Below are 288358 nucleotides of genomic sequence, written 5' to 3'. Positions count from 1 at the left end.
TCCTGGCTAACAGCCATTGATGAACCTATCCTCCATGAATTTATCTAGTTCTGTTTTGAACCCCGTTATAGTCTTGGCCTTCACAACATCCTCTGGCAAGGAGTTCCACAGGTTGACTGTGCATTTGTGAGAAAAAATACTTCCTTTTGTTTGTTTTGAACCTGCTGCCTATTAATTTCATTTGGTGACCCCTAGTTCTTGTGTTATGAGAAGGAGTAAATAACACTTCCTTATTTACTTTCTCCACACCAGTCATGACTTTATAGACCTGTATCATATCCCCCCTTAATTGTCTCTTTTCCAAGCTGAAAAGTCCCAGTCTTATTAATCTCTCCTCATACGACAGCCGTTCCATACCCCTAATCATTTTTGTTGCCCTTTTCTGAACCTTTTCCAGTTCCAATATATCTTTTTTGAGATGGGGCGACCGCATGTGCACACAATATTCAAGATGTGGGTGTACCATGGATTTATATAGAGGCAATATGATAGTTTCTGTCTTATTATCTATCCCTTTCTTAATGATTCGCAACATTCTGTTTGCTTTTTTGACTGCTGTTGCACATGGAGTGGATGTTTTCAGAGAACTATCCACAATGACTCCAAGATCTCTTTCTTGAGTGGTAACACTTAATTGAGACCTCATCATTTTATATGTATAGTTGGGATTATGTTTTCCAATGTGCATTACTTTGCATTTATCAACATTGAATTTCATCTGCCATTTTGTTGTCCAGTCACCCAATTTTGAGAGATCCTTTTGGAGCTCTTCACAGTCTGCCTGGGACTTAACTATCTTGAGTAGTTTTGTTTCATCTGCAAATTTTGCCATCTCACTGTTTACCCTTTTTCCAGATAATTTATGAATATGTTGAATAGGACTGGTCCCAGTACAGACCCCTGGGGGACACCATTATTTACCTCTCTCCATTCTGAAAACTGACCATTTATTCCTACCCTTTCCCCCCTATCTTTTAACCAGTTACCAATCCATGAAGGAACCTTCCCTCTTATCCCATGACTGCTTACTTTGCTTAAGAGCCTTTAGTGAGAGACTTTGTCAAAGGCTTTCTGAAAATCTAAGTACACTAGATCCACTGGATCCCCCTTGTCCAAATGCTTGTTGACCTCCTCAAAGAATTATAGTAGAATGGTGAGGCATGGTTTCCCTTTACAAAAACCATGTTGACTCTTCCCCAACAAATTATGTTCATCTATGTGTCTGACAATTTTGTTTTTTACTATAGTTTCAACCAGTTTGACCGGTACCGAAGTCAGGTTTGTAATTGCCAGGGTCAACTCTGGAGCCCTTTTTAAATATTGGTGTCATATTAGCTATCCTCCAGTCATCTGGTACAGAAGCAGATTTAAATGATTGGTTACAAACTAAAATGAGTAGTTCTGCAATTTCACATTTGAGTTCCTTCAGAACTCTTGGGTGAATACCATCTGGTCCTGGTGACTTATTACTGTTTAGTTTATCCATTTGTTCCAAAACCTCCTCTAATGCAGTGGTTCTCAAACTAGGGCTACCGCTTGTTCAGGGAAAGCCCCTGGTGGGCCGGGCCGCTTTGTTGACCTGCCACGTCCGCACGTTCGGCCGATCGGGGCTCCCATTGGCCGCAGTTCACCGCGCCAGGCCAATGAGGGCTGCAGGAAGGGTGGCCAGCGCATCCCTTGGCCTGCGCCGCTTCACACAGACCCCATTAGCCTGGAGCGGCGAACTGCGGCCAGTGCGAGCTGCGATTGGCTGAACTTGTGGACGCGGCAGGTAAACAAACCAGCCCGGCCCGCCAGGGGCTTTCCCCGAACAAGCGGCGGCCCTAGTTTGAGAACCACTGCTCTAATGACACCTCAATCTGGGACAGTTCCTCAGATTTGTCACCTAAAAAGAATGGCGCTGGTTTGGGAATCTCCCTCACATCCTCTACAGTGAAAACCGATGCAAAGAATTCATTTAGTTTCTCTGCAATGTGTTTTGGATTAGATCCACGGGGTGAAATCCTGGCCCCATTGAAATCAGGGCAAAACTCCCATTGACTTCCATGGGGCCAAGATTTTACTCAGAGTTTTGAAAATGGGATATTCCGAGGATAAAACATACCATTCAATAATATGATAATTATAAGGAAAGAGCTAATGATGGCACTGTATAGTCCATGCTATAAAATGCAATGGAAAAATGGCAAAAGTTTCTATCAGCCCCACTTCAAATGAGAGGTGGAAATCAGTGTTCAAAGGAGTCAGTTTGTACTTATTCCACTGATTTTTTTATTTGAAAAATCGAAATATTTTGTAGTCTTTATAGGTCAAATTCACTCCTGATATAAGTTCCTCTGACCATCTGTGTTTAATGTCAGACTCTATAACCGCTCTTGCAGGCTTTTTAGAGAGATTGGATGCATGATGGCAGCAGATCATATTTTATAAGGTGTTGCTGTGAAAATTGGCAGATCATGTTTTATTAGGTGCTGCTGTGAAAACTGGGAATTTTGCCTAAATCTTGTTTCTGAGGCTTTTTACTTAAAAATCTCTGAGAAGGGAAAATATCCACTCGCTAAAAGGAAGAATGAGATGGGGGCAAATGAACTTTTCTCTGAAAAGGCGGAGCCATCATCACTGTTGAGCGGTGAATTTAAAATATCCTACCCTCCACTTTTAACCAGCACTCCTTACCGATTAAAATCAGGAAAACTACTTTAAAATGGATGACATGGTATGGTCCCATTTGTTAAAAATATTCCTGGAGATTCCTTTGGAATGATGTCTGCCTTTTGAAGAGGAACGGCATTATTGTCTCTCATTAATTGGAATCCCATATAATGATGGACTACCCTATGTGTCCTTTGTCACGTGGCCAATAGACTCACAAACTAAGATAGAAACACAAGACCTGAGAAGCCAAACAACTAAAACAAGACAGCCAATTAATTTGAAACTTACTACTTTGTAACGATATGTTCCTGAGTTGCTTGAACGTTAACAAGGAATCTGTCAGGAAGTATTTCTATCTTGGAGATCCAACAAAAGCTCCAAATGTCCAAAAGCCACACTGCAAGCTCAGGCAAAGCATGGATATTTCCCTATTGTTTTAAGGAAGGCTCAGTCTTTCTTGTTCATTACCACAGCTACATTCAGCCTGTTGAGGGTAGCAAATACACTGGCTGTTTTGGACAGTGCAGTTATCTGTGTTGCCTAGAACTCCAGATTTGCCTTGGAGAGGTGCTAATGGGAGTTCATTTAGCAGTGTAAGAGTCCTGGAGTTTATCCCCAGCACTTTAGTAGTATTAAGTACTTTAATTTCTAAGATTTATTAGGATTATTAAATTGTACGTGTTCTAACGTCTACTGAAAGGATCTCCAAGCATCTGCAAAAAGTGCAGTACTCCTCTAGCAGCACCTTTATTCAGAGTCCAGTGTAAAGTCTCAGGGATGAATATATATAAAAAAAATTATTAATTATTAGAGGATCAGGTAGTACTTGATGGGTCTTTTGCTGGATATTACCGTAATGGATAGGATGCCATAGCAATTACTTACTAGGCTATTAAAGGAAATGTGCTTTTCCCTGGAGCTCTGATATAGTCCTGTTTTAATTAAAAGAAGGGAGTATCCTCCATGAATATTTTTTAAAGCTTGCTTTAAAAAAAGAAAATTCCCACCTAGTAGATTTTTACAGGTTTGACTAAGGAGATTTCAGAATGAATTCTTTGAGGCTTTTGTCCAATTTATTTATTTAATTCGGTTACTGGGTGCAGTACCTGAGACTTACTCTGTGAAATACATTATAAAAAAAACCTCTTAAAGGTTTCCCCCCACAATGGCGTTAGTGCAATTGAAGCAATTAATATTTGGATAGCTTCAAATCTCATTACAACTAATTCCCCAAACACCACAGTAAATTGAATGCCTCCATTTCCCATTGATTTCAATGGAAGCTAAGGTTGCTCAGTTTAGTATTCTGCAGTATGAAGCCCAGCCCTCTCTCTTCCCCTTGACAAAAAGCAAAGCAGTTACGAATTAAGGACAGTCAAGGTCCCTCATATTGTCACCACTCAGCATACAGCAACCTCATGCTCCAAGCAATGTAATCCCCCAGCCCCTCAACGCCTGTCCTTCCCCTTCCTGCTGTCATCCAGAAGCCAACTGAACCTTTTGAACGTTGCCTGCTCTAGGCCCAAGTTCCAATATAAATGTGAGTGATAAAAGTCTACACCTCCCTACAGAGAAGTGAAAATTAAAGGCACTATCATGCTAATCTCACTACTGGCTGTGTAGACAGATCTCAAAAAATGATAAATCACTTTTAGAGCTGATGGGTGTAAGGGACTGGGGTGTAGGCAGTATTGCCTAGCGGTCACAGTTGGGCTGAGGTCTGCCCACCAGGGACAGGAGTTGCCAGGCTGGAGTTAGAGGAATTGCAAGGTCAGGGTCAGTCAATCCAGGGTTGGTGGCCAAAGATCAGAGGCAGTACCAGCTTAGGACCTTGAGGCAGGAGTCAGTGTCAAAGTCAGGCTGGAGTCAGATCAGGAGACAAGACAAAGTCCAGCATAGTAGCAGGCCAAAGTCTGTATGGTTGCCCAGACCATTTCCTAGGGCAAGCCCTACGGTTAAGTAGGGGCACTTGGCAAATCAGAGGGCTGTGGGGTACTGCCATTCTGGGTCTCTTGCAGGGTACTTCCTGTGGTATCTATTCTTCTGTGGCTCCCTGGCTGTGCCTTTGCAGGGCCTTCCAGTGGCCCTGTGGGAATATCAGACCTCCCAAGCTCTACAGATCTGGGTCCTTACAATGGGTCACACATAGGGTCATCACTGAAATTCAAAAGCAAAAGTAGGGGCTAAGTGCCCAGCTCCCAGTGAAAGTCACCTAACTCATTTGTGCCTATGAAAATCTCTTTTTTCAAGATAGAAGGCAAAGGGATTTATATCTTTTTGGGTAGGGTTACCATATTTCAAGTTCCCAAACAGAGGACGCTGCTGTGAGGTGGGAGGGGTCATACAGCAGCTGCTGCTCTCCAGCCACCCAGCTCTGAAGGTAGTGTGGAAATGAGGGTGGCAATACCAAATCACAGACATTTGTTCATATTTCAAAAATCCACCTGGTCAGAGATCGGAGGAACAAAAAAAGATCTCTTGTCCAGGTAAACCTGGATGGATGGTAAACCTATTTTTAGAGGCTCAGATCATATAGAATTTTGAAAGTTATTTAAGGGTAGTTTTCATCAACGCTGTGTATTCAGATTCCACAAGGACCCATTTAAAACCAAATATTTCAGCATTCACATTTCATGAAGGCTTTTTCAGCCTAAGGAAGTCATTGAGAGGGCTGAAATAACATGAGATTTAATCTTCTTGTTGCATTTTCACCATTCAGGAACTGAACTAGCATCTATTTACATTGGGCCAAGCCCTGCAGTCCTTATCCAGTTCCATAGGAGGATAGCTTGGTAAAAACTGAAGGCCATATCCTGTTCATATGCGTAGCACCTGACTAAACAGACTTTGGGCATCAAGCCTTGTTACAGGGCAACTTCCCACTCTCGTCTTCTGCTCTGCCTACACTAACTCTGAGGCCTTCAGTTGTTAAACACCCAGTGTAGTTTATTTACATTTGCTCTTCCTACCACCTAACTGATCCATGCACCATATTATTTACAGTTTCAGTTTCTCCTCAGTTCTCTGCCAGGGACAGGAGAGGAAAGAGAAAGAAAGGCTCTCTACCCAGAGATTGGTCCTGGTTCTTTTTCCCCTACACATCCTTCCTGTGCTTTCTTATACCTGCTGTGTTAATGGGCCAATTTGCTCATTAGTCCTCCCCCAGCCTATTCTCATCCACTAATTAGGCCCTTCCTGGTCCACCCTGGGGGGAATTAATTGGTGTTTAAGTGACCAAAGTGCTGGCTCAGTTGTTGATTTATGCACACTCTATCCATGGTCCCACGAAGTTCCTTGTCTTCCACCTCCTGGCACTGGCAAATGTGGCCATCTGTTCCACCAAGAGGAGGATGCTGGACAGGAAGGTGCTCTGTGACTGTGGGACCTACTTCCGCTCCTGCCTTCACTCACATGTTTGGGCAGGGTTCCTCTGGGTTGCGTCCGCCATCTCTCTAGACACCTTTGAGGAACAGTGAGCACTGTCTGGGGTTCTCTGCTTGGTGTCTCCCTCAGGTTTCATGCTTATGACCCTGTGACCCTCACACCTGTTCCTAGGGTTGCCAATTTTGATTGGATGTATTCCTGGAGATTTCATCACATGACATAATCTTTAATTAAAGATTAATCTTTAATTCCTGAAGACTCCACGCCAATCCTGGAGGGTTGGCAACCCTATCTGTTCCTGGTTTATCATTTTATCATTTGTTGTCCCCCCCCAATTCATTTGAGCCCTGGGTTTAGTGGCTCCCCTCCTTAGGCTGGGGTACGGGCCTTCAGACGTGAGTGGGGCTTGTGCCTGCTTGCTTCCCCAGAACTCAATAGGTGTTGCTTCCCAGTACTCTGTCAGAGGCCTGTATATACACCAACTACTACTGCAACTTTAGGACTGTCACAGTAGCACAGTACCTGTCTATTTGTGTGTTGTGGTCAGTGGACCTGTGCAGCTGCTGATCTTCTGGCCAGGACCTTGGCTTCCTCTCTAATTATCACCTCTCACAGTGCCAGATAGACAGGCCCCCTAGGGGAGTGCCAAGATAATGGGGTACCCCCTCTGTAGTCTTTTCTGGTCTAGTATAGCAACCTGGAAGAAGAGAATAATTTCAAGGAGGCACCAGGAAATCAGTGTGTGTGGATCGCTAGGAAGGCTGAGCTGCATTTGGGGCATCTCTATAAATTGGTGCACTAGTAAAGAGCCCACTTAGTTTAATAACAATGGAGTCCTCCTGTGCTATTACCCAGTATGTGATCCATCAAGCATCTTGCACCACCCTGCAGAGTACCTGTGTATTTTGGGCTTGCTGTAATTGTAACCCTTCCTCAGGCTGGGCTGGAGGATTTGGTGCTGAGTAAGGATTCTAAGATTTGGCCCAGTAGAAATCAGCATGACTGCAAAAATGTGAGCCGTCATGCATCTGACTGACTACTGTAGAGCTGGACTGTGGCTTTGGGTAGAAAAGTTTTAGCTGAAGAGAGGCAGCACTAAACACACCTTTGCTGATATTTAATGCTTATACGGTGCCCTGTGCTGTTGCAAAATAGCAGTTAAGCAGGTGACTTGACCCAGGGCTGAAAGACAACAGGCCTTTTTCTGAAAGCACAAGGTGCCATCTGTTACTGGCCCCATCAGATAAATAATAAATGAAAAGTTAAAAGGTGATGCATAATTGCAGAAATATGGCTCCTAAAAGTCAGAGGTGAAAGGGATGACACATGAAGTGTTTGCTCACGTTGAAAGGAGCATGAATTGACGTGTGTAGCCCTGAGTAATACGGTAGCTCTTTCATGATTCTAGTGCACCCCTCCACTTTGTCAGAGTTTATATAGCTTGGAATCAATCCTTTCTCCACTCATCAAACACTCTGTGCTGATTTTAATAGGTAAGATGAAACGGAAGACGGCTCAGTATGGGTTGTAGATTGAGTCATGGTTATTGAATTTGTCCAGGGTACAAAGGTTCTGTTAGTAGCAAAATGAAATAAGTGACTTTAAAAAAAACCCAACCCTGCAAGAACAAAGAGATCGGAGAGTAACATTTGTCACACTCTCTGCAACCTTTTGCTTGTCTTGATGCTTCTGATGAGAAATGTATACAACATAAACCAAGGAAAGTTTAAAAACTACACTGCAAACCTCCAAGAACTAAGTACAAGAATCGACTTGAAAATGAAGTTTAAAAAAAAAAACAAACTCAGCCAGAACTTTATTTTTGCTTCACTAACAAATGTAAGGAGAGGCCGTCTTGTCCAATGGTTAGGTTACTGGCTTTTGACGTGGGAGACCCAGGTTCAATTTTTTCCTCTGCCATAAGTTTCCTGTGTGACTGTAAGCAAGTCACTTAGTGTCTCTGTGCCTCAGTTCCCCATGCGAAATGGGGATAATAGCACTTCCTTACTTCAGAAGGTAATATGAGGATAAATGCACCCATTAGGACTTAAGAAAAAGGCAGCTCTTCATGCTCCAATCCTGCAGTACTACATATGAGCTTAATTTCAGGTCCCTGGATAATCCCATTGAGTTAAGTGGGTTACATACGTGTCTGTAGGATCAGGGCCTAAGGCCCCAATACAGTAAGGTCTTTTAGGTACATGAGTAGTCCCCCCTGAAGTCAATGGGATGTGTGCTTAAGTACCATGCTGAATGGGCACCCCTTCAGTTAAGCAACATTGCTATATGCACCTGCAAGTGTATTTTTAATACCCCATTATTCTCTCATTATATTAACATTGGTTCCCCACCCCCAATGGAATGGTTTAGAGGAAAGCTAGCAAAAGACAGGACAATTTGAGTGAGGGATGAGAGGGAAGCTCTGAATGAATAAAATATTAATTTTCAATTATACCCATAGACCTTCAACAAAATGAGCCTCCTTATGCCTATTTGCAGTGAGTGATGACAGCTGATGTGCTCTGTGCCTGTCTGGCCTCTTCTCTAATTGAAATGGAATTAATCTTTTTTTTTTTTATGTTGTTGCATAAGACTTTTCTTCTTTTTGTTAATATGGTGGCAACCTTAGGACCAATCCTGCAAAATGCTGAGCACCCTCAATTCCCATAGCACGGAGGGATTCCCCCAGGAAGTTATTGCAGCGAAGGCTAGCTTCTGCAGAGATTACCTACAGGGTTGGTAGAAGGTAGAAATTTATAATATACAAGCTAGCTCTCAGACCAATGATCCCTACGCATTTTGACTGAGGTGGCCCTCGACTGAGGGATTCTAGTGCTTCAGGTACAGTCCAGGACTCAGAAGACCTGCGTTCAAGTCCCCGCTCTACCACAGGCTTCCTGTATGACTGTGGGTAAGTCGCTTAGTGTCTCTATGCCTCAGTTTGCCATCTGTAAAATAGCATTTCCCTATCTCATGAGGCTAAACCCATTAAAGCCTGAGAGTCTCAAATGCTATGGTAATGGGAGGGGGCATATAAGTATTTTAAACAGATATGCAGCTCTCCTCTTGGGGTATGTCTACACTGCAATTCAAAACCCACTGCTAACCCATGCCGTCTGAGGTGAACTGCAGCCCCAGCCCAGAAGTCTATAGGGTGATGAAGCAGCTCTGCAGCCCGAATCAGATGGTATGGGCCTGCCCCGCAGGGGTGAAAGTGAGAGAAAATACTTACCAGTAGGGGGGCCTGCCCCAGGCCCCCAGAAGGGGCGGGGCCTCAGGCAGAAGGGGCGGGGCTGGAGTCAGCCTCCCTCTGCCAGCCCTTCCAAGCTGCCTGGGCCGTGCGCCTGGGGTGATTTAAAGGGCCACCAGGGCAGTTCCTAGCCATTTTGGTGCCTTACGCATCCCCCCGGGGGGGGGGGGCTGTGTGGGGCCTCCGCGGGGCGGGGTGAAGCACTTGCTCCTCCCTCCCCCACCCTAGGGTCCGGGCTGCGCTCAAGGCCTGCGGAGGCTGGGAGGCAGGAGCGGGGGGGGGGGCGCTTTGGGGGGCCCCACAGGCCCGGAGTGGCCCGGGGGATTAGCGGGGGGGCCAGGAGCAGCCCGCTCCGCTTCCCTCACCCAGCCCCAGCCGTGTCGCTCGGGGGAGGGGGCTTGCGGGAAGGGGTTCGTTTCCCCCCCCCCCGGCAGTGGCGGGAAGTGGAGCAGCCCGCCCCAGCCCGCTGTCCTCCGCCAGCTCCCAGCGCGGTGCTCCGCTTCCCGCCGCCGTCGCGGTCCTTTCCCCAACTCCCCCCTCCCCGCGACACGGCTGGAGCCGGGGCGAGGGAAGCGGAGCGGGCTGGGGCCGCGTCGCTCCGCTTCCCGCCGCCGCTGCGTGCGGAGCGCGTCCTTTCCCCAACCTCCCCGCACGTACCGGCGGCGGCACGAAGGTTGGGGCCGGGCTGCTCCGCTTCCCGCCGCCGCTGGTGAGTGTATGGCCAGGGACGGCCCTGCGGCCCGCTTTCACTTCTGCCACCGCAGGTTTTTAATTGCAGTGTAGACATACCCTTAGTGACCCAGACCACAATTTGTCCCTATGTTGCCTAATCTGTTGTTTTTTATCCCTCTTCACTTTAATAAAGTTTGTTTTCTTTTAATGACAGAAATCACACAAGAAGTACTTGGAGCTGAGGCAGATCTTTCAGCTTCAACTTAATATCTTGTCCCCCTTTCTGTTTACAACTGTATAATAGGATAGTGTTACCAGTTAACTTTCCATGTCTTAGCTTTCCTTAGTTTGCTTCACAAAAGAAATCATACCTAATCGTATTTATTTGTTCCCTGTCTAATGACACACCATAGGAAAGAAGCTTTTGGGCAGGAATGTGTATTCCATAGTCAAGGTAATGTCTCAAAGTGACTCTTGAGTTTGTATTCCTCATGCATTGTGTCCCATAAATATGTGAGCCTGACAGTTATGTAGATTTCTCCTTTTGTTTCAATTGCTTCAACAAATCAACAGAAATGAATAAACTTTATCAGGAAGGCGCAGTAAAGAGAAAAGCCAGATGGAGCGAGATAAACTCTTTACCTCCTCTATATCAACTCCTCAGTGTGAAGCATTGTCGTCTTCCATTAAAGCGCAGGCTGCCAGAGTGCCCTGTTGTTCCCAAACTCTGTTGCCAAGGACACAGAATCAAATCCTCTGGCTCTGACTAACAGAGCATGATTTGCGGTTTTCTCATAATTTAGAATAGGTTTGGTTCTCATTCCAGACACCTCAGTGGAATCCTAATCTTATCTAATCTTGCCATCGTCTCTGTATTTGACTGATCTTTTCTCACCTTAAATCGCCAACCTGCAGACACAGTAAACAGGCAGGTTTGTTCTTCATCTCCAGGTTCACTCGACACTGGACTGGGCTCGGTTTTTTCCACAGTTGAGCGTCCTTGGCCAAAGAGCTTCCTCCTAAGGGGGGGGGGGGTGATGCCATCTCTTGACAGTTGTTATTGGTAATGCTGAAATTTTGATTTTTTGGTTGGCCTGCTGTTGGCCATTCATAGGCTCCCTCTTACACATTTGATTTTGTATCTGTTACAGAGCTCACTTTCTTGATTCTTCCAGCTAGTTGAATACTGATCCTTTTTGGTGAAGGGCTAGCCTACACACCCAGACATTTAATTCATTTTAATTCATACCTTTTGTTATTTCTGTATAAGTCTCTGTGTGGACACTTATGTTGGAAGTGAAGTGTCCTATATTAATTTAGCTTAAGTAATTTTTTGACCCACTTAAGCTTAGGCCAGGTCTAGACAACAAAGTTTTGCCGGCATAGCTGTGTCTGTCAAAGGTGTGAAAAATTCCATACCCCTGACTGATTTAGCTACACTGGCAAACTCCCCCGCCCCGTGGATACAACTAAAACAGCAGGAGACTCCTTTTGCTGGTATAATGAAGTGAGCTGTAGCTCACGAAAGCTTATGCTCAAATAAATTGGTTAGTCTCTAAGGTGCCACAAGTACTCCTTTTCTTTTTGCTGGTATAGCTTCTGTTGTTTGGGGAGGTGGTTTAACTGTACCAGTACAAGATCCCCTTTCCCTGTGTAAGTGTCATCTCCTTTCTAGTGTAGACTAGCCATAAACATTTTTTCTCTATCTTAAGCTGAACCAAAAAGGACACTTATTTCAAAATAAATGTCCACACACAAACTTGCAGCAAAATAACAAAAGGTGTGAATTAAGCCAATGGAGTTATTTCAGTTCAAGTTTGTGTGTAAACCAGCTTTACCTGTGTTATATCTGGCTGGTCATATTGTCTTTAAATTTTCAGTATTACGTGTTTGGGGACGTAATACTGGTGTTACGTCAGATCTTCAGCTGGTGTTAATTGTCAGAGTTCCATTGATCCATTTAGACTTAACTCTATGGGGCTCAATAAAAATTCTATAATTGCAACACTTGTGTGTAGTCTTCTCTGTCCAGGAAATGCTTCTTACATGAGGGGGCCATTTTGCAATTGCTGTTTGCTGGTGAAATAGAATCAATGAAACAGTCCCAGTGTACATTGCCTGAGCTCTTGCTACCTAATGCAAATCAAAACTTGAAAAATGTAGGCAATGTGTGTCTGCTGCTTGCATACACTTCTTAGACAAACCCCTCAAGAACAGCAAGTCAGGTCACAGTTGCAACGTATACTGCTGAAGCCTATCATTGTCCCCTGATAGGGGTCATGTGGGGTCCAGCTTTCTATGCCTTCATAGTCCTCATCATGCCGATATTGTAAACAAAAATGCAAAATTTTACCTCTAAACTTCATAAGACTGTTCTCCAGATCAGACTGTAAACTGGGGTTCCTAAGTACCACAAGTATAACTAGCAGGGATATCTCAGCTCACATGTACCAACTGAATTCTGAAAGGAAGAATAAAGATGGCAGGGGGTGGGGGAAAGTGTAACATGATCATTCCTCCTCTTTCTCAGGTTACATAATGAACTCTTATGTTCTGTTCCCAGCACTGCCACTGACCACCTGTGTAGCCTTGGGAAAGTCACTTAGTTTCTCTGTCTCAGTTTTCTCTTCTGTAAACTAGGACAATGAAGAAAAAGGCACACATTTTAATATGTTCCTCAGACAGTCAGTATGTCAGCCCAGAGGCCTATAGTTTCTAGTGGTGTAAGGCACTTTTAAATGAGAAACCCATAATCAGATGTTGAAACTGGTATTTCCCCTACTGGGCAAAGAGATGATTGGGTCAAATTAACTGAGGGATAAGAAGTTATCTGTACAAAAAGTTTCCTCAATAAAATATGTGAATGAGTTGTGGTACATATGAAATGAAAATACATTTTTGCAGCTCACGACTGAGACGCAGTATTTCTCTTGAGGTTTGGTAACTCTTTTGCTGTGTCTAGTTGGGGAGTGGATTTTTTATGGCCGTATTATGAAGTTAGTACGTCTATTACTCTTCAAAGATTTAATTTGCCATCTGGAACCATATTTCAGATTTGTGTGTATGTAATTACTTCTCAAAACAAATGAAGTTCCTAAGCAGCTTGAGTCTGAGCAACTTGTAACTCAGCTGGCAGCTTTCAAGACATTGACTTGCTGATGTGTGGAAATGTTTACCTACAACAGAAGCACTTTTTTTTTTCTGGAATACCAAGCTGTGAATTTCTGGAGGAGATTTACACGTTAGCAACTATTACTAATAGTGTAAATTACTCTCCAGAGCTTTGTGCTTTTCTCACTCTTAATAATTAAAAAGAAGTATTGGGATCAAGTGGGTTTCATGGTTTCCATTCCTTGTAAGATAAAAATCAGAAATAATGTCTCTTCCATGGAAACTTACTAGAAATCATCAATATAAATAAGATAAACTCCAGTTGTTTTTCAACATTTATTTGTTCTGAAGATAAAACTCTTTGCTCAAATTACCCTTTCAATGGGTCTTATTTTATTACAGCTATAATTTTCTACATAGGGGAAACAGGCAGTTTTAGGTTCTGATACTGCAAACACTTACACACATGAGTAACTTTACACATATGAGAAGCCTCATGACTTCTTATGTGCATAAAATTACTCATCAATGTGTTGGCAGGACTGGGGTCTTAAGGTACATTTGGTGTTTCTATTAGAAACTACTCCTAATATAACCATGCTAAACCACTCCTTGCTAACCCACTAACTCTATAATAGATACAATTGTTTGCATTTCACTTCTAAGCCATAACTTCATAGCAGATGCTCCCACAAAATCCTCCCTCCCCACCTCAGCGTTGATGTGGGGTGAACGGGGTTTGACAGTGAAGTATGGTGGAGCGTATGCTATGGCAGATCTTACCAATCCGAGAAGGTGTCGAGTTAGCATCCACGGTAGTAGGGAGCCTGACCATACCTCTATTACTCTAGGGCGACCCGGCCAAAGTGGAGGGGGTACCACAGCTACAGGGCCCATGGGCTGGCATCCTGAATGCACTGCTGCAAAATTCTTCTGCCAAACAAGCCACACAAAGCAGAATAAACCAGGAAACTGAGCATAGACCATGCGTCGGCCTGACCAATGCTCACAACCCAGGGTATCACAGGATGAAAAACGGAAAATGGCTAAAAGAACAGTGGAACTATTCGTTGCAAGTCACAAAACAAGAACATTATCATCTGATCTGTACGTCGATACTTACATTGAAGTCACAAAATCAATAAAAGCCGATGTCATCAGGATACGCACAACAAGAAGAACAAAACACGTCATTGCACAATGGAAAAGCGGAGAGCAAGTATTCCTAGGAAGACACTCTAGTGAAGTGTCCTATATTAAGATTTAATACAACATATAATACGATATATTGACTAGTATAATAGGAAGTATTATCATATTGTAAATAATTAAAGAAACCATAAACTGCAGTTGACAAATGAACAAAATGTTTTTGATGGGTTTTTTAATTGTGATTGTTTACTTATTAAACTTTTAATATTGGCAGGTAATTAGCAGTGGATCTCCCAAGCGTTAGGTGAATTAGTGAGGATCTGTTGTAATTAAGTTGTTTGTTTAAAATCAGTTACAAAGTAGGAAATGGGAAGGAGCACAAGACAGAATAGAGAATGAACAATTAAATAATATTTAGACAAGTTTGATGTATTGAAGTCGGCAGGGCTCATGGAATTTATCTTGGGGTACTTAAGGCACTAGCTGAAGCAGCCTTGGAACAATTATCTTTGAGAACTCATGAAGGATGGGTGAGGTCCCAGAGGACTGGAGAAGGGCAAACATATGACCTGTTTTTTAAAAGGGAAACAGCGAGGACCCCGGGAATTATAGATCAGTCAGCCTAACTTTGATACCTGGAAAGATACTGGAACAAATTATTAATCAAATTGGAAGCACCTAGAGGATAATAGGGTGATTAATAGACAACATAGATTCCTCAAGAATAAATAGATAACATAGATTTGCCAAACCAACATAATTTCCTTCTTTGGTGGGGTTACTGGCCTAGTGGATAGGAGGAAGCAGTAGATATGATGCATCTTGATTTTACTAAGGCTTTTGACACAGTCCCACACAACAGTCTCATAAGCAAACAAGGGAAACATGGTCTAGGTGAAATTACTGTAAGGTACGTGTGTAACTGGATGAAAAACCATACTCAAAGAGTAGTTATCAATGGTTTGCTAAGTTGCTCAGGCTTCGGCTTGAGCCCCAGATAGCTGGGTTCGGGGCCCTGGGCTTCAGCCTCACACAGTGGAGCTTCAGCTTGTGTCCCTGGGTCCCAACAAGACTAATACTGGCCCTGCTTGGCAGACCCCCTGAAACCTGCACGCGGCTCCCCAGGGGGCCCAGGTCCCCTGGTTGAGAACCACTGCTCCAGGCGGTATCCTTCTGGCTGCAACAGGTCTCTCCTCACTGGTAGAAGGATTTTGGTCTTTTGTCCCATCAGTGTCTGCACTGGACTGTTTTGGCACCCTGCGATGGGGTATGCTTGTGTGCCAAAAATGCTAAGAAGGTGTCTGAACCAGAAGAAACAGCCTTGTGTAGCAGTCTCTTTACCCATTTTCACAGCTGATTCCACCCTAGCATTACTCTGTGGATATTCTGGGGAGGAACTGTGGTGGCCAAACTCCCATTTGCGTGCAAATTCCTTATAGTCTTGTGAGGCAAATTGGGGTCTATTGTCGATTTAATAGTGTCTGGAAAGCCATAGCTCACAAAGTAGGCCTTCAGTTTGCCACTCACTGACTTGCTCTTTGTATCAGGCAATGACCTCTCAAAAATTTGAACAATAGTCCACTGTAATCAAATATTGCTTTTCACTGAAGGTAAATAAGTCGGTTCCCACCTTTTTCTTTGGTCACTTGGGCAGCTCATGTGGTCACAAAGTCTTTTTCTGCTGGTGGTTATCACATGACTGGCAGCTGTCACACCCTTCTATCAAGTAGTGGAGATATGTATTTATTCCTGGCCAGTAAACACACACTCCAGCCTGGCTAAGACAGCTGTCCATGCCGAGGTGTGGTGTTTTTTGCATGACATCCCTGTGTAATAAGATGGGGTCAACCGCTCTGTCTTTGAAATATAATTCCATCCTGCACACTGAGCTCATTTTTAGTTTGAAAATATGGTTCTGCTCCTACTGCTGCTTGGCTTTTATCTTCTGGCCACCCTGCTATTATCCTTCTCTTGGCTGCCTGTAATCGGATGTCTTTTTCTGTAGTGTCTCTGTTTTCTATCAGCTTCGCTGTTGAAACTGGGAGATGGTGCAGCATGTTAATGGATTCAGTGTCATGATCCCCTTGCCTGCAACTCTCTGGGTAGATGTGCCCTGCTCAGGGTGACAGCATGCACCAGTAACCATTCTCGACAATATCTGAGTTCCACCTGGTAGTGCTGGATTTGCATCAACATGCCCTGCAATCTCTTTGGAGCACTGAGAAGGGGCTTTGCAGGATTGTCTCCAGAGGGTTGTGGTCTGATTGCACTAAACAGCCAGCACCATACAATTAGCCCTGCCTGCTGCCCCTGGGATGGTGTGTGGGGTTTAATTATTAGAACTAGTTGGGGATGGAGGAGCTGATTATCCTAGAAAGAGCAGCAGAACAAGAGAAGGCAGAGTACATAGTCTGCTGGGAAGGAGTAGGCTCCAGCAAGGAACCCTGAGCTTTCAGGGAAAAGGGCCTGGGCAAGCCTCAACAGGAAGATTGGGAACATGGACTTGATGGGGATTTGAGCACTTATTTTGAATATTTTGTTATGTTAATAAATCCAGCCCCAGTGCAGGTTGTTGCAAGGTACAGGGTTTAATAGACCTTGCACTCAGCTCCGCTCTTTGCAAATGAAACTAGGGGCAGGATCTAAGCAGAGAGTTCTCTGAAGTGCAGAGTTGGCAGCGTGGGCCATGGAACTTGGTCTGATGCTCCCCAGAGCTTTGGATTTTGCAGACACACACCTAGCCCAGGGAAGGAGCAGGTGGAAGAAGGAATTCAAGCTGTTCGGATCTGGCCCTGCAGGAGGATGACAACAGCAGGAAAATAAAACTATTAGTTTATCTTATTGGTAAAGATCCAATTCTGTCAGGTCAGGGATTTTGTGACTGTTACGGACCTCCGCGACTTCTTCGGCTGACTCAGCCTGCTGCCGCAGCGAGGCTGGAGCAGCTGTCAGCCCCCGCCCAGGAGCAGTGGTGAGGCTGGAGTAGTGGCCCAGGGCTTGAGCAGTGGCAGCAGTCAGTCTCCACTGCCGGAACAATTGCTGGGTCCAGGTCAGCTCCTGGGCAGAGCGGCAGCCGCTGCCACAGGAACAGTGGCCCCTGGGGCTGGAGCATGAGCAACGGCCGGGGCTAGGTCAGCCTCCAAGGCTGGAGCAGGGGCCATTGGAACAAGAGCTGTGGCCACCAGGACCAGAGCAGCCCCCTGGTAGAGTTACCACCTAGCCAGTATTTGACCGGGCTCTCTGTTTTTTGAATGGATTTGGCCAGTTGCCAGAAAAAAATTTAATCTGCCAGGTTTTCTTTTTATGTGGCATTTGCATTATTATCACAATACACTGGGATATCTAATGCAAAACGTTTTTGTGTCCCGCTAAAGATTCTGCAGTTTTCCGACTTCTGTAGTTTAAGCGATAACAGATCAAAACAGTTGAAAATACAGCAGCTGTGGGCCCACCAACATGCAATCGCACCGCGCGTGTGTGAGAGAGTGTTTGAGTCATGTGAGAGTGAGGAGACGTGTGAGGCATATTAAAGAATGGAAGATCAGTGATCCTACTACACCCCCCTAAAAACTTGCATCAGAAACTGCACATTCAATGACAACTGGCTAAATGAAACAGATTACAAAGACTGGCTGGCAAAGTGTGCTGATAAAACAAATGCTCATTTGTTGTCAATGATGTTATCAATCTTATGTGTATGTGTTATCTCTCTAGATACTATAAGTGGCTGTTGGGGGGAGGTTGCAGAGTTGCCTTGTGGTTGGGGATTGAGGTTGCAGTGGGCTTGCCTTGTGGGGGAGGGATGGGAGCCTCCCCCCCCAAGAGGTGGTAACCCTAGCCCCCGGGGCTGGAGCCATGGCCACTGGGGCTGGCAGTCAGCCCCCAGGGCTTCTACAGCAGTAGCTCTGGCCCCTAGGGCTGGAGATCGAGCTGCGGCCTCCCCAGGGCTGGAGCAGCAGCCGGGCTGAGTCGGCTCTTGGCAGGGCTCTGACTGTTAGCCTCCCCCGCACCCGACCCCCCGCCCCAGGGGATTTTTAGTAAAAGTCAAGGACAGGTTGTGAGCTTCTGTGATTTTTTGTTTATTGCCCGCATCATGCCCTTGACTTTTACTAAAAATATCTCTGACAAAATCTTCACCTTACTGATTGGAGAACAAGGCCAAGATGTTACCTGCAAAAATTTAGGGCACCCCGCCTATACTCTACCAAGGGCTCAAGGCGTGACCCAATCAATGTCGGCACCCCTTCCCTTTCCTTTCTGAGGGCTCAGGGTGTAAGGCACCTACTTTTACCCATGGTTCAATGTTTTAAAAAATTTAAAATAAAATTGACAATTTCAAAATGAAAAGTTGATTTTGAATAAAAAAAATGAAGTTTCATTTCAGAAATTTTTTTTTACCCAAATTGGTAAACCAACATGAGATTGCTGTATGTGTCAACGTGGCTGACTCTGCATTTTTTTACCCAAATAAACGCCACAAAAAACAGCTTTGGCCAAAGAATTTCACCCAGCTTTCCCCTGGGTTATACTTCCCTGGTTGCCAGCTATGACAGTGAGCCAGTTCCAGGGGCTTGGCTCCTGCAAGAGTGTCTCTTTGGGAGCCGGTGAACAGTAACAGTGTGCAGTGATATAGAAGCAGCTTCTTTAAAAGAAAATATAGTTGATCTTTCTCGAAAGGTGCACAGCATTTGAGGAAACAGATTTCTGTTACTTTAAATCCATGTGCGTACTCTTTTACCTACACTTGACCCTCCCCTCCAATCTCTAGGTAGATATGACCTAGCCTTTGTGCTTCCTGTTTTCTTGGGGTCTAAATTACAATCTGCTTGCTACAGATCCCGACTCTCAGTCAGCCTATGTTATCCTGCAGCCCCTGACAACTCCCCCAACGCCTTCTAGCCCTCTACGTAGAGTATTTAAAAAATAACTGACTTTTGATTTCCAGATTCTGAGCCTTGGCAAACAGCCTCATCGCCAGGCTTGGGGCTGAGGAGTCCCTCCTCGAGGCTATAAATCTGGCTATTCTGTTTGAAAGGATGTTCCTTATCTAGGCTATCATTCTACCTTTCCTGCCTGGTTTCTTTAACAATCCCTTTTGTTGCATTCAGACAGGGCACTATCACACAGATACATCGATATGATATTTATTTAAAAAATACAAATATTTTCCAGTGCTCCACAGACTGACTTAAATGATCCTTTGTTGTATGCAGTGATGCTGTAGCCGTGTCGATTCCAGGATATTAGAGACAAAAGGTGGGTGAGGTAATATCTTTTATGGGACCAACTTCTGTTGGTCAGAGAGACAATGGTCCCATAAAAGATATTACCTCACCCACCTTGTCTCTGAAATTATCTCTTTGCTTGATTTGACTCTGAGAATGAGGCCCAAATTAGCTCAAGTTGGTCATCCAAAATCACGGTTTGTGATAACATTGGGCACACCATCTCTGTGTTTCTGTAAATATGGACGATGCCTTCCTTTATAAAGTACTTTTAAACCCATTGATGAAAAGTGCTAAGTGGTGGTGGTGGTGTAGCAGTAACAAGCGCACTATATAAACCACAGTAGCAGCTCAATGCAATATCGGTGAGGGGTTGGGATGACAGGGAGAGCAGAGGTTCCTTTACACAGCTGATCGAAGGACTCATGAATAATATTGGTTGTGAGTTATAGCATTCCAATAAGCATTTGTGAATAGAATGAATGTTTCCATTGGTTGGCCAGCTCTATTCCTTTTCTTGCACCACATAGCTGTCAAATATGGTACAAATAAAATAAAAGTGAAGAGTTAGCAGTCAAGTTAGCAAAAGAGCAACTACAAAGGAGATTATATTTGTTTTCTCTCCTTTTTTCTGAAGGGAGAGCACCATAGCTTACAAAGAAGTATATTAAAGTAAACGGTGAGCATTTAAAACATTTCTGTGCAAGTTCTGAGTTTGCTAAACTCTAAGTTTAATCAATGGGAGAAATATTGAAAGGGGTGGGGGAGTGCTTAAATTTTGATTCTGGACTCACCATCTCTCATCCTGATTGCTGTGATTCTCAGAGAAAACAAAACACCCAATGGCTTAACTACAGCTAGGTTTTGGCCTTTGGTGTCCAGTTACCAATAGATAAACTAAGAACTTTTGGTATTACTTTCTTTTGAATGGCTTGGATTGCAAGGTTGATCAGAGTTCCCATTTCTGGTCACTGGTTTATTGCAGGCCCCTTTAATGCTAATTATATTACTGCAGAATGTACATTAAAATAATTCCTTATCTCTTTGTAAAGAGAAGAACCACATTGACATAGTATGGACCAGATCAGAAAGTTGACTAGAGATATATGAGGGGAGAGGGGTTATTTTCTTAAGTGCCAGAATTCCCCAAACAGTGTGGCACCTTTAACAGGAGACTTACACTTTTTACCTCATGTTGTTAGCAGGCTCTCCTTTTCCTTTTTTGCCCAGCAGGATTCTCCATCAAAGATGAAGGGGTCTTTGGAGGTTGGCATGAAATGTTTTCCTTAGCTCTGTGGATGCTAATATTTTAATTAGGCAATTCATTGTGGTGTTAACTAGCTTTCCAATCAGCCGTTTTTATAAGTTTGCTCACTTTTGCTAATTATATTACTGTAATTCCTTATTGAAGAAATAAATCTCAACGGACAAGAATCCTTTTACAAAAAATCATTTAGCTTTCATGACATAATGGTGATTTCTTCCCCCTCAATTTTAGGCCTCTTAGCACTCTACAGAGAATCTGACCAGAAAGACAGCAAGTCACTGAGATGAAACATCAAGAATCAAGTTGCCCCTGAGCAGGGAACAGGAAACTGCCTAGATTTTTACTTGAGAGTTTCTAGCTGATTATTCTGTTAAGGGGAGTGGAACAAGAAAGAGGGTTCTGCAGCTGCACGGAGTTCAATCTACTTTTCATGGAAGATCATCAAAAAATAAAGTGAAGCACAGAAGTGAGCCCAAACAGCCAGATTCATTCCTGATCACTGGAGTCAAACATAAGGTAAAACTGGCCAAAGGGGATCCCCTGAAGATTATTTTCAGTTACACTTTATATTAAGTTTCCATTTGTAAATGGTTTATAAAGGGTTAATAAATAATGAATACACAATGATTACAACATGGGTAGTGTGTGTTATTGATGGTTATAAGTACAGCAGTAGTTGTTGTAGGAGGGTATAAGCCCTCGTTATAAGAAACCTGTTGGACACTCTAACTGATTTAACCATTTATTAAAACATCTATTAATCATTTATTAATGTTGTATAAGCAGAACTTACATAAATCATATAATCTGTAACTCTTCCAGTTATGTCAGAGTAAACCTTTCTGGCTACATTGCTTCACTATAAATGTAAGAGTGTTAACTATTTTTTTTTTAATGAAACTGAAGAACTTTTGTGTGGTTTCCTTTGATTCTGACCATTAAAGATATCTATGGAAATCTCAGCAGAAATTCAGTTAAAATCAGTTTTTCCCTTCCAGTTGTTGTTGTATTTAAGAAATTGTCCATTGGTGAGAAAAATCTCATTAAACAGACTGATGATTATTGATTGTATTTCAATCAGTGTTTCAGACAGATAGAAGTGTAGAGATAATTTTAATAATTTTAGGGCCATATATATCCCTAGATCCATGGCTCTAACTCCCATTGATAGTAATTGGAGTCCAATTAATTCACTCCTCTCTCATTTTAATCTTGGGTTTCAAGTACCTTTTTAAAATAATGAAAAATGTAGCTCATGCATTAGATTAGTCTTCATGGGAAGACTGAGTGGCCCAGGGAGTTGATAATTGGATACAGAGAACTAGAGCTTGTTGAAAGTTTTTTTGACTAAACTGTTTTCCATAAGAAAATGCAGTTTCATCAAAACTGAAACATTTTGTAGAAATGCATTGATTTGGACAAAATTTTTGACAGGAAAAAGTCAAAATGAATAGTTATGACTTTCTTGGTTCAATTAATTTCATTTAAATTTTTGTTCTGTATATCTAATATAGCATACTTAGTATTTTATATTGTTTTGACATTGTGGAAACAGTTTGTTTCAATGCTTTTGATTTTAAACATTTTTCAAATTTTTGTTCAGTGTGAAATTTTGAAATTACTGTTTCTTTGTTCTGATTTCAGAACAAAAGGAAATTTTGAAATATCATTGTGATAGGTGCATAGACCACACGTTAGCATTCACAAAATGGTTAATAGATGGAATAATCACCTTTCAGCTGTTACTAAGTGGCTGGTTGGTGACAGCTGGGATAAAAGGCTTACAGCCTAGGCAGAGAGGGAGGCTTGGAGTTACCTTGGAGAAACTTGAGAGAGAGATAATACATACAGCTTGTGAAAGATGCCTGCAAGCAGGCAAGAGATAGGAAGTAGCCTGGGGAAGTAGAAGGGATCTTAAGAAGCAATTTTTAGTATGCATAGTGGCTGGATTGGAACCAGAGGAGATGGTAGACCTGCATTCCCCTACAAGCCAGCACAGCAGGGGAGGTGCAAACTTCTGAGTGCACAGTAGAAAGGACATTTGGTTCCATTTGAACTTCTTTGGTATCCTGGAGGGGGCAAGACTATGAGCAACCTGGCTAGCAGGGTGAATCTCAAGAAGGGATAGATTGTTGTGGGGCCTGGAGTGCGTGTTGGTAGGAGGTGCCTGGTGCAGAGGGAATGCCATGCTGTGCTCAGCCACAAGAGGGCACACTCACCAGTGAGTGGCCCTGCAAAAGTCAGAATGTCCTGTGGAGCAGAAATTCTGGTTCCCGATCAGCTCGACAAGAAACCTTCGACTTCTCATTGTTCAAATTAAATAATGACTGATAAGGTGTATGACCTATCAGTCACTATGTGATATGCATTAAGAGTGTTAGTATAGTCCCTAAGGGACTGGTCTTTGTATCACAAAAAATCTCTATTGCAATTGTCACTAATCAGGGGTGCGGGTGGAGACTCTCTCCATGAGATGGTCAAATACATTTTATGTAAAACAATAAAGAGCAGGTAATAAGATGCTAACTTACAGGATGGGGGAATCTCTCTCTCTCTTTCTCTCTCGTATATGTTCAATGGGTTTCTAGAAAAGTGAATCTAAAGCAAGTCTATAACCATATCCCGATGTCGGAGACGGAATACAAACACTCCACCAAAGGAAACTCAGTTGATGACTGTAAAATTAGAAAAAGGGGGCTCTGCCACCTCATTTATTATGGACAAGCCCTTTAGCCTAGAAGTGACTGGACCACATTCTCTTTCCGGAAGGAAAGTCTTTGTCTAATGCTACAATAAAATCAAAGTTCTAGGCTAAAATTAATTCAGCCAACCAGCTATCATTTCAGAAATTCTCTGTAGATTTCCAGTGGTACAAGCTCATGTGGTCAGTGATGGAGAAAGCAATGTTACATATCTTCCACTAGGTAATCGGCTGCCCAAAGGTAGGAGTAAATCTAGCATACAAGACATGAAGGCAAGAGGATGTCTGAAATGGTGTCTGTGTGCATTACTTTTAGAACAGAAGACTTCCTCCTGATAACTACTAGGCAGTGAGAGAATATACTTAAGAGGGTGACTTGAGTAATGCTGTGGATTCTCAAGATCCATTAACTGCCCTTGGGGCGCATAAATACTGTTCAGGCTGGCAATATAAGCTGATAGGTTGACTCAGCAGAAACAAAGTAGACCCTCACCAGAAATCAAGACTTGCTAATATTTGGAACCCCCTACTCACAAAAAAGGAGTAATGGAAACTCCCCCATCCCAGTGCAAACACACAAGGATCCCAATCCTTAAAAACCTTTGAGAACAGGTTAGAAAAACACCTGCCAAGGATGGTCTAGGTATACTTAATCCTGCCTCAGCACAGGGGATAGACTAGATGACCTATTTAGTTCCCTTCCAGATCTATATTTCTATGATTCTCAGGGGCAATCCCTGCCCCAAAGAGCTTACATTATAATTAGACAAGATGGAGAGGTGAAGTGACCAAGGTCACACAGCAAGTCAGAGGCAGAATCGGGAATAGACTCCATCTCTCTTTAATCCCAGTGTAGTGCCCTATGTACGAGACTGGACTGCCATCTGGATCAGGAGCCTACCCTTTTACAAAAAGAAAAAGGAGTACTTGTGGCACCTTAGAGACTAACAAATTTATTTGAGCATAAGCTTTCGCCACAAGTACTCCTTTTTCTTTTTGTGAATACAGACTAACACGGCTGCTACTCTGAAACATACCCTTCTACAGACAGTCTTCCCTTCCTTTATTTCAAATGGCCAGTGTCTTTCCTTTGAGTGCTTGTACAAAGGGAAATTCCGATAAAATTAATCCCTGGCCCTTGGCCTGCATAGAATTATGTCTTTATCGTGTGAGGTGTCTAGATATCAGGAAACATTTTTTCCACCTTCTGCACAGCACTGTTTTGGTCGAACTGTGTTGTGTCAGACTATATGAGGTTGTCTCCTAGTGACGAGGATTTTACTCAGAAGTACTCTGGTATATGAGCATTTGGGGGTTCTGATAAAATGTTAAAATACATTTGAGGCCATCTCTTAGCTCTGAAAAGAGAAGATGCATATCTGTGCGAAATACATGAAGGGTAAACATCTCTAAAGAATGGGTGCTTGTCCCCAAACTGGTTCTTCAGGCTTTTGTAATCAATTCTCAAGGCTTCTCCCTACTTTAATGATGATAGCTCATGGAATATTGACTGTACCCAGTGCAGCTGAGGTTTGTAGCAACAGGAACCCAGTACTCATGGACAAAAGCATGGTAACATACTCCCTGAGCCATTTGCAAGTTTAAAAATGGCCCCACTGAAACATGGGCCAGACTCTGATCTTCCTGTATGTAACTCTGGAGTAACTGTACTAGATTCAGTACAATCTTCATACCTGATTCTTCTCTCGGTCCATGGAGTTGCCCTTGGGTAGAGATAGTGCTTATTAACATGGGGGAGTTGACTGGTGTGGCTAAAGAATAATAAACTATTTCTCTGTAGCAATTCCAGAGTAATATATTATGCTGTCTCTGTGCCGGTCAGTTCCCTGTGTAGACACGCCCGATGTCAGATCACAGAATCAGATCTTTAGTTTTTAAATTAACTTTCTTAGAAAAAGATTAGCCCTTTTTTGACCCAGACCTGTGTTGGGGGCAGCGTGGAGAGGTACCACAGGCGTATGACCTCTCTGTACTGTAAGAACACACAAGCTGCTCTGCTCCTTTAAGTGATGCTGCATACTCTACCTTGGGTGGCCAGCTATGGGGGTGAGATTGAGCCCTGGTTAGGACTCCATCCCACCTCACATGGGGCACTGTGAGGTAGTAGCCCTGTATGCCTCTGAATGCAGTGCCTGGAGTTCTGCACAGCCCTTATTCCATCTGAAGAGAGGTGTGGGGAAAAAGAGGAGAGAAGAAACTCTGTTCTCCCTCAGAGAACACCGTCAGAAAGCAGTGGGTGCTCTGTTGTATTTTAATCAGTCCTGTTGGTACCTGGTAGATTTCTATAGCTCTGTTCTGACATGGAACTGGGGAGAGGGGAGGGATGGCAGCTTGGTGCATGCATAAAGATGTAATGGCTATGAGAGAGTTACCATATATCACCACTGTATATAACCTGCAACACTGAAACATGATGGTGGCTATTCCCTCTTATACAGTGATAACATTCCTATAATAGTTCTTTTTTATATACTGTAAATGAGAGGTTGATAGGAAAAGAGAGTCCTACACCTGGCTTTCCAAAGCAGAGCTGACGTTCTGCAGTTTCCTCCAGGGGTATGTCTCCCGTAGCAGGTTTCTATTGCATATGGAAGAGATGATGATCTGTCAGTGGCTCACGGAATTCTTTTCATTTTATCATGGTGAATAATCACAAAAAAATATCTACAGCTTAATGTCATAGGAGCTTCTGATTTAAAAAATAAGGAGCTTAGTACGTGCAGGGTCAGAGCACAGCAGCAAGAGCAGTAGGTTAGAAACTCTTTCTGTTGTTGAAAAGGAGCGTTGGGTAACCACACTTTAGGAGGGATTTATTATAGTAAAAGAACATCACTATTCCCTTCTACACCTCTTCTTTTTCCCCAAAAAGACTGATTGGAAACAAAGATGACACAAAGCTCCAACATAAAAAGAAGCTGAGCCTTAGACGTCCGTGCTGTGTACAAATGGATGATTCACCTGAATCCATCTTTGTGGTTTTTAAGCTTGATTTCTGTTTTGAACTATAAAGACATCAGACTTTGTACAGATTCCAGGTTCAGGTTCTATGCTAATCCCTGCTTTTATCAGGTAAAATGTCATGTGATGGCATGGAAGGGGCTGCCGGGATAAATGCTCCTCTCTGTGAGTAGTAGAGAAATAACCGCTGAATTCTCTCTCTTGCCATCTCCATAGATGGTTAAACTGGGCACTTTAGCTGAATCCATATAGGCATTTAACTGGGCCCTCTGCCCCAGAGCTGTGGTGGGGTGTGACCTATGTGCTCTTCTGATCCTGAACACACCCTGTGCTGATCTGGTTGTCTACCCTCGCCTAGAGCAGAGGTTCTCAAACTGTGGTCCGCAGACCACCAGTGGTCTGTAGCTCCATTGAGGTGGTCCATGGACAGTTCCCTCTAAGGTGCACGCCTGGGCAGCCGCACATAAGAGAATGAAGGGCCACCCACTGAATTAGTGGCGCGGCTCCACAAATTAGGTGCCTGGACCCTGGAGAAGATGCACATGTAAGGTGAGGTGGTGGCCTTGGGGAGATTAGGGGGTAGGTGGGAGGGGGCGAGGAGGTGGGGGGAATTTGGGATGTGCACACCTGCGGGGGCCAGAGAAAGAGGCAGCTGTCTCCAGCTCCAGGGCTGTGGCTGCTGGGAAGAGATGGCCTTCCTTCCCTGCTGCCAACAACGCTAAGGGACTGATACCTCACCAGGGAGCACTGGGACATAAGGAAACCCCAGTCACCCCACCTTTCCCTTGTCTATGCCAGCAGCATGGGAGAATAGAGTAGCAAGGAGCCTATATACAGGCCTTACACCAGAAGATCTTCCTACTCTAGCTACAGGTCGCTATGCCAGCTTCAGCGATGAAGTTGGTGGAGCTTTACTGATTTTTGCCAGCTGATTATCTGGCCCTACATGTGCATGCACTGAGCGAGCCACATTCAATCACTATGTATTATATGGGCCAAGTTCATCTGTGGTGTAACTCCATTGATATTGCTGAAGTCAAATCAGGGAAGTAGTAGGAATGTACCCAGAGCTGGACGCCAGCCTACAAACTGTGAATACAAATAAAAGTTTGGGGGGCCTGTAAAGAGTGTGTGTTGCAAGCAAAACTGGAAGTCCTAAAAGCTGAAATAGAAGTGCTGCAAGACATCTACAACGTCAGTACTGTGCATTTCTATAGTGCCTTGCTGCTGAAGGGAAAATATTAATTAAGCCTCACAAGAGAGGGCTAAACTCAGGCACAGAGTTTAGCCCTCTAATTCTCCAGTGGGATTACATCACTAGTGTAAAACTGATGTGAGAGTAGAGACAGGGCTACAGATGGAGTGTCGCTTGGCCCACTGGATAATGTACTGGCTCAGAACTTGGCTGTAGCCTTGACTCCGCCTTTGAACTATGTGACCATGGTCAAGTCACTCCCTGCCTCAATTTCCTCTACCACCTTTCCCCCTGTCTTCTTTCTATTTTGACTGTAAGCTTTATGGGGCAGGAACCATCTCTCCCTATAGGTATATAGAGTGCCTAGCAGAATGGGGCCCCAGTCATAGTTGGTGCTAGTGTAATAAAAATGTCCATAAATCTGGAATAGCTTGATTCCTCTGCCATGGAGTTACTCTGGATTTACCCCAGTGTGAGCGAGAGCAGAATCTGGCTTTTCATATGCATAACTCCTCCTCTTGTTCCCATTTAGCCCTAACCTTGTGCTCATTCCAAAAGCATGACTCTACTGAAGCAGCAACAAATCACGTAGGCTTGCTTTCTGCAAAGTTTGCTAAGCAGCATCAGTGGGAAGTCGAGGGTAAGTGGAGTGTACCCACTTCTCATTTGGGGAATATGGAGGTTAGGTTTGTTTACCTCCTTCTCCTCCCCTCCCCTGAAAGCGTGCCCTGTGGTGTTGTGAGTCTTCATTTCATTCACGTTTGTGAGTTGTTAGCATGCTATATGTAGCCTGTCATTCTTTTGTACCATGTTTCCCTTTCAGCACTTTTTTTTTTTTATTACTGGCAAATAGAAAAAATGCTCCCGGCTCCTCAGCCAAAATCTTTTGCGGTCAGATGCCCTAGTACAAAGTTGCCCTGTCCTGGAGACTGAATAGTCCAAGGCCTGCAGCATCTGTCTCAAACTTGCGAAGTGTTATGTCTGATGTTGTTTGGACTCTTTCATCTTTAACACCAAAAATGCAGCATGTCTTTGTTTAAAGGGATTGAGAGTTAAAAAGAAAAACACAAGGCACCAAACCCCATACATAGTGAATGCTCTGCCTTGTGCCTTCTGGACTTAAAAACAAAAATAAAAACAAACAGCGACGAGGTGGGTGAGTTAATATCTCTCATTGGACCAACTTTTGTTGGTGAAAGAAGCAAGCTTTTGAGCTTACAACTACAACAATACTGCAAAAAACAAACAAGCAAGCAAACAAAAAATAGTGTGTGAGATTCTCATCCCATGACCTTGATTCTGAGACCATGATCCGTCCCCCTACATTGATCTGCAGGGCAAAGTATGCTGCAAAAATAACTAAATAAAATATAAATGACACATTCTAGGAAGCAGGTATCACCCAAAACCGCGCAGCAGAATGTTGCCCTAGCATAAACACTTTCAGACTGACGGGATTTTAGCTCAACCAAAAGTTGCCAGAAGCATTTCAATATTTTTCCCTTTCTGCCAAAGCAAAAATGGCAAACTAGAGACACGTTATGGTCTCCTTGGGACTCATTAGCATGGCACAGCTGTAGCTTCAGCAAGTGATAGAGTCAGCCACAGGGGAAAGTATCACACATGCAGCTAATGGCAACCTCCATGCAGGAACAAATCTATGAAGCAAAACTGGGAGGGAGGGAGAGGAGGAGAGAATCATAGTTAATATGCAAATCGATGTAGCAGTTCACAAAGATTTGATTTGGGTTTCGAGGCAGCTGCTAAAAATGTTGTTTTAACCCCTCTTGGGAGCATAAATGTATCCCATAGACATGGAGTAGGTAGAGGGTGATTAGGTTTTTTAATAATGTTAATTTTACAAGGCAGAGCATTCCAAAGCAGTCATGTCTTTAATCCTTGGACTCAATTTGCCAGGAAGACGTCTCTGTATAGGATACACGTATCAGTGTTAATATGATAGAACCATACCAGTCTGCGCCAAAAAATGGCACTCTCTTAGAAATACATTGCAGCAGTTTTATTTATTTATTAATTACCCAGCTCTAATATAATGCTTTTTATCAGTTGATCTTAATACGCTTTACAATGGAGGTCGGCATCATTTAGTATTCCATGAAGTATTGCTGTGAATAATTAAACCTGCAATATAATGCACATATGTGATGCCTTCTTTTTTCTTTTATTATTGTTTCAACACTGATGGTCCAATACTGTGTGGTGCTGAATGGGCTTAATGCCGGGGGTGTTGCAGACTGCTTGTTGCCTTGCTGGATCACGCCCTTTGCTTACTAATCTGCAAAATTCAGTTGCACAGTGGCTCTCCTATTCCCTCGTGGAAACAAACTACTGAGAGTTTACTGCTACTCTGAAACCTGCATCTGTTAATGAGATCTCACACTTTCAGACATCAGGAATGGAAAGTCACTAGAGTTACATATGACAGAGGGCAGAATCTGGTTTAGTGGGGTTGCTTCATTGTGACACAGACATGAGAGAGAGCAATATTGTGGCCCAGTGTCTGTGCCGAGGAGAGAGCTGCTTTGTGACTAACTGGGTGCTTGGCAGGACTATGGGAGATCTATACTCAGAGACCTGAGCCCCAACTGCTGTGAAATTAATAAATTATCAGTACTCTCCATTTGTAGTTAGGAAGGATGTTGTTTCTGTAGAGTCTCCTACTATGCTAAGTAATTATTCAGAAACTAGAACGTTTGTTGGGCATGATCAGGTCATGGTCATGTTTGTTTTGTTCTCTGGTATTCAAATTAGCTGCTTATAGTCTCCTTCAGGAGATCACGTAGATAGCCGCGCAGAATAATAATTCCTGTTTTTCACCTTTTTAATGTTATGTTATTTTCTTTGTATTGTGGTAGCGCCTAGAAGCCCCAGGAATGAACCAGGACCCCTTGGGGCAAGGTACTGCATAAACACAAAATAAAAACCCACAACGAGCCCACTCCAGATCTCTAGTTTGGTTGGAAGGACAGCTGTGGTCTCAACTAGAATGATGACACAAGAAGTAATTCTTCTGCTCTACTCTGTGCTGAATAGGGCTCAACTGGGGTATTGTGTCCAGTTCTGGCTGCCAAATTTCAGGAAAGATGTGGACAAATTGGAGAAGGTCCAGAGGAGAGCAACCAAAATGATTCAAGGTCTAGAAAACATGACCCGTGAGGAAAGATTGAAAAAAATGGGTTTGTTTAGTTTGAAGAAGAGAAGTCTGAGAGGGGCTAGGGTAACAGTTCTCAAGTATATAAAAAGTTGTTTCAATGAGGAAGGAGAAAAATTGTTCTCATTAACCTCTGAGGATAGGACAAGAAGCAATGGGCTTAAACTGCAGTAAGGGAGGTTTAGTTTGGACATGAGGAAAAGCTTCCCAACTGTCAGGGTGGTTAAGCACTGGAATAAATTGCCTAGGGAGGTTGTGGAATCTCTGTCATTGGAGGTTTTTAAGAGCAGGTTAGACAAGCACCTGTCAGGGATATACTTAGTTCTGCCATGAGTGTAGGGGACTGGACTCGAAGACCTCTCACAGTCCCTTCCAGTCCTACAATTCTGTGATGTTGGGGCATTTTATCACACCGCAATAATCTCCTTGATGATAAACCTCTGACAGTGTGGGACTGGTCCAAGGCTTCAGTATAATTCAGGGACTTGGTTAACACACAGTGGATGTTAGGCAGGTGATGCAATGAAAATTCATGAAGTTAAAGCCAGACGGGACCATTAAATCATCTAGACTGACCTCATGTATATCACAGGCCTTTAAATTTCACCTAGAAACCTCTACATTGAGACCAACAGCTTGAGTTTGCTTAAAGCATGTCTTCCAGAAAGACATCCAGTCTTGATTTGAAGACAAAATGAGACAAAAAATCTACTACTGCCCTTAGTAATTTATTCCAGTGGTTAATCAATCTCACTGGTAAATATGTGTGCCTTATTTCTAATTTGAATTTGTTTGGCTTCAGCTTCCAGCGGTTCTTGTTATTCCTTTCTCTGCTAGACTACAGAGCCTTTTAGCACCGAGTATTTTCTCCCTGTCGAAGGTACTAAGACTCTGTAATCAAGTCACCACCCAGTCTTTTTGGTAAACTACACGATTGAGCTCTTTAAGTCTCTCATTGTAAGGGATTTTCTCCAGCCCTCAAATAATTTTAGAAGATCTTTTTTGCACCCTATCCAATTTTTCAATATGCTTTTAAAATAGAGGACACCAGAACTGGATGCAGTATTCCAGTATCAGTCTCACCAATGCCATATACACAGGTAAAATCACCTCCCTGCTCCTCCTCATTACTCCCCTGTGTATATATATCCCAAGATCGCATTAGCTCCTTTTTGCCGCAGCATCACACTGGGAATTCTGTTGAGTTGCTTGTCCATTCTGACCCCTAAACCTTTTCAGAGTCACTTCTTTCCAGGATAGAGTCTCCAATTTGTAGGCATGGCCCACATTTCTAGTTCCTAGATGTAGAACTTTGCATATGGCTGTATTAAACTCGATGAAAATGAATGCAAGAATGTCCATGGTATACCAAGATCTATTAAAAATTAGCATCAGCAGGCCAGAGACCCTCTTGATTAGCTCTTTCAGAACTCTTGGGTGCAAGTTATGTGGACCTTCTAAATTAAAAATGTTTATCCCTATTAGATGATGTTTAATATTCTCCATCATCTTTATGTGATACAAGCACATCATCCTGCTTCTTTCCAAATACAGAACAAAAATATTAACTGAACGCTTCTGCCTGTTATGCATCATTAATAATTGTATCCTCTCCATTTAATAGTGGATAGCTAGGATTATTTTTGTTCCTAATATACTTAAATTCCTTCTTACTGTCCTGGGCCCTGCCAGCCATGAATTTTTCCCTTATGTCTTTAGCTTTTTTCTACACTTCATAACTTCTAATTGATATAAGTTACTGTCTATTTCCCCCTTTTCCTGTTTGTCACATATTGCTTTTTTTGCTTTCACTTCACCACAGAACCAGGATGGGCTTTTAGCCAAAGTTTTCCTCTTTCTTGTTTGTGGAATTGTGGTTTTTTTTGGGCATGAATAAACTCTTCTTAAAGAACTCCCAATTTTCATTCACATTTTTCTGTCTAAATTTTTCCTCCCAGTCCATTTTGCTCATTATTTTCCTCAGCTTTGGGAAATTAGCCATTTTGAAGCACCAAGTGTATACTACTATAGGACTACTGCTTTATATCTGTATCTATATCTAACATGTTCATCTTGCTTTTCCCTTGTTCTCCCCATTCTGTTCTTATTTGTAGGGTTTTTCTGTTCAACTTGTTGCATCTTATAATACTAGACTGTGAACTGTTGTGCAGGGTCAGTCTTATTTTCATGTTTGACCAGCACATAGAACAACAGGGCCCTGATCCTTCATTGTGGCCTTTAGGTGCTATCGTGATCCAAATAATCTGTAACCTTCTGTCCCGAGGCACCCTCAGAAATGTTTCCCATGGTACACACAGCAGAATCATTCTCACTTTAACTTAGGATAGCATCTATGCATATGCTTCTTTTACCTTACACTAGGCACAACCCTAGGCAAAAGCCCATCATGTCTGCCCTACTTCCACCCCAGGGGTCCCCACTGGCCCTCTCCTGGACAGCTCCCCCATGCAGGTACTCACTGCAGCTCGCGGTATTTGTAGCAGGTCTTGAGGCTGTCACTGAGTGAGTTCTGGGGGCAGAGCAGAAGGGACACAGGCTGTTGGAATTGGGGCAAAGCTGGGCAGGGCCCCGAGGGAGGGGAGCTCTGGTACAGTAGCCAGCCCCATAACAATGATGGGGAGCGGTGCTGTCCACCTCACTGCCCATTCAGGTTTGGCCCTGCAAGCCAAAACTGAGTGAGTAGCATTGCAACCTGGTTTGGCCCTACAAACCCTCCATCATAATGCCAGGTCACACCACCACTTACTCAATTTTGGCCTCATCCTCCCATCATGGCAGAGGGCTTATGTGGTCAAACCTGAGTGGTACTGTGATCTCCGTGTGCCAGGTCGCAATGCCATTCACTCAGTTTTGGCTCCCCCACCTCCTGTCATGATGCAGGGCCGTGGGGCCAAACCTGAGGGGCGGGGGCAGCCAGCGCTGCTGCTCCTTGCCACTGCTGTTGTGTGAGCATCTGTACGAGTACCTAAAGCAGACCAGCTGGAGCTCAGGTTGGGTGCTCCCACTAAATCTTCCCTAGGCACGTGCCTGGGCTGTCGATGCCTTAATCCAGCCTGCCAATGTGTCTGGAACACACGCAGGTGGTGCTGTTGTATCCCGTCTACTCTGCATGACAGCACCCTGTTATAACCACCATGTCAGGAGATGACAACACTGAGCATGGTCCTCCCACACCAGGAATATGTTCTTGCAGTGTATCAGAAGGGTAGCCGTGTTAGTCTGTATCCACAGAAACAATGAGGAGTCAGGTGGCACCTTACAGACAAACAGATTTATTTGGGCATAAGCTTTCGTGGGTAAAAAACCCTCTTCTGCATCTGAAGAAGTGGGTTTTTGACACACGAAAACTTATGCCCAAATAAATGTTAGTCTTTAAGGTGCCACTGGACTCCTCATTGTTCTGGCAGTGGTGACTCGGTAGGGCTAACGGGGCCTCAAATAAATAGCTCCAAAACTGGAGGCTGCTGGTTTGGAATGGTGGCTTAAGAGACCTGCTGCTGTGAGAGACTAACAGAGCGGACGTAAAAGCAGTACATGGTGCAATGCCCGTGTGCAGAGACACAGCTGTACCAATTGTTATGAAATAACCTCCTCCTGCTGTGACAGAAACTTTGGTTTGTATGTCTGAAGGTTGCTATTATATTACTGTGTGTCTGTCCAGTGAGCTATGCAAGGCTAAAGATCCAGTGTTTTGCAGGAACATAACTACGGTGCACTTTGCCCTCCTCATCAATCATTCTTTGAACCACCTCTCTGGCATGTCGAGATGATGGCTCTGAATCCTTGACACTTAATTGATAATAGAAACATTGTTTTGTACAAACGTGTCTGGCAGTGTTCAGGAGATCTGCTGAGTGATACCTAACCCCAGGCGGCAAACAGAGAACAAGCCTCATTTCAAATGGTTCAAGAGACATACAAACCTACTTTATTAAGTCCCACTGAGCTGAAGATACTGTGTGGGAGCTAGGTTGAGACAAGCCAAGCGCATGTGTGCAAGTGGGAGAAAAGGGTGCACTGGAATAGAGCACAATACGAATGGGCAGAACTGGCACTAGCCCCCCGAATGGGGCCCATGGCCCTGCATACCCTCCAGGCTTGACAGCGGGCCAGCCTGGGCATTCAGGGGATTGCATACTGCACGCTCAAGTGGTTGTAGAGTTTCTACTTCTTCATGGCCTCGATCTGAGCCTCAAGAGGGATTCTGACTGCATGAGGAAGCATTCCTGCTAGGGTTCTGCTATGCTCCTCTCCTTCCTTCCTACCCCAGATGGTGATGGCCAGGGCTTAAAGGGCAGTATCTGCCTCTAAGTGTCTTGCTGGTGCTGTCTTCTAATTGGCACTTGTGCAATGCCTTCTCTCCCTTCCTCCCTCTCTGATGTGCGTCCCCAGATACCTAAACACGTCCTACTGAGACTGTCTAGTGAGCACAGAGCATGCTGACTGCAAGCTGCTGAATTCAGCTGACAATCAGCTCCTAATGCCAGCAGCTATTTCTGTTTTTTATACTCTTCTTCCTTCAATCTGATGTCAACAGGGCCAAGTCCAGAAACTTTTAACAAAAGTTATTTTCTGGTTAACAGGCAACAAGATGAGCAACAGCTCCTGTTTTTATGTACACCAGTTACTGCTGTAAATACTTTTCTCCGTTGTAAGCTTTGTCTTCTAATGGCCTGGTAGTTCTGGAATGGTCAACACTGTCAGACCCTGCAGGTCTATCTGCAAACGTTACTTATTTCTGTGTATTTGTCATGGTTCTGTTGCTATTTCAGTTGCACTCTGGGCCATAATCTATCATTAGATCCAGCTCCTCTGAGCTGCCTGAGGCTAGTGGTGGGGGGAAATGGGTTCAGAGGGGGCTAGGAATCAACTGTAACTGGCCTATGGAAAGCTCCCTTGTTGGAGTGGAATTCCCTGCTGATGAAGGTGCGTTGGTTTCAGGCTCTGCATCTCAGACACCATACCTAGGGTTGCCAATTTTGGTTGGACATATTCCTGGAGGTTTCATCTCATGACATAATCTTTAATTCCTGGAGACTCCAGGACAATCCGGGTGGGTTGGCAACAGACATGCCAAACCCACGGGAAAAACATAGAAATTGGGCTTGTTTTCAGCTTAATTGGCTTGTGAGTTGCTTGTTGGCTAGTTTTTGGCTTGTAGCTTGTTGATTCTTTTTTTTTTTTTTTTTTTTTTTGATTGGCTCCTGACAAGCAGTGGCAAGGGGTGGCAAGCAGGGGCATGGGGGGAGAGAATCAGGGGTGCACAGCGGGCCCACCACAGTCTCAGACTGCACGCCAGAGGGATCTAGTCACATAGAGTGTTGGGGTTCTTAGGGATTGGCTTGTTTTGGCCTTGTTTTGAAATGGGATTAGCTTGATTTTTGGTTTATTGTGAAAGTCAGGGTGCTTATTTACCGTGTGAAAGTTGGCAACTGTGGTTGGCAACCCTACCCATATCCCTTATTTAGGAGTGTTTTGGGGGATCCTCCAGCAGTCCTGCACTGCCTCAAGATCCATTAAAATCCATTAAGGACCCAAAGCCAGTTGCACATCTGAAAGATATCTGAATTAGTAGCTGTACATTATGCAGGTGTATACTGAAAATGTGCACCCTTCAGTACTTAAGATGTGTGTGTATGAAATCATAACCAGTACTAAGTACGATGCTTCATCACTGTGCTGACTTTGGATATTTTAATTTAATTAACACTATTGCCTATAATTTTAATGATTATGTGCCTCGATGTAGGGAGGGGTGTGTGTAAATACTCTGATATATAATAATGACATTTGTATCTTGTGTCTTGATGCATGTGGAATCTGACAACCTGATCCCAATCCCACTGAAGTCAACTGTTGTCAGTGGGCTTTGGATCAAGCCCTGAATGAAGAGTGGGTCTGGCTTTTGGGATCTGTAATGTTCATCTCTTTCTGTGGACTGTGCATGCCTGTAAAGAAGGCCTTGGTTGGCACTATTGTTTCATGATTGTACTGAAAGATGAGGCATTCTAGTTTCTGCTGTCATTGATGTGATGAAACTATTTGTTATGGATAGATAAGGAAGCAACCAAACTTGCTGTTCTTTCTGAGGCATTGCTAAGGATGCAGAGTTAAGACTTCTTAATGGAAAGTAATTTTAGTCTCATCCTTATAGCAGCATTTTGTATGCATTGGAATGAATAAGCACCATCAGCCGCAGCAGAATGTCCCATTAATACTGGCCACTTATTATTACTTATGATATTTAGCTCTTAATATATAATTATTATTAGATACTGAACACAGTCTTGCACTAGAAAATCTGTCCTCTCTGTTTCTGCTGATGGTACAGAATTATTGTGATTTATACTCTTCATATTAGAAGCAATATGATTATTCAGTTAATCTATTATTCATTTCACTCATGATCTATTCTTTTCACATCCTTGCTCTGAGTCAATTTTCCCCTCCCTGCTATTTTAATAGAGTAGCATTTTAAATTGTGAGAACACCACATTAAACATGTATAAGATTTTATCTAATCTAAAATGCTTTCTTCTAGCAGGATATGCCTAATAAGCATAAAAACAATAATGCTCACAATGCTATGGCATATTAACATGACATAGTGTGAAGGATGCATTTTTCAAATAAAGCTAAGCACTAATTAATGAATATGTTAAAACTTTCTTGTATTTCCCCAAAGCTGCAGCATGATAGACACTGAAGAATTCTTTTGACAGAGTAGCACTGCATATAAGCTGCTTTGAAGTTTACAAACGCTGTTACTTGCTGTCTAATATGACCTCTCTAAAATAACATGGATGTTCAGAGATGATCTGTCCCATTATTAATGTTAGGTTGATGCTGATGTATTGGTCAACAATTAATTTTGTAATTCAGCTGGCACTGGATGAGTATATGTAACCTACCGGTGAGGGTACGTTGTAAGTCCCTCTCCACCTATGCAGCCTGGTTTTTTATCTCAAGTTGTAGCAGCTCTTGCCTCTAGCTCTGGAGATCCGCAGTTCAGTCCCTGATGCATTGGTCAAGATGGTGCCATCACATATGCAATGAGGTAGTAAAAAGTTAAAGCCTGCAAAGACTTACATACGTATTTAAAGTTAAGCCGGTGAGTTGTCTTACTGAGCTCAGTGAGAGTACTCATGTGCTTAAAGTTAAGTGTTTACATCTTTGCAGGACTGGGACCTAATTCTCCACCTTCTGTTAATTAGCGCCATTACTAATTAGCATACATTGCTCTCCACTTAGTTTTAGATTTTCAGGAAATTCAGACAAGCAGTGGGAGTCCAATTTGTGCATGCAATTTCTTTGATTACTCATACATTGCAGGCAATTCCAAGCACAAATGGTCAAAATTAGCCATTCCCTGCCATAATTAGCCAGTTTTGTGCGCATAATCACAATAACTGCACGCCATTGCACATCCACACGGTCTGAAAATCTGGGCTGAAATGGTGTACAAAGAAATTCAGATGGTCAGAAAAAGAGCTCAGAAACTGCCATGTGTTTCTTTTCTAGACCCTGTAGAAAAGCGACCGAGTATATCCACACTGCAAAAAAACCGACGCAGCAGCAAGCCTCAGAACCTGGGTCAACTGACTTGTGCTTGCGCTCCAGGGCTAAAAATAGCTTCCCCTCCTCACTGGTTTCAGAGTCCAAGTACCATCCTGAGCAGGGACATCTACACTGCTATTTTTAGCCTTGGAGTGTGAGTCCTGCAAGCCTGAGTCAGCTGACCGAGGCTCTGAGACTCATTGCGGAAGTGTATTTTTAGCTATGTAGACATACCCAGAAGTTCCAAATTACAAAATAAAATCTCTCATGAGGTCAGAGCATGTATTTTAAATGTGTCATTCCTTACGCAGGAATGACAAGGATTTGTGTCGGAGTAAGGAATTATGGTTATATTCGGCAAAGGACTTAAGCGTATGCTTGACCCCATAAAAGTCAATGCTTTTGGTTAGTTGTGGTAGTATTTTTATTCTCATTTTGGTAGAGCTTAGGAGCCCCAGTCTTGGATCAGGGCACCATTGTGCTAGGTGCTGTACAAACTCAGGAAAAAATACTGTCCTTCCACCAAACAGCTTAATAAGGATGGAGTTAAGCATTTGTTTTGCTTCACTGGAGATCGTATGAGGTAAACGTTAACAGGAAAACAGATGGGTTCTTGAACTTTTTTTAAAAAAGTTTTAGTAGAGTAAACGTATGTACGAGGTATTTTTTTTTTAACCTAGAGGGTAATCTCGCTTTGAAATTCCCTGTCCCAGAAGAAATTTGCAGAATCCATATTGCAGGGATTCAAGAAACTCAGCAATCAGTTTCTGGAGTGCTGATGATCTCTCAGGGTATCAAAGAGACGAGATTGGCACTGAGGTGATTCTTGCTGACATGTACAGTCAGGGTTGAAACGATCGCCAGATTCAGACGTGAGAAGGAATTTTCTCCCAGGGAATATTGTCAGGGACTGGGAGTTACTCTTCCTTCCCCCATTACTCCCATCATTGCTGCACATGGTCAGTTTCCTGTGGATACAGGAGAGTGGCATGGCTGCACGGCTGGCTTAGGGGCAGGTGATCAGAGTGGCTGCCCAAGATGCCAGATCCCCAGGGTTTCTTTGCTTGTGTCGTTTGGGTTGGAAGTGGCAACAAAAACATTTTCCACCTGGGTGACAAACACCTATGGCTAGTCCTGCAAAGCTGGACCTCAGTGCTTCTGTTTTCTGCTGCTATATTTCAATGCTATTTTGTGATTACATCTCTGCCTTTGTGACAGCGTGGATTATGGCAAGGTTGGATCATGGCAATGTGCTCTGCCTGGTACTACACTGGAAAACCATTCAAAGACTTCAGCTGGAGCAGTATGCCATTGCCTGGCTCCACAGAGAAACTTGTTACACAGAACACATCACACCTGTGTAGCACTTACCTACGGTGCAACTAAAGGTGGTAGTTCTGATCTAGAAATTTCTAACTGTTTTGGGTCCTCAGCCCCAGATGTCTCAAGTTGGACAACCAAACTCACTGGCTACTTTGTGCCTGCGGTCACACAAACAAGACATAACTTTCTGCACCTATCCAAGTGGTGATACTGTTTTTGTGAAAACTTATTTTGGTTTCAGCCTTCAGGAAATAACAGAGGAAAAAATGTCTTTGACAAATTTTGAAAGCTTAACTGAAAAAAGTTCTAGCTGGCTGCTATTTTTTCTGTGGGTATTTGGAAAAATCCTTGGAATGATTTTCAGTTGCCTGGTGAGATGAATATTACTATGGTAACAGATACAGAAATGTAACATAAAAGTTTCTCAATAGGTTTTTTTTTTTAAAATTCTGCCATAAAATCATATGACCACGTTACTGAGAAACTGGGTCAGACATGTCATAATTCTATCTTATGGGGTGGTTAGAAAAAAAGAAACAAACAAACAAACATGTTGAAATCTTAGCGTTCTGGATCCCAGTGTAGCAGCAGAAAGAAAAACTGAAGTAAATTAAGAAATAGGAAAAAGAATCCCAGCAAATAAAACACAAGAATCTTTTTTTATTTCAGTGATTTTTTTTTTATTATTGATGCTCCATCGATTGATGTGTCTGAGAGCTCTAGAGAATGCAATCCGCTATTTAATCACTGCTTAGTTACTATTTGATCAATCTGGCCCTCTGAAGTGCTAGCATTTCTCCATAAGCACTGGCTACTGCAGTACAAGCTTCTCTGCACTATCAGCATCCCTCAGCCCTGCTTGAGAGGGATAACCTTGTGTAAATGAGATAGCAATTAAGAAAGGACCGCAGGCTCCCTCTGCTGCTGAGAACAAAACTGTATTGGGAGGACAGAGACCTTGAAAGTCATCTAGTCCTGTGCTACTCAAAGTGGCGGTCCGGTCCGCGAGCCATCGGCTGCCTGTCTGCGCACACATTGGAAAAAAAATTGCCAGTCCCCCACATCAGGTAGCTTGAGAAGCACTGATCTAGTCCACTTTCTTCTCCACTATTATCAATTAGTCAAATCCTGCAGTCCTTAGTCAGACAATACTTCCATCACTGGGAATCTTGACAGAATAAAGACTTGTGGCTTGATTTATTCCACGTCTGAAATGTGGTCATGAGGGGAACACTCCTGAAGTTCATTTGAACTTGATAAGAACAAAACTATTCCAGAATATTGTGTAAAGGCACATTGGTCCATGCAAAATCCAGACCCACACAGGGATGGAGGCAGTAGTAGTCATGAATGGAAGGTCTGGAGGAAATGCTAGGCATAGATGGAAGGCCTGGAGACTGTGAAGACAATGTTCAAGTTCTGTATTTTTATTTCCCTAAGTGGGTTAAGGAGAGATTCCACATGGACTCAGTTATTAGAACAGTTTAAGAAATATGTGGGTGGTTTTTCCACACAAGGTCTTTCTTACTGGCTTGGTGATAGCAGAAGAATTTGGCAGATAAAAGAGCATTACACTGTGTGTGTCATCAGGACTCTCTAGCTGTTTACATGTGTAATTACACAGAACTCTAAAGTAAAGGTCAAACCTAAATCAAGGCCAGGAGTTCTCTCCAATGCTGCATTCATTGCTACAAATACTCATGAGAAAACAAAGAGTCCTGTTCATATTCCCTCCCCCCTCCAGGTCACTTTTAATAATTGTACATCAATGCTGTTGCTGGTAGTTAGGCCCATACCTAAGCCCTTCATCTAAAAAGGTCTAGTGTGGGGATTCAGAAGCCAAATCTGGATGCAGATCCATGTGTTGCAGTTGGCCCCTGTCTTTGTAATGGACCCATCCAACCCCCCAGATTCAAGCACCCCCAGAGTTTGAAGGGTTCAAAATCTGGATAAAAGTTTTGCAGTTCAAGCCTACCTCTAGACTATATGTTGTTCCTACTAAGGCTGAATGTGCATTGAAGGCAATTTGCCCTTCTGGTGTTCTTGCATTTCTCCATAATAATTACATATAGTTCAGCAGTTTTTTCTTTATTTTTTTATGTTAATTATTTCCTTTTGTGCCTGAATGCCTGGAGGCAATATTAAATCCAAAAAACGAAAGGATAGGAGGAGGGAGAGGAAGGTAATCAAAGGCCTAATAGTCTTTTTTTTTAAAAAAAGATGGAATGCAGCTATTACTCCTGCATTAACGTTGACAGGATCCGAACAATTACACAGCAGGCTGGGAGAGAGAATTCAGGAAAAACGGTGTGGTTTAGCAGACCACACTTCAGGTCCGAAACACGTATAGCTCCCATTTTGGCAGGGTTGATGCAGCCTTTCATATTTCCAACATAGACGCAGTGAGTTCCTTGCAATATACCCTGGAGGTAAGGGCCTGATCCTGAAGGCATTGGTGCAACAAGAGACCAGATAAGCTGATGAGAAGTTGTCATTTGATTGCCCTGTGGATCTGGGACCAACATTTTCATTCAACTTATTGGTCCAAATTGTCCACTCAGTTTCTCTGGTCCAATTCTGTTGAAGTCATTTAAGTTTTCACTAGAGCAGTGGTTCTCAGCCAGGGGTATGTGTACCTCTGGGGGTACTCAGAGGATTTCCAGGGGGTACTCAACTCATATAGATCAGTGTTTCTCAACCTGCATGTTGCAGCTCCCAGAGGGGTCACGAGACAGGTTCGGGGGTGGGGGGGGTCGCAAGTGCAGGGCCAGCATTAGGGGTGGCAAGCAGGGCAACTGCCAGGGATTCCATGCCGCAGATGACCTGGCAAAACTAAGTTACATGCTTCAGCCCTGCCGCTTGCAGCTCGGGCTTCAGACAAGGCTCACAAATGCAAAACAGACTCAAGTACAATATTCATATTTCTATTGATTTATTTTATAAGTATATCATAGAATCATAGAATATCACGGCTGGAAGGGACCTCATGAGGTCATCTAGTCCAACCCCCTGCTCAAAGCAGGACTGATTCCCCAATTAAATGGTAAAAATGACAAAGCAAGCAATTTTTCAGTAGTAGTGTGCTGGGACTCCTCTGTATTTTTATGTCTAATTGTGTAAGCAAGTAGTTTTTAAGTGAGGTGAAACTTGAGGTATGCAAGACAAATCAGACTCCTGAAAGGGGTACAGTAGTCTGGAAAGGTTGAGAACCACTGCAGAGGTGTAACAGGGAAGAGAATTTGGCCCAGTACTTTCATACATGAGTTCTCAATCTGAGGATTGGACCCCCCAGGTGGATTGTGGCAGGTCCAGGGGAGATCACTCTCATCCACCCTTTCTTTATGGATAGATGGGAGGAGGTTCCTGAAACTATGGCGATGTCTACACTACGAAATTAGGTCAAATTTATAGACGTTGGTTTTGTAGAAAGCGTTTTTATACAGTCGATTGTGAGTGTCCCCACACAAATGCTCTAAGTGCATTTAGTCGGCATTTAGTCAGCGGAGTGCGTCCACAATACCGAGGCAACCGTCGACTTCCGGAGGGTTGCACTGTGGGTAGCTATCCCACAGTTCCCGCAGTCTCAGCTGCCCATTGGAATTCTGGGTAGAAATCCCAATGCCTGATGGGGCAAAAACATTGTCGTGAGTGGTTCTAGGTACATATCGTCAGGCACCCCCTTCCCTCCCTCCCTCCCTCCCCCCCTCCACGAAAGCAACAGCAGACAATCGTTTCACTCCTTTTTTCCTGGGTTACCCGTGTAGACACCATACCACGGCAAGCATGGGGCCAGCTCAGCTCATCGTCACCATGTGTCTCCTGGGCGCTGGCAGACGCGGTACTGCATTGCTTTACAGCGGCAGCTCATTGCCTTTTGGCAGCAGACATTGCAGTATGGCTGGTAGCCATTGTTGCCGTACTCCAGGGTGCTCTTTTAGCTGACCTCGGTGAGGTCAGTCAGGGGCGCCTGACTCAGCCAGGTCATTTGGGATTGACTCAGCCAGGTCATTTCCCTTTTAAATTTCGCCTCATAGCGATTCAGTCCTGCCAGCAGTCCTACTGCACCGTCTTCTGCCAAGCACCCAGGAGATGACGATGGTCAGCAGTCGTACTGCACCGTCTGCTGCCAGCAAGATGTATAAAGATAGATGAAGTAGATCAAAACAAAAAATAGACCAGATTTGTTTTGTATTCATTTTCTCCTCCCTTCCTCCCTCCCTCCGTGAAATCAATGGCCTGCTAAACCCAGGGTTTTGCGTTCTATCCTGGAGGGGGCCATTCTGTTTCTCCTTGATGCAAAGCCACCCACTTTGTTGATTTTAATTCCCTGTAAGCCAACCCTGTAAGCCATGTTGTCAGTCACCCCTCCCTCCGTCAGAGCAACGGCAGACAATCATTTCGCGCCTTTTTTCAGCGCAGTCGCCATAGCACTGGGAACATGGAGCCCGCTCAGATCACCGCAGCAATTATGAGCACTATAAACACCGCACGCGTTTTGGGAGTACATCCAGGAGAGCTTTATGGAGATGTCCCTGGAGGATTTCCGCTCCACCGCCAGACATGTTAACAGACTTTCCAGTAGCTGTACTGGCCATGAATGCCAGGGCAAATTAATCATTAAACACACTTGCTTTTAAACCATGTATATTATTTAAAAAGGTACACTCACCAGAGGTCCCTTCTCTGCCTTCAGGGTCTGGGAGCCCACCTTGGGTGGTTCAGGGGGTACTGGGTCCAGGTCCAGGGTGATAAACAGATCCTGGCTGTTAGGGAAACCAGTTTCTCCACTTCCTTGCTGTGAGCTATCTACAACCTCCTTCTCATCATCATCTTCCTTGCCCCCAAAACCCGCTTCCATGTTGCCTCCCACTCCTTGGACGGAGTCAAAGCACAGGGTTGGGGTAGTGGTGGCTGCACCCCCTAGAATGGCATGCAACTCATCATAGAAGCGGCATGTCTGGAGCTCTGAACGGGAGCGGCCGTTTGCCTCTCTGGTTTTTTGGTAGGCTTGCCTGAGCTCCTTAATTTTCAAGTGGCACTGCTGCGGGTCCCTGTTATAGCCTCTGTTCTTCATGCCACTGGAGATTTTTTTTCAAATATTTTGGCATTTCGTCTTTTCGAACAGAGTTCTGCCAGCACGGATTCGTCTCCCCATACAGCGATCAGATCCCGTACCTCCCGTTTGGTCCATGCTGGAGCTCTTCGGCGATTCTGGGACTGCATGGTCTCCTGTGATGATGAGCTCTGCCTGGTGACCTGTGCAGGTGAGCTCACCACGCTGGCCAAACAGGAAATGAGATTCAAAAGTTCATGGGCCTTTTCCTGTCTACCTGGCCAGTGCATCGGAGTTGAGAGCGCTGTCCAGAACGGTCACAGCTGAGCACTCTGGGATAGCTTCCAGAGGCCAGTACCGTCGAATTGCATCCACAGTACTCCAAATTCGACCCGGCAAGGCCGATTTCCGCGCTAATCGCCTCGTTGGGGGTGGAGTAAAGAAATCGATTTTAAGAGCCCTTTAAGTCGAAAAAAAGGGCTTTGTCTTGTGGACAGGTGCAGGGTTAAATCGAGATAATGCTGCTAAATTCGACCTAAACTTGTAGTGTAGACCAGGCCTATGAGAGTGGGCTTCTAGAAACTCTTTTCTGCTCTAACACAGGGTCACAGTAGGGAAAAAGCTTAGAACTGCTGATAGTTCAGGTTCTATAGGCAGGGTCTAGAGCCTGATACCCAGCAACCATTTTTATGTCTTTTCAAAACTATAAAATCTCTTTTAATATGTCTTTGGAAACTAGCCTCTAAGTGGAGAGCCCATCATAGGAGTTACACGCCACTTAACTTTATTCTGAAATGTGTCATTTTAGGACTATTTTATTCAAAAGGACCCAGCAAGCAAATAGCAAACCATTGGATGCTGCTGTAGTAGTAATCAATCATCATAATTAATAATAAATGGAATTATATATTGGGTCCCTGGTCTTCCTGCAGTAACAGGAATGTTCTGGGTGTTGGTATGGAGATGGTTGGGGTACAGAAGAGACACTGATTCTAGCCACTGTTAATTTAGGAAAGGATTGAGGAGTGTTGCACATGGAAAATGAAAACCTGTGTAAACACGTAGGCAAAGGGGGACTGGAGCAGAGGATGTAGTTGACTTAGGTGAGCTACACGTCATGTGGCTTGTGTGTCAGCTTCTTCCACAGCTACACCTCAGCAAGCGCAACTGAAACACAATCCTGCTCTGAAGAGCATGTTGTGGCTATAACTGTTTGTCCAGATGGAGTTTTATATTTGTTCTGCAGTTATTAGTAAGTAGGTGCTCACACTGTGCTCCGCACCGCAGGAGCTAAGAACCTACATCGGACAGAATAGAAGTAGATGTGCAAGCTTGGGAAATGGATAGGAGGAAGATGAGCCTGGATTGAACAGTAAGGCTCCACTCCTGCATGGTGCTGAGTACGCTCCCACTGTTTCTGGTGGGAGATGAGTATGCTCGCTGGGGCAGAGTCACAGCTGGTGTAAATTGGCATTCATTCCACTGAAGCCAATGGAGCTCTGTTGATTTGCACCAGCTGAGCATCTGGCCCACTTCCCAACAAGAACGAATGCTCGGCACCTTGCACAGTAGACCCTTAAAAGAGCTTATTACAATTTCAGTTCTCCTGGAGCAGCAGAGTCTGATCTAGATGCCAGGGCACGTACTGAGTATTAAGAGTTGTTTGAAGTGCTGCCTTTTCCATTGTACCTGAGAGACCATCAAATCAACCTCGAAGAAGTGGCACTGGAGCTCTCATTTTACATATTGGGCCTGATTCTGGTCTCACTTACATCACTGAATATCAGTATTAATTCCACTGAAGTCAGTGCTGCCATCCCTTGGGAAAAACAGACGAGGAGGTCAGAAACAAGCACTGTACTTTATGTACGTATGTGACCAACCCGAGCAGGAAGCAACTCAAGAGAAAAGCTGGAAAAGATCAGCTTTAACTGCATTTTTATACTTATTATTGTTATTATTTTACTATACTTCATATCAATCCCGGACCTTAAAACCAAAGTAAAAGATCACATGCAGGGCTTTCATACATAATTTACTTACAGCTGACACCAGTCAAGGAGCCATAAAGCTGAAAGAGCGCTGTGTGCCCATTCTGCTTCTAAAAGCACTGCAGGAGCTAACGCTGAATTTAAAACAAAAATACTGCTGCACTTTTTTCTCTGAGGTTGGATGAGGCTCAGGAGTTCTCAAAGATCTGGCTCAGGCCCCAGCCCATCAAATACCATTTGTGGTGCCTGGAAATGTACTCTCTGTTCATTCTCACCCTCCCACAGGAATAAATAGGCTGAGGGAAAGAATGATCTTGTATTAATTCACCGGACTTTGACTCCTGAGATCTGGGTTTGATACCCTGCTTTAACACTGACTTCCTGAGTGATCTTGGCAAGTCACTTACTCTACCTGCGATAGATTTTTTTTGAGGGTTCATTTCCCATTTAGGCACCTAAATAAAGGCCAGATTTTCAAAACTGCTCGGTATCCCGGAGCTTCCATTGTGACAATTCTGGCCACATTTTCCAAAGATCATCCAATGTGTTTGCCTTTTTTTGAAAATATGGCCCTTACTCAAGGGCCTAAATGTGTGCTGAGTGCTTCTGAAAACCTGGCCCCCATTATGGGCGGTGAAGACATTTTGAATATTTGGCCCTCTTTATTCAGGTCACCATCTGAAAAATGTCCTTTGTCTTGTCTATTTAGGTTGTAAGCTCTCTGGTGGAGCTGACCAAAATTTTCCATCTGAAAAACTTTCCTTTTGAAAAATGTGCTTTTGTGGAAAACAATTTGTGCATGGGAAAATGTCACTTTGGATAATTATTTCATTTTAAATTGATATTTTTGTTCTCGTTGATTTTTCCCAATCAAGCAAATAAATAATTTTTTCATTTTTCTCCTTTTTGTGACTGATTGCAGTAGAATGAATGTCGAAGTATTTTTCTCTGACTCCCCACAATTTGTTCTTTGCCAACTGGAACTGTTTAAAATGTATCCAACTTTGGAGAAAATAACAGAGTAGGAAAAGGACAAATGAAACTCAGTAACTCTGCTGCTATGTTGCTTCTCCAGACTTTGAGAAGTCTTGAAAAGTTATACAGTAGCAGAAGGAAAAATGGGGGAAACTGAAAAAGTGAGGGGGGAGGAAAGAAAGAAAAGCCTGCACATTAGTCATCCATTTTATTGCACGTGGGGGTAAAAAAGAAAAAGGAGAAAGGGGAAAACTTAAATTCTGAACATTCAAAATTTAGAAATCTTGAGAATTTAAAATAAGAACTTGTATTTTTTTTCCATTTCACATCATGGGAAAAGGAAACAACATCACATTTTCTAAATTTCTCACAAAACTGTTGTTCCATTTTTTTTTTGCTGAGTTCTACTCTTCGAGGTAGGAGCGGTCTCTTGGTATGTGTTTGCACAGCGCTTTGCACAGTGGGTCTTGGCTGAGGTCTCTAGGTGCTACTGTAGTACAAAGAATTAATAATAGGCAAAGCCTGAAAGTTTGACTCTAAAGTTATCAGGTTCATCTCCTACCAAAGTAGCGGAGGTTGGGAGCAAATGTTGCAGAGAAGGGATGGAGAGAGAGGAAAATGCCAAAGAAAACAAGGTGAAAAATGGAATAGTGAGAAGGCAGAATGGAATAGAATTAGGAAGACACTGAGCAGAAGGAATAGAGAAAAAAAAGTTTAATGGGGAAAATTAAATGTCCTATACCAGAGGGGGCCAAGCATCAGCATTTGAATCTGGTGCTGAACTACTTCACCAACTTGGCAGTGCTTTGTACAGGCCAATATAAAGAGTGAAGCTTCGAAGCCTGGGTCTGAACTTGCCCAAAGCTTGAGACTGTTTGAGTCTAGCTCTTAGGGCACTTTACAAACCTCTCTCTTCGGGAAGAGTCCGGCTATTTGTAGTGTATAGCCCAGACTTCCCCTTCACTAGCCATACATGTGGCTGGATTATGGTTTTGTTTGTGGGTTGGTTTTTAATTGACATGCCTTGTTTTAAAACATGGATTTGAAGACCATGAACAAACATTCATAAGTTTGAGTTAGTTATTTGAGTCCAAAAACTAGTGCACAATGTTCTCCAAACCTTTGACTCCACAATGAGGAAAACGGTTAGGGCACAAGCCTGGGACTTGGAAGTTGTGGGTGTCATCCCCTGTTCCTTCACAGACTTCCTGTGTGATCTTGGGCAAATCAGTCAGACAGGCAAGCTGGGCCTCAGTTCCCCATCTGTAAAACAGGCATAACAGCATTGCCCTGCCTCACATGGGTGTGGTGAGGTGCTGAGATACTATCGTGCTGGGGCTGTGTAAGTGTATAGAGAGAACGATATGCATCCCCCCAAAAGTTCACAGCAAATATTTTTGAATGAGTGTTTTGCAAGTGTTTTCTCTCAGTAGACCATGTTACTGCTCCATCTTGCCCAAAGTTAGTTCTGGATCATGCAGCAAATCTCCTAAAAGTTTCCTTCACTTAAAAGAGGGAAAAAAAAATTCTGCCAATGGCCTGGCATCTGTACGTGCTTAGCACGCAGCACAGGCTCTTTATAATTCATCAAAAAGGCCACACAGATAATGAGACAAGGTTTCTTACTGTAGCTGGATGTTCTTTCTGATGCCTCTTAAACATTAAAAGTAATGAAAACCTTGTTATGCTGGCAATTCACAATGAGTCACAGCGAGTTAGTAGTATGGAGAGGCATGCCTGTGCCTGTGGGCATTCATCATCCTGCTTCAATGAGGTTCCAAACCAAACCATGAGCCTTCCCTTAGTGAATTTGCTGGCACTGAACATGGGTTGAAATGGCCAACTTTATGCTAAACTAGCTTCAAAGGCTGTCAGATGTGCCTTTGTAGCTATAGAGGTTCCACCGCTGCCCCCTGCTGTCATTTTGCTCTCATTCTACGCAGGGACGCCTTGTAGTGCAGTCAGACTTTATGCACTCAACAGAGAACATGGCCATAAGAGAGAGAGAACATTATGGCCTTGAGCTTTTTTGTTTTGTTTTAGAACACACAGCAAACCGAAACTTCTTGAGGCCCTAGAGAAGGAAGGCCACCCCCAGGAAACCACTCCACCTTTTGGCACCAGCGCCAGGAGGAGTCAGTAAAGATTTCACCAAGCTTCCTTCCTGATGATCTACACTTTAGCCTTAAAAATGTAAAAAGGCACTTTCCTTCAGAGCTCTATGAAGCATGGCAAGGAGGGCTGCTCCTACAATTAGCTGTAACGAGAGCTATAAGGCTGCTCACAAGCACCAAACATACAAGACCGGCCAAGTGCACATCAGTGTTCACTGATATATCTTTTTGCACACACAGTGGGTTCAATTCTGCTCTCATATATGCAATTCCCTTTGACTTCAGTGGGAATTCCAGGGGTCTCCGTAAAGTTGGAGTTGTCTCGCCATATCTATACAGTAAAATTCTCTGCATGCAGGCTAACTCCCTTTGCTCACTATTAGTTATCCCTTCATCTCCCTTTAAATTCAAACCACAAACGCTTTGACAAAGTAACTGAAAAGGGAAGCAGGTTTACTGTACTCTATTGAAAAGCTGTTTGGTAACTTCCTAGTCCTACATTAATCCTCTACAGTGAATCACAGCCAGTAATAATCATGGCATTGCAGAGAGAGGGGATTTTGCACGATGCAGCCTGAATGTGGGTAATGTTGTGAGCCGTGCTTCTATGCCAAGGGCTGGCTTCCTGCATGCTCCAGGGTGCATTTGGGTTCTACTAAGGAGACGGGATTTTGTGTGCTCCTATGTGTATATTTACAAAGTTTAAGGTTTACATGTTTGTTTTATTTCCTTCCTAGTCCTAGAAGCAGCGTGAAAATTATTTCAAAGGAAAAAATGATTTTGTTTCACTCTGAATCTGTCAAAAGTAAGCAAGGGAAACTTGGAAAATATGAAATCCTCTCTATCCTCTCAGGATGTGAATCCAAAACTAAAAGTCCATGTAAAGCCAAAACACGACATAGAAACGTCTCCAACCCCCATCTCTGTTACTAGTAGGTCCTGTATTTTGTATTGCAGATCGAAGTATGAGAGGTGACATTAGGAATTTCCCTGGAAATGGGCCAGGAGGGTTCATTAATAAGTATAATCAGAGGTCTCACTTCCTCCTCCCCCAAGATGACGTTTGAGTCATGGCCTAGGTAAACTGCACATGATTGCCCTGACTACTCAACATACGTTTCTATGTCTTTTACGATCAACAGATCATGGTAATTCAACCAGGATCAACAGAGGTGACTAGTCATGACAATACCTGCATGCGATTCCAAAATGAAGTAAGCAACTAAGTTTAACTATCTATCCTCTAGGAATAGGAATTATTGTGACAATAACCTGTTGAGTTGCTGGTTTTTATTGTACAATTATTTGCGTTCAAATCTGATGGTGAAATAAAGTACAATGCTGAAGCACTGCAGAAAAAGACAATTTAATGCATAGAATACATGTCCACAAAGAGAAAAATCCCTGCTGACTAAAATCTACAGCTCTTTCCCTACAGCTCTAGTTCATACATTTCTAAAAATGATGGTGAACCCCCCCCAGGTTCAGAGTTTGCATTCAATTCAGAAGAGTTTCCCAAAAGTTCAGCTACTTATTCAAAGCTTATGTCCTCTATCAGAATGTTACGAGTCTGCAAAGCTGGACTGGAAATCCGACGAGGATAGGCTGCTTTGTAATATTTCAGCATTTCTGGTTCCCACAGGAGCACAGAAGTGCAAAGGCATACAAACCTGAACCAATTCTGAACCTAAAAAAAAAAAGTCAGTTGACTACTAGAAATAGGCAAAAGTTCACGGCTCGAGGAGAGTCTGCCACCATTGGCTTTAAACAATAGAAAATTCATGTACCTCTGACTGGGGAGGTGTCTGCCAAATTGGGTCAGTATCTTGCAACCTGTAGACACACAATACTGTGTCATATTGTCACACCCTTATGAAAATATTATCCTGGGTAACATGCTAATACAGTGTGGCTCTTTGTCCTCCTCCTGGTGGCTAAACTGCATATAAAGGTTTAAATCTGCTACTGCCTCCGAGCTGATGGACCCCATCCTTTAGTTCAAGCAGTCCCCCCCAAAGGTCTCAGCCACCAATGTAATTACCCTGAGAGGAGGCAGTAGACTTGACCAGTGGATATAATTTCAGCTGAAACTTTCTGTTCTTTAAAAACAAAACAACAAAACATCCCCCAGACCAACCAAACCCCTTGTTTTTCCCAGACAGTACAGTTAAGAAGGCTAGCCCCTATTCAACTTTGAGATATATTTTCTAGAGGTTGGCTCCTCTTCCCTTTGAAGTCAATGGGAGTTTTACAAATGACATCCGTGGGAACGCTGTGGAGCTCTAGCACTTGTCTCTCTCACCAAGAGAAGTTGGTCCAATCAAAGATATTGCCCCATCCCCCTTATCTCTCTAATATCCTGGGCCTGACACGGCTACAGCAACACTGCATACATCAGTGGGCAGAGCTGTCCCATCCATAGGATGGACCAGGGCAATTTGGGGGGCTCTGCGCTTCAGGACAAGGTCCAGGGCGGCCTGGGCATTAGCAGGGGGCCTGGCACCGGCAGCAACGAGCAACCCGGGCCCAGCCTGCCCCCGGCCCCTGGCATCGCTTGGGGGAGGGGGCAGAAGCCAGAAAGAGATGGGGCGGGGAGAGGGGCTTGGGGGAAGGGGTGGAATGGGGGTGGGGAGGGGTAGAGCAGGGACGGGAATAGGCAGGTCAGGGGCTTGGGGGTGGGGAGGGGTGAGCAGGGGCAGGAAGAGGCGGGTAGGGGGTGGAACAGGGGCAGGAAGAGGCAGGGCAGAGGCTTGAGGGAAGTGGTGGAGTGGGGGCAGGGACTGTGCCGGGGGGGGGGGTGTCCCGGGACCCACACCCTCCTAGGGACAGCCCTGTCAGTGAGACTGTTATTTGGCCTCAGATATACATATCATTTATAGATAATGACCAGGATGGTCCAGGAGTGCAGCGTGCCTGTTCGGTGCCTAGAATCAATGTAAATTTTTTGGAGAAGGGTGGAAATTCTCTACTTGGAGAAAGAAGGAAAAAAGTTTTGTGCTTGGTGTTTTTAAAACAATGGTGATTGATTGAGGCTACTCAATGGTTTTGGAATATTAGAATCCAACCTGGAGAAGTAGAGCCTGGTGCATATGAGGTGGTCAGAGGTGTGTGATAAATGCAGTTCATCACATGGTTCCACAATTTGTCATATGGGTATCATCACCAGGGGTGTGTGTTTATAGAGCCGATCAAACTAGCGGCTATGGAGTTTACCCTGCTTGCCTCTGAGCTTGTGGTACACCTGGAGTACAAGGAATATCTGAAAAGATTTGGTGTTCCAGAGTACCCTAGTGACCCCATTGGGTAGGGCTAATTTCAACAGAATTAATATTAAAGCCCCAACCAATCCCAGAGTTGGATAAACTGTACTGACATAGCTGAGAGCCTGGGTTATGTTCTGTATAAAAGCCGTACTGATAAGCCAGAAATCACAGGGGAGATTCTCAAAGGCAAAAACAGGGGTGAAGCATCCAACTTTGAGATTCAGACATATCAATGCCCTTTTTACCTTTGAAAACTCCCCTGTGTGGACTACTGGCACACATTAGTGAGTAAAGACTATGTGCTTTCCTGCAATGTGAAAGTGTACTTTCTTCCCAGCTCACTAAAATAAAACCACATAGTTATTTTCCAATCAAATCACTGGCATGATGGCCCTTGTACAAGTGCTGACAATGAAAGGCATGTGGCATTAAACTCTGTACTGAGAAATTCAGTCAAGGCAGATATCGGAAAATTTAGCTATGGAAGCTTTAGCTTTAGAGGATGTTTTTGTTGTTTTGAAGTCACATTGTGAAAATGTTTACAGGCAACTGTGCATTCGCTTAGCTGTTTAAACAGCAGGTTATTGATTCCCCCCCCGTCCTCCCGCACTCTCCCTGGCCCCTTCTCTCCAGACTCCAGGGAACAAAGTTCCTCCTTTTTGAACATAAAGCAAGAAAACTAAATAGCTGTAAGTAAACCTGAGCAGCTCTTTAATGCTGAATCCTTGCTATACTTTTGAAGGTTTTTGGATTGTAGTGTTTCCTCTCAGATGTAACATGATCCACTCTGTAGCATGCTAAAACCATTCCATAGTTTACTCTCTCTGTCTCTGAAAGTAGGAAGCAGTTTAGAAACAAACCCTAACATAGCACATATATTTGGAGCATGTATAGAGTAGGAAAATAAGTCATGGTTAAAAATGTTTTGGCTAATATGGGTCTCCCCCCACACACCACAACATGGAATTTCATTCCCCAAAGTACTCAGGCCCAATGTCCATGGCTTGCAAGATTCAGTCCTGGCCCAGTAAAATATCTCCGATGGATAAAATGTCGCACTGCATGTTACTGGAGAAAAGATTCCTAGCTGCCCCCTCAGACTGAGCAGCCAATTTGTAGCCATGGAAAGGCCAGAGTTAGCAGACTTTAAAACTGTGGCATTTGCAGGCAAATAAAAGCTATGTTAGGTCATTTGTAGAGGTTTTTATGTTTCCATCTGAGGCCTACATAATTAGATGGATGGTAACTATTTGGCTTTACTCGTGGAAGGATATGAAAAACCGTCCCAATCAAGAGAAAAAATAAAGGAAATCCTCTAAACATTCCTCGAACAGTTTCTCAAACCTATGTAGCATGTACAGAATAGGATAACCTGCATGACCTCCTTATGCTATCCACCCACTCCATGTAATACACCCATTCCAAACTTACACTGATAAAATGTGTGTAGCACCCCATCATATATTTCCAGTTGATAGAAAGAGCGAGAGAGAGAGAGAGAGAGAGAGAGCGATCCAGCTGCTGTGAATGCATGTTACCTTTAAGGCATATATTAGGTGGAAGTTTTCCAGGTTTTTATTTTAAAACTTGAGGTGCTCAAGAGCATTCACACTAAATAGGCTCCATCTGTCTTAAAAATGTGCCCAGTACTGGCAACAAGCCCCAAGGACTCAATGGAAATTGGAAATCTTGGATAGGACACAGCAGTGCACCAGGTGACTTCTAAAGTAATGGGAGGATTTCCAAAAACTGTTCTTGTACCTCTCTTCTCAATGCCACCGGGTGGATGCACTCAGCAGAAACAAGGGCTGCATGTCTGTGTGTAATGAACTAGACCTGAATGATGTTGTTTTTCTAATGAAAGGGTTTCATTACAAACTTGAATCTGGCCCAAGTTAGCTGAAAGGTTCACAAACTCTTCTTTTTTACTTAAAAAAAAAAAGGGGGGGGGGCATGATCTTGACCTAAATATAACCCCAGCCCTCAATCTATTGAATAATACCCAGGTCTGGAACCAAGATGCCCCATCTTGAAGTACTGGTATATAGGAGGTGGTTGTTGCTCAGTGCTGTGCAGATGAGTTTGGTGCTGTCCAAATTGGGTCCTTGGTATCTTCCAGACTGTCCTGTAAAGGGCAGAAAAAGGACACCTCTTCCTGTAGGGTGATAGTACTGTCTCGCATTTGCTGACTGGCTCTTAACTGGTCACTTGTGTTTTTCCTCCTCAAGTTTTCCTCCTGTCTGACAAAACATCATGATATTGTAAAAAAAAAAAAAGAAAAAAATTACCAAACAATCGGGGCAGGAGGGCACACATCTCCAGGGTTTGCAGATGACTGATGTATGCTCGGGCATGCACTGAAATGGTTCCATTTTGCCATACTCAGATCTGGATTTCTGCCAGTTTCAAGTTAGTGCTGCTCTGGGGACAGAAGGAAGAATGGAGGGAACTTAACTTGTCTCAATGCAGTGATTAGTCTACTGCTTGTCACTGCCAATGAATTGCTAAACCCTCTGTCTCCGATAGCTCCCTGTGATCTTGTGAATGTGCTTTGATTCCCATTGTCTTTTTCCTTGGCTCTCAAGTATGCATCTGAAGGAAGCAGCAGTTGTTGCTCAGAGAATTCCAAAACCAAATGATCTTCCCCTAATCATGCATTCATGCTTCATTTTTTGACTGTTCCCTGAAGAGAGAATTCTTTCCACTCTGTTTTTTGCAGACAGTGCTTGTCTTTACAATATCCTTATATTGGTACTATTGTTTATTGACATGTTTATTGCTGAGTGGTTTCTCTTTCTGATAGTCCCTCTTAAAATGGTCTTGTTTATTTTAATACTTTCCATGTATGTATTGTGCCAGGGTCGGGCCAGATGGCGATAGGAGAGTAATAGAAGGCAGATATATTAGCCCCAGGTTAAGTAGGTCCCTTTTCCCTGGGTAAGGTAACAGGGAAGGTTCCAGAACAATCAGGAACCTTCTGGAGACAATTAAGACAGACGGGCTGATTAGAACACCTACAGCCAATCAAAAAGCTGCTAGAATCAATTAAGGCAGGCTAATCAGGGGACCTGGGTTTAAAAAGGAGCTCACTTCAGTTTGTGGTGCGCGTGTGAGGAGCTGGGAGCAAGAGGTTCTAGGAGCTGAGAGTGAGAACGCTGGAGAACTGAGGAGTACAAGCATTATCTGACACCAGGAGGAAGGCCTATGGTGAGAATAAAGAAGGTGTTGGGAGGAGGCCATGGGGAAGTAGCCCAGGGAGTTGTAGCTGTCGCACCGCTGTTCCAGGAGGCACTCTAGACATCTGCATTCCACAGGGCCCTGGGCTGGAACCCGGAGTAGAGGGCGGGCCCGGATTCCCCCCAAACCTCCCAACTCCTGGTCAGACACAGGAGGAGTTGGCCTGGACTATGGGTTCATGAAAACGGCCAAACTGAGGGCTACCGTGAAGCTCCAAGGCAAGCAAATCCGCCAATAAGCACAAGACCCACCAAGGTAACGGAGGAACTTTGTCACAGTATTCTTTCTGTTGTGTAAAAATCAGCTGGACCACAACTGTTAACAATAACAATGCGTCTCTGTAATCATCTCAACCTCTCAGAATATAGAGGAGATGAAGAATTCATGACCTCACGGGAACTCATATTCTTAAGCGCATGATGGGCAAACTACTACTTGATTGCTGTCACAGGGTGGACTGGGCCTTTAAGAGGGAACTGCTCCAGCCTACCTCTGCGTGTTAACAGCGTTGACGGGGTCCGATGGAGGTCAGGTGTTTCCCAATCAAGACCAGAGAGGAACAAGAAACAGGAAAAGATGCTTCAGAAACTTCAGGGCATGGGAAGGAACGGGGCGAGAAAGAGAGTTCCAAATAGTTCCAAGTGGACTGTGATGTTCTCAAGGCACCCTGAAGGGGTGAAAACAGAGGCAGGGTGCTGCAGAATGACCTCTGGCCATGAGGGGCTCTCAAGAAATAGTCAACTCTGTTTAAGTCATTTATTGTGCCTTTAATAAGCATTTTACAGGCTGGCAAATTCTGGGCATGGAGAACAGTTTCTTGTCACCCATCACTGAAGTGCAGCTACCTCTGAGATGGAGCCTGGCAACTTTTAAATAGTTCTGAATGGTTCTGAAAGAGGATCTTGAAAGTATGGCAGGGTTAGTTCCTGGACGCATTATCGAGGACATTTACCTGTTGTTGAACAAAGAGGTTCATAATATGGGGATGCTCTTGGGCTGTGAACCATTGGTTAAATCGCAGGTAACATCAGTGGCTCAGACCATTTTCTGGTGGGGGATTCGTAATCTTTCTTTTTGGATAAGGATCTCACTACTGCATTTGATGCCTTTTGTGACATCAGGGCTCGATTACTGCAAAGCACTCTACAGGAGCTACAGTTAAATCCACCTTCCATTTTGAGAGAGATCACCAGTCCCAATGACATTTCCCATTTTAAGGATAGGCAATATCTCAGACATCTTTAAAAAAGGAAAGGAACCTTAGCGTGACAAGTGGGAACACACCTAAAGACCAATGGGAAGCTACAGCTAGTGCTGAATTGAGCTGTCTACTCTTAAAGTGATACTACAAACAAAGGGGGATATAATGCCATGAAACAGTTCTGCAGGTGCGTCCAGGATAATATACGTAACTCTAGATGGAATCATTACCTTTCAAAGCACTCATTGTTTTGGAACTTAGGACTTGCCATGCTGGATAGATGCCAGAAGAGCTGGTTGAAACTTAGCAAATTTTGAGATCTCAGAGAAAAAATTGAAATTTGTCATTTAATTTTAAAAATAGGGAATATTTTCCACAAAATCTCTGTAGTTTTTTCCTCTGTTTTTCAATCACTCATGAGCTAGTTGAAATTCTTGCAATGATTTTTTTTTCCACTTTGGACCTCTATCTGCTCATTACTTCATCTTCTGTAGTCTTGCCTCTCCTAGAGGCACGTTTATTACAGCAATGGATCAAGTGGAAATTCTGTCAGTATTTCAATGTAAACCCTGATTTTCATGGTTAAATTAAATCAGATCATGCTGAGACTTGGGGAGTTGCAGTTATCAGCTCCAGACATTTTATATAATTTTAAAAAGTTCAAAGCTATTTTAGAGTTCCTGAGTGAATATCTTTCTAACTAATTCTTCACCAAAATAGTTTTAATGATTTTTTTTTTTAGGAAACTAGAAGCTAATGCCGACTCATTCTCTGGTGAGTTGCAAACATTTTATATTGACCATACATTATAGTTAATTTTTTTTAAAATACAAACAAGCTTTTTACAATAAGGGCTGCAGAAACCTTGTGGTGAAATAGGACACATTTAGGGCCCCAATCATGAAAAACGTAAACACTTAATAGTTCCATTAAGTCCAATGGGACTACTCACATGTGCAAAATTACTTTTGTGCCTAAGAGTTTGCTGACTCAAGGTCTTAACAAGTAGTATTTTAATTATATTAAAAGTAATATAGCCACTAGTTTGTGGGAAAATTAAGGCAACCTCTATTGCAGAGGTCACAAAACAGAATATACAGAGCACAAATCTTTACATATAGGCATCCTGCTGGTAGCAACTGAGGTGTAGTAGCCTGTTGTTATCTCTCAGTTGTATGTGTCATTTGATCCCTAGGGTTGCATGTCATGGATGGCGTTTGCCTTCTGAGATCCCTGTACCTTTCCTCCTGTACTTTATTAGTAATGGCTGAGGGTCCTCCTGCCCATTAAAAAATGGATGCACTATTTACCTGATTTTTCTCATATTTTCCTTATGAAAAAGGACGTGGCTCCTGAAGAATTTAAGTGAGTGCTCTTATGTTTCATTACAAGGGGCTCCTCTTGTGAATAGATTTCCCCCCTTGCTTCTCACCTGATTGCAACCCAAAGGAGAGTAGAGACCTAGCTGGAGAAAAGGGAATGCAAAGAGAGAATTGTATGATCTAAGCCCTCTTCTCCTTATTTACTTTCTCCACACCAGTCATGATTTTACAGACCTATATCATATCCCTCCTTAGCTGTCTCTTTTCCAAGCTGAAAAGTCCCAGTCTTATTAATCTCTCCTCATATGGAAGCCATTCCATACCCCTAATCATTTGGTTGCCCTTTTCTGAGCCTTTTTCAGTTCCAATATATCTTTTTTTTGAGATGGGGCGACCGCATGGGTACGCAAGACATGGGCGTACCTTGGATTTATATAGAGGCAATATGATATTTTCTGTCTTATTATCTTTCCCTTTCTTAATGATTCCCAACATTCTGTTTACTTTTTTGACTGCCGCTGCACATTGGGTGAATGTTTTCAGAGAATTATCCACGGTGACTCCAAGATCTCTTTCTTGAGTGGTAACAGCTAATTTACACCCCATCGTTTTATAAGTATAGTTGGGATTATGTTTTCCAATGTGCATTACTTTGCATTTATCAACATTGAATTTTATCTGCCACTTTGTTGCCCAGTCACCCAGTTTTGAGAGATCCTTTTGGAGCTCTTCGCAGACTGCTTGGGACTTAACTATCTTGAGTAGTTTTGTATCATCTGCAAATTTTGCCACCTCACTGTTTACCCCTTTTTCCAGATAATTTATGAATATATTGAATAGGATTGGTCCCAGTACAGACCCCTGGGGGACACCACTATTTACCTCTCTCCATTCTGAAAACTGACCATTTATTCCTACCTTTTCCCCCCTATCTTTTAATCAGTTACCAGTTCATGAGAGGACCTTCCCTTTTATCCCATGACAGCTTACTTTGCTTAGGAGTCTTTGGTGAGGGACCTTATCAAAGGCTTTCTGAAAATCTAAGTACACTAGATCCATTGGATCCCCCTTGTCCAAATGCTTGTTGACCCACTCAGAGAATTATAATAGATTGGTGAGGCATGATTTCCCTTTACAAAAACCATGGTGACTTCCCCAACAAATTATGTTCATCTATGTGTCTGACAATTTTGTTCTTTACTATAGTTTCAACCAGTTTGCCCGGTACTGAAGTCAGGCTTACTGGCCTTTAATTGCCAGGATCGTCTCTGGAGCTCTTTTAAAAATTGGTGTCACATTAACTATTCTCCAGTCATTTTGTTCAGAAGCCTTTTTAAATGATCAGTTACAAACTAAAATGAGTTGTCCTGCAATTTATTATCTGAGTTCCTTCAGAACTCTTGGGTGATTACCATCTGGTCCTGGTGACTTATTACTGTTTAGTTTATCCATTTGTTCCAAAACCTCCTCTACCTCTGCCAAAACCTTCTTTGTTTCATTTTCAGTTCTAGATGCTCAATCCTGAGAGATGATGAGCACTTTCAACTCCCACTTAAGTCACCGGGGCAAATCTTCATCAGGACAATTTACATGCACTGAGGCTTTGCCTCAGTTGGACTACTCTTATGCTTATGCCCACACTTAAGTGCTTTGCTGGATTAGTGCCAAAATGTCTAGCTTTAGTGCTAGACTATTTTTATTGAATTAAGTGTGTTGTTTTCCCTGGGCATTGGGGTAAATCCTTTAGATTCAATACAGTTAACGTAGTGCTGGAAAATTGTCATAAATCATAAATGTACAGGTGACTGCTCAGGTACTGAAGTCAGGCATCTTGTGTTATTTTGGAGACTTTGTTATATAATTTAAGATTAAAGAGTGCAAAAATTATATTATGCGGTTAGTAAGGTTGCCAGCTTTGTTAAATTTTAGTTCAAAATGATTTCTGTGTAATGTACATTTGGCTTTCACAAAAAAAATTAAAAGGATTCACATGTAATGAAAGAAAAATAGGTTAAGAAGAGTATATCGGAATAAGAATAACTTTTAAAAACCCACAGCATAATTTTTACAGCACCACTAAATATGTGGTTTCAGAGTAGCAGCCGTGTTAGTCTGTATCCGTAAAAAGAAAAGGAATACTTGTGGCACCCCAGACTAACAAATTTATTTATGCTCTAATAAATTAGTTAGTCTCTAAGGTGCCACAGGTATTCCTTTTCTTTTTACTAAATGTGTGCTATAGCTCTGCTAAAGAGGACATTGTGAGTCATGTTCACATTCTGTACCTAATTTCTAGATTAAAAAAAAAAAAGAAAGAATAGCCCTAGAAGACTAAATGTAATAGATTTATATAACCAGGAAAGACAGAGATGGTGCATCTGTGAAACTGTGGTATGAATATTTCTGATTACTGTACTTCTACATTTCTAAGGGCTCTGCCCATTGAAGTCAATAGTGGTTCTTCGGCTGATTTTGACAGGCACTGAGTCCAGCCATTTTGTTCTCAGAGTGCTGCAGCATGTTAGAGGAGCCATATGATACTGCTGTCTCATGAGACTTCACTTGGGTTCTTTCTTGTTTTCCTTATTTTAAATTAAGTCATTTTATACTGAAAGTAGACAGTTGCTCTTGTGTATGGAAAAACATAACACCTTAATTCAAAATAACAGGCCTACCCATGCAAACTTTCCTCACATAGCTTGTCTCACTGATTGTCTGCATGAGTAAGGGATTACAGGCCTGAACCCCATGGTTGTGTTTAAATATATTTTGTAACCTAGAGCTCAAAAGCTTAGAGGGATGGAACTCTCTGGTCCCTCCAGAGGGAAAAGCCAACCCTGGCCACTCTCATTTACACAAATGGTAACGTTGCTTTCCCACGGTTCCCCATACTGTGTTTTGTTTTATTTGGAATCTATGTTCTAATTGTACAAATGATAATAGATTGTTAATGTAACTGGTACTTAAGAAAGGGAATAGGAATTGTGCAAGATATGCACCCCTTCTTTAATATACACGGCACACGTCCTGGGAAAATGCACATTCCTTTTATAGTTTAACCTTCATAACATTATAATAGCCATATTAATTTTACACAAGGTGTAACTGCCTCCCCTGGGCCCACAGAGTTTTCATGCACCCCCACCAAAGCGACAGTCCAATCCCCAGAGGCACCCCAAGGCTCAGTGTTCCCATTATTATTCCCTTTTTCCTGTGCGCGCACACAAAATTCTCTTTTGCCTAACATCCCTTGCACTGTGATTACTCTTTTTTTACACAACTGTACCCCGATTATACTCCCATCGTGTACAACCAGAGACAGCCAGGGGCAGCCAAGTTAAGTTTTAATAGAAACCCCTTACATTTCTTTAGTGATTTTGATTACATTACCCAATAGTCAAACAATTTTGATCAGATTCTCTCTCCGCCTGCTGGCTGCAGCAGTCCCATATAGACCATTTTTGTGGGGAAAAGGGCCCATTTCCCCTTAGAATAGCTGTAAAAGCTTCTGGGGACAGAAGCATAGTGGTGGTAGTAGCCACTCTACCTGACCCCCTTGGATAATTTAATTACCAAGCTTCCATCCAATGTGACAGCACAGAGTTGCACATACAGTTACACTTATATAACTGGGTTTTATCATTAAACCAAAATCTTCCAAAAACTGTTACTCTTTAACATCTTTACAACTGTTACCTTTTACCATTTTACAACTTCCAAATGTTTACTTTTCTTCAAATGCTGTATTATTAATTTTTGCAAAAGCTATTTGTAACTTTTTACTTTTTAAAAATTACTTACTCCTACATTTAGTTCTTTAAGGTAGTGCAATTTGTCTGTAACAACTTAGCCACCAAGTACAAATATTGCCACCCAGCTGCCTTAACCTGTGCTGTCTTTACCTTGAGACTGTTCAAAAAGGCAGTAAAACATTTGTCTTCATAGTTGCCCACAGATCTTTTACTTCAAAAAATTCCAGTGGAATACAGCAGACCTCCGTTATACTTTGTTCAAAATAACCATAAACATTTTATGTAAGTATCCAAGGTACCCTTCATTAAAACTTCAGAAAAACAAAATTGTGGAAAGGCAGGGACGAGTGGAGGGGGAAGAGATGGAAAGAAACCAATTAAGCCTGTTAGGTCAGTTCAAAGTACAGGCTACCAGCAACAAATTAAGTAAACTGACAAAAGGAAGAAGGAAAAGAAGAAAAGGATATAGTTAGCTTTGAGCCAAGAGTAGGTTCCCTGCGTTGAAACAGTTGGGAATCCTTATCCCCTAGGCCCCAGGTTTTCATCCTGGCTCTGAGAGAAGAGAGGGGGTCATTAGCTGCTCCTGCAAACCCTGCCATTTTTTACTTTGAAACTTTTTTTTCTTCACTTCCCCAGGACCAAGTCCCAGCTCCTGTCTCTAAAGGTAGTCTGTTAACTCTGCTTTTGACTCTAAACCCTGTTGTGCCAAATTGTTTTTAACCACCCCTAACTAATTTACATCCTTTCAGCAGCACCAAACTTGAAAGATTCCTGACAGCTTCCCATAATGCTGTCCTTACTTCAAACCTCTCACAAGTGGACTGAAGTGCGTCCTTTCCTTGGAAGGCATTCAGTCCCAATGGTCAGGGATCTTCTTCCACTACCCATATACCAAAGGCGGGTGGGCTTCTCAGCCACCTCCCATCCCTCTGGGTTCCCTAACACTCCATTTCTTTTTTAATCTCATCCCAGGTTGACCCCTGCACCTGGTATGGTCCCTGGTTCTTCCTTATTCATTTATTCAAAATTTATTTTACCCTGGCTTGCCAGAACCCACAACTACCATCACAAGAGTTCGCTATACCCACTCCGAGCAGCTGCTCTGACTTTTGGGGAGGGGGACTTACAGGCTGCCAAGCACCTATCCGATGCGATGCATCCGAGTCATGGTGCCAAGATGTTAGAGGGCTTATTCCTTCACCCGCTTACTTCCTTGGTCCTTTTTGCATGAACAGAGAGCAAGAATACCCAAAGTCTGCAGGTGCAAACAATTTGATGTTTATTGGGGTGAACTTCCAGCAAGCAATAATTTCAGTTTTCTTCCTTAGTGTCCCCCTTCCCAGCTCTTTGCCTGTGTCCCTGTTCCCATTTCCCCCCCTTAGCAAAACATGATTTCAATTCACCCACCCTCATTCCCTGTTCCCATTCCCCCCCTTACTTTCTGATTGACTGCAGACTATATCGTAAAACTTGAGTTCTGCTTAGCTATACCTTAACCAATTATTTTACTGAAATTTAACTAACCAATTCTAACATATTGTAACATGATTATTTAACCAATTATATCCCACTATATTAATTGGTTTACACCCAACATAATTAATTATACAGCAGACAAAAACAATCACAAAACCAGACAGAGATTATACAGAAAAACAATAGGGAAATGGAAACTATAGTGATAAAACAACAAAGAAATAAGAATTTCACATCCCAGCTATTGATAAGTAAGTTCTTGCAGACAGCATGCTATTAAACTAAGTTTTCTTTTATGTCTTCTAGGCTCTTCCCTTTCTCTGGAGGTGATAGGCATTATCAGGACAGGATTGTATTCCTGACAGCCCAATAGCAGCTTATTTCAGTGTGACTACTTTTAAAATGTAAGGATGTGACCATACACTTCCCAGCTTATGGCTGCCTCTGCTGCTTAGCCAGAGGCCTTAGCCTAAGACCAGGGCCTCAGAGTGTCACAGTAAGAGAAGGCCCTTACACCGGCGGACAGTAATTTTAATTCTTTCTTTTATACCTCTATAATTAGCTGAGTGACAAGAATACACCTAAATTCTTAAAGTATAGGCCTTTGCAAACAGACCTAAAAATCTATATCCTAACAATATGCCCTGGAGTAAGTGTGTCACCCTGAGGTTACTGGTAGTGGACTCTGGTTTGGGAACTGATTCAAGTTCAATAAGAGAAGGTCGAGGCGTTCTGCCATAGAGATCCAGGAACAAGAACTCTGTCTTGCTCTGGGTTCCCCACCTGGATATTCTGAACCATGTGTGGAATGATTCTATGGGACTAGACAGGAGCAGGCTGAACCCGTGGTGGTGCAGAGCTGACCTCACTGCAAGACCCAACTGGACTGGCTGTGTAGAGATGACTTAATAGGTAGGCCCAGCAGCATAGGGAGGGAGGGATAGCTCAGTGGCTTGAGCATTGGCCTGCTAAACCCGGGGTTGTGAGTGCAATGCTTGAGGGGGCCATTTAGGGATTTGGGGCAAAAATTGGGGATTGGCCCTGCTTTGAGCAGGGGGTTGGACTAGATGACCTTCTGAGGTCCCTTCCAACCTTGATATTCTATGATTCTATAATAGAGCTGATGGCCCAGAACTGGACCAGGTAGCCTCACACTGCAGTGGGACCGCATGGTGTGCACATCTCTAGACTGGAACAGACAGGTGGACGAGAGCCACCAGCTTATGTCCCCTGACTACGACTGGAGCTAACTGGACCTGTGGCGAGGATTGTTCTGTGACTAAATTCTGGACCAGATCATTAATACCTGGAGCTATAGGGTTGGCCATAATCCGATACACTGACTGGGTTTTATACATTTATTGTATTTAATTATGTAAGTGGTGTTAGTGTGAAGTGAGCTGTAGCTCACGAAAGCTTATGCTCAAATAAATTGGTTAGTCTCTAAGGTGCCACAAGTACTCCTTTTCTTTTTGCGAATACAGACTAACACGGCTGTTACTCGGAAAAGTGTTCTGTTTGTTTGCCTTCCTTGGGCCCACGTATTCCTGTTCTGCTGCTGAGTAAGGGAGTCTAAAAGGATGCAGTTCTCATGCCAAAGAGCTGGAACAAGGTGTAAATTAAAGTAGCCTTCATTCTATTTTAACATGCACCTTCTGACACCTTTCTTTAGTGCCTCGGCAGTAGTAGGTTACACCAACTTAAACTTCCATACACACCACTAGATTAATGGTTAGTTGCTCCAAGGGGATCTAACTATGTGTAGGAGGGTCGACATACGCCACCTGATACATCAGCTCTGAATGTGATTGCCTCCCTCTGCCTGTCATGGAGTCCCCAGGGGTGCTTCTGCTGAGAGCCCTTGGATGTGCAGGCTGGAGTGTTCTTAGCTGTGAAACTTGCTCTGCCTGCTCATCCCCCATAGCCTGGGTTTACTACCTTTCAGAATGACGCACAAGGCACACCTCTTTTGAGTCAAGCACTTGTTTGGCTAGTGACTGTCAGAGTTATTTATCGTAATTGGTTGGGATGGTGCAGAAGCCGGGGCTGTTTGTACTGCGTATGGTGAGCATTTTAAATGGAATCTGGTGTTATATTTAGTTTAGATGCCATAGTGATGCATGCATAAACATAAATAGATCAACCACTGGTCTGATAGCAACTCATGTCTTCTACCAGCTCAACCTGCTGGGGTAGATTCAGTGCAAACATTCTTATGCTTAGGGAGACATCTGCTGTGCAAACTGCCAGCTGCAAGCAGGATTTTCTTACAGCACACCGCGCATTCCCTCTAGGTCCTGCTCACAAGCTGGTGGATCCCCCCAAATCCATGTGGATCTCATGCTGCTGCCAGGGGTGCAGAAACATCTCTGTGGAGGCCCTGTGTTGCTGCAGCATCTCTGGGTTCCCTGCAGCTCTACCCCATTCCCTGGCAGGTTTCAGAGTAACAGCCGTGTTAGTCTGTATTCGCAAAAAGAAAAGGAGTACTTGTGGCAACTTAGAGACTAACCAATTTATTTGAGCATAAGCTTTCGTGAGCTACAGCTCCGATGAAATCCGGTGAAGTGTCCGATGAAGTGAGCTGTAGCTCACGAAAGCTTATGCTCAAATAAATTGGTTAGTCTCTAAGGTGCCACAAGTACTTCATTCCCTGACAGCACATCTTCATCCAGACCTAAGGAAAGTATAATATAGCAAGAGGCTGCATTAACCATTCCACCTCCACCATGGTAATACTCTGCTGCTCAGTCCATGTGCTCTTTGTTGCTTTCCCACATGAAGAAAGCTTGCTGGGTGCCCTTTGCTGCATCTGAGGGATGTGGGGAATGCTACTGTGGAGGCAATTGACTGCCCCTTTACACATGGATAGGAGAGCCCCCTCCATACGTAGGGATCACAAGCACACAAATTGGCCCCATTATCCTCTACCATCCTGCATATGTGTCTTGGAAGACTCTGTTTCAGACAAAACCAGGGAAAACAGGAAGGTGATTTATAACACTTGTTGATTTATGAGCAGGTACAAACCACTCTCTGTTGGTTCATGAGACTGTGATATTGGAAAGGTCTTGGCCAATTTCCAACTAATATGGACTTCACTTCATTTTCATGCTGCAACCTTATTGGCTCTGAAAGCTGCAGAAATTATTTGGGGTTTGTTCTTGCTCTCTTGGACTTCAAAAAAAGTCTTATAAAATAGGCTTTAGATCACTTCCTGGCTAGCAGTAGTACCAGCTGGGTGGGTTTCCTTTTATAATCACAGAGGTTGGGACTCAGCAGACAATAGAAAGTCCCTTAAATGGTTACACTTCTACATGGGGAAACGTGGTAGGGAAAGATGCTTAAGATGTTATCCCTGCTGTATTTATTCACATGTCAAACACTATGGCCTAGATACCTTTCAGACTTGTATTCAGAGAAGTTTGGCCCAGTGATTAGGACAACTCAGGTTCAGGTTCCACCATAAACTTCCTTCTCTCTGTGCCTCAGTTCATCATCTGTAAATTAGGGATGATACCACTGCACTATGTCACAGGAGTATGGTGAGGCTAAAGGGAGGTGCTCAGAGACTGTGGTGAGCTCTTTGGATGGAGCTGTGGAGCCCTAGAAGATTCTGAAGCCCCTGGAATCCCCCAGTTGGTACTTTAAAAATCAGACCTTGTAGCGCTCAGTTAGTTGTCACAACTGAAATGTGCAGAATTTTAACAATTCAGCTGAATGTGCAGGGCCCACTTCGGTTTCCATGGAAACTGACATCGGCTCACCAAACTCAAGGCAAAGTGTTGGCTGATTATCTGATGATAATGCTGAGAATTTAAATATACAGTGATTATTCTGAAGCCCTTCACCTTCCTCTTGCTGAACCAATTTCCAGTCCTAGCGCATTCAGCAAAGTAGATAAGACTCTGGAAGTTTTGAGTTGGGGCCTCAGTCTGCTATCCAGTCAGGTCTCCAGAAGTGAAAGACAGATTAGTTTCTTGGCCCTTATATTGTGCTTAAAAAAATGGGGTAACTGTTCCAAAATCTAGCAAGTAGTAACTGGGTTAATTGAATTTGGTACAAATTGGAGGATAATGATTTATTTGCTTTTTAAAATTCAAAAATTTTGGATCTGAATATCTTTGTTTGTAACCCATCCTTATAAATTCTAGGGCCAGATTCTGCTCTTGGTACATTGGTGTAGTTTTGGAGTAACTCCACTTTTACCTAGCTTTATAGTGGTATAACTGAGAGAAGAGTTTGGTCCATAGAGTGCTCTGGGGAAAAAAAGCTAAAAAGTTAGGGAGGGAGGTTTAGAACGTGGCTTTAACCCGGCTTGATATCGAAGGCTTGGTCAACGCTGCAGAGTTGGGGGGCAGTGGCCAGTTTGCAGTAGGGCTGGGCCAGCTCCATCAGGGGTGCTGGAGCAGCTGATCAATGGATACTCACAATCTCTGAAAATCCAGCTGTTATCTTTCAGTTAATGTATAGGATGCAGAATTTAAACCCTCATTATTTAATTTGATCAAAAGCAGCTTATTGACATATGCCACGGATGTGGAAGAAAAATGCAAAAAATATTTAGTTTTGGCTGCTCCTTTTTTTTGATCCGTTTTAACCAGCTCTGGCCCTGAATTTCATCTGAAGTGTGTTTAAACATAGTCTCAAACTGAGATAAATGGTCAGTGGTTAGAGACATGTCTTGAGAATGGATTCCACTCTTTCCAAACAGGTACCGAGTATTCCTTGAGAACTGAATGAATACAAGTGACAATATTGAGTTGAATTGTGGGTGTCCTACGCCAGCACTTAAACTCTAATAAAATACATGATCCATCTCGATCCCTCCTGGATGCTGGAGTAGCATGGGGAGGTGCATCGGAAATTAAAATGGCTACTACCTTGTGAATTACCAGGTATAACCAAAAAGAAAAGGAGTACTTGTGGCACCTTAGAGACTAACCACTTTATTTGAGCATGAGCTCTCGTGAGCTACAGACCAACATGACAATCCACTAGATCAGTGGTTCTCCAACTCTTCGATAGTGTGAGCTCATGTTACAACAGAAAAAAACACGTTGAGACCCCCTCCCCTTTAACCAAAAAGGAAGGGAAGTGGTTGTCACCCACCTGGACCTGACCAGGGCCCCTAGGTTGAGAACTCATGCAGTAGACTAGAGGAAGTTACACGCTCAGGAAATAAAAGAAGAAAATCTTAATGTATAACGGAAGCAGTTACATTTTTACACCTGGGTTTATTCAGTGTATTAGCTGTGTTCCAGTTTGTGATGCTGTTTGCTTGATATCCAGGATGCTGTGCCATGCAATTTGATATAATGTCCTTTCAATGTGTTTCTTCTCTTATTCTTGTTTTATTAAAAAAACAAGTTCCCTCAGTTGCATAAACTTCTTATCTGTGTATACTCTTGCTTATCATCTGACCTTAACCGCTCTCCTGCTTTCCACGCTCTGCTCTCGGTTTTGGATCAGTGAATTTCATCATTTTGCTGAACACTTTTTTTCCCCAGGTCACTGATTTAAAAGGTTAACAAAATGAGTCCTGCTGATTCTTGCTACGTTGCACTACTCGCCTCACTCTGTCCTGAACTGCTCAATTACCCTTTGTCTTCAATTTCCAGGGCATTTACTGAACCCATAAATTAGCTTTTTTGTGCAGGAAGTGGTCTCGTACCATGTCCAAAAATGTATTAATGGGTGTATTCCTTGTACTTATAGCCCAGTTTGTTAGGGTTATTCAAATCTTCTATTACTGATTTGCCTTTTGACAAGCCCTTTTCGATTTCTGCAAACAATCATCCTGGTGCTACAAAAGCACAGCCAGTATATTCGGATTTCCTGCCACCAATTTACTCCCTTAATTATCTGTACTTTCAAGTAATAATGATAGTTCTCTACCCAAACTTCCTGCAAGAGCTATCTCTGTTACTCCCAAACCTTCCATTCTCTTCAATTTGTCGTAAGCGATTAGCATTTCCCAATATTTTTCAGCATTGACTTTCACTTTCCTACCCTTTGTGTTTAAGCTTTGAAATTATTTGGCTTCTTTGTCACCCTTCTTGCATTGTTCTAAAGAAAATGAGAACAGATTATTTCCTGGGGTTTGCCTTCTTTTTTGCAATTCTTTTTTCTTGATACCATCTTTTATTTCTCTCAGTAATTGATCTATTTCATGCATAGGCCAGTCCTTCACCCTATCCATTTACTTATTCCTTTTCAACTCAGAGTAGCCCAGTTCCCACTTTTCTTTACATGATGGATTCCACACCCCAACCAGTGCTTGGTCTGATCACTTTCGTGGAGCTCAGTCATACCACTGTAGAGGCTGTGGTGTACTGGGGACAGTGAGGAGGTGCACAGCTGAAGCAGTGGTGCTAGCAGGCATATATCCCCAGAGTTGTTTGGGGGTGGATGGAGTATATCACAGGTGTACGTAGTTCTACCCCAGCAAAGTCCTGCCTGTACCTTCACCCCATGTCCCTTTCTCTAGGGCATCTAGTGCTGCCAATCCTTCCTCCCCTATTACCTGCAGGCAAATTCTGGCCAACTCCAGTGGAAGTGTGATGGGGTATGGGGGAAGAGAGAGGCTCTCTGTATCCACTCTCCCCCACTCACCGTGCCTGGGTTAGCATGCCCCATAATGTATTATGTATGAAATAAATGAATATCAAACGTCATCAGCTATCTTCATGATCTGAACTTCCCTCCTCACATAGCACTGTTCTCTGAGGCCACCATGGGGCAGCTCAGTCATGCAAACCAAATGCCTCCTTTCCAAGGAACTGTGCAACCTTTTGTGGGGTATGTTAACAGCCAGGAACTAGTCCTGTACCTTCTGGCAATTTTTCAAATTGATATTATCTCAGGAATAAGCAGTATTATTCTTGCTTATAATTAGAACAAAATAAGTAGAGCCACCTTGTTAAGACTGACTGAAGATAAGATTTTGGCATTAGCACACCTAACAGGAACACAAAGGACACCTTTTGTAATTCAAAGGTTCCACAATTCACTTGTAAATACACCATCAAAGCCTCTCTTAAAAAAACACACACACACACACACACACACAAACAAAAAAAAACTGGGGGTGGTGGGGGTGAAAGTACCTGCTAAGAGAACTTGCATTGACTAGATCACTTTTAAGGATCCTTGTCCTCACCTTAGAGGATCCCAACTCCCTTTATAAATATTAATTCAGTTAGCATCACAGCCCACCTGCTCTGAGTTAGATATGAGCCCATGTACCGGCGGAGGCACTGAAGATCAGAGGTGAACTGACTTGCCTAAGGAAACGCTGCAAATTGGTGTCAGAAACAAGAAGAGAACCCAGGAATCCTAATTCTGGATCCCCTCCCCCTTAGCCATTACACAATATTTCCCATACTCCAGGTATAACAAAGTGCTTATAAAAACAGTGAGCAAAGCAGCAGGTGAGAAGATGGAGAACAGAGGGAAAGAAATGGAACAGAATTTGATTTTATGTAAATCTTTCAAAGTACTTAAGGGCTCTAGTACAGTAGTAAGTTAAATGCTCGTAGTGCAGTGAATTGGAAGGCGACAAAGACAGCAGCGAGTATGCACTAAGCAGTGAGTCTGCACAGCTTTGAATGGCAGAACCTGCTCTGAGGGGCACTGACAGCCAGCACTGGTTTTAGCCTATTCTTTACTTTGTCTCTGAAGAATGCCAGTGGAAACTTCGCTGACTATCTAGGAAGAGATTAAAAATGGGCAAAAAGGACCTTATTTTAATGCCTCATCTGAAAGATGGCACTCTCCTGGACTAGATGACGTTAGTACTGTACTGCGCCATCAACAATGTGTCGGGAACATAGCACCTTTTAAGTCATGTAATGTCCTCACACAGTACCTTGTATCTGTTGTTAGTATCTGCAGGTTTCCACCAGTGCAACATCAGCTATTATGTTCCTGGTGAATACTGTTTGCTAAAATTGAGGTCCTTTTAATGTAGCAACGTAATAATTATGGAGTCTGGTTCACTGAGCAGGGTATTGGAGTAAGAATGTTTCCAATCTGTTGAACAAATAGGTTTTCTTTTAAGTACTAATGTGCATTAGAGTAACAGCATTTCACCTGGTTCAGTCTCCTGGTAAACTGAATGCTGTACAGCTGTGAAAAAAGAGAAAAGCACTTTTTTGTCTTGAGCATTTCCATCTTTGAAACAAACAGCATTGAGATGGGAGTGATGTGGGAAAGCCAGACAAATTACAAAGGAGAGTGGATTTGGCAAACATCTGCACATAAAATAATCCCTCATAGGAATAACATACTGCATTTAAATGATTTGGCAATGCTCTCTACTGTAAGATATACACTCGTGTAATTCAAATATGCGAAGCCACTTTTATTGTGGATCAGGCTCTTTCCTTTTAAATTACACTATGAAGTACTCTTTAGCATTGGGCCAAATAAGTAGTTAATCTCTCTATGTACCAGCAAAAATAAACCATCCATGCAGCACTTGGCTTTTAACTCATCATAAGAGAAAAGTTAAGGTCAGCAGTTAATGTAACCAAATGAAGCTGTGATCTTCACACTGTGTAAGTTTTGACTGGCTTGTACAAAGGATGGAGGAGTCTGTGGCTCTCCCTGACGGTCTCCCAATATTCTTGAGGTGGCTGAAGGAAACAGGATCTGCAGCATATTCGACCGCAGCTTGACTCAGAATCAGGAGAGGGATTTTTGTCAGACAGAGGAGAAAAATCAAAGTCAGCTACCTGGAAAGAACATCAAAGAGGGGGAGGTCACTTCCAAATCCAGGACTACTCTAGCAAGTGAAAAATCAGAAATGGAGCCAGAGTCAGTTTCTCTCTTAACAGGCCTATTATTTATATTGTGCTACTGTCCAAAATGTTAGTTGCTTTCTAAATATCTAGGAAGATATGGTCTCTGACCCTAGCAGTCCCCTCTCTCAGCACAAGAAAATATTGGAGAATATTAATGGAAATTCAATTTTAAATAGATTTCCCACTAGAATTTGCACTGCAGCCTGAATCAAATAAGGACAAAGAGCCATGCCATGTGACTTAAATGACCGCTTACAAAGCTCAAATTTCTAATAGTGAATTCATGCAACAAACTGCTGTGGAATGAACTACAGACCGAGAATAATTTGGTGAAACTATTCAGTGAATAATTTCAAATATAGCTGAGAAAATCACCCTGTTTGTGGGCAATCTGCAACCAGGAAAAAGAGAAACAACAACAAAAAAAGTGGTGGTGGTGGGGAATAGAAATTCATCCAGTGACTTGTTCTGAATTATTTGCCCAGCGCAAAGCAACACAACCCCTGTACCTCCACAAGATCCTTCTGTTGTGAGCTGCTTCGGAAGGTCGTGTATATAACAAATCCCAGCATCACTGAAATCAGAGCAATACATGGCAGGGCGAAGAAAGCTGGGTGAATACCTGGGGAAAGAGCACAAGGGAATGTGTCCAGTATAATATAATGCACTGAGATCAGGCCATTCTAGGTGAAGAAACTTCAAGACTGTGTAGAATGAAAGAGCAACATGCCCTTGGGCACAGCTTATTCTCCCCAAAACACTATTTTTTTAAAAAGCAAATTGCACAGCTGTATTTGAATAGTTTGATGTATGCTAAATTGTTTTCAGTTCTTTGAAACCAGCCTTCAGTTTGCCAAATATACTTCCTCTTCCTCCCTCTGCAACCATGTAGCAATTTAAGCATACTTGTGACTACACAGGGGATACAAAGGGTCCTTGAAGCTGCTCTAAAGTAGGCACCTGAGGATTTCTCAGGCTCCTCCCTGAACCTACCCTAAGTTACGCCAAGAGTTGAATCAGTCCTTTGCTGACCGAAAAAGTGCAGAAACAGGAGACAGAAAAGTGAAATAAAGTTTCCCTGGGTCTCTCCTCACCTCCAGGTGTGCAGAGCATTGGGCCCAGAGAAGTGGAGGAAAAGAGAATACACAGGCTAATCAGAAAATCCATATGCTAAGGCAGGGAGAGATTCCACCGAGCAAGCCTGCTTTGTAAATATATTCTACCTATTCTGTCCCCTAGTGCATGAAGTAAAGCAGATGATGTCAGAACAAACCTCACATGTGGCTGGTAAATCTTCTTAACGCGGTTGCCTGGATTCTGAACAGACCGTGGGATTCTGCACCTTTAACCTCTAGGTCCTTGATTCAAATCCAGCCTAAATTTTGTAGCAACCAAAAGTAATTCCCATCTGCTAGCTTTCCGGCAGCTTCAGTGAAATGAGGCGGTGGTCTAAGTCACAGGTCTATTCGACAGGTGCTTGTATCATTACAGCTGGCACTTTGCTGGCTAGCTCAGGCCAGTGACTGAGGACCAGAATGGGGCCAGCCCTTATGAGAGAACAGGGTGGTGGCATGGGAAGTTGTAAAGGTCCTTTCCTTCTCCCCTTGCATGGTCTGCACAAAGGCCAGGTGCATAGACAGCTCCTCAGTGTTTGTGTGCATGTTCTTGAGGTGAGCAGGAAAGAGGTGTGGCCAGGGCCCCCTTTCACAAGCTTGGGGGATGGGTTGGCTTTGCAGCCCCCAGTGTGAGTCAGTGTCTTAAGGGCGATGGAAACTGAACTACCCTCTTACCCCTTCTCCTTAGAATTTTTAGGCATTCTCTCATCATTGCTCCAGCAGGCTGTCCTGGCCATGCTCTCTTCCCCACAGGGCACTGATCATTTGCTCAGTGCTGGCCCCTTACAGATCTCTGAAAACTGGTTTCAGTTCTGGTTGCCCTGTCTCAAAAAGTGTATAACAATTGATGGCGCGGGGGAGGGGCAGAAATTGGCAACGAGAACAATTACAGACCTGGAAAGACTTCCCTATAAAGAGAGCGACTGAAGAGAACGGGACTGCTTATTTTAAGGAGGAGGTTAATACGAGGGGACGTGAGAATTTGTGTGTCCTGTTTAGCCTCTCACAATGCATGAGCAAGAGGCCACTTGTGAAACGTAAAGGCAGCAAATTTAAAACTGGTAAAAATGCATTTTGTACACAAGTCAGTTATCCTATGGAACTCACAAGGTACCACTGAGACTTAGTAGAATTTTAAAAAGGAGTAGAACATCAGTGTTATGAGAGGAAATTTAAACAAACAAACAAAAAAAAGCATATAATCTCCATGCTTCAGGGCATAAGCCAACTTCTAGGGCATAAACCAATTTAGGAGGAAACCATCTCTGGGCTGGTTATTCCATAATTGTCCACTAAGAAGCTTTTTGCACTGTCCTCTGAAGCTTTTGCTAGTGGCTACTGTCAAAGGCACATCTAATCTGAGCCAACACGGCAGTTCCTCTGTATCTCGAGTCTCACCTGTTGGCCACACTTTAATCGCATGGTACGTCTGCAACATGTTCACATCATTCTCCACTCTCACGCTGAGACAGTATTGTCCTGCATTACGAAAGATATGGCTCAAATTGTAGGAGGAGCCATTAATCACCACTAGATGGCACTTTTCCCCTTCAAGTGGAATACATTCAGCCTTTATGAGCCAACATAAGGTGAGTGGAGGGCTGAAATGACAAGGACAAAATTCAGCAGAGGCTTGTAAAAAATTATTTGAAATAGGAGTGCATGAATCATATAGATTAAATAGCACAGGAACTTTGAAAATATTGACGGTTGGTGTAAGTAGTAATATTACACTGAACTAATGCTATGACTAAGTAACTGTACACACATTTATCTACTGAACACTTACACAGCCATGGATATTTTATATATATCTGACCGCCAAATGCCTGACAGGCTAGTGGGGCAGACAGCTTTGTGTACACAACATGAATGTCAGTTTCTGATTGCCTAGGCAAGAGCAGCAGGACGCACACACATCGCGTCACAATTCAGTACTTACAATTGTAATGGCTCAGCCTACCTTTTGTTGGGAATAATGGACCAAAGTCTCAACAAGCACAAATCAGTGTTCCTCCCTCGACTTCAGTGGAACGATACTGATTTACACCATTTGAAAATGTCCTACTACTCACAATGACTTTTCCCCACTTCTGTTAGTAATTAATGAATCTTCATTTCTGCAATAACATGAATTATTCTTATGCCAAAACACTGCGGGGAGTGGAGGGTGGGGATGAGGGAACGGGGTATGAACAGGGGCTGATGGAATAATTTTCAGCGTATGGGTTTTTGTCAAACATTGACTATTTGTCTTTTGTGCTGTGACACTGATCACCCAAATCATGTGGTATTGTTTTTGTGATGCTGGTAGACCAGGTGCCAGTTTTTGCCAAGTCTGTAGGCGTCAGCTGAGCACTGACAGATTCAGAGCTGGAAACCAGACGTAGCTCACCTGTATGTTAGTGTTGTTGAAGACAGGTGTTAGACTTGTAAGGATGGGTTTAGTGTTTAGACTCTATAAAATGCTTGTAAGTTGCTGCATGCATTAATGCTACTTGTAGTGTCTGCATCCCATGCTATAAAGGTAATCTATAAGTTTTGCTTTATAATTTTAAAAATGCCAGCTCTGAACTTGTAAACTCAGACAGGAGGAGTGATTTCCCTCCCACTCATGAAGGAGAACTATCAAGACTAAGGCTGTGAAAAAACACCCCCCCGAGCAACAAAAGTTTTAGTGCTGAAAAGCACCAGTATAGACAGCGTGATAAAGCTACCACTTCATTTGGGGTAGTAAAAATCAGAGATCTCCAAGTCAACCTGGTTTAGCCTTAACAGACATTCAATGGACAGATTACTACATCTCTATCATCTTTGGAAACCACAGACTGTAACTCATTTGTGCCTACATGTTGCCTGCTTTAACCTGTAAATAACTCATTTCTTTTTCTTACTTAATAAATCCTTAGTTAGTTTACTATAGGATTGGCTACAAATGTTGTCTTTGGTGTGAACTCTGAGGTAGAAATTGACCTGGGGTAAGTGACTGGTCACTTGCAACTGGGAGCAACCTGAATATTTTGTGACCTTTGGTGTAAGTGACCATTTATCCCTAAGTCCAGCTTGCCTGGGTGGCAAGATAGACTGGAGTGCCCAAGGGGCCTGCCTGTGTCTTCATGGTAAGACTGGTATAGTGCTTCAGGAGTTCACATTTGTTACTAGATTGGTGAAATCTAATTATAGAACATACCACAAGTTTGGGGTGTCTGCCCTGCTCTTTGACAGTCTGCCCTGACGCTGGCACTCATGATTGTGAATCATTCCACACAGTGACAGTTTTTGCTTGGTTGACTGTAAATTTTGAGACCGGATAATAAGTAAACTTCTGTTATTATTTTTTTGGATGAATAATCATTTGGGCTAAAATTTGTGAATTCACAAATGTTTTCCTGAATACCGGGCAGCTATCTGAATGGACATGAATAATATGATACTATTATTAATAGAAAACTAAACTTTGATTCCTTTATTTCTTTATGAAAATTTGTTATGATCAGGCTGTTTTGTTTGTTTGTAAGTCGGTTCCACTTACCATTATGAAATGCTGTAAACATCTAAGAAATATATTTTAAAAATTGAAAACCACCAGGACTCCTAAAGTATTTGGTGTTGGCCACATTCAGAGATGGGATACTGGACTAGAGTGACCTTGGCTGTGATCCAGTCTGGAAATTCCTATGTTCCTAACTTTTAGTCATAATTCAACCCTAGCAATGAGGTCAGAGAATGGACTTCATATGTAAACATCCTGCACACAAACAGAAGTGGATGTCTATTATCATTTTCATCACTTTCATGGTATGCTACATAACTAGCCTTTCCTTGATCATCATCATCATCACATTCCACAGCCAAGACTGAAAAGGAATCCCCTCTAGATACTGGAGGGGAAAAACTTGTTCCACAGCCTGAAGATATACCTCGGGGTCCAGTCCTGCATTCCTTCTTATCCAAAACACCCATTCATTTTGGAAGCTTTGGGTCCTTTGGCCTGTTTGGTTTCATCAGAGCTTACAAACTAAGCAGGACCCAGAAGCACTCTGATAGGAAACCTTCAAAGGAAACCCAAGATGCTGCAAGAAGTGGTGCTGGCGATGCATAATAGGTGCATGTCTCCTTGAACAATGCGCCAGGGGTACTGCCTTTTGGATTAAATGCGAAACTGAGGTCCTAACCGTCTGTGGCGATTAACGATCTCATGTGGTTTTTAACAAAAGTAGGAGTATTAATCGTAGAGCCCAGGCCAAATTGCACCTTGCCGGATTACATTCTGCATACCTAGATGCTCCTGCAGTTTTATCTAGACAGAAACTGTCTTCATGTCACATAGGAAGTGAAAACTCTTACTGTCTCCAGATAAAACTGCAGGAGCAGCTAGGTATATAGAATGTAATCAGGTTCCAATCCTTTGTGCTCCAATCCTTTGAGGTGCTGAGTGCCCTCAACCACCACTGACTTGCACGGGACGGTTAGCACCTCACAGGATTAGGTCCTTAAACACCTGCTTTATTCCACCCCTCATGTAGCTGGATTTCAGGGGAAAGGAAAGGATCTTCACAAGGGTACATAGGAACTTTAGGAATAGTTGGCATGAAAGGTGCTGGAAAGGTAAAACGGTATTATAAAAAACGTTTGTCTCTATTTTTCATCCCTTCCTCAACTAAGGCAAGCAGAAACGGACTTCATTCCCAGAGGTCAGAAAATGTTATTTTTCTTGTTCCATGGACAATAAGAGAGGTCAATGTCTGTGATTCTGTGACACACCCAGGATTTTCATGTGTGTTCTCTGCTCATAAAAAGACCATACAAGAGCAACAGATGAGCTCAACACAAGTATTTGGATTAAAGGCTTGGCAAAAGTAAATAAAGCTTGTAAATCACAGCATCATCTTAAAGCAATGTCAGAAAGCTCTTTATTTGCTAGAAATACATCAATGTACACCACCATTTCCACAATGTTTTGGCCATATAGCTTTTTGCTGTGTTTTGCTTGTGCTCTTTATTTACATTTTTCAGACCTTTGCGCTACATGGTTCTGCAGAGGCTCATCTGCTGCTCTCTGGACTTCAATTCTGATGATAAACTTAGCCTTTCTTGATCCTTTTTATCAACATCCACTCCTCCAACCCTGCAGCACATTCATTGCTGAGTGAAGAAGTCAGTTTGTGCGTGGCTCACTTTGAGTTCTGCTTCTGTCATAAAAATCCCATCCCTCAAGCCTGATTTTAACTAGACCAGTTTATTTATCATTCAGTGCTGCTTTAGATCACCCATATTCTTTTGAACATGTTGGTGCTATTTCTTCCACTAGAGTTTAGGGTGTGGTTGGGTTGTTCATTCTAAAACCCGGTTTCAGGGGTCTAAAATTCACCTGCCAAACGATTTTTACAATGTATGTTAATTTGCACACAATGTAGGCCCTGCGCCTGAAAATGTGTAAGCCCATGAATAGCTCATGAGCAGTCCTGCTTGATTCAACAGAGGATGACTTATGTGCAGGCAAATTACCAGTGATGTCCTGGTGTCACAAAGTTTGGGCACCTGGCAGGAGCCTTACATACACCTGTACTCATGCTACTGTCCTCCATTTGCAATGCACACAGCAAGGCTGTATCAACCCAGCCAGCTCTCACAGGCAGGCCTGGCAAGCCTCACTCACTGGGAGGAAGATTTATTGCTGTGGGATAAATTTTAAGCCAGCGTTTGTTCAGTATCTCTCTCTGCTGATGAAGGATTTTGTTAAGTGTTTCAACAAGACATTTCAAAACTCCTTCCCTATCTGAAAAGATCTCCTTCACTCAGACTGTCACACAGCTTGACAGAGCATCTGCAAGGCTAAACTTGTGTGTGCCATTCTCGTGTTCCTACAGCCTTGAACCTTTAGTCCCAATGCACCACTAAATGCACCAAAGTGGTGCATTGGGAAGAGGGCCGAGACCAACCTCTGCACTGTAATCTTTCTCTCCCCCCCAGAACCAGCTGTCTTTGGCTAACTTCTTCACTACTATCCAGTTCTTTCGCATGCAGATGACATTTTCACTCCTCCCCTTCTGGGTCTACTGCCGCTCAGACTCTTCTTGCCCGCTGCTGTTACCTGGCTGAAACAGCATCCTAAACTTACCACCCCCTAGTGTCAGCCCTGGTATGTCTATTGGTTAGTGTGCCCTACATGCGGTGTGCACGTTTCTTAGTGATAGGGATCAACGAGAAAGAAAAGTCCAGAGCACAGTTTAAAAAGCCCCTTATTTTCCTTCCTTTTTTCTGCTCTGTTTCTCTTCTTACTGTCCTCTTTGATCTTCATTAACATTTGTGTTGTGTGTAAAGCACTTGGGGATTCGCTGCAGAGAAGTGCAGTTTATTAATATTCTACATTCCTGCAACCTATTGCAGTATGAGAGATTTTTAGAGTCACGAACAAGTAATGTGCAATAATAACTTGTTCATAGAAAATAAATCTTTCTAGGGATCAGTTCTGTAGCATGCAATGGGTTACACCCTGGGGAAATCAGAAGAAAAAAAACAACTATTTTTTTGTAGCAAGGGATATTTGTGTGTTACTTACCTGCCATTGATATGTAGAGATAAACTTAAGTTTTCCATTACACGAGTCTCTCTGGAGCCTATGACATTTATACTTTTAACACCATCTGGAAAGAACAGTGTGACAAAGTCATGAAACTGTGGCTTTAAAATCAAAAACAATTTCTTGTTTTACCGTGAAAGTTTAATTTTTATGCACTTTTCTATGCTGTCTTATTTTAGTCACATCAGAGATTATTTATTTATTTATTTATTATTATTATTATTTCTTTTGCTAATAAATAGAATAGCTTCAGGTCAACTAGTATGTTTTGTCAGTTATCTTTAAAAATTACAATTGATCATTTTTATTTTTAGGCTTGGAAAGATTAGATTTCTATCAGTAAATGTTGATTACACCATATACACATAAACCGACAGAAAATTTCCATCAATGATAATTAAAATTTAGAGATAGGCAAAGTAAGAAAAGTGCTGCCTGAAAAAATATTAGAGTTTGATTTTAGGATATTTACTTTGTATATTTAGACAATGTGATGTTGACAATTTGTGTTTTAACCGTTACAAGCATTAGGTTTTTGAATCTCAACATCTACTGTCATTAAATAATTATGGTCTGACCCCACCATTGTCTGTACCTCCCCCCAATAATTTCCTGCATCTGTGAAAATGTAAATCTTTGAAAATGCTTAACAATAAACATTGATATTATCTGCTGAAATTATCAAAAAATAAAAATAGAATTCTGCCAAGCCTAATTTCATGCATTTATGAATTGCCCTTTGCTATGGCCTCTGGGTGCCAAAGCAAACATCAACTAGCCGCATGTAGAGCTAATCAATATAATTAATGTAAATAGAGCCATTACACAATTTTTAAAATGATGATTACAAATACAAATTATTTTTGTAAGGTTTAAATTTTGCATTTTTTTTTTAGCACAAAATGTATTTGAAAATTTTCATTTACTGAAAACCAGGATTTTGATACCTGGAAATCTTTAATAATGGTTATGATTAAAAATTGCAGATTAGAAACCTTATAAATAATTTAATTAAAAATGAAAAATTTAGAAAATGACAGTTTTTTCACTGAATGTTTTCTTTTAAAAAGGGCTGTTTTGATAATAATAAAACTGGTCATTTGAAGAAAAACCTAAAAAGCTCTGTTAATAAACTATAGGTCTGATACAATGCTTTATAAAAGATCTCCATATTTGTTTAATTATCATGCTCAATTTATGGTCTAGACTAGGGATCTGCAACCTTTGGCATGCGGCTCACCAGGGAACTCTGCTGGCGGGCTGGGACGGTTTGTTTACCTGCAGCATCTGCAGGTTCGGCCGATTGCAGCTCCCACTGGCCACGGTTCGCCGTCCCCGGCCAATGGGGGCTGCGGGAAGTGGCTGCCAGCACATCTCTTGGCCCGCGCCGCTTCCTGCAGCCCCTATTGGCTGGGGACGGTGAACCGTGGCCAGTCGGAGCTGCGATTGGCCGAACCTGCGGACGCTGCAGGTAAACAAACCGTCCCGGCCCGCCAGTGGATTTCCCTGACGGGCCGCATGCCAAAGGCTGCCGATCCCTGGTCTAGACACTACATTATACTACAGCTTGTGCAACAATACAGGAAGTTCTGTTTTGCGCATCCAACACCATTTATAATTACCCAGCAACTCCAACTCGGTGGTGAAATCTCCCATTTTCTGCACAATCTTTCTTTCATGTGTGGCACTCTCAATTTGCTCCCATTCAGCTACAACTTTGAGATGTACCTTGCAATTCCCTGCTGTAGAATAATTATAGTAGACAAAGGGTTCTTCAGTTACCAGCTGAGTTCTATGGGTAGCATGAAAAGATTTAGAATCAGCATCACCTCTGTTTAGAAACTGTTTGCATCAGACATTTTAGATACATGAAGGTCTGAGTCTTTGTTACACTAATAAAAATCAGGACTAACTCCCCAGAAGTTCATGGAGTTATACTTATGTCAAACTGGTGAAAGTGATATCAGAATTAGGTCCACCAGTATGCTTTTCTTACTTTGTTTAAGTTTTTCAAGGAAAACAATGGCACAATCATCCCTAAATATCATTAATGGGTCAGAATTAGAAAGGGTGATAATGATCTAATATTTCTTTTATTACAGTCATTAAAGCAGGGGTGCCACCGGAAAACTAAATTTTTTAGTAAAAGAATATGGGCCACTATTTACAAAAATCAAACCTGAAATGTACACTCACACACATTCATGCCAGAAGTGCTTATGCACTCATCCAATCAGAGAATAGAAACAGTACCATGTGACTATCTAAGGTATTTATAGATGGCCAGTCATTGTCATATCTAGTTACTGTTCAATAACAACCGAGGAAAAGAATACAATTGATTATTTAAAATGAGAAAATTTCAATCTGCTCATGGAGATTCTGTAAGCAGAAAAACATGCTCAAGTCATTAACTATATTATTTACTATGAATTATTCGTTCACCTCTATGTATTTGCACTAGCATACCCTCTCTAACTAAACATGGACTTTAACCTAAAAACACCCCTGCATTTTGGGGAAGCTCAGCACACATGAGCACCTGAGTATCACAATGAAACTTGGAGACAGATCCTCGGCCAAAGCCTATTTTTAACTGTTTGTGAGCTTCTAGACTATCTGAAGATTGTGAGTGTAGGAGTGTGTTACACATCCTTACTAGAAGCATCCGGAGCCTTAGCATAAATAAACAAACAACTGGACATACCCATCTCCGAAATCCCAGTTGTAGATGAATGATGCTGACTTGAAATAATTACTCGGATCATGCAGAAAGAAAGAAATCAGGGTCAGAGTGTCTGTGGCAGAACTCGAACCTTGTTCGACAAATGTTCTGTTGTCTTCTATTTGTGCAATGGTAAGATTCCCTACTATAAACTCTGCAGGAGAAGATGATAAAGGAAGAATAATGAGACTATATTTCACTTTCATAGCATTACCTACAAATCTCAAAGCCCCGTTTAAACATTAATTATTTTAATCTCTCAACATCCCTGTGAGGGTGGGTAAGCATTTTTATATCTATTTCACAGATTGGTAAATTTAGGTAAAGAGATTACATGATTTACGCAAGGTCACACAGCCTGCAATACAATCTAAGGGGGGAAATCTTGGCCCCATATAAGTCCAGAAAAGTTTTGCCATTGACTTCAATGGGACAATGATTTCACTACAGGAGTCCTGTCTCTTGACCTAACCAATACACACTCTCTCTAAAACAAAGTATAGAAAAAGAAAATTTTAACGATTGTGAATGTCTGACATGCTATACACAATCCCATAATGATTTAAAATACAGTTATACAATGTCAAGTGATTCCATGCAAACAGCATAGTGAAGTTTGAAATTTCATGTCTCCCAGTGCTAACATCCTCATATTTGCTTGGTTTATAGGCTGAAAGATGTTCTAGGGCTATGTATACTGCATTTAAAAACCTGCCGCTGGCCTGTGCAAGCTGACTCAGGCTGATAGGGCTCAGGTTTGCGAAGCTGTTTAATTTCAGTGTAGACATTCGGGCTTGGACTGCGGCCCGAGCTCTGGGACCCTCCTAGGGTTGCCAATTTTGGTTGGATGTATTCCTGGAGATTTCATCACATGACATAATCTTTAATTAAAGATTAATCTTTATATCCTGGAGACTCCCAGCCAATCCTGGAGGGTTGGCAAGCCTACTCCCACCTCACAGGGTCCTAGAGCTTGGGCTCCCACCTGAGCCCACATGTCTACACTGCCATTAAGCAGCCCTGTGAACCTGAGTCATCTGGCATGGGCCAGCCACGGGTTTTTAACTGCAGTGCAACCTGTGATATAAGAAATTGGCCTGGAATCTCTCTAGATCATGCATAATCATGATGATCAGATTCCAAGGGATAAGCTCATGATAGATAACGAGACAGATTAGACAGATTACCTGTAACACATATTCTGCTATCCTGTGGCAGATTAGCCATTGGGACAATCGGGCAGTGTCCAGGGGCCCCAGCCAATTGGGGCGCTCCTAGGCTCCATGCACCCGGCGCTCCGAGAGGGGTCGGTATGTAGGGGCCTGCCCTGCTACCCCCACCCGCCTGGCACTCCTGCCAGGGAGCGGGGTTTGGGCCCCCACTTGCTCTGGCCCTAATCTGCCTCTGCTGCTATCTTGTTAACAATTCTCTTGATCGGCAAACAAAGTTAGAATGAAACTCACTCTTCCAGACTGGGACTGACTCTGCAGAACTAACCGGAGACAAAACTAATACAGACTTATTTTTTATTCTGGAGCTTTTCCTTGGGCTCTACAAAGCCAGTGCCTGAGGGCCTGCTTGCTTGGGGAAACTAGCAAGGTAAAGGCGAATCTTAGCTTTCATAGGTTAAAAAGTTTCTCCTCCTTTTCCTTGTGAAGATAGCCTTGAAAACATAAGCCAATGGAACCTGAGCACCGAGGTGGAAAGGAATAAGCAGATAGGCTCTGCTTTGGCAGTAAGAGAAAGGAGAGGACCGAAAGATCCTGTGCACGCATTCCAACGCATCGTGTAAGATGGCTTGGTTAAGTTTGAGGTATTTCTCAAAGAATGATCTCACTAACCCTCCCCAAAATGTTGTTCCCTGTGGCTAGTACTATGATCCTGATGGATGAGAATCGGTTATGTTTTTAGGGATGATGGAGAAAATCCTTTCATAGGCCCACCCAACAATCCTGAGGAGGGGTCCACTGGACAGTAAAATCAGATCATGTGACTCTAAATAGACACATGATCAGGTCTGTTGAGCGTGTAAGCTCTTTAGGGCAGGGACATCGTCTGTTCTGTTTGTACGCTGCCTTGCATAATGGTCCATGACTGGGCTCTTAGGTGCTATGATAATCAGGGGTGAAAGTGAGCCAGTATGGGCCAGTACGGTGTACCGGTAAAAAGTGGCCGCCGGTACTGGCCCGTACACAGCTGATATTAAAGCTTAAGGACCCTGCTTAAAGCGCTGCCGCGTCAGCGCTTTAACATCGTTGCCCCTCCCCTCTCACCCCCAGGCTGCTGATGGTGGGGGCCAAAAGGAGCAGCTGCCGCGGGGCTGCCACTGCTGTAGCCCTAGGCCCTTAAAATTGCCGCTGGAACCCTGGGTGGTGTGGGCCAGGCAGCGCGGAAGGGCTGGCTGGGGGACGCTGACCCAGGCCCCGCTCCTTCCGCCCGAGGCCCCACCCCTTCCAGGGGCCTGGAGCCGGCCCCCGTACCGGTAAGTGTTGAATGTTACTTTCACCCCTGACAAATAATAACAGAAGTGATACTTTACATAGTCCCACTTGTGACTGTAGCCACGCCTTCAACTGTGATCCAGCGATAGTTATTCAAAATACTTTTATACAAAGTATAATAGCTCTACCATGCCGATGGCCTCATGTTATTCCTATTTCAGTCATGACTTGTGCACAACTTGGATGTGACTGATAAAAGGGGAAACTTGTAGATTGCTGCTGCCGGAGGTCAGCTGAAGTTTGGAACTAGATATGCTGAGCCAGTGTCACAGCAACAATCTGAATCTTCAGGAATCTAGATTTCACAGAATAAAAATGGCCGATCCATACCGGCCTCACTCTAACTTTTGTGAGCTACAACTAGCAGAAACATGTGAAGTATAACTGCTCAAACATGAGGTTTCTAGCATGGTTTCCTTGAGCAGTGGGCACAGGGATTTTTTTTGTAAGGGAGCATGTTACTGATTTTCTGTCTTAGGTAGTCTACAGCATGGTCTGGTGACCACAGCTCATGGCAAAAAATCTCTCTGTCCACCAGTCAAAGAAACTGTTCTAGAGCCCTGCTAGTAGAAGCCATGTTAAACATGGGTGTAGCTAGCACCATTCTGAATCCCAGAATACACAGCGCCTATCTCAGTGGAATGTGTGAAGACTTGAACGAACTGTTCTAAAGATATTTTACCTGTAATGTGAAGCATTGTGACACTTTCGGCGATGGGCTGACATAACCAACAGTGTGTCTCAGTTGCCCAGACAGAAATGGGAAAGTCTCCAGAAAATTCACCAGTCACTGTAATCGTAGAGTTAAATCGCTGCTCTGATTTCTCAATCAAAGTCAGAGGGGTGAAAATCCAGTTAAAATGATAGGACTTTAGGTCACTAATGAATGCAACATCATCAGTCTTCATACTCAAGCTGGCCTGAATTGTAGCTTGAGCTCCCGTTGTGATGGGACCATTGTTGTTGATTTTCAGAACATACTGCACTGTAAAATCAGAAAACAAAAGTCGTTGTGTTTAATATATATATATATATATTCTCCCTGTGATCAAACATGTGAAAAAGTATTAACATGCTGTAATTATGTGGTTCTAGTGCCCGATGGCACTAAACACAGTCAAGCCTCTGAACAGGCACTGCACCTTGGTATTTAAAAATATATGTATAAACATTATTCTCCTCTCTAGCTCCATGACTAGTTATATGTTATTTAGAATTAAAATAATTAGCAATGAAAAACAAACATTTTCATAGGAATGGGTCCTGGAAATGTTAAAAAATAGAGAGGGGCCCAAACCAAACGGCTAGATCAGAATACTCACAAAACTTTGGGGAAGTTTAGATCCAGATTTGGACCTTGCAGTTGGTTAAATAAAAGTGTATACACAGAGAAGGGGCCAAACGTATCTGTGAAGTAATAAAGCCTCCCCGGCTTTGTTTGACTTCTGAGATGTTACAAGTTAAAACAAATCCTTCCTGATAAGGGTCTGTTCCAAGATGTGTAAACTCCTTCCATTTTAGGTTTATTTCTCTCTTTCTATGTCACCATGTACAAGCCTGAACACACTTTTTACACCAACTTTGTATGGTGGGGAGAAAAAAACCTTTGTATAGTTAAGAAAAAGATTCTGTGCAGAGGAAAATGCAGGCTTCAGAGATCAGCTGGGCCAAGCTCCCTTTAAGTAGTTTGTAATTTTAAAATATAGGGGCAAATTTAGTCCTGGTGGAAGCAGGCACAAACTTGGTCCAGATTTTTAAAGGTACTTGGGCGCCTAAAAATGCAGATAGGTGCCTAACAGGAGTTTCAAAAGTGCCTACGTGGCTGACTCCCGTTGAAATCAATTGGAATTAGGCACCTAGGTGATTAGGAAAATTCCACTAGTTGCCTAAGTACCTCTGTACATGCATTAAAATTGTTGGTGTTTCAGCTTCTTATCACCAGGGCAGAATTTGTCTTATGGAAATGGGTGTGCTGATTTGGTCTGGGGAAGTCATTACAGAGCCAGTCTCTGAATTTGAAACAAGACCAGTTTTACTTTAAGCCTATAAAAATAACAAGCATTATTCCATTGTGGCTTTTTCAGTGCAAGCCAGAAACTGAAGCATGCATGTTATATGGACATGCCAACTCTCGCAAGTTTATTGTGAGAGGGGCGATCGCTAAGTCAAATGAAGCCTTGTTCATGATCTTGTGATAGAATTCTCAAATCTCAGGATTGTTTTTCTACCCTGGCTGGGTGGGGCTCATTTTCAGCCTTGGGTGGCTGTTCCCCTAGCATCCTGGAAAGTGGGAGAGGGGACCCTACTGCAGCCCCCAGAGGCCTGGGAAAGGGGGAAGAGGAGCAGAGATGAGACTAGGAGGGCTACTATGGCCAGAGGGCAGCAGGAGGGCTGAAGTGAGGAGGTGAGGGGTGGTACGGTGAAGGTCTGTATTGATGGTGGGTTCTGAACAGATGGGGTGAGTGCTGGGAGGCTGAACTGAGGGTGCTGGGGGTCAATGGGGAAGGGGGCTGAACTGATGGGGTGGTGATAATGAGGACTGGGGAAGTGAACTGAGGGGGACTGAATTGTGGGGGTTGGGTGGGGAGAGAACCGATGGAGGACTGGGGGCGGGATTAAGTACTGGGCAGGTGATGGGCAGATGTGGGGGTGAGAGCTCCTGCAATAGGGGCCAAAATCACCTTATCCAGCACAGGTGGGAGAGTGGGCAATTGTTAAATGCACACACCCTGGGGATGGGCAGGGGGAGTTCAAAAACCAAGAGACTGACCTAAACAACACAATACCATCTTCTTTAAAATGTCACAATTTTGGCGGCCAGTCTCATGATTTTTGAGGGTCCAACTCATAATTTTTTTGTGTTTTGCAATTTGGCAATACTGTACAAGTTAATATCATAGTACTTCACTCAGGGAATCCCTTTCCCCACCTGTATTCACTCTTCCTGCTAGTGTTGGGTCAGGCTTTTGTAGCCACAACTCCATTTCCCCCAATCACCCGCTTCATTTAGAAAAAATAATAAATAAAAAGACCACAACTCCAATGCAAAGAATAAATTTTGTGTGAGCGGATCTGATGCTGTTCTGCAGACCTCCTCTTTATAAATAGAGTCATTGCTAGCTACACCCTTCCCTTAATCAGTGTTTTCCTGAGCGCAGTTTTCGCTTGAAGATGTGTCCATAAAACCAGGTACGTGTTACAGGTTTAATCCCCTTATTTCCTTATTAAACCCAAGAAAAATACAAGTTTTTCCTTTAGCCTTATGTGTATGAAGGAGAACATACTTTTTTGTTTGTTTTTTGGTCCTCCATTACTAACCTTTCCTCTCTCTACTTCTCCCAGCCTGGGAAAGAACCAGTCTAAGGAAACATCCACAGCCTAAATTGCATACGCTAGTGAAGGTTGGCCCTGTATTCCAGGGCAATGAGAAAGGGAGGGAGGGGAAACCCAAGCCCTTATGGAATGGCTGGGAGTAGAAAGAAACATGGTGGTGCAAAACTGGAAAAACTGAACTCCTTCCTGATGCAGATGACCTTTTAAAAGCCTAAATGGAGAGATGTCTCCTATTTCTCTATGAAAATTAGACTTAGCTCACTGTCCATTTTGCTGAAGCACAAATGGAGGAAAATAGCAGAAATCAGGGGAGGATATCAAAAAGACACTGGGGAGGGGTCTTATTGAAATATGATAACTGAGCAAGAGGGGGGTTAAGTGACTAGCTCAAGGTCATACAATGCATAAGTGGCAGAGTGGAGTATTTAACCCAGCTCTCCCGACTCACTTCTCCTCATATCATTTGATGTAAGACGCAACATATCAATGTTAGGAAGGAGCAAAGGGAGAAGCAGGCTGTCTTAGTCATTTGTGACTCACTGGGTGCAATAGGCAGTGAGGGAGCAGAGATGCTTTACTGCATCCCAATTAGGAAGGAAATCTAGAGGGGGGCTGACAGACTCATTCTTGTCTGAGATCCCTTCCTCCCAGATTTGCCAAGCCTCACCCTGAAGAAGAGGTGGGAGCTGAATGAGGTTTATGGCTTAAAAAGGGCAGAAGTAGCTGCACCTCCCTCCCCCCTTTTGATCTGTGAGAGAACTTGCTCATTATTGCCAGCCCCACGGGGAAGGTGCCCCTTGTGGGTACAGCTCCCTTCACACCTGCTCCAGCCATTCAAGCAGGATGAATGATTACACAATCCACTGCAGAACAGGAAAACAAAAAGTCTTCCTTATAAATAACCAGTGTTCAAGCTAGGAGGTTTAAACACATCTCCTTCAGTTTCAGAGTAGGGTTTTATCACTCTTCAGGGAAACAGAAACCTAGCACTGCAGAAATTAGCAATGGGAAAAAGATCTCTCATCTAATCGGTTCCCCTGCAAATGCAGGACTGTTTCCATATGTAGGATAAATATGACACTGCAAACCTTGCTGCAAATGCAGGTAGGGCATTTATTTTCATGCAAACGCTAGGAATGCTAAGTTGCTTGGAGCTTGCCTGGAAATAAATGCTCATTCTGTGTTTACAGCAGCATAAGATTGCTTTTCAGGACTGCTTCTAATGACCCCTGGCTCATTAGCCCTGTATTGAGAAAGGAGCAGATCTACCTTACCTGCTGCTGACTTGAAATGGAAAAGGAACAGCACCATGCAAGTCACTTGGAGGATGCTCGAGGTGAAAAATGCCAGGGCCATTTGTAGTCAGTGTGTCAAGAGAAAGCTGCTGCTGTCTGTTCAGCTCCGATAGCCAGACTTCATCTTCCAAGTGGGCTCGAATTTGTCTTTATGCTGGGGAGGAGATGGGGAGCAAGCAGCCACTGCTGCTGTCCCCTAGAGGCAATGTGGGCGTACTGCACTGTCTAGTTTTTTTGTTTTGTTTTTTTATTTTCTCTGTACATTGTTTACCTGGCAAATCCTGGCTACACCTAACCAATTTAGAAAAATTCTTATTAGGTTTTGTTACGGGCATATTAGACACCTGTTTCAACCAACAGATTAGAAAAACGAGGCAGAGAAAATCCCTATCTGGGGTGCTAATGAAAAGCTCCTAGAGCTGCAAGAATTTTGAAAACAAAAATCAGTTTTCTGGTAATAGAATAAATGTATTGGTATGTTTGGCCATGTGTATCTTGCAGAATTTTGTATAAAACACTGTATAAAAATCTACAATAGACTGAAGCTGTGCAGGGCTTAATATCCCATTAGAGAACAGGTGAAGTACTCTGACCATCTACTGTATCATATTCTTGATGGTAGAGAAAAAAATGCCACCTTAAAAAATCTTCCCAAAACAGATGAGTGATGAATTTTTATGAGTCATACAGCTAATAATACAATACAAAGCAATAACATTTCAGGACCCATTCCTGCAAGCCCATAACTCTTTGAATGTAAGTAGACTCATTGAACAGACTGGGACTACTCCCATGCATAGTTACAAACACATGGGTGTTTGCAGGATAGGACCTTATTTTGTATTAGCTCTTTCATACAAACTGGGTGACACTAGGGTTTTGGAGAATCATGGCAGGCTGGGTAAGATGAGTCACTTTTAATAAAAGATATTTTATTGTAAAATAGTACAAAGCATAGATTGAGAGAGATGAGCTCAGTACAAAATATGATATCCCGTTTCGTATTAACTGATTGCTCCTTGCAGTACAGTTTGTTGCAAATCAAGTTTCTGAGTTTGACTACTGCCTGGGAAGTCTTCTCCCGCAACCCACCTTCCAATGTTTATACTCTATTCCCTTGTATTTTCTATTCTATACCCTGCTCATCACCATAGTAATCAAGAGCCACTGAATCAGCATAGCTGACTTTTCAAAAGAAACCATTGGGCAGAAACAAGTTTTGCCTCCTTAGCTAGGGTAGTTGCTGAAGTTTTTTGCTTTCATTCAAATCCAGATATTTGGTCCAGTCCAGTTCTGTGGAAGACTATATACAGGTACCTCGTCTGTGGATCTCCAAGCACTTCACACAAGGAGTGGGGTGGGATAAAACCTATTACCCACATTATAGACCAACAGGGTTTCACAGTAGTTGAGTTTCTGCGTGCTTAATTCAGCAGCAGGCTGTCAGCTTATCTGCCATCTCCTTTCTGCTCACGTTTTTAGGGGGAAAGCGTATTGTTTCCGATCCTTTGAAGCATCTTTTTTCTACATGTAAGGTATTTAGAGCCGGGGAGAACACAGCGCCTTTCGTTTTTAACCTCCCCACTGTCCCCTCTATCACCCAGGCTTGAGTCTGATGAAGTGGGTTTTAGCCCAGGAAAGCTTATGCCCAAATACAGGTGTTGGTCCCGAAGGTGCCACAAGGACCCCTCGGCTGTTTTTGCGGATACAGACTAACAGGGCGACCGCTCCGGAGCCCGTCTCTGCCGGCAGAAGCTGTGGCTTTAACAGCAGGGCGGCTCCGCAGCGGGAGGGGCGGCTCTGCCCGGGAGGCCACGGCGGGCCTGCTGCTGGGAACTGACCAGCTCCGCAGCTTCCGAGGGTAAATGCCGGTGCGCGGGTCACGGACAAGGCCATGCCCGAGCTGGAGGGGCTGCGGATGCCTTCGCGCGCAGCCTGCGCCGGGTGCCATAGGCCGCGCCGCCGCCACCAGCTTGTGGCCGGAGGGGCTGGGCTGGGCTGAGCTGGGAGCCCTGCGCCGGGTTCTCGCCCGTCGTGCGGGCGTTGGGAGGCCGGAGCTCTTGGTGCCTGGCCGGGGGCATTGGGGCTGGGGAGCCCCGGGCCCCCCGCTGGCTGACTGGGCGGGGGCGGGGCCGGGGCGGCCGAGGGGCCGGGTGGGGGGTGCTGGAGAGAGGCTGGGCAGCGATGCGCAGGGGGCGGCGGGGAGCGAAGCCGTTTGCAGGCGGCGGCGGCCGGAACTGAACTTCGGCAGCTTCCGTCGTGCGCTGGGTGCCCATGCGCCGCGCCCGGCTGCGGGCTCAGGCTGGAGGCGACAAAGGAGGGACTCGCGCGAGCTGGGGGCCGGGGCGGGCAGGTAGAGCCGGGGGCGGGCCGCGGCGGCGGCAGCAGCCCCGGGGACAGACCAGACGCGGGGTAGGTAGGGCCCGGCCGGGGACTAGGCCCGGGGGGGTGGGGGGGGCGTGGTGCCGGGGTAGAGCCTGGGGCCGAGCAGTCGCGTCCCGCAGAGGCCCTGTTGTGAGGGGGGTGGGGAGGCCCGGCCCGGCCCGGCCCGGCCCGGCCCGGCCTGTGTGAGGGGGAGGGGATCTGGCCCTGGGGGGAGACGACACCCTGCTCTAATGGTAGGGGGCAGGGATCTGTCGGGGGGGGGGAGTCTCTGCCTTGCTGGGGGGCAGGGATCTGTCGGGGGGGGGGAGTCTCTGCCTTGCTGGGGGGCAGGGATCTGTCGGGGGGGGGGAGTCTCTGCCTTGCTGGGGGGCAGGGATCTGTCGGGGGGGGGAGTCTCTGCCTTGCTGGGGGGCAGGGATCTGTCGGGGGGGGGAGTCTCTGCCTTGCTGGGGGGCAGGGATCTGTCGGGGGGGGGTGGGGAGGCCCTACCCTGGTGGGGGGCAGGGATCTGAGGAGTGGGCAGTCCTAGCCCTGGTGGGGCTGTGGGATCTGAGGGAGGGTCAGGAGCTCTGGCCTGAAGGGTTAGGGAGATGGCACAGATGTCAAGGACTTGGACCTGAGAGGAAATGGGGGTTGGTAGAAGGAGCTGGATGCAATATCGCCTTTGTGCATGTTTTTAAAATACGTAACAGGATTCACACAATTACAGGGCCAGAGCACTGGCTGGCATGGGGTGAGCATAGATGGAGTCCAATCAAAGAGAAAGTGCCCCCCTCAGTCAGGAGAGAGCCACCGAGACAGAGAAGGTAAGGGTAGAGAGAGGAGCTGAGACTTCTAGGTTGTATTTCCAGTGCTGTCATGAGCTTCCTCCCCCTTTGGGCAAATCACAGAGCCTCTCTCTTCCCCTGGGGGCTCCCTTATCTGTAAAATGGGTAGACCAATTGTCACAAAACTTTACAGGAGTTTTGTGACATTTAATCAATATTTGCAAAGATATTAAGATGAAAGGCGCTGTAAAAGTGAGGTGTATTTTTATTGAAATGTAGATTGATCTGAAAGCTAAACCAGATTAAGATGTCAGATGTGACAGAAAGTAAGCATGGATTGTGAAATGAGTTCAGCAGTAAAGCTCTGTGGCAGACAATGAAAACTAAAACCAACTGAAACTCTACTGCTTTCAAGTTTTATTACATATTGGAAACTCAGATCATGTTTGTGGAAAAGCTTGCTTCAGGTACCCTGAAACCTTGTTGAGAGATACTTAAAAGGACATTATCAACTTGAAATCTAGTCACGTTAAAGAATGCTGTTAAAAGAAGTTTATGTTGTGCTCCCACCTCTGAGTTCCCTTGCTAGTTTTTGTGTCTTTTCCACTGTATTTTCCTAATCTTTTAAAATGTTTCTCTCCCCTGTTGCCATTTGATGGATCCACACAAACAAGAGGGAAAACTGACTATATGCAATTCTGTAAAAGACTCAGTAACAATTTTTCTCTGATTTTTTTTTTTCAGTTAGTTAGATGTTATGAGTTGTGGTTATAGGCTTAAATACATGTAAACAAATATGATTTTTAAATTGATGGTGCTCCTTTAAAATCATATGTCATAGGAATAAATCTAGATGATGGTGTCTCCATCAGTAAGTAGTCCTACTTACAATGTTTTTTGTTTTTGTAGGTGGACTGATTCCCCTCCTCCCCCCCCAGTTTTTTAGTAAACTCTAATCTGGTCCAGAAGAAAAATGGCCTTTGTTTCGACACAAGGGCCCACTGTGGTTGACCAAACCACTTTGATGAAGAAATACCTGCAGTTTGTGGCTGCTCTAACAGATGTTAATACACGTAAGTTTATTTTCCATTTATTAAGGAAATGTAATTCTTCTTTACTCATTTGCTTCAAAGAGTTCTATAATATTGTCTACTGAGTTGGTTGGTAAACTTGCATGGGGTTCGCTTTGTATTTCCTTTGATCCTTGATGTTTGAAGAAGCAAAATGATGAGCATTATTTACTTGAGCCTTAGAGAGAAGTGTGTGAGTATGAAGTGTGAGTATGAAATTGTGTGATTGTGAGAAATGAGTACCTTACAACTGGGCAATGATAGCTAAACTGATAAGATCTGATTGCTTCTTTCACCTGTGAATGTTTGATGGTATTTGTCTGGCTTTTTTTGCATATTTAATTATTCACTTGAATTTGCGATTTTTCAGCCGATGAAACAAAATTGAAAATGATGCAAGAAGTCAGTGAGAATTTTGAGGTAATTATAAAATTAGCGTACTTTTGAATGATTTAAATGCAATATTTCTTGTTCTTGGTGTGTATGCAATCTGGATTTCTGGTCTTGTTTTGTTTGTTGTTTACTTAAATTCAAACATATACTAATTATTAACAGCCATTACTCATTGGTTCTGTGTTTAAGAAAAACCTTATTTCATTTTTAGAATGCATTACATGTCTCACTTGAAATTTATTAGCAGAGTTATTAGAGAATTGTAGGTTGTGTCCCTCCGGGGGTCTTCTCTCCCCCCCCCCCCCCCCCCCCCAAATAATTGTTTTAACAGAAAATCTTTGTTCAGTAAGTAAGTTTGATTAGTTTGTTTATTCAAAAATGTATTTGAATTTTACCTCTCCAGTGTTTACTGCGTAACCTGATAAATTTGTCTGTGGAATTGTGTCTTTAACTGAGTTCAGGTGTACATTTAGCTCTTTTGAAGTTTCGGGCTGCGTGGCTTTTTTGTATTGAGATATGCAGTAGTTTAGAGGTGAGGATGAGTTGTCAAGTGGGGATTCCTTCCTTGAGGATTGCAATGAAGTGGAGGTGACAGCATTGACCCTTTTCAGTTCTTGGAGGGCCACAGGATTCAGCTGGGCAGGAGAAAATAGTTTAGACATATTATTAAGAGGTACCAGGTAGAAATATTAGATGCTAGGTTTTGGGGGAGGGATAGCTCAGTGGTTTGAGCATTGGCCTGGTAAACCCAGGGTTGTGAGTTTTATCCTTGAGGGGGCCATTTAGGGATCTGGGGCAAAAATTGGGGATTGGTCCTGCTTTGAGCAGAGGGTTGGACAAGATGATTTCCTGAGGTCCCTTACAACCCTGATATTCTATGATTGTTTGCTCAAGAAATGACACCATTATATTACACTAAAATCTGAATGGAATTCCCCCATTCTTATGTGTTGGCTTTTATTTAGAAGTACTGAATTCTAGGTACATTAGCCAAACAGAATTTAATATGGGGCATTCGAGCAAGAATATCCACATTAATGAAAAATGCCACATGATGTTTAATGACCAGTGCTGAGGACCTCTGTTCTATGTCTTACGCAAAGGTACATCCTACAGAATGGTAATCTCTGACATTGCTGTTGAATGAATTGCTGCACCACTTCCTGTTGCCCCTGGGTTATCCATGAAGATTTCTCATCCAAGTACTGATGTGACCTAACGCTGCTTAAACTAGGGGCACACAACTCAAGCTAATATAGCTCCACCGTAGAGAAGATAGTGTTAAATACAAAGTCAAATATTGAAAGAATGTAGGCAATACTTCTTTACCTGAATACATATATATTTTTCTTTTTGCCTACGCAACTCTGTTGACATCTGTGGCAGTCTTTCATATCAGTCTCTTGCAAGTATGTGATGGATGAATTTGGAGTGTCATTCTTCAAAAATTGCTGCAGGAAGGGAGAATGTTTTTTCTCTTCCCCCTGTTCTAGAGCTTCTTGGCCGCTGCAAAGTTGGGAGAGAGCTAAGAGGTCTTGAGTACCTCCCCATCCTCTGTTTTTGAGCCTGTCTCTCCTGAGTTGCTCCGGTGTCTGCCTCTGCTGCTACTCATCTCTTTTGTGCAGTAGTGGGAGTCTGACATTGACTAGATTCTTGACAGCTTTGCCCTAAAAGGCCCTGAAGAGCAATTCTGAAATTGACCAGAGTCCTGTTAATTTCACTTTTCTGCTTCTTAGTGAAGATACATGGAAAGAAGTCTTCATAAAGCAGGAGCGAGACCTGTGGCTGTGTGGTAGCTTTTGCTTCTTGCACTGGTTAGTGCGGGCCAGAAAGCATCATGGATTTCATGCCTGTCAGAGGTGTTGAAGGGTGTCTTCTCTTCTCTGATCTCTTCAGTGTGCTGGGGGGAGCAGGGTTAGCCTGCACGCTCCCAGTTCTTCTGTAGGGCTGGGGAGTCAGAAACATAACCAGAAGGAGAGTTTCGTCAAAAAGGGAGAGACCGTAGGACAGAGGAGAAGAGGAGGTACCGGATGGGCAGCTCCTTTCTTGGCTTTGGAAGGGAGCAGGGACAGGCCTGCAGTTCCTGCTTCTGCTGCTGAGTATTGGCTGATAAGTGCCCTTTTAATTTTAACAAGTTTTAAACTGTTTCTCTGCAGTCCTCCTATTGTATCTACCTGCAGTCTTACACTTGCATTGTAAGCTCTTTGGGGCAGAGACTGTCTTTACACAATGCCTAGTATATTGGGATCTTCCAGGTTTATGACTGGGTCTCTAAGCTCTACCACAAATCAAATAATAAAATTGGCTGTATAACTTGTTCTGTGTGTGTGTGTGTGTGTGTGTAAAGGAGGGATGTGAATAAACAGTTGACATATTTAACTATAATTAATAAAATATTGCATTCTTATTTATGCCTAACCTAAATATTTGTGTTAGAGGCATTCTGGTGTACTTTTGAAGTTTACCTAATACTATTGTTTTGTTGAATATAGCTAAGAGTTTCCAAGTAACGATTAGGATGGGTAAACTAGGCTTCTGAATTAAGTGCAGCACTTATAAATGGAGGCAGTTTGCTCCTCTGATACTGTTCCCAACTTCGTAGCAAACAAAACAGCAGCATGAGATCAGTCCTCACAATAAAAAGAAGTAGAAATGTTTAATTCTAACTTTTGTGGTACGTATGCCTGCATAAATAACTGTAGTCTGTACTTAGTTGTGGGTGAGAAGGCTTGAATGTCATTGAACAAGTGAGTTCACTACATCCAGGAATTTAGTCAGCCCTTTCATTTGAAATGGTAACATTTACAGTATTTGAGCAGTTTTTCTAAATGTGAGTAAGGTGTTAGCTTTCCCCTTCTGGGGTATTTTTTCCTGTGTTCAATTTTATTCATTTTTAATGTCAGTTTTAACTTCCTTTCTGTCAGAAGATGGTTGATTGTTAATACTTTAAAGATTTGGGTTTTTTTTTAAAAAAAAAAAAAAAAAAAAAAAAGCTTTTTCAGTGGTTCTATATTTTGATGGCAGTCTGTGTAGCATGTATATTACAAGTAACTTGGTTAAATCACACTTGAAATGAGAATATTCCTCCTCTGCTCAAAGAAAGTATTTTTTTCTTTTAATAACTAGAATGTAACATCATCCCCTCAGTATTCTACATTCCTGGAACACATCATCCCTCGATTTCTCACCTTTCTGCAGGATGGAGAGGTGCAGTTTCTTCAGGAAAAACCAGCACAGGTACTCTGTACAAAGCAACAGTTATCTTTTTGTGCAGTTTGAATTTACCAGTTCAGAAATGTGTGAGATTAGAGAGAGTGCTGAGCGAGCAAATCTGTTTTTGAATATATGTTTTATATATATATATATATACACAAAGAGGCAGAATTGAAAAAGTCTGTGCTCCTCTCAGTAAGATACTTGTTAAATAAAGTTGGCTATTCTGTTTTTCAAACATGTACTTTAATACCCTCTCTTCTATCACTTAAAAGTAGCGTACATGTTACAGTTGGCTCTATTACTGAGAGGTGATCACAACTCAGTTTGCATTTCAGAGTTAAAGGCAAAAGTTGAAGCTTTACTGTCAAATAGTTACCAGAATATTTTTATCATTCTTTTAATTTAAATTGCATTTTAAGAATGCAAACTAAATTTGTGCCATGCTTTATAGCCAAATAGTTGAACATTAGAAGAAATTACTATGTATACTTTTATAGGCATTTAATCTATTTGAAAAAAAAAGTTTGTTTTTTTAAAAAAAACATGTAATTTGTGATTTTAGTGAATTAACACATTAAATATTTGACTTGAACAAGAAATCTTTTTTTTTTAAATGATTAAGGATTGTCTTTTCAAAGTTTTGCTTATTTAAGTTCTAATAGATATCTTTGTTCATTTTGTTTTCCAGCAATTGCGTAAACTAGTTCTTGAAATAATTCATAGAATACCAACAAATGAACATCTTCGTCCCCATACCAAAAATGTCTTGTCTGTGATGTTTAGATTTCTAGAGGTATTTTTATTTATTTCACTTTGTTAAAACTATGCTTCAGATTTGGAGAAAGATTCCTCTTTCTCCTCCTCCCCAAAAATATTAGGGTAGAATTCTGACTACACTGATGCTTGGGGTTAGATAATCTTTAGAGTCACTTTGGGATGGGGTTGTTCTATTGTTAATAATTGCATTGTTTGAGCTGCTTGGACAGGAGGGGCAGTTGATTAGTCTTCACTGTATGATGTTGGTTTGAGATATAACATATCTGGGTTCTATTTTACCCTTATGTAGACTCTTGAAATTTTTGTTAGGATTTTACTGAGACACAGAACTGTTCTTGATAGCTTACTCAAGGTAAGATGTCATGAAAGAACATTTTTTCTAGACTAGCTCATTACATAAGTAAAGAGGAGAGGGCCAGTGGCCCATTTTAAATCCTTCAGATTCTTTCTTGCATAGAATTTAAATTATTGATAAGTGAGGCCCAGTATAACCTGCTCTGTGTGAAAGGATCACTGTCCCTGTAAGGAGCCCTATTGACTTTGGTTAATCAATGGGGCTTTGCAAAGGGATCTGCTGAAGTAGAGCAGGTTGCAGGATTGAGGCCTGATCTTGCCAAATATACAGACTCAATATTTCCACTGACATTTTAATGGGATAACCATAGACACAGATTGCAAGACTGGGCTCTGATAAGGAACATGTCCAAAATGAGATGTTTTCCTTGTGGCATTTTATATTAGGCAGAAACTTTCTAGGTTGCCAAGATTAAATTAGAGCTATATAATATATATTTAATGAAGTTGTTTAAGAATACAACAATGGGCTAATTAAACAAATGTTTTCCAGACAGAGAATGAAGAAAATGTACTTATTTGTTTGAGAATAATTATTGAACTACACAAACAGTTCCGGCCACCAATCACCCAAGAAGTGAGTTGTATTTTATTAGGTGATGTTGAAGAGTTACTCTACTTGATCTATTTCTGGCGTATTTAATTGATGAATATGCCAGAAATATTCGTGCACTGCGCTCAGTGTTTTATAGGCATTAATATGCTGTGGGTATCCTGCATTTTAAAAATTCTCCTGAGAGTTAATGCTGTAGACAAGGATTGATCCAGGGTTTACAGGCTCAATGGTTTTACTCTGGAGCAGCATCAGTTTTGCTCCTTATGAGCCATCTGCCTAGATTTATTGCAGTGGAGTAACAACCTGCTGTTCTAACCAAATATGCAACTGACTAGCTTTGTCAGTTTCACTCTGATGATATTACTTCTGCTAGAATTCTGTGTGCAGAAACTGTGGTACCAGCATGACCTTGGGGAAAAGCCAGAAGGAAAATAAATACATAGAAGGGAGGTGGTAGCCCAAAACATTCCAAATGAAAGATAAGGATTGAAAGGCAGAACAACATGGGATGGGGGACCAGAAGATTCTGGATGAGTGGGGGAAGGTGGAGGACCAACGTTTCAGGATATGGAGGTGGACCACCAAAAAGAGGGAATCCATGAGAGGAGAAGAAAAATTGGGGGTATTTTGTTCTGAGAGAGGGGAAGAAAGTCTGCAATCTATGTAAGTTCTTATACTGTACTCTGTTACTAGGGTTATGAGTATCTTACAAGAACTAGAAAACCAAAACTGTAGTATCTCTTCTTCCCGCATCCCACTATTGAGAGGATTTAATGGTTTTGGAATAATGTAATGATGGTGTATCTGTGTTTGAATTATTATTGTGAGTGTCTTCTTACTGCTATTCAAGTTTAATGTTGACAGTAAACTGGCTTGGTAGTCAAAAGAAACTCTCCAAAAGTATCTCCTCAATCCATTTTAAATTTTTGAGGATTCATGCGCATACTTAAGTGAAATTTAAGTATGACATTAAGTAATTTAACAAAAGATTCTTGAGTACATTTCCCCCCCCCCCGCCCCAGTATTGATACAAGGATCTTAAAGTAATGAAATTGATTCCCCCTTCTTCCGCCTCATCCTCTAGTAAACTTAATATTCTTTTCTTCCTAGATTCATCATTTTTTGGACTTTGTGAAACAGATTTACAAGGAACTTCCAAAAGTAGTGGTAAGTCTTATTCCCTGTGATCACACTGTGTCTGAAAGTGGTACTTCTTGTTTTAATTTGTGCTAATTATAAAATGACTTTTTTAAATTTAGTGACATGTAACTAATGCTGTTTAAAGAAAATAAACTATATAACAAATATTACATTTTAAAAAGGGAGAAATTAGCAGACTTCTATTGAGTTCTTACATTCTGATTAACCTCCATTTTAGAACACAATCTAACTAGCGTTAGAAAGTGAAGTCACTATTAGTTTGGTCAGGGATTCTTCTTTTTTTGACTTAGAGCCTAATTCTAGACTCACACACACAAAGTATATTTTGAAGAAATCACCTGCTATGCCTCAGACAATACCTAGTGTTTGGAGGCATGCATTTGTAAGTGCGCCCTGACTCAAAGATCTGATTTGAGCCTTTTCTTAACTGCTTAATAACTAGAGTTGAACGTGGAGAGACTACTATTTCAATCAATAGTGAGTAAAATGAGAGTATTAGTACTCTGTAGTTTAATCTTATGTTCAAGACTTAGTGTGATAAACACTTTGCTAGTAATAGGAAGTATGAAACCTGTTTTTGCCATGTTCAATCACACAGTATTTTGATATTTGCCATCATGAAATAGATTGGTTTTTGTCGCTTTCAGTGTTTTGTAAGTCAGCCTTTACACTAACATAGGAAGAGAGCAGCATCCATGATGTGGGGTCTTAGAGACACTGCAGCTTAGGCATGGGCTCCACAGATGCAGTTGCAGTTCGGAGCTGCCCATGTGTTCTGTACGCTCTCATGCCACCTACAATGAGGGTATAAAAATGGAGCAACCCCAACCATCACTCACTTTCGTCTTACTGCCCAAGGCACTGAGTTGATGCACAATGTCTTTCTGCTTCCTATAGCTCTTGGGGATAGGATTAGGGTTTTATAGTTAGTTTTTGTGCCCCACCCCCTGCAGCCCCTGTAACTTTTTTTTCTTGTTTCATTTAAGCTGGTTGACTAACTCCTCTACCTCCTCCAAAAGACTCCTTGTTTTCTTTCCAAGTCTCAGGTCTGATAGCTGAGATCTGCCCTGCCTGCGAGACAGCTATGCCAATGAATGATACACATATAAAGTGCCTTTTTTGTTTAGGGGAATCTCCTACCTCCAAACAACTATTTTATTTATAACCCTCTTTTTGAAAACACACAAGGAATGTGATGACCACTTGGTGCTGTTTTTGCTGGAAAAGATAAGATTTTGACACTGGGATTTCTGCCCGAGAGCAGTCTGCTTCTGCTTATGAACTTGTTTCAGCTTCTGCTTTGGCTACAAAAGATGCAACTTGGGGGGCTAAGAGGTCTTTTGATTCTGGGAGTCCCTGAAACATTGAGCCTTCTATTTGCTCTTAAGAAAAAGAGAAATGATGTGAACAGGATTTCAGGCTTTTTGAAGAATCACAGTACCAATGTGACTTTGAAAAAGCAGAGATCTCTAGAGGCAGCTTGGCACCAATCTGTATCGCTGGTACTGGCCAAGAGGAAGGGTAAAAGTCTGCCTCTGAGTTGCCTAAGGCTATTCCTTCAAACTCACATTGGTGCCATGATTCTGTGAAACCCTGTTCTTTTGATGCAGGGGTGCAGCATGTGTCTTCATTGATCAGTACTGTTTCTTAAGTACAGTTGGCATTGGTGTACTGTATGCCACCAAATCACTGCATTGTGATAAGAAGATATCTGCCGAGGCAGCTGCATTGGAAGCATTGGTCACAGTATCATTGACATTGGTACTACCTCCTCTTTCTTCCCAGTCTATTTTTAAATCTTCTGCAGATCTAGCTATCACCCTGGAACTGGAATCCCCTTTGCTGAATCTCTCTCCTTTATCTGTGATATCCAAACCTCTGCTTGGAGTCCAGAGTACTGAAGATGAACCTGTCTGCATTGATCATCTATGGTAGTAGTGTCTACCTTTCATACCAAGGGGTTCTGAGTTTGTGTTTCTACACTTTTAAGTATCTGCACCTCCTTTAGAAGAATTCTGCTTATCTTCATAAGGCAGAAGATGTTGGCAGCAGATGTTGTTCTCCTAGGAGATCTTCTCATTTGCCTAGAGTGGTTCCTGAGAGAAACCTTTAAAAGGGGTCACGGATCTCATGCTTCTGTCATGTTCCTTGGTTCCCATCTCTTTGGCACCATATGCCTTTACCTTCCGGGACGCAGTGGCCTTAATGTTCTGTGTGGAGTCCTCAGCCATTCCCTGCTCTGTGCCATATACAGCTGCATCAAGATCTAGAATAAGGTTGTCGTCTTCCTAAAAAACCAGCCCTCCACAACAAAACAACCTCAAACAAACCCACACCCCATCTCAGTCATTGCTCCAAGAGCTTCTTCGTGGTTCTAAACAAACTGTATAGTGATGAGGAAGACCTCCTCAAGGAATATGAGGATCAATCTGGTCATATCGGCTTTGTTGCCTGATGAAGGTGTGACACCATCTACTACGTCAAAAATAGACCATTTTGAGGCCATGCAAGATAGAGATGTAAATATCTGTAAAAAGTTAACTGTTTAAATGATTAAAATTGTTTAATTGGTTAACCGATTAAAGGGAGAGGAGCCCAGGGCTGGGGGTCAGCCGGCCGGCCCGGGGCTGTGGATTAATGGTTAGGGTTGGTTAACCAGTAAGACTAATGCTTACCAGTTAACAGTTTAGTATTTTACATCACTAGTTCAAGATCTCCTTAGAAGAGTAGTGGACACTTGAGTTTCTGCTTGAGATCATTTTAAGAGAGCTCTCCTAAATTATTTGACATTTCCCAGGGTTGCTTAGCCATGCTTATTAATAAAGGCATTCTCAAGATAGCCAAGGGTCTGTGGCAGCCCACACTTTCTAAAACAGCCACATCCAAGAGGGCTGACATAGATGCCCTACTAGATAATCATCGAGATCAGGAGATGCATCACACCAGGTCACTAGGGATGTTCACACAGTTCTACAGTTGTTTTCCAGACAAGGCCTTACCATCAGTTGAGACATGTCTGATTTCACCCCTACTGAATCCACAAAATTTATATGGGTGGTGCTGGACTTCACATTGGCAAGAGCATACGTTCCTAAACAAAGACTTCTTTTCATGAGTTACCTCATTTCATACCTTCGATCTCATCTGAGAACGTCAGTAAGATTCTGCCTCAGTTTACTGGGTCATATGGCAGCTTTACTTATGTGACTCCATAAGTCCTCCAGTCTTTTCAGAGTTGGTTAAGAACAGTTTATGAGCCAGTCAGATACAACATGGACTTGCCTCTAGGAGTGCTCCCAAAAGTGCTAACATCTCTGCTTTGGTGGATAGACCCTTAAAAATCTGCCAGGGAATTATGTTTCATCCACCACCCCCTTAAACTCTTGTGATGGATGCATTCAAACGATGCTGGGGTGCGCATGTGGACTTCCTCCGAAAACAAGGCAAGTGATCCTAAGCAGAGCCTGTTACACATAAATGTACTGGAGCTGAGGGCCATTAATCTAGCCTGGAAGGCATTTCTGCTTCTCCTTCTGGGCACCACCACTCAAAGCTGTTGCATTGTCCATCAAGATATTTGTTGTATGAAGAGTCCAGGGGGAGTGAGATCATGCCACTTCTGTCAGGAAGTGATACATCTATGAGACTGCTGCATCCTACATAAGATCATCCTAGTAGCTCTCCATCTGTCAGGTACCCAGAAGTATTTGGCAGATCATCTAAGCAGAAAGAGCTCTATCACGATTCACATGTGAGTGGGAGCTGAAAGACTGTTCTAAATCAAGTGTTGCTAAATAGAGAGTTCCCTGTTTGTTGGACCTGTTTGCTACCAGTGTGAACATAAAGTCTCCAGTGTTCTCTTCCCAAAGAGGAGTGAGTTCAGGATCTGTGGTAGTTGTATTTCTGATTTGGTGGGAGAAGAACCTGCTAAAGTGTTTCTCTATTTCATTAATTCCCAAAGTCCTTAGAAAGATATATCAGGACAAAGCCCAGGTGGGAATGATAGCTCCAGCCTGGGTGGATCAGTTCTGGTATTCTGACGTGATACATCTATCAATCGGGCCACTTCTGCTACTAAACCTCCCAGATATCATTCTGCAGAAACAAGGCCTGGTGCTGCACACCGACCTGGCGTCTCTACATGTGACCAGCTGACTAAGGTCTTTAGATAGTGGCTGTACAAGAGCTTTTGATCCAGAGCAAAAAGGCCTCTGAGAAGTGTGTTTCAAGCTAAAAAGTCATTTCTTGTTGTGGTCCATTGAGACACATTCAGCCCTTCTATTCCAGCTCTTTTGGACTATTTGCCTTTGAAACACTTGGGACTGTAGATTAACTCTGAGTCATGCGACCACTTTATCAGCATATCACCCATCTGTTGAGGGTCATTAAAAAGTGGTTTCAGATTTTCGTATAAAGCAGTTTATACACTTAACTGTAGTTTTTCCTAAATACCCTGTACAGGAAAGTCAGGAGAACCTCCACACACTTATAACTCTGTAGTATAGACCAGGTCTGCCTACCGAAGTTGCCTTACATCTACCTAATTATGTCAGTGTCTACGCTACAGCCTTGCTCCGCCGATGTAAGTGCCATACTACAGCGACATAACTCCACCTTCACGAGAGGCTTAAGTTGGTGTCGTTACATACATGGGCTGTTGGCTGTCTTGTCAGTTTCATGGTAGGAGAGCTGGGTGGCTGTACCCCATTCCTGGCTGGGAACCTTGGCTGTCTTATAAATTTCAGGGCTCCTTGCTGGAGCCCTGAAATGGACAAGGCTGCCTGGCTCCTGGCAGGGAGTGGGCTGGGAGGAGAAGCTGGGTCAGCTGGACCTTGCTCCCCAGGGGTGAGAAGCCCCAGGCGGCTTCCCCACCACTCCGGGCAGGGAATGGGGAGCAGACAGGGGAGGCAGCCAGCTGGGGCTCAGTTCCCCACATTACCGCTCCTAGATCAGTGCAAGCGTTCCTAGTGTAAGTCGATATAATATAGGTCAGCTTAGTTTCTAGTGTAGACGTACCGTTAGATAGTCTTAGGGCTATGTCCTTTTATCTTTCCAGAACAAAGCCATTTCTGAAATCATCCAGACTTTTTGTGGCTTTTGGTGATAAGTCTACAGTGCAGGTTGTTTTCTCTGAAAGACTCTTAAGTGGGTTACCGTCTGCATTTAGATTTCCTGTACATTAAACAAACAACCTCTTTCTTCTCAAGGTAGAAGTGCTCTACTAGTTCTCAGTCAACTTCTGTTTCTTGTTTCAGGGGAGACTATTTCTGAGATTTATAAGATTGCTAAATGTATGCGCAGAACTCCAATTAGCTATCATTGCTCCTTTGTGGCAGTTTCAAGATCAGATGCCCAGTTTGGTAGGGCTCTCCTACAGTCACTTTTAGGTAGGGCTCCTGTCACCAACCTCCTTGAGAGGTAACTGCTACTTAATCACCTGTGGTGGGATCTGTATGGACAAATGCACGAAGAAGAAAGAGAGGTTACTTGCCTCACAATAACTGGAGTCTTTGAAGATGGTTTTTGTCCACATGGATCTCATCATCTGTCCTCCTTCACACTCATATGGAGTCCTTACCTGCTTATTCTGTATTAGTGAAAGAAGTTAGTGGGGCTGCTCCATTATTTATATTCTTTGGGGAATGCAAAGGTGTATCCAGCAAATGTTCAGTCCCAGTGGACACTGGTGGTTCAGAGTTTGTGGGCTCACAGCTACAATGGGATCCATACGCACAAAAGCACCCCGAAGAACTCCAGAAACGAAAGTAAGCTCTTTTCTGAAGAATTTAGTAGTATTACAAAATACTTTCCTCATGGACAACCTACCTAATTCTCAATTACTGAGGGACAATATCCACTCATTATATTTTGCTTTCCACAACCAAATCTCTGTACAGCTTTTCATGAGTGATGTACCCGAGTATTCGGATTCTAATATCTAAACTGTAAAATCTATTCACCTAAATTTGGGTTATTGCTGATTATGTACTCTATGTATCATATAACTTTAAAAACAAACCTGTATTTGTGGATAATCTAAGCACTATACCCAGATGTACAGACACTTTTCTCAACCTAAGTATTATATCATTTTGTTAACATTAGCTTTAATACATTTTTTAAATCTGTTTCTCTTCTTTAAAATTTCTGCCTTGTGTGTGTGTATGTGTGTGTGTGTAGAATCGATACTTTGAGAATCCTCAGGTGATCCCAGAGAATACTGTTCCTTCCCCAGAAATGGTTGGTATGATCACAACAATTGTGGTGAAAGTAAATCCTGAACGGGATGACAGTGAAACAAGAACAGTGAGTATTTTGACCAGGTGACCTCAAAAACTGAGTACCTGTAAAATTGTCTATATGTTAAAGATAAAATCTTACTGAAAACAACTAAACAGATAAAAGGCATTCAAACTTATTAGCCATAGAGGTAGGAACAGAAGATACTCCTTTTACAATGGGCACATTGCATAATTTACCTGCAGCCAACTCCCAATGAAGTTAACAGAAAAACTCCCATTGACTTGATGTGGAGTTGGATCAGGCCCTGCGTAAGTTGTGACCTCACATGATGGAGAAAATTAAAAAAAAAAAAAAAAAAAAAAGCCTATTAGCGCATATAGATCTCTCTGTGGTAGGGTTTACCTGGTCTGGCTTTGGACCCTGCTGCTACCCTAAGTTTCCCTTTCCTCCCCAGTCAGTCATACTTCACACTGTTAGTGTTTTCTCAAAAATTCTCCCCTTGTGGGAGAATTTTATTACCACAAAGTTCAAAACAGCCCACACCTTTCACCCAGCCTACCTAGCTGGCTCTTGCTCCTAGCAGGCTTCTTTCCTGGGCCTTCTACCTAGGAGTTCTAGAGAGTTACTCAGTCTCTGCCACCTCACTGACCCTTTCCAGATAGTGCTCCCTGTTCTTTGATGGAGTGGTTCCTCCAGAGTTTGTTCTCTCTGAGTGATCACTAGCTGCTCTTATGTTTCCCAGCAGGCCTGATTCTTAGTCACATGCTCTGTCACATGACTATTGTATTCACTCCCTCCACCCCGGAGATTGGCTAAGCCTAGGCCAGGTGCAATTGAGCTCCAACCCTCTTAAAGGGATAGTTCGCAGGTGGCACCATCTCTAATGTCTATGATTCTATGTCTTGAATTACCCAAAAGTAGCAGGTATATTGAAAAATATTCTGTTAAAAATGTGTGTGTGACTCACTCTTCTTGCTGTTGGGAGTTGTACTTATCAAAGCTGCATTTAAAATGCAAATGTAGTTGCAGATCAAGAAAAGTCTGCATAGAATTTTTATTTGGCCAAAGAATAAAACTTCCATATAATATCATGCTCTCTGAAATTAAATATTGTTTAACCCTGAATGTTTCATTATTAAAAGGAATGATAAATAATGTACATGTTTTTATGAAGGGATTAATTATCAGGTTTTTTTTGTACTTTTTTCTTTTAAAAAGGAATGAAAATTTTAAAAATATTTTTACCTCTTTCAGCATTCTATAATTCCCAGAGGGTCTCTCTCCTTGAAAGTGTTGGCTGAGCTTCCCATTATTGTTGTTCTAATGTATCAGGTTAGTACAATATCTTGCATGTGAATATTTTATTATTGCTTATTCAGATAGTCTGTGTACTGTGTCTAGGTTGTTAGTTAAAATGGATATAAGATCTTGTGGCAAAAGCCACCATGATGATGATGATCCATTCTGATGTGCTCTCAAATAATTTGCTGAGCACAAATGTGAAAAATGTGGGTATTTGATTTTGTTTTCAAGTTGTTATTTCTTTTTAGCTCTACAAACTGAACATTCATAATGTGGTGGCTGAATTTGTGCCCTTGATCATGAACACTATTATAATACAGGTATCCTCGCAAGCAAGGTAAGACTATCTTAACAAACAATTTCAGTTGAATCTGGGTCATATTGGTGATAGATCTAAGTATGACTCATGCTGTGTAGTGTGGTGTGGTGTGTGTGTGTGTGTGGGGGGAGGGTTAGGGGGGGTTCTTTTCTTCCTTGACTTAGAAGTAACACAAGAACCAGAGGTAACCCAATGAAATAAATAGGTTTAAAGCAAACTTAAAGTACTTTTTTCACACCATGTGGAACTCATTGCCAGAGGCTGCTGAGAAGGCCAAAAGTTTAACTGGGTTCAAAAAAGAATTGGCCCTATCCTTCAGAACTTTTCTATCAGTGGCTATTGGCCAAGATGGTCAGGGATGTAACCCTATGCTCTCAGCTTTCCTAAACCTGACTGCCGGAAGCTGGGACTGAACAATAGGGAATGAATCACTTGATAAATTTCCCTGTTCTGTTCATTGCCTCTGAAGCGTCTGGACCAGCCACTGTAAGAAGACAGGATACTGGGCTAGCTGGACCATTGGCCTGATCCAGTATGGCCGTTCTTATGTTCGTAGTTTACTAATAGCTAAATTTGCCATTTAAAAATGATCCAAAATCTTAAAAGGTAAATTTCTCTCAAAGCACATCTGATTGCGTTTGGTTGCTTGCAACTACAATAAATGTCGGCTACTTTTGATTTAAAACTGTTCTATAATAAAATTATCCTGGCTCTCAGGAAATTAAGAGTCTTGGAATATTTCCATTCCAGGTCACTGGCCTGAATCTGTCCCAGTTCACTAGTGACCTAGACTGTCATCAGAACTGTCTCAGTTTGTTTTTAAGTAGACATCTAACAACATCACAACAATTGCTATTGCAGTGGGCAGTGTTTGCCAGGCCCCATATTTACACTCATGGAATCTCTGTCCTGCCACAAAACTGGTATTCTTGCTCTTCTTGGACCCATGAGAGCCTCCTGTCTAGGCAGAGCATTGAGATTCTGCCTATTGGTTACTACTGTCTGCTTTAGAGAGACAGAGTGCCTGATAAGCAGCCAGTGGTTCTCTAAGGGGAAGGAGGAAGAGGCAGTCTATCCCAATCTTCCCAATTCCTTGAAGTGAGAGATTGCTTGAAAGGCAATAAGGTAGGGAGAGCATTCTTGACCGGAGGGAAAGTGGAGGTGACCCCTGGAGGAGGAGGTATGGAGTCATGTATTCCGTGTTGGTGTACCATCTTGGAATTCTGTAGAAAGTCAGAAACTGCCTGGTGGTCTGAAACACATTAGAAAGCGCTCACATTCTGAGGACTTTTTCAATATTAATTGCTCATTTTAATAAGTTAAAACCTTCAAATGCATATCAACCTATTACAGAATTTCCGGTGTGCCACAGTGTATGCAGGGCCCTGATTATTTAACCCCTTTCTGCCTGAGGCTAAGCATCGAATGGGCAAGGAGCTGGAAATGTTAATGGTGGGTCTTCCCCTACTAGGTTTAGACCCTTTTTGGGGCAAAGAAGGGAAGGTTTGAGAGCCCAAGTATGCTCTACATTGGGTAAATTAACCATACAGCAAACTGAAGACCTTTCTGGCACTATTCATGAGCTCTAAACTCATTTCAAAAAGAGAGAAAGAATAAAATAAGCATAACACTTGTTCAATTCAATTTCAGGCAACACAAGCTTTACAATAAGGAGCTGTATGCTGACTTTATTGCTGCCCAGATTAAAACATTATCATTTTTGGCCTACATTATAAGAATATACCAGGTAGGTTATGCTAAAGATTATCCCTGTTATAGGTAATGTGAGTTCTGTTGCAAGGAAGCAGCCGGAGGAGGAAGAGTGGCACAGCATGCATCTGGGACTAGGGAGGGAGGAGACTTGTGCAGCAAATTTGGAGTTACAGGTTTCTTCTATTAGTGAAAGGTGTTTAGTTGTTGTTGTTGGTTTTTGTTTTTTTTTTTTAAATACAGAGGATCAGGTTCAAGTCTGCAGACAAACCTTCCAGCTGAAGAAAAGGTGTATAGAACAGTTGTCTACTGAACTTCATTTTAATTTTTTTACAGGCAGAATTTTTAAAGAAAAAAAGTAGTGAATTTCTGCCAGATGGGACTATAGATAACTACGAATACAGAAAACTGAAAACAAAACAATTGTTTAAAACAACCTGCATTGCAAATATAACTTGAGCATATTTACTTTACAGGATTTGGTGGCTAAGTATTCTCAGCAAATGGTAAAAGGAATGTTGCAGTTACTGTCCAATTGTCCAGCTGAAACTGCACATCTCCGAAAGGAGCTTCTGATAGCTGCTAAGCACATTCTTACTACAGACTTGAGGAGCCGTATGTATTTTTTTTTTCTTTAACGTGGGTAGAAACTGTAAATATCTCAAATCCATTCTGTTTGCTTGATACTTTGGGTTTCCTTTTTTAAAACCATTCGTAGTGATTTTAAAATTGCTTAAATTGGGCTGTATTGGATTGAGTTCTTTGGGTGGGGGTTACTGGGACAATTGTCAACAAAGTTGTTCCTTGACATCTTTCTTTTGTCCCAGGCAAGGGAGCTTGTCCTATGTCCTAGAGTGGGACGGAGAACTGAGCAGGGTGCCCTGACAGCTCGTTTTTTTTTTTTTTTAAACCTGTGCATTGCCAAGTTGCTACTATACAGTGATACACACCTAGACCCTAATCCTGCAGCCACTGACGTGCATGGTTGACATAAAGCACATGAGTAATTCAGTGACATCAGTGGGAATAGTCACTCACCTAAAAAGTGATCTTGCTTGGCTAATTGGGCTCGGTTCTTTTCTCCAGACAGAAGACCTCTTTCAGTCTGAACTAATCTAGGTTCTTTGGTAGATTTGTTCTTCATTCTTTTCTTTTGGCAGGATTGTCAAGTTTTAGACTTCTCAGAGTTTCAACTTTTATTTTTCCATCTTTGCTGTCTTGTTGGGAGGAGAAGGAAAAAAAAACAAAACAGTCCGTGCGGATGGGTGGAGTAGCTCATTGTGTGTGCTAACAAGGGTCTACTGCTTCAGGTGCTAGAGCTGGGCTAGGGAGGTACAGAGGAATTACAGAATGTTTTCCTTAAATTGTCCAAGCTTTTGAGTTTAGTACTGTAGTCACACATGAAACTGTTTTATTTTGGATGCCACATGTTTGCGAGGGATTCCTTATGCTTAAAATGAGGCCTAATGTGGGAACCAGTAATATGTCTGAGTGGAAGAAATTTTCAAAGTGTAACCCCTAAGCTGATTGACAGATCATATAGTACTTGTCATTATGGTTCTCCCCCCCCCTTTCCCCCCCCCCCCCCTTTTTTTTTTTTTTTTGGAGCTCAGTCTTCTGAGGGGTGGGCAGGGGAGAGAAAAGATGTCCTCAGCCAGCCTGGCACCTGGTCCTCCCTCTTGATGCAAGAGCTGAACTTCCCTGCTCTGCTGTTTGTCTTATAGAGGGCCCTTCTGGCCCCAGATTGGCTGCTCCATCAGCCTCCCAATTGGCTGCTCCTCTGCAGCCACCCTAGGCTGCCTGGAGGACCTCGCTCTGCTCTATTCTGGGGCAGGGTAATGCAGGGCCATGAGGCCGCCAGCAGGGGGCCTCCAGACCTAGTCCACCCTGTCACAAATAGGTTTTAGGAAAACTTAGTAAGAGCTTTTGGCCTTAATATAAGTTGATAGCATCTCTTATATATATTACAGAATTATTTTTGGGGGATTCACCCCTCACGCTTAAGGTTACTTTATTTTTTTGTTATATAGAACTGGATTTTTTTTTTTTTTAATTTATACCAATTTTATGGCTTTGAGTACATGCTAAAGTATACCATTTAGGGAGAAAATTAGTGCACAGTTCCTAAAGTTAAGTAAACAGACCTTTTTTCATTATGATATTGCTTTTTGTGTGCTTGAAAAATGACTTGCACAATAAATTCACTGTAGTCTGGCAGTGGTTAAATACATTTGTTACTTGATGCAATGCTTAATTAGTTTTTGTTTTGTTTACTTATTTTCTTGGTGATATATGTCATGGTTTTTTTTGTATTATAGAATTTATTCCATGCATGGACAAGCTATTTGACGAATCTATTCTAATTGGCTCTGGATATACAGCTCGAGAGACACTGAGGTATGAGATTAAATTTGTGGTATCTGATTGCTTGTCACTGGTGGGTTTTAGTGGTATTTATTTAGTGTTTTCTGAATATACAAAGTTCTAAATCATTCACTCCATTATACTTGGGTATTGCGTGTGCTTAAGAAAAGACTTGTAAGTGTATTTAACACTGTGTGGTATCTAAACATAACTGGATGAGTTAAAGGCAAAATGGGAGCTTTTGGTGAGAATTGTCTTACTGTTTGGACATGCTGTCCTAATACTGTTTAAATCAGGGCTTTACAGATGCACTAGTTGTGAGATGGAAACTTTGTGATGAGTGGAGGGGGATCTTCTCTACAAGTTTTTACAGAATATATGTACAGTATTGGGTTCCTGAAACTGCAGAGAATCTGAAACAATAAAGAGCAACAAACTGCATAAACTCCAAATCCTGGCCTCAGTACAAAGTTTAAGATTTTAAATCACCAGCTGAACATGTGAGCTTAAAATTCTCAATAAGTAATTGTAAAAATAAATGGAATGTGTGTAGCTACTAGGATCTCAGTTGAGAGACATGTCTGGTTTTTAGGACTTCTTACTGGACAATCAGAGAGCTGGATTTTAGGTTCTGTTAAGTAAGCAAGAAGAATTAACTTTAAAATATTGTTTTTAAATTCAGTTATTAAGATGGACACGTTTCTTCAATGACTTAAGCTCATAAACAGTTTTTAAATGATTTTAAAAGCATTTAATTTTTCTAAAATGTATCAGACTTTTTAGTCATCCAAGTTTTTAATTTTTTTTGTAAGTTAGTGTATTAGTATTAGTACTTTAATCTGAGTAAATATTTCTGAATATGTACAGTAGGATACACAGAGAGTCCAATTGCCAGATGACAAGTGCGATTTTTCAAATGGGCCTGCAACCCCTGCTTTTATTAAAATTCAAGCTTATATTTGCATAATTAATGGCATTTTGCATGTACAAATGGAGATTTTATTGCCACAAAGATGTTTGGTAAATTTTTCCTAGCATGGTCATTGTGTGCTGCCTTAAATGTGTCCCCACATGCTAATGGTGTATAGAATAAAAATTTGCATTTTCTTAAAATTTTTGAGCCCAGGAATTACAAAAGTTTCTGAAACAGCTAACCAGGAACACTTTAAAAGTTATATTCTGTTACCTTAAAACAAGCTAACATTAAACCAAGCTATTTGTTGTGGAAGAGGGCGTGTGCTTAGGACATCCTGGGAGAGGAGGAAGAAAAACTGGGGAGGGAATACTAGGGTTTAAACAAGTTGTGTTGGCCTATTAGTGCTCCTATATTGAGGTACAAAGGAAATGTATAATCATTTGTATACAGGAAAGAATCAAATACATTATGTTGAGAGCTAAATGTGAATGCACAAATAAAGCTATTACAATTTGAATTTTAATATTTAATAGTTATTAATGTAGTAACAATGAATGATATCCGAGGAGCAACATACTATAACTGTATAATCAATAAGAAAAGGAGTACTTGTGGCACCTTAGAGACTAACCAATTTATTTGAGCATAAGCTTTCATGAGCTACAGCTCACTTCATCAAATGTGATGTCTTTTTATTCCTTTTTTTATCCATAGGCCACTTGCATATAGTACACTGGCAGATCTGGTACATCATGTCCGTCAGCATTTACCACTCAATGATCTCTCCCTTGCTGTCCAGTTATTTGCCAAGAACATTGATGATGAGTCATTACCTAGCAGTATCCAGACTATGTCTTGCAAGCTTCTTCTAAACTTGGTAGACTGTATCCGTTCCAAAAGTGAACAAGAAAATGGAAATGGCAGAGATATTCTTATGAGGATGTTAGAGGTATTGATTTGGTTGAGAAGTTTAATATTGGAATGATATATAAATGATCATCCAATCTCTTAATCTTTATTAATATATTGACAAATGCTTCTTGATACTCTCTCACATCCACCCCCCTGGGAAGGGGAACATACAAGAGTAGCAGGACTGAAATACACCACCTAGTCTTTATTGCCTTGAGCAGTGTACAGTTCCAGATAATTCAGAGGAAGGATTTTAAAACTTGTGCAGTATCTTAACCTGAAGGGACATTCCTTTTTGTCACCAGCTGGTGTTCAGCTTATGTTTGACAGCTGGAAAATTGAATTGCGATTTAGTTGGAGGTCCTCCGCATCCCTTTTTAGAATACTGGGTGTGTCCCCATTCCTTTCTGTTTAATAAATACCTTCTTTAGGTTCCCTTGTTATAATGCTTATCTTTCCAGCTGAATATTGGATGGGAGTTCCTAAAGAACCTGTCTTCACAACTTCTTTATATACTGGGAGTTTTGCTGTGCTAAATTGAGCATCCATTACCTTTCAAGGGTGAAGCATACTTCCTCTGTAGAACCTTGTTTACACTGAGGTTTGTGTGACTATCTCCCACTGCTGTGCTAGTGTCCGTGAAGCTCTAACTGCTAGTTGCAGTCAGGGTGTTAAAGTAGAAAGGCCTCCAGTGCTTCTACCACCATATGATCTGGACTTTCTCTGAGCAATATTTATACAACATGGTTAGTTTAACAGCTGGAGACTTTTACAAAGACCTCCAGGTGAACATGGCCTTGGTCTTGAGGTATGAGAGCAGCCCTGGGAATCAAAGCCAGGTCAGTCTCATAGCAGTTCAAGGCTGTGGCATCATAGTCTTTGTCTCCTGGGCAGGCAGGCCCAGAGATATTGTGATCCCCGGAGATTTTGGTTTTTCTCCCTTCCCTGTCTTCTCTCTACTCTGTTTATAATGACAGCTTATATCATGGCTCAAGCTGCCTGGGGAGGGGGTGACGAAGGGTGAGGTGGGGGCTGGGTTGGACATGGCTGCTTTGAAATTTAGTCAGCACCACTCCTGAACTATGTCATAGCAGAGTAACTTGAATTACTGCTTAGGCTAGGCTTGGCTAGGTTTTTAGTCTACAGTTGGCAGTTTTTCATGGATTGTAAGGCATGCTTTCACTCAAAACACAAAGTAGATCTGACCCTATATATGAAGATTCTTTAATATTAGATGGTATTGAGTAGTGTAGTGGATTGGCAGTGTCTGTGTTCCAGTTATCTATGATTTTGCCCATTTATCAAACTGGAAGTTAAAATTTAGAAAAATAATCAATTAAATAATTAAATAGTGAAAGCTAGGAGCTCTGCAGGTATTACTCTAGGATTACGTATGACTGTTCTAATTTTTGTTTGTAAAATATTGTTCTCTGATGTCAGACAGATCAGGCAAGTAACCATAATGAGCTCAGATCTCAGTTGGGGGGCTTAATTAGTCTTCAAGTATTATTACTTTTGGAATGTGTTAAGGTAAATCAAATATCATCAATCCATTTTTAGAAGAGAATTTGAACAGTGATCGCGTGAATTATTATGAGGCTATTTGATATTTCTGAGATCTTGAGTATAATTTTTATTAACCCAGCAGTCTTGGTCTGAAGCGGTTTAATCCTAACGTTGATATACTAGAAACAATCTTCAAAATTAATTCGTCCCCCCCCCCCCCTTTTTTTTTTCTTTCCTGCCTCAGGTTTTTGTTCTGAAATTTCATACCATAGCACGGTACCAGCTTTCTGTCATTTTTAAAAAGTGTAAGCCACAGTCTGAACTTGGTGCAGCTGAAGCAGCTTTACCTGGAGTACCGACAGGAGCAAATGCAGCTCCTGTTCCATCCCTTGCCCCTGCCACTCCTGTGGCCCCAGCACCAGCACCTGTGTTTGAAAAACAAGGGGAAAAAGAGAAAGAAGATAAGCAGACGTTCCAGGTCACAGATTGCAGAAGCTTGGTAAAAACTTTGGTCTGTGGTGTCAAGACAATTACATGGGGCATAACATCGTGCAAAGCACCTGGTGGTAATACTACACAATATTTAATTACATCCACTTTTAATTTTGCACTGTATAACATAAAATCAAACTATATTTGTAATAGAGATAAACTTTGCTTATTCTTTCCTTCTTCCAGAAGCACAGTTCATCCCTAACAAACAATTGCAGCCAAAGGAGACACAGATCTATATAAAGTTGGTGAAATATGCAATGCAAGCTTTGGATATATATCAGGTATGTAGTCTGGCCAGGGCATAATTGTCACTTTTATATACAAAAGCTCTGTATACTGTGTTTTTAATGCAGAATATTTTTGATCCATGTATGAAAATGAAGTCCATGGGGCTATATTTATTTACCTAGGTTTTGGGGTTTTTTTGTTTTTGTATGTGTGGAATTTATGATGTTTGAAATGCTTCTGCTATAGAATTTCATTAATTTAAAGACTCACAAAGTGCTTGGTGGTCTGTGAGGAAAAATGTGTATTTTGTCAAGAAATATTCCATGGTCCGTGTTATGTTGGAGGTCACTGTAGAATCTATGAAATAAATACAATCCTGCCTTCAAAAATTCATAAAGGGATTCACTTACCATATGTCTAACTGAAATCTGTAGTTTAAAGGCAGACTTAGTATGAAATTATGTAATTGCCCAAATATAATGTGATGTTATCTTTGTCTCCTCCCCATCCCGCTCTTGACTTGGTGATTTTTAATTTTATAATTGTGCTTAAAGTATTTTCTGAAAGCTTCCCAGGGCTGGGGCATTGTTGTCTTGCATGTAAGGCACTGTGTACCAACTGGCATTCTATATAGATATTTTGAGAATAATAGGGAAATTGTTCATGTTGTGACAGAATTACTTAACTATGTGCTAACTTTGCTGCATTAGGTCCAAATAGCAGGAAATGGCCAGACGTATATTCGAGTTGCGAATTGTCAGACAGTCAGGATGAAAGAGGAAAAGGAGGTCCTGGAACATTTTGCTGGTGTCTTCACAATGATGAATCCTTTAACTTTTAAAGAAATCTTTCAAACTACTGTTCCTTATCTGGTGGAAAGAATCTCAAAAAACTATGCCCTTCAGGTAAATGGCTTTACTTTATACAAGGGTGAGGCATAGCCGTTTTTGCTCTAAATCAGACTTCATTTTTGGTTTTAATTCAGATCATTGAAATTAACTTTTAAGGTATTTCTACAATTGAAGAAACGATATAAATATTCTGCAAAGATGGATTTTATTTTCTACAGTTATTGCTGCTTAGGTAAAATTTAAACCATGTAACTTAAATTTAAGCATTTCAAGTTAACAGTGAAAGTATCAGTGGACTGTATTATTCAAGTGCTGAATGTAGTGGGTTTCTGAGTTGTGCAGAAAGTAGTAACCTAGAGCAGTGGTTCTCAACCAGGGGCCCACCAAGCAGGGTCAGTATTAGACTCGCTGGGCCCAGGGCAGAAAGCCGAAGCCCCACCGCATGAGTCTGAAGCCCACGGCCCTGAGCCCCACCACATGAGGCTGAAGCCTGAGCAATGGAGCTTCGCGCGGGGGGGGGGGTCCTGTGGCATAGGGCCCCTGGGCATTGCCCTGCTTGCTGCCTCCTAACTCTGGCCCTGGCTTTTACGTGCCAAAAACCAGTTGTTGTGGCATAGGTAGACTGTGGAGTTTTTATAGCATGAAGGGGGGGCCTCAGAAACAACAAGGTTGAGAACCCCTAACCTAGAGCTCTCATCTACTGTCCTTCAGTATTAATTCCCTTAGACTGCAATGTGATATTAATACTTGTGCCATAACTATTGGAGCTGGGCCAGTTAAGTGAAAAGTTTGATGTGTTGCACAGGGAACAGGATAACTTATCCTTTGTGGATAATGTAAACTGAGTCACTGGTGGTGGAACAGCAACAGCAGGGACTACTTTTTTTTTTTTAAATGGGAGCAAGTTGACTTTCCCTATGTTGCTTTCATAATGCAATTACTATTGCCCTATCTGCTTCTTTTGACAGATTGTTGCTAATTCCTTTTTGGCAAACCTTACCACCTCTGCCCTTTTTGCTACAATTCTGGTGGAGTATCTTCTAGATCGGCTGCCAGAAATGGGCTCGAATGTGGAGCTGTCCAATCTGTATCTCAAGCTGTTCAAGCTGGTCTTTGGCTCCGTTTCACTATTTGCAGCTGAAAATGAGCAAATGCTGAAGGTAAAGTTCATTTTGACCAAGGGAGGGAAAATATTCCAATTTGTGTTTGCATTTTTCTAAACTGTTTTTAGTAATAAAATGCCTTTCCTGAAATGACCATTTTAACATTTGAAAAATGTTCTTTATGTTTTCAACCCCTCATCCCCCCAGCAACAAAAAACCCTTCCATTAATGATAGTTTGTGGGTTCACTATAAAAGGACTGGTTGCGTGCTGTCTAGATAGAGCAGTTTAGTCTTACTTATGGATTACTAATTTTACTTGCTTCTTTGTAAGGCGACAGTAATCCGAAACAATATGCATGTAATGTGCTACGTTTCCCCTCACCTGTCATCAAAATCAAGGTCACTTAGATTTTATAAACTGCAAATCCAATTTAAATGGTATGATTTACTGCCTTCACAGTTCCATGCTTCTGTTATATTTTTGTTTCAACAGAATTGATGATGTGGCCTTGAGTAGACAATTTAATTGAATGATGAAAGCTATTCACAGTAGTTGTGTAGCAGAGTACAGGGCTTTCAGATGTTAATAAAACCTATAATTATTTCACTATTCATACCTGGGATGAGACAGTCCTGATATCTCCTTGCAATTTTTAACAAGTTTCCACAAGCTATTAATGCCCTACATTCTAAGACGACCGTAACCAGAATTGCAATTTTCTAATTGCAGAGAGATTAAAAAAATATGGATTGCTTTTAAAAAATTAGTGAATGTAGTGCTCATGAAAGTGAAGGCTTTAATGATAGAGCTAGACCTAGAGCAAGACGATGCTGTAGAAGTTCTCTGCTCATTTACCTCTGATATTTCTGCTAGTCCATCCCTTAAGGTTCTTTGGAGCACAGACTGCCAATTATGTCAGATTTAGTGTTTTGTTTTGTGTTTAGTAGCAGGATAAGTGAGCAAACTCTCTCTTTCATTTGTGACTAACGTGAACCCATGTCTCCAGTGGTTGAGAATGATACATTTCTTAACTCTAATTCAGATAATCTCTTTCTATATTTTTAATGTTTAACCATTAGCAGCCTCTCTGTTAAGCTTGTGTTTCTGCTGCTCACCTATATCAAAAGTATTTGGGGTAATCAAGGAAGGTTATTTCATTTAGAACAGTGGTTCTCAAACTTTCGTAGTGGTGACCCCTTTCATACAGCAAGCCTCTGAGTATGACACCTCCCCCACTTTATAAATTAAAACCAACTTTTTTATTTTTAACACTACTATAAATACAGGAGGCAAAGCAGGGTTTGGGGTGGAGGCTGACAGCTCGCAACCCCCCCACGTAATAACCTCATGATCCCTGAGGGGTCACGACCCCCAATCTTACAATCTAGAAGATTGACAAGCAAATAACTTTGTATCCTGTTGAACTTTTAAACAGTGGTGATGAAATGGGTGCTTTAATCTTGAAGCTTTTCTTTTTATAGCCGCATTTGCACAAGATAGTGAACAGCTCTATGGAACTTGCACAGACTGCCAAGGAGCCATACAACTATTTCCTTCTACTTCGAGCACTGTTCAGATCTATTGGAGGAGGCAGTCATGATCTCCTGTATCAAGAGTTCTTGCCACTGTTACCAAACTTATTGCAAGGTCAGAACAAATACCTTTCCCTATTTCCAAATAGGTGTTGAAAATACAGTTCTATTACTGGGTAAAAGTGTTTTATAGATATCACACATAGTGACTCTTGGCAGTTGACAGGTTTTTTAAATATCTGAGGCCTGGTCTACACTGGGGGCAGGGGGGATCGATGTAAGTTAAGCAACTTCAGCTACGTGAATAACATAGTTGAAGTCAACGTACTTAGATCTACTCACCGCGGTGTCTTCACTGAGGTGTGTCGACTGCTGACGCTCCCCCGTTGACTCTGCCTGGAGTACCGGAGTCAATGGGAGAGCGCTTGAGGGTCTATTTATCTCCTCTAGACTAGACACGATAAATCGACTCCCCCTGGATCGATCGCTGTCCGCCAGTCCGGCAGCTAGTATAGGCATACCCTGAATCTAGCTTATTTCCTCTTGCTATTCACTACCTCCGTCTCCAGGGTTCTGGCTACCTTAGCTCCTGATATTCACTCTTTCTGCCTCCTGTTGTGAGTTCTGCTATGCTTGTTCTTGTTAGCATGTAGTACTGAGGAATAAGAGTGGGGTAGGAGAAGCAATGTGGCCAGAACCAATGCAATTTGGGTAGACGGCTACAAAGAAAAACTGCCTTTTCTCAGATTTAAAAAAATAGTGGTGACGGTGTCTTAAGACAAACTAATTTAACAAAATTAGATTGGCTAAAAGGGTCTGCATGACTGAAAAGATAGCAGCCAGAAGTATTAATGCTGAGCAGGGGAGCAAGCAGAACCACTGAGATTTGGAAAGAGGTAATCAACATCAGGAAAGTGAAATCCTGTGATACCCATCTTCATCTAGGAAATTTTATTTTCCATTTAGTTAACAAATATATGTAAGCTACATATAACCAATCTGTACATAAAGTGCATTGGGGAAAATATATATATCCAAATAGAGTTACTACTTGGGGCTTATCGAATATATGCCAGAAAAGTGGGGTTTGGTTTTTTTGGTGGTTGTTGTTGAGGGAGGAGCTAGAGGTAGGGCATCGTGTACATATTTATTTTGTGGACACAACAGAAGTTCTTGAAAATTTTTACTGTATTTTTTAGTTTATCTTTACTGGCAGCCCAAACTCTTAAATTAAACCACTCAGGTTAGCATGTGCTCCTTTTATATTTAAAAAAACAAAAAAACCAAACAAAAAAAACCTTACTGAACATATGAATTCTTCCAGCATCCTCATTGTCCGAAGGCTAGAATTAACCAAATTAGACCAGTGTACTAAAAGGTTATTTCATTATGTTAAATGTGCATTTTACTGTGTTTGTGTACACATGTACACTCTTCATAGTATTTGCAGTCTGTTTTCTATTACATAATAGTTATCTTTGGACCTTCATATGTATAGGTATAACAGACTTATAGTTAGGGAGTAGATTTGGAGAAGCAGCTTTACCAAATGCATTAAATGTAGAAACCTTAAGGCACACTGAATGTGATTTGAAAAATATTGGTTGTTTTAGACCAGGGGTGGGCAAACTTTTTGGCCTGAGGGCCACATCTGGGTATGGAAATTATATGGCGGGCCATGAATGCTCCCAAAATTGGGGGTTGGGGTGCAGGAGGAGGTGAGGGCTCGCTGGGGGTGCAGACTCTATGGTGGGGCTGGGGATGAAGGGTTGGGGGTGCAGGAGGGTGCTCTGGGCTGGGACCAAAGGTTATGGAGGGTAGGAGGGGGATCAGGGTTGGGATACGGGAGCGGGGCAGAGGTGCAGGCTCCAGGAGCTGCTTACCTCCAGCAGCTCCCAGAAGCAGCGGCATGTGCCCTCTCCAGCTCCTACGCAGAGGCGTGGCCAGGCAGCTCTGCGTGCTGCCCCGTCTGCAGACGCTGCCCCTGGAGCTCCCATTGGCTGCGGTTCCTGACCAATGGGAGTTGCGGGGGCAGTGCTTGGGGCAGCGGCAGCATGCAGAGCCCCCTGACTGCCCCATGCGTAGGAACCCGAGTGGGGACATGCAGCTGCTTCCAGGAGCCATGCAGAGCGGGACAAGCCCCTGACCCCGCTCCCCGGCTGGAGCGCCAGAGCAGGGCAAGCTCCAGACCCCGCTCCCTGGCGGGAACTCGAGAGCCAGATTAAAACTTCTGGAGGGTCAGATGCAGTCCCCGGGCCATAGTTTGCCCACCCCTGTTTTAGACCATATTATTATAGTGTCTGTTTTTAAAAACATGTAACTTCCTACTATTTTTCAGGACTTAATATGTTGCAGAGTGGCCTGCACAAGCAGCATATGAAAGATCTGTTTGTAGAACTCTGTCTCACTGTACCAGTTCGATTGAGCTCCCTCCTTCCTTATCTGCCAATGTTGATGGATCCTTTGGTGTCAGCTCTAAATGGATCTCAGACCTTGGTTAGCCAAGGTTTGAGAACTCTTGAATTGTGTGTGGATAATTTACAGCCAGACTTCCTGTATGATCATATTCAGCCAGTTAGAGCGGAGCTTATGCAGGTAAATATGTAGTTTTTACTAAAACCACAAGGGATCATTGATCACTTAAATATCCCTAAACTTTTGCTTTGAAATTTAGAATTGCTGAATCTCAGGGTGGTCTGTGTTTTTGAGAACCATTCCCATTAGGTACAAAGTAGAGGCAGAGGGTGATGCACATATGAAAAGCTTTAAATTAAACTAGGCCAGGACATAAAATTTTGATAGGTCTTCCCCCTATATTTGTTGTTAGAAAAAATATTTGAAAGCTAAGAATTCAGATTCGGTATCAAGGTGGCAAGTACAATAAGATAATAGATACAGAAGATGATGAAGTTTAGGTAATTGACTGGAAAATAACTCATTACTTTTGTGTTATCTGCTCTTTTTAAACCATGTGGTATGTAGATATGAGCCATGATTTATTTCTTAAAGGGGGTTTGGATCATATTTTTAGATGGAGGATTATCTTGAAGTGCTACATCATGTTTAAACTTGGCCATTTCCTCTAAAATGCAATGTTCTTCATCACATGCAGAAAAAGCTGAATATACCTTGCATTCCAAACATAGCATTTACTTTTCAAGCCCTGTGTATATGGCACTTCCTTATTAAGTAGCACACAATTTAAATTTACTTCAGCATCTGTGAGTCCTTATATTTTGTATATCATGCTTCCCTTCCAGTGTTAGCCATGAAATCTAAATTGTAATTGAGCACTGTACCGTTTCTTTGTTATATTGAGAAAAGCTAATACTGCTTTTCAGAACCAGAAGTAAAAGACCAGCTGCTTAAATACAACATAATGGAAACATTTGATTTTTCAAAAAGAGGAAATTCTTGTAATGTCTGGTAAGCTATTGGAGGGAGAGAGAGAGAAATAAATTTATCTTATGTAGAAATGTGCAGGTTTAATTATTAATATTTTGAAGCAACACTTCTCTAAATATAGCACACTTAAACATTTAAATTATCTGTAGGCTTTATGGCGTACATTACGCAATCCTGCTGACAGCATTTCTCATGTGGCTTATCGTGTCCTTGGTAAATTTGGTGGAAGTAACAGGAAGATGTTAAAGGAATCCCAGAAACTACAATACATAGTTACGGAAATTCAAGGACCCAGTATTACAGTAGAGTTTTCAGACTGTAAAGCCTCTATTCAGCTTCCAATGGAAAAGGTAAGCTTACACTTTTTTCCTCATCAGTTTCCTTCCAGTAAAGTTTCTGCACTGTTAATATTTGCTTATGAAAGATCCTCATTAAAACTCCTAGTACATAGGCCATCAGTGATGAATTGTTGATGTCCTTAAACACATTTTTATTGAATTTATTATATAAGTGGCATAATGGATTCCTGATGCATTTAGTAGGATTTATAGTTTTTTCAAACGCAAGGAAAACAATGAAAGGATTATTTTAATTTATACCATTGTATCTGGCCAAAGGGTTCATACTTAAATTATTATTTCTTGGCCCATAAATCAGTTCTTCATTAGCAAATAAAAATCAATTCAGGTGTTTTTGGGACACTTCCTGACTTTCATTGCCTTCTGGTACATAAAATTGCACAGGGAAAAAAAAGCCAATAAGTAATAAGTTTACAATAAGTAATTAAGAGAGAGCTGTTGGTATTTTGCCTAAGATTCACTGGAATTCCCTTACAATTGGGGGTGATCCAGCCTTGCTGGAGTTGGACAATTTGTTGAACTTCTTGTACCATTCTTTTGGCATGCAAAACTAGTTCAAGTTTGGCAACTGTTTTTTGGTTCCCTTCTAATTTTGAACTCTATTTTACCCCAAAGGAGAGTCAAAAAAACCAAACAACTTGTTAGTATAAGTCTGTATTAGATTTTGAGGACAGGAAAATGCCTGAAGCTTGGTTGGCACAAGTGGGGTGCCCTCTCTATGTGTATACTGTGGCTTTTTTTTCTTATTATTTTTCTCTCCCAATTCTCATAGTTTTGTATGGTTGGCTCAGGAGCTGAGAACTGGAACCTTCTGGTTTCTTTTCCTGCTGTTTTTTTAAATAGTAGTACCACACTAATATTAATGTAACTGCTTGAGATTTGAATGTGTACCAACCTCACTAATGCTGATTTCTGTCTAGCCTTCTAGAAAGCTGAATTTGCATGGTATCTAAAGGCTTTTATGTTTCACAGCTGTTTCTTCAATTACATGGAGCACTGGTCAACTTCTTAGAGTTGACCAGGAACCAAAACTATTTACAGTACGCTTAACTGGTGCTGAAAGTTAATGCCAAATTTTAGAAGATTTTGGAATGAGCTGAAAACGTAAGAAATCCATCTTTCCTTTTAGTGCCCTGATGAGAAAAGTTCCACTTCAGTGGTCTGTGATAACTCATTGTTCTTTTCATTGAGACCTTGATAAGATTGCTTAAAAGATGATAGAGCAGCTAGTTAAATTCAGTAGATGAAAAGATGATTTTCCTTAGAAAGAATCAAAATATCCCTTTGTATGTAGCAAAAGGTCTCCAAAGGTCATTTTTATCTACCTAATCTCATATTAACTGTTTAAGCATGGATGATTAGGTTTCATTTTACAATCATTTTACAATTTTACAATTTCTTATTTCATGCCCCCCAAATGAATTTTCCACATGGGTCACATTTGATGCATGTCTGTCTTATATTTGGGTGTGCTTTTCCATTTCAGGGGAGGATGTAATATAATGTATGTGCACTTGTAAAGATTTAACTATAAAATATATAAGGCCTGGTCTTAAGAGACAACTTCAAGTATCCTCAAATGTCTTGTGTACAGTTCTTCTTCTTTTGGCGGAAGACAGATTGCCATTAAATAAATAGTGTTTGGATCTGTTAGCAGTTGCTTAATGCAGGTTTTATAATGTATGATGTAAAAACTTTTTGTATTGGGTGGAAAAAGGAACAAATGCTCTATGAAGAGAGACACATCACCTTCATATTAGTGTACATAACAAAATTCATGTGGTGGGGGTGGGGCTTAGGTGTTCAGAGTATGAGAGGGGACAGAGGGTTGGGTGCAGGGGTCTGAGGGCTCCAGTTGGGGATGTGCGCTCTGGGGTGAGGCTGGGGATGAGGGGCTCAGGTTTGGGGCGTAGGGGTGTGAGGGGCTCCGGGGTGGGGCCAGGGATGAGGGGTTTGGGGTGCAGGAAGGTGCTCTGGGGCTACGGTGGGGAGAGAGGACCCCCCCCCCCCAGCCCTCTCTCCCCACAGCAGCACCTGGGCTGTGGGGGAGAGGCACCTCTCCCTGCTGCGGGATCTCTGGGGCTGCAGGATAGCCGCCCCTCCCCCAGCCCCAGCAGGTGGGGAGATCTGCCCCAGCTGCTCCTGGGGCTGGGCCAAGGTCGGGCTGGGGCTGGGGCTGCCCCGGCCGTGGCGGGATCCAGGCTGATCTGGCTGCGGCTGAGTCCAGGTTGCTTGGGCTGCATGCCCTCCCCCCCCAAGCAGGTCTAGGGTTGGGGTGCAGGGATCTGAGGGCTCCAGCTGGGGTTGCAGGCTCCGGTGTGGGATTGTGGATGGAGGGGCTCAGGGTTGGGGCTGGGGGGTGTGGACTCTGGGGTGGGGCAGGGGATGGGGTGCAGGAGGGTGCTCTGGGACTACGGTGGGGAGAGAGGACTCCCCGCAGCAGCACCTGGGCTGGGGGGGAGAGGCACCTCTCCCTGCCATGGGACCTCTGGGGCTGCAGGATAGCCGCCCCAGCAGGTGGGGAGATCTGTCTCGTTTGCGCCTGGGTCCAGGCCAGTCTGGCTGGGCCTGGGGCTTGGCCAGGGTTGAGCCGGGCTACGCTGACCCAGGCCACAGTGCCCAGACACAGCGGGATCCAGGCTGACGTGGCTGGGGCTGGGTCGCTCGGGCTGGGCCCCTCCCGGCAAGTGTGGGCCGCAGGCTGAGTTGGGTCTGGGGGAGGGGCACCCAGACCGCGGCAGTTTGGGAGTCTGGAGAGGGGTGCCCCTCCCTTGGCCGCGGCAGGTCCCTGGGCGGGTTCCCTGAGTACCTGCGCTGCAGTGAATATGCTGCTGCACGGCCATGCAGCTTATAGGGAATTCACACTCACACTCACACTGTATATCCAGCATATGTGGGAATTATGTGCAGTAAGTACGGCTGGAGGGAAGAGACAAAGTGTTTTCATGGGGAGTTGGGGAAGGAAGGAATAAATCTTCCATGAGTTTGGCCGTGATGTAGAGCCCTGCAAATCTGTGCATATCTGCATCTGTGGATGTGGTTGTATTAATAGACTCATAGAAGATTAGGGTTGAAAGAGACCTCAGGAGGTCATCTAGTCCAACCCCCTGCTCAAAGCAGGACCAACGCCAACTAAATCATCCCAGCCAGGGCTTTGTGAAGCTGGGCCTTAAAAACCTCTAAGGATGGAGATTCCAGCACCTTCCTAGGTAACCATCTTTTTACCATCTTTGCCTATCAGATGCAGATCCAAATTTTTACATTTGCACAGGGCTCTAACAGTAAGATAGGCTGTTGGTGCAGGTGCACATCCCGATTCTATATAGTAGGTGGAATGCGGATCGCAGGTAATTGTTGTGGATGTGGATTACATGTTTGTATCCCTGCAGAGCTCTACCACGATGTACTCAGAGCTTCCCATTCACATGAAACCAGGATAAAGATAACAATTTCAAGTTCAGTCAAGCCTACGTACATTATGCAAAATTTGACATTTGTAATGTGAAGAGGTTTAAAGAGAAGCAGAAGTAGTATTTAAATGACTTAGGTACCCTTACAAGCCTATTTATTATAAGGCAACATGATTAACCAGTGCTCAGTTGATGATGTCTCATTTTTTATTGCAGGCAATTGAGACTGCTCTGGACTGCTTGAAGAGTGCTAACACAGAGCCATATTATCGGAGGCAGGCTTGGGAAGTGATCAAGTGTTTCTTGGTAGCCATGATGAGCCTGGATGATAATAAACATGCTTTATACCAGCTCCTTGCACATCCCAAGTATGATGATCCTTTAAAGCATTTATATTTATGTAAAATGTGAACTGTCCATAGAATTTTGAGGCAAAAATTAATTATTGAGTCTATACAATACATGTCCACTGTGGGATTGTTACCTGCAGTTTGCTTTCTGATACTTGATCCTAATGTCCAAAGCCAGGGGCCTCCCTTCTCTTGAGGGACAGTTCTAGAATTTTGCTTTATTTACCACAGATGATGGATGTTAGTTTCTTGACACTTCTTCCTTACCCAAAGCCGCCAAAAAAAAAAAAAAAAGGCGGGGAGGGGGGAGGGAGACTGGAGGATCAGTTTAGTAAGTTAGGAGATGATTTAAGACAATACATGTGTCCTATTGGTGAATTGTTGGTTGGAATATTCCAGAATTTTGAGATTCAGAATTCTAGATAATGGTCAAAGCACTATAGAGAATTTATCTGTTCCTTCTAATATACTTTCTTAGTGATTAAGCATTTTAAAGTGATTTTCGTACAATAATATCTTAAACGGTCAACACTTTGCCACACAGAAGAGTTATTCTTTTCAGAAAGCTGGGTAAATTTTTGGTGCTATGTAAATTCTTTAATATGGAAACAGATTTTTGTTCTGGTTTCAATACAACAGGTCTTCCTGGCAGTCCAGAAACGTCTCTTCTTGCACCTTGCCTAATCTCTGCCTCCATGTGGCAGCTTGCATGCTCATACCCTTCTCCCTTCCCTCTCCTCCCCACTCTTCTCCTCCCCCATCCAATTTCTGTCCAAGAAAGCTATGTACTTGGAACCCAGAACAAAGATGGCTGAATCAGAGTTCATATTTAAGGTAGAGGAGGATACTAGAGGCTGACATAGACCTGTCTACACCTGTAGTAGTATGTAGGGTACCTGTAACTACACACCGCAATGAAGGGCAGGCTGCGTCCACTCTCACTGTGGTGTGTAGATAACACGTGGCAGTGAAAGTCTGGCGGGCACGGGTCGAAGCTGGGGGGAAGGCTCCGGCAGCGGGGAGCTGCCAAAGCCTTTCCCTGCTTCCTTCCTTCTCCCAGAAACTTTCACTATGACGAGGAAAGGCTGTGCTGGTGGGGGGCTGCAGGAGCCTTTTCTCAGTGAAGTAAAAAGCTCCAGCAGCTGCCCTCTAGCAAAGCCTTCGCTCACCTCGGTGAAAGGCTCTAGGAGGAGGGAGGCAGCAGGACACTACACTGCTAAAAATAGCAGAGTAGGCATGGGAGTTATAGCTCTCTACATGCCCAAGCCGTGTAGGGTATGTACTCTAAGGCAGTGGTTCTCAAACTAGGGCTGTCGCCTGTTCAGGGAAAGCCCCTGGCGGGCCGGGCCAGTATGTTTACCTGCCGCGTCCGCAGATTCGGCCGATTGCGGCTCCCACTGGCTGTGGTTTGCCGCTCCAGGCTAAGGGGGGTAGCAGGAAAGGTGGCTAGCACATCCCTCGGCCCGTGCCGCTTCCCGCAGCCCCCATTGGCCTGGAGTGGTGAACCGCGGCCAGTGGGAGCTGCGATTGGCCGAACCTGCAGACGCGGCAGGTAAACAAACTGGCCCGGCCCGCCAAGGGCTTTCCCTGAACAAGCAGCGGCCCGAGTTTGAGAACAACTGCTCTGAGGTTCAGGTGTGAAGGTCACTCTGCTTTACTATTCGTGTCTAAGTTCTGCCTCAGCATCTGCACTGCTGTTTATATCCGTACTGGCCTGGTGCTGTTTCTGTACTCCACATGCGGCTGCAAGTGTAGACATACCAATGGGGTAGATGATGGAAGGTGAATCAGATGATGGCTAGGAATGGGGCCAGAGTCCTCAAACAATCTCCTACCTAGTAATCTGTATGCTAAGACAATCCCTTCCCCATTATGTGTGCCCACTTTGTGCACCTCCTGGGGAAAGTTTCCTCCCAGCTGTGTCAGATTTGCCCTTCTTCTTTCTTCTCCACAGTTGCCAAACGAAACCCTGATGTTTGCTTTCTTTTCTCTTCCCTTAGGAGTCCTAATGGAAGGTTTCCTATTAGGGGGCTGCTTAACTCTTATTTGATATTTTTCTGTGCAATTTAAAAATAAAACTGTTTGTTTTTGTCCTGGACACAAGCCTGAGTGGAAAAAGCAGTGTAGTTAGACATTCAATCAGTGTGTTCCATGGAAATATAAAACCTTTTTAAAGTTGATCTTGGAAAATACTAGGTATTTGCCTGAGCTAGGGTTTGTTAAATTAAGCAGTTGCTTTTCTAGGTTTTAAACTTAAACTACTTTAACTAATCATGGATAATAAAATCGTTGCATTAAAGTTACTTTTGCCATCTGTGTGCATATTGTATATGTTACATTGATTCCCTCAGCAAATAATAAGTAGCTAAAAACCACGATTTTTTATTTTTATAATGATGTAATACATTCATGTCAAATCTAAAATATAACTTTTAAAAAGTCTATTTGGACTTTGAGGCAAATAGGTTTTATTGGGCAGTGAATTAATAGATAAATAACATTTCAGACCTTAAAGATCAAAATCAAATGTCATCTTACTTAATAAAATAAAAGTGTGAAAGTATCAAAAATGCCATTCTGTAATTGAATTCCAGTATGATGCCTGTATACATATTATTTGGAATGCGTGTGGCCTCTTCTGAACCACTGGCTTTAAACGTTCATGATGAAATTGAGCCATCCATCATGTTGCCAGTGGTTGCCAAAATTAAAATGGATTAAGTGAACTGATCTAGCTTTATCAGAATGGTGGGGTGGGGGTTATAAGTCAGAAACAAACTGTAAATTAGGTCTTTGATGGTCATGGTTGAACTGTTGGTATGGTAGTTTAGGATTATAATATAGATATAATTTTGTCTTTTCAGCTTTACTGAGAAGTCCATACCCAATGTAATTATTTCACATCGGTACAAAGCACAGGATACTCCTGCCCGTAAAACATTTGAACAGGCATTGACAGGTGCATTCATGTCAGCAGTCATCAAAGATCTGCGACCTAGTGCTCTGCCTTTTGTAGCCAGCCTGATTCGCCATTACACAATGGTGGCAGTAGCTCAGCAATGTGGTGAGTAAATACAGAATAGAAATTGCATGAACTGCCAGGGGATAGGACAAGAAGGTTTTTAGTCTTTTGCAATAATTTATTGCAAAAAAAAGGCATAAAATTGAAGTTTGGTACATTAAGTTCTTAGTTTGGTTTCTTAATTATATTATTGTTACAACACCTATTTGAATATGCTTACTCTCTCTTCTGTTACTTAACTGTTTCAATTTTTAAAAAATAGTTTTGTAAGCCATACTTACAAAGTTGTACCTTAATTATATTTTTAAAATCAAACACACTGAAATGTGCACAAGTTATAACTAAACAGACCACTTTTGAAAACTATGAGCTATATATATCTCTGATATCCACGGATGTAGAATGCATTTATAACCTTAAATGCAAAATTTTTGTTATAGGCTTTCCACCTCCTCCCTCCCCCCATCTTGGGATTTGGGAACATTTTCTTTTGTTTTCTTTTAATTTTTGAAGGACCAGAAAAGGAATTGTGTAAATAATGAAGAGTAATTTTTCACTTATAAAATGTAACTTAATAATCTTGGTTTCTGCCTTTTTATATAGTTCAAGTGATTGGAAAAAAAAATTCTGTAAGCATATATCTCTTCAAGATACTTAAATGTAATTTTATTTTAATATTCTTAGTTTTAGTTTACTTTCATAGTGAAGTACATAGTCACTGAATTAAAGGCAAGAAAACATTTCAGTTTTTTTCTTTTAAAAACTAAAAAAACTATGACAATCCATTTACATGCAAATAGCCAGAATTTTCACTAGTTTTGTGATGCACTGATCAGAGAAGATAGGAAGATCTAATTTAAAGACTGTTAATGCTGACGGATCCATTTCTCTCCTTCTCTACCACCCTCCCCCCCCATAAATTGTAGGCCCTTTTTTGCTGCAGTGCTATCAGGTTGGAAGCCAGCCCAGCACAGCCATGTTTCACAGTGAAGAAAACGGATCAAAAGGGATGGATCCTTTGGTACTTATTGATGCCATAGCCATCTGTATGGCATATGAGGAGAAGGAGCTCTGCAAGATAGGGGAAGTGGCTCTGGCTGTGATATTCGATGTTGCAAGCATTATTCTGGGTTCAAAGGAAAGGGTAATATAATCTTTAATTGTTTAGTCTTAGCCTGTTTAATAGTGCTCTTGAACTCTTTAAAACTGGGAATAGGATGTGTTGATTGAATTAAATAATAAATCATTGACAGGTCTCTTTTTTTTTATTATTATTTTTAGGCTTGTCAGCTTCCTTTGTTTTCATACATTGTGGAGCGTTTATGTGCTTGCTGTTACGAACAAGCTTGGTATGCTAAACTAGGAGGTGTGGTGTCAATTAAATTCCTCATGGAACGATTGCCTCTCATTTGGGTCCTCCAGAACCAGCAGACTTTCCTCAAGGCACTGCTATTTGTCATGATGGACCTAACTGGAGAGGTATTTAATGTATGGATGATTTCAGTGAGTGTTTGGGAAATTGTGGAACTTCATATGTTAAATTTATACAAACTAAACTCTTGCTAATCTGAGTTTTATTACTTCACAGTTTAGTATACCTGTAACAGTTGTTGAGAATGTGTTCGTCTTTTTATTTGAACCTAGTGAAGATCTCAAGCACATTGGGTCAAATTTAGCTCTGGTTTTATTGGTTACAACCCCACTGAAGTTGTTGGAATTGCACCTGCTTACCTCTGAGTTAAATTTGACCTATAGACTTTTAATCAACAAAAGAAATTAAATATGCTGTGGACAAACATTATTTTTCTTTATTTTAAACTCTACTTCTGGTAAAATGTGTATCTTGCTACCGATCAGCTTTAATGTAGTTCTTGTTTAGTAGTAGATGCTTAGAGAATAGAGTTCTTGACCTTTTTTGAAACCTAAATTGTTCACTAGCCAAGCTATCAGTGTGTTCTTGCTTTAGGATTTCATTTATGAAATTGCATAGCACTCTACTTTGCTATCTTTGGATGAAAGGTGGAAAAGGTTAAAAAGGTGTGTGAACTTTTTAAATTTCTAGCAGAACAGCCATTCATAACTGAACATAGTGTTTGTAAAGGTCGCTAATCTGCATAACAGCAGCACTAACAAATCCATGACTTCTTAGGTTTCCAATGGAGCTGTTGCTATGGCAAAGACCACACTAGAACAGCTTTTGATTAGATGTGCCACGCCTTTAAAAGATGAAGAAAAAACAGAAGAAATCCTAGCAGCACAGGAAAAGTCTTTCCATCATGTGACACATGACCTGGTTCGAGAAGTAACCTCTCCAAACTCCACTGTAAGAAAGCAAGCCATGCATTCATTGCAAGTGCTTGCACAGGTCACTGGGAAAAGCGTTACTGTGATTATGGAGCCACATAAAGAGGTGAGGTTATCACTGAGGGGATTCATTGAGACACCAAAGTATGTTAAAATAACTTAAGGTTTTTGTTTTGCAGAATGTTTTTTGAAAGGGTTTTTACACTATTAAAACAAGCTCTAAAGTACTATTAATTCTGGATGTTTTTCATAAGGCTTTCACAGAAACAGTCCAGGATAATACCTTTCCCCCCACTAATGTTCCAGTGGTGCAATGAGTCATTGAAGCTAACTTTCACTGAAGCCTACTTTTCAGGCTGTTTTTTTCCCAGCTTGTCTTCTGACATATCTTATGCAAGGAGGTGAGTTTGTAAGCGGTTGTCACTCCCCATAGGAAGGTGATAGCTGGTTTGCACAGTGTTTTGTGGTCTAATTTACAGTTCTAAAACTTCATGATTAAACGGAATATTTTAGTGCATTTTAAAAGCCTTTAATGCTGATCTGTGGTAACCAAAGAGGCAACCAGGCTGTGTAGGCTCACTGCTTGCGCCTACTTGGGGCTTGGCATAGCATGGCAGCTTGCTCTCTGCTGGGGTTTGCTGCTGCTGGCTGCCCCACTCTCTGGTGACTTGCCTCTTCCTCTGACTTAGCCTGCCGGCCAGGTTCACTTCAAATTCTCTCCCCTTTCAGGGTAGTCCATAAACAAAAAGCAAGGGGAATTAACACAAATAAACTGAGTTAGTAAGAGAGAGCGGGGAATGACTCCCTCTTAGGGTGTACCAGGATCAGGCAGTCCCTTTCCTCAATGAGGGTTCTTCAGGCAGTGGTTGTTGGAAGTTCTTGCTGTCAATTGCCCTTTCCTGTTTTCTTCCCTGCTCTGCTGGTCTGCCCCCAAGTAAGCTGTTCTGCTTCTCTTTTAACTCCTCCAGCCTGTGAATGTGTGGAAGGGTGGAACTGGTTGAGCCCAGAGCAGGTCCTTAACCCTTTGTTCTCCAGTGTGGTTTGTATAGCCCATCACACAAGCCCAACCTAGTTTTGTTAGGTTTTATTGGTCTAAGCACATTTCAGAGTTGGACTGTTACTTGCATTTGTGTATATATAGTGTCTGGCTGTTAGGGCAGAATCAGTGAAATATATTTTACTCTGGATAATTTAGTTCCTGAAATTGTAGCATAGACCTTGTCCCATCCTTCTGGTACAAGCTGAAGACTGGATCTCATGTTACCCTCCACACGTGTTCCAAACAGACTTTGCTGTGCCTCTCCCTATCCACCCTCTCAGTGTTAAATTCCCCAAAGTTTACATGCAGGCACAAATCACCTTTTTTGCCACTTAACAGATAATGACATAGGATCCCTCAAAAACCTTGTAAAGTGGGCTTTTGATAGGTCAAAAGGATCTGCACAGGATCTCCTCTTACAACAAGAGACATTCATATTGTAATTCAGACATGTAACAGGGACGACATTTAATAATGGCAATTTGTCAGAATTTCACAGGTAGATAGGGGATAGATAAGTGAGAATAAGAGGTTGATGTAATAATCCACCAGTAAATGAGTATTTCCATACTTTAACATTTTAGGATCTGACAGTATTCTATTTTGCATGACCTAAAACATGTTTTATCCTTAAATCTTTGAGTTTTCTGTGACTTTCAGACATCATTTTTTTTTTTTTAAATATCTTCAGGGTTCTAATAATGTTTTAAAAGAAAATATTGATCCATTTACAGCCTTTACTATCTTGACAGTTTTTTGTCTAGGGTTGCGTTTTTAATGTTTACAGTTTTGTGTAGATCTTTTGTCTTTTCATGTGAAACATGTAACAGTTACTGTTACTCATTCGGTCAGAAATAGTCATGATGACAAAAAGCTAATCATTCCATAAAAAACAAGAAAATATTAGTTAAAAATAGGACTATGTAATGGCATGTTAAGCAAATTATTATGAATGACATTGGCTCAAGGAAATCTTTTTCAACTCAGTGATTTCTAAACAGGTATTGTGAGAGAGCCATAATGAGATGGATATCCTCTTAATAGACTATTTATATAATCATGTATGCCTATAATCAAGACACTGTTATTTTGCAGGTTCTCCAAGACATGGTTCCTCCAAAAAAGCACTTACTTAGGCATCAGCCTGCAAATGCCCAGATTGGGCTCATGGAGGGGAACACATTTTGCACAACTCTGCAGCCCCGACTGTTTACAATGGATCTAAATGTTGTGGAACACAAGGTTTTCTACACTGAGGTACTTCCCTTTTTGTACATTCTGATATTTAAAACAGAAGGTATTTATATTATATCCTATAGCAATGATCTAAGCACTGACAATATAAGTAGGGACAATGGAAATAAACGTTCAGCATCTCTGTGCGTGCTGTATGTTGAGGCTAACCCTGCCATTTATGGGTATCAGTGTTTTCTGCTGAATTTAAGATTTCATTAAAAAAAAACAAAAAACTTTTTGGTTCTCAATGAGAATATAACCTTTGAAATGTGAACTGATGAAGGGCTGTCCGCCTGCATCTGCAAATTAAAACAATAGCTTTGAGAAGTGTGGAGTGTTCTTAATGTCAGTGAGGTAGCAATTTAACTGTCTCAGGCCTTGTTTACACACACTGTTCACATTGATTAACAAAATTGGTGCAACCCCCTAGCATGTATGCAGTTATATTAATTTTAAAGTGTTTATTGGTTTAGTTTATATTGGTAACTGCTTTAACTGAATTGGTTATACATTTGTATATAGATCAGCCTTCAGTACTGCTTTCAGCTTTAGAAACATCCGGCTAATTTGCTTAGAGTGTAGCTGGATATTTTTTAAAGAATGTTCCACTGAAATAAATTTGCAAGTTTAAAAATAAAGATAACTGAATGTTCTTGCGGAATTATGAGACCGTCCAGAAAACTGGGGACTTTCTCAATGTCTCAGGACTTACCTTAATTTCAATATAATTGTCTAGCTGCCTGGTGATCCATTCCTTACTCTGCAATGCCCCAATACACTTCTTGCTTGTGAAAGGTCCCCGACACCAGACTTGCACCACCAGCCTGCCTCTCTATTGTGTGTCTAGACAGATGTGGCCCATATTTCCTCTTTACGATAGGGAGGAGAATTCAAGGCCTCTCTGCAGTGGAAGAGAGGAGGCTAAGAAGCCAAGTATAGTAAGTGGCACCCTTTTCCTCCTTTAGGTATTAAGTACTATCCTCTCACCTCTTTAGACCCTGCTTCGCTCAAGGACAAAACCCTCAGCCACCAAAAATATTTTCTGCTTCCTGAGTTTAACCTCTTTCCTCAGTCTGCAAAAACTCACTTGCATCTCCACAGTGGTTTTTGTTTTTTTTTTTTGGCTCGAAGGACTTTTTGGAGACCATTAACCTACCTTGCTTTAGAGGTTGTTTCAGGTCATTGTGGTTACCTACCTCTATAACCAGGGCCTATAGACAAACTCAGCAGTACACCTCTACCCCCATATAACGCGGTCCTCAGGAGACAAAAAAAAAATCTCACCGCATTATAGGTGAGACCATGTTATATTGAACTTGCTTTGGCTTCCCCCCCCCACCCCGTTCCTTGTTCTCTGACCACCCCCTCCAGAGACCCCCATCCCTAATGACCCCCAGAACCCCACCCACTACCCAACCCGCCTGCTCCCTGTCCCCTGACTACTCCGGCCCCTATCCACACACCCTGCCCCTTGACAGGCGCTCACCGGCAGCGGCAGGAAGCGGTGCAACGCGGCCCCAGCCTGCTCCACTCTGCCACCTCCGAGCTGCGGTGCTCCACTTCCTGCCGCCAGTGAATGTGGGGAGGTTGGGGAAGGGACGCCCTCCATGCTCGCTGGCGGCGGGAAGCGGAGCAATGCGGCCCCAGCCCGCTCCTCTTTCCTTGCCCCGGCCCCATCCGTGTTGCTTGGGGGGCCTGGGGAAAGGTCCCGCACTCATCTGTGGCGGCAAGTGGAGCACCGTGGCTGGGAGCTGGTGGAATGGAGCGGGCTGGGGCCGGGCTGCTCCGCTTCTGCTGGTGAGTGCAGGGGAGATCCCTTCCCCCGAGCGACACAGCTGGGGCCGGGGTGAGGGAAGCGGAGTGGGCTGCTCCCAGCCCCCCGCTAATCCCCTGGGCCACTCTGGGACTGTGGGGCCCCCAAAAGTGCCCCCCCACAGCTCCTGCCTCCCAGACCCGGGGGGAGGGAGCCCCTGACCGCCCCCGAGACTCTCTGCCCCTTATCTAACCCCTCGTCCCCGGCCCGGCACCCTTAACACGCTGCTCAGAGCAGCATGTCAGAGCTTTACTGCGTTGTATGTGAACCCACATTATATCGGGTCGCGTTATATCGGGGTAGAGGTGTATCTCTACATCCTCCTGGCTTTGAGCATGAGACTCAGTCTAGGGAATGGAACATGATCTATTGATAAAGGTAGTTTCCTGGGAAAGAGCTAGGTAATGACCTAGTTCTTGTTCCTAGTTGAAAAAAATGATGCAGAGAGCAGGTCATATAAACCAGGTAGAGGAGTCGTCATAATAATACCTAGCTGTTATATAGTGCTTTTCATCAGTGGAGCTCAAAGCATTTACAAAGGTTGTTAGTATCCTTTATCACCATTTTACAGATAAGAAAACTGAGGCACAAAGTGGCAAAGCAGCTTGCTCACGATCACCTCAACAAGAGAGCCAGAAATAAAGCCCAGGCCTTCTGAATCCCAGTCCAGTAAACTAGTAAATTAAAGCACTGAACCTAACCAGGGTTCTTAGAAATTGTGCAGGCTGACACTTACAAGATGTACACAATTTCATACTTGAATTTTCAGCCTCTTGTATGAAACTAATTGTTTGTCTGAAAATAACTTAAAGCAGCTAATGGCGAGAGCAGAGCTGTGTAGAGAGAATTATTGCCATGCTGAAAATGTGACTGGAAAGATTATTTCACAATAATCACTGGGCTAACCTCTCTTTTTTTTTTTTTTTTTTTTAACTTTCAGCTGTTGAATTTGTGTGAGGCTGAAGATGCTGCCTTAATGAAATTACCCTGTTACAAAAGTCTTCCATCACTAGTACCTCTTCGAATTGCAGCCTTAAGTAAGTTAAAGCATGTAAATATAGCTTGTGGTAGACAGACACTCTCCTTATAATAGCAGCAGGTGCTTTTGTAGGTAATCTCAGCAGATTGAAGCCCTTGGAAGTTGTTCTTTCCAGATCATAGTTTGGGAGATAATGATGGGGACAGCACATGGGAGCTCGTACTTCCATTGCTGTACATGCTCTCTGGATGAACAGGGTTTAGTTTTCAAAGCTGTGAATCAGATAATTGTCACAAGTAGGGTTGCTGATTGTCTAATCACACAAAAGCAAAGACCCTTGCCATGCCCCTTCCCCAAGGTTCCGTCCCTTCCCCACCCCTTCTCCAAGGCCCTGCTCCCCCCGCCCCCCCCGCCTTGCTAGCTCTCTCTCCAACCCTCACTCAGTTTCACCGGACTGGAGAAGAGGTTTGGGTGTGGGAGGGGATGTGGGCTCTGGGTTGGGGCCCAGGATTTCAGGATGTGGGAGGGGGCTCCAGGCTGAGCCTGGGGCAGGGGGTTGGGGTGCAGGAGGGGCTGTGGGGAGCAGGCTCTGGAAGGGAATTTGGGTGCAGGAGGGGGCTCAGGGATGGTGTAGGGGGTTGGGGCAGGGGAGGGGGTTTGGGGTGCTGGCTCCAGCTGGGCAGTGCTTACCTCAGGCGGCTCCCTGTCAGTGGTGCAGTGGGGCTAAGGCAGGCTCCCTACCTGCCCTGGCTCTGTGCTGCTCTTGAAAGTGGCCGGTATGTCCCTGTGGCCTCTGGGTGGAGATTGGGGAGGCTCCATGTGCTGCTTTCGCCTGCAGGCACCGACCCCTCAGCTCCCATTGGCTGCAGTTCCTGGCCAATGGGAGCTTCAAAGTCCGTGCTCGGGGCGGAGGCAGTGTGCGGAAACCCTCTGTCCGCTGCCTCCTCCCCTCCCGCCCCCTCCAGGGGCTGCAGGGACCTGCTGGCTGCTTTTGAGAGCGGCATGGAGCGAGGGCAGGTAGGGAGCCTGCCTTACCTCAGTTGCACCACTGGATTTTTAGTAGCTTAAAATCTCCTGTTTTGGCTTCAGTAACCTCCCGGAGATGGAGCCCGATTCCAGGAGACTCCCGGCTAAACCGGGAGGGTTGGCAACCCTAGTCACAAGCAATAAATGACATACATTCCAATGAGAGAGAGAACATGAAAATATGAAGCAAGCCAGGAGCTTCTATAGGCAGTAATGATCTTGAAACTTCTTTAATTCATGTGTGGCTTTATTGCCAGAATTAAAAGAGAGAAAATATACAAATGATCTGAAAATGAGGAACTATATGTTATATCCAACAATGTTACATTCTCATTCTGGATTAAAAAGAAATTATTAACAAGAAAGGAAACTACTGCTCTCTGTTAACATACTTATAACCTTATTGAAGTCAGTGTGATTGCATGTGTTGGAGAGCAAAAGTTGGCTGACTGCTTATTCCAGTGACAATATTTCTCAGTTCAGTTAATTCCAGTAATGATTTTTAGTTCCTAAGGATTAGAATGACTTCCTTGAATAGCACTCAGAAAATTTAAAATACTATTAATAGTAACACCAGTTTTTTGTTCTTCTTGCAATGTCTGTTGCTTGTGGCAAAAATGTTAAAGCTGTAGCTGTCAGTAATTTCAGAATAAATAAAACAAATGGCCTTTCCTTTTGTATTTCAAGTTAACAAGAAACACAAAAATATTTTGATTTTTGCAGATGCTTTAGCTGCCTGTAATTACTTACCTCAGTCTAGAGAGAAAATCATTGCTGCACTTTTCAAGGCACTTAACTCAACAAATAATGAACTGCAGGAGGCGGGAGAGGCGTGTATGAGAAAGGTTAGTGATATTAAAACAATGCTGCTTTGTGTGGGTCTTTCTTTATGCTTTTCCCAAGAAGCAGTGTAACAAGGAAGCATTATTTCTAGTGGGATTAATGGCTGCTTGGTTTGTGTTAGGGCGGCAGCAGTATAATTAAGTTACTTTCATTGTTTCTATGAAGTATTTTTGGGGAGGATTTGATCTTGCCCATAAAAATTTCCTCTGGTGGAAACCAGGCATACAGGCTCTTAGCCAGGAAGCATATTTTTCTTTTGGACTAAATATATTCAGCTTTGTTATTTAAAGTTTTTTGGATGTGTCAAACTGCTCCCAATCAAAAAAATCAGCATTATGCTTCCCTTGTGCTGATATATTTCTAACATAGCTTTAATTAATAAAAAGATATGTAATTATTAATATTTAGTAAGTGTTTACTATTCATAGTCCGTATCTACTTCATAATGAGGAGCAGGCATTCGTAGCATGTTGCACAGGATAAGTATTCACACCAATAATGTCAATGATCCACAGATTTGTAGGTTATGTGTATACTATGGATCAGATTCCTTCCTATGACAGTCTTTCTGTGGTGATGCCAGAGTTGGTTAAATATAGCTCCCTGATAGTGAGGGCTGGCCTGGCAACAGTTAGAGCAGCTAAGAGGCTTAAATAACTTATGCCATTGGTAGAGGATCATCTCCTGACCTGTTCTAAAGCCCTTTCTCTCTTCCCCTGTGGCAGGAGTGTGGCAGGAGTGTGGGGGTAGTTGGTGCAGGAGCTGCCTTCACCAGCTTCGTGCTAGCAAGGGGTTCAGTTACACCAAAGGAAAGCTCTACTAGCCAGCTGTGGCCAGATTCCAAACCCTTTTCACTGTTGGGGAAGTGCAAAATGACCTTGGGATTTCAGCAGAGAATCTGGCCCTACAGCTTTAACTGCGTTTTTAACCAGTTACTGATATGGCTGGCCCTAAATATAGATTCTCCACAGTCCTTTCTTCAGTGGACTATGGCAGCTTGCAGTACTTTGCCCTTGCTTGTGGCATAAGAGAGCACACAGCTGTCTTCCTGTAAACGGTTGTGCATACCGTTTTTTAATATAGGTAAAACCTTCAAACAGTGCTTGTGGATCTGATTTGGATGATTTTTTCCATCCTCAAGTTCCCTTTGCAGTAGGATATCCTAAAGAGTACTTCTGGTGCCCCTCTGTGTATCTTTTCTCTTGTTGCTGTCACCTGCTAAGGCCTTATCGATTTGCAGCCCAAATTTTCCTGTAATGCTCCTTTGAAATGCAGTTAGGCAACATGGATAGGTGGAAACACACACTGATGCTTGGTTTGTTGTGAAAAAAGCTGCTGTGTGTAAAAAAACTTAGCTGTGTTTATTATGACCAGGGTCCCAAACATGGGATTTTGCTTGTAACATAGTGCCTGCGTGTCTCTTACCTCTCAGTTAAGATCTTTTTCTGTTGCATTTTTAAAACTGCTCGTTAAATTAGAAGGAAATTAAATGATTATATACTTCTTCCCCAGTCAGAATTTTATAACTCCACAGTTAACAGTAGTATTCTAGGAATAAAATCCTGTTAACTGAATCTCTTGTTTGCAGCACATTCTGTAAACTGAGCAATGTATCAGGATTAAACATTTTCTTTACGAGTCTCCATCCTGCCACCAAAAGCATTTTTTAAAACCAAACATTTGTTGAACCATTTGTTATTGTACAGCCATTTTATTGTGAACTTTAAAAATATGAAACCAGTTCTGCAGAGTTACTTTTTGTAAGTGTCTGCACAGAAGTAACTGAATTTTCTTTTATTTCTGTTGTGATTCCATGCTTTATTTCTTTGCAGTTCTTGGAAGGAGCTACAATAGAAGTAGATCAAATTCACACACACATGAGACCATTGCTCATGATGTTGGGAGATTATCGAAGCTTGACATTGAATGTTGTGAACCGCCTGACTTCTGTCACTAGACTTTTTCCAAACTCCTTTAATGACAAGTTCTGTGATCAGATGATGGTAAGCCCAGTCCTTTTATTTTTTTTTTAAACGTTCCTAGAAGAACTCTCCTTTTAACTGACATCCATAAAAATTGAAGATTAAAAGAGCAGTTTAATAGTCATTTAATGAATAGATTTGTACAAAAGGTTTCCATGCTTTACAATTCATGTATATTAATTTGTGTTTTGAAACGTTTGCATGATTAGAATTTGATGAAAACAATCATTTCGAAAGAGGCTTAGTTAAGTGAAAAGGAAAACAACAAACAACTCTTTTTTTTTCTTCTAATGAAGTCAAACTTAATTATACTGAAATCTCCTTGGACAGCTTTCTCTCTAAACGAGGGGTTGCCAGGATACTATGGTAAACAGTGTCTTGGAAACTTGGTTTTTCCCTTTCAGTGGATAACATTTTGTGGGCAGGCTGGCTAAATGCTTTGAATGCTAAAATGATGGTGGTCTTGCCTTTATCTTCTGTATTTCGATTTCTAAAAAAATTTGCCTCTGTCCTTTTGCCAGGGGCTCTAATACTCAGGAGATGAGTGATCATACTTGGTCATTGATTTATATGATTTGTACATTTGACCAAATATGAACATCCATTCCCCTTTGCCTATCAGACTTAATAAATATCTTCCCCTTCAACCAACATACACACTTTCATATTCATCCCTTTTTTGAAAATTGGGGAAAACGTACCTTGCAGAAGGCCTTAACGGTCAGTCGACTGGGGCTCTGTTGGATGAAGTGGTGACAGTAGTTCCAGAGTTGAGGGCTTTTAACACCCTCAGGTGACCTCAGCTGCTGGGATACCAGATAAGGAATGAATTGGCAGCCATTAGACTTTGCTGTGCCTGTGTAATCCACTCCCTGTGGAAAGAACCTCTAAGAAAGGAGACCTGCTGCATTTTTCACTAGCTAAAGTTCCCTAATGGACTTCAGATGTAGCCCCTTGTAGGATGTATTAGTACTCCAATCTAGAAGTGACAAAGGTATGGATAATTGTGGTAAGGTTAAAAGAAAAGCTTGCAACCTTCCAATCAAGCACAGGTTTAAAAGCTCTCTTGGCCTCTATAGGTACCTGGGCAGTTTAGAAGCAGGTGAATGTCTTCCAAGACCGGTAGGTTGCAAACCAGTGGGTCGCAAACAGCAAGTGAACGTCTCCAATCAAGGGAGCTGAACTAACTACTTGCAGCTGTTTTGTTTGCTTCCCTCAAAAATCAGGCTGTACGTCCACTTTATCTCGTATAAAATCTTGATGTGGCTTTCATAACTGGAACTGTAAAATTAGAGTAATCCTACTGATGTTTCAGAGTAGCAGCCGTGTTAGTCTGTATCCGCAAAAAGAACAGGAGGACTTGTGGCACCTTAGAGACTAACCAATTTATCTGAGCATAAGCTTTCGTGGGCTAAAATCCACTTCATCGGATGCATGCAGTGGAAAATACAGTAGGAAGATATATATACACACAGAGAACATGAAACAATGGGTGTTATACACACTATAAGGAGAGTGATCAGTTAAGGTGAGCTATACCAGCAGGAGGCGGGGAACAAACAAACAAAAAAAACCTTTCGTAGTGATAATCAAGATGTTGGATTTCCCCACAGCAACACCTGCGTAAATGGATGGAAGTGGTAGTAATTACACACAAAGGAGGACAGAGGAGTGATGGAAATGTAAGTTAATGGTTCCTTTTATGGGGGAGGGAGAAGCAGAAGTAAACAGTATAAACTTTTATAAAATACAGAAATCATACAACCATAAACGTTACCATAACTGGGTATCCACTGTGGTGTTTTTTTTACAAGGCTGCGTAAAATTACTTTTTTGAAATATTTGTTACAAATCTTAATACGGAAAGCTTTTGCGTCGCATTTCAAATTTGTATTTACAGTGACTGAAATTCACCTGGCAAAGATAGTGCCTGTACAAGTGTCTCAGCACTTTTGCTCTGAAGTTGAAATGGTGTGGAGGATCTTTGGTGGGATCCTGTGTAGTGGGGTGAATTTCATCCAGTGCGCGCAGTTTCCTAGTCCCTAATCCTGCATTGAGGTCTGTATAGGCAGAATGACTTCAGCGGGATCTGCCTATATGGGCCAGATTACATGATCAGTGCCATAATTTCTCAATAGTCCATTTTTTAAAATAATTCAGCTTGGTTTTATAGTTTAGTTTTTAGTTAATGTGCTGGATGTTCATGTCATGTTTTGTCAGCAAATTTATACTACATATAACATTCCCCCTTCCATCTTAAATATGATTTTTGAAAGCTACATTTTAAAATTTTCCTTAATAATTAAGGTCAGTTTGTTGGTTTATTGTGGGAAGTGATAGTTTGTTGAAATGTGGGAATTAAGTTTCCTTGCAAACTGGAAATTGCATCGTTTAAAGGCAAAGTGTGTTCTATAATATTATACTTGTAGAAATAATGATCACATTCAGTGCTATAGTTCGTATTGTGTTTGCAGTTCTATTAGGAACTATACCAGTAATTTCTACTAGGGGTAAAGATTTATCACTGTCTCAAAACTTCCAAACTAGGAAGGAATCTGTTTTGTTTTTTGTTTTGTTTCAGATTAGAACTAAATTGGGCTGTCTGTTTTTGTTTCAAGAAATCAGTAGATTGAAATGATTTTGTTAACTACGTTTTCCCGTCCCATCAAAAAGCTAACTTCAAATCTAAATTGGTCATCACTTCTGAAGTGACGTTAGATATTTTGTAATCAGATTGGGTTAATTTCTTCTTTGCATTAAGACTTAAAACTAGGCTACTGTGCATGCATGTTTGCCAAAATACTAATATTTATTAATTCCAGTGCACTGCTATGGCTTTCTATAGACTTCTTTTTGGATCCATTTTTTCCCACTCCCAATGATTATAGATATAATTGAGTCTTTCATAGTAGTCTTTCAGTCCACAGTGGGGCACCACTGTAACAGTTTTGTCTCGTTCTCCCTACATATTAGACCTATTTCACTCAGCTGTGAATTCTTTTGCTTTTAATGTTTTCTGTCACAATCTTTTGTCTATGTATTTTTTGTGTTTTAAATACCTCCCCCCCCCCCCAACAAAAAAATTTGTGGTGGAGAAAAAGCTATTTCAAACAAAGTTGTGAATGTTTGACACATGTTCAACATTTTCAAATAGTGTTTTTCTGACACTTAAATTAAAAAAGATTTGATTGATTTAAAAAAAGATAATTCAGTCTTAAATTTTACTCTTTTATTAGATGTTCATCTCAAAAGACTCCTTAATACTAGAAATATTAGTAAATTGAAGCAAATGAACTTTGACACTGATCTTCACACAGTTTAGACAGCAGATGTTATTCATGCATCCATATATGAGATGTCTTTGTAACTTCATCTCCTAAGAGAGAGAGAAACGGGGGCGAGGTTAAGTAGTCAAGGGGATTAATTGTAGTTGGCATTAATACTTGTTTCTTCTTGGGGTTTGTGGACTCCAAAATTTCACTGGTTCACATTAAAAGCAAATTTCTGAGTGTGAAGTGCCGTGTATTATACAAACTGATTGATTGTGAATGCTAGCTTCAGGAGGAGATCATAACTTCAGTGGAGATTTACAGGCTGAGAAAAAGAAGCACATCTGCTTGCTAGGTGAGAGGATACAAGGGTGGTATGAGGAACTATACCTTTAATAAAAAAAAAAAAAAAAAAAAGACCTTCAGCAATTTTTATCCTTCTCTCTCCATCTATAAATTGGGATGAGGTGGTGAATAGGACTCCATGCTCTTTTTGAGCATGCTTGTTTTGATACCCAGGTTGTCATGCAGTTCTCAGAATTCTGAACACTCTGATTAGCTGACAAGACATTAATCATTTTGCCTCCTAGTAAAGTATTTTACTGCAAAATTCCACAAGGCCTGCATTTTTCAAGGAAAACAAATGACACTTGTAAACTAAAAAGGCTGAAAATCTCAGTTAAAAACTGATTTATAATGATGTAAGGTCTGTCAAGGTAAACTTCAGGTATAAAGTAAGGGAGCCAGAATTATTCAGCTTTTTTGATCATTCATCCTTGCCACTTAAAACAGCCCTTTTGTAGCCTAATATAGCCCTGATTATGTGTGACTTGCTGTAAAAAATTGCATTCCAAGTGGAAATGAATTTTTAATTAATGGATCTGAGGTTTAAAAGCTTCATTAAAAAAACTAGTCTTTCCTTACTGCATATGAAATATATAAAGTAACTTTTCTGATCAAGCAGGTTGCAACAAATTTTTCCCCCTTCATCAACAATGCTGCTTAAGTGAAAATTTGAATTTTTGTTTTGGGGGAGGGCTGAAGTCCGTTTAAAAGGACTTGTTTGTTTGATATTTTAAGCATTGAAGGTTTTTGTTGTCTCCGTGGGCAATACTTGTCTCTGAAGATATCTGAATATTGTTTCCACTGTCTTGTTCATCCCTAATATTTTTATTGTGCACAAATATATGGGAAATTATATGTAAACGATGTACAAATAGAAAAAAAAAGATGCTTTTCCTCCCCATCCTCAGGAGAGCATTTCAGAGTGCGGGAGATGTTCGTTGTCTCCATTCTGTCAGTTTGAGGTGAGAACATAACCCTATTAAAGTCAGTTTCTGACTGCAATCTGAAGAATAGCATATACTTTTTTTACATTTTTGTGTTTCTTTTTCTTTTTCTTTTTTTTTTTTTTTTTCATGCTGTAATTTTTGTTTTGGTTCAGCCTGCCGTGGAAGGGGTAGAGGTGAGAAATTCAGTGGAGGCCCCAGGAGGTTCTTTGTTGTTGTGTTTTGGTTTTTGCTGTGATATGTTAGCTGTATTGTTATGTAATGGGCAGAGTGCATTGTGCCTTTGAGTGCAGTGCTGTGACTTGTCCTATGTTTGTCTGTGGCAGAGTTGTTTTAGTAACAGTGCTGTGAAGGATGTTCAGCATGTTTTGTACTAGGAAGTTTGGAGCAGAACTTTTAAGTGCTTTCCAAGGGATCTAATATTTCAATGATTTTATAAATTTAAGCCCCAGTCTGGCAGTGTGCTCTGTCTGGGCAGCCTCAAGGACCTCCTTGTGCAGATCAGATCACAGGATTGGGGCCTTAATGCTTTGTATTTAATTTCAGTTTAAAAAACACCAATAATATCCCACTACAAACATGGTGCATAGTGTCTGTTAGAAATGGATTTTTTCCCCCCCTCTTCATGTGGTTCCTTGAATACTATTCATTAAGTAATACTCCCACTCTGAATAGAAAATACAGTTCAATGCCCTAGGAAAATATGAAACAAATTTAAACTACACAATTTTAAAAAGAAATCCTGAAATTTGCTCAGACATTTAGAAGAATAAATATTTGATGGGAGAGCAAAGCTGTTTTTAAAAATAGCCAGCCATATGCAACATGCATTGAACAGTGATGGGAGGGTTCTTTTCTTTCATTCCTATTCTGCTGTTGTAGAATGCGTGTGAGAAGTTGTTTTGAGCTGCTAGTTTGGGTTTTTGAAGTGTGAACCACTCAGTATATTGCCGCAATGAGTCCTCATAACTCCCCTCATCACCATTCTCATTACACGCAGTTTAGCTTTAATATTAAAATATCACTAAAGAGACAAAGTAAATAAATAAAATATGCCTACAAAAACATGATACCAAAATGGGAAAAAATATATTTCCCCAGGACAGATTCCTTCCATGTACTGGGGTAAGTAGTTGCTGCTTATATGTTAACTCCTTGCTTTTGTTTGCCAGCTGTGCTAATATATAGATAGAGAAATGTAGTCACGGTAAGATCTGTGGTAATATGTTTGTATGTTTAGTTAGGAAGTGTTAGTTTATTTTGATAATGTTTATTTTTATCTGTAGGAAATGAAGATTTGTTCAGCAATCATAAACCTATTTCATCTGATCCCAGCTGCTCCTCAGACTCTGGTTAAACCTTTGCTGGAAGTTGTGATGAAAACAGAACGGGCTATGTTGATAGAGGTAAAAGTGGAGTTTAATTTTGCTAATTGCATCTTTTATTGCTTTTATAATACTCCCATTTTAAGTGGTTTTCTTTAATTGTTCCAGCCACCTGCGTAGGATTATTTGGTATAAAAATTGATTTGTAACAAATTATCTCCTCTTTTAAGACTGATAACACTTGATTGTTTTAAGACCTTGGGGCGGTTGTAGTTGCTAACAAATCCATTTTACACCAGTAAACATGCTAAGTTCAGTGCCCTATTCTTTGCCAGATAATATGAGAGGAATGGATTCATTGAATAAAGGGAAATAATTTAATTAAAACATTATGAATGTTTCAGGCGGGCAGTCCATTCAGAGAACCACTGATAAAGTTTCTGACACGTCATCCATCCCAGACTGTTGAGCTGTTCATGATGGAAGCGACTTTAAACGATCCACAGTGGAGCAGAATGTTCATGGTAATCTCTGCGAACAATAGTCCAATTTTGATAAATTGGAAGTTATTCATGTACCTTTTTACCATTATTCTTACTGTATAGTATCTGCTGTGTCAGACAAAATACCAGACTTCAGTCCTGAGGACAGATGATTTGGCACCTTTTTATAAGTATTAAATTCAGGCACAAAATTAAAAAGCATTAAGGCTGAGTGGTATAGGTAAACTATAAACGTGGGTATACAACTGTATGATGATACAACCTTCGGTATGTTTTCTTTAAAATTTATTCCTATAATGGTTGGTTGCCCTTCTCCAGAGTTTTTTAAAACACAAAGATGCAAAGCCTTTACGAGATGTCCTGGCAGCTAATCCAAATCGATTTATCACTTTACTGTTACCTGGTGGCACCCAAGCTGCTGTTAGGCCTGGATCACCAAGCACCAGCACAATGCGTCTTGATCTTCAGTTTCAGGCTATCAAGGTATTTATTTGCTGTTTTTTCAAACGTTGTCATGGATAGTTCATATCTGTTTAGAGGGACACTCGCTATAGATACATTGAGTAATGTCACATACATATTGGTTTTGTGTTTAAAAAAAAAAAAAAAAAAGTTTTAAAAAATCGAATTTCTCTTTCACCTGCCAGTTTACTTGTTGCATTTTACGTGTCTTAAAGCAAATAGACAGTCAGTTTGACTCTTCTGTTTCTCATTTACTAGCATAACGCTGCCAATGCTGAATAGGAATGTTTTTTAAAAAATTTATCTGTCATTGGAGTTAAAAAGAAAATGAATTAATGGCAGTGTTTCTATGGACAATTTTTGTAGAACCATATTTAGCCCTAAATCAATCTGAAATGTGTCCCTGTATATCAAGATTGCTATTATGGAGTGTTGCTGTAGCTGTGTTAGTCCCAGGATATTAGAGAGACAATATGGGTGAGGTAATATCTTTTATTGGACTAACTTTTGTTGATGAGAGAGACAAGCTTTGGAGCTTACACAGAGCTCTTCTTCAGGTCTGGGAAGCATACTCAGTGTCACAGCTAAATGCAAAGTGGAGCAGATTGTTTAGCATAAGTAGTTAACACGTATTTCATATTTTTAGTGTCTAGCAAAGTTATAAATTTAAGCTCCAAGGCACCTTCAAGCTTGGGAGCTTAAATGCATAACTTTTGCTAAACACTAAAAATCATGGACTTAATAGAGGCACTGGATTTATGGCTTATTACAACAATCTATAACGCACTAAACCTCCCCACAGTTTTCCCCTACCCCACCCCCTTTTCCCCACCCCACCCCCGGTGATTGGAGAGGTGGTAATGGGCCACTTCACCTTGAGTGGTCCCTTGAAATATATGTGAACCACTTGTGCTAAACAGTCTGTTCCACCTTGTATTCGAGAGACAAGGTGAGTGAGGTAATATCTTTTACTGGACCATCTTCTGTTGGTGAGACAGATAAGCTTTCAAGTTACACAGAGCTCTTCCTCTGGTCTGGGAAAGGTACGAAGAGTGTCAGTTAAAAACAAGGTCAAACAAATAGCATATGTGCTAACTACTTATGCTAAGCTAAGGCAGAGGTTCTCAAACTGGGGGGCTGGGGGCACAGAATGTATCTGGGGTGGGGGGGGGAGCATGAGAAGTTGGTCTGTCTTCAGAGCTGGGCGCCTGGCCAGCAGCTGCTGCTCTCCATGCTGCCTTCAGAGCTGGGCGGTAGTTTATGTACTTGAGGGGAAGGGAGTGTAAAGGGCTACAGACAAAAAGAAGGTGGGGGTGGGGGGCACGATCAAATAAATTTGACAACCACTGTTATAAGGGACCATTCAAGGTGAAGTGGCCCGTTAACACCTTGTTTCCCAGACTAGAAGAAGTGCTCTGCGTAAGTTCGAAAGAGTGTCTTTCACCAACAGAAGTTGGTCTAATAAAATATATTAACTAACCCACCTTGTCTCTCTGATTGCTATTATTAGATATAGGTCTAATAGATGTATTTGTCTTGTTTGTTTTTGGCAGATCATAAGTATTATAGTTAAGAATGATGAATGTTGGTTGGCAAATCAACATTCCTTAGTGAGTCAGTTAAGACGTGTGTGGGTAAGCGAAGCTTTTCAAGAAAGACATCGTAAGGAGAATATGGCTGCAACAAACTGGAAAGAACCTAAACTACTGGCATACTGCTTATTGAATTACTGCAAGTATGTAGAACTATTTATTGATCAAATCAATTTTTTTCCATTTGTGTATATTTTTTCTGTACTTTAAAAATAAAACTGCTGTGTGGAAGAAAAGGCTGAAAGTTGCTCCTTAGTGCTGCCGTTAGAACCAAAACCAAGGCTACTTTCAACGACTCCTGGGATTTTTTTAACTGTGCATGTTTAAAAGCAGTGATGACTCCTCCCCCAAGTCATCAAACAAAATAGTCTGATACTAGTTTCTCACAAGAGTTTTTAATTGTTTCCTTTTCCAGAAGGAATTATGGTGATATAGAGTTGCTCTTCCAGCTGCTTCGAGCTTTTACAGGCCGTTTTCTGTGCAATATGACTTTCTTAAAGGAGTACATGGAAGAAGAAATCCCTAAAAACTATAGTATTTCCCAAAAACGGGCTCTGTTCTTCCGGTTTGTAGACTTCAATGACCCAAACTTTGGAGATGAGCTGAAAGCCAAGGTAAGTAAAGCAATTAAATCAAAATAGGCTGATATTTAGGTTTAATTCTCATCTTGGGAACTAGGGCAACAAACCTTGCTTGCTTAAATGTCAAAAAGAGTTCAGTAATTGGCAGAGCCAATTATGTGAAATACCATATACGTGGAAGACCAACAATACATGGAGTCAGCAATTCCTCTGACTTTCAAAGTTGAGCATTTCTTAGGTTATGCCTACGTGGCCCTGCAATTTGGACTATGGGGTGTAAATTGCAGAGTGCACTAGCGTGCTGTGCTCTAACTCCCATGTGTGGTACACAGCTGGCGTGAACTAAAAGGTAGATACAGCACAGCATGCCAGTACATTCTGTAGTCCATACCCAAAGTCCAGACGCAGGCTGTGTAGACAAACCCTTAATCTGCCCTTTCTAGGAAACCAATTTTTGTGTTGTGTGTGTTTTTTCTCTCCTCCTCCTCCTCCACCCCCCCCCCCCCCCGCAATTATCTGTCTGTTCAGGCTTTTTTACATGCAATCTCTCTAAGTTTGAAAGAGAGAACGTCAAGAGGTTCTGAAGCTGCAGTGCATTGGTTTTGTCAGTAATCGGGAATAATCCATATAGCTTTTTTAAGTAATTGTTTTATTTAGAGAACTTAATAGCATAGTATTAACTTCTTCCATTTCTGGTTTGTAGGTTCTGCAGCATATCTTGAATCCTGCATTCTTATATAGTTTTGAAAAGGGAGAAGGAGAACAACTTCTGGGACCACCCAACCCAGAAGGAGATAATCCAGAAAGTATCACCAGTGTTTTTATAACAAAGGTATCAATCCCTGCTAGCTTTAAAGAATTGAAAAGCGAAAAATAAAATAAATGTACCTGAGTTGATTGACATTTTAATCCTGATCTGAATTATTCTTGCTACTTCTGGCCAGGGCCTTCTCTAAATATAAGTGATCAATTATACTGACTCATATAATAATTTTGAATTGTGGAGAAATATCCACCAGGAACTAGAATGAGATTACAAATACTCAAGTTACTTGTGACTTGACTAGGATTTCAACATATTTTTTTTACAAATGAAGGCTTGCTGTGGCAACCCCCTGTATCACCTATCTCTTGGTAAGAAGAGTCTTTACAGACTCCTAGAAATGACTTGTGCCTCATTATTATACCAGTCAGCAAAGATAAGATAGTCACTGTTGAAGATATTTTAAAGGCCAGATCTTCAGAAGTGCTCAGCTCCCCTTTTTATAAAAATGTGCTCACTTCATTTAGTTGCCAAAGTGGGAGCTGATCTCTTATGAAAATCTGGCGTCCGTTGTGTGTGCTGAAGACTTTTGAAAACCTGGCCCTAAATGTAGATGCATACAGTGTAATCAAAGATCATTTGGGCAATAGAGGAGAAATGGACAGTAGCCCATTCCTTTGGAGAGTGCTGATAGCTGGTGATAAAATTACATTGTTCTAAAAGTCATCTCATCTGTTGCTGTAGATACCAACCTGTAAAAGTATGTGTTGTTTTTTTTTTTTTTTTTATAGACTTAGTGAACTATATTTGTTCTTGTAGTTGGTAATGTGTGTGTAGAGCTTACAAAGATATTTCTTTTTTTTTTTTTCTCTCTCTCTCTTCTCCCTTCTCATCTTGCTACCCCTCCACTCTTGGGTATAGGTACTTGACCCAGAAAAGCAGGCAGACATGCTGGATTCACTCAGAATTTATCTCTTGCAATTTGCAACACTTCTTGTGGAACATGCCCCACATCACATTCATGACAATAACAAGAACCGGAACAGCAAACTACGACGCCTGATGACCTTTGCCTGGCCCTGTCTCTTGTCTAAGGCATGTGTGGACCCAGCGTGCAAGTACAGTGGACATTTGCTTTTAGCACACATCATTGCAAAATTTGCCATACATAAGAAGATAGTGTTGCAGGTATTGTTTACAAATTTGCACTAATATGCTAAAAGGATGCTGATAAGTACTGTTTCTGGTGTACGCTTTCTTTTAATCCATTATTTTGTTCTGTAATGGAGGGCCTGTCATGGAGGAAGGAGATGTAGTTTTGAATAATCATTATACATGTGATAACTAAAACCGCAAGAGCAGATAAAATCACACAGGGAGCAAGTATAGAAGGAGCAGGCCAAAGACCAGCACCTTGTGGAGTATCTACAAGAAGGGAACTAGTGAAGGCAGTAGGTGAGAGAGGAGAGTCACCTGGGAAGCTCAGCAGGAAGAGGGGCTTGTTCCTGGTAATGATGGCAGCAAAAAGATCATGAAAAATGAGAATTGGACTTAATGTGGAGAAGATCATTGCTAACTTTAGGGAAGTTTTAGAATATGGAGAAGGTAAAAGGTAACTGACAGGTGTAAAGGAGAGAGATGAAGGCACTTCAAGATCGTGGGCGTAGATGACACTTTCAAAGAGCTTAGAGATGGGGGAATAAGGGAGATGAGGCAGTGAAGAAGCAGGTAATATTCAGAGGTCTCTTAAAATCAGGGCATTAGCAGTATCATTTGAAAGAAAGGTGTTTGAGAAAGAGGTCAAGGGATTCGTGGGGGAGAGAATATAAGAAAACTTAGCATCAGACACTGGGGAAAAACAGGATAGCAGGTAGGACAAGGGAGTGAAACTACCATTTATTCAAGGAAAAAGGTCTTAAAGAGCTGTATTATTCTTTAGAAGAAGAGGTTTGTATCACGTTTAAGAGGATCACTCCTTTTTTAGGTTTTTCACAGTCTTCTAAAAGCTCACGCAATGGAGGCTCGAGCAATTGTCAGGCAGGCAATGGCTATTCTAACTCCAGCTGTGCCTGCTCGAATGGAGGATGGACATCAGATGCTGACTCATTGGACACGAAAAATCATTGTAGAAGAGGGCCATACAGTTCCACAACTGGTCCATATTTTGCATTTAATAGTACAGCATTTCAAGGTATGTATACAGTGACCAGCCGAACAATTGGACAAATTATCCTAGATGCCTAGGAGATATAATACAGATTAAATAAAAATTAGTGAGATTCAAATTATACAGCAGAGAACAAATATTTAAAGGAGAGAGTTCTCTACGCACATGTGCGTACTACAAACATTTAAAACTGAAAATGTGTGCTGTTAATATACCAATATATCTGGCCAATTCTGAAATGCCTCTGTCTCTTTGAACTTTTGCTTTTACATTGTTTCATCTTTCCCTTTTCTACTCACATGCCCTCTGTATTTTTTTGTTTGTTAAAGCCTCCTCCACCCATATATGGTCATTTAAAGAGTCATGTTCCCAAAAGCGCACAAATGCCTGAAATACCAATTTAACTTAAGCAAAGGGTCAGCTTGGTCTTGGTCCATAAGCACTTTTATAATTAGCTTGCACACGGTATGAAATAACGTAAATAGGGAGCCAACTGAAGTGCTAGTAAAACATTTGAAAGCAACACTGAAAATGAAGTTTGGAGTTGTTTGTTTCCAAAATGAAACACTAGATAGGTATGATTCTTAGGCTATGTCTGTATTGCAGCTTATGTCGGCATAACTTATGTCAGTCGGGGGGGTGAATAAATTACACCCCTGAGTGACATAAGTTACATTGACATAAGCACTGGTGTGGACAGCGCTATGTTGGCAGGGGAGCTTCTCCACTGACGTAGCTACCGCTGCTTGCGAGAGAGTAGTAGTTAAGCTGACGGGAGAATTCTCTCCTGTTGGCTTAGAGCAGCTACATTAGAGAGCTTGCAGCGGTGCAGCTGCATTGGCGCAGCTGTACTGCTGTACACTCTCTCTAGTGTAGCCATAGCCTTAGTCTGGTTTACCTGTGAGTCAGGGAAAATCTGGTCAGAAATGTCTGTTTTACCAAAGAACCAGCTTCTTGTCTTAATTCTAGAGGGATGAGCGTGGTACAGATATAACCAACTCTGGGCTGAAGTGCAATTAATTTACCATCCTGTTTTCTGTGTAGTAGGGAATATGTAGAATATAATTAGTTTACATGTAACATATTTATGAATCCATTTCTACAGGTTTATTACCCTGTAAGACACCATTTGGTGCAGCATATGGTTAGTGCCATGCAGAGGTTGGGTTTCACTCCTAGTGTTACTATTGAACAAAGAAAACTGGCTGTGGACCTTGCTGAAGTAGTCATCAAATGGGAATTGCAGAGAATTAAAGATCAACAGGTAGGAATAGTAACAGTCTTGATGAACCTCAAAATGTTGTGGTGATTTTTTTTTTAAATGTGTGTATCGCTGATATTTCAGCCAGATTCAGATATGGATCCAAGTGCAAGTGGAGAAGGAGCAAGTTCTGCCTCATCTTCTGTTAAAAGAGGATTGTCTGTTGATTCTGGTCAAGAGGTGAAACGATTCAGGACAGCTACTGGGGCAATAAGTGCAGTAAGAGAGATTCAGTTTCCTTTTGTTCTTATAACCAACAATTTTAAGATTCAGTAACCTTTATGTTCATTTTGCTTCATAATTTTGTAGCCTGCTCACTGTTAAACTACGATTAATTCATAGTTGTGCTTTATATTATTATTTAAGCACAATTTATTATATACCATTACCCCTCTTTTATTGAACAAAAATTGTGTGCACAGGTATTTGGACGTACTCAGTCGTTGCCAGGAGCTGATGCACTTCTTTCCAAGCCAATCGACAAGCAGCATACAGATACTGTGGTCAACTTCCTCATTAGAATTGCTTGCCAGGTACTGTGTGATTCTGAAATGCATGTACCAATGCTTCATTAGTGTTCAAAAATGCAAATAACCTTTTATTATACACTCTGGGATAAATGTATAAACTTCAATGATGGCTGTCATCTTCTGAAAAGTTTGGAAATTGGTATGAAAAGTTCATATGAAAAACATAGGGTTGTGCTGATTTTTATGTAAATTTTTATTAAAAGTATTCATGTTCCATATCTTTGTAGTTATACTCTGAGATGTCTGGATAACTGATGAGACATTTAGATGTAAAGAACTTTAAGACGTTGACTTGTTTCTGAGATATAAAAATATATTTTGGAACAAAACTAGAGCAGTTATTACTTAGGTTTCTACATGCTGAAATCACATGATCAGTGGGTGAGAAAACTATGTCCTACTGACTTGCACTGAGATGTAGTCTCTTAAGTGCCTAAGTAACATTGGAAAATGAGGCTTAGACTCCTAAGCCACTGAGATGCTTTTGAAAATTTTACCCACAGAATAATTTTAAATGTGAATAAACTAAAGAACTTTAAACTGCTCATTGACAAATTGTGAGCATGAACAATTAAATTAGTCAAAATAGTTCCTGTGAATTGTTTGCTCAGCTGTATTCTTCGCATAATACATTTTAAAATATTGTTGCAACCTGACATTCCTTTGAGAATTTTTTCAGAGACTAGGTAAATCCATTAACATCTTAAAAACAGTTTGTATGTAAACACAGAACTAGCCTTTTGTGTAATACAGTATCGTGACTGTGTTGGTATAGTTACTTTAGCTAAGCCTTTCCAAAACTAGACAATGATATGCTTACATAGGATGTATAAAAAATTAATGAGTTATAAAGATCATGGTTATAAATGGTTGTCATTCTGCAGTAATTTTGATTAATTGCTAGGTAAATGACAACTCAAACACTGCTGGATCTCCTGGAGAATTGCTGTCTCGACGCTGCGTTAACCTTTTGAAGACAGCTTTACGACCAGATATGTGGCCAAAATCAGAACTCAAACTGCAGTGGTTTGATAAACTGCTAATGACTGTGGTAAGTTACATTCCAGCCCTGTAGAGCTTTAAGATTCAGTAACACAGGACATAATTGAGTACTGACTTAATAAGATATTGAAGGTCTTTAACAATTTACCTATTTCTTGATAAGTCAGTATCCAAGAGATCTATTTTATTTATAATATGCAGGTCTTAGGTTTAGACTATATATTGAAGATAGTAGCACGACATTGATGTAGAGAATTTTAAATTAAATGTTGTCCATTTAATTACTAGTTTAATCACTGTCATTACTAGAACTAATGAAATTGATTTATAGGTTTTTTGAGTAATTATTCTGGTCATTTTTCTTGACGAGGATTTAGGTAAAAGTCAACATTTTGAGAATGGAAGTGCACGTTAATAAATGTTAGATTCTTTCTGTCAAGCATTTGTAGCAATGCTAGTGTTGTTAAATAATTTTAGTTTCTTTGTAGAGTCATTAAAACTGATTTTTGGTCTAACATGTAATGTAAATACCACATATAAAATCGATAGAAACAAAATAAAGGAAACAAATAAGCTTATGGATCTGTTTGCACATGCTCAGCAGAGACTTATAAAAGTTTGGCAACTAAAGTCGCTGAAGATTCTATCCGTGCTGGACATGCTCCAGCCTAGGGCGGCAGGACTGTCTCTACAATTGCCCCTCTTGGCAGCTGGGACCCGCTGAGACACCCGGCACCAGAATTAAGAGCATGGAGGCAGTTACTTCATTGTTCTCAGTGCTTCCTTTGCTGGTGCCAAACAGGATGAAGGAGAAGGGAGGAGGCTGTCTGACTGGAATGCAGAGTGTTGAGGAATTGGGTCTGGGGATGGCGAGTAGGGAAACTGGGACAAAGGTGATGGGGAAATGACTGGTGCAAGGAGTTGGTGGTGGTACAGACCTGAAGAAGAGCTCTTTGTAGCGCAGAAGCTTGTCTCTCTCACCAACAGAAGTTGGTCTAATAAAAGATAACACCTACCTTGTCTTAGTGAAAGGTTGGCGTTCTATACTTAACAGTGAAGTTTTTAATTATGGCGTAGTTAATGCATGCTATTAACGTAAAACAAATTAACTGGATTAAAAAAAAAGTTGTGATAAATTGCAATTTTAATTACACTATTAAACAATTATAGAATACCAATTTAAATTTCTGATTAATATGTAGAACACTTAAATGTATTTTTGTTTTGTTTTTGAGTTTTATATGAAAAAAAATATGTAAAACTTTAGAGCCTACAAGTCCAAGCATGAAGGGGCATATGAATGTTTAGCATATCTGGCATGTAAATTCCTTGCAGGGCTGGCTACAACAGTGCCATTCGAACGCCTGTTCTCACTTTCAGGTGACGTAAATAAGAAGCGGGCAGGTAAATGTAAACAAACTCATTTGTCTTAACGATTGGCTCAACAAGAAGTAGGACTGAGTGGACTTGTAGGCTCTGAAGTTCTACATTATTTTGTTTTTGAGCGCAGTTATGTTAAAAGAAATTCTGCATTTGTAAGTTGCACTTTCAGGATAAAGAGATTGCACTACAGTACTTGTATGAGATGAATTGAAAAATACTATTTATTTATCTCTTTGTAATATATAGTAGATATATTATATTTGTAATAAAAATAATATAAAGTGAGCACTTTACATTTTTCAGTTGCAACACAGAATACAATCAATATATCTGAAAATGTAGAAAAACTGCCAAAATATTTATAGTCAATTTAAATTGGTATTGTATTGTTGTTTAACAGTGCCATTAAAACAGCAATTAATCGCGACAGTTTTTTAAATCTTGTGATTAATTGATTATTTTTTTAGTCATTTGATATCCCTATTTTTAATACATTACATGACGACAGTATGCCATATAATATGCCATTACAATACTATAAACTAGGTTATTTGTACCATACTACTACTATAAGTAGTATGAACTTTCTTATTGTGGTAAATATGTCTGGATCACTTTTTAGTTTTCCACTGGGGAATAAAGCAGTGGCAAAGCCTACTTTGCTGCAATAGTAAATGAATTTAAGATTTTTAAAGAGTACTTTTACCATGATTCCTTTTTCCAAATGTTTAGAAACTGTGCATTACTAGTGTGAGGATAGTTGCTTTTGTAATCTTATTTTTAAAAGGTAGTCACTTAATAATTTTCTCCTCCTACCATTGGGGCTGGTTTAGTTTACCTCTGTTTAAAGGTGGTTAATGCTGTTGTTTTTATATACCCTTGTACATTTGGCTTTCAACCTCTGTAGTTGATGATGCTTCATCATTATTCATTACTCAAAACTCTACTTATGCTTCTCAAAAATACTGTACAACTTAACTAATGAGAACTCCCATTAACATTCAGCACTTCAGGAGCAAATGTTATCCATGCTGAATAGAACATGCACAATTACTTAACCGCAATTCAGCACATCATTTTCTCTTCAGTCCTAGAAATGAAACACTGTACATATTCAGCTTTTTGTCAGAATTATCTCCCACCCACCGTTCTTGGTCTCAGTAATTCCAATGCAAATATATTTCTCTGAGTGCAGGCCTTACAAGGTATTGGTGGCTGAGCAGAAATAACAGGACTTGGGTAAAACAAGACTGCACTTGAATATTTCTGTGAATAGAAGATGCAGGGGCTTGTACTGAGGACTAAAGCTGGGCCAAGTTTTATAGCTGTAACCTTTTTTCACTGAAAAATGCAATTTTGGGACAATTTTAGTGAATTGTTTGTTGAAACAAATAAAAAAACATTCAGAAATCTCTGAACAAAGTTTAACATTAATGATGCGTCTTGTTTCAATTTTTCAGGCTATATTCACAAGGGGGATTTTAAGCACAAAAACTGGAGGAGGAGCAAGAGAAATAGGTGGTGGTAGTGGTGGTGTCCCCTTATAACATTTAGCCTGGTGGTTAGGCCACTCACCTGGGATGTGGGAGGTCCAGATTTGAATTGCTGTTCCGGAGCAGGAACCTTGAACCACTGTTCCTCCCCTCTTCCCCATGTGAGTGCCTAACCTCCAGGGTATTCTGGGGATGGGGCTCTCTTAATTTCTCCTGTTGTTGAAGCTGTTCCACTTTTTACAAAATACTTAAATATTCAGTGAAGTAGACCTAGGAACCAAGTATGTCCTCCTCCCAGATGAGGTAAGTCCTCTGACCATTGGGCTATAGAATCATTCTCTGTTTCTGGCCCAATGATTACTCAAGTATTTTATACGAAGATTCATCAGGAAAGGTGAGACCCCCATCTCAGAATATCCTGTCGCCTGGCAGTTAGGGTACTCACTGGCAGCGGGGCGACCTGCATTCAAGTCTTTGCTCAGGAGTGCAGTCCTGGAGATTGTTACCCTTTTCCAGATAAATATAAGAGCAGAGTAATGGTGAGGATGGCAAATTTACTTGCATGAGCAATTGAGAGAACCAGGTTGTCTGGGACTTCCAGTTGTTGAACTGTAGTCTGTCCTAACTCCCTCCAGTGCTCTGGAGAAGCAGTTTGTCATCTCTTGCAAATCCTCTGCTTTCTTATCGTGGTCCTGTAGGCATCACAGAGTTGGAAAAGGCAGAGCTCGCCGCATCCAGCAGCTAGTAGGCCAAAAAAAAAAAACAGGAAGGTGGGTGGCCCTAGTGCTTATATAACATTTAAATGGTAATCTAGCATTAGGGCTCCTAGGCACTACAGTAATCCAAATAATGAATAATATCCTTCTGCTTTCTGTTAGGTGAAGTCATACAGCCTAATTCACTGTAACAGTGGTTATATTTTAGGATGGGAGACAGACAAGGCTAGCAAAATCTTTTATTTTCCACTCATTCAGTTGGTTTAGTTTCAAACATCCTGTTTCTGGGCTTGAAGCACCCATTTCTCATAAGCGCTTCTTTTAAAGGTCCATCAGAATAAGCTGTTTTATACCTGCTCTTCAATATCTTTTTCTTTAAGGTATTTCCACAGGCAAATATAGTGCAGCCCATTGTTCCAAGCAGTGTCTAGCTAGCCACTTTCTTTGCTGCTTTCACCTCTCCTGTAATGTTAAAACTATGCAAATAGGTAAATTTCAGCTATGCAGTTAGTGGCTTCCAGTGTCTCATGTTTTGCAGATCTGGAAAACATGGCTGGTATAAGAAAATGGAATTGAAACTCTTGTAATATGGAAGCCTGGAATCATGTTGTTGTAGATTTTACGCAGGTTTGATGTGAGCTAACAGGTCTAATACTCTTTTGTTTGTTGTTTTTTCCCGTATATGTGTCCTTCTAGGAACAGCCCAATCAGGCCAACTTTGCCAACATTTGCACTGGGCTAGAGGTCCTAAGTTTCCTATTAACTGTACTGCAGTCTCCAGCTATCCTTAGCAGCTTCAAACCTCTGCAACGAGGAGTAGCAGCTTGTATGACATGTGGAAACACCAAGGTTTTGAGGGCTGTCCACAGTCTACTCTCTCGCTTAATGAGTATATTCCCTACAGAACCAAGTATGTGGTATTTTCCTCCTCCTTTTTCTTTTATCACTGCATAACTTAAGTGGTTTGGGGGGAGGGAGGGCAGGGAGAGATTTCTAATATGCTAATCTTCTGTTTTATGTGTTCTGTATTTTATGGTCCATTTTAGCTTGCACTTTCAACCTCTGTTAAAAAAAAAAAAAAAAGTTGCAATAAGTAATCATGTGGAATACATCATTATCCTTTGACATAAAAACTTAATAACCTGTGGCAGTCATTACTTTGACTCAAGAAATGCCTGCTATAAATTTAATGTCTTTTGCAATTACCATTTTTCTGCTTTGAAAAATGCTGTTTTTCAGTAGTTGAACATCACTGTTTTACTAAGACAAGAAAGAGAAATTGGGTGTAAAGAGAGGCTTTAGGTAACATGGAACACTTGACAAGGATAAGCACTACTTAGTCATAGCACTACTAAATTAATCGAGACCATCTTATTACTAAGAAAATTTTAGTGAGCATACTGGGGAAGTGATACCCAACACAGAGGCCACAGTGGTTGTATAATAGATACAGGGTTTTTTTACATGCAAGTACGGAAGGTTCAGAGAGAGCCCCTTGTACCGTTTTAATAACTATAATATTATAAAACTTATTTGGTTTTTATGTTGTCAACTCTGTCTCAGGTACTTCAAGTGTAGCATCAAAATATGAAGAGCTGGAATGCCTATATGCTGCAGTCGGAAAGGTTATCTATGAAGGACTTACTAATTATGAAAAAGCCACTAATGCTAATCCTTCCCAACTCTTTGGTGAGTTTCTTGTTCTTCTCGGACATGTCTATAAATTGGCTCGCTAATTAGCGTGTTCTCTGTCATTAGGTTTTATTTTATTTTCTGTAAGGGGGTTGATAGCCGTGTAGATAGTGCTGTGTGCCGCTCTGGGAAATCTGGATGTAGACATGACCTTGGGAAGAAGGCTGACAGCCTTGAGGAATAAGACTACAGGGCTCATTGCATTCTATCATTCCCAAGCAGCTGGCTTGAAGATAAGTATTGAAAATGGATACTGGTGGCTGGATAGGTGCCTTAGTTAGTAAGGGCACATAGGAAGGAGAAAAGGCATTTAAACTAACAATGATGTAAAGTAAAAGCTATTGGAAATTTCAGCTGGAGCAGCCAAAATCCTCCAGTTACTATTTTGGGGCATAAGATCATGGGTGTTTTAAAAAATGAAGTAAATACACGTAAATGTTTTTTGTCCAGTATTTTTCATTTGAATACAAGTACCAGTTTGTTGAAAGCATCAAATGTTAGCTGATTTAAATCACATAAGAGTCTTCTTTAGAACTTGGATTCTGAATAAGTGAAGAATCCCAGATACAATACACCCTTTTCAAAAGGTAACGTTTCTGAATGTATTTTTATTAAGCACATTTTTGAAAAGCTGAAACACATTCCTAGTTCACTATTTATTTACATTGATTAAACTACCAGGGAACTAATCTCCCTTTAGTTCTTGTCTGAACGCTTGACTACAACTGAGATATGTTGGAATGATTAGACAGTTTGGCTGGTCATAGCAAGTTTGGCACAGAATTGGTTCTGTCAATAATGCAAACTTGAAATTGCACGAGTTAGAAAAGCTTGCTGCTTTAAATGGCAAATGTCCTTCACTACCCTAGTTTGTGATCTGTGTAGACAGGTGTAATTTCACTTAGGGAATTGCCTATTTGTCAGGTGTCAGGATGTGCTATACAACACACTAACCAAGAAAGAGACTTTTTATCATTTGTCCAGAGCACACTCCAAGGTTAGATTCTACTGTTTTCCCTGAGTCAGTCTATATCTTATCGATTATAAAAAAAGCGGTCCAGACTCTTAACAGATAGATACCAGAGTATTTGTGAGGGGTGGAAAAGGAGGGACAAAATAAAGTAAAGCTTTCAAAGCAGTCATTCCGTCTGTTAATAAAACACTTAAACTCTAAATATTGTTTTGGGGTATTTGATGAATTATGAAGTTGCAGAAAAGTAGGAAATGGTTGTTACTGCCAGAATAGGGTTTCTAGTCTATCTGTATACTGTGTGAGGACAGGTGTTGCTATATATCTTGTAAAATCAGCTGCCGTACGTGAACACCAACATACTTCAGAGGAGCATCAATCTCTACATTTACATCCAATATATGTGCACAGGCATTGTTAACAAATATACAGTTTGAGGGGGAAAATACATATTTGTTCTAATACAGACACTTAGGAAGCGTCTTTAATACTAAATGACAGCTCCTGCATAGCTCGAGTATATACCCTTTTAATTACGGTGATTTCTTACCTATTTAGTAACTGATATATGAAACTAATTAATTACATTCTGGGAGGATTACATCTGTATCCAACAAGTATGATGCTTTATTTTCATATTATGGGATTTAAGAACTGACATGTTCCAAGGCATGAAAAAAGCCATTTAACAAGGCAAGAGTCAACTATTAGATATATTTGGGGTATTTCTATTGCAAAACTGAGCTTCTGACTGAGTAGAAAGGAATGCTTTGAGAGAGATAAATAGCGAAATATTGCCATTAATCTTGGTTTGCTAACCTTTTCCATCATGCATCTACATAGATTTCCTGTCTTTGTAACAGGGATAGCTGCATATCCAAGGTAGGGCACAACTGTCCAAAAGTAGAGCACTCCGCCTGTCCTTTCATAGGACAAGTACAGATATTTAGTTTACTCAAAACAGGGCATGGTGTCCCTAGCCTCTGTTTGCCAGAAGCTGGGAATGGGCAACACGGGATGGATCACTTGATGATGACCTGTTCGGAAGACAGGATACTGGGATAGATGGACCTTTGTTCTGACCCAGTATGGCCATTCTTATGTTCATCTGGTTACCCAAATTATGAATGATGATTTTAGTTGTCTTTAAAGAGTTTTTATTTATATCTTAGGTACTTTAATGATTCTGAAGTCTGCATGCAGTAACAATCCAAGCTACATAGACAGACTGATTTCAGTCTTCATGCGATCCCTACAGAAAATGGTCAGGGAACATTTGAATCCACAGGCTGCATCAGGAACAGCAGAAGCAACCACAGGTAATAATGCAGGTTAATAAAGGTTTTAAGTAATGTAATGCATCCCATCATAATGCAGAGATTTAGAGTGGTTTTAGCTGCTTGTGTATTTAAGGTTGTGAATTCCATAGTGCGTTGAATGATTTGAAAATAATCCAGTAAAAAGTGAGAAATCTTGTTGAAAGTATCGACTGGAAAAAAATAACATTTTGTGTGTTCTTAATACCTGCTGAACAAAACTCTAACATAATATTGAGTCAAACATCACTTGGTTAGTAAATGTTTGAAATGCAGTATATTTAAAAATTATTGGATTCTTCAGGAGTGTAGATTGACAGTTCTCTGCTTTCAGTGACTCTTAAAATAAGAGGTGTAAGCTAATAGTAGTGAAGCAGTTGTTTGTGAAATCCGTTTGCTCCGAGTTGGTGCCCTTGTTATCTTCTTACAATGGTGACTTTATCAGTAGATGGAGTTTTGTCTGTCATCAAATGACCCAAATCATGAGTCAATAAAAAATGTTGCTAAAGAAATACAGTGATATTAAAGAACAAAATATTTCAGTTAATGGTGAATTTGCTGAGGAAAATAGTTTGGAAGAAGCACTTCCAATATTAGATTTCTAACTCTCATTCTAATTACACAAAAAAAGAACCTTGTGAATTGAGACTAATCCGTGAGTAACTCATTGCAAATTATTAAATTTGGCAGATAAGCAAGTCAGGAAATTAACAGAATAAGAATACTGCCTCACAAAATATTGTTTTCATTTTGACAAGTTTAGCTTCAATTATTTATACCTCATGATTTATTGGTATACTGTAATATTTGTCAAAGTATTATTAAAATGAGGCCTCACCATCACCTTTCCAACTGAATTATTTTCACATGGACATGACCAAAGGGGAAGGCTCTCCTGAAGAGCACTGTGGGCCATTGTTTTGGGTATGGTACATAGACAGACTGTTTTCAAAGTGATTATAAGGATTTACATCCATGGTAACATTTTCTGTTGTTATTTTAATAGTTTTCCCTAGAATTTTCCATAAAGTTGCACCCATAAAGAGGCCTTTAACCATGTTATCCTTAATTGCAGGATGGATTAATTTAAATCACCACATGGAAAGCCTCCATTTAAATAATTGATTTAATCAACTTTTCCACTTGTATTTCAGTTATTTTCTGAAGAATTCTCATTGGTTGATATAACTATTAAAACATGTTGATTTATAACTAAATAGAACCTTTATGCTAGATTTGGTAAATCTTTTTGCTACCTAGTAAACTATATACATTTATTTAAGCAATTATATAGCTTGGTATTTTCTGATGCTTATTAATTGTACATTTTCAGTAGGTTAGAAAATGGTGAATGATATATTTACTAGATAATTAAGTTTTTTGTTCATGATTTGTCATGCTGCGTTAGGATGGTAACTGGAATTTAATTAAACACAAAACCGCATATAACATTTATTTTTATTAAGCAAAACCTGAAATGTTTTGGATATATAAACTTCTCTTATCAAAACATGTTTCACATTGACAACTAAATTATAATTAGGCCTTAACATATTTGGTGTTACGTTTATTTTGAAAAATAAACCTTTTAAAATGAAAGCTATTACAGTTTAAATAATAAAATAAAATAAACCCTATTTTTAATTTTTTTATTTAAAAAATCATTGATTACCCACCCTGCTTAACTGGGTAGGTGGTAGTACTGCTGAAAAGGATCTGGGGGTTATAGTGGATCACAAATTGAATATAATTCAACAATGTGATGAAGTTGCAAAAAAAAAAGCTAATATTCTGGGTGTGTTAATTTGAGTGTTATATATAAGACACTGCAGGCAATTGTCCTGCTCTCCTCAGCACTGGTGAGGTCTTAGCTGGGTACTGTGTCCATTTCTGGATGCCACACCTTTGGAAAGATGTGGACAACTTGGGGAGAGTCCAGAGGAGATCAACAAAAATGATAAAAGGTTTAGAGAACCTGACCTATGAGGAAAGGTTAAAAAAACTAGACATGTTCAGTCTGGAGAAAAGAAAACTGAGGGGGAACCTGATGAGTCTTCAAATATGTTAAGGGCTGTTACAAAGAGGAGTGTGATCAATTGTTCTCCATGTTCACTGGAAGTAGAACAAAAAGTAATCCACTAAAGCTGCAGCAAGGGAGATTTAGGTTACATATTAGGAAAATCTTTCTAACTAATAAGGATAGTTAAGTACTGGAGCAGGATTCCAAGGGAGGTTCTGAAATCCCTGTCATTGGAAGTTTTTAAAGAACAGGTTGGACAAATACCTGTGAGCGATGGTCTAGGTTTACGTGGTCCTACCTCAGCTCAGGGGACTGGACTAGATTAGATTACCTTTTGAGATCATTTCCAGCCCTGTATTTCTGTGATTCTGTGTTTCTTGTGTAACGTGTTCATTAGCTTACCTATCTGTTGCCTGAGAGAAGGGGTGATATTTAGCAGTTATCAGCTTCACAGATCGTTAGCAAAGTTAGAACTCAAAGGTTCTACTGTGCAGTTCACACTGAAACCATTTTTTCTGGCATATGAAATGACTGATTAATAAAATTATGCACTTCTATCCATAGCAGGTACAAGTGAACTGGTAATGCTGAGCTTGGATCTTGTGAAAACTCGTCTTGCTGTGATGAGCATGGAGATGAGGAAAAATTTTATCCAAGCTATTCTAACATCTCTCATTGAAAAATCTTCTGATGCTAAAATTCTTCGTGCAGTGGTAAAAATAGTGGAAGAGTGGGTGAAAAACAATTCTCCAATGGCAGCCAATCAGGTAAACTGAAAAGTTAAATCAGGTGAAAATCCTTATTCCAGTCAAAAACTAATGAAAACCTGTAACTTGCATTTTCTGTTCAGTGTTTGACAAAGAGTTCTGTAAGGACCTAAGTCTGCATATTTTTAAGTGCGATCTATAAGTTGTGAACACTCTGGGCTCCCAAGGAAGAAATGGAGTTAAGAATGCTCAGTACATTATAGGCTACATTTTCCCTTTCATGTGAAACAGTGCTTTGGTAAGAAAACTTTTTTTTTTTTTTTTTTAAAGCCAAAGGTTCAAGTGTCCAAAAGCCAGTATTATAGGGCCATGTAAAGTTGCTTCAGTTAAAGTAAGATGACCGAATATTTGTAGGTGAAGCTATATCTTACCAGTTATATCACTTTCCATAACATCATGCAGTATCCTTACCTACATCTTATTTCTGAAAGAATTTGGCAGTGAATAAGGTCCAAAATGTTGCGAGTTCAAGCTAAGATCCTGATTCAAGTTTTTAAATTTACAGGCTGAAAATTTTAGACTGTTGAAAATCTTCTTTCTTTGGTGTGATGAGTACATATTTTTATGCCTGTGGGTGTGTGTGTACTGTGGGGCTTTTCTCATGCAGTGACCCAAAACCTTTTATTTGTATGTACTTCTCAAGGCATAATTGCTGTTGTCTTAAGTGTAGGGGTTTTTCCTGCATTGTTCTTGCCTACGTTTTTTGTGATAGGCGTGTATAGGCTCTTGAGGAGTGTCGTAAGTGGGTGTTGATCATTGTAGCAGAGATATTCTGCAGGTTTTGCATCTGATGTTCTGGCAGGGTCTGATGCTGCTTTGAGTTGGTGTGCCCTGGTGTGTAGGGAGCTTGCTTCTGATGATGAGCTTGGAGAGGTTGCGACGTTGTTTGATGGCCAGAAGTGGGAGTTCAGGAAAGATTTGTTTCAGGATGGGGTCCCCATCAAGTATGGGTTGTACGTGTTTGATATCCCATATGGATTCCAGTGTCGGCTGGTTAGGTGACAACTAGGGGTGCGTGGACAGAGCATTTTATTTTTGGATTGAAGCGCATTATCTTGGGGTATTTGGGTGGCCCTTACAATATGTGCTAACTACTTATGTTAAATAGTCTCTTCCACATTGCATGTTGCTGTGATGCTGGTAGTACTTTTCCCAGACCTGAAGAAGAGCTCTGTGTGGCTCGAAAGCTGGTCTCTCCCACCAACAGAAGTTGGTCCAATAAACAATATTGCCTCACCCACCATGTCTCTCTAGTATGGTTTAATGGCAGTGTAGCCAAAACATTTTTTTACACCTTTCTGGACCACTGGTTGGTCACAATATTTATAGTCACAAGAATGTCCATACTAGGTCAGAACAGTGGTCCATCTAACCTAGTATCCTGTCTTCCAGTAGTGGCTGGTCTCAGATGCTTCAGAAAAAATGAGCAGAACTGGGCAATTTATTGAATGTTCCATGCCCTGTCATCCAGTCACAGCTTCTGGTAGTCAGAGGTTTAGGGATACCCAGAGTATATGGTTGCATCCCTGACCATTTTGGCTGATAGCCATTGGTGGACATTTCCTCCATGAACATATAATTCTTTTTTGAACCCAGTTTCCACAGGTTGACTGGTGGAGTGTTAGTAAGTACTTCCTTATGTTTGATGTAAACCTGTCATTGGGTGACCCCTGGTTCTTGTGTTAGATGAAGGGGTAGCTATGCTTATTCACTTTCTCTACACCATTCATGATTTAGACCTCCATCATATCCCCCCTTAGTCATCTCTTTATTTCCTAATATGAACTGTCCCAACCTTTTTAATCTCTCCTCATGTGGGAGCTGTTCCAAACCCTTAATCATTTTTGTTGCCCTTCTCTGTACTACTTCCAATTCTAATATGTTTTTGAGATGGGGTGACCAGAACTGCATGCAGTATTCAAGGTGTGGGTGTACCATGGATTTATGTAGTGGCATTAGCTATTAAACAATTAAACTTTTATCTTTTTTAATGATTTTAAGCATCCATAGCTTTATTTATTTATCCATAGCATCCATTTATATTTCCAGCATAGTATCTATTCTAGAACTATAGATACTTTAGAGTTTTTGGTTTTTATACTTTTAGAAAGCATGACCTTGTGTCAAGCCATTTTTCAGTAGCGTAGGAGTGAAAAAAATGGTGTAGAGGATGGCTAAAATGTACTTTGAACATGCCATTTCTCCTTGTGTTTCAAGATGAATTGAGAAAATTAATCATGTCTCATTTTAACAGACACCTACTCTCCGGGAGAAGTCCATTTTGCTAGTGAAAATGATGACCTACATTGAAAAGCGTTTTCCAGAAGACCTTGAATTAAATGCCCAGTTCTTAGACCTTGTTAACTATGTCTATAGGTAATTATAGCAATTAATCAAGTATTGCAGCTTGTTGGTTCATAATTTGTACCATACATGACCTTTATAACATGCCATCCATCTTTTAGGGCTATATTAGATTTGTTGTAAAATGCACAATCAGTTTATTTCACTGAGACGGGAGTGAACATATTTACATATTCACATTAGATCTTCAGATACAAAATCTTTTTACAGCCCTTGCTCCAAGCAAAAAGAAAAGGGGCTGTGGCATCTTCATAGTTGATAGTGTTGCAGAGATAGAATTGACTGCTAGTGCAGTGTCCCTCCTTTCCCCTTTGTATGAAGCTTTTCTCCTGGAAACTTATTGTAATGCATATTTTTCTAGTTACTAAGGGCTTGGCTACACTTACATTTTATAGCGCTCTGTGTGAAAAATCACCCCTCTGAGCATACCAAGTCAGAGTGCTTTAAAGTACTTGTGTAAACAGGCTCCGAGAGGTGAATTACCAGGAGCGCTGGGAGAGCTCTCTCCCAGTGCTCGCGCACGACCACATTTGCACTTCAAAGCACTGCCGTGGGAACGCTTTGAAGTTTCCAGTGTAGCCATGCTCTTAGATAGCCACACTTGAGTCTTCTAGCCCTGTATAGAAAAACATTTTACAATAAGTGCCTCACCACAAGGTCATGTGTGCACTTCTAGTAAGTTATAATGGCCACTAAGGAATTTCGTACTTTAAACATATGCCTTGTTTTCAGCCATTCATAGCCAGCTAGCAGACTAGCAACAATGGTGCAAACCCTTAGTTGTAGACAAAGCAAGCCTCAATTTGCATCAGTGGAGCTTACCTGGGTATTTCAAGCAGAAATAACCTCCACCAGTGCAAATCAGAGATTGTCTTATCCAAAATAGAGGTGTGCACTTAGGCGGCTATGCTCGTGACTGAAATCAGGGCTACTTCCCAGTAAAGACAAAGCTTGACACTTAACCAGGAATTTTCTGTGGATTGCAGGGGAGTTTTGTGTCATGTACTAATATTTTCTTAAATGTTCTTCTCAAACTTCTGCCTCTGCATGTATGGCACCTGGCTAACAATTATTGTCTATAGTGATTAGCATTGTATACACATGAACTTCTAGTTTGAGTGTGAGATGTTCTAAAAGCAGTTTGCATAACTGCGGGGTGCAGGGGTGATTCCACCACCCAAAATTCCAGCTTGCCCAATCTGGACAATGGACTCATATTGAAACCACTGAAACATTGCATTACTAATTTGAGCCCTATAACATTAAGCTTGTAGGAAGGTTTGTTGGAGAGCTAATCCAGAGAGATAAATAGTGACTTCCATTGGACATGGTGGGTCTCTTGGCCATTGTGGTATTTGTTCTTGTGATCTGACTCCATGTGAGATGTTCTGAAGGGACTTTTTGATATGTCACAGAAACTTATGCTTTTTTTGGTAGTAGACAAAGCCACACTTGACTCTAGATATTAACATCTTCCAGAAATTGGAAGAACAAAAGAAAATATCCTCCGGCTAAATAAATAGGTTACACTTTCACAGGCCTGTGTATTATCAATTGCTTATGTTTTCTTCCTAGGGACGAGAATCTTTCTGGAAGCGAGCTCACTGCTAAACTTGAACCTGCATTCCTTTCGGGGCTGCGTTGTGCTCAGCCGCTCATCCGAGCCAAATTTTTTGAGGTCTTTGACAATTCTATGAAGCGTCGTGTCTATGAACGCCTACTTTATGTAACTTGTTCTCAAAACTGGGAAGCAATGGGAAACCACTTTTGGATCAAGCAATGCATTGAGGTAGGAAAACCATTTTTTATGAGAACCGTGAATGTAATTTTATAAATGATATTTGCTCCTCCTTTCCCTTATGAATGTGTAGCTGTATTGTGTATCTTGAAAAGTGATACAGCCCTGTAAAACTCCGCATATCAAGGGTGCCATTTTGGATGCTCAGAACATTTTAAAATAAGTACTAAGCTTTTAAATATTGAAAAGCTGATGTCTGGGAAATCTCTGCAACCATGTTCTTGAATCCAGTTGACAGTGACTCCAGTGACTTTTAAAGCTTTAAGGCTTCAGTTTATCTGAGAAAAGCCTAGTCAGTGCTCAGATTTTCTTTAAGCAAAAAAATAACTGGAGGAGGAATCTTTTTGGCAGATTGAATCCGAAAAGACAGATCAGAATGGAGTGTCAGAACTGTTGCTGAGAGAGATTTTAAAGGGGGATCGCTGTGGTGTGAAACCTGGTTTCTGATCACTTTATCTAAAACAAAACATAACTAAATCACCAGTTTCTTTGAAATGACCTGTATTTCAAAATTTGAGAAAAAATAACCAAGCACAAAGCAGTCATTTTATTAACTTCTTCATCATCTGAGAAAAATCAGAGCAGCTTTCAGGGTGACAAGGAACAGGAGGAATCTTCTACAGCTCTATTTAGGTAAGCCATGTATTTTAGTGGAAAATTGTATATATTATGTAGATTTAGACACTAAATAAAAAAAATTCCATAAAAATATGATGCTTAGATGCAGAAGACTCCTGTTCCCTATGTGTCCTTATGGGGTCTCTAATCTTACTGTCCTAACGTATGGCAATACATTTCCTGTTGGAGCTATAATCAAATGGCAACCCCAAAGGCACAATGACCTACCACATATCAGTGACAGAAGGTGATTAGCTGAAGATGGAAGTCCACTTTGTTCTCTGAATATGTGTGGCATGAACAGCAGGACTTCAAGCTTCTCCCCTATTGATAAACCTCAGCTCTGACCAAAAGGGGAACATCTAGCAAAGACAAGATACTCCATGCCCATTCAATCTTTGGCCCTTCTGATACTGCCAGTAGAGGTGCGAATTAATGGCCAAATGTCCATGTCCTAGACTCTCACTATCCAGTTTTCTCCAACTGCTCGGCAACTTCAGTTGCCATCTTAACTTCCTTATTGACCCTTTTGTGCTTGAACATATACAGCAGAGAATGTAATTGCATTTCCTTTCTGTTGTTCTGTTCAGTCTAAATCTTTGTTCTTTTAAGATGTGTTTGAATTTGTTCCTATTTCAGAAACACAGAGAGAGTGAGGGATATGTCAAACACAACAATGGCTTTTAATAAAAAAATGTAAGAAACTAGTTGGTCCTTGGCTTCTGCGCATGAACCAGTTGGTAGAAATAATTGCTCTGATGAAAAGTAGATAAAATTCTGACTCATTCAGGCCAGCCTGACATCCAAACTCAATTACTAAAGGGAAGTTCAAGCTGCTAAATGTTGTCCTCCCGCCATTCATGGTGGATTTGAGAAGGACAGAGTCCTCTTATGACTAGGAAAAAAAGGTGTAATAAAAAATAAATCAAGGGCATGTGTGCTTAAATACATCACACACACCGGGTTAAAATCTTTGCCTTGTTTTTTAATTTCTTAGCTCCTGTTGGCAGTGTGTGAAAGAAATACTACAATTGGCACAAGCTGTCAGGGAGCCATGCTTCCATCTATCACTAATGTAATCAACCTTGCTGACAGTCACGATCGGGCAGCATTTGCTATGGTAACCCATGTCAAACAAGAGCCTCGAGAAAGAGAAAACAGCGAATCCAAAGAAGAGGTAACATTTTATTCTTATTTTACAGGAGATGATGATGTCTCACCAAGCACAGTTTATGGGACACATCCTAATGCTAGTCTGAATTGCTATACACGTGTGTAAAGTAATGTGCAGTGACACCTAGTGTAACGAATAATGAAGTTAAGTAGATGTAATTGTAATTAAATTTGAAACAATGGTTTACTACCATTGGACTTACTAGCTCTGTGAACCCATGTTAATTCATCTTTTTTTTTAATCTTCCGTCTATTCTAGATGACTACTTTGGCCCTTTCTTTCTCCCTTAACAGTGGGAATTACATTTTCAAATCCTAAAAAAAATGACAATAATAGGTAACAAGGGCTGAAATAATGAGTAGAACACTTTTTTTTTTTATATATTTGTACAGAAATGGAGCGGTGATAATTACTTACTTGAAAGTATCAGCATTCTAATTGGCCTTACTTTTGTGTAGGATGTGGAGATTGACATTGAATTGGCTCCAGGAGATCAGACGAGTACGCCTAAAACCAAAGAACTTTCTGAGAAAGACATAGGCAACCAACTGCACATGTTGACCAACAGGCATGACAAGTTCCTTGACTCTCTTCGAGAAGTGAAGGTTGGTATAAGTTATTGGTCGTATAGCATGAAAACCATTGCTGCAGTATTGAAATCCCCAAACTGTGATGCACACAAATGAATTCTTTTTTGTTTCTTTGGTTCTACTGTTCATTTTATTTTATGCTAATACTGTATATTTCATAAGTCTTTTGAAAACTAGAGCCTACCAACTTTTACATTTGGCTTTCTCCTGGTCCTCTCCCCCAGCATCTAACTCCATTCTATACCTATGCCATCATATTTCTCTCCTCCATTTGGAAGAAAAAGCATCGTCGTCACTTTGCCCAAGTTCTGAAAACAATAGGGCTCAGAGATTCAAGAGGTGTAATCTCTGCAGCCTGTTTTACCTGGTCCTGTCCCACCGCTAATACACCTCTGCCCCAATGTAACGCGGTCCTCTGGAACCAAAAAATCTTACCGTCTTATAGGTGAGACCGCGTTATATCAGGGTAGGGAGAGGAATCACTCCCCGCCCCAGCTCACCTCCGCTCTGCCTCCGCCTCTTCCCCTGAGCGTGCCGCCGCCACTCTGCTCCCCCCTCCACCCCCCAGCTGATTGGCGCTGGAAGCCTGGAAGGAAGGAAGGAAGTGGGGGTCGCTCAGGGGAGGAGGCGGAGCGAAGGTGAGTTGGGGCAGGGAGCGGTTCTTCTGCGCCCCCGGTTACTTGCTGCGGCCCTCCCTGCGCTCCCGCCGCCCCAGCTTACCTCCGCCTCCTCCCCTGAGTGCGCCACCACCGCTCCGCTTCTCCACCCTCCCTCCCAGGCTTGCCACGAATCAGCTGTTTGGCACGGCAAGCCTGGGAGGGAGGGGGGAGAAGCGGAGCAGCGGCACGCTCGTGGGAGGAGGCAGAGGTGAGCTGGGGGGGGGGGGCGCAGCAAGTGGGGGGGAGCGCAGAGGAACTGCTTGTGGTAACATGAATTCGGATATAATGAGGTAAAGCAGCCCTGCTCCCCGGAGCGCTGCTTTACCGCATTATATCCAAATTCATGTTACATTGGGGTGAGGTGTATATTTTATGTCACCTTCATGACTGCCACTGCTGCTCCTGTGGTACTTGTGGTGCTGATTGCCTTGGCCACCTCAACAGTCTTGAGCTTTTGCAAGCAATAATAAGGGCCTAATTAATCTCCAAAACCCTGAGGTTAAGCAAGCTTGAGTGAGTGTCTTCATTAAGGAATAAAGTGAGAACTGCTTAGTTCTACTGACAATTTGAAAAGTTGCTAATTGTATTTCCAGTTACTTTTGTTAGTGGAAATTATGTACTATCATGCTGGTACTCAGTCTGAAGGGCCACATGTGGGTAAACACAGGGCATCTGGAAAACCCTGCCTTTGAGTGGGTGAAATCGGGTGATTTGGGCTCCTAACCTCAGTACACATCAATTAAGGTTTTGCCAGATACACCTATTGCATTTAGAATTGAACTAAATATCTGTTGCATTTAGATAAGAAAACTAGTGCCATGAAAACACAAGAAAGGATTAAATCAATTAGTAAAGCGTGGTAACAGATTATAAACAGCATTGGCTTTTAATAATTCATAAGAAGCTAATTGTTAGATGAGCGCTATTTTGTGGTACTCTGATCATATCAGTAGATCTAGCCAATTAGCCCGCTTGTTTTGTCTTACCACCAAATAGTCAGCAACCCCATTAGTCACCCTTTTCTCTTCTCTTCCATGAGAGCTTCTTGCTATTTTATTTGTGGCTGTTATAGTCATGAGTTGTTGTCTTAATAAACACTGGAATATGATTACATTTATTTCACAATAGTTTTCTCTTTCCACCAAAGGGAAATTTTGAAAAATTGTATTGGTTATGGAACACTTGGTAAAGCAAGTAATGTAACTGCTTGCACACATCTTGGGGAAGCTTAGCTGCTGGACTGAATTATACAGTAACTCTTTCATGGTGCAAATTCATTGAAAGGTCTTTTTTTTTTTCGTTTGCATCCCTAATTGTTTCTCTATTTCTAGACTGGAGCGTTATTAAGTGCCTTTGTTCAGTTGTGTCATATCTCTACACCGTTAGCAGAGAAGACTTGGATCCAGCTTTTCTCCCGGTTGTGGAAAATTTTATCTGATAGACAGCAGCATGTGAGAATCATTTTTGTGTCTTTTTGGTAGTAGCTGGTGTTTCAGTAGATTGTAATTTTCTGCCATAATTACTTGTTCCCTCACTTTAAAAAAAAATCCATTTCTAGTGTTTCCTCCAGCTATATGTCTTAATACTGGTTGCTTTTGAAAGAAATTGGTCTCTTCAGATTTCAAAGGGAATTAATCTTTTCATGTTTTAACTACTATTTGAAAATTCCCTGATCTGTATATCATTAGTAAGACTTTAAATATGTCCTAAGTGTTGGAATCGTCTGAATGAAATAGTCACTGTTTCTGTTGTTTAATTCCAGGCTCTTGCAGGTGAAATAAGCCCTTTCTTATGCAGTGGTAGCCACCAAGTGCAGCGAGACTGCCAACCGAGTGCACTAAACTGTTTTGTGGAAGCAATGTCACAGTGTGTTCCTCCCATTCCCATCAGGCCCTGTGTGCTTAAGTACTTGGGTAAAACTCACAACCTATGGTTCCGTTCCACATTGATGCTGGAACATCAAGCCTTTGAAAAAGGACTGAGTCTTCAGATTAAACCTAAGCAGACAACAGAATTTTATGAGCAGGAAAGCATAACCCCTCCTCAACAGGTAAGGAATAACATTAATTCAATTATGATAGCCTACTAAAGGCAGAGAAGACCTAGGGTGACCATAACCAGCTGACACAAAAAGTTAAACATGAAAGTATCTGTCCAAACTGAGTGCTAAAGTGTGTAGATATCATGTTAATTACCATAAAAAGACCTAATATGCTAGTGGAGACAAGCCAGGTCAACAGGTGAGCAAATTTTGAGAGCAGTTGAATTATAATATGGTGCATTGTTAATTTTTTTATATATCAGGTGATAACAGACCACTTACTTCCTGGGTTTTTAAAGAGTGATTATACAGTGGAGGGCTATACATAAAATTAAAAAATATCATATTTAGAACTTAATTGTTGTTTTCACGTCTTTCTTTCTTACAGTATGTTGTGTGGTGTTTTTATCATACACTTTACTTTAAAATACGCCAACTAACATGCTTTAATGTGTAAGGCATTTACTTAATAAAAAAAATTGATCACAAAAATCCAGCAACGTTTTGACCTTAGAAGAATGTGCTTGGTTATTTGCTGTGTTTTTTTAGGAAATATTGGATTCCCTAGCTGAGCTGTACTCTCTGTTACAAGAGGAGGATATGTGGGCTGGACTATGGCAAAAGCGCTGTAAATTTCCAGAGACAGCAACTGCTATTGCTTATGAACAACATGGCTTTTTTGAACAGGTAGTATTTGCACAATACAAGTACATTGTTAAACTTTGCTTTTATATAGATTAACTATCAGGTATAAGCATACTAAAAGCCCACAAAATGTGTACTTTATTATTAATAAGAACAAATAGAAAATTCATTTGAGTTGAGGATAATGTCTCAAATAAAACTTCTTCTGTTTGAAGTATTAGTTTAAGATTCCATGGTACCTTGATAAGATATGTTTGAATATAGCTAAAATTAGTTTCTTGCAGTACATCATTAATTTGACTAAGAAGCATAAAATTGTAAACAGGAAAATAAGTTAATGCTCCTAATCTCCTAATTTATTATAGGAGCTGATAATAGAGGTATTTAAAGAGCGTTTTTAAATCATGTATGTGTCTTCAAAAAACATCTTAATGACATGCAATCAGATATATGTTTAGAGCAGATATAAAACTAAAATGAAGTGCCTTTTATTTTATTTTATTTTTTTTAAGGCACAAGAAACATACGAAAAAGCAATGGAAAAAGCCAAAAAGGAACATGAACGAAATAATGCCTCCCCTGCTATCTTCCCTGAGTATCAACTCTGGGAAGACCATTGGATTCGGTAAGATTTTAAAATTGGAGCAGAACGATGTTACAAAGCAATGTAAAAGACTTATTCTAGTAGTTTAAAACATTGGTTACTAAAATAAACTAAGCCCAGCACATTTAAGATACAGAGCAATTTAGGGGAATAAAATATTATACTGCTACTCCTTTAACAGACTTCAGAACTGCTATACATAAATCATTGCAAAAGTATTAATTTGCTGTTTGTGGAAACAGACTTCACATGGAATTTGTTTTTCCATTTAATATTGGGGTCTCGGTCACATGAAAGTGCAGTTTCCCCCTCTTCATACACTTCTATATTATGGTTGGTTTTGTTGTTGTTTGTTTTTAATCCTGCAGTCTATTTATAGCCATTGCAATGCCTTCTAAGCATTTTTCAAACATACACGAATGCAGATGCTCTCCTGATATGAAATGCTTAAAGTCACCTTTAAGTAACTCTTGCTAACACCGTGTTTTCATTTTCGTAGCTGCTCAAAAGAGTTGAACCAGTGGGAACCTTTGACAGAGTATGGCCAGTCAAAGGGCCATATAAATCCCTATCTGGTACTCGAATGTGCATGGAGAGTCTCAAACTGGACTGCTATGAAGGAGGCACTAGTGCAGGTGAATATTTTTCTTTGAGAATGTGTTGTTTCATTGTTCATTGTGCTGATTTGTGTTTCTTCAAAGTCAGCATTACAACCCATTTCACAGAAGCAGTAAACCCCTCTTAGGGGATTTTCTTCTATGTAGTACATAGCTGGGTATTTTAGCAACCAGAGCATATTGTTTCAACAGACTAACTTGAGTCTCTCTTTTTACTTTTTCCCCGTCTTTGCTACCCTGTTATGAAATATCAATTCTGAATCATAAGGAAGCTTTGTAATCACCAGGGTGTGTGAAGGTTGGGACATGGTGTCAAAATATTAAAAAGCACCTAGTGGCTGACTGGTGAACGTGCTGGTGCCAGTAGTGATTTATAGGGAAGCTTGCAGAAGCATTTACAGTGCTGCATAAAAAACATATCTGGGGGGGGGGAAACCTAAACATCAAACCAAAACTTGTGGGTTTGTGTGGTATGGGGATAAATTAAGCCTAAAAATAGGTGTAAGATGGTAGGGGCAAGATAGGGATGGGGAAAATAGATTTTGTTTATCTCTTTATGGTTGGTTGTTCCAGGAAACAAGGGATTGTGATGTGAAAATCAAACTGTTGTACCTTCTATGGATGGATAGATTGTAACTAAACTCCCAGTTTTTAAATGGAAAGCCCTCTGTCTGCAGTGTTAATGTAAGTTTAGATGCTTTGATTTTAAGTGATAGAGGATGAGAACACATGGCCCTTTCCTTCAGAGTCTTATAATAAACATTACTGCTTCCACAACCATCTACTGTGTATAGTTTTGCAAGGCTGTTAGGGTGTGCAAAGGCTGAGATTGACACCTACAAAGGAAAACCTGCATACACCAGGAAACTGTCTGGATAAATTTTGGTTTCCCTTAATTGACCCTTTGTAGGGAGGGGGATGCTTGTTTCCATTTGTTCTGATATTCCAAGATTGCAAGGAACATAGTTAAATTCCAGGATATCCAGAGAGGGCTGGAGTTTTTTTCACAGAAGTTCAGTGCCTGCCTTCATTCTGCTAAAATATGAGATTGTGGAAGGGAAAATGAGATCATAGAAAGTAAGCATCCCCTGGTTTTACCTGGACTTGTCTCCTTCCCACAGTTGTGGAGCTCGAGCCCTGTGGAATTGTGGTGCAAGGGTTTTGGGTGATTTGGGGAAATGGGGTGTATGCCACAGAACTGCAGTATTCTTTCCCCCACCCAGATCCACCCTGTTAAGCTTGCAGCAGTAGAATTGAAAAGCAACCTCAGAGCATAATGCTGAAAACCTAAAACTTGATCTATTTTAATGTAGACCACATTATTTCAAATAAAACTACATTAATTATCAGTAATGCACAAGCTACTTCAACAAAAGAAACATCCCTCTGCCTCCGTATGTCATTAATATGCTGATAGGTAGGATTGGCAGACTAGTGCTAGGTCTATGAAAGAGAGAATGGAGTAAGCCACACATGAAATTTTATTTGCTAGATTTAAATACAGAATGCCTGAGATTTGGAGCGTACTTGCTGTTGTCATAGCTCTTGATAATGCCAGCAGATATTATTTTAGTGAAACAAGTATTGCAAACTGGGGCTGCAGGCTGTTTATATGCTGTGATTGACACATGGCAATTACATGCTTGGCAAATACCTGTTCTAATTTTTCTTCAATTTTATTGCTCTGCTCTGCAATGCCATAATAGTATATTTGTTTTGCTTTCAGAAGGGATATTTATACAGTGTGACCTATTGGAGGAGGACTGTTTCCCACGTTAATATTCTTCCACTTTCTGTTTAAATTATAAAAGACCTCTGAAGTAACTGTTGGGTTTCTCCTTTTATTTGGCCTTTTTTTGAGTCTACTTAATTTTATTTCAAAATGAGTCTCAAATATTCATTTTTTTTAACAGCAAATCCACTCAACTTTAAACTTTAAAACTACATTTTAAATAACCATATTATTGGCAGGGCTGCTAGCACCACCTATTATTAAGGTTGCCCAACACTTCCCATTATAAGACCCTGTTTTCAGTTGTTTATTACTTTGCCAATCTTTAACCATTTAGGGTATAATTTTCCATGCTGGGTGTCTGCCTCAGGGTGATTTTTAATTTCCTCCTAAAAAGGTTCAGCTGTTTCTGAGACCAGGGCTAGGGAAAAAAAAAAAATTGTTTTGCCTGTGTTGAACTTTTGAGACATCTTCTTTGAAATGCTCTAGGATCCCCATGCTTCGGAACAGGGACTTCAGATTTGATGGGGGTTGCCCTTTGTGTCAGGGATGTGCCTTTTTTCAGCCTCCAAATCCCTCCAAATGTGGCCAATGTTATATTACAGTTTGCATGTGCTTCGTAGAGACTTGCTAGTGCATTACAGTTAAAATATCTGAAGATTCCATGCTCACTGAATATGCCCGAACCTCTCCCAGCTCCTAGCACGGGCCAGACTGCACGTGTGCCATCCCCAGATGGTGACTGAGCTACTTCAGCCCAGGGCTACAGGAATGAAGATGATTGTACCTCTAATGCAGTGATACCCAGACTGAGGCTCGCAAGCTGCAAGTGGCTCTTAAATGGGTCTTCTGCAGCTCTTTGCAGCACGTATTAAGAGTGTGTGATTTAATTATTAACCAATCAGGAAGTGTTTACTATATTAACCAGTTGTAGTTGATAAAATTATTATTTATTATTTTATTTTTATACATAAGACTTTTTTGGGTAATGTTGATTGCTAATTTGGCTCCTGAACCAGTGAGGTCTGAATATCGCTGCTCTCATCTACTCCGGGCTGGAGTGGGGTTGGGCACTGGAACTGAGACCAGGGAGCCTATCCTGTGCTCTCAGTGAATCCCCTGCTGGCACCCAGACAGCATGAAGGAGAAAGCCATCTGATTCAAATGCAAAGGGGATAAAAGCCAGATCAAGGGGGCTGTCAAAGAAGTATATATTAGCACAAGGAGTCTGGTGAGACTGGGACTGGATGGGCATGGAGGATAGGACTCTGAGTCATGGGTGGATGAGGAAGATGGGAAATGTCATAGGGGGAGAGTGGGAGCAGTTGGCTGGGGAAGATAATGAGATTTGAATGAGGAGCTGTGGGGATAGGGGGAAGACCTGGGACTGGCTGGACAAAGACTGTGACTACGAACCAGTGTGGTGGGGAATGGGTGGATGGGCAACTGATCAGGCAAGGAGCTAGGGTATTAGGGGAAGAACTTGGACTGGCTAAGCAAAGAGACTGGAACAAGGAGCCAGGTGTTAGGGGAGAGACTGAGTTTTGATGAGAGGTCTGGGGAGCTGGTGAGAGGAGAGAGAGAATGGATGAGGAGCTTGGAAGGGTGAACTGGACTGACTGGGCAAGGAGACTGGAGGCAAGGAGTTGAGGTGGGAAGGGGGTAATAGTTGCGTGGGGAAATAGCAGAATGTCTGAACAATTTTTTTTCAGATTTTTTTAAATCATTCCTATCCTGAGACTTGTAGTTTTTGTCCTGGAAGCAATTATCACCAATTGACAAACTTCTAGTAATAGGAACCTGGGGTAGAAAGCGTGGTATGACTTTGTCGAGTTAGTATTACTGATCTGAGCTACTGTAATGAGCTCATCTTATACCTTTCGGATGTCACTGCAGATAAGCTTCAAACTCTCTGATGTGCCAAGATTTTTAAATCAAACAAATCTTCAGGCTGCAGGTTCAAAATGTGTTTAATGCATTGGAGATAACAGGTTTTGAATCAGCTCTTGTAGTTTAATGTGAGGCTTATTTTAAATATGTGACCTTTAGAAGCCTACAGTGCATATATACTACCTCCTTCCCTCAGATTTTCTAAATTCATTAAGTGGCACAGATACTGTGTTTCTTTATTTGAGATGAGGAACCGGGTATGTAAGGAGAGTGCATTGGTCTTATTTTTCACTTAGTAATTTGTAAAATGTATGGTTTATAGCTGCCTACTATTGACCTTCCTGATTCATTAGAGTTCATTATTGTGTTCTGGTTATAATCCATTCTGCTGAACAACATGCACTTGAAGACCACTTAACCTTCCTCTTGTCCTTTTCTAGGTTCCACTCAAGAGATTATGTGGTCTTTGCTATCCATATGCTTGATTAATGAATATTTTGTAAAGTTTTGACTCTTGTAGAGCAGTCAAAAGGCAGGAGGAATGTTGTATACAGTAAACCTATTTAAAGAAGTGTTGTTTTTTCAAGGCATTCAGAAGTCAGCAATATAGAGATTTTGACCGATTTTTTACAACTAAATGGCTACTAGACTTTTTTTTTTTTAAAAAAAAGTGACTCCTCTGTGAAGACATAGTGCAAAAGTAGTTAGATACTTTCACTTGAGACAAAACTTTGAGGAATTTTTAAACACTCTTTGTGTCCTAATATAAAAAGTGAAGTACATTGAAGCATGTACAAGAAATCACCCTTATTAGGCAACCTCTGGTCTTAAAGCTACATCCCTAAGGCTCCTAGTATATGCTAAATGCCACCTTTTATTACAAGTCCATCTGTGTTATGCAACAGATGGGTGGAATTCCTTGTAAGGTTACTTAAAAATTTCAGCGTATACAGACTTAGACCACCTGGAAAGAATTACAGAATTGATGTGGCTACACAAGTACATTTTTCTGGTATAGTTGTACACATGCATTTCTGTAATACTTATTGAATCCTTTTTACTTTGAATTTGAAGTACTGTTCACATATTTTATAAAAGTAAGTTGAAAGCCTTTTCTTTTTGAGAAAAAGAATTCTGTAATGCTAAGCAGATTTGTTTTGCTTAGGACTTTGCTGGTATGGGACATTAAGCCAGAAGTTGTACCCAGATCATCAAGGTGAGAAGCTAGTGCATTAAGTCATGAATAGAAAGGAGTTTGCTGGTCTACATCTCACACAGTCACTATATAGTGTGACTTGATTGTTTCTCTTTGCATAAGAGACCGGACAGGAATAGGAGATGTTATTGCATTTCAAGGTTCAGTGGCGTTGGGAGAGTCCCATGAAGAAGCTTGCACAGCACCTTCTTATCCCATATATGGATTTAGAAAAACAGTCAGTCCCTCACTTCCATAAATAGAGACAAGGTGGGTGAGGTAATATCTTTTATTGGGCTAACTTCTGATAGTGAGAGAGAGAGAGAGAGACAAGCTTTCGAGCTTGAACAAGAAGACATGTGCGTAAGCTTGAAAGCTTGTCTCTCACCAACAGAAGTTAGTCCAATAAAAGGTATTACTTCACCCGCCTTGTCTCCATTATCTTGGGACAAACACTATTACAACAACACTGCATACTTACATAAATACTAATTCTGAAAAATCTTCTGTTTCTGAACCCAGCACACGCTAACTAGAAACTATTTACTATCTGCAAATAGTTCATGCACGTGGTGACTTTATTTCTCTAAAAGTCCAAATATTTGCAAAAGATGAGCCTGTTTCTTCAAGTTGCTGAATATCCTTAACTCCAGTTGACTTCAGTATCTTGCAGGAGCAGTTTCCTGTATCCCAAATCCCTCCTTCATGGTGACTATTTATTCTTGGATGATAAATACACTACATTATATGTTTCTTAATATATACAAAATCTATCTGAATTCTACATCAATTTTTGGGAAAAAATACAGTTTCTCAAGGTTTTCTTAGTGTAGAACACCTGATAATTCTTCAATAATTCTTTTTCCTCACTCAGCCGTAGAAGAGGGAGATGCAAAATTGAGCTTGTCAGGCTGTATCGGTGTGAGAAATTGAAATTTCTGGTGTTAACATTACTGATGACTAGAATTGAATATTTGGCTTAAATAGCAGTTTTGTCACTTAGTGATAAACAGTTATCTGTCCAAAAAGAGCAAATTATGGGTGTTCAACATAAATTAAAATTACATATTTGTTTTTTTTGCTGTTTTTAAATCAATAATGTATTCCGCCCTATTCAAGCATGCACAAATTCTTGAATAATTACACAGAACTTCTAAGAACACTTTTGAGGTAAGCGTTCTACAGCTACAAAATAACAAAAATGTTGTACAGTAGATTTTAAGCCTTGAGTTGTAGCTGAGTGAATTGATCATGTCTGACAGGTTCTACTTCTGATGGCTTTCAGTTTAAGTAGAAGTGACAACCACCAGCAACTGCAGATATGTTTTAGCTGGAGTTGTGTGAATGAGATATTTTCAGTAATGGGGAATTTACTAATGGACTAAAGAGAACATACTGAAGCTATAAATTGAGTTTCTGTGGCTTTAGACAGATCCATGTAATAGTGTCAGGAAACGTATTCATAAATAGCTGGATGTGAAAAAATAATTACTTGTCTGCTGATAGACTTACTGGTTTCATTTTATTGATACTCTTTTATGCTGATGTTTCTGAATCTGACTTTGAACAGCTTATATTAATGTATTATTTTATGCAATTTCACTCTTGATCCACAGGGAGCGATCAGAAAAGATGGCAGCTATATATCAGTTTTCCTAAATCTTTGTGAAACCGTTTTAATAATCTACCTATTAAAGTTGAGGTATTAAAATAACAAGTGGCCCTTGATATAGGACCCAAGACTCATTTCCATTTGCTCACATTGCCGTTGTGTTTAATGATCCAGCGTATCATGTAATAAAAAAAAAAGACGATTTTCATTCTGTAAGTGTAGGGTTGCTACTTGACGGTTTCTCTTTACAAGCTCAGTCTTAAAAGCTAGTTGAAGATAAACTGAATCAACATTTAAAGTAATTGATACATTACTTTAGCAAATGAAAGTGATTCCTTTGATATTTTTAAGCTAATGAAAATAGAACAAAGCTAATGTAGCTGGAATTTCTATTCAGTACATGAATACAAAGGGAGCTACACTGGGAGTATTGAGTGTTCAAGGTATACAGAATCAGGCCTTTACTCTCTGCTCTGAATGCTAATAAGTGTTTGCAAATATTTGTGAGCTAATTTAAATGTACACTCTTTAGTCAGATCTTCTCAAATGTGTGCAGTAATCAACCTTTCAGTGCATTTGTTGCAAAACATTTACATACTATGTAAATTGTGCTTTGATTCTTCTAGATATCCTGTTTCTGCCACTTCTGTGTCTCGGGACGTCTCTGAAAATAGTTTAATATTTATTCCTCGGTCATTTTAAGTAACAGTCACTTTTTGACTGAGTCCCTGTATGCAGATACTATTTTGACATAAACATATAATTTAGTGCTAAATCATTTTAAAAAATTGTCAACTACTTATTCTCCTAAAAACGTAATGATGTACAGGACCAGCTCGGCAGTCTAGTATCTGTGCAATATGTTGACATGTAAGGTCAATTTATGTTGCTGATAAGACATGAATATCAACAGGCGAACAGAAAATCCCACAGATTAGAGATTTTAGTTTCAGGAAATACTATTTAAAGCATTCTCTTTCAGAAACTGGAATTTCTAGAAATTAGTCAATTAAAAAAAACCATCAAGTCGTATGTCCATTTAAGGTTTCTTTTTGCTTTCAGATTTTCTTGTGTTTATGCAAAAGAGATGTTTCGTAGCTAATTTTCTGTTTTACCATTAGGTGGAGCTGAGTTGTCCAAAAGAGATGGCATGGAAAGTCAACATGTACAGAGGATATCTAGCAATCTGCCATCCTGAAGAACAGCAGCTTAACTTCATTGAGCGCTTGGTAGAAATGGCCAGCAGTTTAGCCATTCGAGAATGGCGAAGGCTCCCTCATGTAGTGTCACATGTTCACACTCCCCTTCTGCAGGTGAGATTAAGAACATAAGAACAGCCATACTAGGTCAGACCCATGGTACATCTAGCCCAGTATTCTGTCTTCTGACAGAGACCAATTCCAAGTGCTTCAGAGGGAATGAATAGAACATGTAATCATTGAGTGATCCATCCCCTGTCCTCCATTTCCAGTTTCTGGCAGTCAGAGGCTAGGGACACGAGGAGCCAGGAGTTGCATCCCTGACCATATTGGCTAATATCCATTGATGGACCTGTTCTCCATGAACATATCTAATACTTTTTTGAACCTCGGTGAGGTTTTTGCCTTCACAACATCTCCCTGGCAGCAAGTTCCATAGGTTGACTGTGCATTGTGTGAAGAAGTACTTTTGTTTGTTTTTTCATTGGGTGACCCTGGTTCTTGTGTTATGCAAAGGAGTAAATACATACTTCGTTATTCACTTTCTCCACACCATTCATATTTTATAGACCTGAATTATATCCCCCCCCCCACCCCCACGTTTGTAGTCTCTTCTCCAAATTGATCGGTCCCAAGCTTTTTACTCCCTCTTTATATGGAAACTGTTCCTTCTTCGAGTAGTGTCCCTGTGGGTGCTTCAGTGTAGGTGTTTGCATCCCTACACTTCTGATTGGAGAACTTTGGTAGCAGTGTCTGTTAAGCCCGCACACATGCTGTCTCTCTTTGTGCTTTGCCTCAAGGAGGCTAGCCAAGGCATGTGGGCTAACAGTCCTCAGTTCCTTCTGAACCGCCCCGGCTAGAGACGGAACCCTCAGCTGTCCATTACTGGATCGTTAACTCTACTTTTCAGTTGTTAATCTTTAGCTTTTAGAAACCCTTAGCCTTTTTTTGACTTTTATTTGGCCGTCTTAAAAACCAAAAAAAAAAAAAAATGCAACAAAATGAAGAAAAAAAACATTGTTCTTGTGTCAACCTCTGGTGGAGGGAGACCCCTGGACAAGAGTATGACCAGCTCTCCAGGTTTCAAGAAATGTCACACTTGCAGTGAGGTGATCCTGGTCCTGGACAAGCACTCCCAGTGCATTCACTGCCTCAGCGAGGGCCATATCCAACAAAAGTGTTCCCTCTGCCAGCAGCTGCACCCGAGATCCGGTAAGGACAGAGAGCTCCACCAGAAAATCATCTTTATGGAGGTGACTTTCCAACCCCATCCATCCAGCAGACATGAATCTTCCCCTCAACCTTTGAGTTTGAAGAATAGTGGATTGAAGAAACGGTCTGGGGACTCTTCTTACAAGTTAAAAAAGAGAGCAGGGATAGCCAAAAGCGATCACCATCTCTCTCGGTATCCTTGGCACTCCTAGCACTGTGATTGTCCTGCATTTATGCCTTACGGTTTCAAATCGCCAATTACCAGGTGCTCATGGTGCAATATGACTACCCGAATTACAAGACTTCATTAATAAACTGACGGAGAGCTCCAGGAATTCCTTCAAGGCCATCATTCAGGAAGGGCAACTGCTTGCGAAAAACCTCTCACGTTTTCCGAAGGGGGTGTAGACCAGGGTGGAGGACCTCTCCTTTGAAGGGGTGAAGTGCTTTGTTGAGAAAACCGGTGCCTCTCTCCATTCCTTGAAGGATTCCAGGGCTGCTCTCAAGTCCTGGGAATCTATGCACTTGGGCAAAAGAGTCACTTTAGCCCTTGTTCTTCCCAGTTCCCATCACAATAGCACTATGAGCCCCAGAAGAAAAAGGTTAAGTTCTTGAAATGAAAGCCTTCAGGTTCCGAGCCATTGCCCACTGCCCCTAAGCATCACTTTTGATGGGCAGGTCGAGGTGCCACAAGACCACTCTCCACTACTACCTGTGACCATGCACCCATTTTGCCACCGTTTGGCAGTGTTCCACAGTGCCTGGGAGCACATAACATCAGACAGATGGGTCCTAGAGATCATCAGATGCAGATATTCCATCCATTTCACCTCCCTATCCCCTCCAAAACACCCTTCTCCATCCCTCTTCAGGGTCCCTTCTCATGAGTCTGCTGTGGCAGGAGATAGGTTGACTGCTGCAGTTAGAAGCCATAGAACCAGTACCTCAGCATCTGCAAGGAAAGAGGTTCTATTCTGGTTACTTCCTAATACCCAAAAGGAAGGGTGGTTAGAGGCCCATCCTGGACCTCAGAACCCTCAACAAGTTCATCAAAGCTCAGAAATTCAAGATGGTCACCCTATTGACGATCATTCCGTTACTGGAACAAGGAGACTGGTTTTCAGTCCTCGACCTACAAGATGCCTACTTTCACCTCTCAATACTACTGGCTCACAGACATTTCCTCAGGTTCACTCTGGGGCATGAGTACTACCAAATCAGGGTCCTCCCCTTTTGGACTTTCATCGGCCCTGAGAATATTTTCAAAATTCTTTCAGTGGTGGCTGCCCATCTATGATCTAAGGGATAATGATCTACCTTTACCTGGACAATTGTCTCCTCAGAGCCTGGTTGCTTCAGTAGGCTCGTCAAGCCACCCAAGACATGATAAGCTTGTTCACGGAGCTGAGCCTGCAGATCAGTTCCCAGAAGTCGACCCTCACACCAGTGCAACACCTAAAATTCATACGCCAAAGCCTTCATACCTCAGGTCAGGTTTCTGTCCGTGGTATCACTTATAGACATGGCCCAGTGCAGCCCTCAAGGGCCAGCCAGAATTTTGCCTCCAGCTCCTGGAGCATATGACTGCTGGCAGGGTGGTGATTCCACACGGCAGACTTCACATGCGATGCCTACAGGTATGGTTCAGCTCGGTTTACAGACCAAACAAGGACAGTGTGGACAAACCCCTGTCACTCCCCATCAGGATCAAGAACTCCTTGAACTAGTAGAAGAACCCGGCCAATGCATGTAAAAGGGGTCCCCTTCTTACAGGTGCCACCTTCATCACACCGTACCATAGACGCATCCCTCATAGGATGGGGTGCGCGTCTAAATGCTTGCCTGTGGAGATCTCCCTGCACATCAATCTCCTCGAGTTGAGAGTGGTCAGGAATGCCTGTGCCAGTTTCCTCCTGGATCACATCTAAAGGTCCCGACGGACAACATAGCCTGCATGTATTCTATCGACCACCAGGGGTGAGCCAGATCGACCTCTCTGTGCACAGAGGCAGTGAAACTTTGAAACTGGTGCATCTCTCACATCACCTTATCCCTGGCTTACCTCCCGGGTACACAGAACGAGGTAGCGGACAGTCTCAGTCACACCTTTCCACATGACCACGAGGGGGAGATGCACCCGTGAGTACTTTTCGTCTTGTTTGCACTGTGGGGAACACCGTCCACAGATTTGTTCACCTGCCTGAGGCAGCTTATGATGTACCCACCAATCTCCCTTCCAGCCACTCTGCACCTTCTCTCTCAGGGCAAAGGGCCTATTTACCTGCAGAAATGATCCAGGTTCCAGATTTGGTGCACGTCTCAACAAATCTCTCCAGTGTCAGCAACTCTTCCTCATAGTCTGGAGTATGCCCTGACCCTTAACCTCAATTTTATCCCTGAGTGCTCTCAGGGTTCACCTAGCAGCTATTACAGCAGCTCATTAACCTGTAGAGGGGTACTCAGTACTTCCGCAGCAGGCCACTAAAAGGTTCCTTAAGGGAATAACAAACCTTTAACCTATACTTCCTACCCTGTTGTGGGATCTAAACCTAGTGCTGAAAGGGCTGACTAGGCCTCCCTTTGAACCTATGGCCACCTGTTCACTAGCATATCTATCGATAAAAATGATATTTCTGGTTGCAATTACCTTGAGTAGAAGAATGGGGAAATAGCAGCTCTCTTAGCGCATCCCCGTACACAGTATTCTTCCCTTACAAGGTTACACTTAGGCTGCATCCAAGGTTCATCCCTAAAGTGACCACCTTGTTTCACATGAATTCAGTCGAATTCACCTTCACGTCTTCTCCCCAAAGCCTCACCGAGACAATAGGGAAGCCATACTGCATACCCTAGACCAATGGTTCTCAACCTGTTTACCACTGTGAGCCACATACGCAGCTCTCTGTGTTATGTGGGCCGCATCCACACAATATATATATATATAATAGAGCTGGAAGGGACCTTGAAAGGTCAGAGTCCGGTCTCCTGCTTTCACAGCAGGACGAAGTACTGTCCCTTCTTTTTGCCCCAGATCCCTAAATGGCCCCCTCAAGGGTTGAACTCACAACGCTAGGTTTAGCAGGCCAATGGTCAAACCTCTGAGCTATCCGTCCCCCATATATTACCTGTATGGCCCTCAGGGCTGCAGCTATGTGCTGATTGCCTGGGTTTTAGGAGAGCTCTTGCATTCTACCTCAATAGGACAAAAGCCTAAAAAAGGAAGTCCCCTAAACTGTTTCTCTCTGCGGTGGAAAGATCTAAGGGATCAGCTATATCAGCCCAAAGACTATCCAAATGGGTCTCAAATTGCATCAGGCAGTGTTACCAAATTCATAACATGACCCCTCCAGTCTCAATCCGTACACATTTCATGAGATCAGTCTCATTTGTCTCCTTCCTCAAGGATGGCCCCATCTCCGAGATCTGCAGAGCAGCGACGTGGGCATTAGTCCACACCTTTGCAGAACATTATGTGATCACTAGGGACTCTGCCTCTGATGCCAACTGAAAACTGACCATTTATTCCTACCCTTTGTTTCTGATCCATTTGGTGCACATCCCAACAAACCTCTCCAGTGTCAGCAACTCTTCCTCATAGTCTGGACCTTCCCTCTTATCCCATGTCTGCTTAAAATCCCTTCATTACAAAATGATTTTTCCAGTAACAAGTTTCAGTATTTTAGTAATCATAAGAAAAAGATTTTGATGAAACATAGTTGATATTTCTTGGAGGTCAGGAAGGGCCAGGGGAAGATTCTCAAGTAATTTTATAGAAAGAAAGAGTTCTTTTATTACACAGTACTCATAAGTGAAAGGTTATTCCTGGTGATATTTTTAAATTAAAATGGCAACATTTATATTTTGGTTGGAGTTCCTTTATAAAGGTTAGTGTTGCCATGGGAGGTAAACTAAGCTTTGAAAAAGTTGGCCCTGTGGCTCAATCTTTTCTTTTAAGGGACTTTGAACCAGCTTATAAGTCATTGGAAGGGCTCCCATGCACTTCAGTGGCCTTTGGAATCAGGCCCATTGTGAGGATGTGATGCTATTGCTTTATGATAACACCTGTGGAAATGTAGAATGGATCTGTAATATGATTTTCTTTTCTGTTCAACACATTGTAAATACAATACAGGTTTCAGAAGCCTCAAATCTATAGGTTACTTTGAGTCTTAGCTGGACTTCTTCAGACAAGCCAACTGTTTGAAGTCAGTGCCATTAAAAGAAAAATGTGTGTTCAGGAATGCTGGCATTGCTATCATAGGAGTAGAGTTCTGAACACTAAAGTTATGTCTACACAGCTGTAAAATACCCGCAGCTGGCTCTTGTCAGGTGACTTTGGCTCACTGTGCTTGGAAATTGCAGTATAGACGTCTGGACTTGGACTGGAGCCCAGGCTCTGGGACCCTCTCCTCTCCTCTCACCCTGTCTACTCTGCAGTTTTATAGCCCTGCAGCCTGAGCCCTATGAGCTTGAGTCAGCTGACCCAGGCTAGCCACAGCTGTGCCACAACTTTTATTGCAGTGTAGACATCCCCTTGGCTCAAGGCTTGGGGTCAAAGAAGAACTTGTTTTCTAAAACTCTGGCATTAGTGAAAGACTATCTTTTCCAAAGCGTAATAGTGCTCAGCTGAAAACTACTGCAGACTCTGGGCACCTAAAGCTTGATGAGCATGTGCAGTTTGTTGAAATGAAAAAGGAAATGGTTCTAAATTGTAACTCTCTTTAACCAGCACTAGGGACTTTCCTCTGTGCAGAAACCAAAAGCAAGACTTGTCTCAGAGGCTGGTTTTTCATGCCCCTTTGTACATCTCTTGAAGATTCCCTCTTGTACAGCGACTCCCTGTCCACCGAGACATATCATACAGTTAGGAGACTAGGTGCCTTCTCACTCCATTGCAGCCCTCCTTCCTCTTCCCCTTCTCTCCTGCAGAATCTGACTCTGAAAATCAGGATCAGAACACTGAGGAAGGGTTCTTTCCACCAGACTTTTTGGAAGACTATGTAGGGAAATAATTGCAAAATAACTACTACTTCTGTAGGCAGAATGTGTTTCTTCTTACTGTAGCGAGGGGACGACTCACCGGTGCGGCACCGCCTGCTGGTCGTCATGGGAATTAGCTCTTTCCAGCCCAGAGTGCCCTCTGCAGGCTGGTGTTAGCAGGCTGGAGTTCCCCAGCACTACTCTACTCAGGTACCCTGCTCAGCTCCCAGGCAGCCAGGTCCTTCTCTCTCTACGGCTAGAGAGAGACTGCCCCAGCTGCTGGTTCACAGCCCTTTTATAGGCCCAGCTGTCTCCTAATTGAGCGTGGCTCCAGCTGTGGCTGCCTTCCCAATCAGCCTTTTCTTATTGGCTCTCAGCCTCAGCCCTCTCCAAGGGCTGGCTTTTAACCCTTTTGGGGCCGGAGCAGGGTGACTCCCCCGCTACACTCACCACTATGGCTGATTCAGATCCACTGGATGCGCAAGGTGATCAACAAGAATAGTGCTGCCTACTTACTTCATGCTTCGTACTTGAAACTCCTTTTTGGTGACCTGCATGAAAGGGAGCAGGAGGCGCCAGCTCACATCCTAGTTTACTAGCTTTGTGATGTGCCTGGATGAACGGGGACGTCCTGTTCAAAGATGAATCCTTCAGAGAATTTCCCCTAATGCTGCAGAGGAGGCGAAGGAAGGGCAGATGGAAGACCTCTGTATTTGAGAGTGTGTCTACACTACAGCCACTAGAATGGGACAACTCTGGCAGTGTAGTGTAGATCAATTTATCCCTTGTGCTGATGTAAGGGGGGAGGCTCACGTAGGTGCCATCCTATCGTGTATCCTGGAGACTAAGGTGAATGCTTGTATCCTGCACAAAGGTGATCTCAGCTGTTCCCCAGATACAGTATAATGCCAGCAGCATGAAAGGTAGAACAATCCCACTTCAGACTGGGTATCACAATACTCCAGGTCTTGGGAGTAAGTTGCCTTTACTGCAGAAAAAAAGTCAGCTACCCCCTGCTGGATAAAAGGAAGCATGGAGCTGGAGGCAGACTGCCCCTGAAATGGGGTGTTTCTGGACCTAAAATTCCAGTAGTGTAGCATTCCACTGACTTGTGCAGAGAGAGAAGTGAGGAGCAATTCATTAATTCCGGACTGCAGGAACCTTCAGCAGGAAAATAAACAACTAATTCAATACCACCTACATCAACTGACATAACTCTTCTGGCAAATGTCAAGATGTCATTTAAAAGTAGGAAGAAAATGTTTATAGCATAAGACTTTCCTATTTTTTTGTGGAACTGCAATACACTGTACATAGCATGTGCATAATTTCTTAAGACTATCTCATGTATGCGTGCCAATCCTTGACTTCTGTGTACAGAAACAAGTACCGTTTCAACTGGAAAACCAAGCATATAGCACACAGAGACTCGGCCAAACTGTCATTTCTGTGCTGTTTTGCTACTTAGTACATACTATCTTTTATCTCTTCTATTTCCTATTTTTAGATTAGAGCTGAACTCACTGCCAACTCTTGAATCGTTTTTAACAGAAGTTATTTTGACTTCAGAAGCAGGCATGCGATTATCTGCATTTTTGCAAACAAAGTGTACTTTCTTTGGAATAATAGACGTAAAAATCTGGGTTTTTCCTCCATTGTTAAACAGGACCTCAAGCTTGGGTGTTTGTTTAAAGGCTCAGTGTTTAAAATTTGTTAGTCCTTTTTCTTATCATCTTTAATGACCTTCTCCAGGTCTGACAGCAGGGTCTGACAGCTAGAGTTTCTGGGGTATATGTGATATGGTGTGTGGAGCTTTTCTGTTTTGTTTTGTTTCCTTATGTAAACCTAGTTTTATTGGTATTTCAGATTATGAAGAACTACAGGCATAGATTAAAAATACTGGTTTTAAACATTCTCCTTGGCATACACCTTACTCGAAAATAAGATCCACATGAAAAATTAGGGGAAAGAGTTTCTTCTTCTTCTTCGAGTGATTGCTCATGTGTATTGCACAATAGGTGTGCGTGCTCGCCACGTACATGGGTGCCGGAAATTTTTACCCTAGCAATACCCGTAGGGGGGAGCACCCCCCCCCCCCCCGCAGCCCCTGGAGCAGCACCTGCCTGGCGCGGTATAAGGGGGGCTGCGCTCCCCCCACCCTCAGTTCCTCCTTGCCGCCAGTGAAGGTGTGTCAGAACTGCTCAGCTCCAGCTTTGCTGCAGCTTGTCCCCAGAACTCTTCGTTTGTTCGGTAGTACCTGTATTCAGTTAGCTAATTCAGTTAGTTTAGTTAGTCATTGAGCCTGGGCTGGGGCATGACCCGCACCCCAGGCTTTAAGTCGTGCGGCTCTTGTAGGCGCTCTATGCCAAAGAGTGACCTGCACGCGGATTGTCTGCGCTGCTTGGGAGAAACCCATATCAGCGAAAGGTGCAAGATCTGCAAGTCTTTCAAGCCCTGGACTAAAAAAGAAAGGGACATCAGGCTCTGGGCCATCCTGATGGAGTCGTCGCTGACCCCGACCCTGGCTGGAGTCGGCACCGCTCCCCATCCATGGGGCATGCCAAGAGGACCTGAAAGACTCCCTCTTCGCAACGGCACCGAGGGAAGTCTGGGACAGAGGCTAGGCCGATGTCGGGTAGTTCTCGATCCCCATCGGTCCCTAGGCCTCTGACTCACGTTGAGTGGAGTAGCCCGGCCCCTTCGGAGCAAGCCGCTCTGGATGTCCGGATGCCATCTGAGCCCCAAGCCCTCCAAGCAGCCAGGAACATCATGTCCATGCCGGTTCCCAGAGCTCCGCTGATGTCGTCCCCACGCTCCAGAGGCAAGCCGCTGCTGGGATCACTGCAGTCGCCACTGGCCCGGTACCGGTCTCGGTCGAGGGAACGTTCCCGTCATCGCCCAGCGACCGTTCAGGGCTCAGTCCATGTAGATCGCCCTCAACACAGGCCAGACTGTCCGGATGGGTGCCGTCCGACCAGGACTCCCAGCACTGCTCGTCTTCGCGAAGCAAATATCGATGGGACCGTGGCGGACGTCGCCAACGGTCCTCGTGTCGCAGGAGATACCGCAGTGGGTCGTGGCACAATCGTCGATACCTTTCCCACTCGGACTCCCATTCCAAGTCTCCGCCAAGGCACCGTAGCCCCGGGTGTCGATCGCTGGCGTCTCACCGATGCGGGTCCACCCGTCGAGACCGTTCGTGGAGCAAGTACTACCGTTGGTGCCGCTCCTCCACTTCGAGATTGTGGTCCCGTGGTTGACGTAGATCCCGGCACCGCCGATACTCCCGGTCCAGGGGCAACTGTGGATCATACTCCAGCCCGGCCTCCCCTCACAGATGCCCATCTACAGGCCAAGCTAGCCAGCCCAAACAGCAGGCCCTGCCGGTACCTCAGCAAGCACAATGGCACCAAGCATCGTGGCTGGCCCAGTGGTACCAGTGGGCACGGTGGCCTCCAGCGCAGCCCCCGGTGGGGGCTCACTTGGTGGCCGAGGCCTCAGAAGCACCGTTGGCGTCCATCTTTAGACTGCCAGAAAAAAGGTTGGTGGGACCTGTGTCCTCAGTACCGTGCATGGAGTCCGACCAGGTGGTGGATCCTCTGGTGCCGGACGACACCCAAAGCACCGCACGGGCCTCACCCAGTCGAGAGGAGCTGATTGTGGCCCCGCCTCCCTCTGTGTCACAGGAGAACTACCGGATCCACCAGAACCTCCTGAAAAGGGTGGCAGGGAGTCTCCATCTCCAGGCTGAGGAGATGGAAGAGCCCTCAGACTCCCTGTCCATCTTCAGCACCGGGCAGGGTGGCCTTGCCCCTCCATGAAGGGGTGCAAGAATTTCAAATGCCCTGTGGCAAACACCAGCCTCGTTGGCACCCATCTCTAAAAAGGCGGAGCGCAAGTACTTTGTACCCACGAAGGGACACGAGTATCTGTATACCCACCCGGCGCCCAACTCCTTGGTAGTGGAGTCGGTCAACCACAGGGAGCGGCAGGGGCAACCAGCCCCGACCCCCAAGAACAAAGACTCTTGGAGGCTGGATACTTGCGGGAGAAAAGTTTATTCATCATCAAGCTTTCAGCTATGAGTAGCAAACCATCAGGCTCTCCTGGGTCACTAAGAGTTTAACCTCTGGGAATCCCTCCAAGTTTGAGGACTCACTCTGGGAGCGAGATAAGGAGTTTAAGGCACTCGTGGAGGAAGGGGCGGCAGCCACAAGGGCATCCCTGCAGGCCGCTTCGGATGCAGCGGACACAGCTGTACGGTCCATGGACTCAGCGGTGTCCGTGAGACGGGTGCCATGGCTTCTGGGCTCTCCAGCGAAGGGCAGTCATCAATGCAGGATCTCCCTTTCGACGGGAAGGCTCTGTTTGCTGAGGAAACAGACACAGGGCTGCATGGCATGAAAGACTCCTACACGACCCTCCAGACCTTGGTCCTCTATGTCAAAGGGGGGCTCAGGCCCATCATGGACCTGCGAGGCCTGAACCACTACATGGTGAAACTCAAGTTCCGCATGGTTTCTCTGGCCTCCATCATCCCCTCCCTGGATCCCGGGGAATGGTATGCTGACCTCGATCTATAGGACACACACTTCCACATCCGCATATTCGAGGGGCACAGATGCTTCCTCTGTTTCGTGGTGGGACAGTCACTACCAATTCATGGTCCTACTGTTTGGTCTGTCCACTGCCCCCAGGGTCTTTACAAAGTGTATGGCGGTGGTAACGGCCTACCTCAGACACCAGAGGATCCAAATACTTCCATATCTGGATGACTGGCTAGTCAAAGGCACCTCCTGGTCACAGGTGAGGGATCATGTAGCTCTCCTCCTGTCCACATGTACTGCCCCGGGCCTGTTTGTAAACAATGCCAAGTCCATGTTAGTCCCAGTCCAACACATAAGACTTTATTGGGGCGCTACTGGACGCAACGTCAGCTAGGGCCTCTCTCCCACCAGACAGGTTTGAGACCCTGAAAGGACTCATCGACTTGGTCACAAGGTTCCCGGTGATGACAGCCAGGGCTTGCGTGCAGCTGCTGGGTCACATGTTTGCGTGCACATATGTGGTCCATCACGCCAGACTCGGAATGAGGCCCCTCCAGCTCTGGCTGGCCTCGCAGTTCTCCCAGGCCACAGACAGAATGGACAAAGTCCTCACTGTGCCGAACTCGGTGATTGCCTCCCTGCGGTGGTGGTCCGCCCCAAACAACATGCTCCAAGGGGTCCCATTCAGAGACAGGGCCCCGTCGTTGGAGCTGGTGTCCGATGCGTCAGACCTGGGTTGGGGGGCCCATGTGGGGAACTTTCAGACCCAAGGCCTGTGGTCGCTACAAGACCTACCCCTTCATATAAACGTCAAGGAACTTAGGGCGGTGCAAATGGTGCGTATGGCCTTCTGTTCGCACCTGGAGGGCAAGGTAGTCAGGGTCCTCACGGACAACATGACCTCGATATTCTATATCAGCAGACAAGGCAGGGCCCGATTCTCTGCCCTCTGCCACAAAGCCCTCAGTCTCTGGGACTTCTCTATAGCCCACGACATCTACCTAAAAGCCTTCCACCTGCCGGGTGCCCGGAATGTGAAGGCGGATTGCTTGAGCAGGGATTTTTTCCTCTCCGCACGAGTGGTCTCTACACCCGGAGGTGGCTCACCAGCTCTTCCGAAGGTGGGTACTCCCCAGGTGGACCTATTTGCGACCCAGAAGAACCGATGATGCCACCGGTTCTGCTCTGGGGGGGGGCCTAGGGAGGGGTGCTATCTCCAATGCCTTTACCCTGTCCTGGTCAGGCCAGCTCCTCTACACCTTTCCCCCGTTCCTGCTGATCAGCAGGGCCCTGCAGAAAATAAAGACAAAGCCAGGGTCCTCCTCTTTGCCCTGTCATGGCCCAGGCAGCACTGGTAAAAGACCCTCTCGGGGCTGGCTGTAGCTCTGCCATGGCAGTTGCCGCTCTGCCCGGACCTGCTCTCTCAGGACCAGGGCCGCCGCCTCCATCCCAACCTATCAACGATTCACCTCTCGGCTTGGCTGCTCAGTGGCTATGTGGTGAGGAAAGGACATGCTCGGAATAGGTTCAGCGCATCCTCCTCGAAAGTAGACGGCCCTCCACTCGCCAGTCCTATGTGGGGAAGTGGTCTTGTTTTTCGAGGTGGGTGGCAGGCCAGGCTGTTTTCTCGATGGCCGCCCCAATCCAGCTTATCCTTGATTACCTCCTCCACCTGAAGGCCCAGGGACTGGCGCCCTCATCAGTCAGGGTACACTTGGTGGCCATGTTGGCCTTTCATCCCCCAGTTCAGGGGCACACGGTGTTTTCCCATGCTATGACTGCCCGGTTCCTTAAGGGTTTGGACCGTCTCTACCCATATTCCAAGCCCCTGATTCCACTGTGGGACCTAAACCTGGTGCTGGCTCGTCTCATGGGGGACCCACTTGAATCACTGGCCATGTGTTCCTGGATTCACCTCTCATGGAAGGTGGCCTTCCTGGTAGCTATCACGTCGGCCAGGCAGGTCTCAGAGATCAGGGCCCTAACCTCCGAACAGCCGTAAACAGTTTTTCATACGGACAAGGTCCAGCTCCGCCCACACCCCGCATTCCTCCCGAAGGTGGTCTCCGCCAATCACATGGGTCAGGATATTTTACTGCCAGTCCTCTGCCCCAAGCCTCATGCGACTAGTGAGGAACGCCATCTCCACATGCTCGACGTGAGATGAGCTCTGGCTTTCTACCTCGAGCGGACCAAGCCATTCAGAGTCTTCGCAACTGTTGGTCGCCTTGGCTGAGTGCGAGAAGGGTCAGCCGATTTTCCACTCAGCGGCTTTCTAAGCAGATCACTTCGCGCATCCGTTCCTGTTATGAGCTGGCGGGTGTTCCCCCACCGCCCACTGTGAGGGCACGCTTGACTCGGGCGCAGGCCTCGTCAGCTGCCTTCGTGGTCCACGTCCCCATCCAGGACATTTGTAGGGCTGCCATGTGGTCTTCGGTTCACATGTTCACCTTGCACTATGTGATAGTCTCCTAGGCCAGGGATGATGCTGGGTTTGGCAGGGCGGTACACCGTCCTGAGAACTTGTGAACTCCTACCCACCTCCAACAGATATAGCTTGGAATCACCTATTGTGGAATACACATGAGCAATCACTCGAAGAAGAAAAGACAGTTCCCGTTTCCGTAACTAGTGTTCTTCGAGATGTGTTGCTCATGTCTATTCCACATCCCACCCTCCTTCCCCTCTGTCAGAGTTGTCTGGCAAGAAGGAACTGAGGGTGAGGGGAGCGCATCCCCCCTTATGCCAAGCCAGGCAAGCGCTGCTCCGGAGGTCGCAGGAGGGCGCTCCCCCGTACGGGTACTGCTCGGGGAAAAACTTCCTGCATTGGTGCACGTGGCGAGCACGCACACCTATTGTGGAATAGACATGAGCAATACGTCTTGAAGAACACCAGTTATGGAAAAGGTAACTGTCTGTCTTTTTCTTGTCATGTCCTGAAAGGGTTGTGAAAACCTTTTGAGAACATTTCTTTTAAGCACTCAGAAACGTCTTTGTGAGGCATTTTGCACAAATTTAAAAAGTCTCTCCCATGAAGAGTGGGCAATATAAGTTCAACATGACACAGCAAGTATGAGTCATAATAGCCTGAGTGGGGGGGAAGAGAGGAATGACAGCTGCTGGTGGTATTATACGTAACTCAGTAAGGAATGGCACATCTTGAAGGTTGAAGAGCTAAGCTTCTAATTAGACAGAAGGCTACTGGTGTGGTGGCTGACTCTCCCACAATTTGCATAGATGCTGCACCACAGCCAAAAAGGACTCCCACCTCACAGCTTGCAGTATAAAATATCAAAACCTGATACATTTTTCAGATGATTTTAGCTGCCTGTATAAATATTTTAGAACTTCAACAGATACTTCTTTTTTTTTTTTTTTTTAAATGAATCAGTACCACTGCCAAGGAGGGGGACTTTTTAGCTGTCAAAATGTTTTTTTGAATTATTGATCTGTTTTTCCTGACTCTCTTATGGAAAAACCACAAAGAGAGAAATAATGACATTGAACATCCATATGCCAAATAATTACCTTTTTAAGGAAAAAGCTGCAAAGGACAGAACTTAGAGTTCTATTAGTATCAGAATATCTTTCTTTCACTTTGTTAAAAATTGAATGTCTTTCAATTGCCATTGAAAATATTTATGCCCCATCTATACCAGCCAGCATGAGCAGCAAAATTGTGTTTTCTAGCTTAATCACACTCTTGAGTACATGGCACACTTCCAAAGCCTGAAGTGTAAAAGATTTGAATGCCTTTGGGTCCCAGAATAACCTGGGAAGCCAAGATTCTGGGAAGTTTTAAGAAGTGGGACTTGGAAGAGGCTGTCAGAACTTTTGGGTTTGCCATTATCATTGAAAAGGATAAGTCTTAGGAAGGGGGTTAATTTAGGGCAGACCTGTGAAGATTTGGTTTGGGTTTTCTTGTAGTTCACTCACTTGCCTTTTAATATCTTAAGTTCTAAGCTGCCTAAAAAGTGAGTGTATTATGTGTAAGTAATTATTGTCTGTGGGTAAAATTGTCAAAAGTGCCTAAGTGACTTAGGCCCTTAGGACTCTGTCTCATTGGCTTTGAGGATCCTTCATGCTTAAAGTCACTTAGTAAAATTTGACGTAGGCTCCTGACGCTTCTGAAAATTTTACTTGTGCCCTTATTTTTGTGTTGTACAGAGTCTACTAGTTACTAAAAATTGGCTCGTGTTACTATTTTGAAAATTTAACTTTTCACATCTAGGCTACTGTTTCAACCACAGCCCTGTGCAATAGTGATGGAAAGATAGCACCAACTGTTCATTTCTTAATGGACAAATCCTCATGTCATTAAAACCCACCGTTACCTTTGTTGGCAATTTTAGTAAAAAATCCTAAATTGATTGGGCTTGGGAGCTACCTTGACACATAGACATGGTGCATCCAAAAGAGGGTAAGATATGTTGCCAGGACAATGGCAAGAAGTTTGCAGGGTCGCTACCCGTGGTGTACCTGTTTTACACATAAATTGGACTTAGTTTTTATACTAAGAATCTGACCCCTTACATAAGCAATACATTCATGTATAAAGCCCTCTCTTCACCATTTTTAATGGATGTGCTTTATGAAGTTTCCCTTATGATCTCTGGCTTTTGCAAGAGTTAAGATAGGTCTCTCTTCCTTATTCTTAGTACTGGATATGATCCATAAATAGCAAAATCTTAAATCTGAAAGATCTATAATACATAACTGAAATCATTATGCTTGTGTGGACATGTCCTACACAGTAGCCTGTTTCCCTGAATTTTCCTAATCGTTTATGCTGCATTAGATGGATAGTGAATGAATACATAAGCTTTCTACATCTTAAAATATGAGTGTCAGGATACAGTTTTGATAAATAATAGCAGAACACTTAATTTCTTTGAAATGTTGCATCTGGAGGATGGCTTGATTGAATTAACTCCTTGCTACCAAGAGTTGGGAATTTATTTAGCTTTTTTCAGGGCTGGCAATGGAAGTGCCCAGAGCTCCAGCATGAAAGGTTTAATGTTGCTAAATAAAATATTTAAAAGGTTCCACATGTGACATCAGTTAAAGTTAGTATTTTTAAATAATCTTTTTATATATATCCCCAGTGTAGAAATGATAAAATAGGCAGTGATTGATGAAGGTACAAACCAAACAATGAATTTGCACTGCAGTAATTACTTTTTTATATCAGATAGTGTGTGATTAAATACCTGCAAGAAAATTAAATTTACGTGATGAATGGAAGTAGTTAAGCTATTGTGTGAGCTGATACTGAGATGATTGTGGGAAAATATTACTTTCCTTAATTTATTTTGTTTCAAGAGATTTGACTTTATAATGTGGAATGATTTTTGAACAGTTATTTTATTGAGTTGATTAACAGTGAATGCAAATGTTATCTATTGAGAAGTAGCTTAGAGGATAGTTTGTTGGTTTAATTGCACTATAGATGATTAAATTCCAGTAGAGAACGTGGGTCTTTTCTGTGGATTGTTGAAGTTCAACAAAATGTCTGCTCTTTCTTGTAGGTGTGAGACTGCTGCCATCTTCTGTTTGTTCCTTTCCTTGATTTGAGCGTGCTGGATGGCTGTAAAAGTCACTTTTAAACTGGTTAAATACTATGAACGTTCACATTTTTGAAATGTCTTCTTAGTTTTAAGCAAGCATAGACCGTATTTTATGCAGTTATGCTTTCATTGTGGAGTTCAGGGAAGGACCAGTAACTATTTTTACAGGTTCTATGAAAAGTTTGCATTCCATTGATTTAGGATCAGTACTTTTTATTCCAACCTGCTACTTTATCATAAACTGGGTGCTCTCTGCTATTTTCTGATTGTCTAAAGTTGATATAAATTCAGATTGTATTTGAGAAGGCTTCCAGTCAGAATTACTTTGTTTGTTTTCAAGCAGTAATAATAATTGAATCATATGAAAATCTAAATAAACTTTGAAGGTTTTCTTTCTGGTGATTACAGAGTGGCAGCTAGCTAGCCAGCCAGCCATTGTTGTCATTTGGATTAGGGATGTATGGAAAAAAATACTCATTGTTGTAAAATAAAACTTGGAGAAGATGCAAAAAATTGCAGGTTCACCACCTCTACTGCTTCTGGTTTTCATGAAAAATGAGTATTTACAGGCACAAATTTTATATGCAAGACTTGTTGAAACGGTTTTAGACAAAATAAAATAAATATAAGTTCTCTTGTTAGTTCTACCCTATGTGAGAAGCCATGCTAATTGGTTACCTGAACTTTTAGGTTGGTCCCAATTTTTTTTCCCCAAAGATGTTGGTAAACACATACTATTATAGAGGAAAATAGCTACGATCAGTAATGTCCACTCAGAATGTACATGGTGTTAATGGTTAGGTCTCCTCAGAAAGACAGGAATGCACAGAGTGAAGTGCTTGGTACTTGATTTGCCTGTCTGGAAAAGATGAACATCTGAACCATCTTGCTGGAATTTTGAACCCAAGAGTGTAGGGAAGCACTTTAAACCTGTTTTTTTAAGACATCACCTCTGGCATGAACTGAGTCTCTAGACTGGTGATTCAGGGTGTCAGTGATCTTACGTTTATTGAAATTCTCATCTCAAAATGCTAATTCTACCTTTTGATTTTTTGGCTTAATAATTAAATTGGTTATTGACTGTGTATCTTCACTAGAGGTTATGAAATCCTCTATCTCATCAATAACCAGTTTGGCAAAATAAGAATATAAATAGCTCAGCTGTGTACTAAGTGACTTAATTAAATTATTGGTGGATATCTTCATCTGATAAAACAGTGTGGACAGCTCCTTATACGTCTGTATTGCTGCAGTCTTAAGATGGAATTCCTTGTTTAATGACCAAGATTTTATGTCTTGTAATTCATATTCCTTAATCCTTCTAGGCAGCACAGCAAATCATAGAACTTCAGGAAGCAGCACAAATAAATGCAGGGTTGCAGCCAACTAATCTAGGGAGGAATAACAGCCTGCATGATATGAAGACTGTCGTAAAGACTTGGAGGAACAGGTTACCTATTGTGTCAGATGACTTATCCCATTGGAGCAGCATTTTCATGTGGAGACAGCATCATTACCAGGGTAAAACTGCCTGGTCCAGCATGCATTCATCATGTAATTTTCCAGACCACCCACTGTTTTAAAAATATTTATTTTTATAAATGTATGTCTATTCTCTAGTTTCAAGCACTGAAGAAATTTGATTTTGATATTTAAGTGATCAATTTGAAATAGAACTTAGTTTTAAAATGTTGCATATTTTGCATCTAAAACATACATTATCAAAGCTAAAAAAAAAGTTTGAGTATCTTAAATTTCCATAAGTCATTTGTTCATGTGTATTTTCTCTGTATAATGTTTGTTTTATAGTAACTTTTTACTTTCTGTCTCTCTAGCCATTGTAACTGCCTATGAAAATAGCTCTCAGCATGATCCCAGTTCCAATAATGCTATGTTGGGAGTTCATGCTTCCGCTTCAGCAATTATCCAGTATGGAAAGATAGCTCGGAAACAAGGACTGGTCAATGTAGCGCTGGACATATTGAGTCGTATTCATACTATCCCGACTGTGCCTATTGTGGATTGTTTTCAGAAGATTCGGCAGCAAGTCAAATGCTACCTTCAGCTGGCAGGCGTCATGGGCAAAAATGAGTGTATGCAGGTATGTTTGTATTATCTGTGTCAAGACATGTTGCTGGGGACTTTGAGGGTTTGATCTGCCATCAGGTGTGCAGAAGGGGGGAAAAAAGACTCAGGATTAAGTGAAGATTTAAACTAAGTTTTGAGTGACTTATTGTATGTGTGTGATGAATAGTCACACATTAAATATTAAAGTCAGGATATTAAAGTGAAACTGAGTGGGTTAAATGGGTAAGAAAAATGGAATGTGATGGTAAGCAAAAGAAACTGACATACAGTATTAGGTTTAGTGAAATTTAAAAGTAGAAAAGGCAGTTCATGGCCTACCAAGTGCAAGGGATAGGACCCAATAAAGAATTTTGCATAAAGGCCAAGAAAAGTTGAAAAAAATTCTGCATCTGTTTAGATTTTTAGAAAGCATTTTTTTATTTATTTAAGAATTCGAACAGATTGTTGCTTATTAAACGTCAAGAGAATTTCTATTTTGGCAGCTTTTTAGGAAGCTTTTTCCTTTTATTGATACAGAATTCTTTGTACCAGGCTCTTTCATAAAAATTTGTTTAATAGGGCCTTGAGGTTATTGAATCTACTAATCTGAAGTATTTCACCAAGGAGATGACGGCTGAGTTCTATGCACTGAAGGGAATGTTCTTGGCTCAGATTAACAAGTAAGTATGTTGGTTGGATGAGATACCAGCATGCATCTGGGAGAAGTGCAACATAAATATTTCAACAAAATGTTTAAGCAGCTAAGTTGTTCAAATGTTAAACCAGTATAAAATCAGGATAAAAATGAATATACACGCTGATACTTAGCTTCTATGTGGTTTTTAATAGTAATACACGTCCCTTTACCTTTTCAAAATATTGTGGAAAAACTAGATCAAGTAATCCTCGCACTGCTTCTATTAGAGAAGTTTTACATATTGAGAAAAAGTAAAGTTAACTGACTTGTACAAGGCTCCACAGTGAGGTTAGGACTCAGAAGTTCTCTGCCTAGTTTGTTTTGTATGACAAATATAATATCATAGTAAGATGGGAGCTGCCAAAAAAGGAGACATCAATATGATTAAGTTTTTGGGTCAAGAATTACTTTGAGAAAACAGTTCACTTATGAAAAAAATTCTGTTCAACCCATAAAATCAGAGCTGTCTACTGAGCAAAAGTGGTATGCTTTTGTTCACTGTACATCCCTTTCTTAAACAATAGCTATTAAAGGAATAAGAAACAATGGTGACGAGATACAGCAAATTGTCTAAATAGTCTGAATCACACAATATGGCAGTGCCATATAATAAACTCCTTTCAAATAATCATATTGAAAGCTTGATATGCGCTGCAAAGGTCTTGCCTGTAGCAGATTAAAAACATTCAATTCTAAGGCTTCCTTTTAAACAGATACCTGCCACCTGTTTTTCACCCTCCATGTTAATAAGTGTTTTATTACTGTTGGGAAGGATACGGCACCTTTAATCCAGAAGGCAAACTAATTTACAAGCTATAGGTCAAATTTTGTCCCATGGCACCTATGCAGTTTCAGTAGAATTCAGCAGGAATTTGCATACCCATTTATAAAGGCATTATTCTTGCATGCTTTATGTAGGGGAATCACTTCACTTATCAGTACAATGTAGCCACTCCTTGAGTGAAATTCATCAGCTTTTAAACTGTACACTGCAACACTACACAACAGATCAGGGCAGGGAATGATGACTATCTTCTCCGACGGAAACTACAGGGAATTTTAAACAGGGCAGAATGTAATTACTTTGATGGGAAGTGAAAGAGGATCTTTAATGGCCACAAATGGGCCTTAGTTTTACACTTCATCTGAAAGCTAGGCAGTTTAAATTTTTAATGGGGGCAGATGAAATAAATAATTAATGATGTCTGTCTAGAATCCAAGCAGATTTATGGGGTAGAATAGTAAGTTTTTAAATGCAATTATAAGATATTTACTCTTCTCCCTTTTCTGCAAAAGTATACTAAATTAAGTGTAGAATTTCAGTAATGTATTTGTCTCCTACAATTAGCAAAATGAAAGTGGCAGTTTTGCATTGCACGCCTCAGCGAATGAGTGAATTCTTTGCTGCCTATAAACTGAACTGGAAGTTAAAAGTCACCTGTGGGTGTACCATCCCCCCTTTGCCGCCAACTCTGTGAACAAGGTGATAAAGGTAGTATAAAGAGTCATCGGTGGTGTCAGAGTGATAAATAATACAGGAAAGAGGAGAGAAAGGGAAGACTAGGGACAAAACCTGTTGGTAGAAATGGAAAGTAGTGATAAAGAGAGTCATTCATCAGACTGCTCTCATAGTAATCTGTTCCAAGACTGCACAACCTAGGACATGGAAAGCTATTGGAGGAAAATAAGTGTCTGTGTAATATTGAGAGTAATTAGTTTTTAATAAGCTATTTGACAGGCAAGGTTATTTTCATTTACATCGTGATTTTTCCCTAATGCTGGTCACTTAGGTTTTGTATTGCTACAGATAATTACAAGTTGGGTGGTCTTCTGAATTGAATATTCATATTTTTGTATTAAAATGAGATTTTTAAGGTTCACTGTTAATAGAGAAACACAAGCAATACTTAACTATAGCACTGTTCATTCCAGTACTTACCTAGTAAGAGGAATGTATTTATCTTCGAGCACTTCTATATCAAAGAAGCCCAAAATGCTTTGAAAGATTCCTCATTTCAGTGTTGCAGTACATATGTGAGAGGGATAAAAATTGATGCTGAAGTGAGGTCTTTCATCTCTTATTTATTAATGTACTTGAAATGTACTTAGTGTGTGCACCATATTATACAGATTCAAGAGTTTAATTTATATTGGGGTAATTGGCACCATATGCACAACCTTCTGTATTTGGGGAAGAAATCAGAATGGGAAATATTTAAGGTCTTAAGGTTATCAATGTTAGGGGGAGTTCTATGACCTGTGTTACACTACACAGGGAGTCTGTTACACTATACAAGTAGTTTTCAGACATCACAGTGGTTCCTTCAGGTTTTGGAATCTATGACTCTCTGAATTCAATAGAGTTTTAGTTGCCAAAACCTTCACTTTTCCCCTCTCCTAAAATTAAAGTGTATGTCAGAGATCTGTGATCCTCCTCAATCTCCGGAAAGCCACATGTTCTGGCTGTGAAGAGATGGAAGGAGTCACTTTCCGATCACGTTGATTTGGTGGCTTTATTCATTTCAGTATGGGAATTCCACACTCTTCCCCTCATTCTTCTGCAAAAATCTCTCTCACATTTGTTTGTGAGTTTCATTTCCAAGTCCTCAATGTGCTGGACAAGGAATTTGGATGTGGTATCAATACATTACCAATCCGACTTCTCCCCTTCACAACCTCCCAAATTCCCCCCCCCCCCGCTCCCTCCCATTGCCTTTCTGTTCATCATGGAGAAATATTTCTGGCTGCTCCTTCCTCCACCCTTCCTGTGTTATTTCCCCACCTTTTCTTTCCGCCAGTGTTGCAAACAAGTGTTGCTTGTTTGCCTTGCAACAGTAGTGAATGTGATTTTGCTCCTAATCCGTTTCCCCTGCTTCTGAGACACAGCAGAATTGCTCTGCAGGTGCAACACGGGAGCAAGTCTCAATTTTGACTGAAGTGCTTTTTGGGGGGAATGTTAATGTGGGAAACTAGCTTTTGCTTCTCTTTACCCCCAACTAAAGATCATGCCTGGACAAAATGCTTTCCCTGTGGCCTAGCTAAATGAAATCAACTAGGGTTGGGTCAGTTTTATACCACTCCTGCTGCTCGGTAAACAAGCGTGAGAGAGAATTTTGCCGAAAAATGAGGGGAGGCATGTGGAATTCCCAGAAGGAAATTAAACACAAGGGACATACTGTGCACGTGTGATAAACAGTGAATTGTCATTATTTTCCTCTTTGTAGTCGGAGACTAATTCAAACATTGTTTGAAGATCATTAGGAGATAGATGATCATGACTTCAAGGGATGAGAGGATAAGTGGCAGGATCAGATGAATTCTAAAGAAAGGCTGTTATATTTAATTCCTTATTCATTATTTGCTAGGAGAGTTTGCTTGAAAATACAGGCTGTTTGGCTGGTTGTTGGTTTTTTTAATAGGAAGATTTTTTTCAGTTTTCCAAGTGGTGGTAAATATAGACCTTTTAACAGTATCTCGGTGTTCCTATTATGAAACTTTTATTTTAATAAGCATTCAGCTTTGCATAAGAAAGCTCATGGAAAGCTAACAATGTGGGAGAGGGGGAACCTCATTACTAGAGAACTGAATAATAAAAATGCAGTTCAGTATTAAGAAAATAACCAGGTTGAGTGCCATGTTTTGTGATTACTTATTACGCAGCTTAGTTTTTATTAAGGTAAAATAAATATTCAAATTAGTCACGTACTATAATCCTGCAGGTCTGAAGAAGCAAATAAAGCTTTTTCTGCAGCTGTGCAGATGCACGATGTGTTAGTGAAGGCTTGGGCAATGTGGGGTGACTACTTGGAGAATATCTTTGTGAAAGAACGTCAGCTGCACCTAGGAGTATCTGCCATTACTTGCTACCTGCATGCATGTCGCCATCAGAATGAGAGCAAATCAAGAAAATACTTAGCAAAGGTAAGACCTAGAAAATGTATTTTTTAAGAAATGGTTATTGTACAGCTGCATAATAAGAGCCAAGTTGTTCCTTGGGACATCAGCATTGAGGAGGACAGCACAGATGAATAAGATACAACACACGTTTGGTTTGGTTTACACATTATGCTACAACTTTAACTGCTCAATAAGCCTCAGAAAGTAAGTAATACTGCCTGGCAATATTTCAGTCTAATGCAGTATGCATCAGTGATTGTATAGGTCCCAGCATAAAGGAGGAGGCTATTCTTGGCCCCTCTTCCAATCAGAGCCACTAGAGTCCAGATGAAGGGCACTTCCTGTTGTATAAGATCTTAAAATCAACCTCCCCAATCTGCATAGTTCTTGCTACTACTGCTGTTGAGGAACAGGGCAACTACATCAATAATCTTGGACTCCAGCTCTCCAAAATCCCATCCTATACTGCAGGAGTGTTGTAGGGACTAAACTTAGCTCCTCCAGCTGCATTTCCAGTCCACTATGCAAAGAGAACTCTGCATGGGAGATGTCTTGCCCTTGAAAATCATCTTGAATTTACATTTGTCCATATTATATTGTTCAGTGACCAATTATAAGGGTTTGGGGTTTTTTACAACAGTTATTGAATTAAAACTAGTCAATAAGAGAGAATATTTCTGTATGAGCTCTCCTCCTTTTTATTTATTTGTGTATGTATGTATTGGCGTTTATAACATGGCAACCAGCTCTCACTGTGCATGTATGTCTTCACCGTCTAGAGTTCACTTTTTAACAACCCTCATGGAAAAATCTGAAACTGATGACATTCTTTGCTGGGAAATATTCTCCCTTCGTATGCAAAAGTGCAGAAAATATCCCTTATGAATAATGATGACACATCCGGTGCTTTAGAGGATGTTACTGTTCTCCCAATCTAGTTCTACAATATAAGACAAAGATTATTAGCAAGAACTTTGAGTTCTGCTTTTTAATTTAGCTGAATATTTAACAAATGAAAACAGTATTAACAATACTGAAGATTTTCTCTCTTGAATTTTAGCTTCTACACCAACACCTCTTTCTTTTACTTAATTGTAGGGGAACGGCCCTTCTGACTCCACCAGAGGTGGTAACGATATCACTGCTGCCATAATCGAAGCTGTGGTTGAACTTTATTTGTATTATCTAAAAGATTTAAAAACACAATTAACACATCCTTTTCTGCAATTTCTTGGGCTTTGTTTTTTATTTTTAGTTCATCAGACAAATACATTTACTATCTTTGTGCTCTGCTGTTAACTGGCAGTGTTATGTTGCCAAATCACCGAATTTTACTTTAGATGTCTTTTCTCATGAAATAACTGGCACTTGGGGTGTTTTTTTTTTTTTTAATTCAAATACAAACAACAATGTAGCATTAAGGTTACATAGTTAAAATCAGAAAAATTCTGAAAATATAAACATTCAGATTCCAGCATCAGAGTTAGCTTAGCTGTATAGCTCATTGTCTACTTTATGAATGGACATGGATAGTCAGAAAAAAACCCAGAAAATGTGTGCAATACAGCCAAAGTCAAATTGCTGTTGTAGTCTTAACTTTTGCATTACCTGTTTTGCAATTTTAACTGCACAAGCTTAGTATTACATTTACTTACATATTTTGCATTTAATTTCCTTTTAAGAAAAAGGTGAATTTGCCCATCCCTAATAATATTAACCCTTAAGTTCCAAATTAGGCTTTGAGACTTTCACCGTAAGTAGATGAATGAAATAAGATACCATCTCTGCTGAGACTCTTTGACCGGAGACCATTTTCTATGGGCTTTTGTTGTTAAAGCTGTATTTTTGCAATGGTAAAAGCTGAACGTTTTCCAAGAGCGCTGAAAAATGTACACAGTGTGATAAAAGGCAGCAAAACAGGGATGTTGCTTTCTTTTTTCACCCCCTCTCCACTCCCCCCGCCTGACTTCTCCTGTACTTTATGTTAAGGTTGTTCATTTCCTTTATTCAGAGTGTCTCTTGTTGTTTCACTGAGTTGCTTCTAGTTTCTCTCAAGTAAATTCTCTCAGCACAATTCCAGCACAAGCCTCCTGGTGAAACCAAGCTGAGGTAATATCTAGTGATGTCAAAGGGTTCTTCACAGGAGCTGTACTCCTCATAAAGGACTGAGGAGCAAGCTTTTCCTTGTTCTCAAAGCTACAGGGTACATTAGTGCACCTTGTTACGTGAGCTTTGGGCTCTCCTCCAAAATTAAACAAAGGAGAGGCATGTCACTGATCATCTAGAATTAGTTATACAAACTGAATGGTTCCAAGTTTAAAGTATTATGATATGACAGTGAAACAAATATAAAGCAAAATTCACATGTGAAGACTTGCTGATGGCTGAGAGGCTTATTTCTAAATGCTGGAAATGTGAACAACCTCAAACTGCCAAAGATTGGCTGACTGACACCTACACGGTTTTTTTCCTTCTGAAAAAGCTACATATAAAATCAAATGAAAACTGAGCATTTTGATTCAATTTAAATCTCTTACTCACAAAGATTTAGCTGAAGGTTAGACTCTCTAACCGTGATATAAAAAGTGAAATAAATTGAAAGATTAAAATAACTATATTATTTATCACAAATAATGTAAAATATATTAAATATTTTACTTTTCCATATAAACAGAGTGTGTAGTTGCTTCAGAAGACAAATGGGAGAGGAGTTGATTTCATGCAGTTGTGGAGGGGAGGTAGTTTGCAAGATGATCTCTTGAGGATGCAGTTGCCACTATGGATAGTTTAACAGATCCATAAGTAAATATGCTTCTATTCAATTAATGCTCTTAGCATGTATTTGCATAAATAAAATCCACTAATTGATGATTTTGCAGAATGTGCCTCCATCTCCTATCTTTATTCTACAGTTGAAGGATTTTTCTGAGGACGTATCATTTTGAAGTTCTTTCTTTCAAAGTTCTGTGTTCTCTAATATAAAATACAATAGATGTTTTTCTTTAATGATTGTATGGATTCCACAGACTGTGCAGATGCACTCTTGTAAATAAAAGTTTGATAATTTTTTTCATTTACTGTAGTTTGTCTTGTGTAATATGGTTGGCTATGCAGGGCTTTCTTCTGCTGTAACATTTTTTGGTTAATATTTAGAAACCTAAACATTTTTGGGTGAAATATGTAACTTATTAGTGACCAGATTCCATACATCACCTTTTGAAAATACTTAATGTCAGAAAGATACAAGTTCAAATATCCTCTTGAAGCTGCTTTTTTTTTTTTTTAGGTTCTCTGGCTTCTGAGTTTTGATGATGATAAGAACACACTAGCAGATGCAGTAGACAAGTATTGTATTGGTGTCCCACCTATCCAGTGGCTTGCTTGGATTCCACAGTTGTTAACATGTTTGGTTGGCTCAGAGGGCAAGCTTCTTCTGAATCTCATTAGTCAGGTAGGGTGGATGTTCGGTACAGATGATTGTTTCTACTTCTTTGTTATTCATACTGTGTTTTTGTAAGATTAGATACTGTAAGTATTTTTAAAGCAAAATGAAGGAAGTGTTAAGATTTCAAAATTTTACTGAGTGTACAATTATGAACATGTTTCTCCATTTTTTCCATGTAAACAGGATATGTTAATTTCAAAGTGAATTTTTGATGAAACAAGATTAAATAAACAACTATTGTATACCAGGTCTGCAACAAAACATTACAACTTTCCCTCTGGTGTTGTACTTCATATTGCATTGTTGTGAACATAATTGCCCATGTTTGAAGATGCACGGTTAAATTATGCATATAATGCAGGATTAGGAATTGGAGAATTGTTCTGGTTTTGCCCTAAAGTGATTTAAAAAAAAAACCCGATATTGTTTTGGTGGGTTTTGTGTTTTGTTTTTTGGGTTTTTTTGTGGGGGAGTAGAAGGGGCTTGAGATGTCGGTTAAAAATTTAAAAATACCTAGCCCTGCGAGAATAATAAGCAAAGCCTATGTGGAATTTTATTCAGAGATGGCATTGCCAAATAATTAGAGAAATGACAATGAGGTTTGAGGGGTTTAAACTAATAATCTAAACTCATGGGTTCAGCTCTTTCAATGATTTGCTATATAATCTTGGACAAAGCACTTAAATCCCCGTGCCTCAGTTTACCAATCTGTAAAATGGGTGTCAAGGGATCTTTTTTCCTTGTAGTCTGTCCAGCAATCTTCACAAGAGGATTGCATCCATTCTTGTGGCCCTGGATGGAGAACTGAGCCATCATAGTGCTACCTCACCCTTAATTCCCGCCATAGGAAATTGGCAAAAGCTGTTACTGACACTAGGATCCTGTTTAGACTAGGAAAAAAAGTGGTTGGGGGGAGGATGGGGTTTTTTTTGTTTGTTTGTTTTGTTTTTGGTAAATGTGTTAACATGTTTTAGATTTTGATGGTTTAGTGTTTGAAAATGAGTTAGCACTTAGTATAGAGCAGTTTAAAATATGTTAGCTGTTCATGGTCAAGCATAGGCTTCTTACCCACCTAGGCCCTGTCTCGATGGTCAGAAAGGGTGATGTGTGTTAACTTGATTGAGCTAGCACAATTGTATCTTAACATGATTGAAAACCCCTTTTAAGATGCAGGCTAATGTATGAAGTCATGATAGCTGGCTGTGTTGTAGCCTAGGCTGCTCCAGGCTACAATGTCCCCTCAGTCCCCTGGATGCTGACAAAAGGGAAAAATCATCCCTTTTCTCATGACTTCCCTTTCCATTTTTACAGTGCTCCCACTCTCTGTATGTTTGCCCTTGCCCCTACCTTTTTTAGGGTCCGAAGAGAGAATTACTATGTTTTAAAAAGAAATATAAGATAGCAGAATTACAATAAAATGGAGATTTTGAAAAGAGAGAGACTCCCCTGCAGCCTTGAGGAAGCAGAATATTTTGGGGCATGCTTCCTGATTTCATTGTATCTTGGTGTTGTGTCTTTCAAAACAAGAGTTCAGCTGTCTACTGAGGATTGATGCATGTACTTCTTGCGTTAGAATAAAAACTGTTTCACCAACTTGTTGAGGCTCAGTATTTATAAAGCTCTTTTTAGTAAAATTTTCAAAAGTGCTAGGTGATTTAAGGCCTCAAGTTCCATTGAGAGTCATTGGGCTTAGGTCCATAAGTCCCTTAAATGCTTTTGAAAAAATTTCCTTTTTTGATAATAGGATGAAAGAAGGGTGTTATAAAAGTTTTATGTATTATTAATTTGTGGCCTTAAGGCTGCAGAAGAAATTAAAAACTGAACTTTATTGGAAATGAGATTTTTACCAGATAAACTTCTCATAAAATCATTTATTCCTGGATTGACTCCATGGAAAGTATATACATCATGTCAGTAATCTCTGTTCAGTTACATTTGGACACTCTAAGATTATTTGTACATATCTTGCTCATTTAAATGTAAGGACAGTATATTTTTAAGAAAAAATATGGCTAGAAAAACTTTTTTGCCATATCTTATGCTTGCCTACATCATATGGCCAAGTTAGGTACATTGTTCCACTCATTTAATGGACACTGAGATTTATAGATTTAAAGGCAAAAGTTGTATGTTAATGTGTACTCAACTTTTTTCTGTAGGAGCCATAAAACCTTTGTTTGGTGAAAGTGGTATCCCTTTACATTAAGTGACTATTTTTCACATTCAGTGCAGCAATTATGTGGAGTCAGTTTACTCTCTAATGGGCCCAGCTATCACGTGACATTGGGTTCATTGGGAATTGTGGCCTAATTTAAAGACTAACTGGTGTTATGTCTGTTTTTCTTCTATTATGTGCATGAGTAAGATCTTTGAGCTAGGGTCAGGTACTCTTGCATTATGCTGTTTCCAGATTTATTAGGCAATACAATAGTGGGAATCCTAATTAGATATCCCTTACTACAGTGTGCAGAGATGCACCATGTCATTTCTATGACTCTACCCTCTTTTTGTTTGGATTTTTTTGTTGCTGAAATGAACTTTAATGATAGATTCTAAATAAATCAGTGAATTCTTGAAATGCACTTGTTTAGTATATACTCGAGCTCTTGTGTATTCTTTATAGATTCCCTTTGTAAACCAACAAAATACTGACGATAATTTCCTATGTGTTTATATTCAAATAGGTGGGAAGAGTCTATCCCCAGGCTGTCTACTTTCCTATCAGGACCCTCTATTTGACACTGAAGATAGAACAACGAGAGCGCTACAAAAGTGGTGAGTTGTTAGTCGTAAAATTCACTGTGCTCAATTGGCAGTTGCAACTTCGTCTCTCCAATGGGGATTCCCTGACTTCCTGGTAAATCAAGTTCACTAGGAAGGACAGCTACATATCAAGGCTTAGAGCTAAGGGAATAATTAATGGTAAACTTGTTTGGGCTTAGCATGTGTCTGTCTGCAAATATCTATGAATACTTTACAATTTTGTTGAATATATTCATTATATTAAGTTCTATATACTTATGTGCCCGCATTACTGTAATATCGGAGAGCTGCACAATCATTCATGGGTTTTTATCCTCATAAAGCCCTTGTGAGTTACAGAAGTGCTGTTATCCTGAGTTTGCAGATGGGGAACTGAGGCATAGAGATTGAGTCACCTAAAATCATGCAGGATGTCTGTCAGAATAATAGCTGAACCCAGTCTCCGGAGTCCCAGTCCACAATATTAGCCAGGAAGCTGTCCTTCCTTTTGGTTAGTTTTGGTTGGATGCATAGGTCACATGGCATTCTATTCACTGTTGGATGAACGTAGCTCTTTAGAATCAGCTTTCAAGTGCACATGTCAGTGTTTAAGATAAACTTCTTGCCATGTATGTTCTCTAAATTTTTACCTTGAATTAAACTTCCTCTGTAAATGCTCTCGAAAATTCACGGTCACACTGTATTTTCAAGGACACTAACCACACGAGTGCAAACAAAATAGAAGCAGTTTTGGGTTTTGATCTATTGGGGTGGGGGGTGGGGGGGGGGGAATGAGGGATATGTCCAGCTATTTTCAGGAACAAATCCCTGTGAAGCATAACCATATCAAGCGATTCCACAGCACCTACTTATTCTTTTGGCCCATGTAGTCTCTCAAGAATAGCTCCCAAGAAAACTATTTGAACAGCATAAATATTTCCTTTTGTTCTAGTTGTTTTGTTTTGTTGTTTTTGGTTACAAGTGCATTGTTTAGGTAATCGCCTGTTTCACTTGTGAATCAGGGTATTTTCTGCATACATTCTAAAGGGCACTATTTAAGTAACATCCTATTTCCTAGGTGTATTGCTCTACAGAGGGAAAAATGTTCACATACAATAATACTAAAATTACATTTTATTTCTTGATATTAGTTGTATATTGCCTTTTTGTTGGTTTTCATTACATTAATTTCCAGAAATGGGTGTTCTGCATGCCAAATTCTGCCTTAATAATGATATCACTGCATGTATAATAGATAGCTGATCATTTTTCTCTAGACTCTACCTCATACTTTGTAACTCCTAAACATTGCTCTTAAGTCATATGGTAACATTTGAAACAGAGTCTCATCATTTAGTAAGTTGCAAGCTCATACCCTGAAATTGACCTGTTAATTATATCATTCATAAGACCATTCAGTGGTCTTTGTATAAGAAATTAGTTTTAGTAAGAGATGTTCCTTAGGATAAATTTCATGCCTGTTGATACTAGATCACCTGTTGTCCCAGTTACGTTATGAGGTTTCATGAAAGCAGAGAGAAATTGAATATCTTAACTTTTGCCTTTTACTTTAAGAGGAAATGTATTGCGCAAACCAATGCAAAAAGATTAAAGGTACAAGTCTTCACTCATTTTAAAAAAAAGTATGTTTTGCTCTTACCTTTATGAAACAACGAAATACCATTTGCAACAAAATTATATTTTAAACAATTTTGATTTAATCTTTTATTTTCCACTGAATTATAGAAAACTAGCTTCAGTTTCCTTTGGAAGCAGATTCAGACAATATATTTTTTTGAATACCATGCAATCATCTCTTTCATAGTTCTCTGAAAGTTAACTGTGCTGTTTGGGTTTTGTCCCAGATTCTGGACAGCAGCAGCCAAGTTCAGTAGGAAATCAATCTCATTCTGCATCAGATCCTGGGCCAATAAGAGCCACTGCACCTATGTGGCGCTGCAGCCGAATTATGCATATGCAGCGAGAACTGCATCCGACACTTTTGTCCTCACTGGAAGGAATTGTAGATCAAATGGTCTGGTTCAGAGAGAATTGGCATGAAGAGGTATTTGGGCTTAATATAACTATTCAGAATTACTTTACATGCATAAAATCCAAATCAAATTTAGATGTATAATATGTATAAAATAATAGACTGTTTCATATCTGACAGTATTTTCTATAGATTTTGTTTAGTAAACTGTTGCACAATAAACTGGTCTGTTTAAAAAATAACCCTAACAATTCTGCCTTCAGAGTAGCAACTTTTAATTTTTGTATAGTCTTAGAAGTGATGTAGATGCTGTGGAAAAAATCTCTCCGAAATAATTAGTGTGATAAATATTTCTTCTAATCATAGAATTCCCGCTGAATCTTGTATTGCAAGGGACACTTTAAATTCTTGCATTATGTTTCTTTGTGTTTCCCTTTAGATGTGATGGTTTGTGAAGTAGAATTGGGAGCTACTGCACAAAGTCTAAATTAAATTTGATCTGTGTGTTTTGGAAAGTAAATACAGCACATTTAATACTCTGGAATCTTGCTTGACCAGATTATCCACTTTAGCGTTTGCCTCCCAAAATAATTGTTTCTTACCCCTACTCAGAAGAGATTTAATACCATAGGCTTTAATAAGGTCTCATATTACTAACACTTTGTTATTTTATGAAAACCTCCTCATGTTTATTAATGTACTCCAGAATACTGAGAATTTAAATTAGAGCTGTCAAATGAACAAAGTACATTTTGTGATGCACTTTATTTGTTACATCTATGTAATTTGCTAATTTTCAGTGGTAAGACTCAATGCTTCAACTCTCAGTAGTAGGCCCTTATTGAATATCTGATGATTCTTTTGCTAAACAGCATCTCAGGCACTACTACAAATAAAGTTCTTCTGTATTTTGACTTAAGGGCCAGCTATTGCTTCCAGTGACTGCAATGGAAGCAGAAAGAGGCCTTACATAAATAAGATTCATAATCTAGATTTAAGTAAAGGATAATTTTACTATTAGAAAATGTATTCTGGTTTTGCTGTATTCTAGTACCGCATTGGATGGTAGTAGTAGTGTATATTTGTTGTCAAATCAAAAGACCTAACAATGTACTTGTTTTTTCTTTTATTCGTTTATTAGGTTCTTAGACAGCTGCAGCAAGGCCTGGCAAAGTGCTATTCAGTTGCCTTTGAGAAAAGTGGAGCTGTTTCAGATGCCAAAATCACTCCCCATACACTAAATTTTGTCAAGAAGTTGGTCAGTACCTTTGGAGTGGGACTGGAGAATGTGTCAAATGTCTCCACTATGTTTTCCAGTGCAGCTTCAGAGTCGTTGGCTAGAAGAGCACAGGCTACAGCTCAAGACCCTGTATTTCAGAAATTAAAAGGGCAGTTTACAACAGGTGAGATCTTACAACATATGTTCAAGCGGCAGAGAGTCCTATGGCACCGTATAGACTAACAGATGTATTGGAGCATAAGCTTTCGTGGGTGAAGAACAATCTGCAATTAAAGTATTGTTTGTCCAATGTTCAGATCCGAAAATGGTCTTTACTCTTCCTTTCTGAGGAGGAAAAATGGCTGTAGAACAAACCAAATTTTTATCATTTGAAAAATTTACAATGGTCTGGTGCCTGTCCATTCCTATACTCTTTGGAGTAGTAAAAAATGCGTGCAAGAAAATTAGACCACAACACCGGAGAAAGAACGTTTGTAGTATAGTATGTAGTTTTTCCATTCTTGCCATATCTGCAGTCAAATTACTCCTATTTACAAAAATAAGTACATTACAGCACTTCAACAAAGGATTAGCACATTTTGACTGCTTGCATGGTGAATGACAAAATTATCTGGCAGATTAAAACTATTAATAGCTCGATAGTCCTTATTTATACTAAAAGCACACAATGTAAGTCACTTAAAATGTAATCACAATTTTCATCACAAAAGTCCAACAAACAGTATTATGTACAGTTTTCCAAAATTATCAACATCTAATAGGTAATATTAATTTTGGATAGCTAGATTATAAAATTCTCTACTCATTCACATAATTGTGTTAGATAAATCTATAACAATAGGCAGGTCTAATAAAAAGGATTCTTTTGGGAAGTAGCTTATTAGGTATTTCATACTTTTATTTGCCAGCAGAATTATTATATTTTATGTGTCTCTGGTGTTGAATTGAAAGTGAGTCACTTACCTAAGAAAAGCCTACAAAGCAGTTTTAATGTAACAAACACTCAAAAGTATCAAGGCCACTCAGACGTTGTCTATATATGAGATACAGAAGCTTGACATTTCATGGGAGGGGATTTCATGGTTTCCTTGGTCATGGAAATTTGCTTCTGTTGCAGCAATACTTCCTTGGCTTATCCTGAAAAAAGACTAAAAATCAGAGAAAGTGGAATAGTAGACTGTAAACTCTTTCAAACAGAAAAATATTAAACCTCTGAATTGGAAAGGCATATTTTAATGTAGAGCTAAGTTTTCAACTGTTTTTCTAAAGCCTATTTTGATAGATTCATTTTAAAATTTTAGACGTTAGTGTTCATAAGTAATTATGGAACTTAACTGTATTCAGTATTCAAGGTCAGCACTATTACTGAGTGCTTTATTGAGTTAGAGTTATAGTGTTTTTTCAAACATCTTACCGACTATGATGTGAAAATAAGTGATCTGTTGAGATTCTTGTGAAAGTAGCTCCCAGTCACAGATATGACCTACATATCTTGTGCACATTATGTATTGCATGATGTACTCTTTGAAACACAGCAGTTGCATGACAGTAGATAATAGAAGTCCTGAACCATATGATTAAATTTAATGGATAAAGGCTACAAGGGAAGGAAAGAGTAGTTGAAGCATTTCACATATCCCCAATTGTCTGAAAATTACAGAGAATCAAAATATAGTTAATGTAGATAAGGATTTCTTATTTTTGAAAACCTTTTATTATTTACATATTGCAATATCAGGACACATTTAGTCACTGAAGATAATTGTTTTTATAGTGTTTTTTATGCTATCTTAGTCCTTATTAATTTCTCTTGATGCTTTGTTTCCTTCCAGATACAACTTCTGGCAGATCTTAATTTTTGTAGGCTTTAGAGGACAATAATTATGAAGTTAGACTTGGAATTCTAAGAGGAACATAGAAGGGAGTAGTTACTTTTTAAAAACAAAAAACAAAACAAAAACCCCCGCAACCTCCTAGGAAAAGTATTGTAAGACTTAAGATTAATTAATTTGTAGTGTCCAACTTTGGTATGAAAATATCTTATACTGATAACATTTTCATTTTATTCTGTATGGTATTTTCTTTGCACAATTTCAAAATTTATAAGTGGCATATTTAAAGTTTCTAGCTTTGTTATCCTGTCAGATTTTTACAAAAATTATATGCATCAGTGTTTAAACAAACCTAAAGGGAGAAGTTTTTTCTGGAGCTATTTAATGAAATAACATTTTAAAGTAATTAAGATACAAAGTGTTTCCCTTAAATTTCAGTTTAAGAATAAGGAATTTGCCTGATTTTTTTTTTTTCTTGCAGACTTCAAAATTTATTTTTCAATTATGATTAAGCGTGAGTGGTTACAGGATTAAAATAGTTATTTTAGTTAGTGCTAGATTAGATTATGCTTTAATCTATTAAATTTGGGGTTTAATTCAAAATTGAAGTGTGAAAAAATAGATGAAATTAAATTGGTGAATATGCTTGCTTTGTGGAGTCTTCTATAATTTAATTTATTATGCAGAAAATGAAATTAGGTTTGTGATTAATTTGCAGTGGTAGTAGAAACTACATTATCAAATTAATAGAAACTTAATTACTGGATTTAGCAAATGTATTAACATTCTGGACAACAATTAGTAGTAGATCATGCCTACATTTCCTTATGTGCTTCATGCCTGTTCATTCTGAGTCAATGGGGTCTGCCTTCTGTTACACTTAGAAGTGACCATGTTTGTATTTATAGTTTTCAACATCTATTGTATTTACTTGATGTGTGGATATTTACATCTGGTTTCCAAGTCTTCTGTGACGTGTATATTAGTTAAGAATCTATCTAAAGGTAAATTGTGTTCCTGCAGTTATTCCTAGGTTACTGTTGACAGATATATTTTCAAAAGACATATGCAAATAATGTATTGTGGTTCCATAACCTCTTCTTCCAACAGTTGAGATGCATCTTTCTTCCTGCAAATACAAAAAGGAGCTCAGATACCTCCAGGAGGCTCCAGGGATTGGCCATACCCTTTCCACCCTCATTCTAAAATCTCTATCTACAGCCAAGCAAATGGAGTTCAGCTTGTTTTCCCTCTTATCTGTTACCATCCCAGCTTTTAAAGTCAAGTTTAAGTTCCAATAGTTCCCTGCTCTATAATTTTGCCAGAATTTTTGATGGGATGGTTCTATAAACAGGACCATTTGCCAAGTTCTGTGCCTTCTCTCTCCCAACATAGTACAGTCGGCTAAATAGAGCCAAGGCAAGGAGCTAGCCTGTCTTTGAAGAAATCTCTCCACAGTCATAGAGAGTATTGTTGCAATTATTCCTAGCGTGGGCGGATGGATGTTGAGCCTGGAACAATCCTATTAAATACGAGCTGATGGTGAATGACATCTCTCACCTTCTGGTTAATAGGAGTAGTAGAACTAGTTCCCACAGAAAAAAGCTGCTTCTTCTAGTATATACCCCGGTGGGTGCTCCACTGTAGGATGTGTGTGTACCTGAACACATGCAGTTGGAGATTTGACTCAGCAGTGTCTGTGGGTCTGTGCCTGGACGCTCTACTACCTTGTGTTCCAAAGCAAGAATATAAAGGAAGGAGAAGATCTGCTGTTGTTCCAGTTTCTTCTCAGTGCTTGCTGCTCAAGACAGAGTGACTGTGTCCGCTGCTTCCTAGAAGACTTTGCCATTAGTTGGTTTATTTTCGTTTCTCAGTATTTAGTTTCCTTTTCCTTCCACAAGTTTGTGTGTTAGGGGGATTCCTACCCAGGACTGATTCCTTGGCCTTCCTCTTCTGCCAAACTTCTGGGCTTTGCTGAAGGTCCCAGGATTCAAATCGTGCTAGACCTGCAACATATTTTTCTCCTGGAGTGATGGGCATTGTAGCTGTTTCCAGTGTCTCAGAGACTCTCATTCCATCCAAGTGCAAAATTTGTGTGGGGTTTAAGAGGAAGTTCTTACTCCTTTGATTTGGCATCTACATTTGATGCCAGCTTGGAAGAGTAGTGTTGCAGTTGCTTTAATATTTCTCAAATCTTTCTCACCTGGTGGGTCATTGTGGTTTGTCAGAGGAGGGGATGCATATAGATAATTCTCAAAAGAGGAAGTTAGTTATTGTAGTAATTGGTTTGTTGAGATAATTGTCTGTATAAGTCCATACACTGCACCCACCTTCCCCACTTCTTCACATTAGTTGGTTAAGGATTTTTGAATTACTAGAAAGAACAAAAGTGGGTTCAGGATTACACCCTGATGTATATGTTCGGACTCTGTTATGAGTAATGATAAGATTTTGTCACAGAGATCACAGACTGTGTCTTTCAGAGACCTATGTGACATTTTCCCTTCAGCTTTAGCCACATGCCCTGAGTGGCGGGGCCAGAGCCTTGGAGCCCCAGCCACTGCGGGGGCCCCGAGGTGTCAGGTACTGTGGGTGGCGGGGGCCCCGAAGAGCGGAGTTGCCGGCCCCTGAGTCTTCAGCTGCCACGGGCGGTGGGGGCCCCGGATGTTTGAACTGTGGGCGGTGGAGGCCCGAGATGTCTGAGCTGTGCGCGGTGGGGACCCTGGACTCTCAGCTGTTGCAGGTGCTAGACACATCCTCGCCCCCCACCCACCTCCCAGCGGGGCTCGGGTTTCAGTCGTCCCCCCCATCAGTCCCACCCCCATTATTTTTAGTAAAAGTCAGACAGGTGGTCACGGGCTTCCGTGAATTTTAGTTTATTGCCCATGAGCTGTGTGTGACTTTTATTAAAAATAATTGTGACAAAATCTTATCCATACAGCCTCTTTTCTCATAACTAAGGTTAAGTCCTTCTTATGGCTGCATGCTGTGGGATTCTGACGTACATGTAATTGTGGTAACCTGTTATTTTTATCATAGTAATTGTAAAAACAATGTTTGCTCTGATCCAGAAGTATTGCTGCAGATAGGTAAATGTGTTGGTATTATCTATGGGTAATTCCACATTTGTCAGTATTTTCCCAATATTTTCTACACTTTATATTTGACTCTGATTTCTTCATTGCCTTGGTAAATCTTGAACTAATTCAAGGAGCAAGACTTAGCTTTTAGTAGTGGTTGAAATAGATAAATAAAACATTATCTGTCTAAATTAAGCTGTCTGCAAAGCAAAGTACAAAAGTCTTTCACCAGAGTGAAACCAGTGATATTTCTTCTCCCCTTCTTACGGCTGAAGTCACTTATTTTCTTCTCAGATGGGCTCTGTGTGGAGCCCATGTGACATGAATGAAAAAGATTAATTAATTGAGCTCACTCTCTGTCATTCGTATCTGCTATTGAGATACAAAACAAAAAAAAATCTAAAATAGGCATTTTCACCAAACTGGAGTAATTCCTATAGTGAAATGAATGACTTGGTGTAAAAATAAATTAACATGGTAGCATATTTCTACCACGTTGGATATTTGCATGTCATTAGAATACTGTAGTTGTAATTTGGGGACATTTTGCTGCACTTCATGGAGTTACAGAAAGAAATAATGCAGTCCTAGTGTCACTTTTTTTTGTAAAGTGATTTACTCATATTGCTCACTAGAGGGTAGACTTGGAATTATAATCAGATATTTTTATTATAATATTTGTAGTTATCAGAGTTGTGCTGCACATAGTATATAAAAGCAGAACAGGGACTGTCAGCTAACTACAGTAATAGTTCTTAGAGTCTCGCAGAATTATTCTTCATGTCTCTAACCTGGAAACTGCACGTGTCCTTTATGAGTTTTTCTTATGTTTTGAAAGAAACTGAAATTAATATGTAAGTCTAATATAGGACAGTCTCACACTAAATAATTTGGCGTGAGAATCAGCATTGTTGTGGCTACCAATGGTGCTCTGAAAATTTTTTTAGAGCAGCTGCTGCTATGAAGCCAGCAGAGTGTAAAACACCATTATATGTTGATACAAAGAAAATAAACTTCTTTTAAATTAATTTGATTTTTTTTTAAATCAGAATAGAAAAAGATAAAGAAATCCTGTCATGATTTAAAAAAAACTCTCTAAAAGTTAGCAGCATCATAAGGAATTCATTAAATTGATATTGTCCGTGTGTGTGTGTGTGTGTGTGTGTGAGTGAGAGAGAGAGAGAAAAGTATGCTGTATATATAATGTGTGAGTATATAGTGGTTACCCTTTAAAAACCTAAGAGATTTATGGCAACTGTCAGGTTTTTAGGAGGTGATTATTTGTGCATGCATGTATGCATTTCCTTCTCTCTCTCTCTCTCTCTCACACTGAATTGTGGCTAATAGTGTATAGGGCCAGTTTTTTTTATTTTGCATTCAAAAAGTGCACCCACAAAAACATGGTGTATTGAGGTTCTGTAAAATTTGTTTGTAGAGGGAGTTACCAGATTTGTGGACAAAATGCATCTTTTTGTGACCCCTGTTTTTGTGGTTGTGGTTGAAAATTTGGCCCCTAGTGTGTTTGTAATTACCGTAGGGTGCATGTAAATATTTCATTGTTAGTGCACTATAAATGGATGTTCATGGCAGATGTTTGTCTAATTTGATCCAATTTCTCTTTCCTCTCAGGTTTTACACTCACAATTATTTTAACTTATTTCTCTCAAATGCTTAATATTCTATTGGAGACCTAGGAAATATTTTACATACGTAACAGACTGCACAGTAGTTTGTGTTCTAAATGTACTGTGTCATCTCTGAGATTAACAGATAGTTTTCCCTAGCATTCTAGTTGTATTAAGCCATATTGGAGATTTCACATGCAGAAATTGTTCTACTATAAGGGTATGTCTTCACTACCCGCCGATTGGTGGGCAGCGATCGAGTCAGCGGGGATCGATTATCATGTCTAGTCTAGATGCGATAAATCGATCCACACGCACTCTCCTGTACTCCAGCGCCGGGAGAGGCGTAGGCAGAGTCGATGGGGGAGCGGCAGCAGTCGACTAACTGCGGTGAAGACACCACAGGAAGTCGATCTAAGTACGTCGACTTCAGCTACATTATTCACGTAGCTGAAGTTGCGTAACTTAGATCGATCCCCCCAGTGTAAACCAGGGCTAACTGTAAATCTTATACAGGCTGTGAGGAAATGTGCAGTGCGTTTCTAACACAGTAAAGCTAAAGAAGACCTTGCTTGTTTTGACAAATTGATCAATGGTAAATATTATGCAATTTTCAGAGTTTAATATGCAGTAACTGGGATTTACACTATTGTCAGTTTCTATCTTGTAATTTCTGTTCTGTTTGGGCTCTTATCCCATGTTCTCCACTGTGGTACCTAAGCACCTCCCAATAGTTTGCAGTAGCCATTTTGGTCCCAGGATATGAGAGAGACAAGATAGCAGATAAGGTAATATCTTGTATTGAACCAGCTTCTGTTGGTACAAGGCACAAGCTTTCGAGGTACACAGAACTCTTCTTCAGTTCTGGGGAAAGAAAAAGACTGAGGTAAATACAAGCTGGGACAGATTGTTAAGCATAAGACAGAGGTGTTAACAGACCTATCTTCCTTTAATAGTCCCTATGTGCTAACTACTTAGGCTAAACAATCGCCACCTTCCATTTAGCAGTGATGCTCGGAGTACTTTTCCCAGACCTGAAGAAGATCTCTGTGTGGCTCGAAATTTTGTGTCTCTCACCAACAGAAGTTTGTCCAATAAAAGATACTACCTCACCCATGTTGTCTCTCTCCTATCCTGGGATTGACCTGGCTACAGTTACACAGGCCAGATAAGGAGTGATCACTTCGTGAAAGTTGTTCGCACATGGGTGATAGGGTGTTTTTGTCTTTTATCATTTTTGTGTGTGAGTTCATTTAAAGAGTTTAGTATTTGTCTGGTTTCACCCGCATAGTTGTTGTTAGGGCAGTGGATGAAGTACATTCACCACATGTTGTGATAAGCACATGTAGGACCCATGGATCTTGAAAGCTGTGTTGTGTGTGGTATGTCTGCAGGTTCTGCATCTCTTGTTCTGGCAGGGTCTAGTGCCCCTTTGACTTGATGTATCCTGGTCTGTGGGGAGCTTGCTTCCGATGATGCGGTTGTGGGGTTGTTTGAAGGTTGGTTTTAACACACTACATTTGCCTGCTACTCTTAAATGCATATTTTCAAATCCCTTATGCATAACGGCTGACCCTCAGTTGCCCACTTCATTTCTAGTGACCGCTTATAATGTGTTACCTCTTATGCTTAACAATCTGTTCTGACTTGTATTTAGCTCAGACAAGGTTGATGAGGCAATATCTTTTATTGGACCAGCTTCTTTTTGGTGAGAGAAACTTGAGCTTTTTTGTATTTAGCTCGGACATTCTGATTCCCTTCCCCAGACCTGAAGAAGAGCTCTGTGTAGCACAAAAGCTTGTACCTTCCACCAACAGAAGTTGGTCCAATAAAAAATGTTACCTCCCCTACCTTATGTCTCACCTACCAGTAATGCATGTGGCACATGGTTCTGTCTTTCTTCCTCTCTGCAGGGGGAAAATTCAGTGTGGATTTAAACTATTTTTATTTTCACTTTAATTTTTTAAAGATATTTTTATTTAAGCTGTGCTGTGTGTTCTTATTAGTGAGAGCAAAGTCCAGATGAGTATGTTGCACTCAGAACAGGAAGTGCTAGGATTTATGGTGGTTCTTAGATCTTGCAGGATTTTGTTCTACAGTCTCAGATCAACTCTCGATAAAGCATTATCTCCTGCACAACCACACTTTATCCTTGTAGTAGATGGTTCCAGTTGTTGACCCCAATTCTCATCCTGGAGCTGTAGGCAACTGTTCAGATGTCCCGGCACAGATTATTAAGTATCTTGAAGATATGGATGGAGATCTTGAATTTGATATGATATTCAATGGAGTGCTACTATAGCAAGCAGAGGACAAGTTTGATATTCTAGCGGTAACCTGAGTTGTTAGGAAGAACTGCTTTGTTTTGTACTAACTGGAGTTTCCTGAGCATTGATTGTGCCCAAGTAGACTGTATTGTGGTAATCCAATCAGGATGTAACAAAGGCATGTACTATTGAGGCCACGTCCCACTTAGGATGGAACACTTATCTAGCCAGCCATAGGTAGCAGAATGCATTGTTTGCATATGTGAGAGTATAATGTCAGTGAGAATCCAAAACCATTCCCAAATTGCAGAGTCATTTGACTAATTGTGGGATATGTATCTTCAACTAGAGGAGACAGCATGTAGCTGCAAATTCTCTTTAAACTGGAACAATCTCTCTGCTGTTTGGAATCAGCTTCAACCAGCTATTCATGCTTGGTCTGATCTTGGATAAACACTAGGCTAGCTTGGAGACGCTGGAGTTGTGAAGGATGAACAGAGCTGTTTGTTTGCATGTTGTTGGCATTTCTATTCAGGATGTCTTATCCATTCTCCTACTTGTTTCATACAAATATTGAACACTGAAGAGAGTAAAAAGAAATGTATTTTTCTGTTCTGAGCTGTAAGAAATAAAAATAATTGTTTTGAATAGCAGACAGCAATTTTACTACTTTGTTTTGGAATTACTTCTGACTTTCGAGATTACTCCCCAGTTGGTGCTCTTTCATCTCATTTTTTAAAAAAGGTATCTATACCCAGATACAGAATAAAATAGAGCTAAGATCTCTTTTGTACTATCTAATACCACTTAATTTCATTTTAAGTCAAAAGGAAGCTCACATTAGTAGATTGGAAAATAAGCTTCAGCCATTCTTCCTCTGCTGTATGATTTGATCTAATCCAGCCTACTCCATACCACACGCATTCCATGATATCTGAATTGGTGAACTACATAAAACCAAATAAAGACAGTTAATCATGTATAGTTGTAGTATTCAGAGTTTTCACAGTATTATTTCTAATGTCCCCATGACCATGAAGCAGTAAGGTATTAGGAGAATCTATATAGGCAAAAGAGCTGGGAAAACAAATGGATTTGTCTAGAGCTTTGTGCAGGAGAAGGAAGCAACAGAGAGCCTGGTGGATTAAGTCATCTAGTGTACAGTTTATTACAAATTGGTTGTAATTATCAGATTCCAAAATCAAACTTCATACAGAGATGAAATACCCAACAGAACCTGTGCAACTAAATGTAGCAAACCTGTATGCACCATGGAATTATTTTTGTTTGTATTGCTGTAGCGCTTAGATTCCTAGCCCAGTAGTGCTATGTACTCTACTCATATGTAACAAAGATGGTCTGATCCCTTTCACGAGTAGTTTCATCTCCCATTCTGTGTCCTCAAAATTAATCTGAACATATTAGCTTTTTTCTTTTTGTGTTTGGTATTCATCATTTGCTTTTAGTAACCACTCACGTGTTTTATACACTGACTTTCTTGGTAATGTTTTTTGTGTTCAAAATGCTAATTGTAGTAGTTACTTTTCCAGTGTATGTAATAACCATTTTTAGCATTTTCCTCCATGTTACCACTGTAGATCTATTTTAATGCATAATGGTGTGCTGTAGATGGTGCACCTAAAAATGTTTTGCTTGAGGGCACAAAGATGAAAGAACAACTTTTAAAATGCCAACTTCAAATATCTGATAGTTAAATATACCATACGGCATTCAGAATGATACATTTTTAAAAAAAATTTCTTTTAGACTTTGACTTCAGTGTACCAGGCTCCATGAAACTTCACAATCTTATTTCTAAACTGAAGAAGTGGATCAAAATCCTAGAGGCGAAAACTAAGCAGCTTCCAAAGTTCTTCCTCATAGAGGAGAAATGTCGTTTTCTAAGTAATTTCTCAGCTCAAACTGCAGAAGTGGAGATTCCTGGAGAGTTCCTTATGCCAAAGCCAACACATTATTACATCAAAATTGCAAGGTAAACTACCATTGGGTAAAAGGTAGATGTAACTGAAAAAATAAAGGTTTAAAAAAAAAAATCCCCTTCCCCCACTTCTTGTGATGCAGTATCAATCCCAGTTACAGAAATGCACTTTATTTGTGTCTCTGTATTGAAATGACTTAATGGAATATCTAATGGCATGTTACATTCTTATGTCTTAACATAACACAGTTCTAATTTTAGATTCATATGGTAGTTTTACAGGGTCTTACTGGGAAATTAGGGAGGAGGAGAATATTTTTAAGCTCATTGTAATCTCCTTTACATTAGTGTAAATCCAGAGTATTTCTGCTAACTACTAGAGTCAGTAGAGGTATTCTGGTTTTTCATCAGTGTTGTGGTTATCAGAATCTGGTCAAGAGAATAGCTTGAATTAAAAGCTTCATTCTTAAATGTAGAAAAGACAAAGACGAAAACTTTCTTCATAACCATGTTCTTTTTTTTTAAACAGAATACAAATCTTTGCTGAGCTCTTAGTAGAAGTGTAGCTTATAATAAGGTTGTATCTCATTTTAAAGAAGTCACAGTTGAGCGTTGGTTTTGCAGACGCTCAGGAGCTAACAAGGTGTTTCTTTGTACCTCTAAATACGACATTTCTATTTTATTTTATTTTTAAAAAAGTCTTGCTTTGATCTCAGAGGACAGAAATAAAGCTTTAGGCTTCGAAAGCTTAGGTGCTTTTATCTGTTCCTTTTCTTGATAGATTTATGCCCAGAGTGGAGATAGTACAGAAGCACAACACTGCAGCCAGAAGACTCTATATCCGAGGCCATAATGGAAAGATTTACCCATACCTAGTAATGAATGATGCTTGCCTGACAGAGTCTCGCAGAGAAGAGCGAGTATTACAGCTCCTTCGCCTTTTGAACCCCTGCTTAGAGAAAAGAAAAGAAACCACAAAGAGGCATTTATTTTTCACAGGTACAGTAAGAGCAGGTTTTAGATAATTCTTTGTGTCTAAGAAAATCATGTTCCTTTAAGTGATGTAAGAAGATCTAATTATTTAAACTAAAATTTGAAATATGTGTGACATCAAATTGAATTGATGTAAATCCTGCCTCTATCCTGGTGATCACAGGGGCTTCCCAGGCACTGTGACTCCACTGTCCGAGGGGAAAGGGGAACGTGCGGTATTTCGGGACATTTTTAGAAGAGGTTACAAATACTGTGTGAAGCAAAGTCATCTGTGAACGATTGGCCATACCTCTGCACTATGTCCCAAAGGATCCATTGCTGTGGCAATATGCAGATCCACCTGATGACATTTACCAGGCAGTTTTATTTTAAATTAGTGATGTGTGAATACCAGACTACCCCCACCCACTTCTAGATAATCCAAAAGCAATGTGAAGGTGTTAAGCATCTGGAAGACAACCACTCATGTAAAACTTTGAATTTGGTATCATTTCCATATTCTACCTGTGAGGCCATTACTCATTAATTCTTAGGTTTAAAATAAAAGGCTTCATCGGCACTGCATAACGTTTACTGCTAAACAATTGCTAAACTAATGTGAGCTCAGTAATTCAGATATCTTTAATATAAACCTCTTTGAGGTTCAGAGGCAAAGTGGGTGTGGGAATATCTTTTATTGGACAACAACTACAACAGCACTGCATATAGTAAGGTTGAAAGTTAAGTATGTAAAAGACAGGAACTGACAGTTAAGATGGAAGGTACTGTCAATTCTTCCCCTGTGTACGTGCATTTTGATTATTTTGTGTCTTGATAATAAATAATACAGTCGTCATGGTGAAGTTGTGAAACACTCCTTATTGAGAGTATTTGACTCTTCACAGTACACTTGGTCTGCGTGTGACTTGAACACTAATGCAAATATAATGTCTTTGTTCAATTAAATTGTTGGCAAGTTCCAGCTGCCAGCCAGCTAATACATTATATAGTAATATAAATACCCATCATCTTGGAAGATTGTGAAGCACTTAGAAGTTCTGTATACAACACCACTGTAATGCAATCAGAGGTGGAGGGCAGAAACCAACTGTCTCACAATTGAGGGTAAGGGAAATTTGTAGTCAAGGACAGTGGGGCAGACTCTTGCTGTTTTAGCATGGGTCCTCGAGTTTTTTGAGCCAGATTTTTGTGTCAGTCTCTCTCTTTGCACCCACAGTTGCTGTTATGTACTTGATACAGATGCAATCATGAACTTAGATGACTGACTGACATAAATTACAAATGCTAATAATTACAAGTGCAAAAAAGACCTAGCTTCAAAAATGTGACCCTTGATGTCCACACAGAGAAGAATCCCACTCAAAATTCCCAGCCAAAGGAATTCTTATCAAAAAGGCATAATATGTGTGTGTGTGTGTGTGTGTGTGTGTGTGTGTGTGTGTGTGTGTGTGTGTGTGTGTGTGTGTGTGTGTGTGTGTGTGTGTGTGTGTGTATAGATAGATAGTTAGCTCGATCATTGTATGGACATATGTAGGAAGTATGCATTCTCCAAACCATTGATATAACCTATCACAGAACAGGCAAAATAACGTGTGCAGTGTCTTAACTTCTTGGGGGTTATTTAGTTCATATATGTGGGAAGACAACTGTATGTCATGCTCAGTACTAATGACAATTAAAAAGACGGGATAAACCCCTTGAAAGATATACTTAATGGATACAGAAGCTGACTCTTAAATGTAGCATATATAATAACATAAATGCTATGGTGGATATGCAAAGAACCTAATTTTAAACTACAATCTCTTTTTTAAAAAAATAAATAAAAAATCAAAATCAGTACATCCTCTTGTTGTGTTATTACACATTTTTGTCAGAGCCTACAAGTGAAGAAGGCTAAGTTTCTCCCCCGAGGGTTAAATGGAAGCAAAACAGAAGACCCAGCTCATTAATGACAATTCTGCATGTAACACAAATTATATTGGGTGTTTTTTTTCAAGTTACTGAAGAAATCACATTGAGCTGTTGAAATAAGGATTTGGGGATGAGGGGGAAAACTCGTTGTTACAAGTAAGCTGAGATCAATTATTTCAACACTTTCATTGCTTGCAATGAAACAATCTACCTGGTGACCCAAAAGATCAAGATTGCCAAACAAACTAAATAATATCATCCGTGTAAAACTAGCTACAAAAGAGCTCTAGTCTGATTCTTTCTTAACAGAAGTGCAGAATGCAAATAGCAGACATGAGTGTTGCGCGTGTTTAGAAAAAACTAGTTAGGCTCAGTTCTGCAAAGCATCCAACTGGATTGTAGGCAAAATTTCGAAAGTACCTATGTCTCTAGGCTCCTAAATCACTTAGGTGCTTTTGAAAATGTTAACTATTTATACTTAGTTGAAGAGAGACGCAATCTTATCATGTGAAGGTCTGTTCTTCACAGATTTTTGCAATGTTCTTTCTCTCCAGTTGTGGGTTCACCTCAATGTTCTATTAAATTTTTTTGTTGTTCTTTAGAGTTTTTTTTATATATGTATTGGAGTGAGACCAGAATGATTTAATCAGATACTGAAAACGTGTGTTCACAGTAGGTAGATTAGTATCTGAAACAAAAATTCTCCTCTTTTCTACAAATAAGAGACCCAGGATGAACTGTGAATCGCCAGATTTTTACTAACATGGTTTAGCTGTAGGAAATTCAACCATCTCTTTCAGTGTGATACAGAAATGTTTTTCCCACTCAGAAATTCCTTTGCATGGTATGACATGGAGTGAAAAAGAAAATGCCTCTCTCTTTTATTAAGCTTTTTTTTTTGTTTAACCAAGTAGTTGAATGTGCTATGAGGAATAAAAATCTCCACTTGACATACTTCAGTTGATTATCACAGCAATGTTTAAGGGCTGATATCTGCATGCTGATTCTCCCATTTCTTAGTGTTTTGATTATGTATTAACTATTTTCTTCCTGTCTTTTTTTTTTTCCTGTTGCAAAATTTATTTCTAGTCCCCCGTGTTGTAGCAGTCTCTCCACAGATGCGCTTGGTTGAAGACAATCCCTCTTCTCTCTCCCTGGTGGAGATCTATAAGCAACGCTGTGCCAAGAAAGGCATTGAGCATGACAACCCTATTTCTCGTTACTATGACAGATTGGCAACAGTCCAAGCACGAGGGACACAAGCCAGCCATCAGGTATTGAATCTTTGTTTACTGTTATTCAAACTCACTTCTTTGCTTTCCTTTCTCGTGCTTGCTACGTACATTGTATGTGTGGTGGTGGTGTTTTTTTACCTGATATCTCATTAGTCCCATTATCTCATCAGTATTCTGAAGAATCTCAGGAAACTTACGCCCTCAAAAAAGCCTCACTACCTAGTCTACTTTATTAACTACATAAGTGTAATTCTAACTAGTGTAGATAAAAACATGGTGTTTATATTATTTTCTAGTTCCATGTCTAGTACTTCTGAAAGGTGTCAGTTGAGAGCATCAGAAGCAGAACTCCTGGCGCCACAAAAACAGATACAGTATTGGTAGATGTGGTGTAAGCTTCCCCATACTAGTTTGCTATGGTATCTGAGTCTCTGAGTAAGGTTTATCTTTTTGCATGAGGGTGCAAACATGTCATTCATGAGGCCAGGTTTTGGAAAGTGGATGTCTCTTCACTAGAAGCTGAACTGAGCCCATGGATTTATTTCACCAAAGTCAGATGCAAAGTATAGTCAGTCACCACTAACTTTGAACCTAATTCATATTTGTGCCCTGCTGAGTACAGGGCTCCATATCCTATTGTAACTCCCAGGAGCCATCCAGTGCTGATAAAATAAGGTTATTAAAGGTTTTCATTTTTTATATAAATATATATGTCTTTCACCATGCCAGTCCAGTTTCAGATTAGTTGTGGAAATACACAATATGTTTATCTGCTGAATGTGTTGTTGCAAGAAAGTCTTTCAGCCTTTCTGTGTTACAAAACAAAATGATGTGTTACGTAACATCTGTTTCTGTTTTGAGGCTGATTCCTTCAGGTTATCAAACTTCACCGTGAACAGTCATTTAATTGAAGCCAGTATGATGATTATTCTCTTTTGAATGTAATGGAACAGATTCTAACTTTATTTCTTTTTCTAATTAATTAGGCTAGTATATGCTACAGTAATTAAATATGGTAGTAGTTTGCAGATGTTTACATCCAGGGGAGAACTCTGCTGCACAGTGTGAAATTACAGAAATAGTTGAAAGCCTTTCTTTATTTTTTCTATTGAGAGGGCACCCAGATTGTACTAAGCACTGTCCAAACACACATCTTTGCTCCAAAGATCTTGTGTTCTGTGTTTTTTCTCCCAGTTCCACTTACTTGTGAAAATGCCCTTCATTTCCTCCTACAAACCCCTAACCAAAAAGATTGTAGGTCTGTGCCTGTAATGTCCCAGATGCAATTTCATACCTTTTTTCTTGTACCTTTATGTGTGGAACGCCATTCTGCAAAAATCTGTCCTCCTTCATATCAGAATGGCTAATGAGCTGAGACTATTGCGATTGATCTGTTCAGAGCTAGTCTATGACAAATATGCTCATACCACTGTTATCCTGTCCATCCTTCTTCCTTGGTAATTTGTTAGTCTCAGCAACCGGTTAACCTGCGTCTTAAGTCAAGGGCCTAATTTAAAACCCATTGAAGTCAATGTGGGAGTCTTTCCATTGATTTCAGTGAATTTAGGATAACGCTCCAAGAGTAAAGTTTTTGGGTCAGGGACTGTTTGATCACATCTGTACAGTGCCTAGTATGGTGGGTCCCCACCGGGCTCCAGAGCCTCTGGAAATAACTAATACAACTAAAAAATAATATAAATATCAAGTCCTGAAGGGAGGATTTGAGTTCACTGCAAAGTGCTTCTTCAGCTTGGAGTGAAACTGTCCATCCCAATTTGTTTTCTTTGCCTCTTTCACAGAGTGGAAAGAAACACTTTGTATTTCCTGATTGTGGGGTATGGGATATTTGGTAGGCGTGAATTGATGCTGGTTATATTAATGAAGCTACAGCAAGAAAATTTGCTTTTGAAGATGAAGAGTTAAGTACTTCTCTGTCAGTCTGTTATATGCAAGTGCAGCAGCAGGGTGTATTGAATGTCCTTCGGATCACTCCTGATTTTTCTTGAGATGTTGAGTAGAAGGTATAATAACTGTTTGGTCTTCCGGCTTCTGTTAGATCTGTAAGCAGCTTTCTGATGTCCTTATGGTAATAATTCATCTGACATTCTCAAGGCAAAGAAACATCTCTTGTCATAACTCTGAAATGACCTTGAAACCATTCAGGGTATACACTTTCAAAATTTCTCATATGTTTATAGAAGAGTTAGAAAAAATACTGGAATGAATGCATCTGTTTTAGAATCAGGATTCCACCTTAAAATGGAACAGTTGAGGGAAGAAGAGGGGTAGTTTAGTAAAGTTAGCTCTGATATTTCATTAGTACATTTTTATATTGACCGATCAGTAGATAGTAGTGGTTTAAAAATCACTTGTCTTAACTAAATTTGCTTTGCTTTTAGGTTCTTCGGGATATACTTAAAGAAGTGCAGAGTAACATGGTGCCACGCAGTATGCTTAAGGAATGGGCTTTACATACATTCCCAAATGCCACAGATTACTGGACGTTTCGAAAGATGTTCACAATTCAGTTGGCATTAATTGGCTTTGCAGAATTTGTCTTTCATTTAAATAGACTCAACCCTGAGATGTTACAGATTGCCCAGGTATATTGCATTAATTGAAGATGCACATTTTCTTCTTTGATAAACTGAAATTTTGTAATTAACTTTTGAAATGACTATATGTTTACTATACACTGTACACTGATTTGATTTTTTTTGCATGCGTTTATGCACCCCGTGTGTAATCAACAGAGCATTTCAGTAGGCCTCTCTCTTCACTACATGCTTATACAAAATATATATCAATAATAAAAATAATAAATCAATAAATCAATAATAAAAAATGCCATCAGTGGGCACACACATTACCCTCTAAATTCTCAGCTTTTGGAAGGACAACTCCTGTTGATCAAAAAGGGTCTCAAAAACAACATAAAAACTCTCAAATGTTCATGTAGATGTGTGTACAGTCTGATTCCCTTTTCCCCATTCTTCACAAGCACTATCTTGACTATTTTCCTGTGTCAAATATCAAGTGGTTTTAGAGCTTCATATTCTTATGGGAAATATTCATTTTCTAATTCCATTCTCTCTCCCCTCCCTCCCCTTTGGCATTGGTATCATGTCGAACTGCAGCTTCCATTGCCAATGTTTTCTGCTTTAACATAAGCATCTAACATGAGACTTGCCAACTTAGTAGAGCAAAGATGGTATATCTTAATGTAATTTTAATGCTTGGAGAGCTATACTCTATACAACAATTAAAAGATTAATGAATCCCCACCACTCAGACATGGCTTTCAGGTGCATACCCAGAGTGAACAATGCAGTCTTTTGCTGAGATGCAAACAGAATGAAGATTTATCTTTCTTCCCCTACTCGCTCACCCACCACAACCACAAAAGAACCTGTTCTTTATGGCTGATATTCTGATCCCATATATTTAATATGGTTCTTACTTTTCTTCTGTCTACACATGATTTGTAAGAGAATAGTATGTTTGAAATTCTAGATACCCATTGTTCAAGTATTGCTTGATCGAGAGCAAGGCGGTATTTGAACAAAGGAAATTCAGTGTTTTTTTTATTCTTACATATTTAACTTCCATCTTTGTTACAACACTTTATGCTAGGGAAATGGAAATAATTTCACTGATGCACATGGATTAAACTTACCACTCTGCTCTGAGTATTGCCAGTAAAAAAAAAAAAAAAAAAAAGTCTACTAGTGATTTTTATACGTTGATTTTCCTTTCCTTTTATAAAGATTCATGCCTGTGTCTCATTTTAAAATCTAGGATACTGGCAAGCTCAACGTGGCATACTTCCGATTTGATATTAATGATGCTACTGGTGATTTGGATGCCAATCGTCCTGTCCCATTCCGTCTTACACCAAACATTTCTGAATTCCTTACAACCATTGGCGTGTCTGGTCCATTGACTGCATCAATGATTGCAGTAGCTCGCTGTTTTGCACAGCCGAACTTTAAGGTATGTACAGTATTTACCTTTAAATAGTGTTTTACAGGCATATCACACTTGCACTATAATGGACACCTCATAGGTCAGTGTGCTTGATATGCAGGAGTTCTGACTCTACTCCGTCTTGGAATGCACCACCAGAGTTGGTGGCATCCTCGCATTGGAGGAAACCGGAGAGAAGTCACCATTCTCCATCTCCAGTACCACCCAAGCAGCAGAAGAAGTCAAACTAGGGTGACCAGACAGCAAATGTGAAAAAACAGGACAGGGTGTGGGGGGTAATAGGAGCCTATGTAAGAAAAAGACCCCAAAATAGGACTGTCCCTATAAAATCGGGACATCTGGTCACCCTAAGTCAAACACTTTTGCATCTTCTAGCCAGAAAAAAGGCCCCCTTCATTTTTGAGGGCTAGGTCTCTGACAGAATCAGCCAGAAGTTAGAGCTAAGCCAGCTCTGACTAGATGCTCCCCAGTACCACATTCATCATCTAGCATTGTAAAGTTGTGGTCTCCAGCACCACTTCCTCCTAATCCCTGGAGGAGGCCAGTGTCTCTGAATTTTCCTCTATGGTTTCTGACAATAAGATGTACCAGGAACTTAATGAAAAGAATAGCCATCTCCTGGGTGCACAGCTGGAACCAGTCCAAGACTATGCATATAAGTTAGAAGACGTTTTGCAGGCCCTGCTAGCTTGGCTTTACCTGTAATTGAGGCCATCTTAGGTCCTACCAAAATCCTTTAGCAAATTCCCTCCCCTTTGACATCCACTGCCAAAAGGACAGGGAAGAGTTACGACGTTTCTTCTCCGGGTCATTAGTATTTTTATTTACGCCCAACCCCAAGATCTTTGGTAGTAACAGCTGTGAATGAAAAGGCAAGACAAATCTAGCCCCAAAGACACAAAGAAATTAGATTTGTTTGGGAGAAAAGTTTATTCATCATCAGGATTGCAGTTTAGAATTGCTCACTATAACCCCTTTTATTGGGATTAAGTGTTGAAATTTGTGGACAAGTTGCCAGATCATGCCAAAGAGGAATACAGAGCACTTGTGACTGAGGGCCACCTGGTGGCAAGAACATCCTTATAGACTGCCTTAGATGAGGCAGATTTAGCAGCTTGAATAATGGCAATAGTGGTCACTATGCATCATGCTTATTGGCTGCAAACAGCTGGTATTCCAACCAAAGTCCAACAGACAATTGAGGATTTGCCTTTCGAAGGCATAGATTTATTTTTCAGAGAAGACAAAGCTCTGCATTGTCTTGAAGATTCTAGGGCAACTCTAAAGTTTTTGGGCATTTGCATCCAAGCCCTAAGAGAAAGCAGTTCTGTCTCCAGGTCCAGTAAAAGTACCTGTTCTATCCTTCAAGTCAGCTGGACCAAATCTAGGAGGTGCCAAAAGACTCAGAGGACCACTACCTCCTCCGCCACCTCCAACAACATCTGCTATCTCTAAACAATCTTATAGCATTTAAGCAGTCTGATTCCTTAGTTGAGGCCAGCATACCACTCACTCTGATTTCCCCTCCCTTTGGCAGCATGTTGTTCCACTCATCAATGGGTACTAAGCACATTGGAACTGGGATAAACCCTGCACTTTTCCTCTGTTTTCCATTCTCTTTCCTCCCCGCCGCATCCCTTGTCAGGAACTTTTTTCGCAAGACTTCTAATTCAAGAAGTTCAACCTCTGTTACAATTCGGGGCCACAGAAGAAGAGATTCTATTCCCATTATTTTCTCATTCCAAAGGCCAAGAGAGGCCTCAGACCTGTCTTAGACCTGCAAAAACTCAACAAATACATTTTTAAAGAAGTTTTGTGTGGTTACCCAAGCATCTATTATCTCATCCCTAGATCCCAGTGACTGGTTTGCTGCCCTCTACTTAAAGGATGCCTACTTCCATGTGGCCATTCAGCAGAGTCACAGGAGCTTTTTAAGGTTTATTGTAGCAGATAGTTATCAGTTTACAGACCTTGCCTTTGGCCTGTCTTCAGCCCCTCAAGTCTCCACAAAGTGCATGGCAGTCATTGCAGCACATCTCAAGAAAGTAGGTGTCCAGGTATGCCCATGTTTGGTTGGTTTGAGGTCAGTCAAGGGAACAAGTGGAGGTAGCCATCAAAAAGCTCCAGTCCTCTACGGTCTGTGGTGGTTGCCTTTGTTCGTTGGGCCTGTTGATCAGCAAGGGCACATCAGTTGTTCTGCCTCTGCAGAGAATCGAATTCATAGTAGCAGTTCTTGATTCTATGATTGCAAGAGCATATTTACTTCAGGCCTGGCTTCAAGGAATATTGAACCTTTGCAGGGGCTTCAAGGTGTATCCTTGTACAGCAGTGAGGAATTTTCTGAGACTTCTAGGTCACATGGCAGCTTGTACATAAGTAAAGTCTGGCATGCTGAGTCACTTAAGAGTTATTCAGAGCTGGTCTGTCATTCCTTTTTGTTAGCTGTATGTACTAATTCATGTTCCTGCAAATGTCTTCTTGTCCCTGGATTAGTGGGTTGGACCCCACCAGGGTTTGGAAGGCGGGTTTCTTTTTTCCACAACTCTTCCCTCCATGCCCCTGGTCATAGATGTTTTGTGTCTCAGATGGGGAGCTCATATAGGGAACCTCCAGACTCAGGGACTCTGGTCAAATAAAGATCTGTCTCTGCAAATCAGTGCTGAAGAACTTTGAGCTATCCACCGGTCTGTCAGGTTTTTCTCCCTCACATCAGAGGTGATACTGTGCAGGTAGTCATGGATAACACTGCTGTTCCATTTGAACAAGCAGGGAGGTGCCAGATTATTCCCCCTTTGCCAAGAGAAAATGAACCTATAGACTGTCTACATTCACACAATTACACTCAAAGCATCTCATCTCCCAGGGGGGGTCCAAAAATACCTTGCACACCATTTCAGCACAACATTCAGCAGAGATCATAATTAGTTCTTCAGATCTGACATAGCAAAGTCCATTTTCAGCCTTGGGGAATGCCAGATATAGATCTCTTCATCACCCGACAACAGGAAGTGTCACCTGTTCTGTTCAAGGGCAAGTCACAGTGTAAGGTCTTTGTCAGACATTTTCCTGTTGTCCTGGATGGGGGGAAATTCTGTATGCTTTTCCTTCCAGTCCCAATGGTACTAAGAGTTTTGTGCAAACTCAAGCAGAATCACACCAGTCTAATTTTAATAGCACCAGCCCAGCTTTGACATCATTGGTTCTCTGACTTGTTGAGTCTTTCAATTCGAGATCCCACATCTCTCCCCCAGTCTTGTATATAGTTTCACGGAACCACAGCCAGTCACTGCATCTCAACTCTCAGAGCCTACATCTAACGGCTTGGATATTTGGTAGTTAACTGTTCCTTTGGGGTTCAAAACATTTTCTTAAATAGTGGGAATTCTTCCACAATGTATATTTACCTCAGGAAATGGCAGAGATTCTCCATGTGGTTCCAGCAGAAAGGTACTTCTCCTTTTTAGGCTCCCATACATTTTATTCTGGGTTTCTTGCTTCACCTAGAGGTAAAAGGACTCTCTATTAATAGCTGCCACATAAAAACTCAGGGTATCTCCTCATTCCATCCTATAGACGGAAGATTTTTTTCCCTACCCTGTGACTATTGGATTTTTGAAAGGATTGTACAGACTCTTCCCTACTGTAATTGATCCCACACTATCATGTCATTTAAATTTGGTTCTATCAATTTTAATAGGACCCCCTTTTGAGCCTGTATGTGCCCCCTTTCTCATCTCAATGGAGATAGCATTCCTATCAATAGCATTACTTCTGCCAGGAGGGTAGGAGAACTACAGACTTTGGTTGCTGATCCTCCTTATTTGGTGTCTTTTATAAAGATAAAGTTAGTTTGCATCTGCACCCTAAATGTCTCACTAAAGCAGTGTTGGATTTTCATCTGAATCAGCCTACATATTTAACAACCTTGTTTCTGAAACCTCACTCTCTCATAAAGACAAGGAAACACTCTATAGTTTGGATGTCCATAGGCTAAGACTTTTACCTGGAGTGGACAAAACAGTTTAATGTTTCTGCAATTATTTAATTCCTTTGATGACCAGGTGAAGAGTCAGTGGGTTTCTTTGCAGAAGATCTCCTCTTGTATTATCTTTGCTATGATATTGATAAGGTCCAACCACCTCAGAGTTTTAGCACACACTGCAAGAGCTCAGGAAGCGCTGAGTGCTTTCTTAGGTCAAACATCAGTGACACTTACAGGTCTGCGACTTGGTCATTTGTTCATACCTTCACCACTCATTATGCTGTCTCCCAGGCCTTAAGAGATGGTGCTAGATTTGGGAGAGTGGTGTTGTGTAGTCCTTGTTTAGGTAGACTCTGATACCTTCCTCCTGGAACTGCCTGACAGTCACTTGAGGTGGAATGGACATGTACAAGCACTCAAAACAAAAATGGTTACATACCTGTTTCATAACTGTTGCTCTTCAAGATGTGTTGCACATGTCCTATCCTCTTTCCCCTCTACATTTGAGTACAAGAAAATATAGGCCTCCAGTGTGAAGGAACTGTGGGGAGCGGTTGGCTCTGCCCCTTTATACCCTCAACTATCAGCATGAATGTGTGGTGGATGCAAGCACCACCCATCAGGTATCACTGTGGGGAAAAAGATCTCAAGCTTTGGTGAAATGACATGCAAACACCTGAAATGGAATGGACATGTACAACACATCCAAAAAACCCCCCCCCAAAAAATCAGTTGCTGAGCAGGTATGTAACTGTTTTTTACAGATTCTGAGAACGCCACAATAACTTCTTAAATATTACATCAGCACCAGTACAAAGGCCAGTTGAAATCTCTGTAGTTTTAGTCAGAATACATAAGGTTGGAATAATTTCACTCTAAATTCACTGTTTGCTCAATCAAATTAATATGAACCAGTTGTTTTTATCATCCTAGCTTTGTAAGTCCTTGAAAATCTAAAAATGACAAATATAGCGTCATTTAGATCCTTAAGAATATACTGTGAATAGAAAAACATCGTGACACTTCATTAGCAGAGTAGGATGTTGAAAATACATTGTTGCTTTGATGGACTTTGGCTCTTAACAGGGTGTAGTTTACTAAAGAAATTGGCTTAATTCCTTTTAAATTCTAATGCTTTACAAAAATGAGACATCTTGCAGTTAGGCAGCAATTTGCACCAAACAGCATTGCACAAAACACATTGTAGTTACATTTTTTTTTTTTTTTTTTAGCAATTAGGCATTCTCATACAGTGTGTGGTGGTTACCTTTAAAATTCAAATGGGTAAAGGTGAGTTCCTGATGTGAAATTTTCCGTCTTTGTAGAACAGAAAGCAGGTGCAGTGTGTTTTTCCACAATTAAGCCACTTACAGGCTGACTTTACATATGTTTTAGGCCATGTTTATACATGCAGACAAATTTTCAGATGTGGCCTTCAATGTGTGTGTGTCTCAATTTTTGCATATACAGCTGGAAACACCATAAGCCTGACTTTCATGGGTGCTGAGCACCCACAACTCTCCTTGACTTTATTTGGAGGTATGGAAGCACAGCACTTGTAACACTCAAATTGAGCACCTAGTAACATTGACTACTTTTGAAAATGTGGCTTGGCTTTTAACCTTAGTAAGCTGAATTCCTTTAATTCTTTTTCTTCAAAATACTGTTTTGATTAGAGATACCTGGGATGCCTAGAAAGACTTGGTTTTATAAACTATAACTCTTAGCATCAAAAGCTCAGACTGCTGGCATTTATACCTTACTAACAAGAAATGAGTTGCTAAGGGATGAGGGAAAATAGAAAACTGTGTTTTGTGTATTTCCTCTCAGTAACGACAGGGTGTCCTTAGGATGCCAGTTAGTTGAAATTTTAAAAATTCAGTTCAGAAATCCACAGTTAAAACAAGTCAAAACAAGAAATTACAACTTGTGGGACAATAACTACTAATTACGTTCAGCTGAAATATGCTGCATTTACGTAGGTGGGTAGGATGTGGGACCAGAATTTCCTTTCCAGACTTTAGTGGTAAGAGTCATATCTGATATCATTCAGCTAGTTATTTCTATTCTAGAACAATATTTTTCCTGAAATAAACCTTCATGTTCTTGTTGGGCAAAAATGTGTGTGTGATGCATAGAAAATAGTGTGTGTGTAAAACTGTATTTGGTTTTGTAGTTCAGCTATGAGAAATAATTTGTAGGGGAAACTTCATAGCTTTTTATAAATTCTTTTTGAAAAAAAAATCTCTCTTAGAGAACAAAAGAATTTGTTAAACAACACTTAAAGCTTACTGAAAGTCTTAGGGTATGTCTGCAGTATGAAATTATTTCGAAATTCTATTCGAATTTTCGGAAGCTATTTTATACATTCGGTCTTCTGCGTTCCCACTAAAGCGTGTGAATTCGGCGGAGTGTGTCCACAGTACCAAGGCTGGCATCGAATGTCAGAGCAGTGCACTGTGGGTAGCGTTCCCGCAGTCCCCGCCGCCCATTGGAATTCTGGGTTAAGCTCCCAGTGCATGATGGGGCAAAAACATTCTCGCAGGTGTTTCTCAGTGTGTGTCGTCAGTCGCTCCTCCCTTCATGAAAGCTACGGCAGACAATCGTTTCGCGCCTATTTGGCGTGCAGATGCCATACTGCTTTCAGCAGATGGTGCACCGCTGCTCTCCTGCTACTATGAATCCACCTCTCATTTCCTCTTATCTTCCTATGTAATCTCTACTATCTGTTCTTTCTCTTCCTCATCGAACGCTTCCGCTGCCAACACTGCTCGGCCATCATGAACCGAGCAACACAGCTTCCGCTGCCAACTCTGCTCTCCCGCTATTGCCACGCTTCTGAGCTTCTCCATGTCGTCTGTCCTGGGCTCCTGCCTCCATGAAAACTACAGAAGACAACCATTTCCCGCCTTTTTTTGGCTATCGTGAACCAACAGCACCTCTTCCGCTGCCACTCTGCTCTCCTACGTTTCACACCCTTTTTCTAGGATTACCCATGCAGGCGCCATAGCCATGGAACCCACTCAGATGTCCGCTGCAGTTTTGACCATTGTAAATACCTCGCGCATTATCCAGCAGTATGTGCAGTACCTGCAAAACCGGGCAAGGAAGCAACGACAGCGCGATTATGACAATGATAAGGACATGGACACAGACGTTCCTAGAAGCATGGCATGTGGCGATTGGGAGATCGTGGTGGTGTTGGGCCAGGTTCATGTCGTGGAAAACCGATTCTGGGCCTGGGAAACAAGCACAGACTGGTGGGACCACATAGTGTTGCAGGTGTGGGATGATTCCCAGTGGCTGAGAAACTTTCGTATGCGAAGGGCCACTTTCATGGAACTTTGTGACTTGCTGTCCCCTGCCCTGAAGCGCAAAGACACCAAAATGAGAACAGCCCTCACAGTTGAGAAGTGAGTGGCCATAGCCCTGTGGAAGCTTGCAACGCCCGACAGCTACCGGTCAGTTGGGAATCAGTTTGGAGTGGGGAAATCTACTGTGGGGGCTGCTGTGCTGCAAGTAGCCAACACTATCATTGACCAGCTGCTATCAAGGGTATTGATTTTGGGAAATGTGCAGGCCATTGTGGATGGCTTTAATGCGCTGGGGTTTCCTAACTGCGGCGGGGCGGTAGACAGAATGAATATCCCTGTCTTGGCCCCAAAACACCGGGGTGGCCAGTACGTAAACCGCAAGGGGTACTTTTCCATTTTGCTGCAAGCACTGGTGGATCACAAGGGACATTTCACCGACATCAGTGTGGGATGGCCGGGAAAGGTGCATGACGCGCGCATCTTCAGGAACTCTGGTCTGTTTGAACAGCTGCAGGAAGGAACTTACTCCCCAGACCAGAAAATTACTGTTAGGGATTTTGAAATGCCTATAGTTATCCTCGGGGATCCAGCCTACCCCTTAATGCAATGGCTCATGAAGCCGTACACAGGCAGCTTGGACAGTAGTAAGGAGCAGTTCAACTATAGGCTGAGCAAGTGCAGAATGGTGGTAGAATGTGCGTTTGGACGTTTGAAAGCACGCTGGCGCAGTTTACTGACTCAGTTAGACCTCAGCGAATCCAATATTCCAATTGTAATTGCTGCTTGTTGTGTGCTCCACAATATCTGTGAGAGAAAGGGGGAAACATTTATGGCGGGGTGGGAGGTTGAGGCAACTCGCCTGGCGGCCAGTTTCACACCGCCAGACAACAGGGCGATTAGAAGAGCGCAGCAGGGCGCGCTGCACATCAGAGAAGCTTTGAAAGCCAATTTCATGACTGGCCAGGGTACAGTGTGACAGTTGTGTTTGTTTCTCTTAAAGTTACCCGCCCCCTATACATATGAAAGGAAATAAAGTCACAGTTGTTTAAAAAACGTTCTTTATTATTTGTTGCACAAAACATTGAGAAAAATCAGAAGCTAGACGGGAGAGAGGGGGATATTGGGTTAGGGGGGTGCAGGAGGAGGGAAGGACAAGTCCAGAAACCAAATCAAAATTTAGGATATGCCAGTTTTCTGCTGCTTGTGCAGTCCTCTGGTGTTGACTGTGTGGGTCCCTGTAGCCTCCCACCCCGTGTTCTTGAGCGTCTGGGTGAGGAGGCTATGGAACTTGGGGAGGAGGGAGGGCGGTTATACAGGGGCTGCAGCGGCAGTCTGTGGTCTTGCTCCGCTGTATGGTGGATCTAATGCGGGAAAGGCAGCATGTCAGTTTGCTCCCCCATGAGCTTGACCATAGCATCCTGCCTGCTCTCATTGTGCACGTCCCTCCTCTCTTCGTACTCCACAATTGCTTGTCTCCATGCATTCAGCTGGGCCCTGTCAGTGCGGGAGGACTGCATGAGCTCGGCAAACATGTCGTCCTGAGTTCGTTTTTTCCGCCTTCTAATCTGGACCAGCCTCTGGGGCAGAGTAGATAGGGGCCACGTTGAAACATTTGCACCTGCTGCGGGAGGAGAAAAAGGGAGGGTAGTATTTTAAAAGATACATTTTAGAGAACAAAGGGGGACACTCTTTCTCAGTGAAACAGGCAATTCATAGTACAGAGCACATGTTCTTTCTGTACAAGGTCGCATTTTGCCTCTTATACTGAAGTATCTGCCATTTTGGTGTGAGTAAGCCATCGCGTGCAGCTGGGCAACAGAATTCAGCTTGCAGGCAGCTATGGTAAGCCCTAGGGGCACGTGGGATTCTGCTTCTTCTGCATTCATTTCAAAGCTTTCAAATTGCTGGGCCCTGTTTCCCATAGCAAGCAATGCCTGGTGGGTTTTTCATATAAAAGGAGGGCCTGCGGGCTCTCTGGGATGATCGCTTCACATAACACCCTTCCTGCTCCTCCCCCCCCCTCCGCCCACTGCATGGCTACGATGAGGCTCTGGGCAGGGATGAGCCCTTTAAAGCGAACAGCCCAGCACGGCTGGGTTTTCCTCACCGCGTGGCTCCGATCAGGCTCTCACTCACCAGAAGTGCCTTCTCCAGAGTCATGGTCCAGGAGCATTCCTTGGGAGTGGGGGGAGGCTATTGGCTCCAGCGTTAAGGATAGTTCCTGGCTGGGGGGGGGAAACGGATTCCCCACTTGCTGCCTGTGCACTGTCCTCCTCCTCCTCTTCGTCCTCCAAAAACTCATCTTCCTTGCTCCGTGCTACTCCCCACTTGCAGGTGTCCACGGACAGTGGTGGGGTAATGGTGGCGTCACCCCCCATAATTGCATGCAGCTCACAGTAGAAGTGGCATGTATGGGGCTGTGACCCAGAGCGCCCGTTCGCCTACCTGGCTTTTTGGTACACTTGCCTGAGCTCCTTGATTTTTGTATGACACTGCTCTGTGTCCCTGGAGTAGTCTCTTTCCGTCATGGCCCTGGAGACTTTAGCGTATGTATTTGTTTTTTTTTGTTTTTTTTTTTGACGTAGTTCTGCCATAACAGATTTGTCTCCCCAACATGCGATGAGACTCAGTACCTCCCATTTGGACCATGCTGGAGCTTGTCTGCGAATCCGGGACTGCGTGGTCTCTTGTGATGGTGGACTCTGCACGATCGCCTGTGATGGTGGACTGTGCTGATGGTGACCAAACAGGAAATTCAAAAGTTCCTGGGGCTTTTACTGACTACCTGGCTAGTGCATCGGAGTTGAGAGTGTTGTCCAGAGTGGTCACAAGGAAGCATTCTGGGATGGCTCCCAGAGGCCAATAACGTTGAATTCCATCCATAGTACCTGTAATCCGGAACTGCGATCTCGATTTTAGCGCTACTCCACTTGCTGAGGTGGAGTACAGAAATCTGATTAAAGAGCCCTTTTTAAATCGAAAAAAACTAGTTTGGTCATGTGGACGGAATCAGTTTTATTTCGAAGTAACTCGGTTAATTCCAAAATAACCATGTTTTGTAGACCAGGCCTTAGTCCTCTGAAGCAACCAGCCCCTAAAGGGTTAAGATTACAAAGAGACCAAAATGTCAAGATGTAATTTATTACAATTTAGTTAAAAAACTATAGTCTCTTGACACTTCTTCTAGTTAAACATAATTATCTAATTTTCTCCTTCATGCAGGTTGATGGCATCCTGAAAACTGTGCTACGGGATGAAATAATTGCTTGGCACAAGAAAACACAAGAGGATACTTCCTCTCCACTCTCAGCAGCCGGGCAACCTGAAAACATGGACAGTCAGCAGCTGGTTTCACTAGTTCAAAAAGCTGTTACTGCTATCATGACTCGACTACATAATCTTGCTCAGTTTGAAGGAGGAGAAAGCAAAGTCAACACTCTTGTAGCAGCTGCAAATAGCTTGGATAATCTCTGTCGTATGGATCCTGCCTGGCACCCTTGGCTGTAACTTGAAATTTAGATCTCTCTTTTGCTGCTCTTGTGTTGTGAGCCATGTATCCTGGTAAGAAGAAAATGTGAAGAATTCATTTCAAACCATGGCTTACCCGTCACTGCCTTTTTATCAGTCTTCATTTTAATCATGTTTACAGAAATACTACAGTTTTAGTGTTTTAAGTTAATTTCATGACAGCGGTATTTCATGTACAAAGAAATGTGCTGATTTATTATTCAAAGACAACTTCCACAAATAGCTTAAAACGAGGGGGCAAGACTTAAAATGTGTACAGACTAATTTGATAACAAGTGCTGTAATACTGGCACTGTTAGATTTTTAGGAATGGCATATCCTAAATCTGCAGCATGTAAACTTTTTATACACTTTAAGAAACCAGTATTCCCAGATCTTCGATTTTACTTGGTGAAATTTTACTAAATTTTCCTTCATTATACTACTATGAAGGGACACGTGAACTGTTTAAATACTATCCGTTTTAATCCTTTCAGAAATTTACATCAGCTAAGTTGGTTTGTACAGAGATTTTTGTAACAAAAATGTATAGCAATGACTTTTTTTGGTTAGGCACTCAGAAAAATGATGAAAAATTTGCTGGCTTTTCTTGGAGCCCAAGTTATGTACAGTGAAAGTGTAAGCAATTTTGGATATTTAGTTAAATGTTTGACTATGTATAAAAGGGAGTTTATAAAGAGGAGGGGAAAGTCATCCATTGATACATGTATGTGATGTAAATGGTATAAAGAAAAGCAAAAGGAGCTATAAAATGAACCAGTCTGATACTTTCGATTAGACTTCTATAGATACTGTAGCTTCCTCAGAAAGAACCTGTTTCAATTTCTTCGTAATTTCAAAAACATCAGTTTAATGTTTTATTTGAGTCTTTCTATTCTGTTAGCATTTTTATAAACCTGCAGTGTTGAGAATGTTATGCTTAAATTTGTACAGGGTGATTTTTTCAAAATAAATATTTTGTAAAATGTTCTATGGTACTTATGTCAATGTAGTGTATTTTTAGGTACAGGAAAATGAAATAAGTGGAAAAGGGCCCACATCATGGGTAATACTATAAATGAAGTAAAAATTGCCTGCATCTGAACATAGGTAATTGTATTATTGGGAGTTGTATATAACTAGTTCTTCTTTGAGTGATTGTATTGTATTCCACTGAGTATTATGCACCAAGAGCCAGAGCTTTTCAAAGTAGCATTGCTCGGCAGTCCACACGTGTCCTTGTACAGTAGAACGTTAGAGTTACGAACTGACCAGTCAACCACACACCTCATTTGGAACCGGAAATACACAATCAGGCAGCAGCAGAGACAGTCCCCCCATCCCCCCAAAAAAGCAAGTGCAGTACTGTGTAAAACATAAACTGCTAAATAAAATAAAGGGAAAGCAACATTTTTCTTCCTAGGGCAATGGCGATGTACACGCCATACCCTTCGCCTGCCTGCACCTTTGCTGTCTTCAGCTATGACTGCAAAGAGTCTGTTGTCCTATGCATCAATCCATGGGCACCATACTCAACGTTCCATTGGAGGTTCTCTCTCCTCTTTGGTGGTGGACAGACCCACTACAAATCTGCTCTGGGATGCCCTTCCTCCCATCCTTACCGACCATGATAGTCATAACAGATGCATCACTCAGGCTAGGGCACGCACACTGGAGATCACATGACATAAGGCACCTGGACCACGTGAGAGACCCGGATGCACATAAACATACTCTAACTTCTGACAATATGCAAAGCATGTCATTTGTTTTTACCGGTTATCCACTATCGTCACGTCCTCGTCATGTTATATACCACCACCACAGTATACTATATAACCAATCAAGGGGGCACAAGGTACAGTGCTGTGTATGGAGGTGATTCGTCTCTGGGAATGGTGCATCGCACAATGTTTTGTCAGCAACCTACCTGCCCGGCACCCAGAATGTGATCGCAGATTCAGCAGGAACTTTGCAACTGACCACAAATGGGAGTTGCACAACACGATAATCACAGACATCTTTGGTTGCTGGGGGGGGTACATGAATCAGAGACCTTTCTGCATCACACACCAACACCAGGTGCACCCAATATTGCTTCAGAGGAGGACTCTGTCCACTTACTGGGTGATTTGCTGGTCTTTGATTGGGCGAACTACACCTCTCCTCCCCCCACACACGCATTCCTACTCTATCCTCCACAAACTCCAGCAGGAGAGAGCGAGAGCTATTGTGGTCGCTCTGTTCTGGCCTCGCCAATTCTGTTTCCTCTTCTCTGCATGTCAAAACAACCTAGAAATGTCTGGAGCAGGAGTGGAGAACTGCTGACACAACACAACGGCAGACTTAGCGTCCATGGATCTGGATGACTACTCCTGATGCATGGTTTGGATGGACACCTCCATTAGTATGAGAATGCTCACTGGCAGTGCAAGATGTCCTCTCCAGTAGCCAAAAGGACTCCACAATGTGATTCTATCAGGCTAAATGGGCACGCTTCACCTCCTGGGCCCAACAGCAAGGTCTTGCCTCTGAAGCTATGGGCATCCCCATGCTCTTAGATTATTTCCTCCATCTGAAAACCTCGAAACTCACTCTCAGCTCCGTCAGACTGCGTGCAGCTGCAATTAGTGATTTCAATTCTACAGTGGAAGGGCATTCGATTTTTACCCACCCCTTGACCACCCGATTCTGAAAGCTGTAAATATCTGCCCATTCAGCCTATCACTCCCCAATGGGATCTTAATCTAGGCCTTACCTCTTTAATGAACTTTCCCTTTGAATCGCTGGCCTCCTGTCCTCTCTCTCACCTCTCCATGAAGGTCGCTTTCCTTGTTGCCATTATCTCAGTGAGGAGGGTTGGTGAGTTGGGAGCCATGATGGCAACCCCCCTTTCACCACATTCCATAAGGAGAAGGTCTCACTGCAACTGCATCCCATGTTTCTGCCAAATGTGGTCTCCGAATTCCACCTCAACCAACCCAAACATCTGTACCTTCTTTCCAAAATCACATGCCTCAGACAAGGAATGGTGGCGTCATTCCCTCAATGTGCGTAGGGCCCTGGCTTTTTACCTGTAAAGGACAAAGCCTTCCAGAAGTCTCCCAGGCTATTTGTTCACAAAGCCGAGGGAATTAAAGGACAGGCCATTTCCACCCAGATAATCTCTAAGTGGATCTTAGGGTGCATTGTGAACTGCCATCACTTGTCAGGGCACTCCCCACCAGATGGGATATGAACCCATTCCACGAGAGTGAAAGCATCAACCACAGCCATGCTCAACGACATGCCCATTGTGGACATATGTAATGTAGCCACATGGAGTTTGGTGCACACCTTTTCCCCTCACTACATGACTGGTACATGACTCTGCGATGGGCACCTCATTTGGTGCAGCGGTGTTTCGTTCTATGGTTCCGCCATCGTCCTCACACCCTCCTCCTATCTAGGTACTGCTTGTCAGTCACCCTCAGTGGAATACAATAGGGACCATCATTCAAAGAAGAAGAGGAGGTTACTTACCTGTAACTGGAGGTTCTTTGAGATGTGTAGTCCCTATCTGTATTCCAATCTCACCCTCCTTACCCTCTGCTGATGGCTCTGTAAGTTTGTGGTAGAGAAGGAACTTCAGACACAGTCAGTCCGCCCCACCCTTTATTGCCTCCAGCCAAACCACGAGGCAGTACAAGGGTACATGCGCAGACCGTCAAGCGATGCTACTTTGAAAAAGCTCCGGCTCTGACTGCATGCACATAACCCTCAGTGGAATACAGATAGCAACCACACATCTCGAAGAACCTCCAGTTACAGGTAAGTAACTTCCTCTTATTTACTCCTGAAATTGTTGAGTTGTGCATTGGACTTGCAAATAGTAAATGTATTCATGGGAAAAAAACACCTTGTAAGTATGTAGATAGTCCTTGCCAGCGTGGGGATCAACTAATTTGTTAGCCATCTGTCTCCCAAAATATGGTTTTAAATGAGACTTGAACCATTTCACGTTAACTATAAAATTAACTTTTGAGTGATTGTTTCAGAGGTCAAGATTATAGCTGAAGATGACTTGTGGCAGGGGATTTACAGTTCTCAGACTAATTTCTAGTCAGTTTTCCTGAAAAGGGATAATGATGCCATCCTGGTGCACTGCAGTACTCATTCCGATGCTGCATACTTGGGGAACTTTACCTACTTGTGTTCAAATGCAACCCCTGACTCTGATGTTTGTGCACGCTTTCCTCGTGTGTTGCAATCCTGGCTTTTACAGTTGATTTTAGGGGCAGTAGCAAGCAAAATTATCTTTCCTCACTCTTCCTTTTGCCAAAGGGCTCCAAATTTCAGAGACTCAATTCCATGAATGGGAGCACCCACTGAAATCCTCTTCTTTCTTTTGTTCCTCCCCTCCCTGATCGGTCATGGCAAAGTGTGTCAAATGGAGTAAGCTGAAGCAAAAGAGCTTCTTCATCTGTGTGCGGAGACACTTTCAGCAGCAGCAGCAGAAAGTGTCAGTTATTCTTACTCTGAGTTACTCTGAGCCCACAGACCCTTACTCAGCCAAGGGGAGGGTGTTAGAATTCAGATGCCTTGTTGGGGCCTCTGCATCTCCAGACGCTTCTCCATTGACACTTCTGCAGGGGGTAAGTTGGCCCTCTTCAGCTGTTGGTCTGGCTTGCTGAGTCCTAGCCTAACCAAAGATTTCAGACTCAAGTCCAAAATACTCCATGAATCTCCTTGTCCAATCCACCTCAAAGGAGAAAATCACCAAGTCTTTAATTGAGTAAATGTGCAAGGAATCCAGCATCTTTTGGACTGTTTTTCCCAAGAGGAAGATCCCAAATCTCTTAGGCTATATCTACACTGGTGAACATTCTCGGGTTCTGGACCGTATACCTGCTTATGCATGCTCTCCATACCCACACCAAGTGTCCACATATCCTGTGCTGGACACAAGTACAGGGAGTCCTCGGACTTATGACACGCAAATTACATCGGACGCCACTTACGACACTTTTCGATTGACTGCTCATTTTGCCCCTACAATGCTTGTTTCCCCTTATGACACTTGCTTGAAGTCACTTCCTGGTTGTGTTATAGGGGTATGGAGCTGGAAGGGGTCGCTTCTGATTGGCTTTGAGGCAGTAGGGTAGTTTGTTGCCGGGTAGGGTTGCCGCTTGCTTTTGATTGGCTGCCAGCCCCGGGCTCAGCCAATCGGAAAGCTGGCACAGTGATTGGCTGAGGTTCAGCATGTGTGCTGTTCTCCCTGGCTTTCTGAGCCTGCGTTGCAGGCATTCAGAGCAGCATATGTGAGTTTATATGTTTATTTGAATGCTGTTTACAAAATACAGTGTACAGTAAATACATTGATGTTGCAACATTAGTCATCTATAATTCACTTAGTACAAAGAAAAGGAGGACTTGTGGCACCTTAGAGGTGAACAAATTTATTTGCGCATAAGCTTTCGTGAGCTACAGCTCACTTCATCGGATGCATTCAGGGAAAATGCAGTATATACACAGAGAACATGAAACAATGGGTGTTACCATACACACTGTAACGAGAGCGATCAGGTAAGGTGAGCTATTACCAGCAGGAGCGTGGGGGCTAGGTCGGGGGGGAGAAAACTTTTGTAGTGATAATCAAGGTGGGCCATTTCCAGCAGTTGACAAGAACGTCTGAGGAATAAACATGGTGGGGGGGAATAAACATGGAGAAATAGTTTTACTTTGTGTAATGACCCATCCACTCCCAGTCTTTATTCAAGCCTAAGTTAATTGTATCCAGTTTGCAAATTAATTCCAATTCAGCAGTCTCTCGTTGGAGTCTGTTTTTTGAAGTTTTTTTGTTGAAGAATTGCCACTTTTAGGTCTGTAATCGAGTGACCAAAGAGATTGAAGTGTTCTCCGACTGGTTTTTGAATGTTATAATTCTTGATGTCTGATTTGTGTCCATTTATTCTTTTACGTAGAGATTTTCCAGTTTGGCCAATGTACATGGCAGAGGGGCATTGCTGGCACATGATGGCACATATCACATTGGTAGATGTGCAGGTGAACGAGCCTCTGATAGTGTGGCTGATGTGATTAGGCCCTATGATGGTGTCCCCTGAATAGATATGTGGGCATATCTATTCAGGGGACACCATCATAGGGCCTAATCACATCAGCCACAATTAACTTAGGCTTGAATAAAGACTGGGAGTGGATGGGTCATTACACCAAATACAACTATTTCCCCAAGTTTATTTCCCCCCCCCCCAGCCCCCGCTGTACCTCAGACGTTCTTGTCAACTGCTGGAAATGGCCCACCTTGATTATCACTACAAAAGGTTCCCCCCACCCCGCTCTCCTGCTGGTAATAGCTCACCTTACCTGATCGCTCTCGTTACAGTGTGTATGGTAACATACAGTGTGTATGGCTATTATTTCATGTTCTCTGTGTATATAAATCTCCCCACTGTATTTTCCACTGAATGCATCTGATGAAGTGAGCTGTAGTTCACGAAAGCTTATGCTCAAATAAATTTGTTAGTCTCTAAGGTGCCACAAGTCCTCCTTTTTCTTTTTGCGGATACAGACTAACACGGCTGCTACTCTGAAACCTGTAATTTAGTACAGAAATCTGGGTTATTAGGGTGAAAATAGTGTATCAAGCCTTGGTTCAGGAACCAATCCCCCCTTCATACCATTGATTCCTATGGGAAAAGTGGTTTTCACTTGCATTTCAACATCTCAATGCAATTCTGAGGAACACATTGTGTCAGAAGTCTGAGGACTCCCTGTATCGTGCTGTGTAAATGTGTATACCTGCGTCCATGCTGCCTCTGTTACTCAACGTTAGCGTACCGTTTTAGGGGCAGTATCTCAGAGTTCTGTGCAGAGAGGGAGATGCTCTAGGAACCGCTTTACTGTGTGTTGTTGGTACTGTCCCACCACTTTCATGTATTTGGCTATGCCGTCCCTGATCACATCTCTCCTCACTGTTATTTGCTGCTAAACTGGGTGGAAGACATAGAAGCAATGGGATGACGATATGGTTCTGCTCCAGCTCGGTATTGTGGGACAAATGGATTAGGTGATTGGTGAGATGCTGGATGGAATTTGGGCAGAACTTTGACATATTGAAGATGGCTGACCTTGAGGGTGAATGGCAGTTCATTCAGCTCACATGGTACAGATATGATGAATGCCAGTATTGCCATGGTATGCCACTGGATGGACCGTCACTTCTGGTGCAGGAGAACCAGCATGGTATGGTGGGAATGCATCATTCTGGAACTCTGGAATGACCAACAGTGGCTACAGAGCTGCCGAATGTGGAAACAGACCTTTATGGAGCTGTGTGAAGAGCTTGCTCCAAACTTCCAGTGCGAGAGTGCTCAATTCAGACAAGCCATATTGGTCCAGAAGTGAGTGACTATTGCCGTTTGGAAGCTGGCACCCCAGGTAGCTATAGGTCCATAGCAAACCACTTCGGGGTTGGAAAGTCCACTTGGAGGTACTGATTGTGCAGCTGTGCAAGGCAGTTAACACTGTGATCTATAAGAAAAGTTCCAGATTTGAGAGGAGGGGGTTTCCAAGCCGTACAGGGGCCATTGTATCCCACTACAAGGGGCAAGTGAGCGTGTGAACCAAAAGGTTACTTACTGTTCACTTGTTCGGCTAGCCTCAGTGGACCACAGAGGGAGATTCATGAATACCAACGTGGGAAACAAATTGGAAAGGTTCATAATGTCAGGGTGCTGAGGAGATCAGGATTGTACTTGAAGAGGAAAGTAAGGACTTTATTCCCCAGAAATGATAATGTTCTGTATGATCTGTCTGTGACATCCGTTATTTTGAGACCCCACATACCTACTCCCAACTTAGTTCATGAAACTATACCCCAATGTCAATGACTCTGGAAAAAGGGAATTTAGTTACAAGCTCACTAGCTGCAGAATGATCGTGGAGTGAGTGTTTGGTAGACTGAAACCTCATTGGCACTCCCTGTGCACCCATCTAGATGCCAGTGTGGCTGACATTGTATAATTGTTGCCTGTTATGAGCTCCATCACATTTGTGTGGGTAATGGGGAGAGCGTCTGTCCCAAGTGGGCTCAAGACATGTCTGGTTGACAAATTTTGCACAGTCAGCCAGCTCCCACCCGGTTCACAGTTCCTGGTTTACAGCGAGTGTGGAAAAGCAGGGATGCCATTTATCTGCCTGTGCTGTGGGATACCTTCACAGCCCGTACAGCTGCTGGAAAATCACATACTCATGGCTTTGTTTCCCTGTAGACGAAGATCATTAGCCATCCATTCCAGTGAAAATTCTCACATTAAAGACCGTTATAACAGGGCACTTCCACTGGGTTAAAACCTTAGCGTTCAGTTTGTGCGGTGGAGGGTGGCAGTTGAATTGTAATGCAATCATTGTGCAATGCTTTTGTCTTATCTATTCACAGTTGTTTACAAACCCGTGTTATTGGGAGCACTCCTCTGTCTTAATGCCCTGATAATATTTGCTTGGGGGAAAAGGGGTGCGCAAATTCTTTTTTCAAACTATTCCTTGCCTGCAGTGCTAACTGTACTTAGCAGCTGTTATGGAGCAGTAATTGCTTCTAAGATTGAAACCGGGCAGGGTTTGGGGGCATGGGTGGGAGAGAGACCATTGAATTACTGGCCAATGCCTCTTTCATTACTTGAATTACTTACTTACTTGAGTTGTGTTCCGATTTTCTGCATGTGAACTTAGCTGTAACAACATTTATCTACCTATTTTCTGTGCAGTAGATTTCTGCTGCATTGAGAACTAGTACTGCTTTCTGTATGCACAAAGCACTAACTTTCCCCACCCCTCCCATGTATTCTTGGGACTTCAGATATTTCTGAGGCTGGGGGAAGGAGGGGAACAGACAGAAATGATGGCACCACACTGTTACAACATTCCATTTCTTGTGCTGTGAATCACCCAATCCCAAACCTGAAAACATCTTGTGTCCAGCATGCTTAGCAAGGGGGGTCCATGCACAAGGCAAGGAAGCTATAACATTTATTAAAAGTACTATAGGGAATATGTAATAAAAAATGTTTAAAAAGAAATTTAAAACATAACAGGTCTGAATCTGAATAATTGCCAAATGTTAATATCTCTATAGCCATATCCTTGACCCTTCCCTGCCAGTGGGGGAACAGCAGGGGAAAACTGTTCTTGGGGAGATCTCCTGCGTGGGCTTTTGGAAGGCAAGCACTTAGTGGGGTTCAGCGACTCCTGCAGGCTGATCATTCTCCTCCTGGATGTAAAGGCGGGGCCTGTGCTAGCATTTGAAACCCCTGGTGGAGGATGTGGTCCTGGGAGTCTCGCAGGTTCCACGTTCTCCCGGTCACCCGATTGTGTTTTGATTCTCCGGCTCAGCAGCACCCTGGGTGGCATCTGGAGGATGATGGTAGTTCATAGACAGGTGCAGCAGCCACCTAGGTAAACTTGTTGCTATCCAGTCAAAATAAGGGCAAGGCTGCTATTCACTAGGGAAGCTGAACAAAGATAATAAGGAACAGTTGCTTTTGGATCAGAGAAGCTAAATCAAGCTAAATTGGCTTCTCTGTGTGTTTCTCCTCTGCTACTAGGACAAGTGCATCAGCAGATTTTAAAAGGGGGAATCTATGTCACACTAAATTAGCCAAGAAGGCCATGGTTTTCAGACGTAGCAGAACTGTTGCTCGTGTCTCTACTCCATCTTCTGAGCAGGCAGGAGAGTTTGTCTGAGTGTGTATTCCTTCATCCCAATCTAAACTGCTTGAACCTGGCATCTTGAATATTGAGCAGCAAGTCCAAAACAAGATGGAGACTATTCTAGTCTTGTGTAAGGCTTCTGCATGCTCAGCCTATGTAAGAGTTTCTTACTGGGGTGGGGTTAAGATAGAAATATGAACTCTAGGAAACCAGGCATTCAGTTCTAATTTCCTTCCAAAGTGGCCTTGGTCTGTATCTCCTACCATTTGCATCTTGGTTTCCTAAGACCATCTTATCTATCCAAATCAGGTTAGGTCTAGCTGCCCATAGTGTTTACGGACTCTTGTGACCTGTCCAATTGAATTGATGACACACAATTCCCTATGGCCCCCTCACTTCTGAAGTTCCACAAGGATCCATTCTCTGTTTCTCCTCGTTATGTACATGTACATCCACTAGGGTCAGGCAACACGGACTCAAGTGCCAGCAATATGCAGATGATAACTCTAGCTCTTCTTCACTACAGGCAACCACACCGCTACCACCAAGATGGCCCAATGCTTGGAAGAGATCATCTCATGGATGAAGAACAGCTGGCTAACAGCAAACCTGAGCAAGTTTAATGTAATGCTGGTGGGCAGAGGGAAGCATTCTGAAGAGGTCACAGCCACGATGCAGTCTTCTTTTGGTTGAAGGTACATACCCACAAATGGACAGTTAGAGTCAAGGAGTACTTTTGCATTCCTCACTACTGCTAAGTCCCACATAGCAGTATCCATGAGTAACACCTCTTATCTTTGGTATCTTCCTATCCTGGAAACCTAGCTTTAGTTATCCATGGTTTTGTCATCTCTCAGCTGGAGCACAGCAATGTAATGTGCATGGGCATGAAGCCTTCACCTCTTAGGGAACTCTAGCTAGTACACAATGCTGCAGTACATCTCTTCAGCAATCCACGCTCCTGTGTGCACATCACACCCGTCCTCCACTCTGTACATTGACTTCCCATAGAATATCAAACCAAGTTCAAGGTCTCAGTCCTTATTGTCGAGATGGTCCAGGGCCTGGGCCTAGGATATCTAAAAGACCACCTGAAGACCACGGTAAAGACCATGGTTAAGAACTTTGCTGCTCTGGCACAATGGAACTCTCTACAATAATTGCAAGTTGCTACAATTGGTGCAGGAGATAGAACTTTCTCAGGGAGCTGGTCCAAGACTGGGGAACGAAATAAAGAGCATCACAAATCTTATCACCTTCTGCTCCAAGTGCCAGGCTCATTTCTTTGCCTTCTCTAACATAAACACATAGCAACATGTATATTTTTTTTAAAAAATCCCTGTCAGAACAAGACACTGCATATGCTTCTTGTCCTGGGGAGATGAGAGAAGAAACGTGTGACAGATGCTAGTCATATTGCTTAATGCACTAGTGGGAGGTGCTCAGGTACTACTGAGATGAGCCTGCTATAAGAACCTTTATAGAATAGAAAGTATCATTTTGATGAAGATGCTGCTTTGTCAAAATCATGCCAGCAAGTGAAATTTCTCTTCTTATAAAACCCAAGCCTTCCTGTATTTTCTATGATTTCCGTCATACTCCAGTCATTCATAACTAAGATTAGTTATGAATACCTAACAGGAAATTGCCTCCTTTTACCCAGGACCTCAGCATCTGAAAGAGAATATGGTATATGCTACATATGAGCAGAGCAATAAAAATCTATTTAATAGATCTGACCAATTCAGGAAAACATCTTTTTCTTACTCATTTGTTTGTCTCAATGTATCTGCCTCAGGGAGAGATCATTCCTAGAAAGGAACTAATCAGGTAACCTATATTTCATTCAGAATAGAACAGAATGAATGACAGGAAAGTGGAGGTAAAACATTTGTACAGGCACATACTGGCAAACTTGCGATAAAAGGGGGAAGCTGTCTGGCCTGCTTCTGACTCTCCCAAGGGCCATGGCTGAACTTCCATACAGGCATCTTATTACAGGAACCTTAGAAGGACGTTCCAGGAGAGGACCCAGGTGCCTTTTTATATTTTCATACAGCCTGTGACACTGTATGTTGTGATGCTGTCTGGAGAGGAAGGTGACCTGTCTACACCAGTATGGTCACTGCTGTTGCAAAATCGTGATAAACCTTGTACAAAGTATGCCTTGCAAGGTATCATTTGAACAGTTGCAATCTGCTGAGTATTATTATATTGTTATAATGTGTGTAACGACATTGTGGGTGGAGTTATGAAATTTTGCTATATGTTTGTAATGCCAGCATGTTGTGAGACTGAGAAACACCCACAGATTAGCGTCTCAGAAATAACAAAGGAGCTGTAAACAAGGGCCTCTCCATGTCATCCGCGAAGACACTGCAAAGGACACGTGCGCAAAAGGTGTGAACTAGAATTTGCAATTCATATGAAGAACTGATGGCGAAGCATGTATGCTGTCAAGGTTCCTTCCCCACTCTAAACTCTAGGGTACAGATGTGGGGACCTGCATGAAAACCCCCTAAGCTTATTTTTACCAGTTTAGGTTAAAACTTCCCCAAAGTACAAACTATTTTACCTTTTGCCCTTAGACTTTATTGCTGCCACCACCAAGCGTCTAACAAATATATAACAGGGAAAGAGCCCGCTTGGAAAAGTCTTTCCCCCAAAAATCCTCCCCAAACCCTACACCCCCTTTCCTGGGGAAGACTTGATAAAAATCCTCACCAGTTTGCATAGGTGAACACAGACCCAAACCCTTGGATCTTAAGAACAATGAAAAAGCAATCAGGTTCTTAAAAGAAGAATTTTAATTGAAGAAAAAAATAAAAGTATCACCTCTGTACAATCAGGATGGTAAATACCTTACAGGGTAATCAGATTCAAAACATAGAGAACCCCTCTAGGCAAAACCTTAAGTTACAAAAAAGACACAAAAACAGGAATATACATTCCATTCAGCACAGCTTATTTTATCAGCCATTTAAACAAAACAGAATCTAACGCATATCTAGCTAGATTACTTACTAAGTTCTAAGACTCCATTCCTTTTCTGTTCCCAGCAAAAGCATCACACAGACAGAGAGAACCTTTGTTTCTCCCCCCACTGCAGCTTTGAAAGTATCTTGTCTCCTCATTGGTCATTTTGGTCAGGTGCCAGCGAGGTTATCCTAGCTTCTTAACCCTTTACAGGTGAAAGGGTTTTTTCCTCTGGCCAGGAGGGATTTTAAAGGTGTTTGCCCTTCCCTTTATATTTATGATATATGCCATGGAATTGCTTGACCCCATGACACAGCAAGAATTCTTCCAGCAAAAAAGGGTCAAGATATAAAAAGGGAGACCAAAGGCCCCTGACTATCTCTTTCCTACCCCATCTCTGGACTGGTGAATTCTAAGAGGGGAAGTTTTGAACAAAAGGACTGAGGTCCCCAAAACTATTTAGGCAACCTAGAGAGACTCCTAGAAAACTAGCAGAGTGGACATCCTTGTGATCATTTTGGACTACATACTCTAATTCACCTGTAATGTATTTTGTCTGCTTTTAACCTTGCTGTAACTCTCATTATTTTTTCTGAATTGATAAATCTTTAGGTTTAGTTTACTAAATGATTGGCTACAGCATTGTATTTGGTGAAATCTGAAATATATTTTGACCTGGGGTAAGTGACAGGCCCTTTGGGGCTGGAAGTATCCTAATGTGTGGTGAATTCTGGTTTTAATAACTTTCCATCAAAAAGTCCAGTTTGTCCGGATGGCAAAGAGAAGCTGGGGAGCCTAAGGGTGAACGTGATTCCATGGTAAGGCTAATGCAGTAATTCAGGAATGCACTTTTGTTACTGGTTTGATGAAATCTAATTGTAGAATATACCACCAGGTTGGGATGTCTGCCCTTTTTCTGACAGTCTGACTTGAGTTGGGCACTCCTAGCTGTGAGCTACTCCAGGCACCATGACGTACGTATACACAGATTATTTATGCTCCTGAAAGGAAATATTTTTTGGGATGGGGAAAAGGGAGAGGTATTTTAGAGATATTCCTGGGAGTCAGAATGTGAGAAGATTAAGTGCTTAGATTTTTTTTCATGCTTTTGTAACATGAGTTTCCACCACTGTGAGTGGTGTATACCCAGTGATGAGCTGCCAAAATCTTAACGGGTTCCCTCCTCACCCCATGAGGGGGTCGTTGCCCACCCCCGCCCCCCGGGACTCCTGCCCCATCCAACCCCCCAGTGTTCCTTGATGCCCGCCCCCCCCCAACCCCTGCCCCATCCACCTCCCTCCCCTGTCCCCTGACTGCCCCCAGAACTGGGCAGGTGGGTCTTGTAGGCCATCATAATGGGTGCCCACCCCACACTTAAGAGCCAGAGGTACCTGCCGGGAGGCAAGGTGGGGAGTCCCGGAGGTGCTTACCTGGGGCAGCTCCCAGGAAGCATCCAGCAGGTCCCTCTGGTTCCTAGGGGCGGGGGAGCGTAGCTGGGGGGAGCAGCCGCTCCCCCACTGGTCACATCAAAAGTGGAGCCTTAGGTGCTGACTCCCTGGGTGCTCTGGGGCTGGAGCACCCATGGGGAAAATTGGTGGGTGCAGAGCACCCACTGGCAGCTCCCCACCCTGCGCCTGGCCCCAGATCACCTCCGCTCCGCCTCCTTCCCTGAAAGCACCGCCCCACTCTGCTTCTCCGTGCCCCCCCGGCTTCCCACGAATCAGCTGTTCGGCGGGAAGCCAGGGCAGGCTGAGAAGCAGGCAGCAGCTTCCGCTCAGGCCCAGGGACGCGGAGGTGAGCTGGGGCGGGGAGTGGTTCCCCTGCACGCCCCCCCTCCCCGGGTTACCTGCTGTGGTGCAGGCAGCCCTCCTCGCGGCCCCCCGCCCCAGCTCACCTGCGCATCCCTGGGCCTGAGCGGGAAGCCGCAGCCTGCTTCTCAGCCTGCCCTGGCTTCCTACGTGAATCAGCTGTTCAGCGGGAAGCCGGGGGGGTGGTGGTGCCTAGGGTGCCACTTTTGGCCGGTTAAATTTAGAATCCCTTTCAGAACTGGTTGACCCTCGCGGAACAACTGGTTCTAAAAGGACTTCTAAATTTAACAACCGGTTCTAGCGAACCGGTGCGAACGGGCTCCAGCTCACCACTGCGTATACCATTTTCACTAGTGCTGGCCCCAAAGCAGTAAATTAAAAAAATTCTGTCACAATTGATGTTCATTTTATAGATGACTGTTCCTGAGGGAGAGATTCTTAAGCCGGAAGTCTTTTTCTATCTTGTGTGATCAGTAATTGTCTTAGCAGGTAACTTTATGTATGGCATTATACAATGAATGAAGTTCCTGATTATCGTTAAGAACAAGTGACATGATTGTCTATTATCAGTGCATCTCATTTTCCATGATTGTAGTTAGAGGTTATCTGTGCAGCTATGCTTGAGATATCTATAAGCAACGCTCATGCTGTTGAGCAGATACTTAGAAGTCAAATACATCAACTGTAGATAATCTCTGAAGGCATGTTACTGCCTTTAAAGTTTCTTCTCCAATAAATCACACCTGCATCTTTATATCTATCTATATCTTTTGTGACAAAGTTCCTGCTCTACCTTGGTGGGTCTTGCGCTTATTGGCAGATTTGCTCGCCTTGGAGCTGCACGGCAGCCCTCAGCTTGGCCGTTTTTCTGAACCCACAGTCCAGGTCGACTCCTCCTGTGTCGGACCAGGAGTTGGGAGGATTTGGGGGGAACCCGGGCCCGCCCTCTACTCTGGGTTCCAGCCCAGGGCCCTGTGGAATGCAGATGTCTAGAGTGCCTCCTGGAACAGCTGTGCGACAGCTACAACTCCCTGGGCTACTTCCCCATGGCCTCCTCCCAACACCTTCTTTATCCTCACCACAGGACCTTCCTCTTGGTGTCTGATAATGCTTGTACACCTCAGTCCTCTAACAGTCCGCGTTCTTACTTTCAGCTCCTAGTGCCTCTTGCTCCCAGCTCCTTACATGCACACCACAAACTGAAGTTAGCTCCTGATTAGTCTGCCCTGATTAGCCTGCCTTAATTGATTCTAGCAGCTTCTTGATTGGAACACCTGCAGCCAATCAGCCTGTCTGTCTTAATTGTCTCCAGAAGGTTCCTGATTGTTCTGGAACCTTCCCTGTTACCTCACCCAGGGAAAAGGGATCTACTTAGCCTGGGGCTAATATATCTGCCTTCTATTACTCTCCTGTAGCCATCTGGCCTGACCCTGTCACACTATATAGAGATCAATAAAATAAAATGATGCACATGATACAGTGTTTTGCTTGTGTCTTTATTTGAGACTGCAATTAAGCCATTTATTACTCTAGCCTACTTTGAAAATAGATGATCAGAGTTAATTTGCTTAAGTAAATTATACTCCAAAATGAAATCATTTGCCATTAGTTGGTTGTTTCTATCCACCCTCCAAACCTATTATGTTGCTTTCCTCCCCTGTAATTGGGCTGTCTGTGAACTGTCAGATACAAAGAGAAAGAGATTAGTTATTATTGGAAGAAGACTCAAAGCATCTCAGCAGCAGCAGACAAGAAAAACTCTGTTTTGTAATGGCAGTGGAATATAGTTTCTTTTAGAACTGTGACCTGTTTCAAATGTGATGCTTAAAAGGTTCTTTTATGGTGTAGGAACCTATTCAGACAGCAAAATCCCAGTATGAAAAATGTTACCTACACTTTCACAAATGGTATTTAAATTAGGTCAATAAGGGTGCATTTTGCATTTTGAAAGAGCACTCGTAAAGCCATGCTACATGTGATTGATTATTATTCACTCAGTGTGCCATATACATGTGCAAGATTTTCAGCAAACAGCCAGGGTAAAATGGTAGCTGGCCCTGTGAGAGTACTTTGAAAATAAGGTGAAATCCAAAAAACTAGGCATTTCATTCACTGTAAATCAGTGTAGCATTTATCTGGAGATTTTAAGAAATGATGGGGGGATAAATCTTGCCAGCATACCAACTGCATTGCATTCTTCCGTCACTTCTGTATCTTTGTTCCAAACATGATCAACCAGAGGGGACTAAAGAAATCTTTAATATATGTCTACTTCCAGTTATGCCTTGGGGAGCAACATCTACATATACATTCTAACATATTTCTTCAGACATAAGGTCTTATGTCTGATTAGAGCAGCTCTCATAAACTATGCACTTTTAAGACGTTGGCTTGGAAGTCCACCAAGGGAAATTCGGAAGTCCACCAAGGGAAATTTGTGTGCTGCCGAGAGTAACATTTGTTATTCAGTAGGTGTCACTCTTCCTTCTGAGGGTACATCTACACTGCAGTTGGGAGGTGTGATTGCAGTATGTGTAGGTACCACCAATCTAGTTTTGATCAAACTAGCTTCCTAAAAATAGGCAGTGAAGCCAGGGCAGCATGGGCTACCCTCCTGAATACATACCCAGGGTCTTGTACTCAGGCTGTGGCTTCACCACTACTTTTAGTGGGCAAGCTTGATCAAAGCTGGGTGGGGTATGTCTACATGTACTGCAATCACATCTCTCAGTTGCCGTGAAGTGTGCTGCTGGAAATTCCATTTTTTGAATTAGATGTAAAATTTTCTCCTGACCTTGTATAGCCCTGGAAGAGCGCATCATACTGTTTGTAAACGTTGTGGTCATGGTTAAACTCCAGTTGCATCATTACATTCTTCCTTGCTAAATTCTACTGTTTCATTTGGTATTGTCTTCAATTCTTGTTGTTAAGAGCTGTGCTGTGTTGCCGGGCCCTGTCAAACAGCTGCTCTGCTGCTGCATATCCAAGTTAGAAGTGATCACTAGTGTACGTGTCCCGTCCTGTATTCCTGCAATGTAGTCATTTGGCTTTATAAGCGCCTCTGGGCAGAGACTCTATTTCTTGTCGTGTTCAACAACCTGAACATCTTTAGCACTTTGTGCAAATACATAACTTGCTTCTTAATCCGTGTCAGCGGGATACCTCTGTTTCATCCAGCATTAGGAAATCAGATGTCAGAGCCTCTTTTTTTCCACCCATCTAATTTTTGTGTTCTTAAATGTGATGTGGATTTTTTGTTTGTTTGTTTGTTTGTTTTTTTAAAGGTGACATTTGCTGTGGCTTTTAGAATTGGTGAGCTCCAAGCTTTAATGGCCAGGCCTCACTCACTGGCTGATGTTCTTTTTTTAAAATGGTTTAAAAGATATAAGTTTTATCCAGAGTCACTAAGCTGTTGTCAGAATTGCGCCTTGATCAATCAGTCATGGCTAACCCTCATTCCAGCCACAATAAGCCATTCTTCACAAGTTATATTAAGGAAGGTCTCTCAGTCTGTTATCTGGAAAGGACAGAGACCTTTGCAGGCTCTTCATTTCTCTTGATGCTAACACATTAATTATTGCCTCCATCCATTTCCCAGTGTTGTTTGTGAGACGTTGCCATTAAAGAATGAAATCCGCTTATTCAGCAAGAGTTCTATAGCAGTTCAAAAAGCCACTTTAGAGTGGGTCAGACATGTGCTTAAGCTTCATATGCAGCAATACACAGTTGCATAGAGCTTTTAATTGAGGACTGGCTGTGTCATGAATGTGGTAAGCCTCTGTCAGTGTATATAATAATAACTTCCCCCTGCTTTCTTTAATAAGCACTGCAATTATCACATAAAGACGGGGTTGAAAATGATGGATGCTGCATTAAAATGGTGTAAATTGTGTGGGTGTATTACTTTAAAATAGCTTGTATAATGAATGTTACATTGTTTCATTTTCTCAGCTCAAGCAGGAGTGGAGAGAGAATTGTCTGTCTTCAAGTGGTTCAAGCAAAGGACCCACAGTCAGAACTCCTGGATTCTATCTCTGGATCTATCAGTAGATTTTCTCTTTGATTTGTGGTAAGTGAGTGAATCCCATCGGATCTCCCTATCTGTAAATAGGGGCATTAGTTAGCGAACATGAGTGCTGACGCTGTAAAATGTTTTGAGATCCTCAGGTGAAAGGCACTACAGTCTTGCTAGTCTTAAGAGCTCTGCTCGCTCTGTTGCTCTTATTCTGGAGATATATCGCTCTTGTTTTTAGTCTTTGAGCCTTCTGGGGTGGACACTGAAAGCTCTTGACATTAAGAGCAATCTTTTTGGGGGGAGTGCTGACTGCCTATGAAAAGATGTGTCCTTGCTCTTTCTGCCCGTGTCTCTCTGGGGGAATATCCCATGGTTGTTCGTGCTGAGATGCTCTACGATTTTCCCGCCCCCCCGCCGCCCATTAATTATGTCAATGAAAGAACATGTCTGTCCTTTCAGAGGAAGGGCATTGGAGGGCTACCAGCGCTTCAGTGATTTTGCCTGCATTCTTGCTGCAAAGTAGGTGGGTTTCAGCCCAAATTAAAGTGGAGTCCAGGATCTAAACAATACCCCCAACCACGTAAGATAGCCAAGGCTTAAAGCACCTCCAAACCCCAGTCAGAGGTTTTTCTGTGTGGATCGTAGGGTGTTTGGGCTAAAACTCAGGTAAGAGCCCAGGTTAACTGCAATGAAGACATTCCCTCTGGGTTTGTTTCACAGAAGAGTTAACTCGACTTATTACTTAAGTGTTGCCCCGAACTTGAGTCCTGTCCACATACACAAACCCTGTCCTCAAGAGTGGTGGTGCTTGTAACTTGAACTGGCCAGCCTGAGAGGGGGTTTAGGGTAAAGCTCAGGTGACCACTTTGTCAGCTACTAACACCACCACCCTGTGCAGACTGAGTCTTAGCTTGCAGTGGGCTGCTCTCACTTGAGGTAGGTTATCCCGAGAGGCGTTAACACGAGTGCAGCTACCTCAAGTTAACTCTGCAGTGAAGACGTAGTCTTAGTGTGGTCTGGATTTGAACCAGTAACCTTGCTGTAAAAGACTGTAGCCAATTACCAATCCCTCTGAGCCACTCCTTCCTTCACAGTTTAAAAGTAAGCTTGGAGAAAAGAGCTGACTAGTTTGTCACTTTCCATTAAAGAATGCTCAGAAGTGCTTATTTAATTAATCATAAAATATTTGTTACTCCTGGTGCTGTGGGTCTAGAAAAATAAACTCATAAATTCAATATTCAGCTTTCGAGACAGCACATCATTCATCCAGGGAAGAATATCCAAAAAGTCCAGTTTAGTTTCATGTCGCTGTTTTCATTCAGACCAGTTTGGCAGGTGACATGTATGCTACCTGACTCGTTGTAATTCTTATCTCCGCGTTGAATTAAATCATTAGGATGAAACATCACTGCTCTCACAGACACAAAACTCTGTTTGTCAGATTGTCTAAGGAGATTCAGCCCATAGAGGAATCTCAGCATTAGTGATGATTGTGCATTTTACCAAAAATGGCAGCTTTAAGATTTTCCTTTTCCGTTCAACACCCTTGTGGATCAGTGAAACGTGTTCTCTCTTTCCTAGCTGTAGAAGGGAATCAGTTTTAAGTGTGAAAGCCAATTTATTAACTACATTTTATCACAGAAATGCATTAATAGATGCTCATGTGAAGAAAATCCATTTTTAGATGATTGCTCAATCAGGCTTAATGCTGGGTTATGAAGTGTCTGTTCCTGTAACCCTTTGTATTCATCACAGCATGATGGAGCTGTGCTTGTAAAGTAAGAGAGAACCATAAATTTCAGTATTTTTGCTCAGAGCCATTCATATATCTTATCAGTGAATGTCCTAACCCTTCGTTCTGGAGTGCAGTGAGACAAAGCATCAACCCATCTATTTGAATTGAAGATTATCCTTAATTTGTCACTTTCAAATGACATTTAAGCAAAGAACAACATTGCATTTGCTGAAGAACACTGCAACTTTGTCAGCTCTCAACCCTTGCATTTCCATTTGCTCATGCTGAATTTAGATTAAATGGAGCCCTACTTAGAAGGTGGCATGAAAATGGCAAGTTAATTAGGAATGGAACTAAGTGAATTGTAAATGAATTCCCCGAGAGTAGACACTTGTGGTATGTGAGAGGCAGTGAGATCCAGTGGGAAGGGCATGTGTTTGAGGCGCTGGAGACCTGAGTTCTCTTCTTGGTTCTTCCACCTGTCTGCTTGTGACCCGGGGCAAGTCACAGCCCCTCTCTGTGCTTCTGTTTCCCCTCCCACCCATTGTCTTGTCTTTTTAACCAATAAGCTCTTCAAGGCAGGGACTCTCGTCCTATAGTCTCTACAGTGTCTCGCACAATGGGGCCCCAATCTCAAATGACGCCTCTACGCGCTACTGTAATGCTGCTAATAATAATAGGTTTATGTTCAGTATCTGCCATCGTGGGAAAGGAACCACACAAATACATGGGAAAAGTGCCATCCCTGGTACATTCACTATAATTCTTTCCATTGTATTTCTTTAGGTGAGTTAAGGTGGCAGAATTTTCTCAACAAAGAACAACCACCATGAGCTAATTGCTTTTGCCCCCAAATCTTTCCTAGTACATCCATGCCAGCACACCTATAGGATTTAGATAACAATTTATCTCCATGTTTTTCCTCAATCACTGGATAGGAACCACATATTTAGAGTGGCACAATTCACCTCTATACATGCCTTTAAAATATTATTGCGAAGTAGCAAGGATAAATACTGACAGTCAGTGCACTAGATTATAAAGCAGGAGTGAATGAATCGGCGATAAAAGCGTGCAAATGGACCTGACATCAGTGGTGTAGCGGAAACATAATTTTGTGATCTCTCATCAGGAGTTGCGATATCTGTCCCCCAATCTTTAATAGGTAGGTATTCATGAAATACAATTTCAGTCGAGAAGCAGCATGCCAGTGGGAGGAAGCATATGAACATAAATTACGTAATTATTATTCTGTCACCTTTTATGCATTTAATCACAAAAGAGCAGAAGACGGAGGTATGAAATAAACCTTAAAGGCATCATAATCCTAAACAACAACAGAAACAAACCCACGCAGATCCCCGCCAAACAGCATTATAATATGAAATGACAAGAAAAACAGAGGGCCAGGGACATTTTGTTGTTTTTATTTTTGCCTCACTCATGTTCATTAGGCAATAACACAAACCGGTATACCATAATATTTTTGCTTATCAATATTTCCCAAAGTGAGGGGTGCACCCGTAGCTGGGCCCAAAGAGCTAACCAGGGGAGAAAGAAGGGGCATGGACAGACCTCTCAGTTGAGCTCCTTCTGTGGGGCAGAGAGAAAAAGAAACTTTTAGCTATTATGACAGCTGAGACCTTTTGAAATGTGACCTGAGGGTAACTGATGCAGCGATATCTGCCTGAATTTGCAGACAGCCTGAAATAATAGCTCTGAAGTGAGAATTGCCTCGTGTATTCCAACTGGGTGCTAATTCAGGTCATACTTTAAATGTCAACATTGTGAACTATTTCATTGTTTATCGAAGCATGTAAGGATGAAGAGGAAGGCTCATAGGAGGGCGATCTATACTAATGTTTTCCAAAGTGTGGGGCATGTTCCTAAGGATGCGCAGGGGAGTGGTGGTGTGGAAGATAGGATTTAGAAAATGTATACATTTAGAAGATGTATAAAATAAGATGATTGTATCACACAGATAGCATAATCATAACCAGCAAACCATAACCTTGTCTTAGACAACTTATTTGACCCCCTTTATACAAGATTTGATGCCACTACAGGACCTTGGTTGCAACCATGATCTATATGGTCACAGTTCATATCAATAACATCATATTTGGAAAGTTGATTTCAACACAAATTGGTATACAGTGTAATCTCTATGCTACTTTGCTATTGCTGGGAACAGGTTTTCCCCCTCCCCATGCCCTGATCTCACCTAAATTCTACTACAATGGACATGTGCTGGTACAGGCAAATGGCAGAGGCTTTCCATTCTACCCCTTTGAAAGAAAGAAGGAAATTGTGATTACGAGACACATTGAATGTCAGCAAAACTGGTTGCCGAATTCAACTCAAGGGAGGGAAAAAAAGATGGGATCTTGAATGTATTACTTTGACTCTGTACCCATCCCCAAAAGCCTGAACAAAAACACCACATCATGCAGGAAAAAATAGCAGATCCATATACTGTGTCAATGATATGCAGATTAAGGGCTGCTAAATATTATGCTGCGGCACAATATACTGGACAAAGTACTCAGAGACCGTTAAATCCTTTAATCCACAAATACACACACAGGAAATAAAACAAATGGTTCTGATGGGAAACACAATTACTTTGATTACAGCAGCTGAGGGAAATACTGTTTTCTATTGTTTTATGCAGGATAAATGGGGAAAAGACTGACAGAATTGTCCTAAAAAATGCATCCTCTTTATCTCCTTCGGCAGACTCCTCCCTTCAGTAGGATTACTCAAGTCAGTGGGCTCACACCACGGCGAGTTTTGGTTCCTTGTCTTTCAACTTTAATCCCTGACCCATCGAGTATGATGGGTGTCCTCCACATCCACTGTCTTGTTATTGATGATGGAGGATAGAGTCTTTCCTGACTCCAGTGGTGGATTTAGACTTAGTGGGGCCCTGTGCTCAGCTTCATTTCTGGGGCCCCTCCTCGGGACCCAGCCAAGAAAAAGAACATTCTCTGATCTCCCCCCCGCCCCCGTTTTTCATTCTTTTTTTCTTCATGCTCCTCCTATAGGTAATAGGAAGTCAATGAAAATAAAGTGAGGTACATTGATTGTTTTTGTAGTCTAACTTATTTTTCCACAGACCACTTGAAAATTAATGAGGGTCTCGGCGGACCACTTAATGATCTTTCCAAATATTGTTTGTATCGTTAGCTAACTATTGTAAAGCGCTTTGGAGAAGAGTGCTTTATTGAAGAAGAAAAAAAAAAGGGGGGGGGGTCCTGGCCAGGACTTAGGGTGCGGGAGGGGGCTCGGGGCTGGGGGTGCAGAGTCTGGGCGGAAGTTAGGGTGGAGGAGCAGGCTGGGCGTTGGGGTGCAGGGTGGCCAGAAGTGAGAGGGCTCAGGGCTGGGGCAGGGGGTTGGGATGTGGAGCGCGGAGCGCTTACCTGGGGCAGCTCCCATTTGGTGCGAGGGGTGCAGGTGTGTGTGTGTGTTTTGCAGGAGTCAAGGTAGGCAGAGGGCTGGAGGTGTGTGTGGGGGGTTGCAGGAGTCAGGGAGGGCAGGTGGCTGGAGGTGTGTGAGGGGGGTGTAGGAGTCAGAGCTGGGGGTACAGGGGCTGGGTGGGGGTTGGGGCAGGAGGTTGGGTGCGGAGTGCTAACCTGGGGCAGCTCCCATTTTGTGCAAGGGGGTGGAACTGGGGCAGGGCGGAGGGTGGGAATGTGTGGGGATGCAGGAGTCTGTGTGGCCTGGAGTTGTGGGGGGTGAATCATAGAATCATAGAATATCAGGGTTGCAAGGGACCTCAGGAGGTCATCTAGTCCAACCCCTGCTCAAAGCAGGACCAGTCCCCAACTAAATCATCCCAGCCAGGGCTTTGTCAAGCTTGACCTTAAAAACTTCTAAGGAAGGAGATTCCACCACCTCCCTAGGTAACGTATTCCAGTGTTTCACCACTCTCCTAGTGAAAAAGTTTTTCCTAATATCCAACCTAAACCTCCCCCACTGCAACTTGAGACCATTACTCCTTGTTCTGTCACCTGCTACCACTGAGAACAGTTCAGATCCATCTTCTTTGGAACCCCCTTTCAGGTAATTGAAAGCAGCTATCAAATCCCCCCTCATTCTTCTCTTCCGCAGACTAAACAATCCCAGTTCCCTCAGCCTCTCCTGATAAGTCATGTGTTCCAGTCCCCTAATCATTTTTGTTGCCCTCCGCTGGACACCCCCCTCACACACCTCCAATTTTTCTACATCCTTCTTGTAGTGTGGGGCCCAAAACTGGACACAGTACTCCAGATGAGGCCTCACCATTGTCGAACAGAGGGGAACGATCACGTCCCTCGATCTGCTGGCAATGCCCCGTACACATCCCAAAATGCCATTGGCCTTCTTGGCAACAAGGGCACACTGCTGACTTATATCCAGCTTCTCGTCCACTGTAACCCCTAGGTCCTTTTCTGCAGAACTGCTGCCTAGCCATTCAGTCCCTAGTCTGTAGCGGTGCATGGGATTCTTCTGTCCTAAATGTAGGACTCTGCACTTGTCCTTGTTGAACCTCATCAGATTTCTTTTGGCCCTATCCTCTAATTTGTCTAGGTCCCTCTGTATCCTATCCCTACCCTCCAGCATATCTACCTCTCCTCCCAGTTTAGTGTCATCTGCAAACTTGCTGAGGGTGCAATCCACACCATCCTCCAGATCATTAATGAAGATATTGAACAAAACCGGCCCCAAGACCGACCCTTGGGGCACTCCACTTGATACTGGCTGCCAACTAGACATGGAGCCATTGATCACTACCCGTTGAGCCCGACAATCTAGCCAGCTTTCTATCCACCTTATAGTCCATTCATCCAGCCCATACTTCTTTAACTCACTGGCAAGAATACTGTGGAAGACCGTGTCAAAAGCTTTGCTAAAGTCAAGGATCAAGACGTCCACTGCTTTCCCCTCATCCACAGAGCCAGTTATCTTGTCATAGAAGGCAATTAGATTAGTCAGGCACGACTTGCCCTTGGTCAATCCATGCTGACTGTTCCTGATCACTTTCCTCTCGTCTAAGTGCTTCAGAATTGATTCCTTGAGGACCTGCTGCATGATTTTTCCAGGGACTGAGGTGAAGCTAACTGGCCTGTAGTTCCCAGGATCCTCCTTCTTCCCTTTTTTAAAGATGGGCACTACATTAGCCCTTTTCCAGTCGTCCGGAACCTCTCCCGATTGCCATGAGTTTTCAAAGATAATGGCCAATGGCTCTGCAATCACATCCGCCAACTCCTTTAGCATTCTTGGATGCAGCGCATCCGGCCCCATGAACTTGTGCATGTCCAGCTTTTCTAAATAGTCCCAAACCACTTCTTTCTTCACAGAGGGCTGGTCACCTCCTCCCCATGCTGTGCTGCCCAGTGCAGCAGTCTGGGAGCTGACCTTGTTTGTGAAGACAGAGGCAAAAAAAGCATTGAGTACATTAGCTTTTTCCACATCCTCTGTCGCTATGAGGTTGAATGAGGTTGCCTCCCTCATTCAGTAAGGGGCCCACACTTTCCTTGGCTTTCTTCTTGTTGCTAACATACCTGAAGAAACCCTTCTTGTTACTCTTAACATCTCTTGCTAGCTGCAACTCCAAGAGTGATTTGGCCTTCCTGATTTCACTCCTGCATGCTTGAGCAATATTTTTAGACTCCTCCCTGGTCATTTGTCCAGTCTTCCACTTCTTGTAAGCTTCTTTTTTGTGTTTAAGATCAGCAAGGATTTCACTGTTAAGCCAAGCTGATCGCCTGCCATATTTACTATTCTTTCTACACATTGGGATAGTTTGTCCCTGTAACCTCAATAAGGATTCTTTAAAATACAGCCAAATCTCCTGGATTCCTTTCCCCCTCAAGTTATTCTCCCAGGGGATCCTGCCCATCAGTTCCCGGAGGGAGTCAAAGTCTGCTTTTCTGAAGTCCAGGCTCCCTATTTTGCTGCTCTCCTTTCTTCCCTGTGTCAGGATCCTGAACTCGACCATCTCATGGTCACTACCTCCCAGGTTCCCATCCACTTTTGCTTCCCCTACTAATTCTTCCAGGTTTGTGAGCAGCAGGTCAAGAAGAGCTCTGCCCCTAGTTGATTTCTCCAGCACTTGCACCAGGAAATTGTCCCCTACAGTTTCCAAAAACTTCCTGGATTGTCTGTGCACTGCTGTATTGCTCTCCCAGCAGATATCAGGGTGATTGAAGTCTCCCATAACAACCAGGGCCTGCGATCTAGTAACTTCCGTTAGTTGCCGGAAGAAAGCCTCATCCACCTCATCCCCCTGATCCGGTGGTCTATAGCAGACTCCCACCACGACATCACCCTTGTTGCTCACGCTTCTAAACTTAATCCAGAGACATTCAGGGTGTTCCCTGAGCAGCTCATGGCAGGGGGTTAGGGGGTATGTGTAGGGGGAATGAGGGGAGTGGGGGCCCTGGCTTTGCTCCGCCCTGCCCCAATTCCACCCCTTTCCCCAAGGACCCGCCCCACCTCTGCTCCATCTCCTCCCCGAGCGGGCTGCGGCCACACTCCTCCCCCTCCCTCCTGGAGCGACCTGGGCGCCAGCAAACAGCTGTTTGGTCGGAGGGGGAGGGCCGCAGTGCACTTGGGGAAGGAGGCGGGGAACGGGGAGCTTGGCTGCTGGTGTGTGCGGAGCCTGCAGCAGGAGCCCCAAGAGTCGGCAGGACCAAGCTTTTGCCCCCGCAGCTGCCCAGCCCTGGGGAGCCCCATGCCAGGGCACCCTGTGTTTTACTGTAAATCTGCCTCTGCTTGACTCCTTACTCTTTAACTTGGTCTCTATATTCTCCTTTGTCAGGCTTGAAGGCTACAATCCTATTCATGCAGATGTTTTTCAGGTTCTTTGTTGTTTCCATTGCCTCAATGGAGAGACCCAGAATTCAGGTTTGTCTCCAAAGAAGCATCACATTCTCCAGGAGGTATTGAGCCCCCTAAACAGAAGAACCTATTAGTAGCAGTTAAGATAGTCTGACAAGAGCAGCTGTTGGTAAAATTGTGTAACACTGGATCAGTCAAGGTGCTGGCTGTTTTTTATTTATAACTGTGATGGTTGTTCTGGAAATCTAAAGCAGAACATGGTGGATGGGAAGTAGTACATGCTGGAGTTAGTTCCCAATGAAACATTACATGGTAACTTGAACCCGCAGTGACTATAGATGAGCAGAAACACAATGGTGTTAAAGATAAAAAAGGGATTATATTGATAATATGAATTTGTGGTAGATCAGAGATTGTCTGATCCAAAGAAACATTTTAGTGAGGATACAGTGACAGAAACTTAAAGGGTTTGTCCAAAGAGCAAGGGATCTCAGTTATCCATGACTTAAAACACACTGAGTGTAGGGAATGTATGGAGCAATAAGCATGTAGAATGGGCATTGGGACAGTTTACTTTCTATATAAAATTATGGAGAAGGGAGTAGTTTGTGACAATCGGGCCAATCCCCAAAGTTCGTGAATTAAGGGCTTCAGAATTATTATTGTTGTTGTTAATGATTTGTATTGCAGAAGTATCTGGAGTTCCTAGCAAAGACAGAGCCCCATAGTGGTAGGCGGTGTACCTGATTGATCCTGTGAAAAACTCTGGGGATATGAGTAAAGATTCAAAAGTGGAGGAAAATGCAAGCAAAATGGATATAATAATCTAGTAAAGTTAATAGTTATAACTAAATTGAGACCCAAATGGGAAAGCCTTTGAATATCAGCTGAGCAAATATTGGCAGGATTTAGGAAACGTTGGGTGTAGTTCACATTTCTGAATTCTCTTTTGCTTTTTCCTCTATTTTATGTCGGCAATTTGGCTCCTTCAGAACTCTTGCTCCTCCCTCAAGCTTTCACACTATTATCCCAAAGAGTGCGTTTCTGAAGCATCACAACCATTTTCAATCTGCAGCAGTCCAGCCACTGGACCCTCCAAAAAGGTCAGTTACCTGCTGCTGCATTTGACTTTCATCATAGTTTTGCAGATCCAAACCCTGGACTTTGAGATTCCCCAGGCATTTTTCCTGACCATGTTTGAATCCAGATTGAGTTCCCCAGAGGCTCAAGTGATTACCACCCCATCTGAACAGCACCTTCTCCTGACCAAAGAAAAACGTCACATATCCAAAATTCACTTCCTTGCCTGGTCATTAGCTCCCACTGTTCCTTTTCAGAATATTTCTTCTTCTGGTGCCCATCTTTGCATCTTCTGGATTTGAAAGAACTTTGCCCTGAACTCTTCATTAATTCACAGCAAAACTCCTTGGAAACTCCCAAGTAATAATTTGGGATTTGTATCAATGTCAACTCCTGCATCCCTCCAGGAACAATTTCCTTGCTTCCTCTGTCCTTGACATCCCCTGTTGTGTCCCAGTCTATCCCAGTTGCCTGCAATGATTTTTTTTTTAAAACTTGTGATTATGGACATTCTATCCACCAATTTTTTTTTCTGAAAAATAATTGAAATTCATGTCAATTATGTATCGATTGATTTTATTTTATATATATATTTAATTCTCATTTTATTTTGCGTTATTTTTCATGTAATCTAAAAGTGATATTCTAATTGTAGATCATAAGCTCTTCAGTGAAGGGACCATGTCTTTCACTGTGTTTGTACAGCACCTAGCACAATGGGGCTGACGGCTGGCTGTTCCTCGGTTCTACCGCAATAGAAATAATAATGCAATGATGCATGTTTCTCAAAAATCACCAGGGGATAAGTTTGCCATTTTTAAAAAAGAAAAGGACAGTATATTTTGGTTAAAATTGAAAACTTTAAGGTGGATTTCCCACACTCCATTCTATCAATCACACTTGTCTGTGGATATGGATAGAAGCCTATGGACTGATTGTTTGAACTGCTATCATGGGAAAACAATGCTCTCTCACTATAGTTGGCTCCCTTAGGAAATTACAGAGCTATCTCAGTATATGGGAGTTTTAAAACTGTCAGTGTCTGGTAAAAATGAGCAATAGCAATTCCAGGTGTTCTCAGCCTTGAGTTTTGAAATTGTTTTCACCTCTAGATGCAAATGTCCCTTTCAAGGTGAGAAATGTCACACCAGAAAGGCAGAAAAGGTTCCAAACAATTACATTGCTGAAAACCTTTCTATGGATTGTTGATAACTTCTAAATAGCCTCTTTTTAATAAATAATAATAAAAAAGACAAGAGCCTTTCATAATTTATATACAGGTTGGCTGCACTGGGGGAAAAAATAAGCTGTTGAATAAATCTGTAAAGCTATTTCCTGATTGTTGAAATCTATAATTGGTTTATTTATCAGCATTCAGCCAAGCTTTCCAATATAGTGCCCTTGCTACTCAGGCTGTCAGGTGATGCCGAATGACTTAATCTAATCTCAGTGGGTGACACACCAAGTCCCAGATTTGATCTTAGAGTGCAAAACCATCGTAACAGCCAGAAGCCCAGGCCCAGATCACTTCTAATTTGTTGAAGAGGTGGACACACTAAACCGATGCAGGAAATAATATGCAATTTCACATTTATAATATCCATCTGTAGCTTTCTCTGCCATAACACATAGCTTCTTGAGATAGTTTTTCCATGTGATTGGATTGTGATTAATGCCAGGGAAACCAGGTCACTTATTCAACTGATAGAAAACATTACACCCATCTTTTTTTTTTTTTTTTGAGGAGTTTGGGTAGAAGGATGAGGATTTAAAGTACATGGGAAGATGATGGTTAGCTATGTGGCACTGTTATGATTGTGATGGCTGTGATGAATAAGCATCAATATTTCAAAGGTGAAAGATACATTTTTCATATATTTGATGATTTTTGTGCCTTGCCCACTTTTTTTTAGAAGCCTGGAGAACATAGGATGGCTGAATGAAATATATTTATTTATTTGGATTTTTTCAAAGACCTGCACAATGATCCTGTAACATGTGTTCTCTATTTTATGCATGAGGAATTTGAGGCACGGCTCTTAAATGACGTGTCCAAGGCTACACAATGAGTCAGTGTCAGAGATAAGCTTAGAACTCTGCAGTTCCTTATTATACAATCTCTTGAACTATCCACTAGACAGAGCATAATGCTGGGTATCAAGGAATACAAGGGTTCTAATCCCAACTCTGCTGTTGAGTCACAGTGTAGCCTTGGACAAGTCACTTAACCTCTAGGAGTGAAATGTCTGCACTGCAATAAATGACCCACAGCATGGCTGTGGCTGGCCCGAGTCAGCTGACTTGGGCTCATGGGGTTTGGTCTGAGGGGCTATAAAATTGCAGTGTAGATGTTCGAGCCCAGGCTGGAGCCTCGGCTCTGAGACTCTGCTGGGGGAGGGTCTCGGAGGCTAGGGTTTAGCCTGAGTCCGAACGTCCACATTGCTATTTTTATCTCTGCAACCTGAGCCCGAGTCAGTTGATCAGGACTTTGAGACTAGTGCCGCAGGTTTTCTATTGCAGTGAAGACATCCCTGTAGCGGAAATGTGCAAGGTGTGTATGCCCCTGCCTCTCTGAGTGGAACATAGTGATGGGTTTTCTGCAAACATGCTTGCAGTATTCTGATGTGAAAAAGACGAAAAAATCACAATACATGAAAATGTGAGATTGCTTCCCGGAAGCCACTGTTTGCACTCACTTTGAAAAATGGCCCCATAAGTCACAGTTTGGTAAATTCCCTTAAGTGAAAGTTGTTCCAACAATCATTTTATTATTTAATGCTTCTTTGAGTTTTAAACAACTTGTTTTCAAAAAACAATGTAAGCTGGATTGCAGTATTCTTGCCTTTCGTTTACCTTTGGGGAGCTAATGCATTGTGTGTGTGTGTCTGGAGAGACCAGAGAGCCTATTTAGCATCCTCCCTAGTGGGGGCACTGAAAGAAAAGAGAATGTTTTTTGTTAAGTGGTACACAAATGGCAGAAATAAATTGGGGGGCCATTCAGTATCGAGGGTAGAATATTAGCCTAAATGGTTGGAGTCAAATATTTCTGTAAGATGTGAGCGGGTGATCAGCCACTCATAGAGGCGTATAAGGAAAAGAACAGGAGACAAAAGGCTGAAATAAATTAGCCTGAAAGTAAAGCAAGTGAAGGAAATACACAATTGAAACCTGGGTAATTGGAGAGAGGTCCTTTGAATCGTCTGCTACTGGCTATTCTCAGAGACATGGTGCCACTCTATTATTATTTGTGTCTTGCACTCTGTAGTCCCAGTCCAGCACAACACTTACTCACATGTTTAATCCCATCGACTTCCAAAGGGCTGTACGCAAGCCCAGGAAATTGCCTGCGTGTATGAGCTTGCAAGATCAGGATGTAGGTTTGTGTCTAAACTCATGCGATTGCTTCTGCGCACTTGGCTGTTTTGGGCCTGAACACCCATTCCGTCTATGTTCTAAGCAACCCTGGAAGTTAATGGGAGTTCGGGCCAGTCAAGCAGGGCACAATGGACTCCATTCTGAGCAGTCTTATGGTAGCAGTTGTATTTCTTTCGACGGGGTATCTCAAAGTAGAGAATGCGCCTTTCCCTTTTTTAACTCCAGGACGCAATCTGACTCCAGCCAGGAGAAAGTAACATCTGGGAGACTTTCACACCTCTTCTTGAGCGGGGAGCCTTGGCTGGGCCTGGGGGGATTTATCTTGCCAATCTTATTCTCTTCAGTAGGGCAGCAGGCGAGGCCTGAGCTGCTTACAGCGCCAGTTGAGACAATGCTGCCAGACAGGCGAGCCTCATGCTCGAGCTCAGCTATTTATCAGGGCTGGGTTGAAATCCTGGTGTGATATTTACACTCCAGTGCCACGTGTGAGCTGCTTTGTGCAGGGGTAGAATGCCCTGTCAAGATGCCCCCGTCTCTATCCTAGTCTGGCTGGGATATGTCATATCGTTCCCCTCCTCCTGTTTAACAGCTAACCTCCCTCCACTGTGTTCCCAGCTGAGCATCTTCCACCAAACGCACACTAGTCTGGACATGCTCCATCTTCTCGCCTCATGTGGTGTGGCAGAACAGTCTGGGGAAGTGGATGAGGGACGGCTCACATTACAGAGAGAAGGCTAATTAAGGGTGGTTGTGCAGGGGGCTCTCAGTTTTCTTGATCTGGCCTTCGTTGTATTACCAACGATTTCAGCGATGATTCTCACCTTTAGGAGTCTATGCCCTGGACAGAGCTGAAAGCTTTTTCCATTACATCATATCAGAAGAGTAAATTTGTCCTGTTCTAGGACACATTTTCTGTTTGATCTTAATAAAAAGCGCAGTTAAAAACGAACAATTGTTTTCCAAAGAAAAATTCTTCCGTTCAGTTTGACATCCACTTGAAATGCATCCCCCCACCGCATGCTCGTCATTCCTTACCTACCAATTATATAGAGTCATTTAGGCAAAACCCATTATGTATTCCTAAAATGAATAGATCAACTCTGTGCATCTATGAAACAGTCCATTGATATGGACATAATTAGATTTTTATCCATTTCAGCTAGGTGCAACCATTTCATTATAACTGACCTGGATTAGTTTCTATGTGTCTCCCTCATTAAAATCTACAGCACCTGTGCTAATGGGTTTTGTTTCTATCAAGATATCATAAGGCCTGGCATAGCGGCATATTCTCCAAGCGAATTGAGAACAGAGACAAATACTCCATTTTATTACCATCTGACAGAGACATAATGATTGCTGAGAAACTCATTACCAATGTATTATGCAATGATTTCACTTGAAATCCTTGCCATGCTGCAGCCCAGCAGCAGTAGGCTTCTTGGGAGTGTTTGAGTTTATTTGTTTGAACAGAGAGATTAGCCCCTTCATACCAGTTCTGTGCTCAATATAAATTTTATTTGTTGTTCTGATTAAGCATTGTCCTTGCTTTTGCAAGGTATCTGACTGCCTGAGGGTGCATTTCATGGTGGGATCATGCAATTTATATAGCCAGCCTTATATATCACTGATGTTTATTCACACACATGTACCCCTTGCAAGGATGTGCAAAAAGTACGGGGGTAAAAATGGTCAGAATTATTATCTTTCTCTGTACATTCTCTTCACCATCAAATTCTCCTCCCAACCCAGTGTGCCACTTAGCCTACGTCTCCACTGGTGGGTGAGAGGGGCAGCATGTTCTTAACTCGGGTTAAAATAGCAATGAAGAGATGGTAACTTGCCTTTTAACTCAGGCTGTCAGCTCGAGTTCAGTGCCAAGGGTCGCCCTGTACTTGACCTGCTAACCCAAGTTAAAAGCCTTGTCTTCACTGCTGGTTTAACCCGAGTTAAGAACACACCTTTTTTTTTTTTTTTTTTTTTTTTTGCAGTGAAGATAAACCCGTGTTTTTTTCAAATCCCACCTCAGAACTGACTCAGAGCCCAGAGACATCAATTCCTTTCAATGCAAACCACCATGGCTGAAATGAATAAAAAGAGGTTTTCAGCTGGTAGGCTGTTTCACCAGCCCAGGAAGAGAAGCAAATATCATGCCCAAGAACTTTTAAGGCACACAAATACATAACTAACGTAAACAAAGCAATTCCACTGACAACTGAGGGGGGCGCGGAAAAGAGGACACACCTTTCCTCTCTGCACTTTGGGTCCGGCTTCCATTTCCTTATATATCACTAACCCTTACCAAGATGATGCTTCTCCTGATCACAGACACCCTAATGTAGGATATTCTCATCCTTAGTGTCTGTGTGTGTGGCGAGAGAGATTCTGCAGCTCTTACTCCTATGAAGTAGTATTTACTCACATGAGTAACCAACATTATTTTCAGCTGTGGGCTCCTCCTTGGCCAGTGGGAAATGAGTTTGATGGTCTCCGTGGAGAAACATCCATATCACGTAGACCATTTGTTTTCACTAATGGCATCTAAGCACTTTCAAAACTTAAATTAACATCAAGCTTGTTTCAATGCAGTTGTGATCTAGAAATGAGAGCTGTGAAAATCTCTACCAGCTCCATCTTCAAACGATGGGATGCAAATGTTTGCCAGCATTTTTCCAGATGGGAAAATGATAATGAGCAATTGATAAAATAACCGACGTGTGCCTGAAAACAAGCATGAAGCTTTTTCAGTGTTCAGTGGTTGATCATGTAAGTAATTTAGACTTATTGTGTCACGGAGTTGTAAACATATTTCACGTAGGAAAGCTCCTAGTATACAGAGCAGACTTGAGCCATATGGCGCATATGTCAAAAAGAGAAAAGGAGGTAAACCGCTCAATATGTAGAGTTAACAGATTGACTTCTAATTAAGATCAGATGGTCCCTACAATGAATCAAATACCCTAGAAGCCTATTATAAGTTGCCTAATCTTGGGTATAAAGTTGCTATATAGCCAGATTTCTCCACTAGCTCACAGTCAGTGGGGTTTCACTGATGTGAATGAATGCTGAATTTATCCCTTTGTCGACAGTGGGCGAAAGGTTTGGGGATAGGATGCAAATCTATCTAGTGTTCTGAACATTGTGGTTTTGAACTTGGCAGGCTCAAATGTGATGAGGTCTCAGTGAAATGGCTTTTATACTGTGATATCACTCTGGCAAAGCTTTGCTGGCACTCAGAAAAGACTCAACATGCCAGCCAAAGATGCTGGCATTTTGGAGATTGGCTCCCTGGAGCATGGAAGGCAAGAAAGGGCCAGGAAGAGCTTTGTGTTGTAGGAGCCGGTTCTGAATACAGAAAAGGTCCTCACCTGGCTGCTCCGCTCTTGCCATATGCTCTCCATCCCAGGGTTGGAGGTTCTAGCAGGCAGTGTGGCATTTCAGCCTAGTACAGGCTGCTTAGTGTCTACTCTAATTGCTCTGGAAAGTGTTGTATTTTGCTTTAAAAAGAGGTGTCTTGTGACTAAGTCAGTGGTGGTCCGCAGAATAAGATACTGGGAGACCCAAGCAGTGGTAGGTCAGGGAGATGGGGCCAAAAGAGTATTATTCCCTTAAAAAAGGGCTTGTAGGAGAACCACTGGACTAAAAAGATGTAACTATTGATTATTATCCCCAATAATTTTCACACATAAAAGAAACATTATGTTGATCATGTTGACTAGAAAGAAATAAGGTCACTGCACAAAGAGGCTTTGGACCATAGCTCAGTGGTTGATGTTGCGGAGGATTATGCTTTAAATAAGTCCAGGGATCATTATGGCAAAAAATATTCCACACCATTCACTTTTAGGTAAACATTCTGCTGTAACTCAGTTTAATAGGAGGGGATGTCTCTCTTCAAAACCCTTCTTATACATTGTTGCATACTAACAATAGTTCCTGCTATTTATTTCTATCCCACGGAGTGATTGAAAATGAGACAGTTAATCCCAGAAGCTTTCTGCGGTATAATTATTAAATACAATACATCAAACCCCAACCTGAGTAGCCACATAGAATCTTATTTTGGAAACATTTTCTGTGTGTTTGATGCTTCCTTATGGAGTAGGAGGTGGGAACTAAAATTTTTTAACATTATAAAAGGGAAAAAGAATAAGAATCCATGTGGTAGAAGGATGTCCAGGGAAGAGAAGTGAGAATAACTAGATGTGTTGCAAGCTATATAAACATAGGAATTGTTTGCCAGATCAGAGCAAGTATCCATCATCTTCATCCTGTCCCTGATAGTGGCCAATACTAGATGCTTCAGAGGAAGGAGCAAGAAACCAAACAGAGAATAATTATGGAATTAACATACCCTTAGAAGAAGTCTCTTTCCAGCATCATGAGTTAGGGGGTGGTCTATGCCCTAAAGCACTTAATGCTTATGCCCTAAAGCAAGAGTGCTTCTTGAAAAAAATGAAGCAAAAACAACTTTCCTATCAAATGTGATTATGGATGTCCTCATTATCCATAGATATATCTAAGCTTTTTAATGGAACCCTCTATATTCTTGGCCTCAGTGATATCTTGGGGTGATGTGTTTCACAAGTTAATTATGTTTTGGGTAAAAGTACTTCCTCTGATCAATTTTAATTTTGTTGTCTTTTAATCTAAGTGACTGTCCCCTTGTTTTAGTATAATGAGTTTTTGTATCTCCTTCTCAGTGAGTACCTATATTGGGGAATCTCTGATACAATATACCGATAACCTGAAAAGGTGAAGGACCCTGCACACTGTGAAACATGAGCTTGATTCAGTGATGTCAATAGCTTCAGTTGGCTTTGGAACTGTGAAAAATTTGTAATAAGATGAAGCTGGTTTGGAGCCTTCAGAATGAAAGGCAATATATCCAGTATTACTATTGTGCAATGATATGAGATTACAATTCGGTTTATTATTATAGTGCAGGTGGCCATAAGTTATACAACATATTTCCTTTTGAGGCTAACAGATCTTTCAAAAATGCCATAAGAATTCTTCAGTGGGTTTCCACTAGTTTCTGTTGGGTCCTACTGCTGTGTTTTAGTAATCCTAGGGACCAGTAGACTATTAGACTTTTTGCTCAGTTCCAAAACCAAGCTGCCAACCTTAAATAGCAGGAACCATTTGCAAATTTTCAATGGGAATTTCCACTAGGGATAAGTGTACACATAAGGTGTGCCTTTTATGTTCCAAAAGACACCATTCTATACAACATTATTGTGTGTGTGTGTGTGTGTGTGTGTGTTTAAACGATCTCTCCATAGTTTATAATATGCTTTTAGGGACTCCAAAAAATAAAATCTCCCTCCCACCATGCTTTGTCCATCTGTCAGTTTCCCTCATGTTTCTAACTGAACTGGAAATGAATGTGGCTTTCTGTGCTCACTCCTTTGTTTGCATTCCATTATCTGTGATGTTGGTACAGCTCTGAAAATAGTGTTTGATAGTTAATTTCTGCTGCAGAGCCATCAGACGGAGCACAAGAGTAAACAGTGTTCAGATGCATAGTGCAATATACTGTGCATAAACATTGGCTATAACTATACTTTTTACCAGAGTTTTCAGCGATCACATAATTTAAAAAAAGGTACTTTCTCCCTGTGTCTCCTCTCTTTTGTCTCCTTTGTATAGGGGTTGTGAAAAGTGCCGGACTGACCGAGAATTATGTCCTCCACCCCACAGCACAGGTAGGGATAGTGCAAACTCCCCCTTTGCCAATGTGCCTTACCTCTGAACTGGTCAAATCACTTCTAAAGGCCAGAGGACAGTTCAGTCTCCATGCCTATTCAGGTCCTTGTCTTGTCAACTGCGGCAGCCACCAAGTGATGGCATTTGTGGTGGCTGGCTTTAGTGATGTGGACACTTCTGCAGTTGGAAGTAATGGGTATGTCTACACTGCAGTTGGGGTTTGTGATTGCAGCACCTATAGATCTGCCCACGCTAGTTTTGATCCAGTTAGATAAAAATACCACAGAGGTGTTTCGATCTCCAGGTCTGTCTCCGCTAGATTCTAAAAAAATATAAACTGGGTCAAATGTTGGCTGTCATCAAACTGAACCTCTACACTATTCCCTTGAAGTAAGACCCTGATTTTTCAGTTTGTTTATGTTGTAAATGTACACAGTATTGCAAGGCCCAAACATTCAAAAATCACAAATCAGGCCCCACAAACGTGAGATTGGCTTAAAAGATTTTCAGAAGATACATGCTGGTTGTATTTTTCAAGCTTATCTCCATAACTGTGAGGGCTGGAAGTTTATTTTTCTTTCTTTAAGAATGAGAGCTAAAGTTCTCATATTCACATGACTCCAAGAGCTGTCACTTTAAGAAAAACACCTAATGTTCAAAATAAAATCTTGGGAACTGGCCACACTACACCTGTCAAAATACCAAAGCATAAATATCTCCACAAGATATATTATTTTTATTATATAATATTATCATTATTACTTTATAATTTCTGAAGGCTACCACAATATGCTTGGTGAAATACACAAGTAATGGCACTTTACGCTTACACATTCACAAAACAGCAGTTTGGCATTAGAAACCTTAATAACTGGAATAAAAACAAGCAAACATTTAATTACATTTTTCTCAGCGTGAACTGCGTGATAAACAGTGTTAAATTAACTAAGCAACATGGTCAAGTCAATGTGAGAGTAAATTTATTGCGTGTTCCAGGCTTCTAAGACAACTAATTTGGGAATGAAATAGAGTGTTTTGCCTTAATACAATATGTTGTTCAACATCAAAAGACGCCAGAGTGGAGATGGTAATAAAAAAAAAAATCCCATTTATGTGTAGCATAGCAAAGCTGTTCACTAAATTTAATGCAGCGCTTATGTAGTCATTTTCATCTCCCCATCAATCTTCTTCAATCTTTCTCTGTCCATTGCTATTGCTAGATATATGCCTCATCGTGTCTTACTAGTTTGTTTGTATCCAAAGTTATCTCTAGCCATGATTTGTAAAGACTTGTCTTCACACAAAAGTTGCAGTGGTTTGACTAAAATCACTTTTAAAATTGACTTAAACTCATACAAGCTAGGACACTCTTAAATTTATTGAACCCTGGCTTGTATCTTACGTTGTCAAGGAAAAGTGGTATAAGTCAGGTTTAGGCTGAATAAAGAGTGTCTACGTGGAGGATTACGCTGGTTTAACTACATCACAATTAAAAACACACACTAAAACCCCATGAAAACCCTGGTGCAATTCGGTGTCTATCAGGTCCGAGTCCTTTACTACTGGATTGAAAAACTCAGTATTTTGACTCCCATCATGTTGACTTCAGTTTTTGAGTTAGAAACTGGCCTTGATATAGAAGTACCACCAGTCGGTGAAATTGTGCTTTTTACTTTTTGTTGGGCACTAGACTCACTGGTGGAATGTACTCCCTCTTGTTTCGGAAGACAGTTTGGTTCTAGTGTGTAAGTAATGGTGCTTATGTGTCAGGCAGACAATAAGGATTTTTGGGGTGTAATCCAAAGCACTTTTAAGTCAGTTGAAAGGCTCCCGTTCACTTCAGCGGACATTGGATTGAGCCCCAAATCCTTTTCTCTGTCCTGTAGTCGTAAAGGACCTGAGACAAGCTGAAGAAGTGTGTCTCTCCTGTGCAAAAGGTGAGGAACGGAAGATGGAAAGTAGTGCCCACAATTCCTCTGTGCTGTCTAGCTCTGTTATATGGGTTGGTGCGTCTGTGACTTTCTGGATCCATGGGCCATTCTCTGCTATGAGAAGAATGCAATAGCTGCTGGAGATAGTGCGGAGCTAAGGCTGCTGTAGGAGTGAGTCAGCTGCTTGGGTGGAAAGACTCCTTGTCTGGTCTGCACTCTCAGAGATCCCCAGACAGACTGGCCACTTGGACTGGGAAGTGTAGTCTAAGACGGGGCCCTATGATGTTATAGCAGTTGCCGATAGTGAAAGCTATAGGCCCCTATTCTGCAATTGCATCAGCACAGACCGCCTTGTGGGGGCCTGTGTGGAGCCCACTCACACAGATCCAGCTGTAGGATCAAGGTGATAGTTAGCTGTGTTCAGTCTTCCACTACAAAGCCATCTCACATTTGTGTAGACTCTGTTACTGTGGATTTTAGACACACACACACACACACACACACCCTCATTCTGCAAGGAAAAGTAGTTTGTATTAAGTGTGAACCCAAGGAAACACCATTATGATTTACTACAGTTCTGCTTAAACTTTCATTTTAGCCTTGAAGAAACTCACCCCAGGATTCACCCTGTGCAAGAGCCTGGAGCTTCAGGAGCAGTTTTCATGGAGTGAGCTGATCCAGGCAGAGGTGCTGTCAAGGTTCCTCCCCCACTCTGAACGCTAGGGTACAGATGTGGAGACCTGCATGAAACCTCCTAAGCTTATCTTTACCAGCTTAGGTCAAAAAGTTCCCCAAGGTACAAAATATTCCACCCTTTGTCCTTGGATTGGCCGCTACCACCACCAAACAAATACTGGTTACTGGGGAAGAGCTGTCTGGAAACGTCTTTCCCCCCAAATACTTCCCAAAACCTTGCACCCCACTTCCTGGACAAGGTTTGGTAAAAAGCCTCACCAATTTG

At 41.7% G+C, this 288358-nt stretch overlaps 2 protein-coding genes across 14 annotated transcripts; one reads left to right on the top strand and one right to left on the bottom strand.

Moving 5' to 3' along the window:
* Positions 1-68985: 68985 nt before the first annotated feature.
* TMEM130 (transmembrane protein 130) lies at positions 68986-92071 on the bottom strand. Its single transcript, XM_007065369.3, has 8 exons — positions 90384-92071; positions 86459-86761; positions 83258-83429; positions 82173-82342; positions 80530-80614; positions 75366-75568; positions 73362-73474; positions 68986-72783 (listed from the first exon to the last, which is right to left on the bottom strand). The coding sequence occupies exons 1-8, from the start codon at positions 90463-90465 to the stop codon at positions 72598-72600; spliced, it is 1314 nt and encodes a 437-aa protein (XP_007065431.1). The 5' UTR covers positions 90466-92071; the 3' UTR covers positions 68986-72597.
* A 75-nt stretch (positions 92072-92146) lies between these two features.
* Positions 92147-249233, top strand: LOC102937591 (transformation/transcription domain associated protein). 13 transcript variants are annotated; one of them, XM_037911508.2, is made up of 74 exons: positions 92168-92265; positions 93499-93595; positions 94466-94629; positions 94997-95046; positions 98146-98256; positions 98924-99028; positions 99860-99943; positions 101033-101089; positions 107264-107389; positions 108581-108658; positions 108877-108965; positions 110598-110694; positions 111134-111272; positions 112976-113054; positions 114652-114886; positions 116600-116921; positions 117034-117131; positions 117789-117983; positions 118898-119089; positions 120516-120681; positions 122905-123161; positions 124121-124321; positions 127957-128108; positions 130955-131154; positions 132039-132256; positions 132394-132591; positions 133262-133522; positions 135551-135712; positions 138445-138541; positions 140233-140354; positions 142185-142355; positions 143948-144016; positions 146857-146910; positions 147048-147068; positions 148179-148298; positions 148622-148741; positions 149039-149203; positions 150736-150917; positions 151190-151388; positions 152059-152187; positions 153040-153306; positions 154103-154309; positions 155391-155549; positions 155631-155765; positions 155969-156079; positions 156981-157127; positions 161367-161580; positions 162234-162359; positions 164505-164651; positions 167233-167435; positions 169690-169811; positions 171375-171588; positions 173213-173392; positions 173848-173994; positions 175970-176089; positions 176401-176688; positions 177229-177366; positions 177837-177949; positions 178428-178563; positions 186096-186287; positions 203805-204033; positions 204315-204580; positions 205126-205226; positions 208963-209164; positions 212427-212591; positions 215270-215360; positions 217193-217392; positions 218462-218723; positions 229132-229357; positions 230085-230302; positions 233300-233484; positions 235845-236048; positions 237244-237438; positions 244402-244678. In XM_037911508.2, the coding sequence occupies exons 3-74, from the start codon at positions 94530-94532 to the stop codon at positions 244543-244545; spliced, it is 11475 nt and encodes a 3824-aa protein (XP_037767436.1). In that variant the 5' UTR covers positions 92168-92265; positions 93499-93595; positions 94466-94529; the 3' UTR covers positions 244546-244678. The 13 variants fall into 13 exon arrangements, with proteins under 13 accessions (XP_037767438.1, XP_037767437.1, XP_037767436.1 ...); XM_037911505.2 differs by lacking the exon at positions 244402-244678 and adding an exon at positions 247951-249233 and having other exon boundaries at positions 92170-92265; positions 203805-204000; XM_037911502.2 differs by lacking the exon at positions 244402-244678 and adding an exon at positions 247951-249233 and having other exon boundaries at positions 92170-92265.
* Positions 249234-288358: the final 39125 nt, after the last annotated feature.

This window comes from Chelonia mydas, chromosome 10, assembly GCF_015237465.2.
Source record: "Chelonia mydas isolate rCheMyd1 chromosome 10, rCheMyd1.pri.v2, whole genome shotgun sequence".
NCBI lineage: Eukaryota > Metazoa > Chordata > Testudines > Cheloniidae > Chelonia > Chelonia mydas.
Note: the sequence above shows the minus strand (reverse complement) of the source record. Positions and strands in the feature narration are given on the sequence as shown.

Coding starts and splice junctions, on each gene's coding strand:
- LOC102937591 (XM_037911502.2), top strand. CDS start 94,530: ATGGCCTTTGTTTCGACACAAGGGCCCACTGTGGTTGACCAAACCACT. Junction 150,918..151,189: donor TGCTTATTGAATTACTGCAA/GTATGTAGAACT, acceptor TTCCTTTTCCAG/AAGGAATTATGGTGATATAG. Junction 209,165..212,426: donor CAAGAAAATACTTAGCAAAG/GTAAGACCTAGA, acceptor TTTTTTTTTTAG/GTTCTCTGGCTTCTGAGTTT.
- TMEM130 (XM_007065369.3), bottom strand. CDS start 90,465: ATGGCCCTGGCATTTTTCACCTCGAGCATCCTCCAAGTGACTTGCATG. Junction 83,430..86,458: donor CACAATGCTTCACATTACAG/GTAAAATATCTT, acceptor CTTCTCCTGCAG/AGTTTATAGTAGGGAATCTT. Junction 73,475..75,365: donor GATTAAAGTGTGGCCAACAG/GTGAGACTCGAG, acceptor CTCTTTCCCCAG/GTATTCACCCAGCTTTCTTC.